Source organism: Acanthopagrus latus, chromosome 4, assembly GCF_904848185.1.
Source record: "Acanthopagrus latus isolate v.2019 chromosome 4, fAcaLat1.1, whole genome shotgun sequence".
Classification (NCBI taxonomy): domain Eukaryota; kingdom Metazoa; phylum Chordata; class Actinopteri; order Spariformes; family Sparidae; genus Acanthopagrus; species Acanthopagrus latus.
In genome coordinates, this window is record NC_051042.1 from 32,187,515 (window position 1) to 32,475,872 (window position 288,358).

A 288,358-nucleotide genomic window follows, 5' to 3' on the forward strand; every position below is an offset into this window, starting at 1 on the left:
TAACTCCTGGCATGAAACATGTATCTCCCAAAAAGGCTGCAGTATTCCTTTAAATAGTTGTGGTTTGGAAATACATATTCATCAACTCCCTAGAAGCTGAATTTGCTTCTGACTGGCGGAGCTGTCACTTTTGTTGACAGGTCGGTGGACAGCAGTGGACACATGTCAATCAGTCAATTGATTAGATGCGATGTTGATGTGGTGACTCAGCGCTTGCTTTGTGTTGTCTTTTTGTCTGCAGCGACACTGTCGGGCGTGATGACCTTGACCAGACGAGAGATCGAAGGCAACAAGTTGTGTTTCCCCCTTTTTACACACTGATATCAGAGCGACGTCCCTGAAGGACAATTGAGCAGAAGACTCCTGCTCCTGATGGACAAAGTGTCACAGCCCTGTAATTTGTGCCTCTTATTTTTTTTAACCTTCACATGTAACTTCACAAACCCACATCAGCATTTAAAACTGGTCAAGATGAGTGGAGCAGTTGGGTGGAGACGAATGGATGAACAAAGTTTAGCAGTACATTGAGTATCAATTGACCAGCCGAGGAACCACCTGTCAGTCGCCACGCTCTCAGAGAGGACAGCTGAGGGACAAATGAAGTGCGTTCGGTGTTTTTCCCTCTAGTTGTGCTGTCGACCTTGTCATCCCTGCCTTCACTCTTCATGTATTCAGTTTAACTTCAGCAGAAAAACAACCATGTGCTCCTACATACCACAATAAAAGCCACAGCTCCAACTTTTTGTCCTTACTTCTTTTTAGTGATGGAGCCTCAAGACACATTTGTTGAAGCTGAGTGACGAGACAAAAAATGTGTCTATGTGGAGAGAGACATAACAAAAAGCTGTTGGGATCTGTGGAGCTTTGTGTGTTTCCCCCTCCCTCCTTGTTGTGTGTTTGTCTCCCTCTGTCTGTCAGTGTGTGTCTCAGGCTGGGCGTGGCTGACCTACATTCTGCTCATCAGCCAGACTCACCTGCTGCTCCACACACCTGCGGCCCATCCACCAAAGATCACAGGTTACCTGTCTTAAGCCAGACTTTCCCCAGCGCTTTCAATACTAGATGACCTATGAATGGGGCTTGACAATCGACCATCTTTGTGGTGAAATGTCACACCGTGTTACTTTGAATCAAGAGTAATGAAACACTCACACGGTTCTATTTTCTAATGAATAATAAACCACGATTTTTCTTTTCATTTTCTTCTGCGAAGCATGTCGAGGTATACAATTATTTGAAATACTGAGAGGAGAAATGTAAATCATTGGCAGATGACAGGGACTGCAGTGTTTCCCACACATGTATTTCACTTGGATGGGCCACCCAGGTGTACTAACGGCCAACTTTAATCGGTTTGGTGTCCCATTAGAGTTTATACATTGATTTATTTTAACCTTACAAAGAGAAAGATGACTTCTACGTTCGAATAACTACTGTACAGTCTGCCCTCGTGTTCCTGGCTACTGTACAAACTTGTTGTCGCTCAATTCACATTATTTTGATTGGTTTCATAATTATTAATAAGCATCTGCCCTGCTGTTATGACAGTGGGGGAAAAAAAGGTATGAAAAGGTGTGTTTTTTTGACAACTTTATGAAACTTACCGCTGACAACAAAAGCAGGAAACTGAAGGGGGTTTGAAACAGGAAAACAGAAAAATAAGCAGTGAGGAAACTAAAAGGCGTGACGAGCCTGTGTGCAGTCAGGTGGACAATTTAAGCAACACTAATTAATGTTTGGCAAACTTTTAAAGCGATTCAGAAGAAGGATAGTTGATCTCTGAGTGCCAATTTGTGCACAGAGATTCCACAGAGCTGCTTTAAGTGTGTTCTTCTCTTCTTCTCCATCGAAGGAACATCACGTCTCCAATCAACATTTGTTCTGCAGGATATTTTTCCTGACACAGAAAAAGACAGAGCCTCACTCACGGCTACCCAGAATTTAGTTTCCTCTTCAAACCAAGTCACGATAAGATTTTCTTGCCAGATTGTGTCTCCGCTGAATGGATGATTTCAATCAAAATGCCACAGGGATGCTTGGGTAATTGTTTTATCTGCCACAGCGTCGTTATCGAGAGCCGTCGCCTGTGTGACCAAAAATCACTGACCGCAGATTCGGGTACTGAGCTGTGCGTCTCGTAGCACGATCAGACTGATTTCCTCTGATATCATTGTCAGATAGTCCAGTGTGTGCTCAGCTTGACCCGTTTGTGTACTGGAGCATGATAAAATGGGATTGTACCTGTGATCCTATCTGTTTCTCCAATTGTACTCATGTTCCTGTGTGGATGCCGCGTTTGCACCCCCGAGGGCTGATGATTATAAAAGAAAAAGGAATAAGGCCAGTGGGGGTTTCTCAATCTCTCATCAGTTCTGTTCAGGGTGAGATGTTGGGGGGGGGGGGGGGGTGGATAATGACTGTGTGCTAATTAGAAAGCAGACAGGATGTGGCAGAGCAGGTACAGGTGAAGGAGAAGCACCGTGGACACGGAGGGACCGCGGGGCTTCTGTGAAAAGGTCACGCGAGGCAGCTGTGTGCTCACTGTGAAGGATGGTATATGACACGAGGACAGAGCCGGTGACCCGACACAATCACAGTGTCCTGACACACCACTCTGCCTCGCCGGACTGTTCATGCAGCACACCTGGTTACTGACCTGCTTTCATCTCGCAAACAGCAAACAGGATGACCGCTTCGTTTCAAAGACGAAGCTGCACGCGGATCCTGTTTCCAACGTGACCTGTCATCTTTGATCGCAGTGAGGGACAAACTTTCACATTAAATATTTAAAGAATCGTAGAAATTAGTTGCAAGTTACATGTATTAATTGCTTTTTAAAGGCTGTATGTGAGCGCATCTTAACGCAGCGTGAAAAATTAGACCTCAGTTGTTTTTACAAGCCTTTAGAGAATTTGTTTCAGTTGTTTAAATCTGCTGACCTGAGGGTTTCTTTGTGCCCAAAGGATGTGACTTTACGACTGACTTCAAGCAGTCTTTAAAACGCTACCACTGCATGGAGTAAAAAGTAAATCCCCTTTTAAATTTAAGTTGCAGTTTCGTGATTGCATTCATTGCAAGCCCTAATGGGCTCAGTGGCAATCAGACCAGTAAATCTGGAAGTGCACCTCCCGGGTCGTTTGATTCCGTTGCGAGAACAGGGGGACAGGACAGGGGTGGGATGTTTGTCATCCACAGGGATTCAATCCGTCAAGATTAGAAAGCATTTGGTGATTTCATTAATGAGTTTTGTTGCACTGAGTGATCACAGTCAGGGGGTCTCCACAGTCAACAATGGTGTAAAATGTAATTACCGTGAAAGTAATTATTAATTCCGGGCTTTGCGTGAAGGCTGACTTTGAAAACGCGTTGGCTGCCTGATGATGACAATGGTTGAGTTGAGTTTCATCAGCGGCGTCAGTTAACCAGCCATCATTCTGCCTTCCTCTCCTTTATTTTGGTAAGCTGAGTTAAATCACTGGTTTTCATTTGGACCAGCTGTCCTCCAGACCAGTTTTTATTGCTTCCTGACTGAAATTGCTTTCAGCAGAATTTCCTCTCAGGGTTGGTCCGAAGTGCAGTCTAATGTCGGCTCGGCGAGCAAACAGCAGCTCCCATTTTCAGTCAATTTATTTTCAAATGTCTGTTGAGGTTTGATAGGACGTCTCACAGTAACAGGTGAAATCAAACAGAATTTTTTTCTCCTTATTTCTTCTTCTTTCATTTGTAGAATATCGCCATAAATTGAAGGTGGTTTCAAAAACACAGGGGGCAGCATATTACAAGAGTAAACTACAACTGCCGCTCTTTGCTAGCTGTTCTTGGATGTAGTTAGCTTTTGTTAGCTAATTAGCTCATTACCCATTTAGCCGTGGAGCCAGTGGCCTTACAGCCACCAGGAGAAACGGGGGCCCAGCTCATCTGGATTTGGCAGCCTGACACGAGAGAACATATGAACTGGAACTGAACCGAGGTCATGACAACAGGGGATACAATACAAACATGATTTACAGCAGCTATGACCAAAACTACGACTTCAGAGATGACAAAACAGGCAGAGATGGGAGAGGGATGGAGTGACAAGACAGTCGGTCATCAGCAGCCAGAATATTTACATATTTTACTTCAACCAAACAAAAAAGTGATTGTGGGAAGACAAACAAAACTGTAGTGGTGAGATTCACTTACAGGACAGGCTGTGGTTAGCTGGAGGCTAACATCAGAAGATATCTCTGCAACACAATACACAGACATCTGTGACATAACTTCAACTCTGTTGTTTCTTCACTTCCTGTTGATAACGTAGGAAAAAAGCATGATTCTGACCAAATCTGTTTCAGCATCAGGACTTAAAGCGTTTCCAGTGGCAGGTGGTTCTGCTGTGAGTCTAGTTGCGCCTCATTTGTCTGTGAGAATGTATTGTGATCATTTGGAATTAAGTAAATATCACAATGTACGAGACGCCCTCTTCTTCTTTTGTGTCAGTCTGTGTGCAGATCATGGTCCGTGGTACAGTCCTGAGGCACAGCTGGGCTTCCCAAAGTCTGGGGCGGGTTCCCAGCCAAGTCCAGGGTGGTGGGTTATAGAGGATTGCTATCGGGCAACATGTGATGTTTTTCTACTGACTGTGAGGAAGCAAACAACCTGCGGGGCAGCAGTCCTGCTCTGCACTGCAGTGGCTGTAACAATGTACTGAAGCAAGGAAGATTCTGTTTGGACGATTATGAGAGAGAAGCACAGTGCTCCGCTGGTGGTTTCTCTCCAGGACGGTAAGGGAACACCAAGTCTCTGCATGTCAGCTCCGCTCCAGACCTCAGTCTGTCTTTCCTCTTCCCCATGCATCATGCTACTTGTTGTGCTGGTGTCTGATAAACATCATACAGTATTCAGCACTAAACGTCTTGTTATCCTGTCGCTCCTGCTCTCCTTCTCTAACTGCTGTGTTCATGAGAGGATTACCAGCTGGGCATGTGGTGAACTTGGACTGAAGCCTCAAAACATGCTCCGAGGAATCACTTTGGCATCACTGCATACATTTGAAAATATCTCGTGAACTTTACTTAGAAATGACTCAGTGATGATTATATTGCTGCAATCTATGAGGCTTTTATTTCTGCCGCATCATGTTGTCATGACTCCATACTCATCTCTGATGCTGCTAATGCTGTTTTGTTTTTGCCTACACGCTATATATAAATATAACTTCTAATGCATTGACACTGGATTTGTTAGATTTGTTTACGTGTCTGATTACTGCAGCATTCAGCCTGCACTGATGAACTTTTGCTGGATCCTGGAGGGGCTTTATTGATGGCGCTGGTTTTATTTGATGTTGTTTGATATGCTAATTTATTTTTTTCCTTCTAACTTTTGGGACTTAGCTTTATACTTTGCAGTCAAAGTGGATTAAATGATGTTGTGAAGATGTATTTGTGGCCTGTCCTCACCCGTTATGGTTATATACGGTGCAATAAGTAAGAATTTTAGTGTTCCAAAATGATCAGTTTTGGCATTATGTTATTATATTATCTTTGTGTTGTGTTGTTTTGCATGCTAACAAATTAGCTCCATGCCTGAAAATCTTTTTTTTCCCAGAAGTGCAAACACCATCACTCCCACTAGTAGTCCCACTAACTGCATGGCTAACTAAGCTAATAAGCTAACAGTTGCTGCAGTCATGCAACAGGATGTGGCAGTTAGCCGTTGCTCTTGTGATCCACTACCCTTATTTGTTTGCAACATGAATTCAACAGGTGATACATTCTTACATACTGAATATTTAGTTTAGTAGTTTAGTTACCACTGACACAGATGATGACAATAATAAGTTGTGTGTTCTTGTTTGGTGAGACATCCACAGCTGTCTGTCACACATTTATAACTCTTTACACATAATGTACGGCGGTGTTTTATATTTCCTCTGTGGCTCTGCTGGAGCGTGAGACTCATCCAGACTGTGAGAAATAAAAAGCACTCAGCCACAATCAGGCAGCTCATCACTGGTGGCAGTTATTCTACTCACCATAGCATCTTGTATGAAAAGGTTGGTGGGCATCTCTCATAGTAGATGTGAGATGTGACAGGCGCGGCATTCAAATCATTTATAAAGCCTTTAATGGCAACGTACAGTACCATCATACATTAAACTGGCCCATTACATTTTTGACCCCTTCAAGAGATGCTGCAAAGTCCCGCATGAAATCACTACATTTGGGTAAATTGCCCGTCTTTGTGCAGTCTGAGCGGGCGAGGTACCAATCTGGTATCAACGCTCCATCTTTCACAGATGTCACTGCATAGAAACTCACTGCACTGGGATCATTTCTCGGAGCTGCTGTGGGACTTAATGAATGCAAATGACAGCAGGAATGCAAAACATTGCATGACACTGACAAAAGAATTTCTTGTGGACGAGTCACATACGGCTTCATGAAAGGGTCAGTGTGATGACATTGTTTCTCTAGCTAGAAAAATGTCATGAAAACATGTTATCAACACCACATCATGGTGAGTTTGAGCAAAAATCTGTTGCTCTTATCCCAGCAGAAAGATATTTGATATGTATTTTGGACGGGTGATGCTCTCCACTCCTGCACGCCACGATTCCTCTGAAGTCTCATCGTGAACAGAGAACATCACACTCAAACAGCTTTTTACTGAAAACTATAGAAGGTATCAAAAAACAGTTTCACACCAACATAGCTCCAATTCTCATGTGTCATTTAAACTTTGAATGAAGCGGCTTCGAGGTGAGATGACAGCTTCCAACAGAGCTTAAAAACAAAGTAGGTGAAAGGCATTTTACAGTAAAGTGTATGCAAGACTTTTCAGAATTTGCAATTTGTGCTAAAAATCGTGGATCAGATCCACCAAAGTTGAACTAGTTTAACAGCAGACTTTTTTTCTTGGGGATGGAATATATGATAATAATTTCAAAAAAAGCATGCGGGATTACAGCAGCTCTGCTTTCCACCTTTGGAGCGAGCGCATCCAATTATGTCCTGGCCCACATAATGGATAGGAGGCCTTCTGATACATACAGAACGACGGGCTTACGGAAAAAAACAAAATGACCTTGACAAAGAAAAGTTGCTGTGGTCTCATTCTGCTTCCTTCAAGTTAAACTCAATTCATGAATAAAGTCAGTCGCAGTCGCGGAAATACGGTCATAGAGACTCGTTGCTCTGCCTGCTATTGTGAAGGGCGTTTGAATTGAACGTGTCCAAAGTTCAAGTGTGAGATATTTATCGCTCTTTTATCTCCACAGCAGTAAGTGCTGTTGTCTAACAGATTGTGCAGCTTCACAGATAGGAACAACAGCGCTGAGCAAAGCACGACATATTCCCCATAATAACCCGTTGTGGTGAACGCAAACCGCGCAGCACACAACTCTCTGTCAGTTTTGTGTGGCTTTGTATGGCGACAGAATGAATGGGTTGCGTTGAGCGGATGAGGGATATTACTATGGAAACTGCACTTTGTCCCTGTTTACAAAACCCCTGGCATAAGGTGCTACATGCCTCAGTAACCCAGCTAATACTGCCAGATCCCAGGTGTCTTATTTGTGTTTCTCATTGCAGGGATATGAGTTTTTTTTTGTTTTGTTTTTTTGTCCTCCCCCACACAGTGTAAACAGCTGACATGCACCAAAAACAGGCTGAATATTATCCAAAAATGAATGAAGCACCACAGATATAGAATTCAAAATGTACACAGTGTACAGAAACCGGAGGGATGATGCATGATTCCTATCAGAACTAAATAAAAATGGACATATTGTGCGTTTATGTGTGTTTACCATGAGTTGATACACTCACCATATGGAGAGACATTTCAGCTTTACAATTTGCTAAATGCTTTTCGAAGGTGTGTGTATAGTACGGAGGCTCTCGGGGATAATAAATCATGTTTACTGGCGTCTACAACTGAAACAGTATTGAATTGATTTCCACCGTGCCCACACACCAAGTAATCCTGTTTGTGTATCCTCCTGTGCTCATTGCCGTAGTGATTCTCTCCGAGCGTTGAGAGGAGTGAATGAATGAATGAATGAACGAAGAGGAGGAGAAAGGGAGAGATTTTTTTTTTTAGGGAGCTGCTCCATTTTAACATGACACCATTCAGAGCGGAGACTATAAACCTGCAGCGCTGCTAACAAAGCGCTCTGAGATAAACGGGAGAAAGCAGATGCCTCGGCTGCAACCCCCTCCACACAAACACACAATATGTCCTTGAAAAGCTTAATTAACTGCAGAATGGGTTCTGTTTCAGATCACATTAGCCCGGCTCAGAACACGTCTGTTTTATATCACCTGTTTTTTACCCCACAAATGTACACAACAGCGCAGTGTTATGCTCTATTCAGGGGGATCAAAAGATCAAAGTAGCTAATTTCTTACATACAATACAAAAATAAATCTGCAGATGATCCGGAACTTCTCTTTTCAGATGCAAAACACAAAGGGTCAACATTAGATAGCCGTACGTCATCAACAGTGTAAAACTGTATTACTGAAAATGGACACTTCCCATATTTTGTTACCTCAAATCTGTAATTTAACAAGAGCATTTAACTCATTACAGATATTTATTTCAATATCAACCAATTATACAAGGAGCAAAATGCATAACGTCCAGGTGTAGATGTCGAAAACCCATGAAAAGTATATAATCCCAGATCTGATAATCCCATGGGCTGCATGATGCTTCAGTCATCTGCTGGCTGCCGTGTAAGTTTCATGGAGAGAGGGGAGGGAACACAGAGTTTGTCTCCTGTCGTTGCGATCCTTCTTTGGTTGTTGTAGGCTCCGGTCCAGGCATAGAAGCTCAGATCTGGTCAAAAGAGGTGTTGCTCAAACAGCTGCCGTCATCAGGATCTCTGCTGGGGATGGTGGTGTTTTGGATTGAATGTAAGAAGTTATGGATTTATAAAATCAGAATCAAATGTTGCAATCGCCGTTCGTCACTATTTCCTGGGCGTTTTGTCTCCATTCGTGTATGGTGTACTGTGTTTTTGGACAAAATATTAAGATTAATATGAAATATATGAAGAACCCAGCATTTACTCGAACCACCCTCTATTAACTGCACTTCATTTCACTTGATTTCGTCCTGTGGACTAGGTTTATCACTCCTAATATGGGGCTCTGAGGCACCTGTTTAAACGACAGAGTCAATCATTTTCTCAGTAGTAACAGCCTCGGAAATAAATGTATCCATCCACACATCTAATGTCTTCCTCTTCTCCAGGGTCGGGTCGCGGTGGCAGCATGCTTAGTTGGATATTCCAGATGTCCTTGTGCCCAGCAGCGCTTTCCAGTTTTGCCTGGGGGATCTTGATGCGTTACCACGGCAGATAAGACATGATATCCCCCCCAGTGAGTCCTGGTTCTGCCCTGGGGTCTCCTCCCAGTTGGTCGTGCCCAGAAAACTTCCAAAGGGAGGTGCCCAGGATGGAATCCTAATCAGATGCACCTCAGCTGACTTCTCTCGACACAACGGAGCAGCAGCTCCACTCCGAGCTCTTCACAGATGTCTGCACTCCTCACCCTACCTGTAAGGCCGAGACCGGCCACCCTCCTGAGGAAACTCAAGCCCAGTGTTCAGGATGCCCTGGTACCCTGCTCACCTGACACCCCTCACAAACTGCACCCAGCTCCATTTCTGTCCCCTGCAGGTAGGATCCCCTCCCAGGTCTAACTGCAGGAGGCCTCTTTGTCTGGTCCCTCACCTGAGACCCCTACCCGGAGCTGTGGACCCTGACAACATAGCTTCCAGGATCACAGACCCCTCCAAAACAATAAGGTGGTGAGTCTTCAGAAAGAAAAAAAAATCTAATTTGCTGTGTGTCCAGTATGATCGGACTATGAAATGGATTTTTAAAAATTTCACCGTTAATTTCAGTTAAAAAAAACATCATAAATAAAGCTGAAGTGGCCACAGGGACGTTTATGTCAAAGTATCTAAATTTAAATATAGTTTTCTGATGGCACAAACTTCATACACTAAAAGTACAGACGCACCTATCAGACCCCTCTCACCTGATACCTCACCAGGCAGTACGCAGTAAAAGTGCTCTCTGTGTCACAGTTTTTACCAGCTGTGACAGCGTCGAATGGTAATGTTGTCCTGAAGTCACCTTTTTAAGCAGGAACTACCACAGAAGCAGTTTGAAATACTCTGCCAGGTATTTATATGCATGCTGAAAATAGAGGGGTCGGCCAAAGTGAAGGCTGAGTTCGAAGGTGGGTGTGATCCTACCCATGAGTACCGAGTACAGCAGTGATACAGTGATCACCACTGAGTACTGATGGGTGAACATGTCAACATACCGACAGCTGCTGTGGGACACAATCGTATCGAAGATGGTTTCTAATGTGTTTGAAGGGAACAAAATGACCTTTAAGGACAACATAGTTTAACACTGTTTCACTTTGTTTATGTGTGGCGGACCCTGCCATCTTTCTAGCTTTCTAGCTAACAGTCAGTATGTTTACATGACACACAAGAAAACTGAATTACTGAGTTAGTCTGACCATGATCAGATTTTTAAGATGTATGTATACACCATAGTCTGACTGAAATTGGACCAGATCGGATTTCTCATAGTCGGATTAAAACACTCAGATTATTTGATAGTCGCATTACTCCTTGAATTTCTTCTCCAAAACTACACACTGCCCCTTTACCTTTACATACTGTGGATTTTCTACATGTTAAACATTGCATCATCTAAAAATCAGGCTGAACTGAGCTCTGTGTCTAAAAGTCTCCGACGGCCCGTTAAGTTCTGGAACGACAGATTGGGTCTTTAACTGTTCAACCTTGTCCTGGCATTGAAATGAAATGAGTCATTACTTTTGGACAAACATTCACTCCAGCCGCTCTGCAGACCGCTCTGTTCTTTAATTTGAGAAACTAGAATGCGACTCATCTCATAATCTTTTAAGGCGCTTCAAATTACAAACAAGGTCAGAGCACATTCTGAAATAATAAGATTTCGATAATCATTTTTAATCCCCCCCTCCCCTCCCCCACGCTGTTACACCACAACACAACTCACGCAGTTTATTTATTTTCCATCAGTACTTTTTGCAAATAAACAGTTTTTTGTTTTCCGCTCTCGGTTTCGGTTGGGGAACATCATAACACTTCACCCACCCCCACCACCCCCCCCCCCAAAAAAACCGCCCATGTTGTCGAGCTGATCTTGTATCTGTCTGCCTCGGAGATTTCCGCACGTCAGACGGTGGAGAAAATCTCACCCCTACCCCCACAATGCACTTGGGTCAGGTTCATTTAGGTGTGACCACAGGATTGGTCCCTCTGGGAGCAATTAGTTCTCACTAAAGGATCTGGGATGGTGGGGAGCAGCGAGATGTCAAACTATGACTTCACCCTTCGTCAGCTAAACGCCTGTTAGCCTCGGCTCCTGAGAGAGACGGGGGGCCGACTGCCAACGTTTTGTGTTTCTGCGCGACTGCTGCCCGGCTGCATCCACCGCGCTCACAGCGATCTCAGACTCCGTTCGACATAACCTGCTTCCCTTTGTAATGTCATGATAGGAGGAGTTGTGTGTGTGTGTGTGTGTGTGTGTGGAGCTAAGACTCTTAAGAGTGATTAAAAACAATTGTGTTGTGTCAAAATCCATTCAACCGTAAACCACAAGGTGCCCGTTTGTTTAACAAACTGTCAAACATGCATCAGGTTTTTTTTTTCCTTCTTCTTCTTCTTCTTCTTCTTCTTTGTATCAAATCCTTAACGAGACGTCAGACGCCAAAACTGATGCAAAGCAGAAGAAACTTTTCTTTTTTTTCTTTTTTTTCAGAAAAACAATGCTCATGCTCCCTTTTCAAAGTCTCATTCATCTCTGTCAGTCACCCCTCAAGCACTGACAATTTATTCATCATGAGGGAACAAAGCGCTCCAGATTTGTTTCTCGGGACTCAAAGAGGCGACGATTTCACCGGGATGCTCTCTCTCTCTATAAGACGATAATGTAAATCCCGGCTAATGGCGGCGTTAACTTGCTGTGAGAGCGCCGTCTGCTTTGTCAACACTGATGAAAGTTTCCGCTGCACTATATCGTCCTTTTTATCCGCGGCACAAAGACACCTTGTGACAGGGTTTCTTTTCCATTTGCCAAAGAGGGAAAAAAAAAAAAAAGACCAGTTGTTATGGTTACAAGTTATAAATAGAGCAGCTCGGGAGTGTAGGTGACAAGGGAACAGAGAGTTTCAGGATGAAAGACGCAGATGAAATTCACCCCACAATCCCTTGCTGCAGATCTGCTAACTTACAGGGAAACATCCACGCAGGCAGACTCAGAAACATCCGCAGAAGAAAAACTTCTGCTGCATTAATTAAAGCTCACCTGCAAATCACATCATCCGTTTTTTGGGGGGGTTTTTTTATCTTTCTGCTTCCGGTTGCTGACTGATATCTACGGCAAGACCTTTTTGTTGTTGTTGTTGTTACCGGCCGCTGTGACTCTGCAGTTTTTTAAAGTTCAGTGTTGAAACAGAGCGGCTGTGAGATACGGGCTGTAGGTCTTGGCGGCGGCGGCTCGTCTCCCCGGCCTCCCCTGTGATTTTTGGCATTTGTGTCATGCACATTGTTCCCTGCCCCAGTGCCCGGCACCGAGGGCCTCCTGATATACCCCGTAATTAGAAGCAGCTCAAGGATTTAATGAAGAGGCGCTCACTTGATGGCAGCGGCGCTTGAGACATTGCCAGTGGCTCCGACTTCAAAGCCGGAGATATGGCTCCTCGGCAAAGGCCGGGGAAAAGCTGCAACGAGATAACAAGTCATGGCTTCCTTTTGATTTGTGGCATGCCAGGGCACTTACTATATAGGTTCGCAGCCAGCGAGGGCATGCAAATGGCTGATCAGTGCAGCATTGCGCTACCGGGCAATGAGTATCATCAGCAATAGAGCCCGGTAATGATGCGAGTGGGAGGGCGAGATAAGATAGGACTGCGTGAGTTTCTTCCTCCTCCTGCTGATCCCCAGTCAGTAGCAACCAGGATCAGCTACTTTAGAGTGGGCTGCCTTCCAGAAACAAACTCGGTGGGAGCTTTGTGATCAACCAAAAAAAAAAAAGGCTTAGAGGGAGGAGGCTGTGTTTCAAAGTCATTTTAACTCTCTTTGACTGCTGCAAACTTACAACAAAAAGATAGAGAAAAAAAAAATCGCTGTAGTTCTGCTGGAAAAGTTAAATGACATTTTCAGTGTGTGAAGGAGCGTTAATGACAGTTCACTGTGACTGTTTGATTGTAAGGCGGTTAGGATTGCTTAAGTGCTAATCATACAGAACATGGTGTTGTGTGCTGGTCTGCGAGGATTAATGAAGCAGATAATGTCCTCCGCCGGGTTGCTGAAGGGTTTCCACCCCCACATTTATTTCACATTAACGCCGTTCCTCCGACTTCATCGCACTGATAAGATACTTTCCGTTTCACTTTGATATGCCCTCGACTCGCATCCTCTTCTTTCGCGATTCCCTTTCAAACTGTTACATAAGAGCTTTCCATAGGGTATATATACCGCTACCACTTGTATACACGCTGACTTTGAAGCGTTTTTGAAGAAGGATTTAAGAGATCAGGCGTCTTTCTTTTTCTTTTTCTTTTCTTTTTTTTCTTTTTTTCCAAATTATAAATCTCTAGATCTGATTACAAATGTGTGTCCTAATCTCAAATGAGAAACACAAATAGCAAATGACAGAGGATTTATTCTCTATTTCACGGTGTTCAAAAATTGTTTCAGCGACACAGTCATTATCTCTCCGACTGGCACCACAGATTGTACCCTGTCACAGACGGAGGACCGCTCGGGGTTTTGTTAGAAACTTTGAAGATGTAGTTTTCTTTTTTTCCAACAGACTTTTTCTTCCTTCAAAGATAGAATTACATACAGAATTAATCTTTTTTTTTTAATATAGTTGAGACCCTTTTGAGGATTATGCTCTTTCTCAGATGTTTCAATCTTTTGTTACGCCGAACAACAAATCGGCTCATTTTAAATTTTAAAAGAAAAATGTTAATAATGTACGTCATGTTCGCCTGTGTGGCTGCAGCAGATTTATTAACTGAAGTTTTACTACCATTGCAGTCCATCTGGAGAACAGCATCACATTAACAAAGGTGCGATATGTAAACGTTTTAGTTGAAAACATTTTTAAAAATTGCAGAAACTAAAATTATCAACAAAATATGAGGAAGAAGCTGTTATGATGTTATGATTTCCATGTACTGTTAGCTTTTGTCCACCCTGATCTGGACAGCTATCTGCACTGCTAACTGAGCTAACTAGCTAAACAAATCAGTAATAGATGACTTCCTCTTCCTGAAAGACGCCTGCTGGACATTTCACTGATCCTGACTGACTACAGCGTGACTTTACGCTCAGTACAATAATAACATTCACGTATAAAACAAAAAAAAAAAAAAAAAAAGTGTTATTGTGCACATGAGCACAAATTAGTTGAAATCCTTCTAAGTGAGCTTTTTTTTCCCTCGGCCAAAATAATCCATCTTCCTCACAGGTGTTTCATATCAAGATGCTGATTAAACAGCACAACTAGCAACAGGTGCGCCTTGAACAGGTCACGGTAAAAGTTCACCCTAAAATATGCAGTTTTATCAAACAACACGATACCACAGATGTCAGCATCTCCATAGTTGTTTCCAAAAGCTTGTTAAACATTAGATTTTTTTAATAGGTGAGATAGCGGAGGACATGCAGTGGATCAAGTTGTTGATGATGGACTGTGGATGCTGGTTGATTCCTCTTCAGTGGCTGCGTGAAGTTGCTGGATATTGTACATAATTACATACAGTATATATGTATTATATATAACTTATTTCCTTGGCAGGCCAAAAGTATAATTAAAACCTTGGCCAACGGAAGATACTTACTGTGTTGTTGAGATACTCCTCAGATTGTGGAAAAAAAAAAACATTTTAATCATTAATTTTCTCAATAGAAACATCTGGCGGGTCAAATTGAAGCTTATGGTGGGACGAGCGGTCCTGATCCAGAGCGCCGGACCGTGTATCGTCATGCTGCAACATGAGGTGATGGCAGTGATGGATGGCGTGACAGTGGACCTCAGGATCTCATCACAGTATCTGTGCATTCACATTAACATCAATGAAATGCTCCTTTGTTCGTTGTTTATAGGTTATTCCTGCCGCATACACGCAGTCTGCCAGTGTGCCTGGTACAGTGAGATCAGGGAGTCGTTGGGAAAAAGAAACCACAGATTGCTTCAGATGGTTTGTGTTGAAATTCTTGTTGTATCAGGTGTCCATGTTGCTGGACTCAGACTCATCTCACAGCTGAAGAAACTCGGTGTGGAGTTCCTCTGCTGGAGTGGTTTCATGTGGTCTAAGGCTGCATAAACTGCCAGATTCTCACACTGTGGATGGCTCATGGTAGTGAAATGAGTTCAGTTCACGGGAAACAGCTTCGGTGGACATTCCTGCTGTCAGCATGCACGAATGAAAAGTAGTTATCTACTAAAAAAAAAAAACACACTTGTGAACAAAGACAGAGGTGGTTCCAAAGGAAGCTGCGGTCTGTAGCTCAGACACTCTGGCTCCATCACACCACAACCGCCCGGCCCACTGGCACCAGCACCACTTCATATCACCGGGCCTGAGTGTGAGGAGCGAGTAGGATCAGGTGTGGACCTCCACAAAGAGGAGGGGGGAGAAAGAGGGCGACACCTGAGTGAAAGCACAACACAAAAACACAACACAAACACACCCACAACACGCAGGCTGTAACAGTGACCTTTAATTATGACCAGTTCAGGCACACCTGTCACTAATCACGCTGTTTAATCAGCATCTCGATATGCCACACCTGTCAGGTAGATGGATTATTTTGGCGGAGGAAAAGAGCTCCTGAACATGGATTTCAATAAATTCGTGCTCAAACACTGAGAGGCTGTTGGAGAGAAAGTTTGAGATCTTTTATCTCAACTTGTGAAAAATGGGAGCGAGAACAAGAGTGATGCGTATATTTTTTGCTGAGCGTAATCTTTTGATAGATGAAATGTCAGGAAAAACGCCCATCACAGTTTCCAGAGCAAAATTACTTGTTTGGTCCAAACAGCGTTTCCAAACCCAAAGGCTTTTTCTCCACTTTACTGATGTAGCAAGATAAAGAAAAAGTGGCAAATCTTCACATTTGAGAAGTTGGAACCAGCGATCGGATTTATTTTATTTTTTGCTTATTATTTTAGAAATGACTTGAACACACAGGATGTAATTTATTTATTTCTTTGCCAGGGTGGCTCTCAGTTAAGCTAATGAGACCAAAGCACGCTGATGTGGGATCATGGGAGTTATGGTCTCTTTTTCTTCTACAACCACCATCACTGTTTGACATCTGTCACATTTAAGGCTGCCGTCAGACGTACAGGAATGCAGGTGGATGAAAATCACCTGCCGTCGTTGAATGAGTGCAGGAGACACAGGTGAGACACACAACTCAGTGTGCTGGTTTGTAGTCAGTTTGTGGGATCAAGCACACGCATCTTTGCTATTCGCTGTGGCCGCAGTGTCAACAATCAAAATTCAACGACATTAAACTCCACGAGAAGCAGGATGTGAATTCGCTTCACAGTGGGATGCAAATGTGTTTATTATTTTCCTGATCGTGTGTATAAACCGGGAGTGAAAAGGAGGCAAGTGTTTCATTAACGTACGTAACGTACTGTAACTTCCCTCCTCACTATCAGCTGGTGTTTTCCTGCCAATTAAAGCGACACTCCACTAAATTCGATGGACTGTTATCTTAAATAAAGTGGCAGATTACATGGTGGTGTCAGGAGTAACTATATGTTTGGCTGCAGGTTGAACAACAAAAATCATATTTACTCGGACACTTTACCATGTTAAGAAAACATTTTTACGTGCATTATTTCAAAATTGTATTAATATTTTAATCTCACACTCCTCTGGCGGGAGAGGCAATTACTTTGTGGTGATGGAGCGTCGCAGCTAAATGAATAACCAGTTATCACGGCACACGACGGGACAGGAGGGCAGTACGAAGCCCAACATATCCAGCAATTAACTTCTAGCCTCAGTTCACTCTCCAAAGTGTAAATAACATTTATGTTGCACAGTTTCTATCTGTGCGGCTCGCTCTGCAGGGTTAGGTATATTATCAACTCATTACAATGGCACACACACAGGCTCCTTTATTCTCATTAATCTGCCAGTCTCCTGCCCCCCCCCACGCTCACTATCTCCACCTAATGAGTATTTATGACCCGGCACTGTCCGCTGTGATATTACAACAACTACACATGCATTGTAAACTTGGGGCATTCTTCCCGATGCTGAAATATAAGTTTGAATGGCAAAACAACATATTTACAGACAATAAGTAACATATTGAGAGACTATAACTCCCAAATACATGAACAATGCAAAACCTCGCAACTCAGTACACTCAAAGTGTCCAAAATGACGATGTATCAGCCTTTCACAAATCATTTGAAACATCCCTCTACTTGCTGTCTTACGCTCACTTCGCCAGTCTGCAATAGAAGTGTATGAATCATGATTCATCCCAGATCTTTAACCCGGGTCTTTAAAATAACCTGTGAGTCGCGAATCTCTAGGATCATTAACTCGAATCACTTGAGTCCTACTATGATCAAATCTAAAATGATAAATAGCGTCAGGCAGAGCCGTATACATAGTAAGCTCGCAGCCCACTGGCCCTGCAAGTCGATGCCGGAAAACTCGGAGCTCGCAACTCGAGTCAGAGCAGGATAGCACAAACATTGAGGGATTCATCTAAGGGAAACACAGCAGAAAGAAAATAGCAGATCCAAAATAGTGAGTGCACGTCTGCAGCGAGTGAATCCACAGAACTAAGTTTCCATGGTGATTAGGCAATACTGACTCAAGTGACTCGCACAACCCGGTTCAATTTAGTGAGTTACTCATAATGACTCGAATCCTTTAAAGGAACCGTTTCTCACTACTGTCACCGTACACTGATCTAAATTAGAGTCATTTTCTCTGCAGTGCGCTGCAATTAAACTCTAACAGCCATTCAAATTCTCAACCAGACCGACTGAGACATCATATTACTAAACACTGTTTCTTTCAATGTCACACTCTGTCTCTTTCTTTTTTTCTTTTCTTTTCTTTGTAGATAAAGACATAACTGGCCTCCAGATTGTTTTCATATTTGCAGTACAATTTGTATGTGGAAGAAGTGCAGAATAAAGTCCTGGATTGCCTTGATTTTTAATATTCTCATGGAGGAAAAGAGAGACAACAAGAAGAGAAGGGCTTTTTGTGTGTTATGCTCGTGCGCTGCTCAAGGACTCGCCGAGCTGTTCGCCCGTGAGCGCTCTCTCAGACAGAACACCTGGCCTTTTCAGCCGGATGGAGCGAACAGAGGAGCTGCAGCTGATCGTCTCTTTTCAACGCTTTTTAAGGTCAAACTATACATGACTGTAATTCTTTATGTGGCTCCCCGCACGGCATCTAGCACTTTTTACGCAGCCTCTGTATCTCTGGCCGTACAAACGTAATATGCCTGTTTTACTGACGAGCCGACTCTGATGGTGTCAGTCTGCTGACGTTTGGACGCAAAGGTTGAGGAGAGACGCTAAAGATGAAACGTGAGATACAAACACAAGGATCGCTGAACGCTCTGGTTGTAAACGTAGTAGTTGTGTAAAAAATATTGTGTTCAGAGTAGAAGTATAAAGTAGCAGGAAATGAAAATACTCAGGTAAAGTAGCTCAAAACTGTACTCAGGCAGAGTGCGTGAGTATATTTACAGAGTTACATTTCATCCCTCAAACGCAGGTCTTGTTTGTCTGGAGTCAGACGGCGAGATGAATCAACTACAGGGACCATGCGGCCCAGACGACGGTGCTCTGGGTTCTGTGAGAACAACAGGGGCCCTGGCAGATGGCGTGAGGCAGGTACGGTGCAGGTACGATGCTTTTATTGTCCAACAGCTGCAGACGTACACCGAAAGTGATAAATCAGCTCCTGAGAGCTCGTGTGTTATTCTATAAAAGTTGATCTAAATTAAGATTTCTGCATTTCTGTTGTTTGTGTGTTGTTTCAGGGGATTCATTTAAACACGTAAGGCAAAAAAAAAAAAAAAATCCCAGTTCTCATAAAGAGCAGCGGAGACGAGCGAAGCACGAAACACATCCAGCTGCAAAAGAGGAATAAAAGCAAAGTAGAGGTACAAGGACACACGTGTAACACTCTCATTAGACATTTTTAGATTTAAAGGTGCACTACGTACAAACTGTCTTTGTTTTCATGACTGAATCAACAAACTGACCTTGAAGGACAACACAACTTCATACTGTTTTACTTTGTCTATCTGTGGCGGACCCTGCCGACCTTAACTAGCTTCAAAACAGTGTTCCGATGTCCTTGTTTTCCACTGAGAAGAGTTTGTTTGTTCACTTTTGTCGTGGTAAAATAAGTATTTCTGAGTCTCACTGTATATTTTTGGCTTCCAGTTTCACTTTCCAAGATGTTTCAATTCAACCTGATTCATACTTGTAGAAGAGTATGCATCTTTTACTTTGGTTGAATATTCCTTTATTATTCAGTGTTCTTATTGGACGTGCCGAAAGAAAAACTGCATTAAACAAGCGTCGTCCTCTTTTCCTTCGTCGTCTCTGTAACCCTGCTGAAATGTCTCTTGCAGGAAAAACTCAGACAGCTGTGGACAATGGAGGGGGTCTGTGTTCGGTCCACAACAGACTCAGGGTCGTCGTGTTCTTTCCGACGGCTCCTCTCTGAGTCCTTGTATGCTGATTTTGATTGACTACGAGGAGCCCCTTTGTGTCTTTTTGAGATGAAAACAGATGGCAGCCATTCTTTCTACTCCTGCGCTGTTAAACCTGAAGGACGTCCGAGGGGTAATAATGACCGATCTCGCCCGAGACGCTGGCACCGCCGACCTCCACTGCAAAAGAAGTTGCATAATAATTGAAATTATTCCACGGCTGACGTGGGCGGGGGGGCTTTAGAGCAATCCAGTTTTTAGAATTTGACGAGGACAAATCCTGATGAAATATTCGTGCTGTCCCTAATCCTCTTCAATCATAAACAGCTGTCCTGGGTTATGGATGTGACTGTTGCTTAACCTGCAGAGAGAAGCAGCCTTTGATCTGGATTTGGCTCTGCCCCACACTAACCTGATCCTTTTTTCCCCGCCATCTGCCATTTATTTTTATTTTTTTTATTATTATTATTATTACTCATGTTTTTTAAAGTACATTTGGAAGGCTAAACCGCATCAGAAAGAGGTCATATTCCTTTATGAGCCTTCACTTAACTCCCATTTAAGCACACTTCATTGAGCATGTACACACACACACACACACACACACACACACACACACGTATCCAGGTTGTTATTCTTATTTAGCCCCGCTGGCATCTGGGTGTTTCTGAGGTGCAACCGCAGTCATCACCTTCCTCAAGTCGGTTGCAGATTTAATATGTATTGTACACCAGTTCCGTCAGCCTGCAGGCGACTAGTTTTCCTCTTTCAGCTAATTATATAAGTTCGACACGTTGTTTACATGTATGAAGGTCGAGGCCGGATCTTAATGTAAAGACCCTCTGGTGTGAATTTCACATGTGGAGAATATAAAGGATGTATCTGCTGTATTTATTCCCCTCTCGAGCAGCAGCAGCAGCAGCAACAAATGTCTCATAATGCATTCTGCGTTCAGACTCAATGCTGTTTTACATTCAGCTCAAATAATTCTGCCATTAAACTAAAAGCTTCTCACTGGAAGTATGCAATTTTCCCAAAGGACTGTCTTTTGTGCTCCCATATTGTCTCCTGTGCCGCCTTGACGGTGCTCATAAATACAAGGTGTTGTATTCAGCTATTGTAAGTTTCCCCCCCTCCTGATCTATTCATAGTCGAGGTAAGGACTGTGAAAAATCAGGAACAAGGACTTAATTGATACGAAGACAATTTATTCAATTCTCAAACACAATATTAAAGTCAAACGCTTTCAGATGTTCCTTTCTCCACATTATACTTAACACTGATGCTGGTTTAGAAGGTATTTAACACAATGGACTGCAGGAGATACAGCACATGTTCTAGTTTAAGGGTCCTAAATGTCACAGTAGACCAAAATAAACCGGCAGCAGCACAGAGGAAACAATAAAGTTACCCACCTGTTGATCACGTCAGGTGATGATGTACGTACATTAAGCAAGATAGAGGAGGATGCACATATGCCAATTTTAGGGTCAAATACCAGAATCGATGCTGTATTAATCTATAAATGAGGCGGGAGGAAGCTCACATGCACTAACACCAGCTCCAAAACACAAAACAGAGCTCATTAATAATAATAAGAGTGTGAGTGTGACATCACTCTCTGCTCAGGATGTCATAAACAGTCATTCCCTGACATCTGGTGAGGCTGAATTTTGTGTATTGGACCTTTTTAAAGAACAAACTAGTTGAAGTAGGGGCGCAACGTACAACTGTGACTGAGCACTCCAATTTAAATGTATTATTAATGTATCAGTTGCACGTCGCTGTGGAAATCTGAGGCGTTTCATCAACACTGAAAAGAAAAATACGATTTCCCCTGCCAGCTTGATGCTTAAATCATGAAGAGCTTAACTCTCAGGTGCTTTATTGTGACTTCAGAGGAGGTAAACTGATTGACATCCTTAATTAATAGGATGGGAGGGAGCTCTGAAATCAAATTATAAGTGAAATCCCATTGGCACCAGACAACAATGCTGATATTGAACAGTTCTACTGAACCCCAGATGACATCGAATGGCAGCATTTTGTCCGCTGCCCGCGGCAACTATGGTATATTTAAAATTTAAAGGCTAACTAATTTAAAGAGCCTTTTGTGTCTCTGTGTAATCTTTTGAACTGCCTCCAGAACTGGTGCCTAAAATCAAATCAATTTTATTTACATCCCAAAATCACAATCACATTGCGTTAGTAGGCTTTACAATCTGTACAGTGAACAACATCTTCTGTCCTTAGATCCTTGTTTCGAGTGAGAAATTGCCATATTGAGAAAAAAAAGAGAGAAAGAAAGACGGAAGAAACCTCAGGAGGAGCCACGCAGGAGGGATCCATCTCCCTGGACAACAAACTCACGGTTTCCAGATTGCATTGATAGAATATGTGATACAAATAAGTATACAATAAACTGTGTAGAAAAAAAAGAAAACAACAGAGTGAAGAGGCATCAAATTGTACAGATATAAGGAGAGAGTAAAACAGAAGGGAGCTATGATCAATCAGAGCTCGGCGTATGGCCATGCAGATCCGTCAATATGTGAGGCAGCAGGAGTCGGGAGAGACAGATGTTCCCAGGGGCCCGTGAATGCCACGGAGTGACATCACTGGAGGCAATTTATCAGATTACATGCAGCTTCTTCTGCAGCCCAAAAAAGCCTTTGTACTACTGTTTTCACAAAGTATATGAAGTTGTTCTCCTTCAGAGGTCAAGTGGTTGGAAAAGACGAGCAGAAGAGCTACAGCAGGTGAACTGGACCCTCTTTACCTCTACGACCAGAGCCAGTCAGGTGGATTCAGGAGTAATAAGCTAAACGAGAGGCTTCATAACACTAGAGACGGGTTTACAGTTGCTTTTATTATAATGGAGAAAAGTCACCCAAAGCCATCCTCATAACCTAAACTGGACATCTGTAGCTGTTGCTAGGTAGAAGGGCAGTTCTACTCAATTCCAGAAACAGATAAACCAGCTCACGTTTATCATGTTTAATAGAAGTAATCTCAAAGTTATCGTGATGGTTCTCTGGATACATTCAGGTCTTTTGAAGGCAGTTTGTGAGAGTATTAAAGGAATAATGCATAGAGACACTGTGGTGCCGGCCACCGGCGGTTCTGACGCACCCAGCTGAGACAAAAAGAGTTGAAACGGACTCAATTTTTTTGGAGAAAGCAGAGCCTCGACAGCACGTCGCGGCGACCGATCACGTAAGCTAGCGATCAGACTCGCAGCGTGACTGACGACAGCCGCAGAGGATTGTAAACTTCATGTGTCACTTTTATTCACTCAGTTTGACTTTGTGCACCAGTTTAAAACACATCTGTGGGCGATCAGTGCAGGACCGGCATGTTTAACCCGCTGTGGCAGAGGCATGTCAGCAGATCAGAGGCAGAGTAGAACGGGTCGAGAAGAAGACAATGCTAACTTCAGGATCGAAATGATCCCAATACCCATTATTACACATCATTTCTGTTCTTTCAGCAGTGCATCAAATGACACAGTTCAAAGCGAGGCTCTGTTGAGGAGTTAAAACGTGTTGCCACAGAGCGAGCCGGTCTGTAAAACAGGATGTGAGGGATTATTTTAAAGACTGGTGATTTAAGTGTAGTAAAGCCTCTGAACAGGCAGCGGCCCAGCACAGGGACCGGAGCACAGAATGATCAGTGTAATTTGTCTTTACAAGGTTTTGGGTTGTGACCACCTCCCTGGTGTGAAACCAGCCTCCTATTGCAATTAATTTTTCCAGCACTGTAGTATGAATTCTGTGTCTTACACAGCTGAATCCGACCGAGTTCAAGTTGCACTGAGCAATATTTTCATGACCACTGCACAAAATGTCTGCGGCTGCTGACCCAGGATGCACCTCTGCAGCCTTCAGCCACCTTCAGCTCAGCTCACAGTACGACACCATGCGGGGCTCAGACACCTCGCAGAGAGCTCAAACAGCCAGTGTTGCTCTTCTCCTGATGGACCCTTAAACTGGCAAGTATCTCCTAACTAGACAGCCATAAGAACTTGATTGGCTCATATTAGACTCCTTGATGGCTTGCAGCTTAATGCATCTCTAACTACAGCAGCTCCTTCTGTGCGAAGAGAGCGCAGCAGAGCAACTTGTCCTCTCCGTCGTACAAGGTTATTTACGCAGCTCTGAAGGTCTCCATCGCCTCCTACAGCCATGTTTATCTTGTTCAGCTCTCTGGAGATCAGCCTCTAGTGAGTCTCCTGACTACAGCGCACCTCTCAGAGGCATATTAACAAGATGAAAACAAGCAGAGTCGACTCCACTGAACCATTCATCTACTCGCTCTGGCATCTCGGCAGATGGAAAGGAATTGGCACATCATACTTGCGCCACCAGCATGGCACCCGTGGGGATGCAAAGGTAGTGACTGTCAAACTTTGAAGGATAGAAGCCTCATAATAAAATAAAGATGACAGCACACTCTATTTGCCAAATACACAACTTTTTTCTAGGATTGATGTTCACCAAACTTTAAGTGTGAGTGGGGCGATGGAGCGTAAGTGTTTTTTGTATGTGTGCATGTATTAAAGCATTATTCAAACTACATCCCATATGCTTAAAAGCACTTTATAATAAAAACACGTAAGAAGATCGATCAGAGGATTTCCTTGAAGGATTCTGTGATGCCGTACATGAGTGAATAGTCTGTGCAGGTATATTAAGACAGAAGTACGCTGACCTTGGAGCGGTGTGCATGTGGCCTCAATAGATCAATTCCACCTGCCAAAGCATGATTGATTTGGACCGTCACTCATGTGGCCACAAATAATGTTTCCCATCCTGCAGACACTGTGCAACTGTCTGGAAAAAGCAGGATGAAGGGTCGACGAGTACTGTAGAGAGGCGATTCAAAATCCCTGAAGCTGCGTCGTTGCTTCATCTTTTTCAAGGTTGAAATAAACGCAAATTTCAACTCGCCAATTTAGAATGTAATCAAAATACATTTTAATCACATATATCAAAAAGATCGGAGCAACTTCAGAGTTAGTTTATAAATAAGTACATTTTCTCAAGTACTGTACTCAATTACAACCATGAGATATTTGTCCTTTACTACATTTCTTTAATAAAGTTAGCTGCTAGTTATTTTGCAGATAACATGCAGCATCAGAGCCAAAGCAGCACATTTTAATATTGATCAATTTCATCCGCAAATGTATACAAAAAAAAAACATTGATTAGGATAATCAGTATACAATTTATTCAGACATCTAAATGTATCTTTAATTTATTCTTATTTGTACTTAAGATACATTTATTTCCAGAATTACTTTTAATTCTTAAGTACATGTCATATCTGATAATTCAATTTTAACTCGATATCTTAATTTATACTCAAGTAAGACTTTTGGTAACTTTTCACAACGCAGATAAAACCACCGTTGTCCAGGTGCTGACCCCTGTGGGACGCCACATTTAACGAGACAGAGAAACCACACAGTTCAGAGCAAAAGTACTCATGATCATCTGAAACTATGAACAACAGCAGTGACGTCAAGTACCAGAAGATAACAGCAAGACAGTCGGTGTCAGGAAATATTAAATATGCACCATATCAGGTTTTATCACTGATCTACTCTTCACTCTGAGGAAAAGTGTGATACTCTCCAGGCTGTTCTCCTGTTTGTCAAAATAGATTTGGTTTATTACTGGAGTGCAGGGTGTTGCTGTAATTAGCCTGTATTTGCTGCAGGAGCGACTAATCAGTGTAACTCTACCTGAAACAGACCTCCGACTGAGGGAGCCTGAGCTACAATCTCTGTTCTTTCTGTTAACTCAGCCGTTTGTGTTATTGCTCAGATGGAGATCCGTGTTTCCACCCAGGTAGACTTCTACGCATTTTATGGCACAATATTTAAATCAGCAGCGCTCTTGTGTGGGGCTGCTCTGAAATCAGTGAACAAAGAAAGTGTGAGCTCATCAGGATCATTCATCTCTAGAATTAGCGTTGACCTACAGCGCGTGTTTTAATCCACACATTGATTTCTTACCTTGCTTTGTGACCAGGCAGACTGTAGATACTATCAGAATAACGTCAAATGTAATGTGATGAATATAATAAACGCAGCTTTTTGTCTTGGATTGGGTGAAAGAACTCCAAGGTCATGCGAAGGATCAGACGTGCAACGCGTCACTCGTTCACATCTCGTCAAAGACAAACTGATTTCTAATTTGGAGTGGTCAGAACAGCCGGAGTGTCTGATGTGTCTGCTCGTGTGATGATTAAAGTGCACTTTGCAACGTCTTAAAGCCGCAGACCAGCAAAGGAGGGGCGAGGATGGAAGAAAGTGTTTTTCGGACGATGAAGACAAGACCGCTCTGAGGTGATTAGCGTCCTCTCAGATCTCCGACCGCTGTCATCGTACACACAGTTTAAAGTGCGTCCTGTGTCTCAACTTAAAGCAAACTTCAGGTAGTGTTCTGTCTCCGCTGCTTCTCCTGCAGAGTTCACGTCCTATAGGCTGAAATAAATCTTATTAATTCTACATCTGATAAAGCTATGGTTTAATTCAATTAAGAGAAGCAGTCTGTCATATCTAGTTAACAGCAGAGTGGCGCTGATGTGCCCAGAAACATATTTTAATTTCAAGTAGATTTTGTGTGTATCTGCTTCTTTTTTCAGCACTTCCTTCATTCACATTCACATTCTTGCTCGCCTTCACACCTGAGTTCTCCGCTACAAGCTAAGCTTCACACTGTCATCCGGCACTTTCAGGAAGAAAAAAAAAAAACTCTTCCGCCGTGCAATTTTTATTTTTCATTTGGCTGATAGTCATGCATGAGCTAAAAACTGAGAGATTGGGAGCATGACTACATTTATGAATTAATTGATTTGCTGAAAGGGGCACTTTTTAGTTTAGGAGAAGAAATTCAAACTCAGATTCCTCTGTGCTCAGAGGGAAATACGATCCGCAGAGCACTGTTTGAAGCTAGAAAGGTGGCAGGGTCCGCCACATATAAACAAAGAACAACAGTATGAAATTGTTTGATTGTTTAGTTTGTCATTATCACATATAGTGCACCTTTAAATATGCATCTACAAATGCATCTTCAATCTGAACATCCACAGTCTCAAATATGATTAACTGTGTTCGATATTTCAATTTATACGCTTCATACACGTGTGATGTAAGTGACTTAATATACAAAGTGACTTTATTACTCAACATGAAGGATACGGTCAATTGTCTGTGTCCTTGTGTTGCTATCATCTCAAAATTCTTCTATTTTTGCAAAATAGTAGTGATGTCAGTAATATTAAAACAATCTCCTTTAAAAAGGTATTAACTGTGTTTGAATGATTAAGGTTTTGTGAACACTTATTTCTTCATGACACTCTCACTGGAGGGTATTACAGTAAGAACCCACTCAGCAGAGTCCGACCGCCTTCAGGCAGCGTTTTTGTGTTTTAATTAAACCCTCTTCTGGTCATCTGAAGACAGGAAGTAATCCAAGTCAATTGTGCTTCTCGACAGACTCCACTATCTGCCTAATTGACTGAAGCATTTTCTTTTTTCTTTTTTTTTTTTTCGTAGAAGGATAGAATTAGTTTCTGGAAGGAAACTTGAAGTGATCTGATCTCTTCTTTGAGGATGTCCGGCCTCTCGTTCCCTGTCGCCTTGAAAAAGTAAAAAGGTCTGTACGTTGGATTTCTGATGATTAAAACTGAACTTGAAATGGATCAAAACTCTCAAATTGTTCAGAGAAACTTACTACATAATTCCTGCATTATGATACATACCTTTGTTCTCCATAATAATGATATTTGGGCCAAAATACAGGAAAAATCACTGCTTTTGTTTTTACACAAGTGGCAAACTCTGCTCCCCATGCAGACATATTCTCGACGTCTGGGAGCCGCCCTCAACAATCTCTGTCTTGCTTGTAAAGCGTTAAGTGCCTTGCTCAAGGGAAGTGGTTAGAGACAAAGTGGAAAGTATTTGATCAGAGAAAACAGCAACTCTCTAATATTTACCATGGCTGCTGAACTTATTTCAGTTTTTAATGTAATTTAGCAGAATGTTACACTACAGCCACCCTACTTTCTCTCATTTATTTTCTGCCCTTTGTTGTCCTGAGTGTCTTTGAAGATGCTCCTCCTTCCCCTGCAAATGTCCAACACCCGCAAGGGGTAAAGTCAAGGGTTCAAAGCTGAGCAGTTCAACTGTATCAGCGCAACTTACAGCTGGCACTAGAGATAAAATTTAGGATGCAGGGGAATTGGCGCGCAGTCTACAGTGACCGTGGTGGCTCAACGCCTGGCGTCCCTGGGACCTGCTTTGTACTTCCAGCAGAACACACTTCCTCGATGCCAGAGGGCCGCTGAGGAAGAACAACTACATGTGAGTCACGTTAGGATTTATTCTCATGGAGTTTGAATCAAGCCATTGATTTGTCTTACAAACTAATCCAACTTTTCCGTAACTTTATTGTATCTTGCAAGAAATACGAGGAAGCCTATAATTGGATTGTACTTTGCTCTTTTCAAAACGTGTCCTTTGCATTCAGTTTAAAATAATGAGGGGAAACTGCCTCTGGTTTAAATTAGACACAACTTAGAGAGAGCAGCGGCCTCATTTAGCAGAGACCACACTGGCAGCGAGGGTGTCGGAAAGGTCAGGAGCTTTTTTAATAATATCTAAAAATCTAAAATAAGAATTCACTGTTAGTTCTTTTCTCCTTTTTTCTTTGGAAAATATGAAATCCACATAATGACTGCACACTTTGCATGAGTTTCGACAAGGACAAACTGCATTTGAAAATGTTTACAGCTAAACTCCTTGTTCGCCTCCAGTGAGATTAAAATACATTAAAGATAAATTCCATCTAACAGCATGGGACATGTTCCTAAAGCTAAAAACTTTTCTTTTTTTTTTTTTTCAGTAAAACAGATAGGTGTCAAAATATCTTGTTACCATATACATCTACCTGTCATCACAGTGAAGCTGCTCATGTTTCACTGTCAGTGTGTCAGTCCTCTTGACAGTCTGTCATCTGTGCCGGGATGCTGTCGTTTTATGACACATTGTTTAGAGTTACCTGCATCATGTATCTGCAGTCACTCATGATAATAATTAATTATTTCTCGACCCCTACCTGCACTGTGACAGAAGAGAGCTCCGTCTCCCCCTACTGTTTCCACTGTAACAACACCACTGCAGAAGCAAACCAGAGGAGAGTGTGAGCTTGTGTGTTTAAGTGCTGCTTCTTAACCCTTTGGACACTTACATACATTAAACATGGCACATTATTTAGTCCAGTTATAACTTGTAAACAATTAAATCTGGTGCATTGTTTGAAAAGCACACCCAACTTGTATAAAAAGCTCACTAGCTAAGAACCATTAAAAAATATATATATTAATAAATAATCATTATATACTAGATTCTCACCACGTATGCATGTGAAAAAATAAACACATTGTGTGCTCCCTGCAGATTATACATGTTCTAATTCTGTGAGTGTGGGCTTATTTGCATTCATGACCATCGGAAATGTTGCTTCCTCAGCACACAACAAAAAAAAAAGAAAAAAAAGAACCGAAAGCAGATCGCCTGTGTGACTACAAGGTCAGGTGTCTCAATCGTGCTATTCCTCTTTTCAATTAAAATATATATATATATATATATATATATCTATATATATATATATATATATATATATATATATATATATATATATATCTGAAGAATAAGGCAGAGCAGGCCAATTAAGAGGTTGCAGCTCTTGAAACGTCACACATGACAGGTCGATAGATACATATTTTGTGTGATATGTTATAGAATTAACAGGCGTATCATTTTAGTTCAATTTATGTCATTATCTAAGTTTCTATTTAATTTCATATTGTTGTATGAATATATTTTTTTACATTTGCATTTTGCTTACTTGGCAGGCACAGTTTCTTTGTAGTGACTGTTTTGCACATTTCATATTTAAAAAGTTAACTCGTTTACAGTGGATGTATTGTCTGCTGGTGTATTTTGATACTTCCAGCTGATCAGTTAGCTATGATAATTGTGGAGTTATATGTAGACTAGACAAATGATGGAGTCTGGAAATATATAGTTAATAGTTTGGAGGCCCAAATCAGATTCTGCTTAGGTCCCCATTAAGCCTCTGTTTACATGTTTAGTCATTGTAGCCCGTGTTGGTGATGCTTTCTGGCTATGATTGCAGCCAAAATGTAAATGACGTGGCAAAAACCTTGAAGTGTATAATTATATCATCACTGGTACTCAGTTACAGAGCATCAGTGACATGTTTGCTGACAGTCTTTTATTGTTATTTATATCAATTATTCAATCAGATAACTGTACATGTACTTGCTGCTCTCTTGCTGAATTGTATTATACGTATTTGGCAACCACAGCACTGGCAATGATGTGGCATTTAGGGGGTGAAGGATTTTCACCGGTGTTTTCAGTACTAGCTGTTGGTGCCTGCATTGTGTCGACCCTCTTTCGTCTATTTAGGTGATTTTGATTTTCGTGGTAATCTCTCTCCCTGACTTCAGCACTTTGCTGACGACAGTCCGGTCGGGGAAAGAAATGAACACCATAAAAGGCTCACAAAGCAAACTTCCCCGGGGAAGATGCCGTTTTCCTGAACACGTGAACGCAGCACACTGCCACGTCAGCTGATCAGCGCCGCACAAAACTCACGTGACACCAGCCCGCACGTGACAGTCTGGACCAGCACGTCAACATGGCTGCCGCACCACAGTGAGTTGTCTCCTCTGATTCCTGACAGCGATCCAACAAATTACTCTTTAATGTATTTCTCGCCAGTCCTGAATAGAGTCATGTTAGCTTTTACTTTGAGTCCACAGCAACATAAAGACAGTGTTTATCTGAGCTCGTGTGATAATTAATGTGTAAGTGACCGTTAGTGCGCCGCGACCGTTAACAGTTAACATTTAACCGTTAACGTTAACAGAATGTTTTCAAGTTGAGCTTCCTGAGAAGTAACTGAACTTTCTGCTCAATTGATGTGTTGCATGTAAACCGTAACTGTTTAAATAAAAACAATATTAAAGAACACATTTTCTCAACAGGCATATTGAGAAATAAGAAATAAATAAATGAATAAATAAAGCTTCCGTTTTAAAAACAGCTAAAACTCTGGTGCTAGCTTAATCAACTGTAGCTGTGTTCAGTTAGCTTACTGCTCAGACATATTTTGACTTGTGAAAAATTGATTAAATATTTATTTCGACAGTAATATTCCCAACTTTTTTTTGGCTTGGAGTCAATTTAAGTGAAGCCATCTGTACTTGTGACCCTTGTGACAGTTTAATTTGAAGTATTTTTGAAGACCTGAAGAAATGACAGTCTTCAGTAGCACACAAGATGAATCAAACATTGAAGAAAATAATTTGGAGGAATTATTATCGTGTACCAGGATATATTTTTCTTACTCCTTCATTTCTAATAACATCATGACTGCACGCATTGTATGAGTTTCGACATGGACAAACTGCATTTGCATCTAAATTCCTCAATCCCACTCCAGTGAGATCAAAATACTATAAAGATAACTTCCATCGTGTAGCATTGGATGTGATTCTAAAGCTAAAAACTTTATTTTTTTCAGTAAAACAGATAGGTGTCAAAATATCTTGTTGGCAAATATATCTACCTGTCATCACAGTGAAGCTGCTCATGTTTTACTGTCAGTGTGTCGTTCCTCTTGACAGTCTGTCATCTGTGCCGGGATGCTGTCGTTTTATGAAAAATTGTGTAGAGTGACCTGCATACATTGCCAAAGACTGCAGCACCATCCTAGCATTATGTCTTTATTTTTGAGTAGGAAAATCACTTGCTGTCTCTTTGCCACACTTTGTTTATACTCATCAGTGCATTTTTTGGAGATACAGTTGCTTTATGTTCAAGAAGTGGCGCATTCAATCCGAAGAAATAATCCAGACGTTAATGGGTTGACACGCAGAAGATCATACAGCAATTATGTTGTGTGAAATGAATATCTAGTCATCTCCAAACGGCAAGCTTCATTTTCTTGTGATCACGACACAGCCAAGGCTGACTTCTTGTGATCCTGAGATAAAAGCGTTCTCAAATCTGCTGTGGTAATCATAAAGTTGTCAGCGATCAGCAGTAATATGGTGATCAGAGAGCAAACACGAGGCACGCCTTGTGACATTATGCAATCCAGTACGACGCCAGAAACGATTTCCTTTAAAAATTAACACAGTTTAATACATTTACGAGGTATTTTTTGTTCTTGGGCTGTTGTCATCAGGGAATTTTAACAGATCTATAACATGATTGTGTCTGCCTTCTTCAATAACATCATTTACCATCTTACTGGGGATGATCCATCCCCATAGATACACATTTACACCTGGATACTCAGCCAGCAGTGAATGATACAGAAATCACTGAGCCATAAAACACTATGAGTGTATGGATTAACCTTTGGTACAGTGGATTTGTTTGTTATCTTATCCATGAAGCTTGGGCCAGAGATCAAGTTTAGAACCAAAACCTATCAGTAAAAAGCATCTCTATCTGTCTGTTTCTCTGTGTTAGCTCATTCTGAAGGCAGTGGGTTCACCCACCTCTTCATGCTGAAACGTACTGACCAAATCCTGAGGATTACCTCCTGATAGAGCTTGAAACATAATGGGTTCCCCGTCCTTGCTGTGTTTGTGTGCGTGCAAGTGAACTGCAACATCTTGAGCTCAATGGATCAAAAGACATTAAGTGAAGTTTCCTCACACTGCAGCTGCTATTCTGTACTTTTGTGAATGAGCAGGGGGAGAAATATTGGAGAGTAACTGATGATGGAAGTGACAGTGAGGACATTTAAAGTCCCTTTAGTCCCTTTTCTTTGTGACACGACAATCTTAATGCAGAGCCGGTGACCTTCAGTAGAGGGGATGGGCTGGCTAGCTAGCCAAAATGTAATATCACAATCATTTTAATCTCAATAATCATCCACAACCTGAAATGCAAAATATATGGACATAAAATACCAAATAGATGTATGCATTTGCACCATTTAAACACAATATTGCATTAATTACAGTTCTCCTTTGGCACAAGTCATGGTGCATTATTAACAGTATGTTGCTTAAAAAAGAGCACAAGAAGTAATTTGTTCAGTGGGCATAACACTCTACTTTGCTACATCAAGCTATTGGTAAATGCACATAGAACTGACTGGTTTGTCAATTAAGTTATATGTGAAGTTATGAAAGATAAGTTAGAGAACATCAATACCATAATCTTGTCAGTCTCTCCAGCTGCTACGCCACCTAACCTCTGTCTCCCTGTCCTTTTTAAGATCCGTCTACTGGCTGGGTAATGACACCCTCAGGGTGTCTGCTGCCCTCTTTGCAGAGAACCGCCGACGTCTATGCACAGGGCTGAAAGCCAAAGATGGAGTGGTGCCGCAGTCAGTGGTCGTGCTGCAGGGTGGAGAGCAGAAGCAGAGGTACTGCACGGACACAGATGTCCTATTCAGGCAGGTAGGTAGTCTGTTGTTGACTCTGGGCTGATGCAAATCTGAGGACAAGGGGGGCGACCAGAAAAGTCCCTGCAGCATTTCCTGTGTTGTTTTTAGATGCTCGGTTGCTCTAAGATGCACCCACAAAGAACCTCCAGCTTCTCCTAAAGTCAAGTCCAGCTCTGAGTTTCTTTTGTTAATCTCCCATCTCTGTCAAAAATATGTAGGTCAGCCATCCTGCAGACAAATTGCTCGAAGTTGGCCAACACTCCGTCTAAAGGTTGTGATTTATTACAAAAATAAATGGGTACATTAAAAGTTGTATTTGTTGTCGAGCCCTGTGTTTACCACTCTTGGCCTAGCTGGCCTAATCAAGGACAACACCTTATTTTGTCTTATATAATAGAGCAGACTTGGCTAACTTTCCCTTCTAGCTGACTATCATAATCTCCCTCACTAATGCTTTGGCTGATTCCTTCTATGCTGCAGGAGTCTTTCTTCCACTGGGCTTTTGGAGTAACCGAGGCTGACTGCTATGGAGCCATTGATGTGGACTCTGGGAAATCCTTCCTTTTTGTTCCCAAACTGCCTGAAAGCTATGCTACTTGGATGGGAGAGTGAGTCACACTAATCTTCAAAGAGCTGTGTACATGGCCAGCAGTCACCACCAGCTGGCCCATAGCTGTGAGCTCTAACTTGAAGAAAAGGTTGACAAAGTCATGTGCTGCACAGTTGGATCTTTTACAGCCAGCATAAATGTGTTTTATATGAGTGTTTGTAAAAGCCAAACAGGAACAATTTAATACTTTAGTTTAGTCATCAATCAAACCACCTCAAGCATATTATGATTATACTGATAACAAAGCCTACTATTTCTAGTTTACACACTACACATGTAAAAGAAGCAAATAAGTTGTATTAATAGTTTTATGTTTTTAGTGTTGCTTGTTTCAGAAATGATTTTTCCTCTTTAAAAATGTACACAAATACAACTTTGAGAATAGAACAGAATTATTGTTTTACTAATTGATGTCTTAACATGCTGAATGAGTGCATGTGTTGCATCCAGATTCCAAAGGGCCCATCTCCGCAGTGTTAATGCCTCTGCTGCCGAGCGCTGCCGATCTAGATAATTTGTGCTTGTGTTCCATCTGCTGCGCCATCGCACTTATCAGCAGCATCCCAGAAGCGCCTCTGCTCCACAATTAATAAGCGCAAAGTCTATTTTTGACAGAAGCGGACCACAACTGTTTCTAGCTGAACAGAGCAGTTCCAGCCAGACAGGAAGTCATAGAGCAGAGTCACAGAGTGCATCTGGTCACTTCTCAAAATGAAACACCCAGAGTAGATCTCAGCACAACAAAGAAATATTAACAATTAACACACTTAAATAAGACAAACGATGAAACAGTTTAACAATATAGCCACTCAACTGAGTAGAAGCACAAAAATCGAGGACAAAAAATGACAAACTAAATACAATCTGACCGACTCTCCGCCTCTGATTCGCTCCCTGCGGGATGTGGAGCAGTATGGACATAAGAACAAAGCAGCATTGCATTTGCCAGATAACAGATGTGCCCGGTGGAATGAAAGGGGCAGTATTTTTGTTTGTTGACTGGACTTTTTTTTGTTAGAATTTATTTTTTTACCAGTTGTGTTTTGCATATTTTGGCAGGATCTATCCTAAAGAGCACTTCAAGGCGAAGTATGCTGTTGATGAGGTGCACTACACCTGTGATGTAAGTCTGCCTGTGTGGCTGCTGGTTTTTACAGCGTGTGCGTGTGTGTGTGTGTGTGTGTGTGTGTGTGTGTGTGTGTGTGTGTGTTTGACCTTTTTTTCTGTGCAGTAACTGAACCTTGATGTTCAGTCACTGAGCTATGAAGTCAAAGCAAAGGACACCAGTGCTTCCACAGACTGTTTTTAAAGGTGAAAGTCATCAGTCTTTTATTTCAACCTTCTGGCAAAGATGTGTGGCACCAGGTAGTAGGACCGATATCTGGTTTGGGTTTGTTCTTGAATCTCTGGCACTATCGGGGACATTTTGATTACAAAAATAGACCTGCATAACTTACATCTACTTAACTTAATATGTCAAGTAAAATGTAATTATGTTCTGCCAAATATACTCGCCACACTGTTCTATTCAAAAGGATTCAAATGTACATTCATAATTAGGTTTAGTTTGCATGTGATTGGATGTTTTGGGCATGTGCACACACTCGTGTTAGAGAGTGTGAAAACTCTGGGGGGCATCCAACACATCAATGCTCATCTGACAGAATGTGTACAGTAGCTGGGCTGGAAACAAGCATATGGATTTGTGTGTTTTTGTGTGTGTGTGTGTGTGTGTGTGTGTGTGTGTGTGTGTGTGTGTGTGTGTGTGTGTGTGTGTGTGTGTGTGTGTGTGTGTGTGTGTGTGTGTGTGTGTGTGTGTGTGTGTATACCTCTGACAGATTACCACCAAAATTCCCTGAGGACTTGTATTTTGAAGTCTATTTTAAATTTGTAAGCTGCAGCTTCATTCTCGTCACTAAACAGCCTAGTCTAAATATACATTCTGTTCAGGCTTTCTGTAATTGCCTATTTTGAGAGTTTGTGAAAACAGTGTATAAGCGGTGACTGCAGAGTCCCAGGGGAGCCATACTGGAGGTTTGACGGCTCCAGGGCTATTTTGGAAGTGTGGAGTTTGACGAATCAGGAAAATATAATCAGACTTAAAGATGACAGAATTTAATTATCAACTAATGTCTAAAAGAAGGAATCTTAAATGATCACGCTCAGTTATACGCTCTTTCATGAAACACTGTGACCTTACGATGACTCATCCTGCTGATGACGTCTCAGGTATTTATTTGTTTTACATCAGCACACCTGCCTGAGGTGTTAGATTTCCTAATTAGTCACAGGTTTAGTTTCAGATTATCACTATCACAAGTAACAGCCAGTTCCTCTGTGAAGCTGCAGCAGCTCCGCACTGCAGTGCAATATAACATCAAATAACAATTGCTAATTCTGCCATACAAAGACAGTAGTTGCAGGTGATCAGCATTCACTTGGCGTTGCTGCCTACAGAAGCACCTAAAATAGTCTTCTTTATCAGAACCAGGTCATGAATATTTGAGCAGATTTCTAATTTTGAAACATTCACAAATGGAAGATGTTGCACACACACACACTTTTATCAGCATTGGCCTGCTTAACATGTAAGTGGTTCACCTTTAAATTGTTGAACGCAGCAGTTTGTGGAGGAAAATGTGGATTAGGTGTTTTTCATCCTTTCGTTCATATCTGGCTGGAGTTTAACCTTCATGATTTATTGTTGGCAGAGTTTTGTTGAGATCTGTATTTGTGGATCAGTGCAGATATCTTAGGTATGTGCAACAAGTCACATTTGCATTCTCAGACTAATCTTGTACAGCTGCAAGTCGGCCATTTAATGAAATGAGTATTCACATTAACATTTGCTCCTTTCTACAGAGTTCTGTTTTATGTCAGTAAAATCATCATTGCTTTGCAAACTTCCTGTATTTGGCTTTACTTGACACATGCAGTAATCTTAATCTAGCACAAAATGACTCAAATGTCTAGAATATTCAAATATTTCATCATAAAATGTAAATAATCAGATTTGTAACTTCTTGAGGCAGCCTCTTTTTTACAGGTAGAAGTTATTGTTGCAGCCAATCATTGGAATGCTTGTTAGATAAAGACATCACCAGACTGGCATTTTAAACTTTTTAGCATGATAATTATTATTCCAGTGTCCCAAAACGAAGCATCAAATTGATTTGTGTTGTTGTTCTTGGGGAGGGCTTTTTTTAGACATAGAAATTAATTTTAGTGGCGTTAATAATAAGATTGCTCAAATGTCACCACATCGTCTGTAAGCACTGAGTCAGGGATCTGTTGTCTGACATTTAGGCTGTTGGCAGAGGAGTAATAAAGTCACTTGGGTTTGTCATTCAGTGTGCTGCTGAGTACCACAGAGGCCACGTCGCCACAACAGCGTCTGCCAGAGTGACCTTTATTCTGCAGCCTGAGAGCAGAAGAAAACTGGTGCTTGTTGTCTCTGGCGCTCTGCTGTCTGTCTCGGTCCTCTAATTACTGCCTGTCTGTTTCCCTGCAGATCGTCAGTGTCCTGTCCAACCTGAAACCAGCTACTCTCCTGACACTGGTATGCTCATGGCTACTCTTTATTGTTGAGTTAGAACAGCGCAGCAATCATTCCTACCTGATTACAGCTAATTATGTGTACAGGTTAACTTTGTATCAGAGGACTGATCACAGATCCAGTTCTTCAGGTGTGGTGAAGTATTTTACTGAACCAGCTGTAAGGATGGTTGTCTTCCCTCACCCTTCTGCACCTTACCTGACGTTCACTGCAAGCTCAGAATCAGAATTCCTTTATTTGTCCCACAAACAGGGAAATTTATGTGTCACAGCAGCTAAAGGACAGTTCAGTGTAACAATAAACAATATTAATAATAGTAAAAAATAAACAATATAATAAAAAGTTAAGAAATAGAAATGGACTCGAATATAAACAGCTCACTCATCCAAAATAAAACGTTTATGTATGAGTTGTTAACATCAACACAAAATGTGTGCTAGTACAAATAAATATAAACCTCCTTTTTTACCACTTTGACAGCTGTCAGAATCGAATGTGCTGTATCGACGTTTGAATGCACTCTCTGGTGATGTCATTTCTCTTTACTGGTGTTTGTTTTTCTTCCACGCAGCGAGGACGGAACACAGATAGTGGGAGCATCTGCCGCGAAGCCTCCTTTGAAGGAATTAGTGGGTATGTTTAATTGCTGTTACTTTGTATTAACATAATTATAGTTGTTTATGGAGTTTATTGTTGGTTTTTTTGTCTTTTTTATAACCAAGGATGCAGCAACCTGCCATGCATACTGATTGTTGCTGATGAGCCTAATTCTAAATATAATTTAATTAAGCAAACGATCGTGTTTTTCCATGTTAGTTATCAGTTAATGGCGTTGTTACTGTCGTCCTGAGCTAGTCTTTGTTCTCTTTGAACTGCACACATTACACAGTTTTATCTATTCTGCGCTGTGACCCTCACGGCTTTGAAAAAAGAAGTCTTATACACTTAATTCAAAGCTGATATAACCATTTGCATTTCAATAAAACTGTATCACAGTATAAATTGAGGCTGGCAAATGAGGGGAAAAAATGTAGGCAGTTAGGCTCCATTGATGTGAAGCATCTTCGTTACAAAGGCACATATAAAGCTGGGAAATAATTCGGGATCTCCCTGGAGTGTAGCTGCCAGTGGTTGGGTGAAGCCTGCAGAAAACACTCAGCTGAACCTCCCTGGACATCCTGGAGGTGATGGGGAGGTGATGTGTGTACAGTCGCATCTCTTAAAGACAAGATGACAGAATTGTAATGGTATTTAAATAATGGGGTTGTGGAACAGAGGCAGAAATCTCATTGGACAAGTATTGTGACATCATAATTATGAATGTCAGGATATTTGACAACATGAGAAAACTGACGAGACGAGAACAAACCGGAGAGACATTTCTTACTCAACTTTTGCCAAAGCTTTCTTTATAATAACACAGTTGCTCCTTCTTTTTTCAGCTTCCAAGTGAACAACACTCTTCTACACCCAGTTATTGTGGAATGGTAAGTATTTGAAATATGTTTTTGTTTTTGTTTTTTTAAACATTATTCAGAAAGTCGGTTCACAATGAGAGAAGACTGTAGCGAAGCCGCTCCCTGAAAACTGTATCCAGCTATTCTGCTACTTTTAGCTCTCAAACATCATCAGTTGCATCCACCCAGTCTGGTAATTGTGTCTGCAGTCAGACACAAGAGTTTTTCTTGGGCTTGTGTTTTTTTTCCCCTTTAAGAATCTGAGAACAGTCCTTGCAGCTGTAATGGACTTCGTGCTCGCTCGGTCGTCCTCGGCATTAGAGTTTGCAGCCTCCCAGATGAATTGACATTTTCTGAAATAAGGAGTAATGTTTTTCAGGCACACCTCCTGTGGAGAAAGACTCGATTGTACCTCTCTGCCCCCTCTGCTCTGCAGAGCTCGCATGGCTCTCTTTTATTGGGCTTTTTTTTTTTTCTCTCACTCTTTCTGTTGGCTGCCGCTGCTCTATGATTTATTTCTATTATTGTACAAATCACTACAACTCCACACCATTTAACCATGTAAGGTGCAGCTATTGCTTCCCTGTCACAACTGAAGATCAGCAGGCAAAATCTAATATGGTGTTAGATTTAAATCAAATATTGTGATACATTCTATTGTTTCTATTGACAGTCAATTATGAGTTTTCTACTGAATTCAAGACACATCAGGGCTGATGTGTATATACAGTGTTCATGGGAATAATGGAGGCCATCTGGTTGTTCTCTATATCAGTTACTATGTACTGAAAAAAAACATGGATTTTAAAAATGTCTTCATGCCAGCCCTCAGTGTAAAGATTTGAGGGTTGTTTGAATTCTCTTTACAGTTCGGCTGTACGTTCATCATGCTGTGCATCGATAAACTGCCAGTGTGGTAAGAGAGCCGGATTCTCACCTCTTTTTCCTTCTGTGTGTCTGCAGCCGTCTGACTAAGACTGATATGGAGCTGGAGGTTCTGCGCTACACCAACAGGATTTCCAGTGAAGCCCACAAAATGGTAAGATCCTTCAGAGCATCTGCAAGCGCACCCAAAATGGTATATATTAAACTTTTAAACATATAAAAGAAAATTAAAGTTCAGGGCACGAAACTAAACACCCCCAAAGTATCAAAGTGTCAAGCAGCTTATTGAGTTTAAAACTCCCCCAGAGGATTTAAGATGTCAGCACCTTTTCAGGCTATAAACTGTTTAAATGCCATTGATTTTAACTTCATCCAGTAGCTTTGAGGGCAGCAGTTAACAGAGATAGCCTTTGACCAATAAGCTGCAACATTAAAGTAATATTTAACTTCTGCACAGGATTTCGCTTTATCACAACAGATAAACTCCTTTTTTTTCTGCCCTTTTTATGGCTTTATTCGATAGGACAAAGCTACCAGGGTGTCCCTAAACTCTTTCTATGTCACATACCCTAAGAATTCAATATTGTTTTCCATCCATCCATCCATCCATTCATCCATCCATTTATTTATTTATTTATTTATTTGAGGTATGCTCTTACCCACATGTCCACAGAGCTGCTATATTTGATAGATTTTCAGGTAAAACCTTCCCTGTGGCTGTACAGACAGTGTTGTCCCATATCAACATGACTTTAAACTTGAATACATACTTTGTACTACATGGAAATAGTTAAAAAACAAAAAAAGAAACTTACAGGCAAACATACAGAGAGCACCATGCATATTAAGCCAGTATGCAATCAGGTACACACAGAAACCATTATTAGGGTTTGGTGGTCTTTTCATAGGGTGGACGTTGAGATACATTTCAGCAGAGTCAGTCACTGTTTTATCCAGTAGTTTTATGTTTGTTCATCATATATAATCTCACATTTTCTCTGTAGATTATGAAGCATGTGACACCTGGGCAGAAAGAATATGAAATGGAGAGGTGAGTGATTCATATCCATGTTTGGTGACAAGATAGAAAAAGAAAATATGTCTCTTTAAATAGTCTCATGAAGATAAAACCTTGAGTGATAATTTAAGAACGTTGTTGTTGTTGTGTCTTGTTTTTTTAATAATGTTGCGTCAGATAAGCTGCCAGTCTTGCTCGTTTGCCTTTTGCTTAGCAAGAATAATCAGGAGATGTGTGTTTGTCATCTTAGAGTTGCGACGCTGTCAAGCTCTGAACAAGTGTTTGATGTGCTTGACTGTGTGATGATTAAATGAGTGCTAAATTAATTCGTAAAAAGCACAGTGTCAGGAAGAGGGCAGCGAAAAGTCAACTGCTAATTAGTATTTTCTGCGATCTCTCTGAACATTTTTGTTTCCCTGTTTTTCCTTTATTTGTTATCTTTGCAGCCTTTTCCAGCACTACTGCTACAACAAAGGAGGGATGCGTCACACCTCGTACACCTGTATCTGTGGAACGTAAGGCTTTATTCAGCGAATGTTTGCCCATTTCATGTCAGACCAACACTGAAATGATGCTCCTCCAAAGACACACACCTCCCAGATCTTGATTTTGTCTTGTCCCCAGCTGCATCAAGCGAGCTGATCACTTGATTCAGTTCCTGTCCCCTCAAGTTTATTTGTTCACATATGTGCAGCCTTAGTAATAACTTATATAATTGATTCATTACAATGCTGGTGTGATACAATTATTGCTATTAATGAGGAAGTTACCAGTCCACATCTTGAGATCACACACCATGTAAAGCTGTCTTTGCATGTAAGGATGAGCTTTGCTAAAGAACCGAAGTGTGCAGGATGCAGAGTAAGTTTATCTCACTGGACAGCACGACATCAAAATCCCTCTCCATTGCACGGTGACTGTCAGCCAGCAGCATCATTATGAGTGAAGAATTTTCAGACATTTTTGCTAATCATGCCTTTGGCCTTTTGTGTTAAAGGCCATGTGTAATGAATACTACTTCCTGGGGATTTTGTGGTCGGTGGATGCAAGCTGTTTTTCTGTTCTAATTAACAGCTTTAGAAAGTGATGACCTGATCATCGCAGTGATTCTTGAAAGATGCACTGTGTTTAAGTATTCTAGCTAAAAGGTTAAAGGACAATGACAAAATGTGTAAAGACTGGAATCATTTTAATGCTGTGCTGAAATATGTTCATTAAAATGTGTTTTTCTGTGTTTTTAAATTCACATGTTGTTGTTTTTTGTTTTTTAATAGCGGCAACAACTCCTCCGTTCTCCACTACGGCCATGCTGGAGCTCCCAATGACAAGACAATTATGGATGGAGACATGTGGTGAGTAGCCTTCAGTGGTTTTGTAACTTTTGGCCCAAAAACACAACACACTGTGGGAATATATTTGACTGAACCAGTTCTGATGTGTCGTCCCCTGCAGTCTGTTTGACATGGGTGGAGAGTACTACTGCTACTCCTCAGACATCACCTGCTCCTTCCCAGCCAACGGGAAGTTCACTCCAGACCAGAGGGCCATCTATGAGGCGGTCCTCAAGTCCTCCAGAGCGGTCATGGCTGCCATCAGACCAGGTTATCATCTTTTTACTCGGTTTAATTATGGACTCCTGTGGAAGCTTTGAAAGGCACGCAACCAAAATATTTCCTCTCACATTTTTATGACTTCAGGTGGAAAGTAAAATAAACTGTCAGGATGATAATTTCAGCCACAAGAGGCCAAAGTGCACCAAAACCCTAAATGTTCTAAAAAGGGCTAAAGGTGTTTTCTTCCAGGCGAGTTTAAATTTCCACATGCTCAAAAAAAAAATTTGAAAAAAACAGGACAATCCTGGCAAAACATTTCTGTGCCACATTCTTAAATCATAAACACTCTGGAAAATGTTTCCTTTGCTTTGCGGGCTTCTGTAGAACACATTTTACTGACCTACGAAGAGTAAACGAAGGAAAAGAACTGTTAACTACTTACTGATTTGTTCCATTTTATAGCCCATAGCCTTTATAGACATAGGTTGTCAGTAGAAGTAAATATATTTTCTTTTCTTTTTACTTAAATTTGCTTGCTTGCTGACCTCTAGATGCACAGCTAATGATGCTTACTGGCTAACAGCAGCTACAGTTGACAGTAGTCAGCTGATACTGTTTGATAAACTGACCCATATTTATTTTAGTATGACTTCAACATATATAAATAAAAGGATATAATCTTGCTGTTCTCTATAAATTAAATGTATTGTAAACCATGCTTCTTGTGTTGAAGGTGTGAAGTGGACCGACATGCACCGCCTGGCTGACCGGGTTCACCTGGAGGAGCTGGTGAAGATCGGCATCCTGAAAGGTTCCGTGGACGACATGTTGAAGGTCCACCTGGGCTCCGTCTTCATGCCCCACGGCCTCGGACACCTGCTGGGCATCGATGTGCACGATGTGGGAGGATACCCTGAGGTGAAAACAGAGATCTTGCATTCTGAGATTGCCCTAATCACATTCAGCCAGACAGTCAGGACTCCAGACAGAAGAAGAAGAAGAAAACACAGCTGTGGGCTTCCAATATTGATGTGTCATCCATTATAGAGAGACCCTCAGAGCGGAAGTGAGAGCAGAACAAAAAGAGGCCAAACTGTAGGAACAAGTTCAGGCTGAGGGCAGGAGAGAGGGGAAGCTGAAATGTTGTCTGAACTCTGAACACAGATGGTTTCAGGTCGCGGTGAAGGATTTTGTACAGTTATGCACTTCTGATAACTAAATATAGAAGAGTGTTAACCCACTGAAGCTGCAGTGGAACTGCTGAGTGTTCAGCAGCAGAAGGTGTCAGTATGGGAAGTGCACTGAGAAGCTCCATGAATATAAATACAGATCTTACTCAGTCTGTGGAAGCAGGACAAACTGAGCAGATGTCACAGATATTTTAGTGTTTGAAGAACGGATTCACAAAGAATATTTAACACTTGAAAAATGCATAAAATCTAATTTAATAGTTGTCTCCCGTAGCTGTGTCTGCACTCAGGGAGCAAACTCCAAAATAAAAAGAAATATTTGCTCAATACTCATCAAAAAGCGTTACAATGTACAGTTATGTATTTGTAAGCTGTAGTTTGAACAAGCTTTACTGTTGTCCAGGGGGTGGACCGTATTGACGAGCCTGGACTGAGGAGTCTTCGGATGGGCCGTCTGGTGCAGGAGAGGATGGTCCTCACCGTGGAGCCCGGCATTTATTTCATCAACCACCTGCTGGACCAGGCCCTGGCCAGCTCCACCCAGAGCTGCTTCATCGATAACCAAGTGCTGGCTCGCTTCCGCGGCTTTGGAGGGGTCAGTCTGCCGGCAGAGCGATGTATTTAGTTTTGTCTGTTTGGATTCATCAGAGGGGTCGCAGAACTGAATTTGTTGTCTACAAGATAAATGATACAAGTCAATGATACTGAAATTAGCTCAGCAGAGAGCTAGTAGTATCACGTCCTTGTGTATACTTTTTTGCACTGACTGAGTTTAAGTGTTTCCTGTTTGACCGGTCGTGTCATTTCCAGGTTCGCATTGAAGACGACATTGCGGTGACAGCCGACGGGGTGGAGCTGCTGACCTGCGTCCCTCGCACCGTGGAGGAGATCGAGGCTTTCATGGCGGAACCCGCAAAACCCTTCAGCCCCGTCGTCAGCGGCAAGTCCTAAATGACGTCTCGCAGTGAAGTCTGAGCTGCACGCTGCAACTTCAGTAATTACAACAACACATCTTCTTCAGCTAGACCGAAGTCATTACTCTTACACTCATTTCGCTTATTGCAACAATCAAGATTATTACGCATTATTATAATATTTTTTAAATTGTGCTTGACATTAGCAGGCACTGAAAGGGACAAACTCTGCATTAATACGTGAAAACTATACATTTCTGTGCCTCATGGGAAAAGAAATTAACTTTTTAAAAATAATTCTTATTCTTATATATTTTCTCTTTGTAAAAATGGATTCATAAAAAAAATTCTGTGAAATGAAATAAAACATTTTTAATTTGCAACTGTGTGCAGCAGAGTGTTCTTTCAGTACTGTAAGACAATTCTTTCAAACAAATCAAGTTATTGGACCTCTTGAATATAAATATGTACAATATTAGAAAAAGTGGAACTTCCAGGATGTGTTTGTTGCAGCACCACTAATGTCCAACAGGTTGTTCTGTTTCATCCACAAAAATCAAGAGTCGGGTTTCTCATCATGTTGGCACATTCAGAGCAGTTGTTTTTCCTTCAAAGATCAAATTGATTGAACATTTATGCGCTCAGTCTTCAAGAGGACTCATAGATCAGAAGTGTTTCAAGCTTTAGATGGACTGTTGGTGTGATGACATGAATAATAATAACAAGAATAATAATATTTAGTAGATAAAATGTTACATATGAAAACCCCACTGGGTACCTTTTACCTGGAAAATGTGTAACCACAAAGGAAAAGAGGCCAAGGGTAAGGGAAGGATGACAATTTGGTTTTAAATGGGATTTTATAAATGACTTTGTTGATTTTGTAATTCCAATTTAAAAACTGAACTTGTAAATATATATAATTTCCCTTTAACTCTGACAGCTAAGGTTGGTGGTGTTCCTCAAGGAAGGTAGAAATATATATTCCTTGGTGCGCTTCATGTTTCTGTCAAATGCACATGTGCAGGTATTGGCCACCAGGGGGCACTATTTGTCTATTTTATGGTCAACCTGTGCCCACTGTACAGACACTGTTGCAGTGTGTGTTCTGATTTCTGCTAAATGATCTTAATATGCAGCACAGTTTAAACAAATGCAACAAAAATAAATAACTTTCAGTCACAGTGGAAGACGACAGACATCCTTTAATTAAGCTACAATCTGTCAACGAAATGTACAAATCCATACGGATCTACAGTATTAACAGCTTATATCACAACTGCAAACAAGAATGAATATTTAAAATATGAATTATCGAATCATTCTGTGAAGATTAAGCACTGATGCTGATGCATGGACGAGTTTTCCACTGAAGGTCAAAACTGACGTGCTTGATCTTAATTAGTCTACAGATTTAACTGACTACAGTTACACACTGCTAACTCAAAAATCTGAATATTTGACAGTGTCAGCTTTTCAGAATCTGATTATATTGATCAACTACTGAAAACAACAAAGAAAGTCCATCTTTTGTACTTTTTCCCCCCCGCACAGCGAGGACAGAATCCAGATGGCGGGAACATCTGCAGCGAAGTCTCCTCTGAAGGAATCACTCGTGTGTTTAATTGGCATCACTTCGCATTAACATAATTATAGTTTGTTGGAGGAGGTTGTTCATGTTGTTTTGTTCTTTTGTAACCAACGACTCAACAGGCTGCGACGCAAACTGATTGCTGCAGATTAATCTAATTCTGAATTTAATTTAAGTTGACAAATAATCACTCTGGTCCTCGTTAGTAAGCAGTTACTGGTTATGTTGCTGTTAGTTTTATGCACGTCCTTCCACTGAGTTTGCCATATTTGTGCCTCCATGCTTCTACAGTAGCCTGGAACAGACAAACAAGCTCATGTTTTAGAGGCCATCTTAGGGGTACGGAAGCCCTGAGGGCCAAGTGAGACTTTTTTCAGGCGCTCCGTTTTCCAAGTTCTAAAAATGTTCCCTCAACTGGATACATGGAAGAAAGAAAGAATGGAAGAAATGTTTGGGGTTTAAACTTCAATGAAATAATAAAATTAAATAAGGGTTCTGCAGTGATGATGACAGTGACGACCTGAAACTGATGGATGGTTTGTTATTGAGTAAAATAACAGATTCATTTGAACTCAAGTCAACCAACTTCTCAGCTATGCTGAGGATAAAAAACCATATCATCACAGACCTCGTCATACGGCTCACCAGAAATCCCTCGACATCGACCCCATCACTCAGCAATCAGTTCATTTTGTTTGTTTTATACTGATTACCTCAAATCCTCAAAATTGCAGCGTTAATGCAGTTTCTTTTATAACTTGCAGTCGGGGAATAAAAGACCCACAAATAATTTCATTTATGACCTGGCTGCACATACATGCTGTAAGAGTAGTGATGGTCAATCAAAATCAATAGGCTGAAAATATATACAGCAGAACGAGATCAATAAAAAACGACTGTCATAAATAATGCACTACTCTTTCTAGGACAAAATGTTTGTTTATGTGAGTGTGTGTCCGTGCGGCACTCTGATGTGTGTTCTTTTTGATGCAAGTGCTTTGATCCAAAGTAAATAGTGACGTCATAGAATCTTTGATGTGAATGTTACAGGTGGTGTGAAGGTTACATTTGGGTTTAACCAGTACCAGACGCAGTTTTCTTACCGGAAGCAGAAACAGCGAGGATTTACACAGCGATCAATAACTTTCAACAAGTTCAAGCCAACTTCACGAGAGGAAACGAGATGACGACCATAAAGCAGTCCGGATCTTCAGTGTCTCAAAACAGCGAGAGGTTAAGATCTAGCAGGTTCGCTGGACTGTCCCCTGAAGTCACCGAGTGGCTGACAAATGGAGGCTGTCTCAGAATTCAGGTCAAACCTTTCACTGATGCTGGACCGTCTCCATCTACCTGCAGCGACGATGACAGTGACGACCTGAAACAGAGGGACCATGTTGACAGTCCGTTTCTGAGGAAAAACAAAGTCAATGTGACTTCAAGAGTCAAATATGCCAAAGCTACTTCTGAGAGTACACCAGTGTCTCCCCTCCGTTCTTCAGTGCCTCAGAACAGCAACATGTCCAGCTGTGGAAAGAAACCTTGGACACTCCCGAAAGAGTCACGTGAACTCTCAGACGTGTCCCCTGAAGTCCCCGACAGGCAGACTACATCACCCTGTTGTTCACTTCTGGTTGAACCTTTCGACGATGCTGGACCGTCTCCATCGTTCTGCAGCGATGATGACAGTGACGACCTGAAACTGAGGGACCATGTTTATAGTCTGTTTTTGAGTAAATCAGCAGATTTATTGCAACTCTCAGAAGAGTCCCCTGAACGCTTAGGAGAGTCAACCAACTCCTCAGCTTGGCTATCAGAGAAGACAACTAATGAAATCATCACAGACCTCCTCCTGATGCTCACCGAAAATACCCCTAAGAAATCCGGGCAGTCGCTTCAGACGGAAGACATCGACTCCATCATTCAGCGTCTCTCAGACATGGCGCGGGATAACATCCACATCGATGATTCTGCTTTAAAAAGAACTTGGAAGAACACAAAAAAGGTCAACAAAGCGGTGATTGAGGACCTTAAAAAGGAGTTTGGCTCAGTTGAACAGCTACTGGAGGCTGCAGTTGCATCAAACAGTTCAACTTTTGATGAAGCTGTTTTGAGGTATTTGAAAATCCATCTGGATGCCCTCCACAGACCAATAAGGTCTGCAGCTGCCAGCTTCTTGTCAGGATTGGGAATCAATAGCCAAACGCATTAGGTGGTGCAACGCTGACAGCAGCGGGAATTAATTACCATCTCGACCTATCACACCACCCATGACTTCTTGAAACAACGTTAGAGGATGTTTGCTGTGTGGAGGTCATTAAATCCCTGGGTCAGTTCGGGTTTCCTCCGAGTTGCTTCGGTTCCCCTGACAATAAAATGTATCCAAAAAAAAACAAAGCTAACCACAGACGGCAGCGAAGACTTGGACCATCTCCACCTTTGAAAATAAGAATTCACTCGACTGGACGATAAAAAAAAAAATTTAAAAATCCCTTGACTGGACATATAATTAAAAAAACCTTGACTGTTTAAATCAAATGAAACAATAATGAAAATAAAAAAACAATCTCAATCAAAAGCAAACTCTGGTTTGGTTATTTTAGAAAAGACAGAATACTGAAGCTGATTTAAGAGAAATTAAGAGTCTCATTCTCAGAGTAATACATCCTGTATACTGATATATGTCGACACAATGTATATTGACTGCATATTTGATGAAATAAGGCTAATATCAACAAAAATCTGAGTATGTATGTATATTTGTAGGGCAGGGGCGAAAAGAAGGGCACTTTAGCACGTTTTGGCTCCCAAGAGGGCACTTTAGTGCGCATTTTGGCTCCCAAGAGGGCAGTTTATCATGTTTTAACCAGCGAAGGGGGCAGTTTAGTGTGTTTTGCCAACCAAGAGGACACTTTGGCATGCTTTTTTGGCTCCCATGAGGGCACTTTAGCGTGCATTTTGGCTCCCAGGATGGCAGTTTATCATGTTTTAACCAGCCAAGGGGGCAGTTTAGTGTGTTTTGCCAACCAAGAGGGCACTTTGGCATGCTTTTTTGGTTCCCAGGAGGGCACTTGAGTGCATGTTTTGGCTCCCAGGAGGGCACTTTAGCGCACGTTTTTCAACAATTTGGCCACAAGGGGCCCTGGTGCTCCATTTTCCATACACGGGAGGATGAGGCGGGGCTTATTTCATTGGCAGCAGTCTGTGATCTCACAGCTACAGTCCACAAAATCCTACACACTGGACCTTTAATTTAAAACTTGTAGACGATATGACGATGACCCTCAAACCATGTCAGTTGTCAGAAAACAGGAGTTTTTTTCAGTATAAGAATCTGATGTCAGTCCGTGCAGCTGTGATGGACTTCGTGTTCGCTCGGTTGTCCTCGGCATTAGAGTTTGCAGCCTCCCAGATGAACTGACATTTTCTGAAATAAGGAGGAATGTTTTTCAGGCACACCTCCTGTGGAGAAAGACTCGATTGTACCTCTCTGCTCCCTCTGCATCTGCAGAGCTCACACTGCTCTCTTTTTAATGGGCTTTTTTTTCTCACTCTTTCTGGTTGCTATTGGTTACCACCAACCTGATTTATTTCTATTATTTCAGAAATGATTCCTCCTCTGCAGCATCCAACTATCTGAGGTGTGAGCTTGAGCTTTCCTGTCACCATTGGATGAGAAATAGATCAGCAGGGAAGTTCTAATAAAATCACAGATTGTGTTACGTACTTATTAAACATTTTCAGAAGTTGAGTATGACTTTCCACTGATGACTCAACTCAAACAATAGGTCTCATTTAGAGACAGTACTCCTGTTAACGATGGAGGACCATCTGCTCTGGGCTCGTCTCTAAACCAGGCTGGACAGAGTTTACTGTATTTAAAAAAACATTGCAATAGCGTCATGAAATTGAACTTAAACACCCAAAGTATCGAGCAGCGTATTCAGTTTAAAACATACTCAAAGAATTGAGAATACTGTGCAAACTTCATCCAGTTAACAGACACAGTTTGTGACAAATCAGCTGAAATATTACAAAATATATTCAAATCTTAACCCAAAATATGACAGTTTCTCATCCATGACCCTTCATAGAGGTGTGCAGTTTTTAGAGTTTTTAATGTGGAAGAAGAGGATGCTACAGGAAGAGAGAAGGCTTTCTGTGTATGTAGTCTGCATTTATCTCATAAAGTGTGTTACGTCTTGTGCCTGAGGGGAGCGAATGTGTAACAGATTTATATAAAAGACTGTAAATGCTCTCACTCTGGTGCACTAACACATCAGAGTGCTTCAGTTTAAACACAGCGAACGAGTCAGTGATGGTTCGACCCACACAAGGAACATACAGTTCGCTGAAGGTGTACAAATCATTAGTAATTTTGTTTATTTCAGAAAAAATCTCAAGATCACTCCTCATGACAATCACCTGCTGAACACGTGACATGTGAATGAAGGCAAATACAAACGTGTGAATTACTTACAGTCGTACTGAATACTGAATACTGAGAGATTACGTTGTTTAAGTTCAACTCTTCTTGATTGTTTTGGTGAAAATCATTTATCATTATAACATGTTGACAAATGAAGAATGTTTATCTATTTACCATAGAGGCTGAATTAAAGGTGCAATATGTAAGAATTGGCCATCTGTCAGTGTAAGTTGATCATTTCAGTTAATTTCTTTACATCTCCAACTATTATTCTTACATATTGCCCCTTTAAATGCACACTCGAGCCATCTTGAACTCAAACCTTGATACATGTACAGTACTTATGGATCGGAGGTATGTTTATCGCATGTGGAGGGAACGGCTAACATATAATACAAAGACAGTTGAACACTGGAGAGGTACAGCGTGCAGGTTCTGTATGAAAGGCTGGTGCACCAACAAGGACTTACTGTAAATGTAAACCTCATATATTCATATAACATAACAGATTAATAGATGCAAAATACTGTCATGATTTATCTTCACAATCAAATATTGATAATATTTTATTGACAATGTATTTATGATGATTTATCAGGAATTGTACAGTCGTGGAATGATCATCTCCCACAGACAATATATACAGTATATATATTTATTTATATATATATATATATATATATATATATATATATATATATATATATATATATATATATATATATATATATATATATATATATATATGCAGTTTGTTTTCGCCTCTCCAAAAAATGCATCAGGGTTTTTTTTCGGACCATCTGCTTCGACCATCCAGCCGGCTGTGGAATGCCTACATCCAGCTCGGAAGCTGCGATTGGTGGAGAGACAGCAAAAGATTTTTATCTCCCTCAGCCAAATAAGGGGCCACCGATAAACCAGCGTCGTCTCCGGGGAGCCACACAAATAAATAAAGAGGGCTTTTTTTCTCTTCAGGTGCAGGAGGGGGTGGAGGTGGAGGTGGGACCGTCTGAGAAGCCTTACGAGAAGACCTCCATCATTCACTCTGTCTTACATACATATATATACATACATATTACACAGGCTGAATTTACAGGGAGAGAGAGAAAAGATTGTTGCCACTGACGAGATAATCAGAAATCTGTGCCGAGGAGAAAAGTGTTAATGTGTCACTGTTGAGGATGAGGTTACAAATCTTTGGTCAACAAAGTGGGCGGTAAATAGTTGATTACAGCATCGACTTCATATGACATCACTGTAACATTGTCAAGAACTGTAAGAGAATGTATATTTTCTATATATAGTCCATGTGGAGCAGTTTACAGAGGCTCTCTTCATCACATCCAGTCGTCCACAAGAGCCGTTACTGGTGACGGAAGGCTGCAAACTGAAACTGAAGCAAAGAAGCTGGATTCTTTATATTAAATGTCATGGTTAAAACCCATAACGTTCTGTGTAGGTTCCTCACTTTTGCTCCCGATCTCTCTCAACCCCACACTGGCACTCTGTTTATCCAGTGAGTGGATTCCTGTCCTCCACTGTTCTCAGGTATTCCTTTCTCCCAACAGCTGTCTCCAAACGAGCCAACAGAAATGTTCCTTCTTCAGTTTCCATCCTTGGCAATCAAAACAAGTGTTCGTTTGAGCCGAGGTCCAGCCGGTTCATCGCTCCCCTGGCTGGCCCGGGAACAGGGTGCCTGCAGCGGGTATCGAGTCCGGCCCAAACGTGGAGCTGAGGGACCCGGCTTGGAGAGTGCTAGCTGCGGCCCCGGTGAATCGGCTGTCTGTGGGTCAGTCGCGAACACGAAGCGCAGCACGTCGTCTGGTAGTAATCGTACACGCAGAGGCGAGCCTGGACCACCACGTTGCAGTTGAAGTATTTGTCTCTGCAGTTCTCATCTGAAAACATAAAGAAGGCGTCTTATACGATCCAGCAAATAATATATGACCCTTATTTAAGTGAGAGAGCCGAGAACACGTGAGAATAGACCCTGAGTAATGTGTTGACAGCAGGAAGGGAGTGTTAGCAACATTTATAGCTCCCCACTGCCGCTGAACATCCACTGTTAGATAAAGTCGGAGGTTCAACACTTTGCTTAAGGCACGCTTTCAAATTTCCAGCATTCAGAGATGGCAAAGAACATCACTCATCTACGCCTCATGCCAGGACTTCCCCAGCTGGATATTTCAGTCACAATAATGACCTTAGTCCTCCTCAGGATGCTAAAATCATCAAAAAAAAAGTCAGTAATATTCCAGAGAGCATGTTAGAGGAGGACTGACCTATCTGAGGCACGCAGGGCTCCGGGCTGCAGCTCTCTTTCCCCGGCGGCTTCAGCTGCTCGTCGCAGCCCTCGCTGGACAGCATGTCGTCCGACAGGCAGCGCACCTCCCGCACACGGAAACCTCCCTCGCATGTTTTCGAGCACTGGAAGAACAGGAGTCAGTGAGAGCAGTCGGTGTCGGGTCGATAAAACAAATTCTCATGTTGTGATCTGAATCTTTCAAACGTTGTGTGAAAGAGCCGAAAAACAGGTGAAGAAGAAAAATAAACTGTTAGCAAGCTAGCGAGAAAAAAAATGACTTCCTCTTGATAATTTGATCACTGTAACCATAAAGCAACAACTATTGAAATTAATACATGTTGCCTAGTTTCCTCAGGGTGTCCTGGATGTTCAGGACAAATTTGAACTCAATCCAGTGAAGAGCAAGCGATAGGGGAGCTACAGAAAACACATACTGTCCAGAAAATCACAAAAATGTTGACATGTAGTTGTGAGGGCCAAACGTCAGCAGTGTATGGAAGTATTTGGAGTACAGCTGAAGGACTTCACAAGCTGTCATGATTTTAATAGAAGCTTCAACAGTGTTTCTTTAAAAAATAAAAGATCCAAGACATGAATTTGGAGGCGCTGGATGAGTTGGTATGGAACCACTTTCTTTGTCATTAAATCGGTTAGTGGGAGCCACAGAGGGAGGATGCCTTGCTTAATGGCATCTGAACAACAAATAGGACGAGGGTTCCATATCTTACTCACAGCACTCCAGTCGGTGTGATACCACTTTGCTCCACAGGCCTTGAGGTTGCAGCTCTGCTGGCTGAGAGGCCGGTCCAGAGACGAGCACTCGTAAGGCGGCATGATGGTGAATCCTTCGTCCGCCTTCATCAGACACACCACCGACCTCTGCTGGCTGCCGGCGCCGCACTCTGCAGAGCACTGAGCCACACACAGCAACACAAACCATATGGATTCAATCATACATTACAACAAATCCTGTCACTGTAAAATCACACAAATTTATCTGCTCCAGACATCGTTCCCCTAAAGCCCAGCGTGACCTCCCATCATCCTCATACCTGGCTCCAGGGGCCCGTGAACCACTCAATGCGATTCTCACAGGGGCCGTTGTTGCAGACCTGAGAGTCGGCAGGCCGCTCGTTGCCACAGCCCTCCAGAGGAAGGCTGCTGATGTGATTGGTCAGGCACAGGACTCCCCGGGTTCGTACTCCCATCCCACACTCAGCTGAACACTGTGGAGAACAAACTTGATTTACGATAATAATCTGATTTATCAGGAACACGTGCACGTCAGGCGTGTGTATGAAAAGAAATGAACAAACTAATTTGCTGTTGATGTGAGTCTGATGTTCAGAGTCTGTCTGGGATTAATGAGGTCATTGATGCTTTCTGGGTTTTTTCCTTTATTTCATTGTGTCATTTAAAAGTTCTGCAAAGTGAAAAAGTCCACAGCAAAGGTTGTTACTCTCCCCCACAGAAAACTCTGCTCCTGCACCGACTGAAACACCCGGGTTAGAGTCGAGCCTTTACTTCTGTAACTTTTAGATCACACTAGCTTGCTCGGCGTGACCCGCCCTACTCTGCCTCTGATTGGCTGCATCCTGCCTGTTAATTAATACATATCTGCACCTCTCACCAAAGACTGAACAGGGGCGGGATGTCTCACTCTGTTGCTCAGGCGGAGAGTTCGGGACACCGTGTGAAAAGGGAAGCTGCAGCGATCAACTACATGAGAAAAATAGTGTTTTTTTGAAACTTATTCTACAAGGACCTCGAAATAAAAGTATGAACCTGAAAATTAACACAACATGATCTCTTTAATATTTAATATAAGATGAGCTCTAATCAGAGTTTAATAAATGATATGTCTCTTTTCATTCACTGCCATACAAAGTCGTTTGGTCCCACTGGAAGGGGCGTGACTTCGGCTCTTTATATAATCAGCAGATTAATGAAAACAATCATTACCTTCCACCTTAAATGCAGGATTATTGCTTGTGACAGAGTAACTGTACACTGAATATTTCATCCACCACCGCCCATTTCCTGACATTATCAGTATCTCTATTTTCTGTTTTCTTATCTCTTATCATGTTAATGTCCTCTCCTCACACTTTTTTGACTCATTAACACATAATATTAATGTGATAGAGAACTAAAAGTATCCAGTCTGTCTTTCTAGCTATCAAAAAGACTGAGGACAGCTGCTGGATGCATGAAGCCGGACCGGCACAATGACTTCTACTGTTATTGGAGATGAATGAGAGGTTCTATGCCTCCCGTTGACTCTGACACCTACCCTGTCGCCCCACTCGGTGTAGAACCAGCTCTTGGCACAGGGTCCCCTGTCACAGTTCTCTACATCGACGGGCCGCAGATTCATGTTGCACTCTTCATCAGGAACAAAGTCGCCCACGTTGCTGACACAGCGCACCTCTCGCGACCTCTGACCCGGCCCACATGGCACCGAGCACTGCGGAGACACAGGCCACATGGTTAGAACTGTAGTCCTTTAGTGAGCGCTGCTGGAGAGACTGGATGGCTTCTTCTGTTTCTTTAAGTATGCTCTCTAGTTACATCTCTAGAAGAAGTGCAGTCTGTTTGTTGTTGTTTTAAGGCTGCTTCCTTTCAGTGTTTGGGAGAATTGCTGAATATCTTCTTTATGCCCTGCAGAGCCCAAAGACGAGAACTTAACAAGCGTCACCAAGCAGAGGGGAGCTGCAGATTTGGATGCTAATTCCTCTCACATTATTATTTGATACACGTTATTATAAAAAAATATGCGGTGACTTTCTAGATGCTTGTCGTCATGGTGAGGGTTTCAGTGAAACTAGCTGAGCTTCCAGGAAGTCGCTGCTCTGTCTACCACTCTCTCTCTCTACCCAACCAGTCTCAGCAGATGAGTCCGGTTCTGCTCCGAGGTTTCTGCCTGCAGTTTTTTCTCGCCACCGTCGTCAAGCGCTTGGTTTGGTCAAGACCTGCTGGATCTAGAAGGTGTCATGAGAAGACTTTTGTTTTGAATTGGTGCTGTTCAAATAAAGATTGATTCTTTAATTGATTGTTTGACGGAGCTGGGCAAAGAAATAGTTTGGCACATGACCCCCCCAAACAAAAAACTTTGAATTCTTACACCATCAACTGATCCAGCCATCTCCTGTCTCCAGCTTCATGTTTAAGATGCAGTTTATTTGGCAAAATGTTTGAACTATTCCTTTAAAAAAAAGTTGATACAACAAAAAAAAACAAAAGATGTCGGTGATAAAAAATGTTTAAAAAGCACAAAACGTTCTGTTGAACCTCATCTATTATTTAAAGCAGCAAGTAATTCAAGATGATGTCATTAAAGATGATGTCATTCCAGATGATGTCACTAACGATGATGCTCTAACTGTAGAGGCAGGTCGGACACTTACGGGGGTCCACTCGGAGCGGATCTGCCACTCGCTGCAGATCTTCAGCTGGCAGGTACTGGCGATTTCCGGCCGCTCCAGGTCTCGACAGCGGCTCGTGTGGACGTTGAGGGTGCGGTTGGCGTAAATCTGGCGACACAGGACCTGCCGGTGCTGCATGCCCAGGCCGCAGGTCTTACTGCATTCCGACCATTCTCCAATATCCCAGCTGCAACAAGAGTTTGTCTTTTATGAGCTGTCCACGACGTTGTATTATAATTACATTAATGTAGGTCAGGGTTAAATAAAGTTATGGTGCTGTGATCTAGGTAAAACTAACTATTTGATAACCCATGTGTCCAGCTAACTGCATGAGTTCAGGTTTAGATAAATGTGTCCAAGATGAACAAATATTTTTTTCTTCTCTTTTCGTAACACTATCAGATGTTAATGTGAGCTAGGAAGCTTTGAATGCTAACGTCAGCTGTTGTCGATTGGAAGTTAACAGGTTTTTAAAAGTGTTGTTAAACCTTATTATCCCTTCAGTTCTTCACCGTCTATTGTCTCTACAGATGCTGATCAATTAGGACGTGGTGAAATGAAAACACTTTGTTCATTATCTGTCAGTAGCAGCCTACATGACTGAATACTGTGTATTTAACTTTCTCTCTGGATGAAAAGGATGTAGAAACAGAGGGAGTGTGGTCTCTCACAAGGCTGGACAGGGCTGCAGGTTGCAGGCCTCTTCCTGAGGAGTCGGTTTGCTGCTGCTGTCACACAAAGCGTCCGACACCTGGACGTGGTTCAGCCGGGACACGCAGTGAAAGATCGAGTATCTGAACCCTAGAAGGCACAGAAACCAGATACTTAATCTCAGGAATGAATCAAGAAAATTGTTCCTTTTTCCTTTCAATGTTGATAATGTGAAGAATTCAAGTAGATGCATGATGACTTACCTTTACCACAGGAGGCGCTGCACTCTGTAGCACCGGCCAGTTTCCAGTTGTACTCTCTCGGCCGTCTGGGCGGCTGAACGACGGGGACCTGGTTGTCGGGGAGGGGAGGAGGGTCCCTGCCCCCACCGGAAGGATGGAAGTTTTCCTGGTGAGTGTCGGAGTCATGGTCGTATCCCTGTCCATTCACAGCGTTCCCTAAGATGTGGACACAAGAGTTTAGATGCACTAAGAAACATCACAATAGATAAGAGTCACTGTTTGTAGATGGATAATGGGAACATTTTATAAAATGATGGAGCGAGAAACTCAAATGTAGTCATTTCTGTTCAGGGAGGAAAATGCATGTAAAAATATTTCCTGTCTGGACATTTTGTGAGTTTTATTATGTTCTCTGTTTAGAGTAGCAAACGCAACACTCAGCTACTGCCTCCTGTGGTATAAAGTGGTATTACAAGCCAGGGCGGGCCAGAGCTAGCTGGTTAGCATGCTAACTTTAGTATCTCTTCATACAATTTGAGTTCATTTGAGCTTTTCCTCACTTTCTTCAACATTGCAAGACACGGTCAGACGTTAATAATACATAAATCAGGCATAATTAGGTGGCTATGGATCTATGAGTGAGTACGATTTAGTGTGGGCGTTGGCGGAGGTATGCGCTCTAAGGCGTGCCATATAACATGCATGTCCGTCTCACTGACCTTCTTGCTGAGGGCCAGCTGACTTCTCAGAGGGGAGGACGTACTCGTAGTGAACACCAGGATTCGGCTGCTGGAAGATCATCTGTGGAAACGCAGATGAGACAAAGTAAACTTTACTTTCTCATGTCAAACTTGTCAGTACGAGTAAAAGTGACGGAACAAGTTACTCACATAAACGTCCAGGATCTCGTTGGTGGGCCCTTCGGCGAGGAAGGACTCCCCGGCCGTGCTACGGATTTCGTTGGGTCGGCGGTATGTGAACATGGTCCCCCCTCCCTCGTACTTCCCCGGTCGGTCAATAGCCCAGTTTCCATTAATGATGGATCGCCCTGACCGGCTTCGGAGAGCTGAAAGAGACACAGAGAGAAACCACACAATCACCACTGACAGCTCTGAGCTTGAACCAAAAGAGAAATACTGCCACCGCTTCATCCACATAATTATTGTTTAATGTGAAACCATTTAAGCTTAATGAGAACTGCACAACACTGACACCGACTTCCACCTCCACCCAGAAAAAAAAGGTAATTACAGCTAACGGAATAAACGCTCTCACGTGCACTTTCAAAGCAAACGTCTTTCACAAACGTGCCGATCTGTTTGTGCTGGCAGATCTTTCATGCAAATCCTGTAACAGAATCTCCCAAGAAGTTTTCCACTGATTTCATGGATTAAGTACAGGAGGCCATTAGAAAAGCATTAGAAGTGTAACATTAGACAAGCTTGTAAAAGCGTGTTTGGACAACTAAAAGCACATTAGAGATGCACGATGGAGAACAGAGGCCTATTGAGGGAAAGATCAGAGGACGTGGTGACGATGCAGTCGGTGGCTCCTGCTCTCGTCTCCACATTTTAAAACCTGTACAGACATTTTTGAACATTTTAACTGCTAACTCAGAATTTTAATATTTGCAATATTAATGAAGTAATCGTACAAACTCCATAACTGAATAAACAAGCTGCTCTCAGAGGAAAATCAAGTCCCCAGAACACTGTTTGAAGCTGGATAGGTGGCAGGGTCCGCCACATATAAACAGTACGAATTTGTGCTGGTTTTAAGGTTTGTTTATTCAGTCATAAAAGCAAAGAAATTCTGTTTATTGAGTTTGTTTAGGCGTAAAGAAAACTACGCAGTGCACCTTTAAGATTACTCCTAAAGGATGTTTCAGTTTCTCACATTGTACCAGTCAAAGGAGCCATTGTTCAGGCGAGTGTGTTGTCCGAAATGATGCCAACAGCATAAATGTGTGAGTGTTTCTGTAGCAGAAGGTGCACAGCGACGTGTCTGTGTGCATAACTCTGCGTACTTCAAATCAAAGAAAGCGGAGCTTCCTTGTCATCCAAGTAGTTTGGATTTGAAAGGTGGCCGGTGAATCCATCCTGGTGCTTTCATTTATTTTCTTACAGAGTGGTGAAATTCCGCACCTTAATTAAAAAGGACGGTGAGGCTTCAGGGGTGAGATCCTCTAATGAAAGTGTGTTTATTTCCTCGGGGGGGGAAGCGTCCGTTGTTGGGAGGCTGTCCCCCTCTTGCTCTGAACCTACTGCTGAGCCGGGGCATGGCTCTCATTAAACAATGTCTGACATTCCAATAGTCACTTCTGAAAATAACCCACTACTGTGTCCCACTGTTGCACCTCCATAAAGACGCCAATTATCTGTGTAGTGCATTTCACTCGGAGGCTCCGATGAAAGGCTGCAGCACAGTGGTGGGTGGTAATACAGGCTGCACGGTGGAGGAACCCTGAACAAGTGACACCAAGCCCCCCCCCCCCCCCCCCCACCCCCCCACCCCCCCCCCCCCGGGTTGATCTGCGTTTTCAGACAAGTCTCATTATTTTTACAAGCAGCAGCTGCCTGCACAGCTGGAGCTAGTAGAGCTGTCAAATGTCAACTTATCCAACGACAAACACTTCTTCAATTCATCATTTCATTATTTCTGCCGTGACCTTCCATTTACTTTGCAAAAGACAATCTGTAACGACGGAGATTTTAAATTTCTCCTGCATGTGTTTGAAGCTGGAGTGAAGGCCGAGCGCTGCGGCGGACAGCAGCTGATGAAACTGTAAACCTGGGTGGAAACTGGGACTCTCTATTTGCAGAGAGGAAGTTAAATTAGCTGCGACAGAACACAAGCAGTCCAGGAAAAACACTGCGGGGCCTGTATAACATATTCTGAGCTGAACATATAAAAGGTTCAGAGAAGTGTTTGCGAACAAGCCTCCCCCCTCTGTCTCTTTCAACGTGTTCTAATCTTTTAAATCCGTCGCTTGTGAAGAGAAATATCGACTTCAAACTTGCAGTGTATTGCAGCATCGGAGCCTGGAGTTGGATGCTGGGATGGAGGTGAGGTTTGATCCCATATATGAGGAGCAGTGGCTCAGTGGGGACAGTCTTCAGGTGAGTAAGGAGAGTGCTGACATTATAAAGGTCCAGTGTGCAGGTTGCAATCAACTCCTCGAGACTCCTCCTGGCTGCTAACAATGTGAAAACAGAGGCAGCGTTTGGTTTGTCCCTTCTGGGCTACTATAGGAACATTGGAGACTTCATGAAAGAGGGGCTGCTCCCGGCTCCCAGGATGAGCGCCAGGCTTTGAACCGTGTAATTACATCGTCACGTGAAAGAAGCGTCTGTAAAACGGTGGATACATTTCTTTTTACCCATCACAACCCCCACAAAATAAATTATCTGACTGTCAGACTTTGAGACATTTGGTCCAATTAAAATGTGCAAACTCTAGAAAAGCTGCATGATTAAACTATTTTATCCCCGTCCAAGTTAACCGGGCGAGTTAAACGGGGAGTCAGCTGGCTCAGTCGGCAGGAGACTTTAGTGCTCTGTGAGCACTGAGCAGCTTTGGACTTCACCTTCACGGCTGTGTAACTTATATATTATAATGTCCTTGGACCGCTCCCTCTGCAGATATCAGAGGCTCCTTCAAAGGTGACAAAAACCCAACAATTATCAGTTTCAGGCGATTATAATCAAAATTATTAAATCCTACAAACGGCAGCTTTAAGTACACTAACCGAGCCAAAGCTGTCATCCCAGTGACAGACTAGGATACCAAACAAACCAGTCCTGAGGACTTCTGATTTTATCAGCTTCTGTGTTGTGAAACTACTGTACAAACACTGTGTCTTAATGTGGCGCGAGCTTTTTCCCCACCTAGGTAGTTTCTGCTCTTCACCATTTCCGTGACGTTGATCTTGGTGGCTCCCTCCGGGATCTCCACGATCTTGTGGTAGCCGATCTTGGACAGGCTGTGTTTGAACACGCCGGAGACCAGCCGGCAGGACGTGTTGTCGCCTCCACACAGGCCGCACTTGTCCATCACCTTTCCTGACCCGAGGTACTCATCGCAGCCGAGACTCTGTGAGACAGAGGAGACACAAGGAGTTTATGTCAGTAAGTTCAGAAGCTGTTTAAGCTGAACTGGATGAATTCACACTATTCTCAGTCACATAAACTCAGATAATTATGCACCAAAGATCATATCTACAACACTGAGCCAAATCACACCATTAACCCACATCATTACCAGCAACAGTAGAATAATTGCTAATTTGGCTTTACTGTTTTCAACCTGATCTCTGAGTTTTCCTTCCTAAATCTCTACGGTGTGTGTTTCCTCTGTCACACTGGTGGTAGGTGGTTTACAGGAAACCTGGGCACAGTAAAAATAGAACAGTTAACATCAGCAGTCCATAAATTCACTCAAACCAGCAGTAAAAGCAAGTCGCCGTGCAAACAGGTGGTGGAGCAGCCAAAACTGGTCCCAGCGAGCTACCGTAAAACTCAGACACGCTGGGCTGTGGTTGCTGCAGTGCCAGGGTGAGTCCAGAACAGACCACAGTCACCAGTAAGGGAACCAACAGAATCAGGGGGAACTTCAGCCGATCTCCAGGACTTTGCAGCTCTCGCTCGGCCTCCACATGGATTCCCACACAAACATATTTTTGTGGTTGTTTGCATCAACGCACCAGTGAAGCTGCAGTTTAGATCCATGTCTCTCCAGACTCGTATAATATTTGCAGTGAAGACTTTGACAGGATGTAATGAGTCGGACTGATCGAGAGCTCGATATCAGCAGCTTGTGATGGACTGCTGCTGCTGCTGCTGTCTGTTAGTGTGGACGTTCCTTTAAAGTCACAACAAACTTCAAACTCTAAAACATGGATGCTTCACATTAACATTAACATTACTTACTAACAACAATGTCAAGCACCCTGAAAATAACCTGTGCAGTTCTCAGCTGGTAAACTTGAACCTCTTGAAGAGCATCCCCGTCTGAGACTACAGACTATTGTAATTTGAACCTTTTATAAGTGATCTGTTGGAAGCATTTTGCTGCCATGCAAATAATGAAGTAATCATGAATATCTACTCATCATGCAAATGTATCTGTCTGATCTCTTCTAGTGTAAAATGTCTGTAATTATTAAATGCAGCTCTTGATGCTTTACAAATAAAAAAGTGGTGGACGGGCAAGTTTTTCTCCGTGCCTTTGTTATTTATTCGGGCTATTGTTGCAACTAATGTCAAATATCTCAAATCTGAATGAATGTTAGATAATTAGACTCTATACAAGTGGTACCTTAATGAATAACTGGGGGGCACTCTCTAACTCCAGCTTCACAAATCAGACACAGCCACCACAGGTTCAAGGTGGGTCAAGATGAGTCTCACCAACTCAGTATCAGACACAATCTTCACCTCCTTTTGGGTGTTACGGCACTGGGAACTGTGACTTTTAACCTTTGACCATAAAATCTAATCAGTTCATCCTTGAGTCCGTGTGGATGTTTGTGGCAAATTTGTAAAGAAAAATACCCACAAGGTGTTCTGGGATCACCTGTTCACATGAATCGGACGGACAGATGGACGCTCATACAGCCGTGAGGCTTAAACACAGCAACTTCTGAGAAAACATGGACTGATATGGGTGCTGCTGACCTTTACATGTGGTCATGAGGTATCAAATCAAATTCTAGAGATGAACGACATCAACAAACACACAGGACGGGCATGGTAAGTCATAAGAATGTGGTCATCTCCGTGGGTTTAGCTGTACTGGAGCAGCCGTAAGTCAGGGAGCAAGGAGAGGACAAGGAAGGTAACGAGAAGGGATAAAAATCTGGAGATGAAGATGAAGGGAGATGTAGCAGGAGAGATGGAGTCCAGGGTTCGGACTGAGGCAGTTGGGATGAACTCAAGAGGGGGAGCCTGGCTTTCTCCCATCCATAGCAGCTCATTCTGTTCGGGGGCCAAACACCACCTGGGCCAAAACAAACATGAAATGCCTCCTTCCACACAGGAAATAACTGATGAGAGAAAAGAACAGTGAACTAAGGAAAAAAACGAAACCACCAAATGCTTCTCGAGGCAGTGTGGAATGACACTGCAGTGCAGCATGGGGCTGGATGAGGCCGGGATAAAAATCACAAAGCTGAACACGATAACGTTCGGGGGTAAAAAACTGCTGCTTTCATGACCTCATTTTTTACAGATCAGTGAAAATATAGCAACTCAGGATACTGTAGGCCAGAGATAAAGGACTAATACTGCAGGGTTAAACACATTTTGGGACATTTTGACAAGCTAAAATAAGTCCGACGTGGAAAAACAAATAAAAGTGCAGTCAGGGAGGAGCATTAGTGACATGAGTACCAATAAATATCTCCTCCGCGTCTCCATTTTCACCACCGATCCCTTCTAACAGAAACAACACAATTATAGCAGCGAGACAGCCTTTGCCTGAAAAAGGGAAAAAAATGTTCCTCTCGTAAAACAGACGCTGACATGGTGAAAGGTTATCTGTGGCCGCTCGCATGAGAAAACGTCTGAATCAAAACAAATTAAAAATATGAGCGGTGAATAAGCAGCAAGATTTACTGACCCGACATCTGAATTGTTCATGTGATATCGTATTGGATTTTGGTGAGTTTTTTTTGGTTCTCCTGATATAAGAAAGAGTCCCGGAGGCGTTACACCTACGACGCGGGACACATTATCAGGCCGCTTGATGTCGAGTGATTTGGACAGTTGCACTATTAAAATCCCAAAACTGTCAAGACAAACTTTTCAGCCTCGCAGTGGCACGCCGCACCAAACACTAATCTAACTAACTTAATCTGTCGAGTAATAATCCCTGAATAATTGTCACGTCTGTGCTCCCGGCAGTCTCGGACAAATGCGACCTTGGTCGTGAACCCGCATCAAAACGAGGCGTCGCTGGTGTCAGGACGCATGAACGCAGCCGCTGCTCGGCAAAAAGCCTCATTAACTCTTCCCAGCAGAGCTTGAACAGGAATCTCACTGCGGTCGATCTGGAGACCTGGTCAAGTTTTCTTCAGTGCTTTTTGTTTTTTTGTTCACCTTCTCTCTCTGTGGGTGGTTTGTGCCATCTGGTGAGGGGAACAGCTCTGTTTTCAGAGGAGTTACAACAGGATTTTTTTTTTTTTAAATGTCGCTGAAGCCCACCTTCATCTGGAAATAGTTACATGTGTCAGGACAGCAGAGTCGACTCCCAGTCAAGTCGTGAACACTGAAAACAACACAGTCTCAAAGTGAATCCTGATGCTTTTGTCCCACGCCATGCAGCCGGGGTAAACTCATCGGACTGCAGTGTTTTCTTCGTAACGGGCTGATCTCACACAGCCAAAGGCGCTCGTCATTGGAGATCACTTCGCCTCTCAGAAAACACAACCTGACATTCAGAATTAGACACAGACATCCTGAGAGGTGAGTTTGAGTCTATATCTTATTGAGCTACACATGGAGCCCCACAGGACACGATGATGAGCAGCACTTCCACTCACTCCGCAGCTTTGATGTGTGATTACTGAACGTGAACTCGGGCCGAGACTTTTAAACTTTTAAACTCGGAGATCTGGACCTCCTGGTGATCAGCGTCACGGTAATTAGCCACTAAGTGACCTGTGAACTGAGAGGTGATGCGTAAATGTTAAACACAGAGAGAGAGAGTGCTTGGTGCTAAAACAAATTGAAAAACAAGTTATTTAATTCAGGGATTTTAAAAATAGAAAGAACAGGCTTCCATATTTCCACTTGACCTCTCAAACTCAAGACCGTCCCTCCTTTATTTCAAGGCTAACGGAAAAGCTACCACACCAAAACACCAAAATCTTATCTTTAGTCGCTAACCAACTCACAAGCTAGCCAGCTAAAGTTAGCCATCCTCAAACATCAACGATAGCGGCAATCTTTTTATATAACGCTTTTTTAATAGCTTGTGTACACAGAACAGCCTGGATTTTATTTATTAAATCCTACATGGTATTGAAAATAATTATCTACATTTTCCAGCCTTCTAACGCAGGATGAATGTATTTGTGGCGACCTGGGATCAGTGGAAACAAGCTATAAACACAACACTGACATTACTCACTACTCACTCTCCTTTTAGCTCTGTTTTCATCTCCACCAACTCTTTCTTTACGGCTCTTCAGCTGCTAAATGTTCAGCAGCTAGTTGCTAACTTTGACCTTCTGCTCATTTGACAAAACAACGAGCTGAAGGACACTAAAACCTCCCGTAGAGCTGAGAGGAAAGAGGAAACAACCGTAACAATTCTGAGCGAGAACTAGATCCTTCGAAGTCACATTCTTAATAGTTTAGCCCAGAAATAACAAATAAGATTGTTGGAGCATAATTATAGAAATGGTTCCCAGTTTTCTGGCAGCAAAGAACTGTGTAAACCAATATAAGCGAGATACGGGAGGGAAAGAGTGACAAACATCAGAGATCTGTATCGTTCCTCAGCACTCAACATGCACAATGTCAAGATATACAGTTGCAGCGGCACTAGATCTCTTCCCGACAGCTCTGGCATTATGTTACAGTCGCCTTGCAATAACAGTGCTTTTATCCGTGTAGGAGGCCTGGTTTGTGGCTCCATGCGAGGGATGATTATATGAATAAAAGCTAATGCTCAGAATGATATCATGCTTAAATTAACAACAGCGGTAGCTGCAACATGCAGGCGTTTAACTCGTCCCTCCTGCAGTAAATCCAGTTTGAGATGTGGTGGAAAACGACCTCAGCTCCGTGCTGGAATGTCTCCGTGTTTGTGTACCTTAGATGAACTCTGTTAGTTTTTATAGCGGTTAGAATCATTTGTGAGGTTTTCGTCAGACAAAGCTTTCACTGGAAGGAGAGAGATATCATCAGGCACCGCAGCTCGCTTGTCACACCGGCCTTAATTTGACACAGTTTTATTCTGTGACCCCAGAGGATGCTTTTGTTTTGAAGGGTCACTTAGAGTGTTACCGACATGATTTAGTCTGTGCAAATTAGATTAACAGCGGAATGATAAACGACAAAGAAGGTCTGGGAGCTTTCTGAAGCTGGCCAGCAAAGCCTGCCAGGGAGAAAAGAGTTTTCAAGACTGTCTCTCACTTCCTTTATCTGCAGGCTAATGGCTTATTCACTACATGTCTTATTTTCAGGACAGGTTATGCGACATGTGACATGTGAGTGGTGCTCCATACATTCCTGGTAATACTGTCACAACACCACAACTGTAACATAAACAATGCCCAAACTAGCCAGCCAACGCTGGCCGTGCTGTGGTGGTAAATAGCTTCAACTTTTGATACTTCAAATGTTAGCCGAGACTGAATCATTTCAAATCCTGCGTGTTTCGAAGTATCGACGCTTTGCCAACATTAAAACATAGCATTCTCAAGAAGTAGTAGAATATTTGTGGTAGCTTTGATAAAAGATAGCTAGATAGCAAGATAGATAGATAGATACTGTCACATGTATAATAAACCGAGAATGTATCATTCTGAATCTTACGTTATATTGAAAAAAGTGACACCTTGAAGCCTGTTTTAAAGCAGGATTAAACTATTTGTGGCCATGCATCTGAAACCAGACACAAACACAACATTTACATTAGTAAACAGTTGCTAATTCACACATTCAGTAGACGCCGAGCAACATCAGTACGTCTTGAGTCTTGTCAGCGACATGAAGGGTTAACAGCTCGCTATCTTAACATTGTTATTGGGGGGCGTTTGCTTTTTTAATAGCTTCGGTACTTTCACATGGAGCCTTGTAATCCTCTGCGGTATTGAAAATTGATACCTTGCCAGCCTCAAAGCACATTTTAAAGCAGGATTAAATCTATTCGTAGCTGAAACCAGCTACTGTATAAAAACAACAGAGCCGTCGGCGTGTTAATTCACACATCCCGGTAGACACACTGAGCAACATGAGCATTCATCTGGAGTCTTGTCAGAGTATTTGCTGAGTGAAGGAGCCTGTTTGTGTGTCTAACATGTGTGTACACTGCGCTCAGACAGAATAATCTGCGACTGACAGACACATCCAGTCCGAGGCTGACAGACAGACTGACACCAGCAGATGCTCTCGGCTGGACCACATCCGACGCATCGGCAACAATCAAGGCCGCATACAAACTTTACCGTATCTTATTTCACATCCAACCGTCTGTGTGATGCATCCAAGTTGGTTTTAGGGTTACATGTGACAATAATTCAATGTAAACAATCTAAAATCACATTATAAGTCAGCAGCTGTGAGGCGGCCTGTCAACATATAATCACATGTTGTTTGTAGAGGCTTTGACAGACAGTTTGACACAAATGCAAAGTGTATAAGATCCGCTGCCGCTCTCTGTGTCCAGAGCAGCAGAACAGGCAATAATAACAATCCTCAGGCCCGACAGACTAACATGGCTTCATGCTCCCGGTCCAAATACTGACATGGGTAATAAAATGGAAGCAGTTATGAGTAAAAGGATGTTTCTCAGTCTGGAGATGGTACAGTGGTTTAACCCCCCTCCAAGTCTGAATCCACATGAATCCTCTTTGGCTGAGGCCCGGATCCCACCAGAACCTTCTAACCTGTGTCCTCTGGCAGTTTCCCTCTCAGCTTTTTTTTTTTTTTTTTCTACCGACCGCAAAATCAAAACAGACACAATACAGAGAGACACGGGCCACCGTCTCCCTCAAAACAAGTTTTCACTGCCTTTTAAATACGCCAATAAGACTTCTGTAAGAGAAGTTCTAATATAATACAGAAGGGTTTTATGTTATTCCTCTGGACATGAAGGCTACGATCTGTACTCCTTCTTTAAAAAATGCATCATGCAGCAAACAAATGCTACAGAAGCACAATATTAGTATTGATCTGGAGTCTCATGATCTGGAGTCTCCACCAACTCTTTTTTTATGGCTTTTAAGCTGTTAACCGCCCAGACTCAAACCAACAGCCAACTGCCTTTATCTGACCACTCTGTTGCCTCTCATCTGACTCATTCAGCAGAGAAGTTGCATTGAAACATACCGCCTCGGCTACTGCCAACTACACAGCAGCACGTATGTTCTGAGCTTGCACGAGATGCAATAAGTCTCCTTAACATTGGGGGGCACTAGTCTCGTGCCAGTAATCCAAAACATGAAAACAGGAAATGAAGGAACGGTGTCCATATTATCAGAGAAAAGCAAAGCGCACACAGTATTGGCTCACTATTGGTTTGACCTGAGAAGACGTTTGTGAAATACAATATTTGGCATTACTTGAAAGATCATTATGGCTGAGCTGATGGTCGCGTTGTCTGCTCTCGGGCTCGTTATTATACGAAGACATCGCAGGAGGGAAAAAGTGGTTTGTTTACCATCGTCACTTCCGCCCCTCCCACTCACCGCTCTGATTCGCTAGCACACTGCCAATCAGAATGGTCACTGAACAGCAAGCAGACAACCAATCAGACTTTACAAGTTGAATCTGACCAGACACCGCCCGTACGTCGGTGCGTCTGTGCTGAACACACCGAACAGATTTGTTCCAGAGCTCGTCTGAATCTCCCCAAACGTTTCAGACGTCCAACGTTTAGGCCGGTGTGTTCCTGCCTTTAAATGCTTCACTGTGCTCACCAGCTAGTTGTCACTCTACCAAATGATGGTGGGCAACAAAACCAAATATAAAAGCTGCTCTCTATAAAAACCGAAACAACGAGCTGAAGGACACTAAAACATCCTGTGGAGAGGAAATGCAGTGCCACCTCACATCGTCACTTCCCTGAACACAAAATCTGATTAATAATTTTGAAGCGAGCACTTTTTAACAGAGCAGAAATAAGCGATGATTTGCTCCACAGGCCTCTTGATCTGTTGGGGTGTAATTATAGAAATGATTCCCGTTTCCCAAAAAACTGGCAGCAAAGAACTGTCTAAACCAATATCAGAGAGATACGGAGGAAAGAGTGGCCACCATCAGACCTTCGTATCATTCCCAACACTCAACATGCACAGTGTCAAGATATACAGTTCCTAGCGGTGCAGCTCTGTGCTGTAAACCTCTGGGAGTAGAGACATGCTCTGACCTGTACTCCTACTGTAAGAATGCATCCCGGTGTCTGAATCATATTTATGCGCGTGGGGTTAAAGGAGGGGAGCTGTGCGGTGAACGCGTCAGGGATTTCCACAGCTCTTCACACGTAGAAGCGGTTGTAATGTTCTTTGGCGGACGGCCAATGAAGTCATTCCTTGGTCAGCTGTGAGACACCGGCCTCATCTGGAAATGCAATACGGCCGTGAAACCCGGCTTCCAGGTCCGAGAATACGGAGGCGACATCGTTCCAGCGACAAAGAATTTATAGTGGAAGTGACCTAAAATCTCGAGGTCGCGTCTGGGAATGACATTACTGACAGAGAGAAAATCGCACAGGCGAAGAAATTTAACACAATTACGACTAAAAATACGGTTGAGAATAAGACTACAGTGCGATAATACACCCACTCCTCTTATGTGAAGCGCACTTTGTGGTTGCCACGGCTACCGGCATCTGCCTCCCACATGCTGGGATGCTGTGGATCCTAAACTGGTTTTAATGAGCAGGGGGGAGGAAGTCAACACCGCTTTTATTTCAGTCAGCACTTCAAACACATCTGTATCTGCGGAAGCCACGCTGCCTTCAAGTTCACATGTGACCTTCTCACTAATGAAATGACTGAACCGCTGACAAGTCCTGATTTACTGTTACATCCTGTGTGAAATATACAGCGTGACGTGAAAAGTATAAAAGAAAATTCTTCTTTTTGAGGTTTTTCGCTGGATGTAATCAAGGCCACATCTGTTATTAGTCACTATTGTCATCATTACTCTTTAATTTTTCATTTTTATTGAATCGGTTTTTTATTGATTTTCTCTGAGAAATAAGCAAAAAAACGCTGAAACGTGAAGCAATGTGACAAATAACTCACAAGCTATGAAAGCCACAGGACTGGAACTTGATTTACAGTTCCCCCATAATTCACTGCTTCACATACTGAGAAGAGAACGACATGGAAATCTAGTTCGTATTGACTTTCGAAATCTAGAAAGCCGACTTAATATTCGGGATAAAGACGGATTAGATTACTGCCCACAGTAAACATCCACAGCAGAACAGAGTAACAGAAAGTTTTTCCTCCAGACGATGAGCACGTCTGCATGCACAACAGTTATCCGATCATTATCTGATTTATGGAGTTACAAGATCAATCAGCTGGTCGTGCAAATAATAATACGAAATGCTTTATCGGATAAAAGCCGCTCTCAGTTCTCTTCGCTGCGTCTATATGATTAATTCAGTGTCTTTCATTCTTTTTACATCAGCACATATGCAAAAACGTAAAGGACAGCAGGTGATGTTAAATCAGAGCGGATGTGTTTTCTGCATTATTTCACATGTTTTGCACAGCTAACAAATCCCAAAAAAGGACAGCCCTGACCGGTGGAGACGCCACGATGAGCAGCGTCATATACTTAGAAAGAAATCCAACTAATTTACTTTTCTTTTATTGCATTACAACAGTGCATATAAACACGTCAAATCAGATTATTTTCATAACCTGACTATCAGATTATTGTGGTCTAATAACTCATTTGTACAACTGACCCATCTTAAATGAATGAATGAACGAATATATATTTTCTTAACCTTTATTCTTAGACTAAAATGATGTTTCTGTCGACTTAATCCACACAAAATATATCGATACCAGTGAGCGATATCTCTGCGTGTGCTGCCTGTTATAAATAAAATCGTCTATCTCAGCAGAGAAAAGAGTTAAAAAGACTGACTTGTCGGCTTTCGAAACAGATCGGTTCGTTCTGCTTTAGCGAGTCTGGACAACAGTATTAACATCTGTCCAAAATGATTTGGGCCGATCCAGAGTTGAAATCCTTGAAGCCCACTCACACCTACCACACAACAGTGTTCAGTACGTCCCAGCTGTGTGTCTCATCTTACATATTTCCCCATCGTACTTTTAATACCCGATCAATCTCTGTCTACACTGTTACACACAAATAAAGCTGTTTCTTTAACTGCAGAGGATGCTGACTGTCTGCCTGCAGATCCTGGAGGGAGTCTTTCACCACAGGATCATGTACTATCCATTAAGTGCTGATTCAAGAATCCTTTTTTTTTTTTACAAGATTTTCCTTTCGAGAACAAATCAACTGCAAACATTTAGAAAGTCAACCAGGGACACTGACGGAGCTGATGTTAGCTTAATTAGCTGGCTAGCTATAGCTGATAAAATCTGTTGGCAGCAGACGGCATTTCATCAGGGAAAATAAGGGAAAAGTACGTTCTGCCACAGTTATGTAAGAGTACGTGCCACATCATTACAGCGCTGAGACACGATCGTCACTGTAAGCAACCTTTATGTGTGAACACTTCTGACACTACATGACAAACCTGATTAGCATTTTTGCCGCCCAGAAATGTAATTAACCGCGCGGCGTGACATTCAGATCACTGGACATTTCATCCAATAGAAACTATGTAGATGAATCCTTTAACGCAGGACGCAGGAGGATTCAAACTCTGACTCTGACCTCGTTATATGTGCACGCTGGATGGAAGATGTGATTTCATCAATTGCTCAAAACAGATTTATTCAATTTGATCCTTTCCTTCAGATTTCACTTCTGGCTCCGGTATAATGGGAACACTAACTAGAAGACTAACCGCGGTCTGTGACCACAAATAGAAACACAAGTTCTGGTGTTTTGGATAGTAATCACACAGCTTTCCGCTCTCAACAACACAGCACTTCATGGAATCATAGCAACATGTGTCAAACCAGAATGGGAACGCAGACAAGCTGGAGTTATTAACTGTGACGAAGGACGAGATGAGCTGAGGACAAGAAGTGGAACCAACAACCAAACTAATTGCTGTTTGCACCTTTTTACAATCCGTGAATGAGATTGTCGTTTGAGTCATTTTGCAGAAGTATGAAAATGAAAATCAGGTCATCGCATCTGCAGAAGATCCTAGTATGAAGTTAAGTGTTACCAAGTGGTGAAGAGAGACACAGACGTGAGTGACAGGACCTCTGAACCCGGCAGTAAAAAAGAGGCCTCGTCCACACCACGATCTGCCCTCAGAGCTCGGGGCGAAGGGCAGAGCGTCTTCGTTAAAGGCTCCCGTGCTTGTAAAACTCTCAGAAATAGCATCAAGCGTGGTGAATCTCCAGCACAAGGTGTCTCCTGACATGACCGCTCTGATTTGGGAACAGAACAACAGAATGCGTCTCTGCTGGGCATCAAAACGACAACGTAACGAGTTTCGTCCACAAATAGACGCTCACTGCTTTAGTGAGCTAAATATTCTAGATACCCTGTATCTGCGACAGGTGCTGAGCTCTGTTTTTGCACAGTATTTCTGATTGTTAAAGAATTGGTTCGGCAAAAAATATAAATGCAGTCATTATCCACTCTGGGATAAGTGTTGTTGAATAGCGTTTCAGTCGCCTGAAGACCCGATATCCCAAACTGATGTTAAAAGATGTTTTTTACATCTTCTTTTAAGCCGAAACCTTCTTTGTAGCAGCAAAGCTAAAAGTTTCAGCATGCACTCTGTCTGAGGTGCTCAACCGTGCAAACCACTTAACATAACATCTTTTCAACTCAAATTTCAGTTCTTGATGCTTCAGGAGACTTGAATTACGACAATGAACTGTATGGAGAGAGATTATGTTTAAATTCTATGAAAGTCTCCATCTACTTCAGTCGTTTAGGAAAATGCTGCAGTGCTGTTCTGCTGTGAAGCTCCAGAAATGTTTTGTGGACTGTGAAACATCTCATCAGCATGAAGGTGAGATGATAATGACTGAATTCAAATTTTGGGGGGGTGAATTTAACCTTTAATCCCTAAAAAAAAGTATTTCTGATAGTTGAGTTTGATAATTTTATGATCTAACAAAGGTCAAAACAAAGCAGCTTTTTTATTATTTGTGTATTTTTTCACAATCGTCATCAAAATGAATGATTTCTACTTCAATAAACATCTTAATATTGAGTTTCAATAAGGTGAGAAAGGAATGACTAAAATGTATTTAAGCCAACCAGCAAAAAAAAATACAGAAAACTGAATAAATTCTTACCATTTTGACTCATACAGGAGTCAGATCTATGACCTCAAATGATGAAGAAGCAAAGCCGATGTCAGAACAAAAATAGCAGGCCGGTTTGTAAAAAGTGTGGACATCACAGGAGAGGACGGGGTGAGAGCTACTGTTCACACATTCATGACGACTTCTGTCAACTTCATTTCCTCACAGAAGGAACCGCTCTTTTCCAAAACTAACATCCAAGCAGGTTCTCACACAAAATATCTCAACAGTAACTAAACCCTCAGTTTTAGCGTTGACAGACTCCAACATTTCTATAAAAGCGATCGCTATGCAGTTAAGAGTCATATAAAACTGGAAAAGTCATCCTCATCAAGACTTTGGCACATCCCTCACTCACACTAACAACCTCAGGCACTCACACCAGCGTCGTTAATCATCAGCGAACACAGGTGAGCTAAAGTTGAGCCGAGCCACAGGCAGCGACGGGCTAATTCAGGCTTGCAGTCAATCCCTAATAGAGTTCCAAGTACATCTTTATAGTCCCAGGACAGGCCTGACTCACAGAGTCTTCCACTAGGAGGGAAACCTAATCCCACCAGTAGCCCGTGAATGTGCTGTGGAAAAATAAACCACTCAGAGAGAAAGCGGAGCCACGGTGAAAACAGCCGTACTGTAAATACTTCCACTCAGTAGACGGACCGCAGGATCACGGGGCCGCGCTGACAGTCCAAGTTACGGAGTGACACTGTCCAGTGCTGCTTACAAGCTCTAGAAATGATGCTGACTCGCATCTAACATCTGAGAATTTAAAAGCCATATTGCAAACACCAAGTTTCTTGAGGTCACATGCGTGAATCTCCCAAAACAAACTTACTGTGGGCAAATCAGCCACAGCATCACTGGGGGTCCGCACCAGCTCCCAGGTCCCTCCAGGACCCAACAGAGGTGAAGCGGGTCCTACCTGTGACCGCGGCTTCCCCTGCACACGCATGTGGAGGCAGACGAGCAGCAGCAGAGCCAGTCCCGACAGCATTCTCTCATGTGGCCACTGAAACTGTTCGACTCAGTCACTCGGGCTTCCACGCGAGTCCTGCTGGTGGCTGCTCCCCGTCGGCTCTCTGCAGCTCTCAGAATGCCCAAAAAACCCAGAGCTGATCTCTACGAGCTCCCCTTGTAAACTGAGCTGGGGGAGGTGCAGCTGAGGGAGGTACAGGGGACCGGGCCTTTTTTTTTTTAAGAGGGGGGGAGAGTGCAAATGAATAGGAGGGAGAGAGAGGCGGGAGGGAGGGGAGAGGAGTCAGGAGGAGAGTGTGTGGCAGCTACTGCTGACAGCAAATTGGAAGCCAGAGAGGAAGTTCGGGGGAATATTTTCAATGTGACAAGTATGAGAGGAAGGAAATTCTTGCGGGGCTGAAATGAATGTGCAAGCAAAACCGCCGCGGTTAAAATTGTGTGGAAATAATTGGCAGGTGGGCATGCCATCTTTCAGGGATGCCAACCAATGGGAGCTGAAGAAACACAGCCTGTTTAATCCTACAACAGAAACACAGGGAAAAATAATAAGGAACCAAAGCCTCGTGAACATCATGAAGTGGAAACAACCTCAAATCAGAAACATATTTGTGTTGTTCCTGCTCTCTCTGAAGACACGGACACAATGAGATCCCTTTACTCTCCCTCAGCCCCCCTGATACCTAATTACAAGCCACGTTTCAGCACGACTGCTGCAGCCAAAAAAGACCCCACTCATCATATGGTTTTCCTATTGTTTCCACAACATTAAACCCTAATTCACCAGGATTTACTGAGGTAAGGAGTACACTCGTCATGCTCATATCTGACAGTCGGGGTTTTTTTTCATCCAGATTATCAAGGCAGACGGAGCACAGCGGGGACGCTGTCGGACCCGTTTCTTTCTACAGAGACTGGAATAAGCGTGAGATAATTGAAAGCTGTCCTGTTTTGAAGTGGCGCGCTGAGACCACAACAGGCTGCTGAGACGTCTACTGTAAGACGGCTGAGCACCAGGAGACACATGGAGGGACTATGAGGGAGGGAGGGAGACGGTCTGATGGACTGACAAGATAATTCAATATAGAAACAGAAAGAAGTAATAATACTGCTGAGAGTTTAACTGTATGTTGATTATACCTTCCAGTGGAATAGATTCAATATCTCACGGGTCGTAAATGAGCTTTAATAGCTGACTGGCGCCCAGCAGCACAGGCTGTTTCCAAGTTTTCAACATGAACGCCATTACAGAGATGAAGAATGAGACAAAAGTATCGAACTCGAATTTTCTCAATCTCAATTGCAAATCTAAATTGCGATTATTATATCCCTTAGATGTGGTTATCAGACTATAACAGTTCAGATTTAAATGACACTAAAACCACAGTGATAAATCTAAGTGCTGTATCAAAGGCAACTTGACTTGTTTAACCAGTCACACCTCAGCTCACCTGGCTCAAGCAACCCGCATGAAGGCCGGTTGGACCAACGACCCACAAGTGGCCCAACCGACTCTAAGACCTTTTTATCCTCCGTCTTCCTCGGCATCGTTCCAAGAATATTTGCATCCAAATGGATCCACTGAAAATGACTCAAAACGCTTTAGTTAGAGAAGAAGAGACGGAGAATGCACATGAAGTTTGCACGCTGTATACAAACAGACAGTAGACGGAGAAACTGAACACAACAAGAAGAAGACGAAAACGGCTTGTGCGAGGAAGCCAGAATCGTTTGTGTGGACCAATAATAAGGTCGAACTGCTGCTGCGACTCACACTCAACTACAAGGTGAGTAAGTTGCAAGAAACACAAACACAAGCAGTAGTCCACCATTGTTCGATGTGGACGTGTGTGTTTACACTAAAGAGTGTTTCTGTATGGACGGGGCCTAAAGCTAAGAGATGATACGTGTCTGTAAGGACACTCCCACACAGAGTTTAAAGGCCTGCAACTCCTCTCCAGTTAGTTAGACCTGATGAGAGGTGAAGCTGAAATAAGTCCAGTTGCCAACGATACAGCACCAAGATCTACCACGACCCGGATGACCGAGAGCCTTCATCAACACGCAGTAATTAGCATACACAATATTTACTTTTGCACACAGAATGAGTAAAATGCAGGTACGATCTCACTGCAGGGACAAAAGTCAAACATTTGCAATGTCTTAAACACGCGCTCACCATAGTCTTCCCCTGTTCAAATTAACAGCTACTGTGAAGCTTGTAATTTCAATTTTTGTGTGTTCTCACACATTTAACACGACAGGCGAGCAGATTGCCAAATATTTGCTCAGCAATGAAACGCATGTTGGCACAACACTTAATAAATCGCACCCTGCCACCTTCCTTAATGTTCTGTAAAGCTGTTTCACAGATCAGCACAGGCATTAAGTCAAGAAGTAAATGTCTCCACACCTGCAACCGGCTCGGCTTATGTTGGACGAGTGTCAGCTGAGAGACACACACACACACACACACACACACACACGAATATACACACATATCTGGCTTAGTTCATCGTTCCATTAGCGGCCGTGTTTCTCAAAACAAAACAGTAGCAGAAGGGAAATCGTTAATGGCTCACTCAGTCAGCTGTGATTTCATAGTTCACCCTCATCATCCCGTCACACACACACACACACACACACACACACACACACACACACACACACACACACACACACACACACACACACACACACACACTTTTCAGCAGCCTTGTCCGTCGCAATGAACCTACAGACGTCGTCTCCTGCTCCCCCTGATCTGCCTCTGATGTGGACAGATCTCATTACGGAGGCATAGCGCCCAGAGGTCGGGCGGGGCAGGACTGACTCTCCAGCACACCCCAGGGTCTTTGTTTCCTTCAACAAGTGGGTCAGCCCTGAGGCAACCTTGGCTCCAGGCGCCTGGGTCCTCCGGGCTCCAACCCACACATGTCAGAGTCATGCTCTCCAGCAGGTGGGCTCGACATGACTGTACACCGTCAGGCTCTGACAGACACACACTCGCACAATAGCCGCATTCAGCTCCTGTTCCGAGTCTCCGTCACGTTTCCAGCCTGTCTTGGTGTTTACCGTTCTGAGGACGTCTAACTCCAGAGCTCATTATCAGAACCGTGACTGCAGACATTTTTAGCAGGTGTGGCCTCGGAGGGAAATACTCTCCCTGGCAGCTGTGACGCCTCCATCATTAATCTGCCCCACATCGCGCTTCATACATGCTCACACCAGAGGATGGAAAAGGAGGATGCAGGGCCCCCCGGAGTTGTACAGAGCCAAAGAGTGAAAACACACTTTCACATGTCAGTACGCACATTCACAATCTCTAATAAATCTCTTTTCAATCATATTCCAACATCTCCTCTGAAAAGTTGACCCTGTCTGTGAACTGGAGCAGAAAAAGTCAAGAAAAGGCAGAAAGTAGGAAGAGAAAACACATGATTTCTTTTTTTTTCTCATCTGGGATACATATTAGTCAGCAGGGCCAGGCATGTAGGTCCCATGATTGTTTCCTTTGAGCGATGTATTTGACTGAAAGAGGCAGCGGCAGAGAGGAGGAGGGCGGGTTAATGAATAAAGCAGGTCGAGAGGGGATTCAGGCTGGGAGGGGCAAGGTGTGGCTGAGGGAAGCTGCTGTTTCTATCTGTCTGTCGATTCTATCGAAAAAACAGCTGATGGCACCGTCTGCAGCAGAGATATTCAATCGTCACTGAGCATCAGAGGTCTCCCACCACGTGCCATCCTGAGTCAGGTGCACAGCTACTGCATGTGGGCTTCACTTCGCCGGTACTGTTAAAGTCTCATTCCTCGAGTCTGTCCTCCAGACTCACTGTTGCGTAACACACAACTTCCCCCGTCACCACCGTGACCTCCAGGGCGTCTGAGGAGATTCACCTGAGAGTTTCCATCAACCACCTGCTGGCTTTACTGCACCGCCGCCTGCAGCGGCTCATCTAAAACCCATTAAGTTTGACAAGTTATAGTGTTTATATTTCACAGGACATTCACAAAGTCTGTGATTGTGGATGATGCAAGAAGGCCTCATCGGTTTGTGGCCACATAATGTGGAATAAGTAAATAAATGTAGTGGCTGGGAAACGCTGCACAGCTCAGGACCGCCGTGTCTCAACTGCAGATGTTAATGCTTTCATATCACCCCGTGTTATTTCCCCTCTCACCTGCCTCGGATTATCGTCCCTGGACGGTTTTACAAGTCATTTACAAAACGCTGCTGCAAAGCTGTTGACCAGGTCCTCCCGAAGGTCTCGTGTCCCACTGATTTTGATTTCTCTTCTCCCCGTCAAATACAGAGTCCAAAAAAAGTTCCTGTGACAGCTTATAGCGCTCTGTATGATCAGACACCCTCCTGCATCGAAGATCTACTGCAGAACTACGTCACCAGTCGGTCTGGACTCGCTGGTGGTTCCTCGATCGAGGCTCAGAACTGTCCTTCAGTTTTTAGAGACTGCTTTTCAGGTTGTGGCTCTTTAACTTTGGAACTGGAATTTGCCTTTGCCTTGATTTTCTTTTATTTCTGCTTAAATTTTGGTTTATGTTTACATGTAAATGTGTTTAATATTACCATCTGTGAAGTTATTTTCTTACTTTTCACCACATGTGACAAGGGACGTGTTAGTTGTAGAGGGTGGAGAGGAGATATATTACACAGAAAAACTAAATAGCATTAGAACATTTTCAATTGATGAAACTGCTTTCAAGCCGAGTGTCATTTTTTTCTCTCTCGCAGACAGCTTCTGTAAAACCCATGTCAAGGCTGCACTTCTTCCAAGTAGAGTATAAATAACAAAACCGAGCCACGGGAGTGTGTGAAGTGAATTAAAGACCTGCTCTTCACAGCCAACGGAAAACTTGTCAACCGCTGAAACATTCTGGGAAAAGTTTCACTCTCCAACTCTTCAGGAAGTGACTGGACCTTCATGAAGTCAATGATCATGTATGCAGATAGACTCGTAACACCTGGACCTTTATAAAGCTGACAGGCGCTCGTTAGAAGTGGAATTTTGACAAGCACACTCAGTTCTTAAACATATATGTTGTCAGCCCATTCTTTACTCCATACTCTCCTCAACAGGAAGCACAAAACTGTGACTGACTGACAAGACAATGAACAAACAGACTATTTAACTCCTTTATTCCATGTGTGACTTTATCTTTATACACCCTCTGGTTTGTCAATAAAGCTGTTAGACGCCATCAGATAAGAGTCTAATTTACAGCAGGGTTTGACCCTGAACAGCAGGTCGGCCTACAGCACAGACACTCTGTCAGGAACAGATTCACACATCTATGAGCGCACACATAGAACATCTATAATTAATCAAGACTGTTCACACAGACGCGGATATCACAACACCTACAGTTATGAACACACATGTAGGTGCAGCATCCCCTCACACACACTCACACCTACCTACGTTTCTTATCTTACTCTCAAATGACCCTGAATTCCCGACGCCCGGCGAGCGCTGACCACACATCGAGAGCTCCAGATCTCTGACATTCCAAACAAACCAACGAGGCATGAAATGTGCTCAACTGTCTCTTCAATTGACAGCCACCCAGATAGCAGCCAATCACTGTCAACAGCCGTCTGTCTGAGGAGGACCTGCGTGACCGCTGGGCGCTAAAAATACAGCCTTGGATCCGTGTAGCGCACCGTCATAAATCTGAGACCAGACGCTCAGATTCACGGCTCTCTGTCCTTGAAACACTCTCCACTGTGGAGCTCAACCTGTTCGGTGTCGGCCACCATGATCACTCCGTCACTGTCCCCAAATCACCGTCGTCCATCCGTCTCAGCAGCACGTCTATCCTGCCTGGACTGACCCAAGTGCTCCGCCTTAGAGTCTCTACTGCTCAAGGACAAAATTAGCAAAAATATATCAGAACTATCTGAGTTACTACTTAAGTATTCCCAAGACACAAATAGTATGTTTCCATACCTTGTCTGCCCCAGTGATATTTTGTTAGGATGTGAGAAGATGGAGGCTGAAATTTGAGGAATATCTTCATCTGCTGTGATGACATTTGTGGGCAGCTATCTGATGTCATACTGTCATACGGGACAAATCAAGGTATTTGCTATTACAGCTGTCAACATATGCATTTAAGTGGAATAATGAGGATCCGCCTAATATGACACAGTGAATTAATCAAGTCAATCCATTTGTTTCTTTGTTTCTTTGGACCTGGGAATAATGGATGACTTGAGGAATTTATCTAATTATTATTGATAAATGCACTATTTATTTTATATATCTGTATTTTTACTATGTGTATGGACAGATAAAGGAGGGGAAAGTGTGTGTGTATGTGTCAAATGTAAAGTATAATGTGTGTTGTGTTGCATTGTTGTGCCTTGCTATATCATACATTATTATGTAATGTTGTCATGTTATTTTGTGTTACATTATGTTAAGTGAGTATAGGAAGACATTTCTGCATTGATTTTGAGTCAATATTCAATATTTTAATCGATTAAATGTTAAACGATAAAACGTAAGTCATATTGTGTTATGTCATGTTGTGTTGCCTTTGTTATGTTGTGTTCTATTATTTTATGGTACATTGTGTTATGTATGTATGTAATGTATTGTTATGTTATGCCACGTTATTTGTCACATCATGTTATGTGTTGTGTTTTGTTTACTGTGAATGTGAGTAAACAACATATGTCATCACTATGGTAATAGAAAAGCATCATAAAATAGCAATACAATAACAAATACAGTATATAAGAGTATATAAAATGGTTTTCCACATCAGTGATTGCACATAATCTAGTGAAGGCATTTTGTGATGGTAATTTTGAACAAGATCAAGGATAAATAAAATACAAAAGATAGATCTGATTGTGCAAATACTTAATTCATTTCTGCTGAGTCCAATATCTGGCCCAGCTGTTGTTGTGCTGAACCGCCAGAATACGATAAGGAAACGGAAGGTCACCACCGAGCTGAACACACGCTGCCTCCTGCTCTTCCTGTAGTCGTCTAAAGTCCCGTGTCACGCCATAAAAATATAACCCACAAAAAAGTAAATGTAAAAAGTAATGACTGCCTCTTACACAAACATTCATGTCATTCTTAAACTAGTTCGCGTTACTGTATGTGATCAACCAGGACTAAGAGTGAAGCAACACATGTCTGAGGAGGAAAGAAAACTGACGGTTATTCAGAGGAAAATAACAGATCACATGAAAAAGACAGGATATGAACAGAGGAACCGCCGGAGAGCTGGAAACACATCAAATGGAGATCCCATCAAATGCACACACTTTGCTTTTTCACAGCTTGAAACAGGCCCCCACGGAGCGCAGCAGAGGTGTGCTGGTGTAGAAATATTCGCTGACCCCGAAAAGCCCAGAGCTCTCCAGCCTCCTACCGGAGCTCCACGGGTCCAGCAGAGCCAGATAGGGCCGACGTGGGCCAGTGAGAGCCGGTAGGGGGGGACAGCAAGGCCCATCAAGATCCAGGAAGCCTGAGTTCAACTAAGACATCAATCTGTCATCTCCTGCACATCTTAACTTCTCAGCCAGCGTTTGTCTGAACAGTCCTCCAACTGGAATTCTCATATTCGAGCCCTCCTGACAGCGACAAGTGCCCAACCAAGTGTCATTAAGCAGGATACTGTTTCTGTACGACATACAGGGCCGCTGCTCTACAGCTGGACCTGACCCGTGGAGGGGATCAGAACCAGGATCTATATACCAGGATTAACTTAACTTTACATACACATATTATATACAAATGCTTAAATGCTCAGCCACTTGCACTCCAAGAGGCCAAACATCTGACTTCAGAAAGGTCTGCTGTGCAACATTTTAAGACAAACTGTCAGAGTTTAACCACTGTGACCTCACCCACTGGTTTGTCATGCTGATCTGAAGCCTCACCTTGGAACTGGGGAGGATATCCTGATCAGATCGCACTGAGAACCTGAGGACACATCGTCCATCACAAGGTATTGTGGTATTACTATTTTAGAGATGTTTTTTTTTGTCCTACTATGTCTTTATTCAATGTACAGGAAACATTTTTGTGGTGTTTGTTTTTTGTATTTGCGTGTTTTTTTTTTTACCTTGTGCCCCTGACTGCAGTTCAAGTTTCCCATCTGGGATAATAAAATGACTGAACTGAACTGAACTGAACTGAAGTGCTTATTGTAAAGACAGCAGTTTTCTCCTGTCAGTATCCATCATAACTGTTAGCGTATATGTCCAATAACTGGAGACAAGCTCTGCTAACATTAATCTATAACCGTCTGCGGTGGGTAATGGTGGGTGACACTCGGGCAGCTGGGGTTTGTCGTGACAAAGATGAGATTGAGGCATCTTCGCCAGGCGGGCTGTATATCAGAGCACTCATCCCCCTTTTAACAAGTCTGCCTGTCCACCACAGCGGGGGAATGCATAAAACAGATGCAGCTGTCAGAGGAGAGACGTGAGGAGTGGCCTCGGATGTTGTGTGATGAGTTTGGACCTGAGCTGAGCTCTGGGTGCTGGGAAACGTGCCAGTCAGAGAGAAAAGACCGCGGCTGCTGAGACCTCGAGGCTGCAGCCACATTCTACCTGTCGTCTTTATTAAGAGAAGACCAACATGTTAAAATCCAAAATCTGTCGGTGTGATGTTTCACAGCTTATCAGCAAACATCGCGGCTGATGAAACGTGCTTTTCTTTTTGCATATTTAGCATTTTCCAGATTTCAGAGGTGGTTTTCTTTTTGTTTCATCATCGCCTCCCACCTGGCTGAGAGGAGCAGCAGGACGTAATGCAAACCCACCAGCAGGTCTTGTATTATTCATGCTAGATACCCTCAGCAGGACCCGCCGCCGCCGCCGCTGCCGCCAGAAGAGAAGTGTGCGGTCAGTAATCGCCCTTTAAAAATACACACACCCTTCTCAAATGCCCTTCCTCAGTATAAATGGAAATTCTCACCATAAAGGGATCATTCTTTCACCGCTCATCTGAACTGAGTGACCACATTCAGCAGGGCTCCCGGCCTCAGAGGTGGGTTTTTCCTCCTGACGTGTTCGTATTCACATGTGATTCATTATGAGTGTTCAGCGTTTTTACACATTTAAAAGACAAATGGTGATCCTAAAGAAACTCACCAAAGGATGTCAGGAAATCCCAAATACCTGACATAAGTCATTTATAGTCCAATAATTTCACTTCTATGGCGTAGTGGTCTCTTTCTTAGTTTATATGCAACACATAATGTAAAGTATGTTTTACATTATATATGACAAAGTTTCCAGTCTGTTTTTGAGGTAGATAAGTTATTTATCATAAGTATGTAAGCGTTTCCTGTGTGAATGTCACATGTGTGATTTGTCACCCTGGAACGTGGCTTTATCTCCATTCATCAGGTTTAACATGGAGCAGCGATGGAGATGTTGTTTGGTCGATCTGTCAACTGCAGACTCGGATATCTCAGCAACTGTGAGACGGACTGCCAAGAACAATGCTCCAATGCCAGCACTCTAAAGGAAGCTAGTCTACACAATAATTAAGATGTCACTGAGACAGAATAGCCAGGTGTTGAGTCATTCTTGATGTGACTTTGCCTCGAGATGTGACAGACAACACGCAGGACACCAACCAGTCAACTCTCGGTCGTTTAAGACCATGATGTCGTTGCGGAGGATGTACACGGGGCCGACAAATTTAACAAACAATGACACCTGACTGGCTGCGCTGTGTTCAGAAAAGACGGCTGTGATCTTTCTTCCGTTTCACTGTTCTGACTTGCAGCACCAGCGTCGTCATTTCTCAGTTAGATCTGGTTGCATTCCTCGACAAGGTCATCTGAGGTACACTCAAACAAACCCATTCATCCCCACCCAGCAGCTACAAACCTCTCAGTGTGATGCAACCCAGAAGGGAGAGGTTGCCCACTGCCAAGGAAGGACGAGCTCAACAGCAGAAAGAGACTCGGTGGGGGCCTTCGATCGAACCGCACATTAAGTCTGGGACGACGCCACTCAGAGTGTGAAGAAGTTACGTCCATTGCTCTCAACTCCTGCCCGGCCTCTGAACCATCTCCTCAAACTGCTCACGACTGGGTTGACGTCAAAAACAATATAATAATAATGATTTTACTCACAGTGATTCAACCTCCGACGCACTTTCCTTCAGTATTAGTTACTAAAATCCACAGTGAACAGAGTATCTCCTCCATCAGGATTCATTTAAATCAGTTAATAAATATTTTCATTTAGACCCAGGCATGGTTCTGTTTATTCCTCTATAAAGTGGAGAACTGAGATCAATTTAATCGAGATGTCACAATTTTAGATATTTGACTGATAACGTAAGAAATGATTGCTGTCATTTGATTTTTCCTCTTCCTCTTTCCTTCTGCCCCGAAAACGAGTGCAAAATCATTGAGATTTCACTTTGCTCTCCACTTTCTCATGTTTACACTTGCACAGAGATCAGTGCTCGGTGGTCCAATGGGTCAACATCACAGACATGCGAGTCCTTTTTTGTCAGAAAGCTGTGAGGCGTCCAAGACGTGGCGTCAGGCATCGTCTTGGTTTTCGGGCGTCACTACAGAATTTCAACGCCAACGAAAAATCTCTCACAGGAACCAAAATGACATAAACAATGTTTGTTTTCCATATTTATGTTGACGAAAGGCCAATGCATTGACTGCCTGTCCAAACTCATTCATGTCATCTGCTGAGTACTGAGTGCAGCGAGACTCAGCAGTTTTGCAGCGGCTCGGTGGAGCCGGCTGAGACAGGACGAATCAAGAAGGAGAGCAGAGCAAACACACAAAGAGAGCTGAGCGCCCTGAACAGTGAGCAACTGTTTGTCTTGCCTCCACTCTCTTACATTCAGGATGTAGACCGTCTGTGAGGGAGCACAGGCACTAAAACGGAATGAAAAACAGTGACAGGCCACTTAAACCTGTGTGGGCCGACTGTGGAGTCAAAGCAAAGCGTCCTCAACGTGGAAAAAACTACAGCGTGACCCTGAAATCTGCCCGTTCGTCTACTCTACTCTGCACTGAAACCTTTGTGTTGGAGTAGTCAAACCACGTCACCGTTCAACCTTCGGGCAGTTCAGGGCAAGCGGTGACGTGCAGGTACAGCAGACAATTAGTACTCGCTATCAAACAGAAGCTCGAACACTGCTGAGGTCATAAACGTTGATTCGCCCCATTAGGTTTGGTCGTAAAACCCGATCGACACGAGTCTCTCTAACAGGACCAATTTGAGGGTGTCACTGCGCAGCGCTCAGAAATATGAGATGGAGAGCTGCGGCGGGGGGCCAGAGGTCGAATGGACCGAGCTGGGTTGTTATTCATGCAGCATGAGAGGTGTCGGGGAGAAGCGTCAGGGACCACACAAACCGCTGTGGGAGGAGACGGCGTTTCAGCAGCACAACAAGAAAACAACCTGCACGATTCCCTCAGAACGGAAAGTTAAACCAGCTTCCAACTTTTTTAAATATCGATTGAAAACATTTGGAGGGGACACACCAAATGTTTTTCATTATAACGATTAAGTAACTAAAATGAGCTCACTGCAACAAACAGCAGCAGAGAAGCACATCAAGACAGTTATAAAAGCCTCCAGACACTTCTGCACAGTAAAATAACTCAAAGGAAAGCTTCGATAATGCCCGAGTCTAAAGGGGCAGTAAGTAAGAAATGGCCACCTGTTGAATTCACACTCTAAACAAATAGGAGGCAGCGTATCACAAGAGTAGCCATAACTTATATCATCTAGTTAGTTGTGCAGCTGGTGGAGCGTTGGTGTTTTTATCATCAGACCTCTTGAGGTACAAACTGACGAGGGGCGAGCTCGTTAGCATGCTAACTTATATCTCTGTAGCACATCACATGATTGTATTTAACAAAATCAAAACTGATATTTTCTTCACAACCTGTTGAGAATTTCAGTTACTTTTCATGAATGTTTTAAACTAAAATTCTTACTTTCTGCATCTTTAATGTTTGTTCAAGACATTTTCCAAAAGTCACTAATAAAAAATAAATAAATAGGGCTCATTGTGTGTAACAGATTTAGTCAGTATGAATAATCAGAGTCATGATTGGTTGGTCTGTGTCTGATCACAGGACCTGGAACAGTCGGTCAGTTCGTCACCTCTCAGCGTCTCGGGGAACGACGCACCGGTTTGTACAGTTATTGATCGATAAAGTCGTATTTTAGTAGTAAGATTTCAGTGGTCGTAGTATTGCAGCTCAGTGAGTTAGTAAGTTGTTTATTTTATTGCATTTCAGTTTTAAATCACTTCAAGTTTAACATTAACTCACAATAGCCAACAAAAATAGTTTGAGGCAAAAGACCACATGCGGTTTGTGTTTTGGAAAACTGGACGGACCCACAAGGGGGTACTGCTAGAACAACTACACAAACAAGGATCAAATTCATGATTGTTCCATGAAATCTTTCCCATATGAACCAAAAATACAATATCCATCTTGGTCTGTCATTGTTCTTCAGCTCAGAGAGAGGATTAAACAGTGTGGTGTGACAATGCAGCGGAGAAACAATCAAAAAACCAAAGCGTTGCGCCATCAGTGTGTGATATATATACGATCTGGTACATCCATATGAAGTGACCCCCTCAGCTACAGCATGATTTACCCACAGAAATGTTCATTTTGCTTCCTCACTATGCACACATGTTCCTGATAATTTACATCCAGTGTGACTCCTGGACAAAATGACACCATCACCATATAGATTGGCGCCCTATTAGCCTTTTTTTTAACCACACAGTCTGCCACCTGCTTGATTTTCCCAGAAAAATGAAGGTTGAATTAAAGTACAAAGGAAAACATGTCTGCGCTGCTGCACCCAGAACAGGAAGAGGCATTGTTTTCCACAATCACTATCCCCCCAGGTAAGAAAAAAGTTCCTCGCTGATGGAGGAGGCAAAGAAAGAGAAGAAGAGTAATGTGAGGTTCCCCCACCGACATGTGCTCCTACTTACTACTGGGACTTTCTACAAGATCAATAAGTGACAAAACCTGCCCACCAGGTGAGGAAGTAACTGATTACAACTACACAATTTACTGTAATTAAGTCGTTTTCTTGAAACACCAACACTCCTCTGGTGCTCTGAGTTCCACTGACTTGACCACTAGATGCACGGCTAATCGAGCTAACTAGCTAACAGCAGCTACAGTTAGCAGCAGTCAGCAGTTGCTCTGGTGGAAAGATGCACTCTGGCCAAATCTTACTGACAAAGATCCGCCTCTTATGAGGCTGATATGTGAAACTCTTCAGTAACTTGTATTCATTTGAATTTGGTTATAAATGTGTGAAATGTGAATGTGTTGATCCCTGACTTATTAAAGTATTTTGACACGTTATGAGGTATCATGTTGGGTCAAGCAGAGTGCACTAAACCAGCTGACCGGTCCAGCTGATCCAAACAGGCACCGGTGATGACTGACACTTCAAACAATCTGCTGGAGCTGCCAACTCCTCGCTTCTTCCCTGCGGTTCCTTCCTGCTCCATGCTGCTGTTGTTGCTGCTGATGAATAGCTGTGCTGCTTGCTCCCTCCATCAGGTCAACCTCTCCCCCGCTTTATGGCCTTTATATGTCAATATGTCTGCAGTGACATCTCTTGCTTTGAGCATTATTTACAAGCGTGTATTCCATATGTCATGGCCTGTATCTGCTGGGAGCTCTTAACGCTGGATGGGGAGAGCAGAGACTACCAGAGTTTCCCACAATAATGTTTAATTTCAACGATGAGAGCGGTTCTGATTTAAATTCAATCATCCAGATGTTTTTACATTATCTCTTGGCGTGTAGCTGGGGGGATCTCCTCCTTAAATGGCTGGACCAGCTGAGAAAATCTCAGTGGGGAGAGTGATGAGAAAAAATGCCTCCTGCCTGAAAAAAACACTGGTGAGTTTGTATCCCCAAATTCTCAGCAGGGAAAAAAAAAGAAACTGTTAACACTCGCGGATCAATACCTGCTTGATTTAGACTCATAAATCCCAATTTAGTCTCCATTATTAACGCTATCTCAACTCCGCCCACGCAGGATCACCATGTCGTGTGTGTTGACGGTGAAAATGTGATCAAGGTCAAAATGGGAGCTCAGAGGGCTTTCTATCTTGATTAAATCTTAATGATGCAAAGATTGCGGCTGGATTACAGCGCATGGGAAAACACGCAGGGGTTAACAGAGCGAGGTCAGCGTGACCAACTGGAAATGAGCTCTTTCTCCGACGTATTTCTTTGACTTAAACCCAATTTAGAAGCACGTTAAAGTGAATCCAGTGCGTTGAATACACAGCCAGCCATACTCAAGGCCCACACAGACACTCACATCTCTGCAGCTCACAGGAGCTCACAGGTGTGTTTTCATGGTGTGTATTAAATGCAGGGTCAGGAGTACAAATATGTCCCACATTGAAATCCCAGATCTCCTGCTTTGGCCCGAGGGGGGTAAAAAACTTCCTCCTGACCTCCGCTTCACTCCTCCACGTCATGTACGAGGAGCGCTCTCTCTGGTGCTGTGCTGCCCTCTGCTGGTCACAGACATCACCACAAACGGTCACACATAATTACTGCAGCTCCTTTACAACGAGTACAGTAAACTTCCAGAATCCTTTTACATCCAATCTGTTTATCATACTTTGATTGGCTGAATGAATGAAATCCAACAAAAATGCCAGCTAATACAAACAAAGCTGGAGGCAGCTCATGCTACACAAACACCATGGATCCGGGAGAAATGGGGAAAGCCGTGGGATAAAGAAGAATCTGGCGTGTGACCAAAAGCTTGCTAGTTCAAATCCACAGATAAATAAAGCCTGTAGATTGATACAGACCATCAGACAACAACCTGAACGAAGCTGCATCGTGGCCAAGAGTTAAAACAAAAAAAGCATGACTGAGCTGAAAAAGCTCTCGATCGCATGATGCTGGTGACGACAAAACAACAGTCTCTTTGTGAAGTTTTATACGGTGGCCTACCGTACACTTTCCCGCCACACAGAGAGATGTGTCATTCTGCCCGCATGGCGTCCCGTCGATCACCCGGTCCGACTGTCGCACGTAGAATCGGAACCCGATGGCCCGGCAGTTGAGCTCACAATGCTGATCTCCAGGAACTGAAAAGAGAGTTTGTGACAGTAATATCAGATTCTGTATATCTCATTGTGTTGATGAAACATAGTAGAGTAGCAACAGCAGTGCAGCAAAGACACTGACAGAAACATGACGATCTTTACTTTCACCAGGTGTTTCAGAAGGTACAACTTCACGGATTCACATTAAATTCAAAACGTAGCATGGTGACACTTTTAAGCACAGACTCTAAAATACATGGGTCAGCTCAGCCTTGGCTCGGTCCGTCAGACATCTGTTCTGTAGACGTATCTTAAGTAGCTTTGAGTATCTCGTGTGCAGAGACCATGAGAAGTTTGCCTGTAGAGCAATCGTCACGTTCCTTATCCAGACGTTAACATCTGTACAAAACACAAACGACCTCCTTTTTTTTTGGAGACATATTGACCTGGAAGTCATATTTCTTCCCCAACAATAACATGTATGTCAACGTGTTACCAGAGACGTGGGCTCCAGTCATTGTGGTCTGGACTCAAGTCACTTATTCTTAGGACTTGACAGAAAATAAATTACTTGAGACTTGAGGCGTGATGACTAGAATGACTCGTCTGTTCAGCTGATGTGTCATCTTATTCTTATCTTCCAACTTGTATTAAGTATTCTGGCTGCTTGATACAGTTACACATAACACAAAGGTGTACTATCTAACCCCGGGGCTGTAATCTGTCAGCTGATCATCACAATAACTGCTGTTGCTTTAAAACTGTGGTGAATGGTATGTGTGTCTGAAAACGGTCTGATAAGTTATCAGTTGCACAAAAGTACAAATTCATACAGTAAAAATGTGTCCACAACATCCTGAACTTATTAAAATCAGATGTTCAAATTCAACAAAAGATTCCCTGTTTCTGCGGAGGACATAAAACCAGCAGCGAGCGACCACCACTGTGCTCAGGTGCTTTATCAATTAGATATAATACAATAAACCCCCGAAAAGCTCGAGGTATTTCTTAAACAGATGTCCAGGAGTGTGTTTAAGCGTTGTTCAAGATGGGTGTCAAGTGATCCAGACTCGACCTCAAACATTTACCTGAGGTTATTTAATCTTCACATCTGCATTCGCCGTAAGTCAAGACGAGAGCTGAAAACACACGTCTGTTTGACAGGATATTAATTTGGAGGGCGGCCGTTTCCGTCGGCGCTCTCGGTGAAATCACGCTTCAGGAGGTGTTGTGACTGTTGCCTGGATACGTCAGGTGAGTGAGGTCAGAGAGTGTCTATCGGCGAGCTCTCGCTGACAGGTGACATACTGCAGAGCTTACATCACAACACGCCTCGGATCGTGAAAGGTCAGAGGTCGGGCGGCTGTAGAAGTATCTGACAGCAGGAATGTGATTGATTGTGATTGTGTGTGTTTCACCGTGTTTCATTTTTTAGGTTTGAATCCTGACACAGTTTGTTCTACCTTTTATTTTTTTTGTTCAGACTTGTAGCGCAGCTGTGAGGAGGACAGCGCTGGTCTGCTCGGTTAGCCCAACACTAGTCCAGATGTTTACTGCAGCGCCATCATTTATAACCCTTCATCACTATCATGTAAATCTGTTCCTACACACATTCATGCCCCCCTCAGGAAGAATTGTACTGTAGTAACGAGTCAATCAAATGTCATCAGGTCAAGATATCGAATGATTTTCAACAGCTCAGCTTAACTAATAACCTGGTAAATATCACCTTGTAAGCATTAGCATGTCACTGTTAGAAAGGTAGAAAGCTCACAGCTAGCATGCTAGTGTTAGCATTTAATACAGTTAAATGCAGTATTTTTGCTTATACGTGGTTACAGCGCCACTATTTAAACATATTGCTGTTGCTGCTGTTAGCTCTGTCTGAGCACACAGGACTGCCTCCGTCCTGATTGGATAAAGTGGGCGGGGATACCAAAAAATGTCTTGATATAAATCTTCACTTATTAGTTTGATAAAAAATAGATCACATACTGCAGCTTTCATTAGTTAGTTTGTTTGTTGCTTGGCTGGGTTTATATCTCTGGGGGGTTTAAAATTAGCACAAAAGCTAATTTATGTTTCTAGTGGGAAGGCAATTACCTGTAATCTAGTCTAAAAGAGAATATTACACACATATATATATTAAAGCACATATTGTACATACAACATACCCTCGTCGAAAGGTTCCCACTCGTACAGTCGGCCCATGAAAGGCTGGTTGTTGTACGAGGAGCACTGAACAGCCCTGATGTGTCTGCTGGATGGATGACAGGCCTGTGGACGGACCATAAACAAACACACACATACATTTATTTTCCACAGAGACGGAGAGTCCAGCAGGTAAATCCTTCAGCAGGCTCACATGTGACAAACGTCACGCACCGTAGAGATTGATTGACTGCTGTGTTCCTTTTCTGTTTTAACAGTGTGCTTGGAGCGCAGGCTTTTCTTGCCAAAAGCAGTAAGATTCCAGTATTTATGAAGGCTCTCCGGTGAAACTCGACCTCCCCGACTTCTCTATATATCTCCTTTGTCTAAACAAGACCTGGACCTGCTTTACTTCACTTAAATATCAGTGTCATCACACATCAGAGACAATATACAGAACGAGACACTGTTTAAATTCATTTTAATGCACAGGATGGATTCCATAACCCCTCAGATCAGATAAGCAAAGACCATCCGCACACTGCTGCATTACAGCCAAACCAGTGACGGCTGCTCATCTAATACCTCTATGTTTCCTCTTACCTGTAGCTTTTTATCCATCCAGAGTGTTTTGGTGTGAGCTGTCAAGTTTTAGAGATATCGGCCTGGTGGTGTCTGCCTTCCCTCCAATATAATGGAGCTAGATGGCCCTCGGCTTGTGGTGCTCAAAGCTCGGGTTGGTATGTTAGTCTAGAAGCATTTTTTTGTCTTAACACCAGCAAAACAATCAATAAATCAAACACTCTGACAGCTAAAAGATAAAAATACATTAACAGGCTTCTAATAAGCTTCTGCAGTCATCTCATGCTCTCTATTCTACGATGTAATTACACGGTTTTGCTTCTATGAAAGTTGGCTTTAACGCCTGGAGCTCATCCTGGGGGCTTGTAAAAACTCAGCAGCTCACACCTAAACAATCAAGATAGATGAACAGAGAGAAAAATATGCATTTGATTTTGAGGTGAACTGTCCCTTTAAGTTGGACTTTTGTAGTTCCAGGTAACTTTAATAATAAAGGGACACATCGCTAACCCCACCAACTCAAAAACAGAAGCAGAAGGTTTGCAGGTTTACTCACATTACTGTTGCAGATCCTGTAGCGAACATGCTCTCCTGTGCAAAAGGAAGCAGGCAGGGGGTCGTAGGGTCTCTCCTGGTGCTGCTGGGGTCCATACGTCTGGACGCCTGGTTGTACTTCCTGCTGGGCCGGGGCCTGGTTGGGCGGACCAGGCTGATAGAGGGGGGCCCAGACTTGGTTATTTTGGGGCTGCTGCGCTCTGGGCTTCACATAGGGTCTGCCGTAGCGATGGAGGTTGCTGGAGGGGTCGAGGTTGTTCGACCTGTGGCCGCCGTGGCCTCTAGTGGTGTGGTGGTGGGCATCGGCCTCAGCAGAGCGTCTCTGTCTGTGGGGGCGAGTCGTCCCAGAGCCCTGACCTGTATCCGTCTGCAGTGGGGCGACATAAGGAGCCCTCCCGTATCCGTACCTCCCCGGGACGATGTGAGTCACCCTCCTGAAGACCAAAAAAACAATTCAGCTAAAGACAAATCAACAGAAATCATCCATCATATCTGTAGCTGACAAAACTAATCATGTCCCTTCATCCCTGCTACAGCCATTGAGAGGCGTCCAGATCTCAGTAGCAGGATTCTGGGAGCTTTTGTCGTTATTTTGGCTCTTTAGATTCCAACTCAAACAACCCCCCATTACTCGGCTGACAGTGCTATTTGTTTAAAGGCAAGCACAACAGGAAGGAGGTCACAAAGCTGCCAAGCACAAGCCGAGCCTTTGACTCTTTGAGCTTTCCACCGAAGGGCAGTCAGATGGCCCACAGCGATGGCTCCACAGCGTCACCGTCAGACCGGGCTGCTCAGCATGCAGCACCGACGAACAGGCAGATCTGCAGATCTCAACAAAGACAAGAGCTGCAAGACTGACAGAAGTCTGACCATCCTGACGATCTAATGACAACGATGACTTCAGATAGATAAAGTTAGTTAGATTAATAGTTGTTATTCGCGCAGCACCTTGTGTTGAAAAGTAGATGACCAGATTATTTCTCTGTAAGAATGTGAACTGTAAACATTCAAAAATCAACTGAAATTATCAGCAGGATGTGAAAAAACAAGTTCTGACATTATGATGTCTGTGTGGGCTTTTGTGTTGCAGCAATAGCTACTGAACTTAGCATGCTAACCAGCTAGCCCTGGCCTGTCCTGGTCCGAGGCTCCTGTGCAGGTAGTCAACACTCCCCCGGTGCTCTGAGCGTCCAGTCCAGACTGCTAGCTACACGGCTAACTGAGCTGATGAGCTAAAAGCAGCTGCAGATAGAAGGAATTAGCTGTTACTATAATCATATGCTCTGTCTGACAGGTATGAATTTGATGTTTCGTGCAGTGGTGATGGAGACGAGCGCCATCTAAAACATACTGGAGCATTATCCGCATTTGTTGTGTTTCTTCATGCATTTATTTGGGTCTTTGTCTTAGTTCGTCCACATACAAACACAACTGAGGCCTTGAAAAAGTTCCTGTGGTAAGAACAGTGATTTCAACACCTCAGTTTGTTCTGTAGTTAAAAACCAATCCATGTGCGCTGCACTACATGATGCTTCACCTGCGTCCACCCGGCCGGGTCTGCTTCTCCTCCCTCAGCGTTCCCCGACTGCTGCTGTTGGATGCCCTGCCCACGTCACGGTGCAGAGGAACAGTTGGCCGCAGGGCTGAAATGACAAGCCCTGGCTGCTGAGGGTGAACACCAGCTCTTCTGGAGGGGTACTGGGATGGGGTGTAAACAGGCAGGCAGGGTCTGCTCTGCTCTTGTACCCCTCTTCCACAGGTCCTGGAGCAGGTCGACCAGGCCCCCCAGGCGCCCCAGGAGCCCTGAATCTCTCCGTGCTCTGCCCTGAACTCCTGCTGGGGCTCTGCCCTCTGAGTGACCTGTATGGAGACCAAACAACCTTGATTAGCGACACCACGAAGCGTGATCCTGCCATTCAAAGTTATTGCTAAGGAGTGATGGAAAGCTTCCATCAGAGAGACTTTATTCTCCTCAGATCACTGATCAAGTCAGTGACCTCATCTCATCAACATGACTATCCGGCCCCTTTGCCTCCCTCCGCTGTCCATGAAACAGACCTCTGTTCACACTCATAAAGCCCTGATTTGGCCGATTAGTGGGTGTCTGTTAGTGGCCTATTCCCCATTGGCTACCTGCAGTTCCCACTGTTGACTCTATCCCTCTGAGCATCTCTGCCAGGGACGTATTAGCAGTGATCGCTGCACTCTCTTTCTGAGGAACCTGCCAGGAGGAGCCCTGTGCCAAGCCGGCTTTATCCGTGAAGCCGCGTGGAAATCCTGCTCTTTAAGGAGCACTTTGTCTCCATTCACAGCGGCCTCTCTGGGCAAACACATGGCCGTAGTAAAAGCTCAGCTCCGTCTTTGACTTTTAGCGAATGGAAAGAGAATACAGAAGCAGTGGGGAGAGTTGGCAGGAAGTTCCCCGCCTGTCACTCAGCCTGTGCAGCTATTCAGAGAGACCTCAGTTCCCCTCCAACCACCACCACCTCCTCCACCCTGCTTCAGCCTTTGTAACTCAACGCCACTGTCATCTCCAGGGTCAGCCACGGGTCACACAGCTCAACACATGGCGCTGACATGCACAGACCCCCCTAAAACCTGACTGGATAGATGATCTGTCAGTCATCTTCATCCACAAAAGTGCAGCCACTCGTTCTCTCCATGTGGCTGTAGAGGTCAAGAGGTGGTTAGCTGACAGCTGACATAAGCCCTCCCTGCTCTGCTGCAATCAACAGAACTGTTCACCGCTCTCACTACAAGTTAACAGATTAGCACGCCGCTCATGTTCCCCCCTGGGAACACTCTCACTGTTTACACACACTGGGACAGAGAAGAAGAAGCAGGAGTGAAAGTTTATCACTCGGGATGGCATCTGGCTCTGGTAACAGGACGCGATCATGCATCCCATCTCCCACTCGCCGGTGCCAACCCTGCGATTAAAATAATAGATAAAAACAGCAAAGAGAATGATCCGGTGGAAATGTTTGAGGGAGGGTTTGCCACCGTGTCAAACAGATCGCACGTGTTAGAGCACAGATTTTTTTCCAGTTGCACCACCTGCTGCTCACCTTCCTGTGGTCTGCTGTGTGCTGGCAGTCCAGGAGGTCCGAGCGGAGCGACAGCAGGAGGACGGACACTCTGGAGGAGACGGACACAAGTCATTACTGTCAGTTTTACTTCAGTGGCTGCTTCTGATGATTATTTTCATCTTAATCAATAAGCGTCCGATTAAGATTATTTACAAAAATTCAAATGTACTCATTATCTACCCACCGTCACGGTGATGAAGTTTAACTTCACAGCAAAACAGTGCAGCAGCTAAAGACGATGTTTCATAACTGCGGAAAAAAACATAAAATGGCTCCACAGCGCTCGTCCGACATAATATAAGTCTCCAGAAGCCCCGGGATCCCAAATTGATTTGAAAAGATGTTATTTACACCCTTAATGCTCAGTTGAGCTGGTGCACAGCTGAGCAGCTACAGTGAAGATTTCAACTGGTGTAAATAATGTCATGGATTACACAGAAACAAGCTGATGGAGCCATGTCAGCACCCCTTTCTTGGGTGCAGGAGTCTGACTGGCATGCCGAGGGTGTAAATATTGTCTGCTTGAATCACTTTGGGCTCTCAGGGCTTCTCGAGACTTGGAAGAGGAGCCACATGGAGCCGGTTTTCAGTCCAGTCCTCATCCACTTCAGTTGTTTAGGAGAGAGCTGCAAAGCTGTTTTGCTGCAAAGCTCCAGAAATGTTTCCTGGACAACGAAACTTGTCGGGCTTTCCGTCAGCTTGAGAATGAGTAGATAATGACTGAATTTGCATTTTTGGGGTGAACTCAATAGGCGACGACTAATCGATTAGTTGACTGATCGTGGCAGCTCCAAATTAGGACCATAACCAAGATAATCTCTCTAATTCGACAGATTGTTGAACAATCAGAGAATTAAATTAAATGAAATAATTTACATGGAAAACAGAAAGACAGAAACTTTTAAAGAAACACATCATCCAGGGACATTACCTGAACATCCAGACGCAGGCTCCCCACATAGCTGCTGGATTCTTTAAGTCGGACACTTAAGTGAAAGTAGAGAAGTTGACATTAGCATACACCTGAGTGCTGCTGACATTTCCAACACAAATGCTGTTGTCCAGAGGCACTGAAGTGTCAAAACCCAGCGATACTCTGTCTGATCACCGTCCATCTACAGAACAGAGTCCTCTCTCAGGCTGCAAGCTAAAGACACACATCATCACTGATTACTTTCTTGATAGATCATTAATTGTTTTGGCATATATAATGTCTTGTGTGTCCCAAGCTGATGTTTTGTTTTGCCTCCACTTGATATACATTCAGTTTTCTGTCATAGAAAAATGAAGGAACCAGGAAATATTCACATTTAAGAAGCTGGAATCAGAAATGTTTGCCTTTTTCTTCCCCTTAGAAATTTGGTCAAACTGATCAATTATCAATATAGTTGGTGATTAGCTTGATAGCTGACAAACAGTTGATTGATCACTCAAAATATAAATGATATGACTTTACTGTCAGCTGTGTGTGCCTCTACATCCCTCAGGACACACTGACTCAGGGGAACAAATAAAAAATGAATGACTCCAGCTCCACACTTGACCACATGAGTTGACCTCTCTGACCTCTGGCTCCTAATGAAGGAGCCCCCCTGCTGACTAAACTGTCATTAGACAGCAGGTCTGAGGTCCAGTCAGGGGGGACGTTCACCCCAGACCTTCTAACTCAGACCTGCTTCTGCACCTTGTCTAAATTAAGCTCATTGGATCAGACAGGATGAGCTGAGTCCTGCGCACCAGGAGGAAAACACACGATGGAAATGAATATCATTATTATTATTATTATTATTATTACGACTTAATAATCAATCTATATCATGCTGACTTACCTGGAGGTCGCTGCTGGTGACGTATCTGCTACCTCACTGAACTTTCTGACCTGTGTATCCAGCTACTGTGCGGCGTTCACTGACTCTTCTCCAGGCGCAGGTATCCTCATGGTCGAAACATGAATCCAGGTAGAAACTGCAGAGTTTCCCTCCACAGACTTTGTGTTAATCCATTCGAGTCGGTAAATCCTTCACCCCCCTCTGCTGGCCGCCCCGCCAGAGTTGTGAATCAGATCCAGGCGCAGCAGAAACTCCGCACACCGGCCCTCATGGTGACTCCGGCGGTTCTACTTTTACGCACAAAGACAAGAGAATGACAGAAAGCTGGAAAAGAGACGAGGCGGGTAGAAAACGACCTCTGCGGCGCCCCCTGCTGCAACACACACTATCTCTCTCTTCTGTGTGTGTGTGTGTGTGTGTGTGTGTCGTGGTGATATAAAGGTGTGTGTCTCCTCCTTTTCCCTCTCGGTGAGAGCGCGCAGTGAGGAAGACCGAGAGAGAGAGAGAGAGAGAGAGAGAGAGAGAGAGAGAGAGCGTCTCTCTGCCACTGAACTGTCCACACTGCAGCCACAGGCAGTGAATGATCTCATGTACCAACAGAAGTGAAGCCAAAGCTCGAAGCTGCAGCACCTGGTACCTCCCGAGACATCAGCCGAGTTCACCCACTATCTGCTCTGTAAAAGGTTTAAAGGATAAATTCAACCAAACAGGAAAATTCAGTCGTCATCTGCTCACTCTCAGGCTGACTGATGGAAAGTCAGGTGGAGTTTTGTAGCCCATAAAACATTTTCTGGAGCTTCTCAGTAAAAACATGGTTGCAGCTTCCTCCTCAACATTGAAGTAGATGGGGACTTGTTTTAATATGTAAGAATACAACCATGTAGCTCCTCTTCCGAGTCTCTGGAAGCCCTGAGATCCCAAATTTATTTGAACGGATGATATTTACACCCTCGACATGCAGTCAAATCCTGCACCAACACCAGAAGATGTGCATGCAGCTGTGTAAAGGTTTAAGCATTAAATAAGGTCTTTTCCACAATTAGATTTGAGATCTGAGTTACTTGAATTGTGCCGGACAAGCTGTATGGAACATTTTACTGTGTTTTAGTCGTTTGTTTACATTCTGGCCTCATACATTCTACATTCCTTGAAGCTCCAGAAAATGTTTTTTATGGAGCATGAAACTTGCTGCTGAACTCGCAATCAATATCAGGTGAGAAGATAATAACTGCATTTTCATTTTTGGGTGAACTGCTCCTTTAATAGAAGGCAGTGAAGAGGAAAGTAACGATATTTTGTCTTTTATTAGCAATAAGCAATAAGGGTTGGGGTTAGCAATAAGTTTACATGCTATTACTTCTGATCAGGCGGAATCTGGGTACAAAACAAAAAAGGTAACTGAACTGTAAAGTTACAGAACACAGTAACACAGTTACAATTTCAAAATAAAGAAGAACTAAACTGATCTGTAACCACCACAAATATGTATTCTTACAGGATACTCACTCAGAATAAAAGTCATCTTGTTGGTATTTCATCAGTCTTTAGCTGTATATGTTTGGTACTGAGGTAATCCAAAAGTTACAGAGAGTAATAAAGTTACATTAATTGAATACTGGCCCAACCCTCCCCACCCTGCTTCTGATGAGTCACACTCTCAAACACGGTTCATAAGAAACATAAAACATAAACTCTATAGTGTATTCAAATAAAGAAAGAAATATATGCTTTATCCAAATCTCAAAATAAATATGTTCCCTCTTACTCCTCCTGTTGTATCTGGTCATGCCGACAATCAAGCAGAAAACAAAAGACACTTTTAGTTGATGCTTCTATGAGTTTCTGATCGATACTTTGCTTTAGTGACATTGACAGAAAAAAAATTAAAATCCTTGAAACATGCCGGTGGAGAGATATCCAACCTTTTCCCTGCGTTCAGCTCAGAACAGCTGGATTGTTTTCTCACAGATATGGAAACTACCAGCGAGATGTTGGGGACTTCACAGTGATCCACAGACGACTGCAGGGAATCACCCCGATCAATCTTTCTTTAAGAGGAAGCACGTCAGCTAAACTCAGCCACAACTTACTGTTCGAAAACAAAAACATAAATCAGATAAGCCAAAAGACTTTTCATCTAATAGAAAACAGTTCAAACAGAAGCCTCTTTATTTAGAAGCGACGTCCTGACGTTTCTGCACACACTCACACAGCCGGCAGCGGTGGAGTGGAGTTAAAAATGTCTCCGGGACAAAAAATCACTGACATTCACTTGCTCATTTATTCATAAACTAAAAAAAAAAAAAGCCGTCGACAGAACAAAACAGAGCTATTCATGGTCCAGTGGTTTAAACCACACTATGTGACACACAGTACGCAGCTCATTACAGCCATTGTCTGTACACACACTGGCCTGGCAGTGACTTCAGCGTGCAGACAAACATTTACATCTGAAAGCTATAATATTACAATGCGTCTACAAATGTACAAATACTGACACGCTGCACCAACAAGTCCCACCACTCATCCTCTCTATCAGCAGGGGAGTGAAGATGGTGCTGATGTTGACCCCACTGACATCCTCACTGCTGCACACATATCGACGCCGCTCAGGAATTTGTCTTTAACCCCACGATGTGTCCAAACCCTTCACGGTGCAAAACAAGCCTCTAATTGAAGTGCTGTTAATGAGCTAGTGTTCCAGAGGACCCACTGAAGCCTCTCTGGATTTCCAGAGGGGAGACACTGCTGACGTGCACTAGAAAAAATATATATATATATTTATCAACGCTTGAGCGGAAGAAATTGTGCACAATCCAAAAAATGTTGATCCAAGTTCACATTTAAAATGTTTTGTTTGTTGCTCCTCGGTGTTACCAGATAAAACACCTCCAAACAAACTGAGACGACGGCTTCAGGCTAGTTATTTTCTGCAGTGCGGGGCTCACAATAAACAATGCACTCGGTTCATTCCAGGAGAATCTAATAGTTGGTCCTGTGAGGTGGAACGAATTGGCAGCCTCGTCTCCAGACTATACAAGTGTATCAGAGCGTCTCCCGGGCACATCAACACTGCAGCCTCCCAACCAGCACTTAGGTTTATTGCTTGTCATTCACCCAAAACACAAATTGTGGAGATAACATTGCCTGAATGTAGCCTTTTGTTGAGTCCATATTACTTCAATGATGCTGCTGTGGCTTCACCCACTCTGTTTAGTATTACTGTAACCTCGTCTATGAGGACGGAATTACTATGACAACAGTTCAACAGGCAAAACTATAAAACTTACAGCTGGAGGAAACAAGTTCAGGCATGATCTCAAAAAGTACTCAAGGAAATGTAGGAAAGATCCACAAGGCAGAGTACTGAGAGGAAGACGGCCCGACACTTTATATGAACATTTGTGTTGTTATGTGCATCCTTCAAGTTCTTCTGAGCTGATGCTGAGGCCGACCATGATGAAAAAAAACACATTTTAATGACAGTGATAACTCTGATTAATTAAAAAAACCCACTGCAAAATAAAAAAAAAAACATAGTTACATATATGTTTTACATGTTTATTTGGAGGTAAGTGGAGTCTGATAGGCAACAACTGACTTACATGTCCCAGTTGTGTAGAAAATAAATATTATGACTAGAAAAATAAATCAAAATAATAATACCAGGACTTAAACGTGCAGTATCTGCGTGAAAATGGCTTCATTTTAGAAACTAGTGTCAACAGAGTCTTGACTAAAGGGTAACTCCACCAAGTCTCCACAATGAAGTGTGTTTACAGGTGCTGGGGACTGCTGCTTCACATGTGAAGAAGGAAGTATGAAGTGTTTTGTGGCTCCAGAAAAAGATGCTTTTAAATTCCCTGGAAGTGTGAGTGGAAAATCTTTGGTTCGTCAAACTGATTTAGATTATTTGTTAAAACTGTCCACAATGAGTCCAACAGTGTTATAGGAGTGTGATGATTGATTAGTGGGCTGCTTCTCAAAACCCGTCTGCCTACATTGCCCCCTGAGTGACATCACCTGAGGCAATGCATCAGATTACATGCAGCTTCCTCTGCAGCCACAAACTGCTTTTTCACTACCAAAGACCACGGCGTTGTTTAGCATAAAGGTAGTTTTGTTTAAATTGACAGGAGACTTGATAAGGATAGGGAGGAGAGGGGGCTGAATAAGGTTGTAGAGTGTCTGAACCTTCTAGGAACCAGGAAGGGAGAGTCTTCTTGCTGTGAAGCGACGATGTCAAACACCAAGCTGCCACGTGATCCTTTCAGAGAGGACAGAGGAGAAGAAAAGGGCCTGTGGAGAGAGTTTAGAGAACTTGGGATGAACTGAAGAGAAATGGTCAGACTCACCTACAAATGTCTGCACAGGTGATTGAATTGGAAAGACACAGGTGGCAAATTATATAGGGAGAGAGAGTGGTGTGATCTAGTTTAACTTGAACTTTTTTCCCCCACATACAGCAGCAGCACTCTCACAGTATAAACACACTTTAAGTTACACTTTGATGCAACAGATGACAGAAAAGGAGGAGCTACTTACAGCCAGCAATATCTCAGAAAACAAAAAAACTCCAACAGGTAAAAGACAGCATCAAACCATCACCATGGACAAAGAAATCGGGCAGATAAATGGATGGAGACACCTGATAACGCCACTGTAATTCTTAAAAACCAACTCTTGCAGCACAGATATCACTTAAACATAGCCTGCAGTGGTTTCTCATGCACTGCCTTCACTCTCTTCCAAAAATAAAAGCTGAAGACGAATGCCAACATGAGACTCTGTCAAGAATAAAATACTATTTTTAATTAGAGCAACAGATTGAAGTGGGTTATTACTCACGCAAACATATGGACTTTGTTAATGTGCTGAGACCTATAAAGTGTGTGGGCCTCAGGAATAACTGCACTATCATGTCTTCTCAGTCGCTTTCCAGCTGCGATACATTGTTCTTCTCTGTCTGTCTGTGCGTCTGCATGCTGTCACCAGTCGTGGAGCTGCTGTCAGTCCTGTGGGACTTGACTTCTCTCACAACAATGACAGCAGCAGTCCCATAAAATGACTGAGCGTGTCAGCACAAAGTAATGTTGTTTATCAGAGCTGCTCAAAATAAACTTGCAGGAGTTTTTGATAGCAGATGTTCGCGTGGAGTCGATTCTCGTCAAAGCACGGCATTTATCTGTCATGTCCGTATGGGATCCTGAGGGAACAGGTGGCTGAGAGGCAAAAGCAATATGCAGTGATATGTGTAGTGTTTAAATATGTAAAGGTGTTTGGTTTTGTCTCCTAGTGCATATTCATCCGATTTACTGGAAGACAGGTAGATAAAGTGGCGGTAGAAACATAAGTACCCAGAGGATTAAACAGGCAATATGTAAGATTTTAAGCTGAAAACGTAAAAATAACAGGTTTTGCATTATGAGAAATATCTACTGAATTTAGCATGCTAACAAGCTAGCCTCAGCCTGTCTAAGTCCAAAGCTCTTCTGCTAGCAGTGTAAACACAAACACTCCCCTAGTTCCAAGCTCCCGGTCCAAAGGGCTAGCTACACGGCTAAGTTAGCTATCCAGCTAGGGGCAGTTACAGTTAGCAGCAGTTAGTAAGAACCTGAAGTTTAAGTCTGGCTATCTTTAAGTCCCAATTTTTACATTAGCTTCATCTGAGAAGTTACAGCAATTTATTAGAATATTATTCAATGTGTTTTTCAGTGAAAAACAGGTGTAATCCTATATTTCATTTAATGACCACGTAGATAAGTCCAAAAGGAGAATAAATAGACAAGATATTAACACAAAACAGAGGGCATTAACGCAAATGCTTTGCTACAATCATTGCCTGCGAGCCCAGAGGCAAGAAACTAGGATGCTGGGTTTCCTTGACCAACCAATGCTGCAGAAAGTGATGGCATCATCATGTTCAAGAGTGTGATACTGAAAAGCTGAAAAACTCCACTTAACATGAGATCTTGAGACATATAGACAAGACTTGTTGTTTAAAATGTCCCAAACATTTTAGAACAAAACCTGGTTTTGTTTTTGTCTTCGTAGAGCCAAATACCTGTGATAAGGCAATGATCTTCAGCTGAGTGGACGACATTGGACAGCAGCACCTGTCAACTGTTTGGTGTGTGTGTGTGTGTGTGTGTGTGCAGGTGTTTAACACATCACCTACATGCTGGGGTTGAATATTCTTTGTGGGATGGTTTAAGTGAACAGGTGGTGAGAAACTGGTGAAGCGCCTTCAGGGACATTCCAGCCTGAGTTTACACCAACCTGAGGACCCTTCATGACTTCTGGACTTCTCAGCACACATACACAGCCTCTGTCTGATGGGAGATGGATGGTTTGAGGCGTAAACTGACTCAGAGAGCACTAACGAACCTTAAAGGTGGACTTTAAAGGAACAGGCAAACACGTGCACCTAACAAATCAGTTGATTTGACATGACTTCTTCCCTCCTGTGGACAGATCAAAAACAATCATGCAAACCATGTAGACAAACTGAGTGTTAGTACAGAATATTTTAATACTAAGTACAATACAGAAAATCAGTGGTAAACAAAGAAAAGTCCTTTGTGCCCTTCTTTTCATGTCAGGCAGGAGAAAGTGAGGGATGCATGAAACAAGATTTAAGACACAGAAAAATCATTCGAGTCTCGACAAAAGAGACAGCGGACACTTTCAGCTGATGACAGTAATGGTGAGGAGGGGTCATTCAGAAGGCTTTTAAAGTGCACAGGATGCTCCGTAGGGACCATAATGCACCAAGTCAATAAGTCCCCTTAACTTCCTTCAAGTATGTTACAGCTCCGAGCACTGAAGAATCAATCTGTGTGTTTGTCAGTGAAAATCTACATTCAATCAAGATGCTTTTGTCACGATCATCTTTAAAACAATCTACATCCCAGCTTAAGAAAGAGCTTCCCACACACTGGGGGAAAACACCCTTCAGTTTCCAAAGACTTTAATAACTGGTAGTCAGTGATAGGTCACTAAGTGATGATGTGTTAGGATTGGGGTTAGAGGAGTTTGAGATGGAACCCTGGAGGCGCCCGGGCAAGCTGTGTCCACGTGTTTGTGTTTGTGTGTGTCTCCAAGAGTGAACCTTTGGTCCTCTTCACTTAGTCTCAGTGAGCTTTGCAAGGCTGGCTTGGCGGAAGGCTGCTCGGTCCCTCATCTCCAACACACAGTCCCTCACCATCTCTGCAAACATGGAGGGCCAGAGCTTGTGCAGAGCCTCGCCCTTCAGATTGGTGTCCGACGCCCTCTGGACCAACTCCTGGAGGTACTGCTCTATCATGGCAGCGCGCTCCGATGACTCCACAGTGCCCTCCTGTGAGAGAAACAAGAGAACAAAGTACATTAAGGTGAGGTGTAGTAGCAGGTAATGTACGAAGTGGAAAAAAGTAAAGCTTCCAAGCTTGGCACTATGATTGACAACAATTTGAACCAATGAGATTCTGGATATAAGGAGCACAATCATTAGATGCATCATAATTAACCATTAAGCTATCACAGCGCACATTTAATATAGCTGTTGAAGCACAGTATTGATTGTTGTGTCAGTACTGTTGAAAATGATTGACACAGGAATAAATACGTGATATCTGAACACTCAAAATATACTTTCAAGATGACGATATTTTTTAGGAAATCCTTTCCAATGGGTCTTTGAGAGATGTGAAATAATTTAAGTCATAAAACGCAAATAAGGATAATGATTTAATGTCCTGGCTTCATGCTCATCTTGTCAGCGGTTTCAACCCTGAAGTGCTTATGAAATGTGATGTAATGGTAGGACCCTTATCTATACGCCACAGAAGCTGTATCAGGCTGCCGCTACATAGACAATACTTCCTAGTACAGGGAAATCGTAAGTCATTGGCTGTCAAAGCTGAAATAATCCATTTATTGGATTGAACTGAATTTGTACTTTGATGTATTTCAGTACCAGATAAAAAATGTACATCTGGTGGAAGAAGATTATCAAAGTGAGAGAGGTGATCTGAACAGGAGGAAGAAAAGCAGCAGCAAAGTAATGTTGAATATGGAACTGACATGTATGATCTGCGCGAACAGATCAGCAGCAGGGGATCATGTGAGTCACTGTCTTTATTTTTTAACAACCACTATTGCCAGTAAAAATCTATCTGACATTATTTATTTCTTCTGGATTTTATAGTCACAGGAGACCAAATGAAACCCACTGTTACCTTCAACAGATGTCTGATATCTCTGAGTGTGAACGCTGTTTAAAACATGTGGGATAAGATAAGTGCACTACTCAAAAATAATATACAAAGTAAATATAAAACATGTCTGGTTGTTTTTAGACATTTTAATGTCAAAATGTTTCAGATAACATCTTTAAACTGACAGGGGTAAAGACTGATGTATAGTGGGGAACAGGTGTGTCACTTGACAAATCTGCAAAGCCGGGTTGGCTTTCGGTTGACAAATGTGGGTTAAAGTTGGACTCAGACTAACTTTTAAGTCACTTTCGAGAGATGAGGTGGTGTCTGACGCCATTTGGCAACTGTTTCAAAACAAGAAACTGTAAAAGAAACCCCGAACTGACCTCAGGGCTGTCTGCACTGCAGTCTCTACTCGGATAGTTGAACAGCGCTCTGCTCAGACCTTCTCCTAGTAGCTTCCCATTGTCTCGCAGCTCCTCCGGACTCAGCCCTGCTCGCCGGCCACGCCCGTCCAACAGGAACTGCAGCTGGCGCTTTCTTCAAGGTGAACAGAGACAAGAGGTAGTTAGCCTCTTAGTGCAGAGACACATAGACACCTGGGGGGGAACACTGGCAGAAAGTAAGTGACACCAAGGTAACACAAGTTTCTGCTTTTGTCCATCAAATAACAATATTCACGCGCACACGGGAGCTACGAGCCGCTGCGTCTGTGCGCGCCGCCATGTTAAAAAACACTGTGAAGCAACTGAGTGTTTTAATTTCATTCTAATCACTCAGCAGCATCATGTGGATAAGCAGTAGAAGTATTTAAAAGAGAAACTACATCAAATGTTGCTCTCTGTCAGTATGAAAACTCTTGTGATACACTGCTGCACCGACATGTTCCACAGACCAGAGGCAAACATTCCATATGGGATATGATAGTTCATAAAGTCTGTGTGCATATGTTTGTACGTACGTGTGTGTGTGTGTGTGTGTGTGTGTGTGTGTGTGTGTGTGTGTGTGTGCGTGTGTCCAATGCTTTAGTGCGTAAGTCTCATATCACGCTGAGTAACGAGGTAAGACAAGCTGAAGGAAGGTAGACTTCACTGCCAGTATCAGAAATATCAAGTTGTGCATCCATCAAACGAAGTGTAATAAAGTGTAACCGTCCCTTGAGAGAACAGCAGATACGATCAGGTCAAAAAAACCCACCCAGATGGTTCTTGTGCACAGAACACCCAGAGTGTGATGGGAACTTTGGAACACTAAATCAGAGTTCTCGAGGGCACACAAGCTCTTTCATCACGTCACTGAGCAGCTTTCGTAAGGATGGACTGGTGCGCTTTCTCCAATGTTGTATCCAGGTTGTAACTGTTCGATCCACGATCAGAACCAAATAATTTAGTAAATAATTTTGTCCAGTGCGGCTTACAGTTATTCATACATACATTCATACACTGATGGTGGTGGCTGCCATGCAGGGTGCCAACCTGCAAATCAGGAGCAGTTTGAGGTTCAGTATATTGTCACTGACATGACACTGACATGCAGACCAGGGGGATCAAACTAGCGACCTTCCAATAACAACACTGGCTCTAACCTGCAGCCACAGTTGCCTGAATTTACTGTTCACTTATTACTTTAACACTTAGTTCCCTTATTCACTTGCGTTTCTTTAGGTTAGGTTCAGAAAAACATGGTTTGGGTCCAAATAGCCCCTTACAGAACATTTAACGTGACTTACAAAGAATAACTTCTCCTCTGCGTGTATTTTTCCAGAGCTGCAAAGCTACAACTCACAAAAAAGTGATCGGTCAGTTTATGGCCCTGGAGCAACTTTAAATATGATGTTCCAGGCACACCTCCAACAGGATGATATCAGATAGTGCATACTTTAGTCGCTGACTGCGCTTTAGAGACACAGAGCCGATGAAATCTGTTTGAAGCTCTTGTGCAATATTGTTTCATTTTGTAAGATGCAAGATGCAACAAGAGCCTTGAGCATTAAAAGCAGGGGTATTCAGTTACACATTAAAACAGTTCCCACTTGATGTCTTCCCCTCAGTGATGAAATGACAACCTTGATGACCATAACATGGAAGATATAAACTATTAATGTATGTGCCTTCAGACATCACAATGATTTCCAATTTCCCTTTTTCCGCAGAATTTTTCTCCATAAAATACATTTTAAATGAAAATATAATCTTCAGCGGGAAGGTTTTGACAGGTAAGAAGTCAAATCCAACAGCATTCAGTGGATTTACTTCAGGGGTAATGATTGTGCATGTAGATAACAGTGATTAAGATTTCAATACTGATCCAAAAATAATCTTCGCCCCTTGGGCTGTTGTGTCAGCTATCTGTAACTGTGTGTGATTCAAGGTGAGTTGCAGCCAAGAGTCAGTTGTCCTAAAGTTAACTAGTTCATCTCCAACGTCATTCTGAAAGTGCAATTGAGGACACTGATGTAGCGCCAATTCTTTATGCTCACAAACTGCCATACTGCTCAACAGTGTGTGTGTGTGTGAATTTTGTTCATAATTCTACACCACCAGAACTACACTACTGTCAACTTTCGTCCATTTCTCACTGAGTGACTCTTTTATTTTTCCTAATTACGTCAATCATGATGGAAGTTATTCTGAGGTCAACGTGGAACACAAAGTCATTCAGATGATGTGACCTGGCGATTTTCCGACCATTAGAGGATTAGTTACATGAGGAAACATTAAAAAAAAATTCTTGTGCGTGACAAATTGAGCAGAATTTTGCTTGCGAGGATGTTTTTCATTAACCAAGAGTGACAGACCTCAAGAACTTTTGGCTGGGGAGAGAGAGGAATGTTTGTGTCCAAGTGCCAAGTACCCACCCTTACCCTGAGACACATAGTCTAATTCCTCTGGCTCCTCGGTGCCAGGCTCTGTCTCGCTGTCTCACACAAATGCGAACACACACACACAAATGTATACACACTAAACTCTACACACAGGCATGCACATGCATGCACAGTAGCCTACACCGCTACAAGCTGTAAGCTGTAACTCACACATATACGGATTTAAGACCCAACACATTCTTGACATATCTAAATGAACAACATTAACAGTCCAGCACACACCTGTCATTAAAGTGTACTTAATATTATGTTGTGGTGAAGCGCCTGAGATCAAGTTCTCACCTGGACTCCTCGAGCAAAAGGAGGAGGCGGCAGCGTGGAGTTTCGGTGGCTGCTATATGACCCAGTGTCCCGAACACCCGCTCAGCAGCGATCACATCATTCATGGTCACCTGAGGTTGACACGCAAATGAGGACTGACACATAGAGCAAAAAGTGCTTGAATGGTTGGCTACTTCATGCGTGTCTATGACATGTGACATGGAATTATTTGAAACAAGAGGAAATGTTGAGAATAAACAAAAATGAATCAGAATGAGATGAAAATTCACAGTAAAGGACAGGTTTCTGCTTTTTTGATGAGTTTGATGATAAGAGTCAGACATTTTGAACAAGATATAACCTGTTAATTAGTCATCCTTCGAGGTGCTGGGCAGAGCTAGACTAGCTGTTTCCCCCTGTTTTTAGTGCTTGTGCAATTCTAAGCTAACCTGTTGCTAGATGTAGCCTAATATTTAACGGAAGGGCAAAAAAGTCATACTATTCCTTTAACCTTAAAATATGTGAATTTATATTATTCTGTATTCTTAAATGACAAATTCTTTCTTGTACAAAAATAAAAATATACATTGAATTCCTTTAAAATATGGGTAGAATTTGGAAAGTCTCCATGAATCGTACAAAGGTGGCTGGACAGCAATAAAAAGCGAGCCGGTCCTCACCTCCTGGCCGTTGATCCTCTGCAGGTTGAAGTGGTGGAGGCGGTAGATGACGAAGGAGCGCCACAGAGCCAGACTGACCACTGGATTGCCCTCCGGGTGGATGGTCAGCTGGTCCAGACGCCTCACCTGAGCCAGGGCCGCCAGCTGGGGCAGACGGCTGATGTTGGTTTCCAAGAAGATCATGTGCTGCAGAAAAAAGAACAGGTGGGTTCAGGGGAGTGAGGAAATGGGTCGATGGATAAAGGCAAAAGTCGGTGACAAACAGGGAAAATTTGTTAGTGAGAGCTCAGGTATCCACCAGCCAACCGCCACATCTGAAGGAAAAAATCAAAATGTACATTCTTCTTTTTTCCTCCTGAGGAATTTATGTTAACATGATCTCATATCTCATTATGGTACATGGCTAGTTCCCTCACCGATAGATTGGGGAACTTGACCCTTATTCGCGGCAGTGTTGGTACAATGGCATCAAAGTTGATGTAGCGGAAGGTTATTACAGTGACAGCACCAGCAGTCTGAACTCCCCAGCCCCTCTCCAGGGCCTCCAGGGCTCCGAGTCCGAACAAACGCAGGGTGTCTCCATCCAGCTCCGCCAGGTGACTGTCAGAGAGGGACAAGCTCTGAACACTGCCGCTCCCTGCCTCCACAAGCCTGCAAAGTATTCACACACACACACAAAAACAATCTTTGTAAATCAGTCTTGATGTGCTGAATGGACAGAATTTGTTGCCTTGTGAAACTTCAATATCTTAGGACCTCAAGTCCTTTGCTTTGGGGGCCTTATGCCAAAAGAAGAAAACAATGCTACAGAACAGGCAGTGGTCTAGTCAATGTCCTGTTTGTCTTGCCTAATTGCTTTTCTACGCTGCTATACCACAGTTGAAGTGCCCTGCTCTGATAAGAGAGTCGTGAGAGTTGAGAATCTGGGCAAGTCTCAAGGAGACATAATCTCCCTGCCCGAGCCCATGTGCTCGGCCCTCTGGATCTGCTGACACTCGGGGGACTTCTCAGCATAGCAGGGCATCAGATGGCTACTGGCTGCACACTACTCAACACTGATCATTTTGGCTTCAGCCCGCCAACAGACTAATCACCCCTATTCATATTTCACACCCTCCCAATCTCGCTGCTACAGAAAGCCACAGTGGTTAGAAGACTAATCCTTTGATTATGGAACGCAAATCCAAGATTCTTGTTGGGACCGATCGTTAGAACGCGTCTGTTTGAGAAGTGGAGTGAGAGACAGAAAGAGTAAGAGTCAGGGTCAGAAAAAGGAGACGTGAAAGGACAGTAGACATAGTGTAGACAGAGAGGTACATACATAGAGAGACAAAATGAGCTGCAGTGTAACTAAAGCTCCCTTGAAAAGACCACCTTTGTTGCAGGATGAGTAAGACTGATTCCCCAGAGGTGACTCCTCTCTGCACAGGAGAGAAGGAGAAGTTTCTTTTCCTTACTGAGAGTAACCAAACAGGGGATCAAAGATTTGGACGATTAGACAAACAATTAAACTGGATTATTAAAGGCCAACTTCAAAATTAGATGTGTGCTACAGTGGACTGGAGCAATGTCCAAATAAACAAGGTCATCCAAGGAAAGGAAAAGCAATAGGGACCGGGTGAGGATAGGCGCAACTGAGAAAGTTAGAACAGTTTATTTTGTATCACTTAGTCTTTTCCATATTCCCATGCAACATATCAATCCCATTCACAGTAATTGACTCCTTCTCACTCTGAGTTACTTCTCCATAAAAATTCAAGCCAGCAATGCAGTCTAGCACCCAGCTAGTACTCAAGACACACAATTTAGCTTCCAGGTTATAGTATATATATTTAATGCTTGATTCTTATCAGACCATTATGACTCTGACTCTATTAAATTAAGTTTCAGCTTCTCAATAAAACCTTAAAATATTCCACATCTTTCACACATTTTAAAATCATAGTGGAACACTCCACTCCACCCTCAATATATGTATAAGCTGCTGGGGAAGGAACGTGACCCGACACTGACATCAGGTTCTGGGTGGGTGATACTCTGGCCTCAAGTCACTTTAACTGATTAATTCCAGCGTAAAGCAAAGGTGAACGGTCAGGTGCCTCAGGAGACGGCAAAGTGCAAGACTAGTTTAGAGCATGGCTGTGTGTGTGTGTGTGTGTGTGTGTGTGTTCTGCTTGCTTGAGTATAGAGTATAGTATACAGAGTGACACAACTAAAAGTCTTATTTTAGGCTGTAGTTTGCCCTGGAGTTCAGTCAGTTTTAATTAGTTAAGTCAAATACCCTTTGGGAGAGCTACAGCTTTACATGTAATACCACAAATTACACTTGCAAGTAAACACATCAACCAGATTAATTGTGTAATGCAGCCTAAACCCCTCTTAATAAAGCCAGGGTATGTCCCATCTAATCATTACATTTCTTTGCAGACACATTAGACTTATATGATACCTAAGGTGGCCCTCCATGCCAACTAAGAACGGCTTTAAAGTATTAAAGCCATTAAAGCCATGTAAGTGGAGGAGAGGACATACATATCAATAGATGGTCCAGAAAATGCAAAGCTAACAGGCTAAAGTCTGTCTTAGCTTCCACATCAGTGTTAACTTCAGCGTTAGCTCTCCAACTAATGATAACAGCAGTGCTAGCCTTTCCAACAGGCTAACACTTTCATTAGCTTCTCCAACAGTTTCTGTAACAGCTAAATTCATATCTTTAAATAATCCAAAATGATAAGATAAGAGGAAGCGTATTTAATGAGGACCCTAGGTACTGTCACACTACTAACTTCAGGAATTGATGAGGGAGTTGACAGATGTGAACAGTCCACAAAATACTGGATTCCTGCAGCCGTGCAGCTATAAAAGCAGGTGAGCTTGTAGATGTTAAATGATGAGGGTGCTCTTCTGGATAATGAAATGTGCATCTGAGTGGAAAGCGCAGTGACTGAGTACAAGTGTAAAACTTCAAGCATTAAAAGATCTGGTAGTTGTGTCCTGTTGCAAGCACACACATGGACAGAAACATGGGACGTGGCCAGCAATAGACCGGGAGGTGCCAGACACTGTAAGGCCTTTTAATCTTACGGATATGCCACACCTCTGAGATGCAGCGTTGCCAAAGGCAGTCAGAAAACAGGAGGAGTTGGAGAGCATTGCAAGAGATGGAGCGTAACATGTAGACAAGTCACATAAAGAATAGGTGTACCAGTGGTGCGCCTGGAAGTGTGCCATCAACCCACTCTGCACTGTGTCACATATTGTTCCCCCATAATCACAGCTGAAAGGCTGCCAGGTGGTCCTGAATCCCCTTCTGACATGAACCCAGCAACTAACACTCAGAGAAGAAATGAACAAGGCGAGGAAGACCGAATGAGGAGTCTGTCACAATTACATGGATCCTGCTCTGGCCTATTAGACTCTGAATCTAATTCAATTAGAGCTATCTCACTTAATCCTCGAGGAGTTTAAAAAAGGACATCTGTCATCTCTTCACAACTTAATCCGCCCAAAGACATGGCTTGTAGCATATACATGTCTCCAATTGCCTGGATACTATGTGGTAGTGATGTGTCTGAAACACTACTCTCTGAGCATTTCGTCATTTCACTCCATTAAAAAGTCAAAACAAATGGTTCGAGTGGCAGTTGCTGGTGCAGTGCAGATGATGGGCTTATTGGGTGCTGAGTGCTGCACACTGCTGTAAAGTGCATATATATACAGTATGCAGTGTTTCTCTCGAATTACAAAGACAAGTCATTGTTTTATGTGCCTGAAAAGCCTCGTGTTCAGGGTCTCAGCACAGCTCTTTAAAAAAATGTATGTAGGAGCAGTACAAAGGCCTTGCCATCTCCCCACTATCGAGTTTCTGGGTAATAACTCTTCAACTGCCATGCGCCCCTACTCAACATCTCTCAGGGGAGGTCAAATAAATCTTACATTTGCACAGGATTAAATTTGAGTGTGCATCACAGTCACACGTTGGCACTGACACAGACTATTGTGCCATAAGTCCACACTAGGAACACATTGATACGATCACACTAAGTGTGCTGTCAACATTCACTTCAGTTTGTCATCATACTGCTAATGCTATCCAGAGATGACATCATGTTTGTCTTTTTCTCAGTTTCTCATCACACTGTGAGGTAGTTTGGTTGTATCTTTGGATTTAACTGTATTTTAATGCTTCGTGACAAACAAAACATCTTGTTGATCATAAATGTCGATTTGAAAAGTGCAGATATAAATTATTAGAATATGTCTTCATCCCAGTCTCTGAACTCTAGCCATTTTCAAAGACATAGTTTTTTTTATCATTCCAACAATGGGATCATTAAGCAATTGCAGAGACAAAATTTGTTATTTTTAGAAATCCTGGATGAGCATTAGGATTTAATGAAAACAGACCTGATCATAAGAATAGCTGTGTGTCAAGCACATAGGCCAGTATATAGTTTATGCAATATTTATCAAGATGACATAAGTCTTTTACAAACTGAACTGAACTTAAAGCCGGTTCACAGATTTAAAGAAAATTGAGATAATCATAAACTGTACATTGCTTTGACTTTTCTAAATGTACTCAAATTAAAGTCGTGCTGTACTCTCAAGTTGTGTCAAATTGAGGTGATAGTTCTCTGCAGCAGACTTGGAGTTAAAGAAATGAAGGGCAGTCATCAGTTTGTTACTCAGGAAGACACATGTAGGTTACCCCAGGCTGCCACTGAGCAGATCCAGATGTGTGGGTGTGCCAGGTCCAACCTCTGACCTAAATTAGAAAACCAAGAATCTGTTGAGATTCTGGAGTAACAGGATTGAGGATGACTTGTAACAAGCCGTACGCCATCTCTTCAAGGTGCAAAAGAATGAACCTTTTCCTCCCTTTCCTGGGAATTCACACCCCAGAGATGATACGTGATGTCGTACACAAGTGAGGAAAGAGTGTTGATTCACAGGCATTCATCCCTCATCTGCCTATTCAGGCTCTACATTGGGGAGAATGGTGATATTTTCTAAAGAATCTAGCACTTCATGAGCTATCTGAGGTAATCTGGTCTATATTGCTGTATGTAGGCATTATCATAACCCTTCTATATACCCACCCACACTGTTGGAATAAAAAATTTAATTCGAATTTCCCGCCTATTGTACATATATCCAGGTATTATGAGGATTTTATCATTGAAAACATCTTGCTTCTCTTCAAAATTAGTGTTGGTGCCGGGGGCTCGTAAAGGCCTTTGTTATTTGTAACACAACTCCCAACTCATAAGAGTGTGGTCGATTTGAATCGCGTGAGTCCTGTTCGTCACCATAACCTGTTAAGCCACATGTCTGAAGTCATAATAGATCTTGTAAAGGAGAGCCATTGCCATTGAGGGATTGTGCTTCAGGGCCCATTTTCATATCCTGGCGCAGGAAGGAAAAGCCGTCTTTAAAACATGTAATAATAGTCCTCGACACAGCCCCTCTTTCATCTCAGCCTCCCCCTCATAACTCATCCAGACCTGGATCCCAATCTGCGTAGGAGAGCATATCAGAGCCCTACGCTCACATTAGACTGAGCCCAGACTGTTGATTTAGAGCGCTTCCAACATCATGTTATAAACAGCGGAAGAAGAAAGTCCATGCATGTCTAAGATATGCATGGACTGACAGAGAAGCAGCAGCCAAGTCCCACGCTCCTGGAGTCAGTAAAGGGGTCACTTCACTGCTGAGGGATATTTCAAGATGGGTTTGATGCTGCAGCTGTTGCAGGGATCACAACTTTAACTAGGATGATCTCTCTACAGTACGTGCACTATTTTGACTATAAATTTAAGTTTTGGCAGATTTCAGCACACAGGTTAATGGCTAGTGATCTCAATGACCAACTCTTCTGAATGACAAAATTAGGTTTTTGAACTCAAAGAAGAAATCATAAAATCTGCACTCAGTTGTTCCCTGTCAAGACAGAAAGCTTTGCTTATTTACTGGTCAAAAGTGTATTTTTTAGCATTTAATTTAGCATTTGGTCTTACTTGGGATCTCGTGGGCTGTTTGGACGGCTGTTGGTGCGAAGTCTGATCTCCGTTCCCCCTGATGGTCGCTCTGGTCCTGAACCTGGGCTTACCCGTCTGACAAGATAAAGAAAAAATACAGCAAAACAAAACCATGAAAACTCAGCATCAAAGCAAACTGTTCACTTCAAAACCCTCTCAGATGAAGGTGAAGCAAGCCTGTAAAGCCAGGCTCACGTTAAAGGGCTTTTAGAATCCAAACCAACTTTGGAATCAGCTGAATCATAAGCATCAGAAGAGATTTCACAGACTCTCTGCCCTATAATTACAAATACGCATTACAGGATTAGAAATAACTGCATCACAAAAGAAACTAAATTATTACAGTTATCACGCTAGAAACAATGCACATGCTTGTCTCACTTTCACACATGCCTCTCTCTCATCCCAAATCTTCCCTACACTTGTACACATCGAAAGACCTTCACAATTAAAACATTAATTCCCGTCCTCTCCCTAATGATTTGTCTCCATTTGCCTGCTGAGTTTCCATTCAGACAGTACTGGCACCAATGTCCAGACTTCAGAAAACAGAAAACGGTTTAAAATGATCATGGCTCCCCAGATAAGACTTCCAACAGTTCTCAGCTCTGCAGGGTTACAATTTAATATGATCACTGCTCCTCTTCCATAGATACTTAGTGCCTTTTCCTGGGGCATTAGTTGGCACAATGGTACTGATACAATGGAGTGGAGGAGAGGAGAGGACACTTATTAGTTCTTTATATTGAATCAAACATCCTGAAATCTAAACTCAATGAGATAATGTATCCAGCTTCCCATCTGAGCCACAAAATGTACTAAAGCCTAATTAAATCTAAATAATTATATAACAATGAGACTATCATAGAGTTAGCATGTTGACTGTTGAAATAGTCCATACAGTAGTATGTTACTGTCAAAATTTGTAAAATGTCAGATATTAAAAATAGCATTTAATCCTCCACAAATTTATCCCCTCAGGATGAAATCTCATGTGAGTCACTCCACTATAACACTTCATACAACACTCATATAGTTGAGAGCATAAGTAAGCCAGTGCCTAACTAAATGAACAGTGGCCCAAAAAATAAAATACTCAAATTCAATGTTGCAATTCACAATACTCACTCTTGATGATAGTGACCAATATCAACTATCTAATATCAAAACTAACAGTACTCTACAGCCATGATAGCTGCTCTGCGAGTTGGTATATAGACACAGTCATGCACAAAACAGCAGTTAGCATTTGGCACACTATTGTTGTTAGCAAAATGCTACACTTGCATTGCCAGACACAGCACAGTGTCAGCGCTGGAGAAAGGTCTGGCTGCAGCAAATCACATTCATGTAAAGGGTGGAAAAAATGCTCTGGCTTGTTTGCATGTCTTAAAACTAAATGCTGATGATCAGCAGGAATCATGTGCACCAACCTTTTTGCCCATGTTAGCATGCTAACATTCACCAATTAGCGCTAACACTAGGCCACCTACACCATGTGAGGACTAAATACAACCAATATGGGACCAATGTAAGCAAAACAAACAATTCATCCTGCATGTGACAAATTTCAAGAAAACTAACAGTTGTTCACAGCTTTAAAAAAGACCTAAGTCTAAGCTAGCTGGGCCCTATAAGCACCTGATATGGACTGTGTGTTTCTGTAACCGCCCCGATGATCTAAACCACATCAATCAAAGTTACACTAAAACCACAATTCACCTTGGACCAACGTCAAGAGTCACACACAACACCGGTATCTCATCAGCCAATGGCTCTGCTGGTTCTAGAAAGGTGACGTGACTTTATCTGCTGAAGTGTTTTGTACCTGGGTTCATCTGGAGAAGGTTCCTGTGCCAGGCCATTGGTTTGGGCGGGGCTGTGGGCGGGGCTGTTCTCTGGACTAACTTCTTCCTTAGCACCATTCGTTGGTGGCAGCTCCAGGCAGGCCCTGACACCCTCCCACTGCTGCGCTGCATTACGGATGGCCAGACGCCGCTTCTCCTTGATGAACAGAACACACACACACAGAGGACAGAGAAGGATTCTCTTGAGTAGAACGCAGCAGTCAAATGCTCAGCTAATGGAACCTTTCTGTTAGTATATATTATCACAAGCAAAATCATACCTGCTGCCTCCACTGTCTCTGAGATACAGTATGCTGCTGAAGATAGTATGAAGACTGCTTATTGGTCTTATTGGCAGTCGCACTTTATCAGAGCTGGATTTGAAATTGTATATGCATGTGTTGGTCCATTCAATTTGCTTCTGTTATTGCAGCATTTTTGATTTAACTGCAGTTGGCTCTTACAGCAGTAAAACTGACACTCGTACCCTGACAGAGAGAGGATTTCTTCCCCCTGTAATTGTTCTTTCCTGGCTGAGCTGTAGTTTCGATATGCTCACTTATGGAATGTGCCACTCCTCGATGCAGGGGTGAGTCAGTATCAATTCATAGTGATTCCTTTGCCCTTATGAACTCTCGGCTGCGGCATTCAATACAACATTTTCTCAACACTGGGGATTAGAGGAGTTAGGTTACTGCAAGACAATGTGTTCCACACAGAGACTCTTTTTCAGCAAGAGTAACCACCTCAGCAAAGACACAGCAAGAGCACATCAATACATATTGTACCTTTAAACACACACACACAAACATTCACTGCGAAACAGATGCCTGTGCAAGACAGAGACCTAAGTTGAGTCCATGTCAGCATTCAGAAAATGTATTTAATGGCCCACTAAAACAGTCTCAGCAGTCACAACGCACATATGTTACAGGGTGCATAAGGAGAGAGAGAAGAGTTGAAGAAATCTAGCAAAAAATCATAACCATGACTAAACATGAGGGGCATTTTTTCGATTATCAGTATCTGTGCTTTTTCTGTCTGATTGACGAGAAAAATAAACTCATTTGAAAATGTGCTACAACTAAAATCAGTTTCCAGTCTCTTTGATTTCTAATAATCGGTGTCGGTATAAGCCATGAAGAAGCTGCATCAGTTGACTTCTAAATATTTCTATTTTCTGAAAATGTGTTTTTTTGGCAAATGGATAATATTGTTTTAACCAGCACACCATAATAACAATGTCCTGCTGCAGGCTAAGAGCATTGGCTTCAAAATAAAGTATATCATTCAGCTTGTGCATAAGTACAACAGAAATACAATGATGCTTTCAGAATGCTACAGAATGCAGCTCCAGTACTTCAACCCTCTGCAACTTATTATCTTGTTCATATCAAGAATAACTGACCATACAACACCCGATGTATGAGGCACCAGTAGCTTCAGAGGACACTTGTTAAACTACTCTCTGAGATGTAAGCCGTTACGTGTGTTTGTTACATAATCAAAGTGTAAATCCAGGCAGACAAATACAAACAGGTGCAAATCACATCGGGCTGGTACCTTATGAATGGTCTGCTTGTGACTCTCCCTCTTCTTCTCCTCCTCTTTTCGAGCCTGTACACCAGCCATGCGCCGATCCTCGTCCTGAAAAAGAGAGCTTGTGCAATCAGAGTGTCGCTCCATTCATGAGTTCTGAATTATTCACGAGAGAGTGGGAACCACAAAAGACGCCACCAGGAAGACTGTTCTCTCCACCAGAACTGGACCAGTGTGGAGGATGGGAGAGAGACTCTCACACCGGCCGGCTGCATCACAGGATTATCTGTCTGATTTTCAGTGTCGGATCAACTGTGCCCAGCTGTTGGGGAAAGCCAAAACTCCCAGAATGCAATGCTGCCAACACAATCGGAGTCTGCCAGTTGAGAGCTTGGGGGATATTTAGCTGTCTGTGACGTGCTAGCAGAAAAACGATGCCTCGGTCTGATCAATAGAGGCAGAGTGCTAGCGGAGACTGTACAATGGCAGCTGTGTGTGTCACTATTTTGACTAATTTTGTTTAAAAATAAACAACTTTTATGGGGAAAAATGACCAGCTGCTCTGTGAAACTGATCAATAGCTTATTGACTGCAATGGGTGGTATTTTTCAGCAATAATAATGACTTTGTTTAGGCAGCCACCACACTATGGAAGTCTGTGGAAGTTATCTGACTGTTAAGGTTTCACTACAATATTTCCAGTTTAATTTCTGTTGACATTTTAGTTGTTTTCTGAATGCTGAATTTATTTCTACACAGATAATAATCATACAGTAGCACCTACTGGCTCTGTCATCCATACAATTATTGCATATCAAATGTATTTTAGGTAAATATTTGACTCAGAGTGGGTTTATGTTTTATTAGTCAATTGAAATATGATAATCTAATCAGGGACAGCTCCAGTCTACTGTATGTGTCTTGTTTGATCTTCCTTTTGCTTTAGTTTCAGTACTAATCCAAACAGTTATGCGTGGAGTATATCCCCACAAGAAACAGAAGCAGCATTTATCAATTTAGCCCAAAGGAGGACAGTAGTAGTGTATCCATGCAGTATTAATTCCCATTCCATTCATAAATAATGGCCAATCTGCCAGCAAGTAAGGCATAGATTTTATCTCAGATAATTTGATCTCTCTTCCACTGACAGCATAGTTCACTGGGGGCAAGTTTTTCCAAATCATTTGAGATGAGAAATTTAGATCTTCAGTGGCGACTACGAAGTTCGCCTCCAGCAATATCATGAAACCGCTGGAGACGATGCAAAATCCAGTCCAAGGCTTAAGTTGTCAAATCCAAACTTTGCATCTCCCAAAAGAAAATGTCTCTAAAAAGTCTGTTTCTGTTCTCAGGATTGACAGCTGCAGAGGTTGATGGAGGGGTTTAATGGACCCTGGAGATCATGAAACTTGTTAAACCTGTTAAAGACCATATGGACCTTAGAATTCAAGTAAAAACATGAAATTGAGTTGGGTTTTCTTCCCCAAAGTATCTGCAGTATGTTCTGAGGGCAAGGTGTGTGGTACTTACAGATTCCTTGGAAGTACAAGCTCAGACCTGGGTGCTCCCTGCTTGACAGCCTCTAAGAGCACGCTGATATTTCACTGTAGCACTTTGCTGGCATGTTATACAAATACACTGTCTTCATACTGCACTTGAGAATAATCATTGTTTTGTTAGACTGGATATACATTACGTGTCTTGTAAATGCTTAGTGTATGGATTAGTCACTGGTGCATTTTTGTTGGTATTACGCAGCTGAGATGATGAATGCAGCTCTGATGTCAGAAAACAAAGAAGACAGCATTGTCAAAATGTACAGGAGCCTGGAGATGCTCCACTGACAGTAAATGGGAGATTGCCTGTGTGGGTTTGTTTTAAACTGTGAACTCATCGTGTTGATCATCAATCAAGTTTTTGTCAGGACAGAGTGGCGCTCAAGAATCAACATGCAGCACCAGTGCCGTCAGGAGCATAAGCTCAGACAGTGACACAAAGGTTTGGATCATTAGCTGAACGTGAATGTCTGGTCAAACTATGAGATGCAACACAGGCTTTTGCAAATACAAATTATAAAACAGTCTACATCGCTGTTTAACATGTTTAATAATGGCAATATAGTATGAAAACTGTGACATGACATTTTATAATTCTGGTCATGTGATTCATTGTCCTAAATATGAAGTGGTAAAGAAAAATCATCTGCAGGGACAATAAACTTCATTTACAGCCCCAGCTATAATGAGCAGAACTTGGCCAGGGGCCCGTTTCTTCTCTTGTAAACACACACAGACACAGTTAAACAGTTGAGCCTTACTGTGATGCGCTTCATGTCCAGCTGTCTCAGATGAAGCACACAGCGCAGGACGGCCTGCTTGTACCATGTCTCCAGGGCTACAGGATTCCCATCCAGGGTGAGCTCGGAAAGGGAGCGCGACTCTCCAAGACAGGCTAGCTGATCAAAACTAGACACAAAGAGGATTTTGAATCAAATCAGGAGTCAAAGCTATACTGATTCAGATTCAGATGTTTAAAATACAAAAGCAGCATAAACAGAATGCTGGGTAACATCCCTCATCCATGTTTTGATCCTTGAACCTTTAATTCAGGCTTGTATTACAGACTGGAGCCAAGCTAAAAAGAGACATGAAAAACTGGTAATTTAGCAGGCAGCCTCACATTACTCAGGAGGCAAGTGAGGAGAGAGAAATCCGCTCCAATGTTGCCCTTATCACCCTGTGGCAAAACAAGGCATGAAAGAGCACAGTCATGCTATGTGAGGCATTGGAGATCCTATCTTTGCTAATTTGTCATAATTACCTTGATGAATCATTTGCCTGAAGCTACGTATGGACCTACTACACTGCTCTCTGGTGCTAGTCAAAAGGTTTCTCTCAATGCAAAACAGGATCGGATATCAACCTCTGATGAACTATTAAAGCAAGTACAGCTGAGGCTGACAACTGGAAAAGAAAAAATAACAACTAAAATTTAATCCGTGCACTATTTTGAGGAACTTGAACAAATCACAGAATTATTTTGTTGGTCTGAGCCCATGACCAGTCTAATACTTAATGTATGTACCTATGTCACCTCAGGCTTTGTTATCTGATTTCAATCTCTATAGTTTTAGAATACTTTATATCATTTCATACATCTACTGCTAATAGAGACAATTATTCTCTAGCAGTAATGAAGTAGGCGTTTTTCCAACTGATTATGGGAGACTAATTGAGAGCTCCCGATGGTGCTTCACTGCATCTCACACGTTTTTCATAAATACCCCCGCCAAGGAGGCTTATTTTCAACCATGTCCGTCTGTTGGTTGGTTGGTTTGTCAACTGGAATACACAAAAATAAATGAAACGGCTTTTCAACACTTGGATGGAAGACGGGTCCCAGAATAGACCCTGTTAAGTTTTAGTGTGGATCCGGATAAAGGGACGGTTCCAGGATTTGTTTCAACTTCTTTCAAGGGCAACCGGCTACTGAGTGCTGCATGTAGTTTAAAAACTACTAAAAAAGATTTATATTGAAGAACCAGAGATACCATTTTCTTACTTTTCAAAACCTGCGTCCTACATTACCCACATGCATTGTGGGTAATGTAGGCTGCATACTCAGCCACTCAGTGACATCACTGGAGGTAAATGATCAGAATCCAAGCAGCTTCCTCTGGAGCCACAAATACTTTAAACTGCTTTTTTTGATATATGGATTACTTCCAAAGACCTTTATATACTCCTTATCATGTAAGGTTGGTGGAGTCATACTTTTGTATTGTGATTTGGGGCTCCTTCTTTGCCAGGTGTATTTTTGGTGTCTGGTATCTCTGAGTAACAACAAAAGGGGACTGTTGGCGCTCTACAGAGTTCCCTTGTAATTATTGTATTAAATCACAGTGACCACTGATCAGTGTCTTCTTGGATACTGTTACAACAATACTTGTTGTGATATTAAGTAAACATGCATCTGTCCCTCGGTGCTTTTAAAGCTCTAATAAGAAACGAGCATCCGAAATATTCGTGTACCACGTGGGGTGTGGCTGAAAATTGTACTTTCCGAACACAACAGCCCTGCATCTCTGTCTTTATAAAATAAAGTGTAACTTAATTCTGGCAGGCTGAGTCATAAATGCGATGTTATGATAAATGACTCAAAGTTTACTGAGGGATTTTTTTTTTTTTTTTTTGCTTCAACAACCTCCACTGGGCAATTCACTGCACCACGTAGACGAGTGTCGCTCTACCTAGCAACAGAGCACAACTGTTCTCCTATCAGCTTTGAACTGTTTCAAAAGGTACACACGCCAGCTTGACATACTGCTATGGCGAGCATCCTGTCAAGAATGATTTTAGTGAAAATGTCTGTGCTTTGAGGACGTTATAGAAATGATAAGAATATAAAGAAACAAGAACAATTGTGTAAATATATTAGAAAATAGTTGAATATCCACACTGTACTTCCAATCCAGTGACACTCTACAATGTCATAAGATGTTAAGGAATACAAATGAGTTATGATGATATTTGTTGCCTATTCTGTCATGACTAACTATGTAATAGTGTGTCACATACAGACTCATACACACACTAGAACTGTGGGGCTGGCACGAGACGTCAGGTCACATCTATCAAAACACAAGGTGACCATGGTAAAGAAGGCTATTAAACAACAATCCCAACATGAATCCCACATACAGTACAGGCCCCTCTTCCAGACAAACAAAGCAAATTTTAGAGCTGCTTTATTCAGTGAGATGGCTGTGCGCTGCTTTATCAAGTTAACTCTTTGACATTGTGATTGGTGGCCTCAGAGTGGGAATAACAGAAAAAAACCGATACTGGAAAAAGTGAGTGAAGCAGGTTTGTGCTAAGCAACAAAACACACCTGTCATTCATCCTACACACCCTCATCCTCACCTAGTGATACTGCTCTTGAATTCACTCAACCCTAAAATCTGTCATTAATTTTCCATAATAATGAGCTACCTCCTCTTAGTCTGCTTCCCTGTTCTCTGTTCTCTGAATAACTTTGAAGTATTGGCACACCCATTTCTTAGGTAACAGCATGCTAATTACTAACAATAAAGAACACCTCCAGGATTTTTTTTTTCCAGTTTCCAGAAACTGCCTACCACAGCAAACCTGTGTGTGTATGTGTTTTTCTGTGTGTGTGTGTGTGTGTGTGTGTGTGTGTGTGCGAGAGAGAGGTTGTGCATGTGCCTGCAGCTTGTTGGCCAGGCCCTTGCCAAGCGCAGAGGGAGTGGACGTGGAAGTGTCCAGCCACTATCCCTGTCCCTGCCCTGTGGGGAGGAGGGAGTTAAGCGATACCAGCTCTTACCTGGTGATGTTGTTGCAGCTGAGAAAGAGGCGCTGCAGGCAGGGCAGGCGGTCCACCTCGGTCTAGAAAGAGAAAGAAAAAGAAGGAGAGGGAGAGGGAGGAGAGAGAGAGATGGAGGGATGTGAAAAGGAGAAGGTGCTCTGGAAGAGGGCACTGCATCGTCACTGCCGTCAGAGCTCTGTATCCCTCTCCATTCCCTCAGTCACCTTGCAGCTCTCAGCTCCAGCATACAGCATCCCCATCCATTCTGCGCATGCACACACACACGCACTCACATCCAGCACGCTGCCTTGACTGCACATGGAGAGGAGGGGCGGGATAGAGAGAGAGAGAGGGGGAGAGAGAGAAAGAGCGAAAGAGAGAGAGAGAGAGAGAGAGAGAGAGAGAGAGAGGAAGGGGGGAGGGGAGAGAGAGAAGAGTATGCGCTAATGCAGAGAACCCCTGCTGCAGGAGGCTAACTCAAAATGCTCACAGTAACACATGCAGACGCACACACTCTAAGCAGCTAGCTACTGTATCTCATCACACAAGAACAATAGCTGGGGTGAAACTCAGTGGGAAAGGAATGGGATGGGGGTAGTTTCTCCATCAGGCAGGCTCAGCATCAAAATCAATGCAGAATTTAGCGAGGGGGTGGGGTGAGGAGCAGCAGCTGGCCACCTGGCAAGCTGAAGAGGATACACAGGGACGGAAGCAATGTCACAACCACAAGGACTGACGCTAATCAGATGGCAGAGTGGGAGGACATCATGTCTAGTAGTTTTCTGTGTGTGTGTGTGTGTGTGTGTGTGTGTGTGTGTGGCCAGTGTTGCACATGCTGGAAGGAAAGAGGACACTCCCAGCAGCAGTCTGAATGAGCTGCGTCAGCGTCCGCCCATGTTGCAGCCACCGCCTCGCAGCCTCCTCCAGAGCTGCTGGCAGTGTCCATTCAAATGTGAGATCAGCATTGAGGCTATGCTGCCTCCTCTGCAGAGAGCAGAGCAACACTGCAGTCGTCATCTGGAAGATTTCTACAGAGCCCCGTCCACACAACCACATAAATATAGTACACAGTTACTCATCGTTGTTTCATCCGTTCCAATGGCTAACATGCTCACTTTAGTCCAGAATGAAAAATCAGGACCCATTTGTGTTGTGTTGTGTTATATTGTGTTATGCTCAATGTATTGAATTGATAATGAAATCATTTAACCTGTGAATTTGCAAAAAAGAATAGTATAGAATAGTACAGTATTAGCTCTAATACTCGATCCATCAGTTAATTTTCTCAAGAGTTTTTCTTGATTGGCCATTCGATTCCTAAAATATAGAACTGGCACAACACTAAATGGGATGTATACAAACTAGTTTATAGGTGAGGAGTAGATCAGTGGCTATATACATTTAGCATATTTTGTAAGCCTATAAAATAAAAAGTAAGACCCATACAAAAGAACAAATCAAACTGCTGGACTGCTAGAGAGGTAGGCAGGGAGGTAATGTCTCCTGAGCAAGAAAAACAAGATCCACTCTAAGGATTGATCCGTTTAAAACTTGGCCCACACTACATGTCTTTTAAAATCCTAACTGACTGTGAAATCTGGTTGCATCACGCACATAAAGAGAATCTTCACAGATCACAGGCTTCACACACTACATACGCTGTAGTTCAGTCAATACTTTAAGTGTGGGAAAAAAGCAGAAGAAACAAGTCTGGGTAATAAAATGATCAGGGAGACACAGTCAGCTTGGGCTCTCTATTACTAAATGAGAAAAGAGGTGAAATTTTAACTGTTTAGTTTATTATCTGTCAACACTAGTGTGCAATGTAGTGTTAGCCTGAAGGGCTAGGGTTGTTTACTGTTGCTTGGCAACACCTCAGCTGCTCTGGGATATCTCTAGCAGTGGCTGTTGTGTATTTATTCGGGACGGCCTAGACGACTCTGGTGCAGTTCCGGAGATTTAAGACTGGATCTGTACACCCCTCACATTAACAGATAATCTTGGCCGACCTTCAGGACCGGCCAAGCTCTCTGCCCTCTAATTCTCAAGAGGCATATCGGTCTTAAATCAGCCCGATGCTCCTGTAGTTTCTGTAAATGAAAACTCAACAAGTGCAGCAACATTCATCATACAGCTCTCCTTTCGAAGTTATCAGATACCAAAAAGAGGCACAGGAAAGTAATTATGTATAATGAGTGATGAAACTGAAAGGGCTATTTTGCAATATGACAGGAATTGGTTGAACTGCAGACATCTTGCTTCTTTCTCACCTTTGTTGAGAGTTGTACTCAGGCAGTACCGATCAGGCAGTTAGCAACAGTTACTTTTACTCTTTCACTGCAGTCTCTCTTTTAAACTCAGCACAAATGTAGTATTTTTTTTTTCCCTGGGTGTTACATTTACGTCACAGTTCACAACAAGCTGGAGGCGACAAATATCTGTGACAAGCGCAGGGTCACAGTGTGAGTAAATCCTGGTTATACACACAAATCCAGGTGTAAGCAGGTGTAAGTGGGTTTTAGGCAGGTGTGAAAGGGGTTTATGAGACGGACTGATTTGAAAGTTGAACAGACATTTTTCTCTTTTAAATTTCTTCACGTGAATATTGGAGCTCACATTTTTCAGGCAGCTTGACACAAGCCTTAAAATGGGATGATCATGTTGTTCCCTTTGCTAAATATATTATTTGTCAAGAGTATGCCAACATGCTAGCCACGAGCACTTGATAATCCAGACTTCATGCTCTCTGCAGATGAAACATAATCACTTTGCCAGTCATTTTTGATGTATGGAGAGACAAAGTATGAATCTTATAACAACAGCTGATTGAACATTGAAAAAACATTATTAAGAGTAAGATGTGTGAGACTTTTGTTATCTTAGCTGTGTAATGCTTTACTGTGCACCTCAGCAACACAGGTGCATTTTGTCTTTCCTTCTTTTTGAAAAACTGCAAGTCATGCTACCCAATGCTAGCTTAGTCTGACCCTCCACCACACTCTGTGTCTGTGCCAGCCCCTGTATGGATGCTGGTGAGGCACCAGCCTCTGCACGCTGTCTGAGGCTAAATATAGCAGCCATGTCTCAGACAGAATGATGTCATCACTGAGCTGATGTGCTGCATAACAATCGCCCACCAATGTGGTCTCTTTTTCAGAAAACCCGATTGATCGGAACCAATCAGCTGACAGGATCTGTTGTGAGGCTGGGTACAGCTGAGTTGCTGTGCGTGTGCTGGTATGCCTGCGAATGTGTATTTATGTGTCTGTGCCTTCACCTCCTTATCGCAGCTCCACCCTCTTCTCACTGACAGTTTGCGTGTCCGCAATTTTCATACTGACATCACTCATACTGAGGTCTGGGAGAGGCATCACTCCACAAACACAGTGCGACCACTCATCACCGCTGAATCCGTTGCATGCAAAAGCACAGCACAAAAGAGCATGAAAGCTGTTCAAACAAACACACAGGGTTACAACAACAGTAAGCCTTTTTCTTTTAAAAGCTCGGACTAGAGGTGTGAGTTTAGCAGACACACATCAAGCTTAGGATACTGTGCACTAGAATAACAGGTTGAAGATGGTTCTCAGTCATCCAGGTGATGGTAAATCTAGGTGCTGTATCGTAGGCAACTGGACTTCTGTTAGAATAACACGTTAACACACGTTGAGGCTACCATCTGGTGTTAAATTTGCCTTGCTGTGTTGTTTCTGGACTGCACTTCAAACTTCACCTATCAATCAATTTTGGATTTTCTGTTGCCAAAATTAGCTAAATGAAATCTTTTGTTTGCAAAAGCTGCAACCACTCATGTCCATGCATCAACGTGTTCATTCTTTGACACAAACTCAACCTCACTATCCTTTGACTGGTTTGGTCATGTTACGTGAATCCCTTTAGGATTTATACGCCCAAATGTCAAACATTTATCAAAGTTAAACCAGACCTACGTCACATTAGCCGAGGGGAAATTATGGATTAAGGGAGAGCTGAACACTCATAGTGTACACATGAACACACATAGACAGGCTAGAGCTGACTAATCTACAGGAGACCTGACAGCATAGGACTTTTTTTACATGTTCAATTGTAGTGATGCTTGACTCATCACTGGCCCCACGAGAAGACAAGCCCATTGGAAAAGCCCCTGTTAATCCATAAAGCCAGTGTGCCTCTGAGTGATGCCTTTTTGCTTTGTCTCTTGCAGTGATGATCATGCTGACTACACAACTCCTCCAAACAAATCACTGGTCCTGCTGCCAAAAATGTAAAATGCATCACTTAATGACTGCCACAGGATTTATCAATGGGAAAACCCACCTGAGAGCAAGTGTAAACAACAAGGGTTTTATGAAATCATTATATGCTGAATCACTGTGCTGTGTTATTGTGTTGTAAAAAAAAACGTATGAAAGTAATGGATTTAGGTGGAAATGTGTTTTTACAACTAACAAAACAGTTTAAGCAGGTTATAAAAATACAGGTCTTAAGATGCGTTGAAGAAGTTTATTCTTTGATCCTTGTCCTCGGGGACATGTCCTGCATGTTTCAGATGCTTCCTGACCCAACAGACATGATATGAATGCTGAAGCCTGATAACAATGACTGAATCAGGTGTCGATAATCAGGCCTACACTTTCTCCAAAATATTCACTTAAAGATTAAGTTTGCATGTACAGTGCTTATAGATCCAATCACTGTGATGTCGTACTCAGAACAGAATTTGCCTGTAAGTAGACAGCTGGCAGTTGATTTGCATTGCAAAATAGTTAAAATCAGCAAACTAGTAAATTTATGTCATCATACATATCAAATACACAGTGAAAGACTAAGGTCTGACCCATCTGACCTTTCTGCTCTGCTTATTTCAGGTACTGTGTTGCTTTGCTAGCGTCTTTGATATCTACCCAACAACAATATATCAGACAAACTGCTAGTTTTGGGTAAACTTGAGCTGTCATTTTCTTTAATCTGTACTCCAAGAGGTGTCCAAACTAACATTAGTTAAAATGTTGTTGTTAATGAGGTAGGAAAGCATCAAACTAGGGGTGCTGTGATATTGAGATACTATTATTTAGAGTTCACCCGGCCACCTTTTCGCTTGCCATCGCGTGTTATTGTTCCACCTATTCTTTTTTTTTAAGTTACAGTTTCAGACTCTCGCCTTCTCCCTATATTTGTAAATTAAGGGTAATTTATCTGCTGACACAAAACACACAAAACACACAGTAAACAAAGGTAAAGATAAAATTGATCACTTGCATTTTTTACATTTTATTTCTACAAATATTGTGATAATATTGTTACTGTGAATTTGTTTGGCCATGATAATCATGTAGTGAAAATCTGATCTGAAACATGCATTTATGATGAATTAGGTGTATACATTCCGAAATAACTCCATGAAAAAAGTCAATGAAAGTTACAGTGAAATTATTGTACACAAACATTGTGACTGGTTCTATATAATATGTATTAGGCGACTGAGCCCAACACATACGAACATCTTAAACTTACATAAAAGTGTCTAGCAGCATGTTTTTCCAGACCAGAATTCCACTTTTCATCTGTGTTGAATGAAAGGCAGAACCTGGACACCTGGAGGATGGTTATTTACTTTGCACTTGGCAGCAAACACGACTAATGACAGAGACTGGAGAATCTGCTGAGGGCTAGCATTTTCCTCTTCTGTGTATCAAATAAAACACTGCATCCAATAATTAGGAGTGGAAGTGGTTGTTGATCAGAACTTGCAGGCAGACGACAGAGTGAGTGATGGGAAGAAGTTGCATATAACACAATTCTCGAATCCGTTTGTATTTTCTACCCCAAAAGCAGGAAAGAGCTTAGGGGATTTGCATATAAACTAGGGGGCCTGTTTTGGCATGCACTGTTCTGTTTATCAGATTAAAACTATAGAAACCAAGGGGAGTGAATTTCCGTGTTAAGAATATCCAGTTTCTCTTTTACTGCGCCAGAAAGTCTGTGGGAGGTTGTGGGTAATGAGCTACGTCTCCCTGGGTAACACCATCGAGATATATTTCACCACAGACTTTCTTACAAAGATTCTATTGATGTAATTTCTGCGTTTGTTATTTTGTGACAGTAAAAACTTCTACATGTGATCCCGTAACAGGAGAATCACTAACCATCCAGTCCAAAGGACCCGTTCCAAAGGGGTGATATGAGGATGAAAGATGAGGCACACTCCCGGCACATTCATCCTCTGAGGAATATTTTCCTGCAGAGCAGTTGTCAGGGTGCATGACTGTTATTTGTTCGTCAAAACGCAGAAAAAATAAAGTGGACATGTATCATTCACAGCAGCAGGAACTTCAACAGTCCTCAATACAAGAAGATGATATATATGGTACAGATCAGACCCAGCACAGCTGCCTCAATGCAGATGTTTAGACATCAGTGTGCAAAAAACTCGTTCAATCCTGCTACAGCAGCAGAAAAAGCAAAAGTTTTCAAGTCTGAATCTACAGTACCCTGAGACAATTCTGAGATTTTGTGATATTTTGCTATTTTGAAATGGAAAGACAATGTCTAAAATACATATTCAGTTCAGTAATGTAAGTGTACTTATACTTGAGTATAGATTTTCAGTACTCTTTCCACCACTGATCATTTATATCTTGGTTTATGTAACAGTTAAATCAAAAACATGGCAAAAATTGCTTCTCGATGAGTACTGTCATTCCAAATATCCCTCTGAAAAATCTTTAAGATGTCAACAAAGTTAAACAACTTTTTAATTTGTCTTCATCCAATGTTTATATTTCTCTTCTGGAAATGTATACAAATTGGCACATTTTAATTTGATAACTTATTTGCATATTTGAACTTATCAGCAGAGTTGTAATACAAAAAATGTCAATGTCAACTGAGAAATAATGGCAAATGTGAGTAATCATCTGGGAAAGTTCATGGTGACATTTATATGTAAGAATTTCTACCCTGTTCCCCAGAAAAGGAAAGAGCATAAACCCAATGCATGATTAGAATTAGATTGTGTTCACTCTGAACAGTTGGCACCAATTCCTTCACGTGAAGTAGAATAGTGAGGATGCAGTGAATAAAAAAGCTTTGAGTTGCTATAAATTGGGAAAGAGGCCTCTCACCACAATAGAGATGCTGTTGTGTCGTAGGTGGAGTTCGGTCAGACAGTCCAGGCCCTGTAGTTTTTCAACTCTGGTGATGCTGTTTCCTGCCAGGTTCAACACTCGCAGCTCGCTCAGGTGAGACATGTTTTCTATCTGGCAGATCTGTTTGAAAAGCACAATGAAACACGTGATAAATTACACAAAATGACAGAAAACAGCAATCTGGATAATCATACTGTATGTACAGAGAGACACAGAGGGAGGCAGAGTTAGCAGTAAATACATGTGTAATTGTGCACAGTCTGTGCTCAGCCTCACATTCAAATCATGCATTTAAACATAATTAGTTTAGGGTGTCAGAAAGCCAAAAAGCGGTGTGCTCCATTTTCTTCGCAATGCCTGAGGCTGCTACACCTTCTGCCTAATTATGCTAAAATTAAAATGATTTCCACTCCCTGTGTTCCTCAGAATGAACCACTTCACAGAAACAATCTGTATCACTTGAGAATATTATGAATAGCCGATATGTAATCAATCACTTCAAGCCCCGACTCCTGTTTGACCTGCCAAATCCTAACAAACAAGTAGACGAGGGTCTGTTCTCTCCCCTCCTCTCTCTGGGAGAGAAAACTCAGGGCTCCCGTCATAATTGCACTTGAAACACTTCAGATGAATTCCTGGTGGCTGTTAACCTGAGAATGATGTGTTTACCCCCTGTAAGGCACATTTTACATGTCAGGATAATATTATAAGACCAGCCGGAGTTCATTTACATTTAAGACATTTAGCAGACACTTTTGTCCAAAGCGATTTACAGTAATCTATACACATACATTCATAGAATGATGGCAGTGGCTGCCATGCAAGATGCTGACCAGCACATCAGGAGCAGTCTGGGGTGAAGTATCTTGCCCAAGGACACTTCAACATGCAGAACAGGGGAATCAAAATTCACCAAATACATGGAAATACAAACATGGGATTGTTTGTGTAATTTTCACAGTGTTGGCTCAGATTTTCCCAAGTGCACTGACAGCGGCTGTGCATAAACAGGTGGCAGCATTGTTTAGAGAAAATTACAATAAACTGAGTGCATCAAGTCCACCCCAAACACCGCCATTAAGCACCCTCATCTGGTGATGGATGAACACAGTGAGATCATTACGCTGCATTCAATGGCCTTTTCAATAGTTGTTTTGTAGTGTCACCGCTGACACTTTCAGTCAACACACAATCATAACAGAAGAACGGGACAAAAGTGTGTAAAAGCTCAGAGAAGCAGGCTTGTGTGTGGTTCAAAATATCAAGTCGAAAAAATATGTGTGAGTGGGTGGATGGAAAACAGCCACATGCTCAGTGAATCTGCTTTGAATTAATTAAGGTGAGAAACAAACACTCATTGCCCGAACAGGGAAAAAAAACAACCTCACAAGGTTAACATTATGTCAGGCACAGATATGGGCATCCCTGACCTAAGAAAGGCAGGCGTCTTCATATCAGACCTCTGTCAACGCGCTCATGCACAGTATCACTACATGTGTTGAAGAATATTTTGCATAGTTCCATTTGAAAATATTTGAAGATCTCGTGTTTCACACCATGAGTTAGCTGTTTTTTCAGTGGTGTAAGTCAGGTGTCCAGGATGTTCAGATGGTTCTTACATGATGCCGTTTGACCTGTGCTGTGCTACACTGCTAAGTAAAGGCTGGCCAATAGTGGATTTTTAAATGCGACCATATAATGCCTATTGTATATTGTCATAAAAAAAACAGCTGGTATCACACACGCAAAATAATTAGATTGATGGAAATGAGCACGGATGAGCTGAACATCAAACTCAAGCATCAGGTAATGACTCCACCTTGACTTCGTCTATGGAGCCTGAGCTTACAAGTCAAACATTAAACTAAGTCCCCTTGTTACCGGTGGAGGCTAAGAAACCATTGCCAGCATTGGAGTCAAGTTTCAATAACACAGTTTTTAAAATCCTTCCTAATTAATCTGTGAAACTAATCAGTTCACCTCTACTACTAAGATTTCAGTTAGAGAAATAGTAGGAGAACGGATGGTTAGATTTTCAAGTTTTGTTTTGTCATGTTTTAGCAGAAGGACCCAAACAGAAGACACAGAGGAAGGCATTGTTAAGAAAACAAAAAAGCAAGCTTTAAAAACAAACTCAGGCAACAAACCAGCGGGGGCCAAGAAGAATCCAAGAAAAACTAGAGAGAAATTACAAAAAAGTAAACCAAAAAATCAGAAAGCCACAGGGAACGAAAGCAGGAACATGGACGACATGAAAGGTGAAAACGCAGAACCTTGGAGAACAGACACAGGAAGCACATACACACCAACGACAGAAGAGTGAAGGAAAAACACAGACTAAAATACCAGGGGCTGATTAATTACTGAAACAAAGGTGAGCAGAAAAACAAGTGGGAAAAAAAGAGTAAGACAGGAAGTGGGAGACAAAACTTGATATAGTCTACAAAATTAAAGTGGCAGACAACTAAACAAAATCCCAAAACTGTAACAAATTTTGGTTATGTTTAGTTAAGTTCTCAAACTTCCCCCCTCATTCTCTGTGGCTCTCCCAGAAGTGACAGACAACCAAACTGAATGCACTGTTAGCTTAAGTAAATCTATACATTTCTCTGAGTTTCAACATTGTTGGACACATTTGTGTACACAAATAAATCCTGTATTTACCTGGATGTTCACCTTAACAATAAACTGGACTTATATGTAAACAATAATTAATCACATCTGAAACATTTCATATAATTGCCTTCAGTTACAGGTATTATTAATGACAGCAAAGCCTAGTGCACCCTCTCTATCTAACCCAGTGTACTATGCTTACCACACATGACTGGTTTAGTCAAACCTAATCAAAATCATCATCTCGATTTTGAGGATGCGTATTCATTTTATACCGTGGAAGCAAGCTGAACTGACCTCTCTAACTGTGATACTGCTCCTTTGTCAGGGCAATCTCCTCTGTCTTCAGAGAGCATTCAAGTCAAACTGCTTGAGTGGAAAACATCATCGCCAAACTAAAGACTGGTTATCCAACAATGTCAGGTCATGTTGTAACCCCAACACTTGGTCACTGAGACAGACTGTGGGTTGGATCCACATTCCCAGAGAGAATATCTACTTTTGAGAAGTTCTGAAATCGAGGCGACATCCTGTTTCATAAATATGCTGGTAAGAGGATAGGTTAGAGTGATGTGAGCCTCCCTGCTAGAGGATGGGAGGAACAGAGGATGACAATGATGTACTGCCTGTGGTTAAAGCACACACACACAAGGGCAGACCACGAGCAGCTGGTTTTCTACGGCCAATAAAGACTAAACAACCAGTCAACTGGGTGGAATAACCATGACTTTAACATCCAAAAAAAAAAAAAAAAGATTCCATCATTGACTTCACTCACTTCATCATATCATATCATCATTGTGCAGCAATTCACATTACATTTGGGTGGTCGGGTCTCTGGTGAGGTTGGACAGCATTGAGGAAAGGTAATTTAACAGTTATCTCAGTAGACATAATGTGGGGTTCTGAAGTCAGTGAGTGAAAAAGCAACCTGTCCTGGTCGGAATAATAGATGTATCATCTGCTCCTCCGTCTGCCAGCAAATGACTACCCATGAATAAAATGAACTCAGATTACCAACAAGAACAGAATGAAAATAATCTATTTATCAATTTAAAAAATGTCATCAACAACATTCAGTTTTTACATTATCAGAACTGCTTAAATCAACTATAGAGATAGGAAACAACAATTGGACAGAATTTCAGACAACAAAGTGTCCTCTGTCAGGAAGAACAACAACAGTGAGGCAGTCATTGAATAGTAATTGGGACGCCTGCTCATGCAAAGAGCAGCCAACATCAGAGAGGGATGGAGTCTTACCAGGACTCTGGAGTAGCTCTCTGAGGAGGAGGCGTAGGCGGCAAAGCTGGCAAAACACTAATATGACCAAGGGAAGCCTTTCTATTTTATCTTCTCTTTCCAGGAGCTGCTAAAATCCTCACCAGTTGATTTCTCAGGCTTTTAATATCTGTGAGCCACGCTCTGCGGTGCAGGCTGAACAAACAGCCTCCGTTATAGATTTAGACTCAAATTAATTGAGGAACTGCATTATCTCCTACAGCTCCAATGCTGACAACATGGAAAGAGTTGTGCCTGTTGAATATATTATAATGGGGTCACTGAGGAAATGAATGTGGGAGACCATGTGGGTTCTGATCGATTTGAATCATTTGTTCTCACACAGTGCTGGGAACTAAAACAAATGCTGAAATTGAGTCCCTAACAGCTGTGGTAGTTAAGAGGGCGTTCATAACGGCCATCACATTTCTTACTTTAGAAAAGATGGTTCACTGCCAACAGAAAGTTAAGTTTCATAGAATTATACAAAATAATTCTGAAGCTTCACTGCAAAACAGCATTCTCCCAAATAACTAAAGTTAATGGGGAATTCTTTCAAATGCAAAAAACAACAACAAAAAATGGCTCCATTCATAATCAAAATTCCCCAAAGCACCAGGATCCCAAATTGATTTGAAGATATTATTTACATCCTTTTTTTCACTGTAGCTGCTAAGCTAAAAGCGTTGACATGCACCCAGTCTGAAGCTCAACCACACATTGAGGGTGAGTAGATAATGACTGAATTTGGGTGAACTACTCCTTTAAATAAAAGGAAAAAATAGGTTAGACATGACCAGTTTGCCAGCAATATTGTTTAGGACATTTAATCCACAAAATAGAGGTGCACTGTTGAGATATTAGACAGTAACAAGTGGACAATGTCTGTCCTGAATAGGTATCACTTTATAAACCAGTGGACTGAAATGAAGTGTCTAAAATGACTATGAGAGCTTGGTTTCTCACGCCTGGCCTCCTGCTGTCATGTCTGTTTGACTCTGAGCTGCATCTCACATAACAAACCACTAGTTAGACAGAGTGTGGAGGAGGTGGAAGAGACAATAGACTTCTGCTCAAGTCTGCAGCTAAAAGTCATGATCTCCAGTTACAGCTTCAAAAAGCAGCCAAATGAAGTAGACTAAACATACACAAACATGGTTTAGGTGGGAGGAGAGTGGAGGAACAGTACCTGATTGTCATGCAAATCCAGGATATTTAGATGGGACAGGCCCTCCAGGCAGGATATTTTGTTGATTCTGAAAAGTAGCAAGAAGTCACATAAAAAAGACATGAAAAATATATTGTCAGCAATCAATAACAGATTTTACCCATTCTTAGATGCACCAGGTGCAGCCAAATATACAATCTCAGGAAAATCATCAGACAGTGGACAGCCCCGGCCAACAAAAGTATTCAAAGGTTACATTCCCAGAGGAAGCAGAACATAGAGTAGTGTACAGTGAGTTATTGTTCAGGTCTGTCCATATGGTTTTATATCAGATTACATGTAAGGATGAAAGGCTGTGGTCTTTCGAAAATGGCAATGGAAAGGTAATCAGTAGTTTCCTTTACTCCTCAAAGGACACACGTGGCCCCGAAGTATGTATGCCTAAAAAGACAAAGGCCATGTATAACAGAACATGAAACAAATGCCACGGTTTGATTTCATCCACAGTGATTAGTGACCCAAATCTTCCTCGTGCTGACATTTTGAAACAAAAATAACTAGCACCAAAATGAATGAAAATGGACACACACTGGAAAACACCAATCTCTGAATCTTATCATGTAGCTGCAATTATTATACTAAAATGTACTAAATGTTCTCTTGGGTAACCCAATAGCAACACATATCAGGATTTAGCTGACCACCTTCTAAGTCTGATGACATGCTGCATTTTACATAATTATAAAGATGTGAATGTTAGATTAAAGGGCAGCATTCATCTGGCATCTATATTATAACACCTACCCTGAAAATGTTGCTTTACTACCATAAATATGAACTTCATAGCACCAGCTGAGTAAAAGAGGCAATTCAGACTAATATTCTTGTGTATCATCTGATGTCAACCAACCTGTTCTTCCCCAGCATGAGGATCCTCAGTGAGCTCAGAGCCTCGATGCCAGTCATTTCAGAGATGTGGTTGTCACACAAGTTGAGGAAAACGAGCTGCTGCAGTTGTGACAGATGCTGGATCTTTGTGATTAGATTGTGTTGGAGGTTGAGGAGCTGTAGTCCATCCATAATGCCCAGCTGGGGACATTCCTCCAGACAGTGTCTGGAACATTAGATTTAGTATGGTCTTAGCATTATTTTTGCTTATTTTTCCATGACATAACAACTGTATTTCACCTCTAGGGCATGCAATGTTGTCATCAAACCAATGTTTTATTGGTTAACGACTATTCAATGAATACTGATTGACTTATTTCTGCTTTTTCAGCAGTGATGTAATTCTTTTTAAGCAAACATCTATCCTTGGAGACAAGTGGTGATATTTTAAGGAACTTTGCTGCTCCCTGGTGGCCATCTGAAGACATTTTTAGGCGAAAGTCAGTTCTACTGTAGATAAAGTGACAGCCAGACTAAGTTCCTGACACCAATAAAACTAAAAGGCATACACTGAGAAGCAGAGATACAGAGAACTGCCCTCACACATGACATGTTAATCTGATGAACAGCATCAGACATTTTACCTCCACAGATAAAATTCTAATCAGTTAGAAAGTCAACGGAGCAGAGGCACCTGTCCAAGTCAATGCGTTGAAAACTGGATGCAAAACTGCCCCATGGCAACCGAGTGGGAGGAAAGCCAGGGACCGTGTTCCACTTATATCCTCCAGAACCACCTGACACACAGTTCAAGACACAATTAAAGTGCACTGGATGAAATTCACACATGAAGTAGAAACTCTAAATCTAACAATTGACAACACAACTTGTTTACAATTTCCCCATTATTCTCTGAGTGATATTTCCAAATTTACCTGCTGGTTTGGGGAGGTTTGAGACATTACGGTGGTAAGAAGTCCATGCACTGTGGGTTGGTCTTCTAGGTTTGTCTCTAGCATCTTGTGCAGCACATGAAGCTACCTCCAAACCACAATGGGCACCACCCGCTACTACACCCACAGAAGAGTATGTAGAGTCACTCGCAAATGATGGCGCCAGGGATGTGTAGACACGTCCTCTATGGCTGTGGGCAAGCGACCTGTTTTCTACAGAGTACGGTATAGAGAAACAAAGAGTGCAAACTGTTGAATCACCTAAAAGCCTCTTGGGCGATCAGTGTGAGAGTATGTGTGTATGAATGAGTGGATTGGGCCAATCTTACCTGGCTTCGGATGATTTATTGTTTGGGGGGAGTTCATATATTTTTCCTTCACAAGAACTTGAGACTCAGTCTGTTAAGTGGGAAACATGATATGTTGTGAAGTTATGCTAGCCACATTGATCTGTGTGTGTGTGTGTGTGTGTGTGTGTGTGTGTGTGTGTGTGTGTGTGTGTGTGTGTGTGTGTGTTTTCTTCTTTTCCCTCACTACTCACCATCCTCTGGGCTCCTTCAGGCACCAGTGATTTCACAGTTGTCAGGTGCAACTTGCAGCTGTTGACCTGCAAATATATTTTACTAACAGATGAACTGAGTTCCATTAAACAAGATTAAAGGTTACAAAAACACCAAATTAGCTAGGCTACTAACTTCAACCAATCACTTTCGACACTTAGCCCGATGCTTAAACTTTTTATAGTTAGCCTATATAGCATTATTATGTGAACCACCACTAAAAGAAAAAGAGTTTTATACCCTGGGGGCGAGAACGTCCCATCTGTCGCTCGCACCGCTGTTACGTTTCTGAGCTCGCATCGTTTTGCTCTCACTCCGCTCCGACTCCATTTAGCTAACGTCTGCTAAAGTTAACAGAGGCGACGTACGTGACGTTGAAAAGAAAGAAGAGAAAAAAAAAACAGCTAAAGTACAAAAGTCATGAACACTTAGAGGAAATCTCTAAAACTTAAAGTTGTAGTTCCAAACACGATATTCATCTTTACTTCAGGCACTGACAAAACTTCCCGGAGCCGGCTCTGCGGGAGACAGGCACTGCTGCCATGGCAACGACAGCGTTGCTTGGTTACAGTAACTTCCCGTGTTACTGAAAAACAGTCCGTGGAGAAACTCGATCGAATTGTTTGTTTTGCTAAAAGTTGGCCTTTTTTTTTTTTTTTTTTTTTTTTTTAAATCAATCAGTTATTAGTCTGTTATTCATAAGATTGTGTCTTTGTCCAGTAGATTATTTCAGTTTGTACTGTTTTTAAATTAAATTGGTGACTCATGTTGGTAATCAGTCCCTTATACCACGCAGTGAAAATACTCAACTACAAGTAAAAGTCCTCCATTTAAAATATTGCTGAAGTAAAAGTATGTAAGTATTATCAGAAAAATGTAAATGTATGAAAACTTAAAATACTCATTATGATATAAAATGCCCCCCATCAGTGTTTTTGGATTAATATTACAGCTGCACTATGTGCATGTGTATGTTGGATTTTACTTAAATTTAGGTTAATCTATAGCGATGCATCATTTGTAGTGTTGAGCTAATTCACACAGTTTACTAACACCACTGGTTTCTGGCTCTGTTATGCACGTGATACAGTGTAATGTACAGAGAGTATGCGGGACAGCAGTCAGTTGGGGCCCACAGTTACAAGAAGTCAAGGTTGAATATCAGCCAATCATACATGACCTCCCAGAATACACGTGCTGCAGAGTAAATACAGCAGAAAAACAAATTATCTGATGTACACACGAGCCTAAGTAAACAGTAGTAGCCTCTGACATAGACCTCTGAGATGTGACTGCTGTCAGCTTTTTTCCAGAAACACAGGTGAACTCATGATTCAACTTACAAGGAAATTAGAGAGATCTACAGTATATGAGCAAAATCTTGATGTTTTATACAATTAATAAGTCATTAGATATCATTAAGACAAAATTTAGTAATATGAAAGACCTCCATGACCCATTATAAGTTGGTAATGCACTGACATGAACTGCAGACACATAAAGTGCTGTATTTGTTGGATGAAAATTACACATAATAGTAGTGCAGTTTTTTCATAATCATAATTTTAAAACACTATTCAACCAAAACACTTTAAAAGAAAAGTGAAAAAAAGGCAATTACTTTTACCTGCACCCGTGATCATTCAGACTTATGTGCTCGCAATTTTTACTCCAAATGAAATTGATGTAATCTTGAGGAGAGAGATTGCTACGACAATGATAGAGGACATTGAAAACATGTCCTTTCTCACAATACATATTTTGTCATTACAGGAAAAAGCACAGGTGGAACCTGTCACACTAATGATGACCCTGCTCCAGTTAGGTGTGCCAATGAGCCAGGGCAGTGAGTCACTTGCATTTCTTGAATATCTTATAAATATGTTGTGCTAATTAACCCCCAGCATTATCCTCCTGTCCGCTGTATCTTGAAATCTACCTCGGCTGGGTATTTTACTGTAGGTTAATACAAACATCTCCACTTTCAGAACATTCTTATCGCCAGCATCCAATTTGTGCATTATCATAAACTGGGCACTATGTGTGTATTGAATTATATGTGAAACACTACCTGATGCTTTTGCTGATGAACATGTTTTAGCCGTCACAGAAGCAAATGTGCAGATATAACTAATTAGATTAACGACATTGTGATCACTCGGGAGGAAAATGTCCGCTGTTGTCGAGGGACTGTTTCAAAGCGGCAGCGGCTTTATCCACAATCTTTGGTGCTCTTTTTTTATGGTGTATTTACAAAATAACCCCAGCGACTACCCATTTAATCTCAGTCGGTGGCACCACAGAAGACCAAATGGAATAAAATAGACTGTGTTGTGTATTTTCAGCCATTTTTACTCTGGCAGTAATAAGCGGTTGCTCACAGAACACAAGTCCAGATTCATCAAAGGGACATCCCACTCACTGCCTGTCACAGTCTATTCATGAAGCGCAGGCTGACACGTATTATGAGAGGCAATGATCAGCAATTTGTATGACAGGCCACATTGATAAACATACAATGCAGATGTGCAGTTATTATAGATTGATCTGCGAATGTAATATGCTTCCTGCTAATATGATTGCCCCCCCTTACTGTTTCGTGTACAAATCCTACAGGTCACCAATTCTTACATATTGCACTTTTTATATGCAAAACTGGCCAACTTACTCTTTAGACTTATAAGTTGCTAATGGATGTAATTTAACACATTACAATGTAAGATTTTCTTAAAGTCAGACCGAGAGTAGGAATGAAAATGGGATCTTGCTGGATGGGAATCAAGAAAACTAAACACATTGAGTCTGAGGCTGATACGCAGCACAACAAGCAACATACACTGTTGCTTTTTTTTAATAATCATAAGAAAACTAAAAATAAACGTGGTGTAAATGTACCAGCAGTGTTGATTAGTTGGCAGCAGCAGCAGCAGCAGCACAGTATGACCCCCGTCTTGACTGATAGGACATGTACGTAGATGTTGAAACAGGGGTATTATTTGTAAACATAATTCATGTTAAAAAATATGACAGAAAAATTACAGTACTAGGTGATGTACTCTAGATCTGCTGCCTTCTACCATCTGGCAGTGTGTGTGTGTGTGTCTCTGTGTGTGTGTGTCTCTGTGTGTGTGTGTGAGAGTGCACTCTGGTTTTTCCTGCCAGTCCATTTATCAAGCATTTCCTTTCTGTTTATACAGAGAAGCTGAAATTATTTATGCCGTTCACAGAGGGGAAATGGGTTACATGACAGGCCTCGGTGAATGATTTCAAGCTTCAGTTCATTATCTACATGTAAGAAACACTAGGGGAGACTGGGATGGTTGTAAAACTGGGTTAAACGTTATATTTACACACACACACACGCGACATGGTTCAGGTAGAAGTGTCATATTGTGGCCACAGTAGAAGTAATCTATCAGTTTACATAGTTTGTTTTATGACCAAGTCCATGTCCAACAAGGACTTGTGATAAGAGACTTTGTTGCTTTACATCCATTTTCTATTTTGATCATTTGACGCTAGATCTTTTTTTACCCTGAATCTCATTACATCTCTGCTCATTATAAATACACATGCCTGCACGGTGCTCTGTTTGCCGTGAAGGCTGCAAGAGATGGGGGTTGCGAACGTTTCCTCACAAGGCTTCGACCATCCCCCATATTTTGCAGTATTCCTCAAACATGGGAGAAACAGATTGGTTGCCGAGGCCCCCCCTTCCATCTGTCACATCCCGTCAATAATCGAAGCAAAGACGGGGAAAAAAAATACAACAACTGTTTTCAGTAACCCAAAGTGTTCAAAAATTCTTGGAATCGTTTCACACTGTGGGCCTCGTGTCAGCACTTTCTCCCACTGTTACATACTTTACCTCCCGCTGACAACAGCAATTACTGCCATCGAAGTGGTATGTCAAGTTTCAACAATCGAACTCTGTTTGACGTTCTTACTACCTCAAAGTACCATTTAAAATCACTGTTATAATTACATGCCACATAATTAACGTCTCACCAAACAAGTGCTGTTTGTGCAGCTCTTTGGGGCTGAACACCAGAAGCAGTGCCTGGAGCTTAATGCTAACATCAGCATGCTAACATGCTTAAAATGATGTTATTGTGCATGTTTTCCCCAATATATCTACCTGTGTCTGATCATGCTCTGTGTGCGTGATCTCAGTGTGGCCACAACGTGTGTGGAGAGTGTGACGCAGATAAGCAGGAGGCAGCTGGACTTCACCCGCCTGGACCGCGGTCGTGTCTGACGGATCGCTCCTTTTGCAGGTGGGCGCGCTTCCATGAGTATCACCACTCATCAGGCTCATCTCACATCTCCGTTTGAAAGGTTAGATTATATTTTCATTTTTGGAGTCTACCAAAAGCATTAATGTTAAAAAGGAATACAGTATTTTTTCTTATATTGTCAGATCAGTAAAAACACCAGTTTTACCAGTGTTTTTATACTTTTCTGTTGCTGTTACTGTTTATTTCCAACATCGAAACAGTCAAGACACAGTCTCTGACATACGCTGAGAGCACTTCTCCACGACTAGAATGTTTTGGTACATTTACAGTTGGTATATAGCACCAAGATCTACTTCATGATCAAAAAGACGTGAGAATTTCACTTTCTACAATCTGGGACCTTGAAGACAGATCACAGATCTTTTTCACACTCTCGCTTGAACACCAGAGGTGTCCTGATCTGACACCCTGGCGTGACACCTGCCACACCTGTAGAATCATACACATGCTCTAACCGAAGCAAACCATACAACAGTTGAGATATTTCACTCACATTTTATTGAGATTTTTTTGAAAAAGAAATTTGAAACCTTGACTTTGTTAACAGTTCCTGTGTGATACTTTCTTCCATACCAATTTTATGCGTGCTCCCAGGCAGCCAATCACCAGCACTATTAGACCTTTGCACCACAAGCATGCTGCATGCTTATTGGCTCACTGACGCTAATGAGATTAACTCCTAAGGTATTGAAATGTAGAGCACTAAAAGTCTTGAAGTTTGATATCCAGCATTCGTCCTCTGGGGGGCTGAGAATGTCAGTGCAAAACTTCATGGAAATCCCTCCAATAGGCCTCATTTTTGAGATGTTATAGTCTGAATCAAAGTGATGGGCTGAGCCACTGATTTACCAGCGGCTTTAAAGAATAATAATATAGAATAAGGCACAACAAGGATGATTGGTGGTAGATGTAACAGTCTCAACACTGATTTTACTCTTTGTAGTAGAGTTACAGAGCAGGTTACAGAGACATATCCAATCGAAGCCACTGAGACTCATCTCAGGATTGCAATTCTACTTACCAGTTGTGATACTTGATGATATATTACATGAAAGTCATCCCAGTCTCATATATTCTGAGTTTATTCGTGAACAAAGAAGGAAATAGCAAAAACCATCTGATTAAGAATCCTTAGGAGTCAGATTCTCCCTGAGCACCGATGATGGAGAAGTGGGAAAAATGTAATTATGAGAAAAGAACATCCTGTGCTACGGTGTGAATTAGAAGACAGGGATTTGATAGAATGGCACTGCATGAGATCACATATGACAAGTGTCCAGTTCAGCTGTGCACCTAGAAACATGTTATCATTTCCACAAAACCAACCAGTGATACATGCAGCATTTACGTACTTCATCTTTTTTTATTTTTAGTCAAGAATGCGACAGACAGCGTTTGATTCGACGCTGTGGTCATTTCGCAGGCTCTTGTCGGTGGTGCTATTGAATTGTATTGTGTAACACTGAAAGGAGCGTCTACTTTGAGTGCAGCCCTGGGGACTTATAAATAATGGTGGACAGAAATAGACACATAATTCAATTCACACATTTTTTGTGGATTTCTTTGTTGACCGAAGGTTGACAGAGGACTGAAGAGGGTCGTCAGTGTTACACTCGGATGACAATGCCTGAAAAGAGGAAGTGGGCAGCAACAACTATAATGAGTTCCAGTTATTAGTGTAGCCTGACTGGGACAGGTCTGCTCAGGTGATTTATAAACAGCAGTGAACTGATATGAAGCTGATTTACATGAGAATTTATGGAAAAATGGAGGTTGATCCATGAAACAAAACTCACAGCTCCATCACACAACGCTCCTCCACCTGTCTACCAACTCCTACGTCATCGACTCCTGCGTCACTTCCTTTACGGGCCTTCTGTCGTGGACCACGATGACCAGAGATCACTGCATCACCGTCTATATGATTCTTCTTCATGTGGGACAGGAGGGGCGGTGCTCCAGCGGCCGGTGCTTTCTTGACAGCTTGTCTCACACTTAGACATTAATTTCCATTTCAATTTGAGAACCGGTCAAGTGTTGAAAATCATTCAGGGAGCAGCAGCAGAGCAACAGAGTGACTGCATGTTCACAGTTTTATTGATATGAGACTTATTTCATCAAATATGGAGTCACCACACATCATGAGGACATATTGTAGACTAGGAAACCAGACACAGTTTAGTCATGTATGTGGTTCAAATATGACCTCATGTCCCGTCTGGAAATATCTAAAAATAGTATCTATCTATAAGTGTCACTGCGCAAACAAATGCGGTCCATCTTCAGCTCATGTCATTATTCTCAACAGACCCTCTCCTCTGCTTATTCATATTGTTGGCATAAACCATATCTGGTCCAACATAGATGAAAGCTACATGTTCTGGATTCGATCTAAATCTTGGTGAAGATCCCAAAGCACACAGATAGATTTCTGAATTCTCTGGTAATATTTGAAGCATACGTGTTTGTTAATGATGTTGCAGCAGGTGGGCTGACATGTTTGTATCACTCCTTATTTTCATCTCTGTAGCATGTTACAACCTTTTGTCCTATGAAGTGCAGTGCATTATTTATGACAGGTGTTTTTATTGATCTCGTTTTGGTGTACATATTAACAGCCTATTGATTTTGATTGACCATCGCTACTCTTATGGCATGTATGGACTACAAATACCCAAAAGTTTGGCTGAATTCATATTCTGTACCTTCACAATCATCACTCCCTCAGCTGGACTGTGCTGAGAATGACTCTTAAGACACACATGTCATATTTTCACTTAAATCAGCCTCAGTGTTCTTTTATATATATATATATATATATATATATATATATATATATATATATATATATATATATATATATATATATATATATATATATAAAATGACCAAACCAGAGTTTGTTTTCGTTTTTGATTGAGATTATTTCTTTATTTTTTAAATGTTCATTATTGTTTCATTTGATTTAAACAGTCGAATTATTGTTATTATTTTTTTTTTCATGCGTCCAGTCGAGCAAATTCTTTTTTCAAAGAGGGAGATGGTAAGTCTTCTTAGCCTTTTTTTGTTTTTTTGAGGGGGGGGCACTCAGCAAAGATCGCTGAATGATATTCAAAAATGTGAGGGGTGATGGAAAAAGGTGTAAATGGTAATTTAGTCTTCGGTGCTCTCGGTGATGCTCCACCTGACGAGCCTGGTTAAACTTTTTTATGGTACGTTGTAACGTGTGGGGGAACCGAAGCAACTCGGAGGAAACCCGAACTGACCCAGGGGTTTAATGACCTCCACACTGCAAACATCCTCTAACGTAGTTTAGAGAAGTCATGGGTAGTGTGATGTGGGTCGAGATGTCGTCAATGGTCAAACGCCGTCGGTGGTGCACCAGTCAAAGGGTTTGGCCAGAGCTTTTCCCACCCTAGAAAAGAAGCTGGCATCTGCAGTCCTTCTTGGGCCGTGGAGGGCATCCAGATGGATTTTCAGATACTTCAAAACAGCTTCATCAAAAGGTGAACTGTTTGATGCAGCTGCAGCCTCCAGTAGCTGTTCAGCAGAGCCAAACTCCTTTTTAAGGTCCTCAATCACGGCTTTGTTGACCCTCTTCATGTTGTTCCCAGTGTTTTTGAGAGCAAAGTCATCGATGTGGATGTTACTACGCGCCATGTCTGACAGACGCTGAACGATGTGGTCGATGTCTTCCGTCTGAGACGACTGCCCGGATTTCTCAGGGGCATTTATGGTGAGCCTCAGGAGGAGGGTGGTGATGATGTTGTTAGTTGTCTTCTCTGATACACGAGATGAGGTGTCAGTTGACTCTTCTAAGAGTTCAGGGGACTCTTGTAAGAGTTCAGGCGACTCTTCTGAGAGTTGCAATGCCTTTGTTTTTTTAGTCAAAAACAGACTATCAACATGGTCCCTCAGCTTCATGTTTTCACGATCATCATCGATGTAGAACGATGGAGATGGTTCATCATCGTCTAAAGGTTCAACCAGAAATGAACAACAGGGTGTTGTAGTCACCGATTTTGTGAGGGTCACCAATTTTGTGATCAGGTCTTTGATGTTGCATAGTGCACCAGACACTTTCTCACTGTGACTTGTCTGATTTGATTCCTCCTCCTCCACCCAAAACAGCAACTGCTGCAAGAACTTTCGCACTGCATCCTCTGTCATGGCGTACATAACCTCAGGAGAAAAGCTGCACTGAGTGGCGTCCACCTTCCTCCTGACGTTACAGATGACGCTGTCAGAGAGACATCTTCCCATTGGTGCTGAGGGGAATCGATATGTGCTGGTAGCAGTGAAGTGATCGTACAGTTTATCACTCAAGTCCTTTGAAAACTTCCTGGTCATGTTGATGACTCTGACGTCACTTCTGTTGGCACCAGCTGCAGGTTCTTTTGGCAGGCTTAACATTTTGAACAGGGACTCAACCACATCGTTAGTCATCTCAAAATCCAGAGAAGAGGGCATCTTATTTTCCACACTCATTGACACCGTTGTCTTGGCCTGAATGCCAGCTGAGCTGGGCCGCGGAGACTCTGGAACAACTCCGGGTAGATCAAAATCTTCAGCATCCTCTTCTTTGTTTGTAGGCTGAGAGGAATCTGAATCCCGGCTGAGAGGCACAATAAAGTCTGGTTCTTCTTTCTGAATTGATGTTTTCAGCTCAGACTTCATTTTCTCAAAAAGTCTCTTGACAAACTTGAAAAATCTGCATTTGCGCTCTTCTTCTTGCTTGTCCTCAGACGGTGTTGCTCGTGAGGCTACAAAGTCTTTCACAATATCATGTATCAGCCCCGTATTGAAATGGTGCTCAGCAGAGCTGCTGAACTCACTGTCCTGATAATGTAGGTCACGACTTATGATGTTGACGATGTCAGCCGCTGCATCTTGAGCGTCAGCAGAGGGGCTGGGAAGACTGGAAGCAGCGTCAGCTTCTTCTCTGGTTTCCGGTGTCTCACTGGACCATTTGTCAAGGATGGTAGCCACTGCTCGACTCACAGAGGGGTCGGAGACCTTGGACTTCATGCTCTGAGCTGATTCACATCTCAGTGACGGAGCAGAAATGATCCTTTCTTCTTGTTCCAGCAGCGGCGATGTAGATTCCGCACTGGCCGGACTCGAACAACATCCTCGGCACCCAAAGGTCACTTTCCTCACACATGATTTCAGATATGTCACCATGTGACACAGAGATGCTGTGCTGGACACGGAGCTGGAAACAAAAATGGCAGGCTCTTTCGACAACGTATGAGTGCTGATGGCCAGAGATACTGCAGATTTTACCTTCAGTGAAACCTCCATCTCGACCAGTTCTGTCAGCTTCTCTGCACTCTCACATTTCTCCTGTGGGACGTCAAGAACTTCAGCAAAAGCGTCAGGAAGGGAGTCTCCCAGCCGCACACTGAGGTTTTCCAAAGCTGTCTTTATATCAGCCTGTGAATCATTCCTCCTGAAGCGCTCCTGAAACATCGGTAAGACTACGCTGATGGTCGACGCAGAGAGCTTCTGTATGATTTCTTGAATCATTTGGCTCAGCATCATGGAGACTCCCGAGTCACAGCTTCCTTCAGCTAACAGAGTTCGCTGCACTGGGGAGATGCTGTGAAAGTGTTTGTTCACGATGAGCTTGACAGACTCTGGATGAACAACGACGGTGTTATCCATCGGGGATCCGGACTGCTCCGCTGTCGTCATCTCGTTTCCTCTCGTGAAGTTGGCTTGAACTTGTTGAAAGTTATTGATCGCTGTGTAAATCCTCGCTGTTTCTGCCTCTGGGAAGAAAACCGCGTCTGGTACTGGTTAAAACCAAATGTAACTTGTGTGAACCTTCACACCACCTGTAACATTTACATCAAAGATTCTATGACGTCACTATTTACTTTGGATCAAAGCACTTGCGTCAAACTTGCGCAGACGGACACGTACGGAACTAACGAACGCGCGCACGTTTTGGAGGAAGTGAATCAGCAATAAAACGAACAGTCACACTGAATTTGTTTGCAATTAATCTATGAGCACACCAATCAGTCAATAATTGATTTATATGATCAATAATTATTGACAGTCCACAGTGACAGAGGTGTGATTGCAGGTGTCTGTCTTGCCGCAGCTGTCGGGTCGTTATTGGTGCCAGCAGGATGAATTAAACGCGCCCTTTACGCACAGCTGCGCACTAATTATCAATCTTTGCGCAGAGTATAAGCGTCTGGGACTCCGGCGGCTCTGTGTTTATGTTATTTATGTTCTAATCCCGTTGTTGTATATAAATGTGTTCGTCCTATTAGCGTGCTTGATGTACATGTCCTGATAAAAGCTCATAGGAAAGGAGGATTTGCGCCGGCCATTGTAATCTAACGGTGTTTATTAAGGCCTGATTACTGGCAGCTACAGTTATTGATCTTAAAAAATAAAATCATTGCAAAAAGAAAAGTTTCTCCAGTAATATTTTCATCACACATGTTTTGTTAATAATTTTCCAGCAAGTGGGCTGATTAGTTTTGCACTCAGGATGTATTATATTGTATAGTGCATCTTTACTGGTCTTGTTTTGGTGTAAATATTTAAAGCCCATTTATAAATCTTATAATCAAGTTCAAGAATCTGTAGAACTCATGATTTCTCAAATATCAAGACTTTTGTCCGTGTGTCCTAAATTTAATAAAATATCATTTTTTTGGACATCAGATATGCAGATTTCATTTCAGACGCACACAGAACATGGCTGTCTGTCTGCTGTCCGTCTGTTCCGCCAAACATGGACTCACTGCTGACTGTACCGTGGGCCAAACTACAGACCTGCCCGCCCTCGGCCTCCAGAGAACAGAGCGTCCACACACAGTCACACAGTGGAAACAGACCTTTTAAATGTTACAACATGTTGAGCAGGGACATGGCAGGACTGTGGCCCCCCTCGTCCCCTGAGTCGTCCACACTGAAGTGGGCCAGTGTTTTGGGAGAAGCTGCTGACACCAGATGACCCGGCTCACTAAACTGGCACCGCTTCGCCGGTGATGAAGAAAGTGACGAAGACAGGATGGCGGACGAGTTCGCATCCAAAAGTGGAGGGAGACGCAGCTAACTGGGAACGTGTCCGCTCGCCACCAAAACAGCAAGAAGGCACATTTCACTGTCTCTTACCTTTATTCAGCATGATGAAAGTGGGTTATATGTCTTTGTCTTCAGTGTCTGTGGTGACCTGAAGTGAATATTTCCATGGATATCATCACATTCTGATCATTTCTTTGAGGTTTTTTCTGGCTGGTTAGCATGCTGAGATATCTGTGCAGTACAAAACACGAGCATCACAATGTCAAAACTGTCATTTCTTAAAATTCTGCTGACAATTTTAGTAAATTTTTGACTGTTTTCAACTAAAGTCCTTACGTACGGCACCTTTAAACCAGGCAGAATAAAGTGCGATTCCAGAAAATACAAGCGTTTTCTATTTGGAGACAATTGAAACGATCCTTTCATCTTCAGCTGTGAGAACAAATCCTCAGTGAGTGATAAATAAATGCCTCTGTTTATGTCTCTTCCTCACCCTCCTCTTCCTCTCACTCGTGTTGCATTGTACCCAAACTGGAGTGCTGTGCCGCTTGTGGTGCAGAGAATGAGTCAGACTGCCCACCAGCTGCGAGCGTGGACTGCCGGTGGAGAAGAGTAAAGATATTTCATGCAGGGCAGGCAACAGCCAACAACATCGGTGTGGGTGATTTACAGAGCCATTAGGATGGAGGCCAACAACAGGCTGCAGAAACGGACCTGCGATCAGAAATGTTCAGCTGACTGCAGTAGTGGTGCTCTCTGTTGAACACCTACATATGCTCCCGCGCTACAAATCATCATCAATGAAAGTCAGCGATTCTCGAAATGAACGCCCACTTCTGGACCTTCCAGTGAAAACCTTAGGCAAGTAAATAATCATGGTGTAATCGTGTGTAATAATTTCAGCTGAAAACATTCAAAAATTTACCAAAATGATCAATAAAATGTGAATAACAGCTCGGACGTTATCCAGGTTCCCACTCCTTTCTAGAGATCTTATTTCAAGGACATTTCCGGTGCCGATACGTACGACAGACACTAATATGTTCCTTAAATGAACAATTTAAAACACCAATGCCTTTTTCCTCTTGTGAACAACAAGTGTGCTGTCCACGGCTGCCTGAACATCAAGAACTGAGTAGCATGAACACCAGAAACAAAGAGCTGCTGGAAGTGTTGCTTTAATTGAGAGCAACAGAAAATATACACAAGAAAAAATAAGACGAGACAGTTAAAACAAACAACTAACAGGTTTTCTTTCAGGAAAAATCTACATTTTTATTATACTATACAGGATACTACTAATATAATTCTGTATTGTGTAATTTTGGGATGTTTAAATAATGTTAGAGGACATTTTACTTTTTTTTTTTTCATGACTGGAAAACTGCTCAGCTGTGTTCCAGGTTTTCCAGGACATGTGGGAGCTCAGGTTAAGTGACTATTCGCTAATGCTGCAAGGACCAACACTCTCCAGGTTCTCCAAGCCGCTAGCTGAACAGCTAACTGAGCTAATGGCAGCTGCAGTTAGCGGCAGTTAGCGATTCCTCAACCGTGATATGCTGCTCCTTCTTATTGTTGCACCTTTAAAATAGGTTAAATGTGTCTCCAGTTGAGTGGACGAGGTTTCGAAACAGCATCGTGACATCTGTGGGGAGTTTTTTGTTGCAGGTAAAATAAATCAAATGCAGAACTTTCCCGTCTTCAATATTCTACAGAGGAGTGGATCAAGGACGCTGGTGAGGTGATCGCAGATGAGCTGTGGGTGAAAGGACTAAATAGGATGAAAGCATTAGCCGTTAGCTCTCGACTTCAGCTCATTCAGTTTAAGGTCATTCACCCGTTGCGCTCTCCAGGGACTAAACCGAAGAGTTTTCCCTTCTGTTTCTGCCACCTGTGGTGAGTGTGAGTCAGCTGACGTGACTCTTGGGCCTCTTTTTGTTCTGGTTCTGGCCCGAGCTGGTTCCTGACAGTCTCTTGGTGATATCGGGCCGCTCCGTCGACTCACTGACTCGTCCCTTTGCTTTACAAGATGCCGTCATGTTCGGTGACGTCACTGGAAAACGGGTCATTTTAAGAGAGCGGAGGTCAGTTTCTCCTCCCTGCTTCAAAAAGCGTCTGAATGACGTGGTTTCTTGACTCCCACGCCAGGTTTAATAAGCGTTGTGGCACTTTTATTAGGAGGGAGAGATCACAAACCAGGAACTGATCTGGACTTGGACTGTTTTGTACTGATCCGGTCCTGCAGTCACACCCTGGGATTGTTGTTGTCCCAGCTTGCAGTGGGCCTTGACCCCCTTTCATTCTGGGATATCTGACCCTCAATTCATGAGTGGAAAATCTGTCTCACCGGTCACATGAATTTGAGTACATCTGTTGTGTTGTCTTGTTGTTCGTGTGGTTTATCTGTCCAGTGTTTGTGCCTTTCTCTTGTCCCCACAGCAGGATCCGACTCGTTACATGTCAGGAAAGTAAGTATGAGTATATGAAGAGATGTTGCAGTTGTCCGACAGCCGCTGCTGTTTTATTTCATGTAGTTAATTTTACTGCATTTCTGTTTTTTATCTCCCGCTGCCTCACATGTTGTCGGCTGTGGATCCTCACATCATCGCTCTCCTTCTGTTATCTGTATTTGTTCACTTTGACGCCTCTTCACTTCTTTTTTTTTTTTTTTTTTTTACTGCCAATTATCTTGTGTGTCCTCGTCCAGGTCAGCGCGGTGGAGAGGAGGTCGTGTCACCGCTCGTCGATGCCTCGTCCTGCTCACACACTTCACATATATTATATAACTTGTATCAGTTTGCAGTTTGTAAACTGTGATTTTGTTGTTCTGTCCTGTAAAAGCGACATATTCTACTACTGCGGATGTTTTTTCCCTCTGGTTAAAATGTTTTTTCTGTCTCAGCCGGGCAGGTTTTTTCCTCAGGACAGACTGTTGAGCCTGCTGAGGCGACGTGATTGTGATTTTAAGGCTTCACAAATAAAATTACTTGATTTGGATTCCTGTGTCCGAGACAAGATTACCTCACGCCGACAACAAACTACAATTGTATTGTATTTTACCAAAGTAATATTTAAACACGACATCTGTACTTTTATCACTGTGGAATACTTTTTTAACATCACTCCTTAGAAATCAGTATCAGTATCGGCCCAGTGTGAGTCTCTAATCTCTTATCTGGACCCCCTGAACTCAGCATTTTAAAATTTAAAAGTTAAATTTGAAATCTTGTTGAATGATCATCAGTCTGAGCACATTTGAGTTGTGACTAATATGAATAATTTCTTATTAATGTAGAGTTTTATGATGTTTACACTCATGGGTTCACAACCTTTTTTCTACTTCCGGTACAGGCACCAGTCTCCGCGTGCGTGCAACGCGCCGCTGAAAGCTTATTATCCAATTAGCGGCGTTAGAGAAGAGGGTCGCCCTCCGCACGGCAATTTCCTAATTACAGAGGAACACGTGAACTGTCGCTCCTGCTTAGACTCGTGTTTAACGGGAGGCCTTCGTGTCTTGGCAGAAAAAAAGACAGCTCGGTTGTGTGTAAAAAAAATGTTTAAAAATAATCTGTGTGTGGAGAAAAAATACTAAAAAATAAAAAGAGAGAGAGAGGGAGAGAGAGAGAGAGAAAGAGAGAGAGGGAGAATATGCACGCCTTAGTGAACGCCTTCATGCGCTGCCTCTCCTTCCTCCTGCCTCCCTCTTGGCTTTGTGTCAGCTTCTGCTTGTGGGTTGGGAACGAGTGTGAGGACACACTGCCTCCGCGGCCCAATCCCAGAGCTCGTTTCAAAAGCAGAAAGCCTCTTACATATGAGGAAGTAGCAGCAGCAGCAGCAGCAGCAGAAGCCGAAGGAGGCTCCAGCCCGTCGGTCTCGTCAGGTCCAGGCTGCGTCTCGCCGGCTGCTACAAGCCCCGCTGCTCCTCAGGGCCCTCCGTCGGGTCGGATCTGGATCGGGGGTCTCTGGCGAGCCGTGGAGCGCGTCTTCGGAGCCCCCTGGGTCCTTCTCCGCCATCACTGGTGCCCTGAGAAACGTCGAGCAGCTTTACGCACCCCGTATCCTGTCTGCGCCTTCGAGCCGAGCGAGATTAAAAGCTTCCAGGGAGGCGCTGCTGCTGCTGCTACTACGAGCGCCGAGGCGGGGAAGAAGAGAGCGGGCGGACGCACCTTGACTCATCCGAGCAACATGAGCGGGTCCGTGGGGATCCCCGAGCCGAACCCGGCGCTGTGCGCCTCGGGTGCGTCAGCGGAGCTCGGCGTCGATGAGGTAATCACCGTGGATCAGCACACGCAGGAGATGGGGACGGTGACGATAACGGTGGCCATTCAAGCGGCGGAGGACGAGGAGCCCGGGGAAGTGTCCTCTAATCATATTGACTTTCTCGGAGGCAGCTGCAGCGAGGACGAGCTCGGAAGACACGACAAATCCAGGTTTGAGTCCGTTTGCCACTTTGTAGCCGGTGATGCCCGCGGTGACAGCGGCAGGGTCTGTCAGGTGTGAATGTAACGAGTCGGGTATCATCAGCTGGGTCACACGGTGTGTTCCTGTTCCGGCCACACTTCTGCTTTTAATACATGCGAGTGTTACTCCTCCAAGTCTCTCATGCCCAGAAGGCTGGCGGGTGAATGAAGCGCCTCTTCCTCCTGGTCTCAAGGTTATTTCAGCCCTCACTTGTCTATTTCTGCGCCGGATTTTATAGCCTTACTATATCAGCTCGGGTTGGTGAAGTGCCAGCACATGAGCGAGGGAGGAGCAGCGTGGGTACAGATGAGACTGTGGCTGAGACAGTGTAGACTACAAATAGAGCTCCAGTCCCGACAGGTGTGATCACAGTGAGGAAACAAAAGGCAGAAACAAACCGCACCATGTGAGAGGAGGACCACAGATTCCTCACAGAGGGTTATTTTCTATATCATCTCCCAGGTGGGATGTTATTGGGGGGGGGTGATAAAACCACCTGTAGGCTGGCAGCATCAGTGCTGTAGAGACACCTGAGGGAAGGATAAAGGATGGCACCTTCACTTTAATCTAATTCCCCTGCGTCATGCCCTGCTATTTATATCCTCTGGCCTATAAGTTCCCTGGTCGGACTGCATGCACAGAGAGTGAGTCAGTGACTGGAAGGCCAAAGGGGAAAATAACTCTCAGTAATCGGGCGTTTTGCTTTGTCACACCTCTAATGGCCCTCTGGCGTGCAGAGCGTCTGCAGCACCTGTGCAGACCGGCACATTTTTTTTTTTTCACACAGGATGTATTTTCTAAAGATTGCGAAACATCTGATAGGAAGCAGGAAAAGTGCAGTTTGTGTGGCATCTGCATGTGAGGCTGAGTCAGCTACGATCCTGCAACGTGCACTGCTCACCAGTGATACCGCAGCCTAGTTTGCTTAGAAACGTGCTTCACCTATAACGTTTCATAGATTCACAGTGAAACTATTCTATCTGTGGGTTCCCTGCCAGCTGTGCGGTCAGCCAGGCTGGAAAGCTGCTTGTCTGAGGGCGTGCGAGGGAGGGGAGGAGGCGGGAGGAGGTGATGAGTCATCCACAAAATTTCATTCAGACCCTCGCCTCATGATCTGCAAAGCGAGGCCACCTGACTGCTCGGCTCCACCGCTTCAGCCCAGGTGCCTGAAGATCAAACTGAGTCTAGAAACCTTCAGCTTGAGTCGTTTGGTGTTGGTGACCAGTGTTAGTGTGACTCTGATTTGATGAGCCACCATATTCTGTGTGGGAGGGAGAGCCTGTGACTCCGCGCCCTTCAGATGGAGAGGTCTTGGCAGTTTTAGGGCTGGCGGGACGCTGGTGTCGCGGTCTGGCACAGCGGCATGGTGACTGTAGCTGCTTGTCAGCTGCTGCAGGGAGAATTGCAGAGGGAGAGGTGGCAGGATGATGATGTACTCCTGCCAACAACTTGTAAGCCTCTGTCTTATTGTATTAATGAGAGTGAAATGTGTAACAGTTGTAGTTTTTGGCAGTTTAGGATATGAAACATTCAGTGACGTGCTGGAGGAGAGTCTCTGCTGACCTCACGCATGTTGTCTCTCCACACACACACACACACAGCGGCGCCGGGACCAGCGGCGGGGAGCTGGAGGAGGAGAGCTGGCAGCCGCCGGATCCGGAGCTCGTCCAGAAGCTGGTCGCCCAGATCGAGTACTACCTGTCCGATGAAAACCTGGAGCACGACGCCTTCCTGCTCAAACACGTCAGACGCAATAAACTCGGGTTTGTCAGCGTCAAGCTGCTCACGTCCTTCAAGAAGGTAACCACAGCTGCACAGCACTTAGACACTGAGGCGGAAAACGCAACAGGAAGCAATCTGAATGTTTGTAGAGGTGATCACAGTGTCACTAATGTCACTCATTATGTGCTTTCAATGCTGTATATTGACATTCCTGAAATGGCAGTAAACTAAAGATGGACACAATCTCCATACGTGATATTTAAATTGGCACTGTGTAGCTTTGAAGAAGAAAACCAAATGTTTACGTCTATATGAACGAGGTTTCCATCAGCGAGCTGTTCTCAGAGGAACAGAAGGTCCCACAGAACACTGCTTTGAAGCTAGAACGGTGGCAGGGTCCGCCACATATAAACAAAGTAAAACGGCGTTGGATTATGTGTTGTTCCTTTTTTTAAGGTCAGTCTGTTTATCAAGTCATGAAAACAGTCAGTGAAGATCTTTCTCTTGTGATTTAAAATGTCTTCCCCGAAACTTCATCATGCACCTTCCTTAATATATGCTCGACAAAACGTACAGATCAGAACCTGTTCGACGCCTCGAAGCCATTTCTGCAACTCCCATGACGTCGATTCTGAGGAATTGAGGCCCTGAATTACAGTGACTGGTCTGTGTCTAGTGTCGACATGACGAGCTGTCGGAGCTGCAACGATGTTCTCACGTTGATTCACAGCAGCTGGTGACACTTCAGCCTCGACGCTCATTTATTAAAAAAAATACAAACAAGCATTCAGATGTGAGCTGGATAACGCCGAGGTGATGCAAATTATACAGTGATGAATTCGAGTAACGCAGCGACTCGGTCAGCACAGACACCGATTCAGCGTGTGTGACTGACAGGAAAAGGCCGTCTCTGATTATTAAAGGGGCACTTTGTAGTTTTGGAGAAGAAATTCAAACCCAGACAATATTAATGAGGTGATAATACAAACTCAGAGATATTTATCTTTCCATAAGTGAATAAACAAGCTGCTCTCAGAGGAAAATATGGTCCCAGAACTCTGTTTGAAGCTAGAAAGGTAGCAGGGCAGATTCTTAACACCTACACCAACTGAATAAACAATCAGTGAAGATCTTTGTCTTCTTCTGCAGAGTGCATCTGAAGTTGTTCTTCTGCCCTTTTTAAACTGAAGGTTCATGATTCTTGAAAAGAAGCCAGTGAAGTGGATCGATTTCGTGACCTATTGGTTATAAGGTGGCCCTCGTTAACCACTCGGCATCTCACCCATTTAACACAAGCATCGTCTCTTTGCAGGTGAAACACTTGACTCGTGACTGGAGGACCACCGCCCATGCTCTGAGACACTCGAAGATACTCGAGCTGAACGATGAGGGTCGGAAGGTGCGGCGTAAATCTGCAGTGCCGGTCTTTGCCAGTGAGTCGCTGCCGAGCCGCATGCTGCTGCTGAGTGATTTGCAGAGGTGGCCGGAGCTGGCTGCTCTCACCAAGGATAACGGAGGCAGTGAGGGAGGAGCCACGCAGCAGGAGCAGCTGATGAAGCTGTTGCTGAAAGCGTTCGGGACGTACGGCGCCATTGCCTCCGTCAGAGTCCTGAAGCCCGGGAAGGACCTGCCGGCTGACCTGAAGAGGCTGAGCGGCCGCTACGCTCAGCTGGGCACTGAGGAATGTGCTATCGTGGAGTTCGAGGAAGTGGAGGCTGCTGTTAAAGCCAACGAAGCTGTGGGGAGCGAGGACGGAGGGCCCAGTTCACTGGGGTTGAAGGTAGTCCTGATCGGCACCAAGCCGCCCAAGAAGAAGGTACCCAAAGAGCGACCGCGTGAGGAGGGAGGGATGCGCAAGAGCCGCTCGCTCAACAGCAGAGTACGAGAGCTTCAGTACCACGGGGACGACTCGGCCTGCAGCTCCTCAGACACCGAAAGTACCCCAACATCGCCTAGACTGGCAAGAAAGTCCCAGTCCTGCAATAAGCTCAGCCCCACCACTGCAGGCATCAGCTTCCAGAACAATCACCTGAGTCCTGGTATGTCCCCGCGGAACAGTCCCTGGTCGAGCCCCCGTGCCAGCCCCTGTCCTCAGCGCAAATCTCCTCACTCCCACAAGTCTCCCTTAGCCAGCGAGGGCAGACTGAGCCCGGAGCCCGGGCGCCGCTGGGCAGACTACTCCTCGGACAGTAGCCTCACCCCTTCAGGGAGCCCGTGGGTCCAGCGGCGCAAACAGGTGGCGTCTCAGGAGAGCAGTCCGGTCGGCAGCCCGATGCTGGGTAGAAAGATCCAGAACGCGGACGGCCTGCCGCCGGGCGTAATGCGGCTGCCGCGGGGGCCCGACGGAACCCGGGGCTTTCACTGTGTCACTGTTGGCGAGCGAGGAAAGACTGCTGCCACCCAGACTTGATACGAGCAGCGTCATTATGCATTCCTTCTCCCCAACCCCAGACGTGAAATGATGGATTGGATCTGAGCTGTTGTTGGCCGTGTCGTTCAGCCGCCCACCCCCCGACCCGACCCCGCGTTTGAGACTGTGTAGATATATTTTTGTTGAGTGCATCAGTTTTCAGCCCGTTTTTTGTTTATACTTTTATACGATGTTTGAGTTATCATGGTAACATTAGTGATTTTACTAATGGGAAATTTGAGTGAATGTAAAGTTTATATTTGCTTTTGAAATGGACCACGTCACCGTCATTCGTCGACGCTTGTTCTGCACGGGGCGGGTCGGAGAGGGCGTTCCACCTTCCTGGTGTTTTTTTTTTTTGTTGTTTTGTTTTGTTTTAAGTCAAGTGTCCTCTGTCTCGTGTGTAGAAGCTCACAACATTTGTCTGTGGATGGTGTGTAAATGTGTAAGTGGTGTAGGCACATGGACCTGATAGAGATATCACCATATGCCTTTTTTTTCTGTATTTGTCTACTGTGAGTACCATTTTTACATCTTTGAACTGAGGCCATAAATTTGCTCCACTGCCATAAAGCTCGGACAGTTAAACTTGGACATGATATATATTTTTTAGTTTTTATTTTTCATTTTTTAATTTCAGTATTTTCTGTATACTTTTGGGAGGAGGTTCCCCTGTAAATGTTGAGTTGTTCAGCAGGTAGCTGCATTATTTATTTTTTAGCTTTTTTATTTTATTTTTTTTATTTTTATTTTTTTTTTCTTGGCATATCTGTTTCCATCAGTCTAAGTGAGGTTTGAGGGATCAGGTCAGGCAGAGTGTGTGAGCTGGGGTATTTGTACAGTGCGACGCCTATTGTACAAATAAATCACTAAAATTGCATTCGGCCTGACTTTCTCTTTTGTTTGTGACACATTTTTGAGGTGGTCTGAAACAACCATGATCAAATCTTTTTTATTTTTATTTTTAATACGTAAGCGAGACATAAGTGAGATATCGTTGCCGTGCCAAGACTGTAAGATGCTCTTCAGACTTGGAGAGCAGAATTTTTGTTTTTTAATGGATTGCACAGATGGAAGGAAGGATGAAAAAAGGAGTGGATGGATTATAAGCTTTATCAACCCCCCCACATGATGAACATGCAGTTGACAAAACGCTGACACAGACCAGGTGCACAAGTAATTAATTTAAAACCCCTGTATCCTGGTGTGTTCTTGCCAAGAAATTAGTGTTCTCTACCCTTTTAAATTTTCATGTTTTTAGTCTTTTTTTGAATGTGGAATAAACATCCCAGTGCAGCAACTGTGATGTCAAAAATGTCTATAAATGATCCAGATTTAATTCGAATATAGAAAACGCACAACAAAACCAGTTGCGTAAGTATCCACCTCCTCCAGTCGATTGGTAATTACAGCTTTGGAGTCTTTTGTGGATTTACACATCTGGACACTCGTCTGTTGTTCCAGCTCCGTCAGGTTGCACGGAGGAGGCCACAAGTGTCTCGGCACGGATCCTTCGTTGGATTGAGGTCTCGGCTTCTGAACCGGACGGTTGTCATTTTGAACACAGAACATTCCTGTCGAGCTCCGACTCTGTTTGGGGTTGTTTTGTCCTGCTTGAAAATAAAACCATCTCCCGCGGGTGTTGGGAGGGAAATGCAATGATTCGTGTTGCACCATGGTACCAGTGTATGACAGACAAAAAGCTCAGTTTTGGAAGACTGTTATTGTTTTCTAATTCTTAACAACACTCGTCCAGCTGCGTCGACTAAAAGCCTGTTAGGTTTTTAAATTAGATTTTGGATTACTGCAGAAAATAAACTGTGACAAACACACGTCTCTGACACTTGAGCACATTTTGCACAGCTTAAAAGAAATTGCCAGAAGTAAAAATCTAACGTTAGGCTATAAAAACAAAGTACTTTATGGTCGCAGCACTTCATCGTCACACTTTAGCATCAATCGATCTGTCTACATGTTTTAGAGTTTGAGTGCGATTAGCTGAAATAATCAAAGTCCACTTGTAAAGACTGATTAGAGAGTAGATGAGTCTTCATGTTCAGCATGATGACACTGAACGTCCCCGACTGTACGTCTCATTTAGTTGCTTGTTAGCAACTGTGTGTTTAAAGACCTACAATGCTTCATAATTCAAACGCTGGGTCTTTTGGCATTGAAAATAATCTCTGCAGCAAACACAAGCTTCTGATTCTTACACCTTTCGTTTTTCACAGATCAACTCAAAGTTTTCTGGTTTTCAAATTGTAAACTGACTGATCCTAGAATTAAAAAGCTAACGTCAGCCTATAAACGGATGCATCACGTCACCACCATTAAGAGTCTTACTGCACAATTACTATCCAGGTTTTCTATAAACTGATCGATAAACAAGTTGTAAAGTCAGAGTTAGAACGGTTTGTATCTAAAGTGGGCCTGTAAAAACAGAGTAGTGAGGACGGTTAACGTCCCCGACAACCTCTGTCGTCTCACTCAGACACTAGTTAGCAACCGCTAACTGTTTGTAAGACACATCATAATTAATTAATAATTCATTTGTGGGACATTTAATGATGGATTTTATGTCACAGTGCAAAACATTTACATCTGGAGCATGTGATAACCACAGACCTTATTTTAGGTTGAACCCACTGACCAGAAGTTCAACAATGTTAACTGATTCTGAGTTGTTGGACTTATTTCTGTAACACTCTGGTCTTACAGCCACTCAGATACCTCTGGGTTATTCCAGGGTTGGGAATCTTCCGAAGCAAAAAAACAATCATTCGACCGCAGCATCGTGGCTCTCTGAGCGTCCATGGTCCTCTCAGTCATGCTGGCTCAGACTCTCCTCACATAGAAATCTGTTTTTAAGGACAGCACTTCTACACACAGGTGATCTCCATTCAACTAATTGTGTGCTGTTAAAAACATTATTGGCCTCACTAGTGCTGATTTTATGTCGGCACAGGGGGCTTACGCAATCAATCATTTCGTGTTCTCTGTTTGTTCCTAATTCAGATCAGCATGTGGAGCTTTGTTTTCACACCGCAGTGAATCGTCCTCTTTGCTGATCAGCGTAAGCAGAATAATTACTCCATCGTCGTGTTACAAAACAAAAAGGACAAGGTCCACGGCTGGCGAATTACTTTTTTTTATAGGCGCTGACATTTCTTTCATGTCCTCAGGTGGATTCGGAAAAAAAAGGCTCCTTAGCAACCGTCCAAGTGTGAGAGAAAGGCTCGCACGGCTGGATGCTCACGGAGTAGTTAGACTTTTAAATTCACGCATCTTTTTCTGTTCATCCGCTTTTTGTTGTTGGGTATCTTCCGTAGGAGTGGGCATAATGAGGGGACGCAGTGTGTCAGGCGGTGTTGGATACGGAGGGGTCAGAGCCGATGCTCCAAAATTCAGAGGCGCGTTGGGACTAAGTGGGATTGCGTAATGGACAGGATGAATAAACTTTTGTTCTCCTCTTTGCATCATTAGCAAGTCAAAACCAGGACGTCGTGATACCTCCCGTGTTTGACGGACAGCGTGTCGGCTAAACTCCCGGTGAATGTGAACAATGACTGTTTGGGATAAGTAGCACAAAATTAAAGTATTACTCTACTAAGAAGTTCCGTATAATTACCTTTTTAAGGATGGTTTCATATCCGCAGCAAATGGGAATATCATAAAGAGAGATAATGACCAAACCAAATACCACTCGGGTTATTATTCGTAATTGGCGCGGTAGGCTTTGATCTGCCAGAACAGCAGAAGTTGTTTGGTGCAGTCATTTTGTCTGTTTAAATTTCACATAAGAAGTGAGATGTGGTGCTCAGATCACAAATCAAAGGGGGTTTGTGTAGTTTTCGGAGAAGAAATTCAAGCTCAGAATTTGAATAAGTGAATAAACAAGCTGTTTCCAGAGGAGCACTGAACACAGTTTGAAGCTAGAAACTGTGGCGGGGTCCGCCGCATATAAACAAAGTAGCGCAGTGTGAAATAGTGCGTGTCCTCTGAGGTCAGGTTTGTTTTATCAGGCGTGAAAATAAAGACGAGTTTATAGTTTGTTTAGATGGAACAACTCAGTCATGAGGAGACTCAGCGCTGCAGAAGTTACTTCAGGCCACTGTGCGTTCAGCTTCGTGTGATACTGTAAGTCTTCTGCCATCATTACATAATTTATGATACAGCACTACGACACACAGTGTGATTCAGACAAGCTGAAGTCAGCCAGCAGCAGCGCTCACAGGGAGCGTGTTGTGGATGAAGGAGCACGAAGCCTTTTGTCAATATCCAAATTACAGGTTTCCAAAAGGTGAACAAAAAAAACAAAAAAAAATTCCCTCTTGCAGGATAAAGGTGAGCATTTGGAGTCTCGCTTGCATCAGTCTGTGGGAGGGAGCTGTCGTGGCTGTGAGGGGGCGGCGTTGAGTTTGAGGAACAGGAATTAGGGTGGAGTAAATTTTACACCAGACTCGCAGCAGAGCAGCCAATTGGAAAGGTCGACACAAAAAACAAGAAGTTACTGGAAAGGAAATTATTCCCCCCCCCCCATCCTCTCCTCTCCCTGTGATTTCTGTTTGCTCTCCCCTCACATTATGTAACAGGAGCAGCGTAATATCTGCATGAATTGATGGGTTCAATAGTGCAGCTGTGAAAAGCCATTCCACTGATCTCTGTGGAACACTTGGTGTGCCTTGCTCAAAGGCCTTGGAGCTGCACTTGTTTATCGCACATGCTTTGGCAACGCAGGCTGCTGGCTCTGTGTTCAATACGAGGAAAAGCACAGACATCTGTGAAAATGACCTCAGCTAATAATAGAGCTCCGAATTCTTTCAGAAGCTGTGAGGAGAGCAGCGCTGGAGCTGAACGCTCCTCGAAACAAAGCACCTGTCCTGCCCGAGTGTTGACCTTTGACCTTGTCTTTTCAAAAAGGTAATGATAGAACGAAACAGTACTTATTACTAATCAACACAAGAAAAGGCCACATTAGTCACTTTATTTCCACTCTTCTAATGCTGAAATGTGTTAGCTTCCAGGATGTGGTTCAGACGGTTGTGAAAATTGTGTTTAGTCTCTTCAGCTCGTTCATTTTACCTCCGTATCAACTCTTCAGGGAGATTTCCTGAATCATGACAAACAGCTGTTGTGGCTCCTGCTGTATATTTAAAGGTGGCGCCGCCCTCCCTACCTCCAACTACAGGCCCAACAGTGCTCAATGTATCAAAGGTACTTTTAAAAACACTGCAACTACAATTACACGTGTGATATTTCACAATTTTATTTACATAACTTAAAAAATGTCATTTACAGTGTTCCAACAGATTAAAATGACCCGACACTGAAAACAGAAAATATTTACATGAAGTGAGAGATGAGTGCAAAAATCTTACAGCGTTCGAACGTGGAGATCTTTTTTTTTTTTTTTTTAAAGATGTGAAGAATGATGATGTTTGAGGAAAAATATCAGCTGCATTCACAGGATATCTCCAGTATCTCCAACACAGGAAACCACGAGTAACTGCAGTTTGCTAGTGCAATGCATTTTAAGTGTCGCAGTGTTTTTTTTATACACAAACATGAGACGGTGAGAGATTATTAACTGTGCATTTGGCAAAATATCTGACTACACGTTACAGTGAAAGATGACAGAAACCAGTTTCACCTGCACTTCTTCCTGTTTCTCTACCAGCTTCAGTTTCCACATGCAGCAGCTGTTGTGCATCTGTCTGTATAACACGTGAGCATTAACAGCAAACTTTTAATTTCCAACATTTGACTGAACTTTTGTAAAGTAATGTGTCATGTATATTGACCTCAGTAAGCCTGCACAGTTGACTCAACGTACAGACAAAATAAAGTAAAAACAGTTGGAATCATCCACAAGAACAGCTATCTGTTGTCAGTGAGAACCCCAGCACATTTTCATGCTTATTTCATATACATATATAAAACCTCTCTATTGTCTATTGTCTAGTGCCACCATAAAAAGCTACGTAGCCATGGTAACCATCTGACCCCAAATAATTCATTTACCTTGCGATAAAGGGGAAAGCTGCACGGCTCCCAGATGACAGGATGTCTGTGAAAGCACCGCTCCACAGGAAACCAAACCTATCTATATATCAGCATGACGGAGCCAAACCACCAGTTAAGTCAAACCGACTAGAAAGACGTAATTACTGGCTTCTCGTCGCCCTGCACAGCTCCATCTGCAGAATCTCAACAGGAGACGGCGGCAGAGTGATTGGGATTGATCTGATGGTTGTGTGGGTAGAGTCATCGTTGGTGTAATGAAGACAACACTTCCTGCCTGTTAGCAGATGGGATGAGGACGTGTTGCACAGTGAGCTTGGGCAGGCAAACGTGCTATGAACCACGGTATCTCAGATATTCTATCTTGGAGAGCGAAGCGGTGTGAGGCGGAAGAGGGCACGACGCCATCCAGCCACGTCTCCAGAGCTTTGCCTCAGATGTAGAGCGAACCGTCAGCGGGTCCCACATAACCGACTCCTATCAGAAGAACATCTATCAAAGTCCAAATGCCCAGGCCTCCAAAGCTGAAGAGTTTGCCCAGACCCTCTCTCCACTGGCCCAGATAAAACCGATCTGCTCCGAAACCACCAAGCGTAATGCTACAGGGAGATGTGACAGAAGACACAGATGGAACAAAGTCAAAACACGCATTTAGAGCACACATCTTGATTCTAGAAGATTTTTTTCTACCATCTAAGCTCGTCATAACTCTTGAGATACCAGCAGCAGGTTTACCTGAGCGCTAATGCTGTCGACCATTTGTATCCACCAGTCCAGTTGCAGAATAATCGTTTCTGAAAGCGTCTCTTACCTACAGAATAAAAAAAGACTTTTAGTGGACAGACGGTGGTCCTGATGTTCAAAAACAAGTTCACAAAACTAAAACAACAATAACATTACTGGGCAACAGGTTAGCATGACTGAAGATGAACGTACAACACATGCAGACAGAATTCTTTTAAATACAACAACCAAAAAACACATTTGACGATATTGTTTTCTAAAATAGTGTTTTTAGTTTTCATCTAGGTTCCTCGATGGTGTAATAAAATTTTTAAACTTTAACACGAAACTTTCGAAATGCCACTAACTAAAAATTACACAACGTCGATGTCAGAGTGGCAGGTTGACAATGGACACGTCAGCTGGCAGTGAACTCGTTCTAAGAATATTTCTCTGGGATGTAGAAATACTGCTGCAAAATAAACGGTTAAATGTAAAAATGTGATCAGCCTGATTTACATCTGGTGGACCTTAAGAGTGCAATTAGCAAGTTTTTAAGACTGGAAGTTAATCGTCCTCCAACTCCTGCAGGCAAGGACTGAAAACCACATGGCAATAATTACTCCACAGTATTACTTTTAGATTAGTGACGCGACAACTACGTTCGTATTCAAATATGTATCAGCACAGAGCAACTGGTTTACATTTGTCCACACAAGATGTGGATGATAACCTAAACTATAATGATTAAAGTCATTATTACCTAAACCTGCCTACAGCGCCTGACTGAGATGCAGTTAAAGTAATGAAACCCGACAGGTTTGATAGCAGAGCACTCGTACCTAAACAATGCACATGGTCTAGAACGTCACAGGTGGCGTTGTAGCGCTTGCGTGGGCAGGACACCGTCATACAGTTGGTAGAGTTAGAGCAGCGATACTGGGACGGGTCCAGCTGCCAGCAGAACTGACAGCTGATGGTGAGAGAGAAGTTGGTCTGCTGCTGTCCTGACTCACCCTACAAACACACAAAAAAAGCAGCAGGTCATCAATACACAGCTGTTATTACCACAACAAAGCCTGAGAACTTCAAATCTTTACCGATGAGCTAAACAAGGATGAAGTTCTGTGCATAAATCTTCTACGCTTCATGCAACTGAGATGTATCCCAAAATGAACCACTACTCACTATACAGTGAACCCCCTCTTTGGGTTTACAAGTGAAGTTGGCTGGTTTCCTGTAGGTGCAGTTGTGATGGTAATTGCAGAGCATGCAATCAGCTGGCAGGCGACTACACAGTCCCCCGCTAGGACACTTGGAGCTGTAGCTCTCTTCAACAGCAGGAGATGCTGGAAAACAGCACACACAAAGGAGTCACAGTTATTCCATATCTAGCTGGAGTAATCAATGTGATGTAACAAAGCTCCGGTGAAAGTTTATTTTACAACTTCATGTCTGGGAGCAGTAATGAGTGCGGTATTGGGGGGGTTGTGACCACATCCCTTTGAATCTCTTGCCAAATCGGTAAAATAAAGCTGTGGGTGGTAAATGACTAACACTCTGCCCTCAACAAAAAGGCCATCAGAGAGTCCTTGAGCGAAGCCATTCACTGCTGATTGCTCCACTGAGACTGTCTGCTGGCCAGCGACTGTAGATCGTTTTCTCTTTGTTGAAAAGTTTTTAACTCTTCAAAGCCTCGACTCCCCGAAAGCAGAGTTCTCCTCGTTGTGACAGATGGTGAGAATGAAAACGCATATTTCTAAGTTAAAAACATTAAACATCCTAAAGTTGATCAGTCAGACGTGAACTAGTGTTGTTCTACAAGTCTTATCTGTACAATTCAACACAGAAATTTGGACAGAATCTGAGTGCCTGTATGGTGGGTGCACAGATTATGAAACTTTGGTCCAATACTGGTGTTTAAAACAACATGAAAAAAAACAAGCGAATGCTTTTTTCCTTGTTGTTTATTATGTTTGTGTTATCTATTCCCCCTTTTGTGCCATAGACAGAAATAAATTATCATTATACAAAATAACTGACTGTTTTAAAGTCACTCAGCCCAAGACGAAGAAGAAGAAGAAGAAGAAGAAGAAGTTCTGAGTTTAACTAATACAGATGTTGTCATGTTGGGGGAAACTGGTGGGAGCGCCCATGGGAAATTCACACAACACAGAGTGAACATGCTAACTCCACAGAGAAAGACGCTGTCCCACTTGGGACTCTAACCCAGGACATACTTGTTTGGTGACCCAATTTCTAGTGTTTTTTTTATTTTAACTGTCCGAGAGAAATTCCATCCAAGATCAGTGGACAATCTCATGTACAGCATTCACTTTACCCCTTCCGCTCCATCCTGTCCATCAGCCGCAGCCATTGTTGAATGTCATCCTGTTTGCTGAGTGGCTAAGAGCAATCTACAAGTTAAACATCAGCAATAATCACCATCATTCCTTCCTGAGTCCTTCCTGACCTAATACCAAGTAAAACCCAGGCTCATAACTCTTTGAACATCAGCACGTGAACCGAAGCCTCGACAGACCTGTATGACAGCGATAAAACCCATCAATAGCTGCACTCTCTCCCTCTTTCTGTACCTGGCTAGTGAATGAAGTCGGTCTCACACTAACAGCACATTTCTCCTCGTCTTCTTTCTACCGCTGCTGCATAATCAAATCATACTCTGTATTCTGATAACATCTCAGATGCTTAACAAGGTTTGTGGTGTTGTCACAGTATCTCACATTCCTCCCACACGCACAACACATTCAGGTGTGTTGCTGTTTTTAGGACTTGGGAAAAAAAAAAAACAACTCCCCACATAACAGCAGTTGCGGTCAGTCGTCATTAATGTTCGCTGTCCATCAGAGGCACTCTAATGTTCAGCCAATATATCAGTGCATCGCCACTGTATAGATAAACACAGATTTGCAGATTGAAGACTGCAACACCAACCTCATGCAGGAAAATGCTGTGAGGGTCGTGAGCTTGTATGTGTGATTCCAATAAAATCTGACATGTCAACAACTTCTTAACCAGAGATCTAGGTTACCTACAACACACAAGATAATCCCAGAGTGGACTGATTTGATTCATATTTGGTCACTGTAATCAGTTTCTGGTAACAGGTTACAATCACTGACTGCCATTAATGTTGATCAGTGACAGGTGTGTTTACCTGAGGCTGCAGCAGGGACCACCGGGCTGGTGATGACGGGTCCATGGTGAGCATCCCTGGTGTTGGAGAGCTCGTGGCCAACATGAGGAGAGCTCAGGTACCCTGGCAGGCAAACGGACAAAATATATATATATACGTTTTGAGTCCAACTCATTTATGTTGTAATCATGGATATTGAACTTTTTATCTATATTCGTGTTGTGCTGATCGTGGAAACAATGTTGGGTCACGACCAGCACACAGACACGCAAATAAATATGACACAGACGATTAAAACGGGTGAATATTTAAAAAAAGAAAAAAAATCAGATATTTGAAATGAAACATCTAGCTAACGGTAAGCTAGCTAACAGTAACGCTAACTTCATTTCACCTAGGCTTTCACACGTTTTACAAATTAACAATGACACTTAACTGACTGTTAGCTCTCACATGACCATAGAATAAATACTAGGTGCTGTACTGCGTGTTGCATTAACCAAACACCTCAATCAATCTGCGCTGGTCACTGTTTTCGTTGCTAACTGGCTAGCTCGTTAGCTGGCCAGTTGATGCTAACACAGTGGGAGGAAGCTAACGGCAAAGCGCAAACACACGTACGAGTTAGCCATATAAACGAGCCGAGCTGGCGTGAATATGTCACTAGCCCCTTAAACATACCGTTAACACATTGTAAGACCAGGTCCATAAACAAAACGGTAACAATTCCGTAGGTTTTGAAGCACCGTCCTCTGTCCGGTCGCCACATCTGACAGCTAGTGGCCATTGTTGCGGCAGAGCGAGTTGACGATGCGTTCAGGTCGTGTAGGACAAAAAGCCTTCGTCAAACAGCGATGTGGGAGATAAGGAGAGGTGAGTGCTCGACAATGCAGCACTATTTCCATGGTTGTTTGATCATCTTCTAAATTCAGAAAGACGCATTTCCCTGTCACTAATTGCTCATTGTACCTTTATTAGACTTGGTGGTTAGATTTAAAGTGAAACGTTTGATTATATTTTCAAGACGTACATATTGCTGCAGACGCAGATCCTCAAAATCTTCACAGTAATCCCGAGAATTATTATTTGCAATGTTGTGACTATTTATTTCGGTTTGTTTCAAAGCAGTGTGACTCAATCTGAAAAAAATATTATATGCATGCCATTTTTCCCATGAGTTTGAACGCAGCATGACCAGCAGCAGAACTTCCTGGTTGCTCATCTTGCCACGCTCACAACAACCATGTGAAACACATGTCATACACTGTATTTTCATTTTCTTTTTATGATGCCCCACCTCTGGTCAGAATGTCACGTTTATTTTTGGTGTTTAATTTAGGCTGTGAGTTCTGTTAGCGGCAGTAACCTCTCATGGGCATCAATGTGGAAAGAGGAACCATGTCTGATACTGTTATGTGTACAAGTGTGGATCCATGTTGCTCAATGAGTAATAACACTCACTGCTATCGATGAAGGTTGTTTTGCACGTCACTGGAAATGACTGGCTAACAACATCTGCTCAGTTTAATGTCACTGCTTTGGAATGACTAACACCAGCCAAGCAAGTCAAATTCCTGCGAGGCATGTCCGTACAAAATAGTCACACTGATGTTTTTATCATTAACAATCATCTCCTCTTGTGCAACAGTAAAAGAAGAAGGTCACATTCAGTAAAGTTTGTTTTATTTCTTGACAGATCATTGTTTTTTTAAAAAAGAAAAGAAAATCAGTGCCAATTTCATCATCAGTCATCTTCATTCTGACAATTATCACACGGTTTCCTGATATTATCAACTAACTTCCCTTCATGTAGACCTTAAATTACTTCAACATGATTGAATACAATCACCACGTACAAAAACATGTCTCTTTCTGGCCTTCACACATGATCGTATGGAAGAACACAACTGCCAGTATGATGAAAAAAATATTCTGTTAAGTCATAATGGTGAAAAACAATCTCAAAATAATGGGTTGGTATCACCAGTCATCACCTAGTTTCTCATATTTGGAGATAGTGAGTCTGATAATAATGAATAACATGATTTTTTTTTTGACATACCGGCAGAATCGGGCTTCCATATGTTCGTGTGGGAGTTATTCTGCAGCCTCATTCATTACATGTACCTACAGATTATCAGCTCACCGGTTCCTCAGTCTGATTTCTGCTCTACATACTACACTTTCACTCTACCATCATTACATGTGCCATCATTTGCCCGTTCACTGCTCATCTGACTGCAGCTGAGGTAATAAATATGCAGAAGTCTGGATTGTTTCTTCATCTGGATCAGAACTCCTCCTCTGCATTTCGACAGCGGGATTGTTTGAGCAGGGTCAGGCGGGCCAGCACCTCGGCCAATGACAGCTCTCCGTGGACTTTGTTGTCTCTCGTGCGCACGTTGACACTGTTAGTCATCTTCTCCTTCTCCCCGACCACTGCCAAGACACGAGAGGACACAACAGCTTGACACGGGCCAAGTCACACACCACACACACAAACAAAAACACACACACACACACACACACACACACAGACTGACAGCCCTGTTGTCAAAACAGACCATAGCAGGTTTTTCATGTTGTGGTTCAAATCACATATTCTTTACATTCCTGTTTTTGAAGGCTTTTGATTTGATTTTTTTTAATGCTTTTTTAAAAAAAAATCTACAGTTGTAAAAAGTGCTTCTAATGCCACAATAAGGAGACTTTGATAAAACTAAAAACAGATGCAATGAAAATGGAGAATGGACTAAAACATTGGTTCAGTCCTTTAATTAAAGTTGTTCTAGTTGCCTAAACCTCACTGAACCTAAAACTTAAATCTTGGTATGTTGTGGTCCTTTGTTATCCTCCATTCACATTGTGTTTACATTCTTGATTCCAGTGTTGAATATTTGAGTTTCAAAGTATAGGTAGGATGAACAAGGGTGAAAGAAAAGATCCAATTTTAAGGATTTTAAAGTGATAATACTACAAGAAAATGTGCTTAAAAGATGCATCACCACTGTATTTTCGCTCCATTTGAGGCACTTCTGTCTCTTTAAGACCACCCTACCGAATACCCAGTCTGCTCTGATTGGTCAGCTCACACACGCCTGAGCCAATCCTGTCACCGTGTCTGCTCTGTCCTGTTTTCAGCCACCAGTTAGCTTCAATTCTACCATGAATATAGGCATAAATTACGCACATAGTGATGTGAAGAAGTCATGGAATTACAAAGATGAGATGACCGATGAGACATTCAGGAGCAGGGTTGTCTGCGGGAGAGAGGAGCTCCTATCGACTTGGACTGTGGGCTTTACTGACAAGAGTTTTTACATGCACAAGAAACTAAAGTATATAACAAACTGATTGAAAGAAAAATCCTTGAGACTCTTTAAATGTATAGCCACTGAAATCATAGACCTATGTCTACAGTCTGCTGCCGCCAAGTTATAAAAAAAGACCACTCAAAACAAGTGGATTATGTAATCAGTATAGCAGGGGGGTAAAAAAATATGAACAAATTTCAAATGCAACTAATATTGTCTTTAAAAGAGACACGTGGGAGTAACTAGATAAAATGTACTCCTGAAGTGATTGCAGGCAGTCTTGAAAGTAGCAGAAATTGGGTGAAAATGCTCTTGAACTAGTGTTCGGTCAGCACTAACAAATGTACTTAGAGCAATAAAATGTTCTCACCGAGAATGAAGTTATATTGGGCTAGCTGAGCGTTGCGGATTTTCTTGTTGAGAAGACAGCCTGAGTCCAAGTCAGCATCTGCCATGAAACCAGCTTCTGTAAACTGCTTACACACCTGAAAAAACAACAACAACACAGGTAAGTATTCATGTGGTTGTTATTGATTGTGGTCAAGATGTGGAAGCGGAAGACTTACCTTCTTGGCGTAATCCTCACAGGAGGGGTTGACAGGCACTAACATCACCTGACGTGGAGAGATCCACAGAGGCCTGGTGGGAGGACAGACACAGATGTGCTGGTGTAAAGATAATGACATAAACACCTCCCCTGAGAAAAAAGAAAAAAACGACTGGGGCGAAATGTTTACAGTGTGTTGAAATTATACCAGAAACCAAATTGGACATACTGTAACGGAAATAATATTATCAATACACTTGGGATAGTTTTGCATTCCACCAAACTCATAAGCAGCCTAAAAATGCCTTTCATTTTTCTTTAACTGAAGCTCTCAGGTGCCGGAGTAAAACAGAAAACACTTCACCATTTCCCGGCGTAGTTCTCCGTGAGGATGGCGATCATCCTCTCCACTGAGCCCAGGATGGCACGATGGATGATGACTGGCCGAGCTTTGTCGTCTCCGTCCTTCCTGTAAGGAAGAGAATGAAGGGTAAGTACAAATGTTAACTTATTCTTGGTTATAGTAACATTTGTCTTTGTTTATTTATTTTGATCTCTATTAGCTGTGCAAGAATTCACAGCTAATAATACAATAGTCCAATTTGGCCTACCAGATGCTTCTGGTGAAAAATACATTGAAAAAATATATAAATTAATATAAAATAAATATATACATATAAATTAAAAAATATATATGATAATGTTTATGCTGGTTCTTGTTTGTGAGGTATAAAAGTTTTAATACTTAATACTCTTTAAATATAGAGAACGCCACCCACCCAAGCATTAGACAGTCAACAAATGTCAAATATAAAGCATAATTTAGAGAATTAATTTGTGCGAGTAAAATCTACACTGGTCTGTATGTATATATGCATTTGTGTGAATAAAAAAAAAATTTAGATGGATCAGATCGTTTCTCTTTCACAAACATCTTGAAACTGTAATTCATCCAGTCGTAACCAACTCTTTGCTCGCTGCATTAATCAAAAATCCTTCTCCTGCCTTCAGCTCATCCACAAATCTTAGTGCCTGATTAGTGATCTGTTGCTTTTTAGAAATTAATTTAAGATTTTATTGATTACTTGCAAAGCCCCGAGAGGCCTTGCTCCATGTTATGTGACTGTTCTTTAATTGCCCTTTGTTGCCTCGGGCACCCTGAGGTCCTCAGATGCTTCATTAATTCACAAAAGTTGATCGAGCCATTGCAGAGACTCTGGAATGACTTGCCTGAGGAGATCACAGCTGCAAACTCAGTGTCGTCTTTTAAATCGCTTTTGAAAATGCACTTTATCTGCTTTATTACTGCATGTTTTACTCTCGTAGGTGTATTGGTTTTGATAGCTTTTAGCTCGTTTTATTTATCTTGTGCTTTAGTTTCGTGTTTCTTCTTCTGCTTCTTCTAATGTGTGTTAATCCTTCAAATACACTCTACATGAGGATGTTCTGTTAATTTAATTCATAACAGAGTTTTTAATTCAATCCCACTTTTTTTTGTAAGACACCAACTGATAGAAGATCAAAAGTGCTTTAAAAACATAAGTTCAATGTTTCACCACAATCACTCCTCCTGTATCACCACCTGGCTCTAAATCTGACTGTCTGCGTCCTAAATATCAGTTTCTCCATCATTTCTATTGAGCTATACAGCCACTGTCTCCATGTGCTGACTGGACTAATGCAGAAGCTCTTACTATTAAGTGCCTGCTGTCTAAAGCTATACAGGCAGTGCACTGTTTCACCATGCTGGGCTTACAAATTGAAATTCCTGGTGAGATGGTAAATCAGCCTGTCACCTGTTCAGAGGGTTCACATTTGCATACAACAAGGCTTCACCTCTTAAGACACACGTCTCTGTAGAACACAGAGACCAAGCTGAGACGTCTTATTCAGGAGGGGGATTAACACAAAATCCATGGTGAGGAAAAGCGCACGGACTCAGCGGTGTGTCAACGTTTTTGATTAGGTGACTCACCCCACAAAGGTCAGGTTGAAGCGGATAGGCAGCTGGAAGTCCAGCTGAATGGTTGCGCACTGGTGGTAGCGTCCAATTGCATCTTTGATCTTAATGTCAATCTGCAGCAGCGCACACAGGATTACACAACTTCTCAGACCTCAGGGAATTAAAAAAAATGATTTTGCGTTTGGCAAGAAAATATCAAGAAGCTATCTGACCTTGGGTCCGTAAAAAGCGCCGTCTCCAGGGTTGAGTTTCCATGGCTCCCCAAATTCGTTCAGGCTGTTCTCCAGTTGCTGCCAAGTGTGAGCCACAGGTTAACATATAATTTAAATCTCAACAATGGAAAGTGATTACTGTGAAGCAGGCCAAGTCATGCTGTGCCACACAATTAAGCAAAAAACATACAGTGCAGTGTGTTTTTCGTGATGCCCTTATGTAACTTACAACTGCAGGCAGTTAAAAAGCAGGAATCGAGTCAAACAGATGAGCAATGTCTTTTATTGACTACACACCTCCTACGGAAAACCACTGATCTTCACAAGTGACTCACTGAGCTGATGCTTCTGTATGATCTCACAGCAGGGAGCCAGCGTTTAATCGACAGTGTCAGTGTCAACAGGAGCATTCAGGTACTAAAAACTAAGGTGAGGCAAAAACAACACTGCATTGCAATCAAAACATTGAGTCAAACTCAGCAGACAAAGTTAGAACCCCAAGCTCCCTCTCTGAACGGCTAGCTGCGTGGCTAACTGAGTTAACTCGCTAAGGGCAGCTACAGCTAGCAGCAGTTAGCGGTTACTCTGTTGATATGCCGCCCCCTATTTGTTTGGAGTATAACTAACTCTCCACGGATGCAGTTTACCTTCTCAGCCTGGTTCCACACTGCGATGTCGCCCAGATACTTCTCTGGACGGGTGGAGAGGTGAAGCTGGAAGGAGAATCCAAACACGTCGTAAATACAGCGGAGGAAGTCGAGGCAGCCCTTCATCTCTGTCTCGATCTGTGGAAAAAAAAAAGAAAAGAAAAGATGATTCAGAAGTGAGGAAAGTATGTATAATAAGTAGTTACTTGTTTTTCAAAACATGTTCAAAAAACCTCAGAATTGGGTGTATGGCAGCTGAAAACTACTGATGTGGTCACCTGTTCCATGGTGCAGAAAATGTGAGCGTCATCCTGCTGGAAGCGCCGTACTCTGGTCAGCCCCGTCAGCGTTCCTGACAGCTCGTTTCTGTGGAGGACCCCGAAGTCTGCCAGCCTCAGGGGAAGCTCCCTCCACGAGCGAGGCCTGTGGCTGAACATGAGACTGCAGGACGAGCAGAGAGCAGGATACGACTGTGACACACATCAAATACTGTAAGTGCCGTTTGATTTATAGCATTTGGAAGCAGTTCAGATGTTTACACTGGCCAAGTTTACCAATGCCCGGGGCAGTTCATCGGCTTAAGTGCGAAGATTTCTTCTTCCACGGGGAAGGAGAACATGTTTTCACTGTAGTGCTGCCAGTGACCAGATGTCTCCCACAGTTTGCTGTTGTAGATGTTGGGAGAGGCCACTTCCTGAAAGCCTCTTCTCCAGTACTCATCCTAGCAAAACAACAAAAACCACATAAACAAGCCACATCTGCCAGTTGGCCTGCACAGGTACTGAGCTGAATCATGACTTCTGGCACGAATCTAAAGCAACTGCAACGCAAATCACATTCAGTGGGCTTTATTTATCCATTTGTTTTTCTGAAGCAAAAAACACTGAAGGTCCAGTTGAGCTGTTCGGCAGCCAGCGGTGGAAGACTGGAGTTAGATTTCAACTGTGAAGGTGAAACATGAGGGAGCTTAAAAACATGGTGCGTGTTCAGACAGGTTCTCCTGAATAAATTAGATTTAGCAGAAGAAGAAAGAAAAACCTGAATTACATGTGTTCAGAGACAACTGCCTGCAAGCTTTCTATAGCAGAGTCACACACACATCTGCAGCAAGACACAACTGTAAATCCCAAAAATACATTCATTCATTCATTCATTCATTCATTCATTCATTCAGCCTCCAGCATCTATGACAGTAAACAGGGTTTCCTGCGTACAAAACTTCTCAGTTAAATGTTTTAGTGGTACATCGTGGGGGGGAAATGCATAAGTTGTTGCTCATCACTGGTGTTTTTCTTCCCCCCTCACAGTGATAACAGATTGAAGTGATGTGATAATGATCTTGCACCGTTCCTGTGTAATCTATGTTAGGTCCTTTTGGCTCAGTTTGGTGTGTTGGCGTGCGATGTGAAAGGCTTCCAAGACGTCAACACATGTCTGCAGACATGTCACAGAGAGGAGTTCCTGTACAGTCACCGAACTCGGCACAAGAGATTATGTCTGAAAACTAAAGTCTTTGGAAATGACGGGGTTCTTGCTTTTAAATGCTAACTCTAACCATCATTTAATCCAATTACCCAGTGTGGAAATTTGGTGGCTTCCCAACAGAGCACTTTCAAAAACGATCGTTCTGTGGAGCCCAATCAGACAGATGACACACAAGAAGACTGCTGTGCTGCTGACAACCACAATCTGACAATGTTGATTTTATTTGGTTTAATTCAACACATATTTAGCGTTCAGGCCACAATTTACAACCTCATACAGCAGTCAGAACCAGCCCAAGCTTTTCTGGAGCTCTGAACGCAGTTTAAACCCGACTGAGCTGAACTAAACTATTCAGCTCACCGTTCAACACACGCCTTATCTTTAGGCTCCTTGGTGATTGCATGTTTGGCATGTTTTGGTGCGCATGTCAATGAGCTGGCACTCACTACAAGTACACTGGAAATGATTGGCATGTTCTGCACCTCATGGACTCAGGTGTGGAGAGTGTTTTGTGTTTCTGGAGTATTTTAAATAATTGACAATTCGCAGAAGCTGATTCTGTTTGGGAATTTTAAGAATAGAATAAGTTAGAGTCAACAAAACAGGCAAAATAATTAATATGATGATAAAATAATTACAAACCAAGACAAACTATTTTCTTTGACGTTTGAAATCCTTCTAAAAGAAGACGAGGTTCATTATCCCAAGGCTATTCTGTAGCTGACATCTGAATTCCCTATTGAAATTAAAATCAAACTTGGCACATGTGCTGTAAATAAGCAGGGGAACTGATTTGGCTGCCACACTTACCCTGATGAACTCGGTGAGTGTGTTGTAGATGTAAGCCCCACGTGGCATGAAGAAACAACTGCCCGGACTCAGATCATGGAAGAAGAACAGCTCTTGATCCTGTGAAGCAGACAAAAGAAAAGTTCACATATTCTTACAACCAGCAAGAAACTCCTCCATACACAGCGGGGAGTTACCCCGTCATGACACAACAGATCTCCACACGGCAGATCATCTGTCAATTAGTGACCGCCAAAAAAAGCTCAATGGACTCCTTGCAAGAATGAAGTCATATCTAAAGTGATTTTACCGACATTTAGCAGCATCTTTCAGCTGTATTAGTTGGATTATTTTGCATCATGTTGTTTAGAAAAGTGATGTGACAGCCTCTATAAGAAGGAAATACTGTTTAAATGCATTAAGATCATCCGCCTGCCCTTTGATAGATGTTTTCGTGGATGTCTGTCCATTTATTTTATTAAAGACTCAAACAGAAACGAGCTCAGATTTTAAGAGCACAACACGTTCAGCAGCTTACATCGAAATGAGAGAAACTTGGCACAAACTAGAAAAAAAAAAAAAAGGGACTATTGTTCGAGGCGCGGGAGTAAAGACTGACCTTCGTGGACGAACACTGTGTTTCAGTCTGACAGACAGTAGTTAGGCCTTGATACTAACCCGACCAGGCCAGTCTTGAGGGATAGGTTTCCATGGTAACTTGGGTCTAAGTTATTTAAACCTCCTTTATGAAACAGAAATTCCAGAAAATGAGACCATGTTACGAAACCCCAGTGCTGTTATTTTCTCTCTGCATGCGTCCAAACTGGTGATGTTTAACATTTATCAAATTGTTATGTCAAACACACGGCCGGATCCCTGCTGCCGCCCCTGGTTGGGGGAGTTTTTTTTTGTTTTTCCTTGAGTGTTAGCGCTTGATAAAACTGAACGTGGGGTCTGTTGTGCTTTCATTATACACTGTGTAAATAAAAATGGGTCGGCATTGGATCATGCCACAGAGCACCATCTTTCAAACAACATGCCACTTTTGTCACCTCCCTCTAACTGGCATCAACTGATAATTTGACTCTCGTGTTTAATATGGAGCTGTGTTGTCATCAGTGCGGATCGAGGTGCTGCCGTCTGTGTCTCCCATGCTGGGGAACCAGCTGGGGTGCTCAGATGACTCACAGTTGTCCTACATGTGCCATAATAAAAAGGAGCACAGTGCCCTCAGCTGGTGCAAAGCAGCAACGGCCGATTCATGGCAGAACGCGCCTCTCGTGACGATGTTGCTTTGACCTGAAGAGTTTTTTAATCACGCTGATAATTTGCCCGTATATTATTGCATGTGTCATTAAGGCTTGTCAACTGTGTCCTCGGTCCAGGTTCTTTCCAGGCTTTCACCACATCTATGAAACCACAAGCCGAGACTCTCATGAGGAAAAGCTCCTATGAAAAACTTCAAAGGAGATGTGTCAGCCATCACATTGTACATTTACCAATGTAAATTCTCTTTGTACTGGGTTTAAGTCTCCAGTTCAGCCCTCAGCCTGCTGGGTGGCCTTGGACTCGACTCGCTACAGTGTGACTCACTTTGCCGATCTTGCGATGGTCTCGGTTCTTGGCCTCCTCCTGAAAACGTTCCCACTCCTTCAGCATCTTCGAGTCTGGGAAGGAAATCCCATAGATCCTCTGCAGAGTCTCCATGTCGGAGCGGCCCTCCCAGTAAGTTGAAGAGTTCTGATGACAGAGGCAGAAAAGACAAGAGTGAAATATTAACATGTTTATACATGTCAGCACTGGATTACCTTTCTCTAAATAATTCATGAATGCAGCGTGTTAGTTTAGGACACTGAAACAACAGACATTAAAACAGTGTATTTTTCCTCATACCTTGTAGATCTTCATGGCTTTGATCTTGCCCGTATGTCTGACATGGGGACCTCTGCACAAGTCAATCAAAGGTCCACACCTAACCAGGATTAGAAAATTACAAAACAATTGTTCAATTACTTAACGTAGTGCAAAAATAACTCACATGTCCGTAAATAAACACACAAAAAAGACACTGCTGAAGGATAAGTTCTCCCAAAAAGTCTCCAAAAGCCTTTAGCTTAGCAGCCAAAGTGAAGATTTTAACTCCAATAAGGGTGTAAATAACATCTAATGGGGTGAACAGATAATGACCAAATGTTCAGTTTTGTGTGAACTTATTCTTTAACATTTCCTCTTTCTCACCTGTAGACTGTAGTCGTGGGGGTGGTGACTTTCTCATTCAGAATACGGCACTTGAATTTGTTGTACTGAAAGACAGAAACACCTCCGGTTAATATGGTTTTTGACCTGATTGAATGTTTTCCCTGTATTTATTGCCACATTCAATCCATGCACATAATGCAAATCAGATGAGGCAGGAGTCTATAAACCAGATAATGTCAGATTAAGGCAGGAGGATATTTTTACTCATCGGTGAACACTGTTCATTTAAAAAAAACAAGTTGACCATAGTTCATTCTTTCACACAAGCAGAGGATTTGCTGACAACAGATCGGAGTGTCCTCTCTCTCTCTCTCTCACCTTAAACATCTTCAGCAGTGTCTCCTTGCTGATCTCAAGCCTCTCAAACGGCTGCTTCTCCTTCACCACAGACTTACACAAAGCCTCCAGGTCCCCAAACTCAGTGCTGGACACTCCCCTGGAAACAGGAAACACACTCAGTTCATTTTCAAGCGCTCATTGTTAATGCTCTTCTGACTAGTATGGTGAAGGAAAAATCTGCTGTGAGTTCTCTTATGGACCAACAAACCAAAACCCATTAATCGCTGATTTAAAAAGCAGTTGTTCCATGATTACAACTGAAGTGTATAGACTTTAAGACTAGAATCATGCCTGAAAACTGAAAACTGCTCACTTCTGTCCATCCAGGAACATGTCGTAGTAGAAACCATTCTCAATCGGGGGTCCGTAACACAAACAGCCTCCATAAAAGCGCTCCATCGCCTCCCCCAGGATGTGAGCACTGGAGTGCCAATACACCTAAGACACGATACGCAGACGTGAGCAAAGATACAGGGTAGGACTGAACATCATGGATGAGAAAACTAATTTTACTCACAGCCTGAGCGTCTTCATTGTCAAACCGCAAGATCTCAAGAGAGCAGTCCTGTTCGAGCGGTCTGTCCAGGTCCCAGAGTTCTCCATTGACCCGAGAAATCACTGCGTTGTCGGCCAGACCCTGGCTGACAGATCGAGTGCAAAGAAAGGTTCCTCAGATTTGCTGCATTCACATTCAACACAGTGACACCTATTCTTAAAATGAACCAGGAAAAAGTCATTTCTCTCTGTTTAAGGGGGTGGGAATTATATTGATCATATCGGCAGCTGTTAATTGATGACATGATGGCGTTCTGACCTGATATCACAGGCCAGCTGGTACGGTGTGGTGAGCCAAGCCTTGCCCTCCACCTTCCGTCCGTCTGGCAGCTCCACGGTGATGGGCTTGCTGTCTTGGGCTTTCTTTGCCAGCAGGGCGTCGCTCTCCTTCTTCAGCTCCTCGTAGAGGCTGAGGCGCTCTGGGATGAATCCGGGCCACGGGTTCAGCTGGAGCGGAGAGAAAGGGAGGGGAAAAAAAAAACAATCAAAGTCAAGAAGCTATGTGAGAGGAAGTGGGGATCTGATTTGCTGTTAGTGACAAACTGAGATGTTATAAATGTTTCTGTGTTGGTACGATGGGTGAACAGGATAACTTCAGTAATACTCACCTCTTTCGAACCTCCTCCTCCTCCTCCTCCTCCTCCTCCTTTATCCTGCCTCTTCTCCTTCTTGTTGTTCTTGTCGACTGGTTTGGCAACAGAAGTGACCACCTGTCCACGAACAGAGAGGCGTGTGTATCTTTAACATTACAATAATCTCTTATCATTATTTCTATCTGAGCCACATTATGATCCCATTATGAGACACGTTCAGTATGAGGAGTATGACTGTGGGAGCTATTTCTGGAGAAGGGGTGGTGCAGCCTGTCCTTTGGTTTCACTGGACAGAGGCCCATTACTCTTCTCATCCCCCATTACGTTACAAATGGCGCCATTTAAAACTGTTTTTTTTATTTTTTTTTTATACACTCCTCAGTCTTCATAACTACCTCATTCTTTGTCCGTTGCTCTTTCCCGCTGCTCTTCTCAGGAACTTTGCCACACTTCACTCCTTGCTGTTTCTTCCCCTGCGCCTCCTCCTCCAGCTCCAGCTCCGCCTGCAGACCCCGCCGGAGGTGCAGCAGCCGGTACCTGAGCTTCTCGTTCTCGGTCCGCAGGCACTCCACCTCCGGGGACAGCTCCCCGACAACGGCGGCATCCAAACCTCGACTCAATCCATCGCGGAGGGTGGATATTTCCTTGGTGAGGAGGCGAATTTGCTGCTCCTGGTCGGTCAAACGTGCAGCCAAGCACTCCGCCATCTTTAAAAGACCACCATAGTCACAATGACAGCTTACTTCCGGCGGAGGGATTTAGGGATTAAAACCGCTGCCAAATTCAAACACCAAGCATATGCAAACTTTTTCACAAATATACAGCGGATACCCGTAAATATATTTATTGCCTTTTGTGTTTTTCAATATCAGAGCTAAGCAAATTATTTGTTTGAAGTGGATTCAAATGGACTTCTGGGTAGTGTCTTATATTTTGGAGGCGTTGATTCCCATTTCCTGTCGGGCGCTGCAGTACCGGAGGACCGTCGCTAGGTGGCAGTAACATATTTTCTGATACCTTGTGAGCAGCTGAGCACTGCAGTGCAGCGTGAGACCGAAAGCTGTCATGTAAACACTAACTTCAGCTGGTGTGGATTTATTAGCCTACCGGTAAGTGTCAGCTAATTTTCTAGGTATTTTAAAAACGTCCGAATAAACGCGGACAGGTCTAACTACTTCCGTTTTATCCTCACTCGGCGGTTGACAACAAACGATGTAGCTCAGCAGTATACATGCTAACAGATAGCTATGACTTGTAGTTAGCTGCCAAACTGATGTACAGTAGGTTCAATAAAATGAAAACTGGATGTTTACAGCATCCTGTCTTATCAAGAATACAAGTTAATGTCAGAATAAAAAGTTTAACCAGCATGACTGCAATTCGGCGCGATACATTAAGCGACAGCACAATTTAAAACTTTGAATTCAACAGAAAAAGAGGCGAGAAAACATGCTGCAATAAACTAGATAGATGATTGACAATACAGTTATTAAATGGTACACGTGTCTAATTAACTGTTTAAAGTGCAATGGTGCAGATAGGCCGACCTTTAAATAGAAGGTGCCTTTGTTATAAAGCAAGACAAGGAAGAAAAGATATCCAAAGGATAGCAACACTATTCTGCAGCTGTCTTTTACCTCTGAGCCCCATGTAAAATAGTTGAGAATGAGGTTACTCCTGTGGTATTAACAGCATATTGATCTGTAATTCCAGCCCAGACCTACAAGGGAAAGTTGATGTTGATGTCGTCAGCATGGCTTCAACCTCCAGCTTTGCTCCACCAAAACTGGCTGACTTCATCCTCACAGAGAGACTGGGCAGCGGCACCTACGCTACAGTCTACAAAGCCTACAGAAAGGTGAGATTGTGGTGGAGTAAAGGGGAAACATCAGAGAAGTCTCGAAATGTCTCATATTGTTATTGTAAGTTCAGTCTGGTTTTTGTTCAAACTGAAAGTGAAAGCTGAAGTTTAGTCTATGACTGTGACATTGCAGGGCGACAGCAGAGAGGTGGTGGCGGTGAAGGTGGTTGCGAAAAAGACTCTAAACAAGGCATCCACAGAAAACCTGCTCACAGAGATTGAAATACTTAAGACGATGCGTCACCCTCATATAGTCCAGCTAAAAGACTTCCAGGTAAGCTTATTTATAGCTTTTGAATTCTTCTTGAAAGCTTCCTCGGTCTTGCTTTTAATCTTTCCCTAAATGCCTGAATGCTTCTCTTTCATCAGTGGGATGCTGAGAATATTTATCTGATCCTGGAGTGGTGTTCTGGTGGAGATCTTTCTCGCTTCATCCGCAGTCGCAGGATTTTGCCTGAGCGGGTGGCCCGACGCTTCCTGCAGCAGATAGGTCAGTCATTTCCTTATATCACAGCATCCGGAGACAAGTTACTTACATATTGTTATTTGATGAAAGTGTCTGTAATTCTGTACTTCTGTCATCATTATCTTGTTGTATGTGTGTCTGTACAAACAGCCTGTGCCCTCCAATTTCTTCACGAGAGAAACATCTCACACCTGGACTTGAAACCCCAGAATATTCTGCTCAGCGGCTCCGTCCTCAAACTAGCAGGTGATCACATGCCCACATCAAGTAAAACAATCAAGCAAATGCCTATGAATTTTCCATGTTGTTAGCCAGACATTTTCAAATTCTCATTTTATTGTTTATGACAGTTTAAGGAGGATTGTATCCACTGGGATCTCTCACAGTGTTGTTTATATTCTGATTTGCGCTCAGATTTTGGTTTCGCCCAGTACATGTCACCATGGGATGAGCAGAGTGTCCTGAGAGGTTCTCCTCTTTACATGGCTCCTGAGATGGTGTGCCGACGCCAGTATGACTCCAGGGTAGATCTCTGGTCAGTAGGAGTCATTCTTTACGGTGAGTACTTTGTGTTCACCTCGTCTTCTTTATTGAGTCCACGTGAAGTACACACTGCCTCAGACACATTGCAGTGCTGCTTAATTTTGTACTCAGGTGACCGAAATGTTTTCAGAATCTGGTGTAGCTGCATGTTGCTCTGTTTAACTAGATTCCTTCTTATTAATAATTTCTATAAATAACAGGCTTATCAGTTGACTGGACATGGCACATAGTAGGTCAAACTAAACTGGCCCATTAATCATGAAATGACAGCCGGGTTTGCTCCCTTTCTAGTGATGTAAAGTAATTTGTAATGGAAAGAGCTCATTTCACTGTCAGCCAGGTAACTTGCAGATTGTTGGCAAATAATTTTACGCTAAAGACAAATCTCTCTCGTGTCAGTGAAAAGTTACATTTAAGAGATACTGAAGACAGATAAACTCAGATCAGCCTCATATACAGTACAAGCATTTGAGGCATGTATACCCTCGATGCACAGTAGGTGCATTACTTTTCATTGTAAATACTCTGTAATCATTGTGAATAATCCTTTTAAACACTCTTTGTGTGTATGTAGAGGCACTGTTTGGACGAGCACCATTTGCGTCGAGGTCTTACGCTGAATTGGAAGAGAAGATCCGGAGTAACCAACCTATCGAGGTAAGCTCTGAGCAACAAACGAGTTCCTCGTTAGTGAATTGCCAGACTGAGACAACTGGCAGTCCTGCAGAAAAATACGAATGACTCCCTGACTGCTCACACTGGTGCTCTAAAATAGTGCTTCATTGTGCTACATATTTGTTATGTGTAAAAGCACTTTTTCAGGGTGCTTTCAGATACTGTCTCATGACTAAAGCAGCGGTCAGTAACCTTTACTATCAAAAGATAATCTTTCCCTGAGTCTAAATCAGCCTGTCGAGATTATTTGAAGGCCTAAATGAGCATTCATTCATATTTTTTTTTTCATCTATGCAGGCCTAATTAAGTCCTCCCTTTTTGTAAAAATGTACAAAATAAAAAGTGGCCCACTTTGATAATAAATAAAACATAAAGCGGCTGCATAGAGTTAAGAACAGTAAAAGTAAAAAGACAGTTTCAATTAAATCCTTCTTCTCTTTTAGTAAATACTCAGGATTCAGTATAAACAGCTCAGGGTCGTTCAGTTCAATAACAAAATCACAACTTGATAGAACAGATACAATTGTGTGTAGGCTCTGCATTTTTACTGTCAGAGAACGTAAGAATCACTGTAGGCCTAATTCAGTGATGATGATATAAATATATATATACATTATTCATATCCATGTAAAATGCCAAAGCCACAGGGAGCCACTGCAGAGGGACAAAAGAGCTGCATGCAGCTCCAGAGCTGCAGGTAGCTGAACCCCGAGCTTAGAGAAATGGAAACCTGTTATATGAGTTCCTTTTGAGGGAAATGGCTGGATGCCACTGCAACAAAAGGCATTGAATGACGTGTCAGTAACAGCAACACTGAAGTACTACAACATGTCAGGGAGTCAAAGTTTCTAAAAAGTAAGAGTAGATTAAATTAGCCAGATAAACAAACAAACATCACTGTACCTGGGATTAAGATAACTTGAAATATTGAGTAGTCTTTAATTGCTGAAGTCACTTCGGTTTGCACACTAGTTTAATGTTAAACCAATTAGTCAAAATGTGAGAGTTAAAAACATTAAACTTCTTGTTAAATGTTTGTTCTGCCCTGCAGTCGTCCCCTCCAGACAGCAGGGTGTGTCACTCAGTGTGTCAGTGTGTCCCTGTAACAGTTTATAAAGAAAACACATTACCGCTGAATATTTACGTAGTATTACTTTATTTTTTATTTTTACCATTAAGCCACTAGATGGCGTGCTTCCACACTGCACCCACATCCCACTCATCACAGCTCAAGCAGTGGAGAAATAATGACATAATGCTCGTCTCCAGTTTCCTTTCTAAACTGTAAAGGAACAATCTGGGAATCAATCGGATAAATAGAGTTTTCAAATGTTTATAAACAGGCCAATATGATCAATTCAGTTTTGATCAGACTGGTAATGTCTCCTCTGTAGTTCAGTCTTTTTAAATGAGCTCCTGTATGTATAAAAAGATCAAAATAAATGTGGTTTAAAATGCTGATTAGATTAGAGTTTTGTCTCGAGGTAAATCTGTTGTAATTAAACAATTACTGATCTTCGGCACTTAAAAGTCATTGTTGTGTCTCTGTCCTGGTTTGCCCACTGTGCGCACACACACACGCACACACACCACATGGTAATTACCACACAGTGACAATAAAGGGTAACAGTACTTTTAATGATGGAGGGCTTTCAGAACACTTGAATTCTTGTGTCAGACACTGGTCCTGAGCTCAATGGATTGCATTAGTTTGTGGTCCATTACCGGGGGATTCACATCGAGAGTTTTAAGGTCATCTTTTGATAAAAAGTAGTGATGTGAAACTGGCAACAATCTGCTGTCCCTTTCCCTCGGATTGTCCTGTGGATCGAGTGTAACATAATAAGGTCGTGTTTTGTGCATCAGCTCCCTCCCGGGGCCAGGGTATCCAAGGACTGCAGAGACCTTCTGTTGCGGCTGCTGGAGAGAAATCCAGATGTCCGGATCACCTTTGCAGAGTTCTTCACCCACCCCTTTGTGGATTTGGAGCACATGCCGAGCGCAGAGAGCCTAGTGAGAGCGGTGAGAGAAGAAAGGGAAATATGCGCCTGCGTGTGTGTGTATGTGTGTGTGTGTGTGTGTGTCTACCCTAGATGACCATGAATAATGCGTGTGTGATTGACTGAGCACATGTACACATGTGTTTGGTAGGTTTGTGCTCATGCCTGCCCCACATGTGCCTTCACGCATGACTCTGCACGCATGCATAAGCAATGGAGAGCTGCAGCAGTTTGCATTCAGTGATGCCAGTTCCCATTTCATCTCCTTTCAGAAAAAGCTTGTCCTGCAGGCCGTTCAGAAGGACCAGGAAGGGGAGAGGTCCGCTGCTCTCTCCCTTTACTGCAGTGCCCTTGAGCACTTTGTCCCCGCTATTCACTGTAAGAGCAACAACCACACTCATATCCTGTCTGTGGCTGAAGCCCCTCAACAATGCACCGCCTTTGTTTCAGCGCAATAAACCAGGCAAAGTAAACGCACTTAATGTAAAACCAGAATTCCTCTTCTCTCCCTCCTCTGCAGTCGAGACGGACCGACAACGTAAAGATGCCCTCCGGCTGAAGGTAGGCCTGAAAACACTTTACTTTCTATTTTCAATTTCTTTTCTTTCTTTTTTTTTTCACTTGGAATGAATCCTCCTCTATGAATACCATATGGTGGGGATGGAGAACATATGGAGTAGTTGACATGATTAAGTTGAGTCAATGTAAGAGGACTTCCCACAGGTCAGCGAGTATGTGTCCAGAGCCGAGGAGCTGAAAGCCTTGGTGGCCTCAGACAACAGACTGAGCTTTGAGGAGGCCCGGACCTCCAGGGATGTCCTCCGAGGTAATGAACCCCGCTCGGTGCAGAGGCAGTGGCCCCGCCTGGTGAGGTACATGATGGGGCAACTAAAAGTAAAGCAGTGTGTTGTTTTTTTTAACTTGTTTTTAATCAAATACATCAAACATTAGATAAGAGGGGATCCAGTATTTTCCCCATCTGTTTATTAATCTCGTAAATGCATCCATCTTCTCAAATCTACAGTTGTAGTCATGGAAAATTGCATGAAACCGCTCTACAACAGAAAGTAAAGATTTTTTATTCTTTCTACTTCTTCTTTAATGATCCACATGAGCCAAATTTAATTTCCTTTCCCCCTGCCTCAGAGGTCCGCTACAGGCTCTGGGCCTCTGAAGGATTTTGTATTTTGCTCAAGGACACTTACGCTCAATCACCCTGCAAATAAATATTATGAAATCTGAAGTATTTTAAGTCTACAATGCTGCAGTCTACAGTTGCAGCAGGGAAAGTGATGATCACAATATGTTGCAATTGTATTTTTTGCATGTTTGACTGTGAGACGGTAGTAAAATATTGATTTCTGTTTTCTTCCCACTCAAGAAATGTCTCGAGACCAACCGCGACTCCTGGCTGCGCTGCACCTGGCCTCCACTGCCATTGCTAAGGTGAGCAAGGCTCACTGCTGGATGATGCCACGGCTAAAGAGATGGGAACCAAAGCAGGGTGAAACAGACATCATTCAACAGAGACACACGAACTAGCAGCACACAAATCAAAACCAATTTTTTTTAAGATCACTGAAGCCAAAAACATACATTTTTCTGTGTTGCTGGTCTGATAATGTGTCAGCTACACAGATTTTATTTATATTTGTGTATCTTTGCTGTGTGCGCCCTAAAACAAGTAAAATAAGCAATAATAAATCTACAAATTTCGCTAACGAGAGCAGACCAAGAGTTGCGAGCTAACTCCCACACACTGTTTTAACTTACAAAATTATGTTAATGTTTTTGCACTTCTTCAGTACTAGACCTTCATCAGGCAGCTTCATCTGTTTGCCTGATGAAGGATTAATGCCAAAACATCACAGATAAATGTATATTTTCAAGTTAATCAGTGTGCGAGTTTGCTTGCAACTCTTGGAGCACTTGTTCCCTCTCCTACGCTCCTGGCTCGTGAAATAGATGTGCTAAGAACTTTTCTGTTTTGAAAGCTAACAAGTGAAATAACTGAACTGTTCAAGTACCAGGGTGGCCCGAGTGGCTCTGCAGCCAGATAGAAAGAACCAGTTGTTTTGCCTAATTTTCAACGTTCCGTTACAGGAGGAGAGTGGATTGGATGATCATGAGGCTCTGGATGTGTACCAGCAGTGCCTCGGAGAGCTTCTGTTGGCGCTAGCAGGTAGATAAACTCTTTTCTTTCCGGCCAAATGGCTTTGCTCAATTATCCTGTGTTACCGCTGTTGGCAAGTGAGCCACTGGAGTCCAAGGTTCAAGTGCCTTGCTCAAGGACATCTGGCAGTAGTGGGTGAATGGGGAAGAAATTTGAACCTTATTGTAGTCCCACATCAGAAACCTTACAATGCATTCACTTCAGCGCCGAGCCCCTGAGTGTTTACAGAATAAGAAAGTGTGTTCTGTTTTCTACTGAATGAGAAAAAGTCATTCATGGAGACAGACGGGCATAAAAGGCACACAGAGTGACAGAGAGAGTGGAGACAATGAGCAGGCTGTGAGAGAAATTAATTCAAAGAACAGCCAGAACCTGAGACGGGTCAAGAAGTGGCTGAACAAAGACAATGATTCTCAAGGGGAAGACTGGAAAAGTGACAAAAATGACTTGGACAGAGGGCAAAGATGTGGAGATACTCAAAGTGAGACATAACTGGAAACGGAAAAGAGAGACTCTGAGTGAGATCGATATGAAAAAAAAAAAAGACTCTGTGAAAGTCTGAAAGAGATGGAAAACAACTCGGAGAAAGTGATTTAGAAAGAGTTAAAGGCGAACTGACAGAGACGGAGTGAAGCAATAGACTTGGAGAGAGACGGGGACACTTAATAAGCGACAGACAGACAAACAGACAGAGGAGCTACAGAAGAGACTCCAGCGACTCCCTCTGCGGCCTGGCGTCCATTAGGCCCGGCTCATGAGCTCATCTGGAAGATCGGCCTAATGGAAGAGGTGGGATAGAGTGATCCAGATGTGGCTTTGAGCCGCGATCAGACCCGGTGCCAGCACCCTGTGTGTGGTATGAGGGCCCGGGCCATCTGCTTCCCATTCAGACAGCACACTTCGCTTCTTTGTGTTGTTACGCGCTAGAATCAAATAAAAACTATTATCGGCGGAATAAACACGCGCTCTAATCATCCCGATATTGAAAATCCATCGAGAACAGCAACACAGCTAACAGTATGTCAGGGCTTTTCTTTTACACACGTGTTGAGCAGAACTTCGTCTCGTCAGCGGATCAATCACGTACGTTGTGCCGGTCCGACTAATCCCAGGCCATCGTAACCAGCCTCTCTCTGCAGTGTCAGGGAGCCACGTTGTGTGGCACAGCAGACACCACCAGAGGGATTGTGGGGAGAAAACATTGGTTCTTTGTTGCACAGCCTCCAAACATGCTTTGCCACCAGAGAGCCCTCCTCCTCCTCCTCCTCCTCCTCCTCCTCCTCCTCCTGTCACTCTCGCCTCCAGGACGACTCACTGTGAAAACACTGGCCTATATTAGAACCATTTCCACCCGTGAGCCTCCAGTCTACATGCTAGCCTAGTAGTTGACCTCTTCTTGAACAAACAAGGTGAGGAGGTAGTGGACTCTCTTTTTTTTTTTTTTTTTTTTTTTACCCCTGTCCTCATTATTCTCTATCTTTTCTTTTTCTCTCTTTCTCGTGAGCCAGCCGAGCCCCAGGGCCGCAGGAAAGAGCTGCTCCACAGTGAGGTGAGTCGGCGAGGAAGGGCTTCTGGTTGAGTGCTCACGACTATCCGTCACCTCCAACTAGCCCTCAGCTGATCACCCAGCACAGTGGCACTCCATCACATGACCCACGAGCCTCTTTCCAGCACTCACATGTGTATGTTTTTAGCGGTGAAGGCCAAATAACACAATCCATCACTTATAGTACTGTGTTACATACACATAAATCACTGTCCACTTTATAATTGGATACTTAAAGCAGCCATGACATACTTTGTTTTCTAGCAACAAAAGCTCACATGACCACATGACCAGAGGTGTTTTATAGCATCTTTCAGCTCATTGGTTTGGTTTTACAGTCAACAGCTTTACTGTTTTAACTTTCACTGCTCTCATAAGCTTTGTTAAGCTAAAGCGACAAGTTGGTGAGCCAGATATTTCTCTCTTGAGCTGGTCGAAACCCAACAAAAGGGCTAAAAGTACAGCAAAAGATGAAACTGAACGTCAGTTTACCCCGGGTCAAGTGACTCTGCGGTAGTCACAGGTGATTATCGCCTCTGGCTGCAGTTGATACGCTGGCTGACTCTGGGGTTTCGATAGGTGTTCAGTTTGAAGGATAAGATGAGATGGAAGTTCACTAATCCTGAAGGTAACTGTTGTGCCAGAGATTGCTGCAAAAATGTACGGTATAATAGAAAACCAACAAAAACAGCCAGCTGGTCCCCGAGTCAGGGTCGCACACTGGGCAGAAGAGTAGAGAGTATTAAAATATTAGTGAAATGTTAAAAATCTAAAGTGTTTGAGGAGGTGAATCCCTGTTTTTAACTTTTTGTGATGTTGAACATGACGTGCTGGGACAAAAAAGCAAAGGTAAACTCATCTACTGCCAAAAGAGAGGGAGTTGATTGCTTGAACACATTTGTGGTTTGGACGTCAAAATGGCTTTAGAGTTCCAATCAATTGATTAAGTAAATGATGACAAAAATAATGAACTTTAATAAAAGTCTGTCCATTGACGTTCTCTTGTCTTATTGCACTAATAAGACCTTTGTAGTCTACATACATGCGTTTGGACACCAGCCTGAACAAACTCACAGTTTGATGGTCTGCTAAACCCGCTGGCTCTTTCCTCAGAAATCAACATCCTGAATACTTTGCATTGATTTTAAACTTCGACAAACATAGGAAAAGGACGAGTGCGTGTCTATTATTAACTCTCCAAGCTCTTGTGTTTTTGTGTATTGTTTAGCCAGAAACTGAGCCAGCGACAGACAACAGCATTTCACCAACAAAACCCCAGAAAAAGGGGGGGAAGGGGGTTTGAGAGGGCCTCATGGACCTCCCTATTTGAAGTTTTATGGGTGCTTGTCTTAAGTAAATTCAGATGCGGCTGTAATAATCTAACACAGCATTAGAGAGGCGGGGGTGGGGGATGCGATCGAAAGCATGTGTGTATGTGAGAAACCAAAGAGCCAACACATGCTGCCATGCCGGGCCTCCATGAGCGTCCGTATCTACTGCAGAGCTCTCCTTTCAAAAACTGTGATTCCATACCTCGACTTCTCGCTGGCTTTGATTTATCGGGTGTCGTTCAAATCGTGTCACAGCTGCTGAAATACGTGAGGTCACGCTGACCTGTGACCTGTGTTTCACTACCTGTACCGTTAAAAACTCTGCAAGTGATCAATAAGTCCCATGAATCATCCTCAAGCGGGCAGATTTCCTCATTTCCTTTATTGTACTTACTGATTAAAGGGGCTGGTGATGAAAGTGCTGTGGCTGCATGAGGTTGGGGTCAGGGCTGAAAACCTGTGGTCAGAATGAGTATTTACTGCAACAGACTGATGTTTTAAAGGGGAAATTATGAAGCCATCAGTTTAGGTCACCCATGATTACGACCCTCAGATGTTACTGCAGCGATTACCCACGAGGCCTTGCTGCGCGCTGGGACATAGTGGTGATACAACTAGGTATGAGGTGCAGCCAAAAACCTTGACGATCACCAGAGGGCTGAGTACCACAGCAAAGAGCAGCCTCAGGCATACGATGACAGCAGTTACTGCGAGCACATGTGCGCCATATGAAATGTTTTCATAAAGTAACCGAGAGAGCGAGAAGCCGAGCCGATCGGTTTTAATCTGATTTTAACAGGGAGTTTATGTCTCCGCGCATCTTAAAGTCATTTTGTTTCCTGCTGCAAAAAAAAAAAAAAAAAAAAAAAAAAAAGACGCCGCAGTTTACAGTAAACAAGCACAGCTCAGAAAACACATGTGGTTATTCAAAAGCTCCAAACAGAAAGGGAACATTTGTATCATCTTCTGATTAAACGCCAGAAGCCCTGAAAGTGAATTTTAATGATAATGCCTCGCTTGCAGCTATTTTTGTTTAATACCATTTTCTTTAGATAAGAAGTTAAGTATTTCATTATTTGGAGAAAACAAGCTTGAGATAATAAACTTGTGATGATGAGAGAGGTTGTTTCCTCTTATTACTAAGAGTGTTTATCAGGGCAGGAAGGCTCTGCCAGCACGCATAGATGTGCGTCTTGACATTTGTTGCAACTCATTTAAAGTGAATATGTCAAATCAAGCGGTCTATATTATTGATAAACACATCAGACTTTATTTCAATCAAAGTCTAACACAGCCGGAGATTATGTTGTCTTTCTGTTATGGATAAAGTTCAGATCAGTCGTTTCAGATCTTTATCAGTTCGTTATTCAGAAATCAGCCTTTTGTTTTCTTGAGATAATTAGATAAATGAACCTGATATCATGAGAAACAAGATGATGTCCCACTGTGAATATAACAAACACAGCTGTTCTTGGTTGTATGTGATATTTATTTATTTATTCTTTTCAAACAGTTTGACCTTTTAAATTCCCACTAAAAAACACAAATCCCTCTTTATATCTAAGTTTAAAATGCAAAAACGAAACTTTCTTACATGCTCTCAGTGACGATGCTAACATACAGGTATAATAATTACCATGTTCATCCATTAGTTTAGCATGCAGCTAATTGAGACTAAAAGCAAATTAAAGCTGAGGCTGGTGGGAATTAGTTTGGGATGTATTCGGTGAGGAATTACAGAAACTCACTGCAATACAACAACAACAATGTTTACATGGACTCAATCTTCAGCACTGAAATCGTTACAGGTGAGACGTGTCAGTCTGAACCAAAATGGTGGACTGACTAAGACACAGCAGTAGAAACAATCAATATATTGCCAATATTACAGTACAATTGTGTTCAAACTGAAGATTGTAATTACATGTGTTGCAATTTTATCTCTCTCACCAGATTAAGAGTCTCATGAGCAGAGCTGAATACATCAAGAAGAACATCAAGGTGAGCATGAAGTCCTTCTTCCACAGCTTCAATTACATGTTTTATAATATATTTGATTTCAAAAAGTTTTGACACTTTTAAATGATTGGAATGTTGTTCAGTGAAGATGCACCATCTAAACACCTTTTTTGTCTCTGTATATTTGATGTTCATGTTGTTTTGTTTGTTTACTCACTGCGAAGTACTGCGAAACTTTATTTTTCAGATGCAGGAGACTCAGAGGGACGTGTCTCTGGACCGAGAACCTCTTGCAGACTCTGTCCGAAGCTGTGAGTATCCCTGCTGGCGTTTCTGCAGCCATGCCTGATGAGTGACTTTACGGAGGTTTGTTACGGGGGTTAAGGCGAGAATAGCCGCCTAAAGATGTAATGAAATGTCTTTTCATTAAAGGGTTGTTTTTTTGTTCACCAGTAAAATATGAGCCATTCTCTTGCTGCGCTGGTTCGCCCCCCTCCAGGACTGTCTGGCTCTTTGATTCCATTTCAGTGGAGCCCCGGGCCGCTCTGTCCTCTGCCCTCTTGTAAAGACTACCTTGTGAAAATGAGACTTGGTGCTAGCAAAGAGTCGCCCCACTAACACACAAATACCAGAAATAACAAGAGCGCACACATGTAGACTTCTTTCCTTTCCCATACTCACATGTAACATATAACATTTAACATGCTGGAACTTGTTGGTTTCAATACTATACACGCAAACGTATAATTTATATAGAAAAGGAGAGGTTATATTTTAATGTATATGAACATCCCAAGCTCTGTTTTCTAGGCTGAGCTCCTGGATGGATGGCAGATACCTAAAGCCGAGACAATATCCTGTCCTCAGCAAGAAATTCCTGGGGAATTATGAATAAAACATTTTTTTTTAAAAACTAGGGGCTGGGGGGAAGGGCACCAGTGACTCTGGAGGCCGCTTAAGTTACACGGAGAACGTGGCTTCATACTCTGCTGCTGTTATTTTAATAAAAACCTCGCCGCAGTCAGCCACACTCGCTGGCACCGATCCAACAGCAACTGTACGAGAGAGGGTCGCAGCTACGCCCAGAGTCTGTCTGCTGACCCGAGGCCACACCAAAAACAAGCAGCGGAGTTTTGCTGAGAAGCATCACACTGTAAACCACAGACAGTTGTCCCCCCCCCCCCCGAACACTAAACCCTCACAGACGTAGATTAACATCAGCTGCATGATTAGTGAGACGGCCTGACAGGTTTGCCTGGGCGCAGCTAAAGTGGACTCCCGGTCGTAAACATTCTGATTTTTGAGGCTTAATTTTACAGCGTGATCCGAGTTTGGTGAGCATTGTGGTCAGATGCTACTTTTCTCTGTTGCTATTGGCAGCGAATGTTGTATATTTAACCTGAAGTATTCATCTGTAGTGTTGTTTCAGGCAACAGCGTATAGTTATAGTGGATAGTTAGATCCAGTTTTAAGCCTCCTGAACTGCTCGCAGGCTCATCAGGGCCACCCCGAACATATCAAGCATGTTTGAAATGGCCCATAAACATGTTCTTTATAGTTAAATGTCCTGAGTAAACCTCTAAGATTGACAAGATGGATGCTAGTATATACATATTAGAAGGTGTAAAAGGAGCCAACACAACAACTTGTATATTTATTATACTGATTATATGCAATTTTGAGAATGTTTAGATCAAGAGTTTGCTTTCGTTTGGACTTTAAAGTGTCCAAAACAAACGTGTAAACTCTGAATGTGTGTGATCCTGAAGGCAGCAGCAGACAGGCCGTCTGTGTGGATGACTGATGGCGCTGCTCGGCTTTTATTATTTGAAATACAGTCCGAGATTAGCGTTGCAGTCTCGGAAAAAGTGAAACCTAACACACATCAATCATGTCTGTTTTCTCAGCGTGCTGTTTGCAGTGAGCTCCGACGGCCACCGTGGGAACTGACCGCGAGGGGCATCAGACCGCCTGTCAGTGCTCAGGTCCGACACAGAGCCTTCACCTCACCTCACACCGGGTTTCTGTTCGCGGGCCAAATCAAACCTGCATCGCACCTCACTCTAACCAACTCAGAGTGCTGTCCGGGTGGGATATTACAGCTGCCAGCCAAGTGTGGTCAATGTTCTGGTTGTTCCTGGAAGGCTGATGATTTGGCAGCCTGAGAACTTTGTGTTTATTCTTTCTGAGCAAAAAAAAAAAAAAAAAAAAAAAAAGGAACATCGAAATACTGAAAGAAGCTCTTGGATTTTGGATTTGCACACGGGTGAATGTGAGAGTTAGCTCCCTGCTCCTTTACACTGCCTCAGATCCCTCCTCCTGACACACCATTCATATGTAAATGCTGGACAGCTTGTATGACAATACCACACTGTCATGGTAAACGAGTTAAACTGAGGCCGAGGTTGCATGTGTTGTAGCAAAACATTCAACTGTATCTCAGCAGCTAAGAACTGTGAAAACCTGGAAAAAACATGTAAATGGTAACTGTGATATGACACAGCATCACATCAGTTTTAAACTGTAGTGTAATATAAGTAAATTATATTGCGGCATCTGCAAACATGCACATTCTCCCTCTGCCCCCCCTTCCCACTGCCTTTACTGTGGGTCAACCACAGCCTCACCATGCTCTCCCCGCTGATGGAGCCCTCTCCACCACTATGAGGGGAAAACTGGAGAGGTGCGGCCTCTGCCTTATTTACACTAGACTCGCATTTTCTTAGGTTTGGCACTGGCGGTGTATCTGAGGGTTACAGTGAGCTGTGGCGCTGAAGCAGAGCCTTCATAACTAGGCCTCTGTGAAACGGGGAGAAAGCTTAATAGTCAGTGGCAGGCCGATAATCCTCGCTGTTGTAGGTCCGCACAGACCGTTTTGATTTCAGACAGGTAAACCGCTTGAATCCTCCAAAAGGGAGCTTTACTCTGTGAATATAAAGTCGATCTGCTGGAAAAAATACCTGAAACAGGAGTTAAAGGACGATAATCATCATATAAATGTGTATGCTGGCTAGATTTCCACACTGCTGAGTTGTTTTATTTCTTATTTGAATGTTTATACAGCTGTGATTTTTATATTCTATGTATTTATTAAATGAGAAATTCAGCGTAAAATAAAATAATGATCTCTGACGTCTGTGTCGTCTGGACGTTTTGTCGGCAGCACAACTCAAACGCTCTTCTTTGCAAAACCTTTTTTTTTTGAGAGAGAGATTTATGTGCCGCTGCGGGAGCACCGCTGCTGGTCCTCGGCCATCGCCATCATCTGGAAGGCTGCTCTGCAGGAACGGCTGGCTCACGTCCACAAAGGGGAGGAGAGAGGAAGCGTGCATGGGAAAATAAGGACATTGGATAATTACATGATTCATATAGAAGTCTGAAAAATGTGGATGCTGGATATGAAAATTCCCAGAGCTCAAAAGTACACAGAGAAATGATTACAAGTAAATTACCCTTCTTCTGTTGATCGTCTCTTCTGCCCTGCGTGATAGATTCCAGCTCTTTGTTATAATAAAAGCAGAGTTTCACTGCGGCCTCTTGCACTCATTGCAGTTTTTTTTTTTTTTCCAGACAGGAGGAAAGTAACCTGAAGTGTAAATTAAGCTTTTCAGAAAAAAAAAAAAAGCTGAACCGTTTAAGAAAAGATGGAGGAACACTGGATTAGTGCCACCTGTGAAAACAGTTGTGGTACTGGAGCTTTTCCAAGTCTGAGAAAATAACCTTGATGATGTCATAGACGGGGGGGAAATAACGCCTTGTTGCAGAAAAGTCAGTAAAAAAAATCCCAGTTCTGTACATGAACTTAACAGAGCTAAGCAGATGTTAACATGTGTTTACAGTCAGGTGCATTTAAAGTTTTAGGTGAAAACATTCACAAATGATTTTAAACTAACAATTTGGAGATGCCTATAGAACCTAGCATGCTAACCAGCTAGCCACGGCCAGTCCTGGTCTCACAGTCCTGTTCTAGTGGACCACAAGATGCACGGCTAACTGAGCTAACGAGCTAACAGCAGCTACAGTTAGCAGTCACTCTTGTCATAATCTAGTCCTCTGAATTGTAGACATTCAGAACAAAGAGTCTGTATTTTTGGAGTTTGACAGATGTGGATGTTAGACTAGCAGTTGTCTACTGAAATATGCATTATGGGAAATGCAGGAACTTGTGTTTCTGACCTAAGAGTTAAAACTCAGTATGTCTCAGCCGCTGCTGCTTAGATTTCTAACTTTTCTTTTGCTTTTTTAAATCTCGTGATTCACTCAACTTTATTGAGGTGCGGTACTAAATCCGTCTGGAGCAGCTCTTTAAAATAATGACTCAAAAGATGTTAAAATCTTTGGAAAGTCATCAGTGAACTTGGGAAACTAGCCAGTTCTCTTAAACGCTGTGAAATACAGAGCGTGGCTGTAGTTGCTTCAGGTTTAACAAGTGGTTTTCAGATCCAAGCAGGACTCACAGTAATGTTTGCTTTCTGTCCTACCAGCTGGTTAATCACAGTCACCTGGCACGCCAGGTGTAAATCACTCCCAGACTGTATGGTTAGAACAGAGAGCGAGCGTGGCCCCCCGAGTCCTGGAGCAACAGGATGGAGAACCACCGGGTGCTGCGTTTGTGGCTGCGGCGGCGGATGAGGAGGAGGAGGAGGAGGAGGAGGAGGGGGCTCTAATTGGCTTACGTAGCCCGTGGTGTTGGCTCGGCTTCATCGCTTTAATCATGACATGAGCGCGTCGCTGCCAGGAAAACTTTGGATGCAATTTTGACCCTTGTGCTCGCTTTGTTGCTTGTTTGCGGGAGTTCTGCCAATTTCTGTTACCCCCTTTAAAAAAAATCCAGAGAACATCTTTACAGTAATGCAACCCAGAGAGGAAGATTGTGAAATGGAAACCTTGAACCCCCCTCATCCAGTCTCCTTTCCCTAACCACAACCTACGGCATTGTGGCTTTAATTGGCCTCCATTTCGCTGCAGCTCCAACAACGCTCCCGCTCTCTTCTTGGCTGTGTTGATACTGTTAATGGGACAGGAGTCGAGTCGTATTGGCATCAACGTCACCCGTAAAGAGGGGTCTCTATGTTGGAGACCTTACGGGACCTGGGTGCCCTTGACTCCAGCGCTCCCCCCCCACACCGTACTGAAAACACAGAGCAGGTCGGCCATTCACTGTGGAGCGATGGTTATCATGAATGGAACATTGTACCTACGGAGAGACAAGAGCCTCCTAAATCCCCGGGTCACTCCCACTTTGGAGCAGATGAAGACAGAGTGGGGGTCGGGGGTTTGTTTCAGAGAAATGTTGAATAAAGATAATTTAGAAAATGGGCTCCAGCACAGTGCTGCCTCTGTCCCCCCCCACCTCCCCTGTTTCCCTGCACACACACACTCAACTCCCCCAGGGCCGCTCTGCTCATGTTTGTTTTGATTTGGCTCCCAGATTCGGGGCAGGGGGGTTTAGAAGGGGACGGGGTGGTTATGTTGGAGGACTTAAAAGATGCATGGCAATGGATAAGACAGATCAGAGCAAAGACAGACAGTCCGGCTAAATGAGAAGGAGTCATGCTACAGTGTGACTGCAGGCCACGCTCTGTGTCTCTATCTCCCTGGGTTTTTTTTTCTTCTTCTCATGACACAATAGACAGTTGGTGACGCTCCAGGATTCCTGTGGCGGAGGAGAAATCAGGAGAAGCTGTGCAGGAGTTCTCTCCAGGCTGGGAGATGGTGAAATGTTCCACCTTTAACTCAACAAACTTGTCATAACTCGTCACACGGAGGTCTGACTTTGTCACGCGAGGCTGGGGACAAATACGGTTAGTTTAGTCTTTTCCCCTCTTGTGCTGAAAAAACATTCACTTCGTTCTCTTCCTCGTCTTGCCACTGCAGCTTTTGTACCTTTTGGACGTGACTACAGAGACATTTGCAGAGCAGGTGCACTCACACCTAACGCTAAATGACTCTTTTACAGTTTGTTAATGACTTGTAAATACCAAAGTTAAGTGTGGAACAAGCCCCAAATGGTTCCCTGCTCTGAAACAAGTCGGTTTACTACAGTTTTGGTCATTAGCAAAGGACTGTGAATATACGGAGGAGTGTATAAATCCGCTCGGCCTCATCAGATGACGTGTTTTTCATTCACTGTCTCTCTGTGACTTTGTCTTCTAGAAAATCATGGTGGTCTAATTACAACTGCAGCCTTAAATTGTAAGCAGAATCCTCATTTGTCTTTTTCGCTCCGATGAGGATTTATTGCGCAACGAGCAGACACTCAACATTCCTCTCCAGGTTTCACTTACGCTGACCTAATCCTTTAAATATGAGCCGCTGAGACGCAGACACGGACGGTGCTTACCTTGGAGTCTCTCGGCCAGACTTGTGAACGACATTTTCAGACTATAAACTCTACTTTTGGCTTTAAGATGCTGAATATAGCACCTCTTTAAAAAAAAAATCCAACATCTAACGGACACCCACATCTTCTGGTCTTCTCCCGTCTCACAGCAATAATGAGTTCACTTGTCTTTCCCTCCACTCAGGAAACCGACCCAAGAACTGGATATCAGACATAAATACATACCTAAAAGTTTAATAATAGCGAATAAGAAGCTAATAAAGAGCCTGAAACAATGGAGATACCTAACCGGCTGGCCCGTAGTCGCTTTGTACCTGGAGCGATAGTCCATCAGTAAATAAAACCAGCACGACTTGATCACTTTGGGCTCCAAGTCCAGGAAGAGTAAGCTAATAGGAGCGCTAGCTGCATGGCTAGGTGAGCTTCATAGCTGATGTCAGCTACAGTTAGCAGCAGTTAGCGGTTACTCTGAAAACATGCTGCTTTCTGTTAGTATTCAGTGGCCAGTTCTGACATATATCACCTTCGTACGGCATTTAATGTGAGATTACAGACAGAAAAGAGAGAGAAGTGTAGCATATTCACATGGCGGCCATTTTCACTCAAGGTGGAGAAGTTGGGACTCAGTAAAGCTGCTGTGTTCCATGTAAACGTTGGAAATCTGACAAATCGTTGTCATTTTACAGCTTTCTGGTTGATCAGCAGCTGAAAGGATGATGGACAGTGAAAACCGGGAGGCACATTCAGCCGTCCTTCAAGGTAAAATGACACATCGTCAGCTGATGTTCACTTCCAGGTTTAGACAAATGTCTCCCAAGATGTGTGTTGATATTTCTCAATTAATTTACGCCTTTCCTTATCGTGGTTGAATGCTAATGTTAGCTGACAAATGGAAGCTAATCGGTGATCAAAGCTGTGGTTTTTCCTAGAAATACAGTTGGATTTCCCTCAGGATTAAACTATTCATTGTCTTTATAGCTGCTAAACAATCAGGAGGCAGTGAAACAACAACAATCATCATTAAGGTCTATTATATAAGCTAATGTTAAAAACAAAGTGTAACGAAGGCAACATATAAATCTCATATTGGGACGTGTTGCTGCACTCAGATTAAACCAGCTTCAAGATGTAAACACTGAAAATAAACTCTTGAAATCAGTAACAATGCATTTGTAAATCAAATGTGATTAAATGAAGGATATCTGCAGGTCAACAACATGTTCTCAGATGACCTACACAGCTTATTTCAGGGTATTTTGGGTTGAGGACTGTGTGGCGAGCGAAGCAGATTATAGACAGGACTTCCCAAGCACCACTGGGGCAAACATATACCTCTTTACATACATCATTCAACATATTCACGGGGTCGTGAGAGTTCCCGAGAACCAAAAAACTTTCAGGTCATGCAGAAAAAAACGACAGAGACAAGAGAGATTTGATTTTCTCTCACACTCAGGATTTCAAATCGGGCTCAGCGTGGCTTTTCGAGACGCTTTCTTCATCCCGTCAATTTGTTTCTGAGGATAAATCACTTCAGTACACAACTTTAAACTCATAAACATGTTTTATTATAAAACTCACCCTCCCACATTTTAAGACACTGCACTGAACTGTTTACTGCTGCGTTCCCACGACACGAGACGAACAACTGAAAAACTAAAAAATCACGTCAGGCTTTTTGTGGGCAGAAATCTGAGCTACGTTCGCGTGTTCATATGTTGCATTAAATGCACGTGACGGTGGGCAGACGCTGGCTTATCTTACTGCATATAAATGTAAAATATATACACATTCTTCATATTTCTAGCTTCATAATTTAACATTCATCGACATTTTCTTCAAGACTTCAGAACACAAAAAAAAGAGATTAGTTTTGACACAATTTCAAGTGGCGAAGACACAAAATGGCAGATTCATTACAGGACACGAATACGAACAGAAACACTGTTTGTTTGTTTTTTTTTGCTTTTCCCTTTGTGATAAACAGCTTAATGTGGAGCAGTGGAGGAAGAAGTATGACAGGTGTGGAGCTTTAACAGGTGACATGTATCCTGTCAGTGGCTACAGTGATGCATTCTGCTGAAATACTCTCAAAAAATACCATTAAAAAGCTTTTTGAGTACATTTTCTTTAACAGAAAGAACATTTAACTTCATCTCTTGTCTGACTTAGTTTGAGTTCCTCTTCATGATGATCTTGTGTGTTCGAAGCGTTCGACACACCTACAGTCTCAACACTGTGACACCAAACCATCAACACACATTCACCCACGTTTAACCATTTACACCTGGACGACTGTGCAGTTAAACTGTTTCCTGTTCACGAGTTGTTGTGACTCTGTTGTTTTCACTGATTAGATCACGACCTGGTGTTTGTTGCTGCGATCTTTAAAGGGGCATTATGTAAGAAAAACCAAACTTAAAATGATGAACAGACTGTAAATAAAGGGCAGATTTGTGCTAGTGATGTAAGTGCTAACACTCACCTGGTCACTGAGCTACTAGCCTGAACCGCTACCTGCAATGCTAACTGAGCTAACAATACCAACACTCCTCTGTTGTTTTGAGCTCCCTGTAAATGAGCTTAAAGGAGCGCTAGCTGCTAAGCTAGGTGAGCTAAATAGCTAATGTGTTCTTACATATTGCACCTTTAATATCTGTAATATTACACGGTTTGTTTTGTTTTTTTTCCTGGATGAACTCATGAGAACTTATTGCAACAACTTCCAGACAGTTCACACAGTTTGTGTGTTATCTTAAATCATCCGTACGTAACAAAGGCAAGCAGGTGAACATCTCATCTGTCGTGGACAAACTCCAGGTTTGACCCATTTTCACCAGCAACACGCAGCTTTTCCTGCCTTGTTGCCTCAGTGTGAAAGCAGTAATAAAGACAGGGGGTCTTTTAAAAGGCGTGAAAGGGGGTCAGGCTGCAGAGGGGAGGAAGAAGAAGAAGGGGTGGGGAGGAAGGGGGGGAGGTTCTGGGTTGGCGTCTCAGGAAAAGTTCAATAAAACAATCTCGGATGGGGGGAGGGGGCCCAGACAGAGTGCTGGAGAGGCGCTTCAGTTCATTTTCGTACTTGATCCCACACCCTCGCCCGTCCTTTTGACTGTTCCCCACAAATATTTGAAGTGTGGTTGCTGCAACAATACAGAGGCCCCTGAAATGGAGAGCAGAGCAAACAGAGGCTGGATGGCTCCAATGTTTGTCCAAAGTCTTAATAAAGCCACACTCCAAGTACCATTGAAGGCAAAACCAAACAAACAGGAGCCGGTTAAAGGCACGCACAGAAATGGCAACAGAGTCTGGCGTGGATCACTTCCTCCTCATCCTCCTCATCGTCACCTGGAAGTGTTTTATTTTTTTTTGTTTGCCATTTGTTGCAGCCGGCTTCCTTCACCTCAGAGTGCTGCAAGGCCATACATGTGAAGATCTGAATCACAAATCCGGAAAAGGGGGGGGGTGTAGTTTTTCCTGAGTGAGATGTGCACCGAGGAGGATTACTATGCAAATTGTACGCTTGTGGGTCGCCTACACAAATCACTACTGTGCTCACCGTCACCCTGCAACTAAAGCTGTCTGGCAGAGAAGCCCGGAGGGGGTGAGAAAGTGGCTTCCCTTCTCCAGCAGACCTGGGTTTGAACCCTGTGCTGAAGTGTCTTTGAGCATCTCGCAGACATGTCAAGTGGTCTCAGTACAGCACCGGTGCCAGGGCGGCGAGCAGGAGCGCCATGCAGCTGGGTAACCTCCGGGCAGCGGAGGAGGGATCGGGGTCCACCTCTTCTCTGTCAGTTTTAGGGTCATAATCCTCATCCCCATACATGTCCACGTCAGGCTGGTCTGAAATAACACTGTGGTCTCCTATGGCGCAGAGTTTGCTCATGTTCTCCTTGACCACTTCACAGAAAGGCCTCTCCACCCCATCGCAAACACAGCGGTTGAGCAGCATGCCGTTTGGGATGAAGAGCATCTGCTCAATGGTGGCTTTACACTTGGAGGAGCACTTCCTGCCGTTGAACAGCTGCCCGCAGTATGACAAGTAGGCCGTGAGGGAGGTGTGGCAGTTGCTGTCCTCCTCGCAGCGCTGCCGGGCCTCCATGCAGCCGATCCCCCCGGCGTCGCTCGGGTGTCTGCGGGGGAGGCACGGCTCTATGGATCGCTTGGCGCTCAGGCACTCCTCGTCCTGGGCGCAGTCGCAGGTCTCCAGGTCTGGCCCGCTGCGGGTGTGATTGAGCCGGATGAGCGCGTTGATGCAGTGGCTCGGGCACTGCCTCCTGGTGCCCCTGATGTTCCCCTCACACGCAGCCAGGTACTGGCCGTAGGCGAGGTCGCACTCGGGCTCGTCGTGGCACCGGAGGAGCGCCTGCCAGCAGATTAGCTGGGCATCTAAGGCCACCAGCACCCATGGGAGAAGTGCCAGGGCGCTGCACCAACATTTCATGCTTGGATGGAGTTCTAGCTCGGTGACGTGCACTTTTTCTCCACCAGCACATTAGGATCCGGACGATTTACGCATTGAATCTCACAGTTCACAAGTAATCCAGTCGAAGAAAAAAACAAAACAAAACAAAACAAAACAACACAGCAGTCCCCCCCCTTTTTTTTAAGAGTTGCACGTAAGTTCGGTTTGCCTCCTCCTGGAGACCTCTGCACACACAGGATCTGACTCAGGGAAATCACCACGCGTGGCTGCAAAAGAGAGAACCAGCGCAGGGACGGTCACTCCGAGAAGCATGTCCGTCCAAAAAGTAGGAAACCTCGGTCCGAAGTGCAGCCTGCGTCCTGCTCCATGCCACCGGCGCAGATCTCTGAAACGCGCCGCGGGAAGTTTATCCAAAAAATAAAAAACTTTAACGCGCTCTCCGACCACAGTTACCGTCAGTTCACTCACTTTCCACACTTCAACTCATCTTTCTTGCCCTCTGTTAGTTACTTCTCTCTCTCTCTCCACGAGTACTTTTTTAAACATCCCTCCGCGCACTCTGCTGTAGTTTTCCTGAGCTGGAAGAAGTTTTGTTTTTTTTTTTCTGTCGCGTTTTTGTCCCGCTATGTGCGTCTTTGTCCCTCTTTTCTCGCTGTTACGCTTCACGGTCCGCCGAGCATTTCCCCACAACACCCCTCCTCCTGTCGAGAGAAAAAAAAAAGAAAGAAAAGTTTTCCTCCCCTCCTCTTTCTCCCTCTCTCTCCCTCTCTGTCCCTCTCTCTCATTTACAACCCCGGCCACCGATTGGTCGTCATTGAGGAGTCAGCCGTGGGACCCATTTCCAGGCCCGCAGCGGCACAAACTCCTCTCAGTACATGACGAGATAGACTGGATGGAAAATGTTTATGATTTTCTGTGCATGAAAAAACCTCAAGGCTCTGTGTGGTCTCCCCCCTCCCCCCTCTCACAAGAGCTGGAGAAGGGGGGGGTTGCTTTGCTTTGCTTTGCTTTGCTTTGCAGGAAAAAAAAAACGCATTCCTGTGCAAGAAGCTCACATCTGCAACTCCAACTGCTGCAATTTTTGTGCGCAGGACAAACAAATCTGTTTCTTTTTACGCGTAAACCCAGCGGAGGGAAACCTCCGTGATGACTGGCCCCTGTCGCTAATTGTCGCTCTCTCTTCCCCCCCTCTCCCCCCCCTCCTGCCTCTCATTCTGCGAGGGGTTTGTAAGCCTCGATTGATGGAGGAGAATGGGAGAGAATAGTATTTTCTGGCCCGTTTCACCCCAATTGTGTCAGATTGGCCATGCAGCGGCCCAGTGTCTCTCCAGGCTGCAGATTGTCCACGCACCGCGGCCTGTCAATGGAAGAGGGGTTTCAGCATCAATATATTTTACAGCTATCCCCTTTCACACCACACTTGAAAACTACCAATAGCACAGGCTCTCCTGCAATTCACATGGTAACTAACTTTTTTTTTGGTAATAGGGGGGTTTGTTGGTCTGCACCCTCGGAGACGCTGTGCCAGTTTTGCACAAGCTCCATAAAACCAGATGGATGCACGACCTGAGATCTGTTGTGGAGATTAAAGTTAAACCAACACATGAGCCTGCAGTCAGGCTTCACTGCAGAACTGCAGCGACTGATCAGCTGTCAGATCTTAAATCAGTGGCCAGCTGTCTCGATAATCGATTAATCAAACTTCTTTATTCGGAATATTTCCTGGTTTCTTTGCTCCTTCGATGACAGTGAAGTGAATATCCATCTGTTGTGGGCAGAACAAGACATTTCAGGACGACTTCTTGGACTTTACAAAACACTGATTGACATTTTTTAACATTTTTTGAAGGAGCAGGGGTGGAAATAAAGGCCACCACCACCGGGCTTCCTGCTACAGATTCATGCTCTGGACGACTTCCGGTATCTCGACTTAAGTCTGCATGGAAACGTCGTGACTGAGACTGAAAAGAGTCAGAATTTTCTGATTCCAGCTTCTTAAATGTGAATGTTTCCTGGTTTCTTTCCTCCGTTGTGACGGTAAACTGAACATCTTTGGACTGTGGGTGTGACAGGACGTTTGACGACATCATCTCAGGCTTCAGTCGACACGTTTCACCAATTTTCCCAAATTTTATAGATCAAATTAAGAACTATGGACAAAATAAGAGTAACATAAGCATAGATCGACTAAAGCGGTTGAAAACAACATCCCTGCCGTAAATGTAGTCAAATTAAAGTATGATACAGACAGACGATGGAGCAGCTTCCATGAACATAGTTTGATCTTCTGTTGTGTAAAGACGACTAAGTTAATCTTGAATGTTGACTCACAGAGGTCACAGATAGAGGTTGTGTTTTTTTGGAATATATCACGTTGAGAGGCGCCTTTAAACTCTTCTGGGAGGACAAACATCCTCCTGTGTTGTGTCAGAATGAGGATGTTTCAGCTCATTATGAAATGCATATTGTATAATTTATCTCTCTACACCAACCCTCCTCCTTACTGTCATGTCAGTCATAATCTACCAGCCTCTCTCTCTCTCTCTCTCTCTGCAGCCTCCTGGATGCTGTGAGTGTATTTTTGTCTCCACCTTGTGTTCTGGTCGCCGCAAACGTTACGACCACTGCTGACACAAATCCTCCATCTGCTGTAGAAACAACAAACTCAACCCCAAAACAGAACAGGAAGTTCATTATCCTAAAAATCAGTTTTATTGCAGTTAAGACTCCAAAAAAAACAAAACAAAACAAAACAAAACTCACTGAAATACTTCCAGAGACAGAATGATTGAGATACTGCGAAACAAAGCAACAGACAAAGAACCAGAAGAAACTGCGTGTCGTGGCAGCCATTTCCTGAAAACTCAGTTCCACAGGATGACGACAGAAAATAATTACACTTGTATTTTATTATTATTATTATTATTATTAAGTTATTGAATTATTATTGAAGTCACACACACACACACACACACACACACACACAGTTTTCATTATGGCTTCTGTTCCGACCTTTAACTCCGTCTGATGATTGAACATCACAGTTTCTTGTAGCTCTGTTATAAAATGACTTTATTGCAACTTCTCCTCTGCTTCATGTTTCCGATATACACCGGCTCATCTACCACGTGACAATAACCACTTTCACCCAGCAGCAAAACGAGTCGTCTCTGAGAGATAAAACAGTCTCTAGAATCACACGTGTGGCAGTCGAGCTACAACAGGAAACAAAGTCGGGGGAGGAAACACGTATGAGATCAGAGCTGACGTCACCCTCACTGCTACATAAGAATCAAACACCGTCAAAAAAAAAAAGTAGCTTATACGGATTCAACACGACATCGACGACATCCCCCTCTTCGTCTTCGTCGCCTTCGCTTAACGCGCGGCGAGGAAAACCAACGTGGACAGAACACAGAGTTATAACCGCTCAGCCACACCATGAGTTTTTTTTGCTTTTTAAAAATTCTATCTATATATTTTTAAATTCTTTTTACAAGGACACCACTTTGACATATCACGTCGGCTAAACAACACGAATCCACCAGCACAAAACGGCACCACTGAGACTCGGGGGAGGGGGGTCGACAAGATGGAGGACAGGTCAAAGGTCATGAGACGGTCGACGACACCACGAGTCGATGAGAAATAAAGCGAAGAGCGACCTGCTGCTGACAGTTCACAGGCCAACAGCAGATACATCTACATCTTATACAACATAAATATCTGTATGTGGATTAATACTCACGCCGCAGCTACACAGTTTGACATATTCGTGCCATTTCCTCTATATCAGTCGTATTTTCTTCAACTTTGGCAGACGACGTCTAACGCATTTACATTTCTCTCATCTAAGCAGCTTTTTTTTTGTGTTTTCTACGTCTCGATGCAGCGAAAACACAGATCGGCTCCCTCTGCAGCTGATGTTGACGCAAGGTTTCAGTTTGGCAGCACAGTTATCTTACACACACTTAGCTGTAACTTACACAACGCAGCAAAAACAAAAAAAAAATCTCTCCTGCACCCTTTTAGTAAGACACGCCTGCTCGCTAAAACGATTTGTAGTTAGTTAAACGAACAAACACAACAGGAAGGCCTGTCTTTGTGAGAAGTGGCTTGCAGATGTTGGAGAAGAACAACCTTGTACGGACGTCCAAGGCACACCGATGTACAGAAAGAGCAAATAAAATACATGATTTTTATAATGATATGTCTCAGGAAAAGATTCAAATTGAGCTCTCGGGGAGCTTTAGTCAGGGGCCAACATCAGTGAGCTACTCACGACAAAAATCTGCCTCATTTGTTTCTCTAAACGAAGATATAATTTGTGCTTTTGTACGTGGAATATAAACAACCCCACCGACGGCTCCTTCGTTTAATTTTTCTCCTAAAATAAATTCCCAAATTCAACATGGCCGCCTCCTCCTCACACCAGCCGGGGTCGCTCCTGCGTACGCGTGTTTTCATTCCAACCGAGCGGCTGATGATGTCAGCGATCCGCGCCGAGTGAAATCATCTGCATCTGTGTGTTTTGGGAGCAATGAAAACTCTGCACACGCAACACATTCACACACCTGAGACCTCCGCTGCAGATCAGATTGTGTCATCACTGGTCACGTGACGTACAGAGAGAGGGAGGGAGAGGGAGGTCAGGGGATGAAGGGAGGTAAGGGATTTAATAGGCGAGCGATTCTCAGAGGAGGAGTTGCTCTACAGGTAGAAATAATCTCATGAGGAGCCAGAGAACCGCAGTCTTCCAGAGCTTGAATAAAAATATGAATGACATTCATGATTTTTAGGACATGTGAAGGTTAACGGGAAAGCTCACCTAGGTGACACTACGGCTACAGTTCTTCCTCCCCCTCCTGCAAGTTCTCGTAAAATCAGCTTCCTCGTCTTTACTTGCTTTTCTGTGGGGCCTGTGTCTAACTCGGCACAGCTAGAAAAACTGTTATTATGTGGCTCTGCCAGCTGACATTCCCAGCAAGCAATAAGAATATTTCTACCTCCAGAGCAGCTCTGCCTTTGAAAAATATTTGTACAAGTAAAACTCTAATCTTCAGGGACTTAGAGCCGGCCGAATCACATGAGACTGCAGTTCTCCGTCTGCTTTTTGAGGTCTTCCAGTGTGGCCTGGGCTTTGTCTTTCAGCTGGTCGATGTCCACGTTCTGGATGTTGGACAGCTGACCCAGCACCGACTGCTTGTGCGTCTCCTCCTGGTTGTCCTCGGCGATCATCTTGGCCAGCTCCGTGGGCAGAACCACGTCATCCCCCGCCTGCTGGATCTGGGTCTCGTCCAACTCGTTCTGCGGTAGACAGACACGTTGGTGGGTGTCGGCGTCGGACCGGAGAGAGAGGGAGAGAAAGTTTAGAGCACAGAAGCGGCGACGGTGTTGGAGACACGGCTCAGCTCTTCGGCTCTGCAGAAGCTGACTTTACCTTTGGTAGTCTGTACTTATCCCGGAAGTGACTTCTGACTGTGGCTCTCTCAGCTTTCTTCTGGGCGAAACTGGCTTCTCGTTCTTGTCTGCAAGAAAAAGGAGCAAAAAAATGTGTTTGGAGGCAGATTTTTCTCACAGTGCAGACACACGTTCACCTGCTCCTCACACACACACACGCAATCTAAAACTGAGGATCCATTCACCGTCATGTCAAATCTCTGCTTTAAGAGAATCATGAGGCTGCTGCTGGATTTGGATCTATAGGAGGCCACGTCTCCTCTGAAAACACTGAGACACCACACAGTGTAGAGCAGCCAGCAGCAGCTCTGACACACGAGGGGGGGAAAGAAAGCAGGAAGCAGGACGTTGTGCTTCAGTTTAGGAGCCCCAGATGCAGCATCCTGTTGGTCCAAGCACGCCTGTGAGGGATTTCAGTCCTCTTGGGATGTGGACTACTGGAGGCAACCCACTAACTGCAGGCTCACGACTTCTCCCTCCACTTTTTCCCCTACATATTCTGGATGTACCTCACATTATTGCAGTTTGTCCTCCTCAAAAGAGCTTCATAACCGTCTCTGAAACACAGGCAGAGCGAGAGAAACCCAAACCATCTGAGCAGCGTGCAGGAGAGGGTTCAGGCGATCCGTCTGCTCTCTCAGCCTGGTGACATTTGCCTCTGAACGCTCGCTCCAGCCTCCAGCAGAGGGCAGACACTCGGCTGCTGGCGGCGCTCTCTCTCTCTCTCTCTCTCTCTCTCTCTCTCTCCCTCTCTCTCTCTCTCTCTCTCTCTCTCTCTCTCTCCACTCAATGTCACTGGAAATATTCATGGCTTCGGTGTAGTTACTCAATTGTCGCTCTTAAATTTGCAAAATTTGCTCTAACCGCCTCCAGGACGATGACTTAACAACATGACATAGTGCTGAACAAACTTGAGCCGCGTGGCCCGAAGCCGAGCACGACGCGAATACAGTGAGGATTTTATCAGAGTCAGTGAAATACAGTAGGTGCTGAATAACAAAGTCATGGGTGATATTCCTCAGAGGTTGCACTGTACGCCTAGAAGGATCAAATCAGCAGCGTGATCTGAAGGCGGGGATGGGGGTTGTGGGGGCGGGGGACGCTGCAGGACTACAGGCGTGGTTGGCAAAGTGTTTGTACCCAATGTGTCAGAGGAAGGTCGTTTTATCTGGAGACGCAGCGTCCGTGGTGCTGTTCCGTGTGAGCCTGAGCTCACTTTGTATTAACATGAACAGGCCAAACACCAAATGGCACACAGGCCCGTGCGGCGCTCCCTCTCAGCCAATGAGTAGAGCTTTGTGTCTTCTCCTCTCAAGGGCATCAGATGACCAGGGTTGTCACTGTGGACCCGGGCGCTCAGGGTGATAAAATGTCTACATGCGACATGTCATTGAGAGCAACCCAACCCTCCTCTCCCCCCACTTCTTCAATCTTATTCTGCTTTAATCTGAGCGGTACGAGCTTCTCGGTGATCTATGCTCATGTTTAGCACCTCCTGACTAATAATTCACTTCCACTGAAGGTCACGTTATGACGGCGGAGCGTTCAGCATCTCGCCGCGCCTCCTGTGGAGCTCAGTGGGCTGAGCTGAGTGTTAATACCAGCAGAGTTAGGACTTCACTTCCCACTCGTGCTTAAAATGTCTGCGCATGGTTCTGTGAGGCTCTTTGGATCATCATCATCTAACATGCTGTGCCGATTACAACGTTTGCGCACAGAAATATATGATCAGAATCCTCAATCTTTTCTGTGAAAGTCTGGTCTGGATTCTCTCCCCCACATTATAAATCATGGTAACTTATTCTATGACCTGGGAGGTGAACATCTGATAGGAGACGTGGAGTCCGGCTCTGAGGGAAGCGTCACACTAATCACTGTCTGCTCGGTGAACTCTGGGTGCCAAATGACCTTGCTGTTTATCTCAAACTGTCCTCCAGTGGCTCAGGAGATGAACACCACAATAAATATGTAAATTAACAATAAATAAATAAATAATACTTAAGTTTTGTATGTGGGACACAGAGCAAACATTTAAATGATTGAAGAAAACATAACAAAAGAATAAAAACGCACATCAGCTGTAAAAAAATTGCCACAAAAAAAGTCAAAAATCAGATCGTAAAAGCGACCACGCCAAACTGCATTCCATTTTTTCACATTTTTAGGCTGCAGCACATTTCTTATAGTGTAAATTAGTCGCAACCATCTTGAGTAGTAACTTATCTGTGCATGCTGAAATTCGGCTTAGAAAGTAAAGCCCTAAATTAATTCATGTGAGTTCTGACTGTTGGTTGGTTGCCACACAGTCTGATTCATTATTCGGCCGCACGCACAGTAATAGGAACATGTGTCGCCCCAGGCACGAATCCCCGTAGACATTTTCGTGGAAGAATGGTTCCAGGAATCCCAAATTAAAAAACAAAAGAGAACAAAACAGCGCTACTCAATCTGCGGAAGCTGAGAGACAGAGAGCTCCCTGGGCGAGAGGAGCAGCTGTGTGCAGAGCGCTCATGTTATGGCACTGATGCGTAAAAAAGCGCACGGCGCACTGGGAGCGCTCCGCTATTTACACACGGAGAGACGCGCTGTTTAAACACGCCACGTCTCCACCGCTTCTCTGAAAACACACTGAAGGTTTATTCATCACAACTTCAACACTCACAAGCTTCAATCATTCTCCTTACTTTTCCTCCTCTAACTGTTGCTGATACTGTTCAAATTCCTCTTGAGTCATCCCCGACGCGGCGGCTTCTGATTTCTCCCCCTCGGGTTTCTCCTCCGTCAGTCCGCCTGTCAGGTTCTTCAGCTGTCCTCCCACCACGTGTTTCACCATGAAAGCCATGGCTGCGCCTCGGAGAGTCCTCTGTGTGATCGGAGGAGAGGAAGAAAGAAAGTTGAGGGGCTTGATGCGCTCTTGGATGGAGCGGCGACGCTGGAGAAATATCCGTCAAACGCCGCTTAAAAACAGACGCCTCGGGAGTGTTGGGAGCTTACAAAGTCTCGGTGGGAGCAATCAACCCGGGGTGGGAACAACAGAAAGAGGGAATTATTCCAACGGCGCGTCGGAAGCTGGCAGTTTCAGCACCACTGGCCCTGGACAGCTCCGCGCCGTGAAGGATGGAGAGGAGTTGCTCAGTTATGAGTCAACAAGTTTGGCGCTGAACTCTACCAATCCTGTGACTCCGTCCGCAGCCACCACTCCCTCCACCCAATCCCTCCACCCAATCCCAGGCACCGCCGGACTTGGGGTGTGCGTGCGCTCGCCTTGGCGCGCGTCAGGCGGTCGTGGGGCCGCTCCCGTCTGATTCAAACTCACGATGGAGCCGCGCGGGGCGCGCAGGACTCCGGGAGGGACAAACAACAACACGTGACGAGCCTCCAGTTGTCCCCTGGCTGTTTTGGTGCCTCTCTGACTCTGACCGGGGTCATGCGCGCCGCTGGATTCCTCACACGCAGTTTGTCAACACACAAAGAGTTTCCTAATTGCAAATTAGTCGAATGGTTGTCTGTTAACCGGCGGCGTGGGGTTCGCTTTGTTGGCCTAATCACCCAGAAATGATGATGCTCCGGTCTGATGCTGATGTGAGGAAGAGGAGAGGAGACTGAGAGGAAGCGTCCTCCAGTCAGACACTCATCCTCCTCCACGTGCATTTAATGCCCTTGTAAATATCCCTGGCTCCTCACATCCTAAATTTAGAAATGCTGTGACTCATGTGTCTGTAGTGAGTTTGTAACATCAGTGCTTATTAAGCCTCCTATAGGAAGTCTGAGCTCTCATGTGTCCTTGTGTGTTTGATGTGGGGGTGGAGGAGGGTGAACAGTTCATCTCTCCTCACCAGAAAAAAAAAAAAAAAAGATGATTTATTTAAACGGCCCGGCTGCATCTTGTTGACACCGTGTGACGCAGTGTTCAGCTGGAAAGACTCACTTCTAAAAATACGACCTGTGTGTGTGAGAGAGGAATATTTTAAATCCCTCTGTCTCTGTGTGAGATTCTTGACATCCAAAAATGTGAAACGGAAAACTTTGATTACGAGTCAACAACTCCAGCAGTCTGACACCGAGCCTGGCCTACTTTGGCGTTCCCTGTGGATCAGCAGCAGAGATGGAGCGCGTCTCAGTGTCTCTTCTGTCACAGGCTTAGCAGAGTTCCTGTTCGCCTCGTACCTGGCTCGCCTTTTTTTTTTTTTCTTTTTTCAAAATCTCTCCCCCAACTTCAAAGCTGCCACCGGTGAATGGAATCGCAACGTATCGCGGTGAATGAGATCAAACCTGTAATCTCTGTGAAATTTAATTTTTTTAAAAAAAGAGAAGAATTTGCCTAACTAGTGTGTTGCGACATGAAATTATATCTCTTTGGCTTGTGCTGCTTGTCACGCCCACGCGCTCTTGTTCTCAGCCCAGGTCTCACTCTCTCTTTTTTTTTTTTTTTTTTCCCCCCTCCTGGATTATGGATGAGCTCTGACTTACAGGTGCTCCAGCAGGTGCACAGAGGGAGGTTATAATCCAAGATGATGTAAAATCACACTCACACAGGCTTAATGGGGAAATGTTCAGTGAAGAGGAGCGCAGCCGTCACATGATGACATGTTCTGACAGCTCACAGAAACAATCGTGGCGGGCGAGAGAGGCGACAGCAGACACCTCGAGAGCTTTTTAACAGAGGTGTTCTTCAAACGTTTGACTAATACATGAGCTCTGTTTGTCCGGCCCAGCCAACAGGGTAAAATGTCTGATATCTTCACATCTCTACATGTCATGTAGGTCAGTAACATGGTGACATTTCTACAGAAGGTGTCACATCATGTTCACACCGTCTGTTTCTGACCTGGCTTTCACATGGAGACGTGGAGGGGGATGATGGTGGGGTTAGAGGCGAGAAGGCTGCCAAGCCAGTGACCACAGTTCAAGACTGCGTTTCAACATCTGTAAGCGTGACTGAAGTATATTCTTTACAGAGACCTCGGGACAATTTCCAGCCGTGTTTGTGGAAACAAAACAGACATTTTAAGCCAAAACATGATCATTTAAAACCAAAGATTGGACCTAAAGAAACATAAAGTTGCAAGATGAATAAATGTTAAAGAGTTCTTTTGTTTTTTTTCTTTCCTTGATTGTGTCATTTCACATTTTTGTGCATGTTTAAGATCTGCAAAATGAAAGAGAGTCACTTTCTCCCACAGAAAACTCTGATCCTGCACTGCCTGGTTTGGAGTCGAGACTTCATCTCCGTAACTTATGTGCTTCAGTACGTAACAGGTGTTCTATAAATATATATATTTATACATTTATTATCAAATATGTACGGCAGCACAGCAGTCGTGCTTTACCAGCTGTAGCTGCGTAATTTTAGATCACACTACCTTGCTCAGCCGGTTCCAGCCTTTCACGCAGCTGCAGTCTTTCAGTCATGATCAATTTTATTTTGAAACTTGTGTTACATGTTTTTTTGACAGTAAAGAGAAAATCTTAGTGCTGTAGACAAAGTAAAGACGTTTGAAGACGACATCGCAGTCTTCAGGAAACACTCATTTAATACATTTTATAGACCAAATAAATAACTGATAAATCGAGAAAACCATCAACAGATTTGTGTTCAGTGAAAATGGTCATTAGTTGCAGCTCTAGTGGACGGAAGTAATTTGTTTGGCTGAGAGAAAACATTTAAAATCCAGAGAAACGTGTTTTCTGTCAGAAGTCTCAGTAAGGATTTAACATCGTCATTGATCACGCAGCTCAACTTGCATGTTGTTAACTTAAAATGTTGCAAAGCTATGATGCATATCAAACGCGCCTTTTTCCACTAATTCTGGCTGCAGACAAATGAATTAAAAGGGTATTTCGCAAATTAAATCTATACCTTAAGAAAGTTGAAGCCATTACGTACACAATTTCATAATTTGGTTCCAGTAGATTTCAACTTTACAAAATAATAACTAAAAATGTGGGTTTCAGTTACACTCTTGTGTTGTTGTCTCTAAAGAATATGTCACAATCAGTGGAACTAGATGGGTTTTAATCCCACACTGGCAGAAGAGGATCCCATCAGCTGTTAGTTAAATAAGCGCACACGATGTTGAAATGAAACCTTCGCAGTCAAATACAGAGAAAAAAAAAAACGTCACTCACAGCACCTGATTTAAAAATAGGCTCGTGTTAATGCTGCCTGACTCCTGCTTGTGCTCCGCTAATTTTCCTGCCTACACAGCTTTGATTAAAGCGTCGCTGTACTGTGAACATTAACGCTTACGCTCTGTGTTCGGTATACATGATGCATAAGTGCATGCAAAGCCTTCACGCAGATGTTTACTGTAAACGTCACGCGTGGCTGCACACCAACCTGACTGACGCGTTTGTTTCCCCTCACGGCACGAACATCTGCGTTTACTGTTCAAAGACTTGTTTTTTCCTGCCATTAGTCAAAATCTCATGGGGGGGGTGGAGGAATTAATATGTGGAGATTCTGCATGCAAGATAGTCATCTTTTGCCCTTTGACTAAAAATAAGAAGAGTGTTCGAGCCAAAAGCAATAAAAGGTTACAGAAGCTTGACATTTGGTGGTTGTTGTTCGGCAGCAGCGATCAGGGTGTGAGTCAACGCAACCCAAAGCATCGCGCTGGCTCACACCCAGTCGCACTTCCAGCCTGGTTACACTTGATCTTCTAGGATTAGGAGCCTGTGTGGGATTGGGGAGAGATGGGTTTATGTACACCATCGCAGACACCGGCTGATCCTCGGCAGCCGAGTGTTACACCTTTGTTTCTTTAGACATGAGATGACAAGGGATTAGACTCATCAAACAAATGTGCCCTGCAGCAAACAATGTGCACGTTCAGGGAGTTTTTTTACATTCACACAGGCGGAGATGATGCCATTAGCGAGTCACTAGGAGGCCTGTCTTTGAGTGGCACCCCCCTCACGAGCTGACAAAATATCACGCTAATCCCATTAGAAGTGGGAAGTGCTCTGTGTACTCGACGACAGAAATAGTCCTCGTATCGAGAAGCAATCTGAGGCCTGTTTGGGCAGGAAAGTGATTTACTGAGGTGTATCTGTACCTGCGTCAGGTCGTGACCACAGATCGAACAGACAGGTGGGGTCACGGCAGCGCGGGGCCATATGGTGGGGAGCGAGTCACCCCGGCGGTGGCGGTTTGATGCCCCGCGGGCCGTCCAGGAGGTGTTGGACTGCACCGCATGTCAGCATGGCAACTGTCCCCCCAGCTAACATCAACTACCTCCACAAGAGCTGAACATTGTGGCCCTGCAACGGAGCAAAAGGAGAGCATTTGAACTTTTGAACTTGACATTTAAAGCTGCATTAAACTGGGTTGGAAACCTGGCTTGTGTAAAACGCTGCCCTTTTTAAAACATGGGCAGAATTTTGGTCTGAAGAGGTTAGCATGCTAACCAGCTAACTCTGGTCTGCCCTGTTCCACTGAAGGCTCTGGTCTGATACCCCCCCATAGTTCGCTACTTCATAATGAGTAAACACCTGTCCACACCTGCCGTGTCTTCTCGTTCCCCGCGGTCAAAGTCCTTTTGACAGCCGGTGTAAATCACCTCTGTACTGTATTGTTGTCTTAAGACTGTTATCTGTGTCTGAAGCTGTGTTAAGTCCCAGTCGTGTTCACTGGTTACCCGTGATGACTCCCCCGATATCTGTTGTCAAGGCGAGCAGACGGCTAACTGGGCTACTTGCTAACATCGTAGCTAATAGTAGCACGTCTAGGTAGTTAGCGGTCATGCTGCTTTATAGTTTGGCCATTTCTCTGTTCTTACTGTAAAGGCTGAATTAAAACTAGTTTTATCAAACATCTTTTGTTATGTGGCTGCTGACATTAATGCGGTATTTTCTTGAAACATGTCTTCAGCAGACACAAGTCGACTCTCTTTCCCGGCTCGTTTCAGTCAACTCTGACACGTCCCTTTCAGTGCTTCGACATCCTTGAACACACGGCACAAAAAAAATCATTTTTCTTTTTCCTCTCGTGTTGATGACTCTACCCAATACTTTGTGATTTCCTTCTGATTCAACGTGTACACTTTCACAGAGGGTCAGTGGCCTCTTTCAACACAGGAAAAAATACATTTCTACAAAAAAAAAAAGAAAAGATAACAAGAACCCATGATGGGATTCAAATTTCACATTCGCCTGTTTGAAAGTGTGAGAGGAAGCTGCCAAGAGACACAGTCGGCGACGGAATTCACAGCAGGCAAATGTGCAAATCAAAAAGTGAGAAATACGAAGCACAAATGTTCAGAGAATTGGCTGAAATAGGTTGTGAAATTGAGTGTTAAACAGAGAAAAAGGCCCCAAAAATGCTCCAAAACACTGAAGAGCAGCTGCCTCCGGAACTGCAATAACACGTTCGCCGGTCTGGGACGGCACAGAAGAAATCACAAAAGTCATCGCTGAAGTAAATGGAACGTCTAAACTGTCGTGAAAACATGAACCCACTTGGATGTCGGGGAGGTCTGATCGTGGCCAAACATTTCCACATATTTTATGTACTGCAGGCGTGAGGCTGCAAGTGTTGATGAACGTAAATGGAACAGACCAGACGCCAGGATCAAATGTTGTCAGTCAACATCTCAGCAAACCACTGATACATCCACATGTAAATGAATCATTTTTATGTTCATGTTTTACTTACCCACAATCCTCTACTGCAAACTGCTGTTATAACACTCTAATCTCTCATTTGTGTCGTCTCTAAATCTCTGTAATGTTTCTGTTTCCAGCCCACAGTCTAACAAGTTCTGTTTAAATCACCTCCTGTGTGTTAAACGTTCCTTATTTCCTGTAAAACTGCTGCCAACCTGCTAAAAAACCTCTTTAAAGAAACCAGCCGGCATCAAATGCAGCTTCCTATCTCCATGTGTGCACGGACTAGTATTAATATTAGCGTGCTCCACTTCTGTGCATTCAAATGCGTGAACTTGTATTAGTGTAAGTAGCTCTGGTGGGTTTTAAACCTTTCTAAGCATCACAGCTTTATTGCCACGCTGTACCCGCTGGGCTACAAAGTGGGCTAAGTCGCTGCACAGCGAAGACAGTCTGCGATATCATCTGTGTGCTGGACGTCAAGTGATAGAAGAAGAAGAAGAAGAAAATAAGGAGGAGGGGATCTTTTTTATCCACATTTAATTAAGTGGTTAAAATGACCGTTTGGCTGCAGCTCTCATCCTGCAGAAGAATTAAAAGCAACTAGTAGCGGGGAGAGGAAAAAAAGTTGTGGTGTTACGAGAGACGTTTTGGTTTTCAGGGAAGGTCACGAGTTGTTGAGTGTTTGAGTCCTCGTCATGAGCGTTCGGCTGACTGCTGAACCGGCTCAGGCGCTTTAATGTCTCTGCTTATTTAGTTTTCCTCCCCCCTCGTACTTCCTTTACACCTCTCCCTCACACATTTACTTCATTTCCCCTCTCCTAACCTTTCCTTCTTATCCTCCCTCCCTCTCGCTTCCTCACCCCCACCCACCCACTCTCAAATCCCTACCATCCTCCCTTGCTCTCCTTCTTTCCTACCTACCTTCCTTCCTTCCTTCCATCCCTCCCCCGTCCTTCCCCGCCTGATTTAGACCTCTTGCCTGAGAGGAACATCAGAGCACAATGGGTTAGTGCAGGCTGAGCTTAAATGGAATGAGAAAACCGGAAAATTTCTCTTTCATGAATAGATGCAAACAATCGGCAGTGTGAGGGTGAACCGGGTGAAGGAGAGGAGGATGAGAGAAAAGCAGGCCGGGAAGTGAGACGAGGGAGGAGAGGAATGGATGCTGAGGCGAGGTGAAGGTCAGAGGAGAGGGCGCGGCAGGAAGCATGAATATGTTCCCATAAAAAGCCAGTTTGACAAATTGTTTTCTTGACATCTGTGGCTTAATAATATACTGCAGATAATCCAGCGCTTCTGTATGTGGAGTAAAGGTCCTCAAATTTAAAATACTTTCATTAAACATCCGCTCTGAGTTTAAAATTGAGCTTTGCGAGGTCAGAGGAAACAAACTCTTCTCAGTTTCCTTCCACATTTTCAGTTTATTAGTATGTTGCTTGTTAGTGCTTAGAAAGGCGTTCAGTACATGCGTGAGAGATGTTCTGCTTTGGCAAAGTTTGATAAAAGAGGTCGTTAGTTTTAAAGTCAATAAAAAGAAAACACACAACCAACATCAGAAGCTAACTCGCTAACGTTAGCGCCAGGCAGCAGATCGCTGCCTTCACACAGAAGTTGTGACATCTGGAGTTGTGTATTTTTGGCTTTTAGGTAACTCATACCTGTTAATATGATGTGCAGCGTACACTCTATACATATCTCCCCATCTCCCATGATGCAACATGCCACATCGTCTCTATACAGCTTGTCATCTTGTCGTGACCCTGAGGTCTGCCTGAAGCCTCATACTCCATCTGTTTCTGGTGTGTTAAGAGATTTACAGCCTCTCTCTCTCTCTCTCACACACACACACACACACACACACACACACACACACGTCTCAACACATCTCAACACATCTCCTGGCATCTAGCTACGTTTGAAACGGCAGCTACGATGGGTGTGTTGGTGTTCAGAGGAAGCTACTCGTCTTCATCTGCTGTCAGAACACACACACACACACACACACACACACACATTTCTCCATCTCCCCACATGCGCAGCCATGCCAGCATCATGCATCCTTTTTCTCCTCGTTACGTAACTCCCCTCCCCCGTCAGCACAATGAGAAGTTATGACAGAAGTTATAACCCCAAGTCTGTAACACGCTCCTCACTCCCGTCTCTCCTGCACACACACACACACACACACACACACACACACACACACACACACAGCCTGAGCTGTCACTGAAACGATGACGTTCTCCTGCACACAGTCACATGCGGTTGAGTCACAGCAGAGCTCGGCTTGTTTTACATTCAAACAAACACGGTCTTCGTGTGTTTACGCTACGAGCACCGACTCCCACAGTCTGACCTCAGGAAACCTGCCCTCCTCTCTCTGGGCTGCTCCCCCCAAAAATGGGCGAATTCTAGGATTCAAAGCAAACAAGAGAGCAGAAGTGCAGTGAAAGAGGAATGGGAGCGTTTTTTTTTTTCCCTGGATTTTTAAGACCCTTACGGTCGAAGACGCTCCGCCTGCGGCCCGCACTGTCTGCCACACTGACCCAACTCCCGCCAAAATATCCTCGCCAACCGTGTGTGTGTGTGTGTGTGTGTGTGTGTGTTTGTGTGTCTTTGTTTGACTTCGCGTGCAGCCTCTCTGTCCGTTCACTGGAAGTTCACGAGCGCTGATGTTTACACGCTCCCAGTGGACACAACCAATCTGAGAACAGCTGAACCGCCGCAAAACGCGAGGCCTTGTGGAGCCGGGACGTATCAGAGCGCTGGGGGGGGGGGAGAGTTTGTATGAGCTATAAATAGGCGTCCGACATTTGTTTCCACTCATGCGAATGGTGCTTCATGAGCTTATTAGCAGCAGCATGCAAATCGAGTGTTTTAACGCCAATTTATTCTGGTCTGAAGCATGTAAACTGTTAAAGTCTGTCAACGGAAGAGCAGATTAACGCTCGTTTCTGCTCCACAAACTAGCAGATTTATCACATTCATCTATTCTGTGTGTTTTTCTGCCCGTTAAATGTTTGACATATCTTTTTTTTTTTTCTTCTGTAAGCAGACAGCGAAATGTCAACATCCTGACATATGCTGTAACGAAGAGCATCCTCTCTTTCCCTCCCTCCCTCCCTCTCGTTGAAAACACTCGGGCAGCTGACTTCCTCGCAGAGCTGTGGCTCAGGACAAACTCCTCTAAGCTCGCCGTGCCTGATGACCTCGTCTGATCTCAGCCCTCACACATCACTGCCTCTGAATCCCAGTTATCCTTAGAGGCCTCATATCCGTAAACACCAAATACACACACACACACACACACACAGTGATTTAGTGAGAGGCTGTGCTGTTCTCCATGTGAGGAGGGGAGTGTGAGTCAGTGTGTGTCCGTGTGCACGTGCAGCATGGCGGGCTGAGGTGGGGCCAGTCGCCCTCATCCTGTCACTTCCTGTGTTCCTCTCGTCTGCTCAGGTTCTGGCACGGCCTCGATACCTAAACATCACACTACACACACGTATCGCCGCCTTCGATCTTCAAAAAAAACCCAGACATTTAGATGCGCCACAACACCAGAAGGTACGAGGAACCGTAGCAACACAGCAGGACGCATCTTTAATTAGCACCTGACAAGCGACCAGTTAATACACCTGCACGATCCACGATGGCGCGACAGGAGTTCCAGCGAATTTCTCCCGATTTGTCTCCAGTGATATTCAGCCATGCAGGTGCAGCAGTTTTGTTTGTATTTGCTCTGAGATTTCTGCAGCCACACATTACACAGTTAACATTCATTTGTTTTGCTTAAGGTTTCAAACAAAAAACTGCAATTATTCAGTGGAAAGTGGTTTCAGTTACCAGCAACTGTCCCGGAGAAGCCCTGAAGGCTCCAGGTTGTCAGTGTGACAATTACTTTGTTGTAAATTGGATTTTCTTTTTCTCATACACACACACACACACACACACACACACACAAACTTAATTGAAAAGGGATTTAAGGCTGTTTCTGCAGTTTTGCATCATCTGATGTGTCGCCAGGATAAAATGTCAAAACCACAAATGCGTCACAGGCTGCAAAACCCGCCATGGCACGTTCACGTTACATGTTCAAGACCTGACTTTCATACACTATATTACCAAAAGTATTCGCTCACCCATTCAAATGATCAGAATCAGGTGTTCTAATCACTTGGCCTGGCCCCAGGTGTATAAATTCAAGCACTCAGGCATGCAGACTGTGAAACAAGACATTTGTGAAAGAATGGGCCGCTCTCAGGAGCTCAGTGAATTCCAGCGTGGAACTGTCATAGGATGCCACTTGTGCAACAAATCCAGTCGTGAAATTTCCTCGCTCCTAAATATTCCACAGTCAACTGTCAGCTCTATTATAACAAAATGGAAGCGTTTGGGAACAACAGCAACTCAGCCACGAAGTGGTAGGCCACGTAAAGTGACGGAGAGGGGTCAGCGGATGCTGAAGCGCATAGTGCAAAGAGGTCGCCGACTTTCTGCACAGTCAATTGCTAGAGAGCTACAAACTTCATGTGACCTTCAGATTAGCCCAAGTACAGTACGCAGAGAGCTTCATGGAATGGGTTTCCATGGCCGAGCAGCTGCAGCCAAGCCACACATCACCAAGTGCAATGCAAGGCGTCGGATGCAATGGTGTAAAGCACGCCGTCACTGGCCTCTAGAGCAGTGGAGACGCGTTCTCTGGAGTGATGAATCACGCTTTTCCATCTGGCAATCTGATGGACGAGTCTGGGTTTGGAGGTTGCCAGGAGAACGGTACATTTCAGATTGCATTGTGCCAACTGTGAAATTTGGTGGAGGAGGAATTATGGTATGGGGTTGTTTTTCAGGAGCTGGGCTTGGCCCCTTAGTTCCAGTGAAAGGAACATTGAATGCTTCAGGATACCAAAACATTTTGGACAATTCCATGCTCCCAACCTTGTGGGAACAGTTTGGAGCGGGCCCCTTCCTCTTCCAACATGACTGTGCACCAGTGCACAAAGCAAGGTCCATGAAGACGTGGATGACAGAGTCTGGTGTGGATGAACTTGACTGGCCTGCACAGAGTCCTGACCTGAACCCGATAGAACACCTTTGGGATGAATTAGAGCGGAGACTGAGAGCCAGGCCTTCTCGACCAACATCAGTGTGTGACCTCACCAATGCGCTTTTGGAAGAATGGTCAAAAATTCCTATAAACACTCTCCTCAACCTTGTGGACAGTCTTCCCAGAAGAGTTGAAGCTGTAATAGCTGCAAAAGGTGGACCGACATCATATTGAATTCTATGAGTTAGGAATGGGATGGCACTTCAGTTCATAGAATGAGTAAAGGCAGGTGAGCGAATACTTTTGGTAATATAGTGTATCTGCAGGTGGAGAAGTTGGAGATGGTGTTTAAACATTTTTAAGTGTGACTTTGGGACGACTTCCAGCCTCGTTTATGTTGTGAAAAACCTGATAATTTTGTGGGAAGTCAGGACGTCTCCAGTCTCGCTTGTGGCGAACAAAACAGGTATTTTTAAGCCAGAACATGATGTTTTCTGAACTCTAACCCAGCAGTTTCTGTGCACATGAAAGTCACCACAAAAAATAGAAATTTGGACCTGAAGCAGGTAAAGTTGCAACATAAATAAATGCTTAGTTGTATCTGTAAACGCTTGCTTGTTTGATCATGCAGCTAACGTTAGCGTCCCTGTTAGCTGACTAGCATCAGGCCCCGGGTCGCAAAGAGCCAAACGTGGTACAAAACTCAGAAATCTCTTTAACTATACCTTTAAACCTGGACCAATAAAATCAAAAGCACACTTGTTGAGGTAGTTAAGAAAGTCAGTTTTTCTGTAATTTGGTTGAGACGACTCTTTAAAACGTGACAAACTCTTCTGTAAAGTTCAAGCCAGGTTTCTCCGCAGCTACTCGCCCACCACAGCACGAGGAGTCGTTACATAAGATCCTGTGTATCGGTAAATGTCTCTGCCCGACCTCACGCATCCTCTACCCGACCCAAACAACATGAAGCCGGCGCTGATGAAACCCACTGAAAATGGCTCATATGCTCTACTGAATCAAGCCCTCACCCCAAGGCAAACTCATCATCTTCATCCCTGCTGGAGCGCTCGCTCTCCTCCCCCTCCATCCTCCCCAGTGTCAGACCTTTGCTCACCGGATTCAATTAACTGCGGCTCAATCAGAGCGTCTCCGCACGCGTCACGGCTGAAGGTGAAGGTAAGGTGAGCTCCCCAAGTAGGCCGTTGACGTCTGAGGAGTCAGGGCTGAATGCCGGAGCCATCAAACTTCCGGAGGCTGGACAGGATGTGGGATTTATGTGACAAGCTGCCCAAAGACGTTAGCCGAGGCGACGGCCTCCTCGCCACGTGACTCGGGCAGCTGCACGTAGGCCACGTAGACGTTTCCCTCCGAGCCAGGAAAGGGTGTCCGACACGGCTTGTCCCCGCTAACCAACGCGATCTGTCACAGTCCAACACTACACACCTGGCTGACGCATCAGAGGAAACAAGGCAGTTATATAAACACCAAGACAAGAAAACTGACTTTGGCTCAGTTCAGCCGCAGAGAAAGTCAAGGTGAACATGATATAACAAGGGAAATAAATCACATGGAGCAATTTTAGTGGAAAAGAATGAAAAATTTGCTAAACTTATCACCAAAATATGAAAACAGCTACAGAGCCCAGTTAGCCGTGCATGTAGTGGTTTTGGACTGGGAGCTCTGGGTCGACGGGAGTTTCAGTGTCTACATCGCTATCACAGGAGCTTTGGACCAGGATGGGCCGGGGCTAGCTGGTTTAGCACGCTAACGTCAGTAAATATCTCTGCAACACAATACGTAGATGTCACGATGTCAAAACTGACATATTCTGACATACTGCTCCTTTAAAGATCCGTCTCAGTCTCGAGATTGGATACTTTCAAGCTTAATTCACATTCATTGAACGTCCTGTTGTATCTGTGCCAGAAGAATGTCATGTTTTCATTGTTAATATTCATAAAACTGTAAATCTTTGTGTGCTAAAGGGATAAAAAACAGACTCAGGAGCACGTCTGCCGCTGAGCTGCTGTTTGTAATGTGACTGACAGCGGCTCTTTCACAGTCGATCTCGTCACATCGGCTCTGAAATGATGGACGTTCTCTCTCTCTCTCTCTCTCTTTCTTTCCTCTCGTGCAATTCTTTCTCTCTCTCTCAACTCTTTTTCTGTCTGAAGCTGAACATCTCCTCCTCTCTCCTCTTAATCTCCCACCAGGACACAAACTGTTCTTATTTCAAAAGGACGACCCAGTTTGACAGCTGAAGTAAGAACATGCAACAGTTTCTTACGATTACATTTCTGGTTTCTAGTAACGCACCACGAGTGATTTGGCCTCTAGATACACACTAGAGAGAAGTCAATAGCGAATAAAAGCAATCAGTTGTTTGGGATTAATATTTCCAGGGAGTCTATGAAAACTGTTCACAGGTGGGCTGCTGGTTTAAATCCCTCGACTTCCTTGGAAAAAGCTGGAGAAAGAACATAAATGACAAACATTTCAAATCCTTCGACCTGGAGTCTCCAGTCGTGCTGCTAACTAGACGTTGAGACGCTAAGTGGTTGAAGCAGGCAGCTCCCGGTTCATGTGGATCAATATGTGGTTCCCAGCAAGAATGCTCATCGATAAATCTGACCGAGGGTCAAACAGTGCTGCAGGTTTGCAGGGCTTTAGATGTTCACGCCGACTGTTTGCCCCCTGAGCGCAGGTAAAGAGCGTCACCTGGGCTGGGTTTCTTTCAGCGTGGCCACGACTGATCATCTCTTTTAGTGAGTGCAGAGTTAAAACCGACGTCTTTTGGAGCCACGTGAGTCATGCACAACGTCGCCGCCTACGTCTGTGTGCCGGCGCTGATGAGTAATCCAGCTTGGACCGAGGCAGCAGGCGAGTCTTTGAAGCCAAGTCTCAGCGGAGAAGGGAAATGTTGCAGCACAGAGCAGGATGAACACACCCGCTGATGACAGCGAAGGCACAAATCCTGCATTAAGTCACCTTGGTCGGATTTCAATTATATGATCTGATCACAGGGTTTCAGTATCCAGTGAAACGATGTGATAACATGATAGTGATTCATTAATGTGGCCACCCGAGCGGGAACAAACTCTGGACTCACGTGAGCCGAACGTCATCACCGCTGTGGCAGGAATAATCTGCTGCAACAACGAGAAGGCAGAGATGTAAAAGTGGCCTCAGGCTGCATGAACAACAAAGGTTAAATGTAATTCTTACATAAAGTGGATCAGCGCACTGAGGTCACCGCCATCAGCTGAACAGGACGTCAGACGGCAGCCAGTTCAAACCACCAACCATCAGCCAGTGCATGAGGAGCGGCACTGATCAGATGAACAGACAGGTGATTCATTGATTACTGGACTGATAAAAAGTTAATCTGCAATTGCAATTTTTTCAAGATAAACATTATATTTCCAATGAGAAGATTAAATATTTGGAGGTTTTTGACGGTCGGTTGATGAAAATAAACAATATGACAACGTCAATTTGTGTTCAGCTGCTTTTTCAGCACAATCTGCCAGTTCATAGACTGAAATATTACCAAATAATCTGCAGATTATTTAAGAACAATCATTAGTTACAGGCCTAAAATTACAGAAGCACCGATGCTCCATTTTTTAAATTCAAAATGTTTTTTTTTCAGTGACATTGTGTCAGTGTGTCAAGCTGAGTGAACATTTTTTCTTTTCATGTGTTGAGGGGAGCACAAAAAAAAAATGTTTACAAGTGAAAATTTTCTTTTTTTCCTTCTGTAACATAACTGTCATGTTTCTTTATGTGAGAAATATGTAAAAATGAAAGAAATGTCGCCTGCGTTGTTACTGTAGGAGTTAGTGGCAGCATGTAGACGTTGAACAGAAGAGGTCCGAGCATCGAGCTTTGGGGAACTCCACATCAGTGTTTGGATGCTCAGAAGTGGAATCACCAATCAAAAAGTGCCATAAAGTCCAACACAGTTTTCTGGTCTCTGTTGTGGTTGACTGTGTCGAATGAAACACTGAGATAAAATAATACCAAAAACTGAAACTTCTTCACCGTCCGTATTTAAGCGGAGGTCATTGAAGACCTTTACAGGTGCAGAAACATGGATGGAAACTGGATTTTGTCAGTAAGAGAAAACTTGAGGAGCGAGCGACACAGGAGGCTTCATCAGCATCAAATAACTCAACTTAATTATCTTTGTTTCGGAGATGATGTCAGAGAAGGACTGCCTCGCCATTCTCATTTGAAAATGATAAAATGTAATCTCTCTTCACAGAAGTCATGAGACACCTGGAGAGTTGTTTTTGGCCGCCTTCATCTCGCTTTATTAATATTTACCAGCGTGGCTTTTTTTCTTCTTGGTGCTTTTCAAAAAATAAAAAATAAAAAAAAGATTCTTACGAGAGACGGCCTCACCTTCGTGGTGGGGAACTGGCATCAATAACGTTTGTAATTTTAGAACTGAAATTGTCTACGAGATCATTGACTGAGACGCGAGTGTGGGTGGAGGTGGAAGAAGAGGGAGTCTGAATGAATGATTCACTGGCGTCTTCAGCGCTACACCGCTGAACGTTTGATCAAATCCTTTTGTCGTCTTCATTATCTGGTTGCCGTTTCAGCAGCAGCAGCGACTGGAGGGTGAATTCAGTGGCAACAAGTGGTGAGATGTGACACCGAGTCCTGTGATGTTGTGTCTCTGAGGCTGCCGTGTGGCAGGGTACGCCATCTTAGGCCTGGAAATCACTTTCATTTCTCTTCAGTTTTTCATCAGTACTCAAACTTTAGGTCTGCTTGAGTCGAGGCCGTCAAGCCCTGTGAAGATCTCCAGAACAGATTGGAGTTATAGATGTAGTTGGTCTCCTTCAGACCACAGATGAGTCGGACTGAGTCCTGAGAGTCAGTCGGACCTGCTGATCTGCTTTTGTCCAGGTGATTTAACTGCTCGCTGTGTTTACTCCCACTGTCAGCCGTCCACCAGATGTTCGGTTGAGCTGGATCGTTGCTCTCTGTCGGAGGAAAGTCTCACGCTTATATCAGGGTTGAGCACCCAGGTTATCTCAGCAGGTAGAAACTCGTTCGTGGGACGTGAACGGAGTCTTTGAAAAGGTATGTGTCCTTTTTTTTTATAAAATCGATGGTCAGGTGAAATTCTGATGAGTGTTTTCGCCAGCTGAAGACACAACAAAGTGTCGAGTGGACCGGAGAACTTCACAAGTGTGTTTGTCTTTGTCTTGAATACAGCAGTCACCTGTAAATATCTGACAGTCTGAGCAGCTGATCCTGACGAGCAGAGAGACGTTCTGTCTGCAGTCTGGAGTTACACTGATGTAGGAAGCAACAAGCAGTTCGGAGTAGAAAACTGCAGCCCATAAATTAATCTACCAGTGTAAAAAAAATGCACAATATGTCATTTTGGGTGCAAAGCCGGACCTCCTGGAGGAATAAACGAGTTGCTCTCTGACGGAGGAAAACTCAAAATACTTTTTTCCTTCAGGGATTAAAAAGTCAATACATCTTCACTCCTGTTGATCAACCTGACTGCAGCAACGAGCCTCCATCGTCAGGTGTTTGTCTGCTGTGTTGACTGCAGACTGGAGCTGGAGGGGAAATGCACTTTACCCCAGAGAGGAGCGGTGGAAAAGTCTGTAGCTGACCTTAATTCAGAAACATGGATACGCACACACAGCACACATGTACAGGAACATTTTCTGGTTATTCTTTCTTTCTTTCTCATGAACAGATATCATTTGTGCCAAAAATAACAGCTGAGCCGAGCGAGGAGAGCGTCCACATGTTGAGCAGTGAGGTCTTTAAACTCTGTTTTTTGGGGATGGATTTGAAGAGAAGACGCTCAGAAAGCTGCACAATAATTACAGTTGGTTTTCATAATCATTATATTTCACAGAGCGAAGAGGTGAGCCGTAATCATGCAGTGACGCAACACCTACACAAAAGGCAGTGGCGGCGTTCTGCGGACATCAACAACATGATTTTAAATCGCCGCTCCCGAACGATCACTTTATCTCAGCTTCCACACAAAGCGTCCTCTCTGTTAACGCGGCGAAAAACGTCGAAGGGCCGAGAGATCCTGCAGCACGGGACGCCATCGACCGTTACACGCCACCGAGGCACTGATCCATTAAACTGAGAACACAAAAGGGACAAAGTGAAAGGGGTCAAGCTCTGCCGTGAGTGCAGCTCGTCACGTTAGACCTACAGAACATACAGACCCCCTCCACATAAAGAGCTACTGTACACACACACACACACACACACACACACACCGCCTTCTGTTTGGCGATGGCGGAGGGAGATGTGCGCTCGCTAACAGCTTGCTTTGCTGCGGCTATGTGATTATACATGTCTGTTCACATGTGAGTTGCCACGATGCATCAACTTAATTAATGTGAATGTGCTCGGAGCGGCTCAGAGTCATTCCTGCCCACGGTGGAGAGGCTGTTACATCACTCACACACACACACACACACACACACACTATTCAGAGATGTTTCCCTGCATGTGTGTGTGGAATAAAGCTCTCCCTGTAACGTCAGAGACAAATCCCCGTTCGTTTGTCGTACTTTTCCCCCCTTTTCTTCTTCAGAGCGGCGTCGGTGAGGTAGTCTGAGCAGCTGCCTCTGACTTCTGGCTGCATTCATTAGCTCCTGTGTTTCTTTCTACGAGGAGTCTGGCGAACAACCCTGAGCAGGCTTTCAGCCCTCATCTGTGTCTCTCCTCCTCCTCCTCCTCCTCCTCCTCCTCCTCCTCGTGCCAGGCTGCAGGAGTAAAGCTCAGACGGTGTGTGTGGTCCTCCCCTCCTTCGGGTGTGCAGGCCACTGGGTGGGCGACAGTGAGGGGGGCTCTGGGTGCTCAGAGAACAAGTGGTTGCATCTTTAAAATGTTGTTTTTCCCGTCTCGAACAAGGGAAAATCAAGCCTGGTGCCAAAGTTAACAAGTTATAAATTCAGAATGATTCCTCCTCATATCGTTCTCATGGAAGGTTTTTTGCTTGTGTCAGCCTCCAGATTATAATCCCGTAATTATTTTAATAAGTGTCGCTGCAGGAGGGATGTGCTCTCTGACCCCAGATGCCGTCGTTAAGAATTAGAAACCCCGTCCCAAAATAATCCAGGAATGTAGCTGTGAACGTTACAGTTGCGACGAGCCTTCGACTGCACGGTTTTATTTGCGGCCTCCGAGGCATTTGGTGAACCTTGACATTACTCACGGTCGGCTGCGGCTCCTCATGTGTCACAACAGTTTATAGTCTGTCGTCTGTGGACGCTCGCCAAGTCTCTGAAAAAAAAACAAAGGCCGGGTCATTTGTGAGGGTGGAAAGACAGAACATTAGTTTTTGGTTTCTGAGACGGGAAATGTTCAGACGTGTTCTCGTCTTCTGTTTATCGTTATGTCTCCGAAACTGTCACAGCGTGCACGTCAGCGTGGAGAGCGTTTGTGGCTGCAGTGGATTCTCACGTGTTCGCTGCCATTATATTGTGCATGCAAACAAACCTGCAGGTAAGTTTTCTGCTAGTTTCCTGTGTGTGTTCTCACTGTTTAGCTCTCTGTTATATTTGAATGGTACACGAGGATGTCGTCGGCTCAGGCAGCCTGCCGCTGAGCTATAAAAAGCAAAAACAAACTCCTACTTCTGAATAACAGCGAGCATGACGAGCCTTCAGTGTCAGACTGTTGCTGTGACTCATGCGGCGAGGATTCATCAAACCTCGCATCATCTGCCAGAACCTGTCAGGAGGGGAGAGTCTTTCAGGCTGTAACCAACAAACTTTGCACACCAGCGTCTCCACACGGCAGCGAGACGTCCCTGAAAAACCCTCAGAACTTCAAAACCCAGAAGTCCTGTGAGGTGACATCAGTATTTATAGCCCGCAGCCTGTTCGTGTTCACCAGTGGACCACGAGGAGGACATTTTCTTCATGACGTCATGCTCAGGGGGAGATGAAACGCTGCTTTCAGAAGGATATGAGGGACAACAGACTGTTGCTGAGTCTCAGTTCAGGGTCGGCCTCCTCTGAAGGACTCGGCCTTTGTGGTCTGTGAAGGCGAGTCCTTCAGAGACCTTGTTAACCTCGTCAGCCATCTCTGGAGCATTTCCTGGTTGCGTCACCAGATGTTTTACCCTTACGTGACGATTTCTGTGACGATCTACGCCACGCGATGACGCCATTTTCTCTCTTTCTTTCTTCTTCTTCGGGAGCACAAAGAATCTTGGGATATGTGAGGCCACGAAGGATCGTAGCGGTGCGTCCTCCAGAAACAGGGAGAAGAAGGAGCATCTGGAGGAGCCTTCGGATCGGGACAACCTTCACGCAGCGTTGTGACATAACTGGCCTTCAAATGCTCCTTCGAAGGATGCAGACCCTGAACTGAGACACAGCAAATATTCACATGGCGGCCATTTTCCTCACATGTCACACTCAAGCTTCCATTAGCCGTTAGCTTCCACTATCCTGCTGGGAAAAAAAACAGCATATATTTTGCGTTTTGTTGCTGGTCCAAGCTGTTTTTTCCACCAAGTGTTTCTGATCTGGAGCTGAACTGACCTGCGCTGTAATGTGTCGAAGCTTTCTTCACTTCCTTGTTGAGTTAAATTCTCTTGATTTAAACATTATTGGAAACATTTGGGATCATTTAAATGCTTAACTCAACAAAATTGTAGGTTTTTTTGATGATTTAATGCAGAAATGTTTCATATTATGTCTTTAATAAACAAACCTTCCCTACAGCTTTATGTGTTTATCTTTTGTGGTTTTATGTTTTTTTCCTTCGGTGCTGCTGAGATATTCATCGTGTGTTTCCACTGTCTGCATTTTTAAGACAGTCGGGAGGATGATTTAGGTAAGAAAGTTGCTACGTGGAGCGGCGTGGTATCATGATGGTGGCTCCCAAGGGCCGCAGGGCCCGTCACCATCTCCTTACTGGGATCCGTGTTGGCACGGTTCCCCCCCGCTGGCAACCAGCAGGCCCGGGGCCCGGGGCAGAGGGAGGTGAAATGTCAGGCGCAAAATGCAAATTCATGCTGACAAGCGGTGCAGAAAACATGTTCTCTGCGACTCGGGGAACCTTGATATTTCACAAAGTCAAATGAACATGTCAGCCAACACTGCAGGGCAACTATTGGGTTATTTAAAGAGGAGGTTCAGAAGCAGGCCGCTGTTACATCACAGCAGCGGGAACTGTTTACGTGCAGCTCAGCAGACGACGCCGGGCTTTGTTGTGGTTTGTTATCCTGCCTCTCCAGTCACCCTCTGTCTGTTCGCCATCACCGACCCTCGCAGTGAGGCACAATGAGGGTGGGCTGATAGACGGCACTCACACTGGTTCACATTAGCTCCGTCATCGCGTCACTGCAGCGCTTTCATCCGGCAGATCCACCGTCTAACGCGTCGTGTATCTCCAGCGCTGAGCTTCCAGAAACACTCTGCGTCTCACAGCTCCGGCTTCCATCAGCAGCGGGACACTTTCCAGACTCGAGAAGCAGATTCAGCCTCAGACGTCGTTAATTCAGGCTGCTGCTGTTCACTTCTGTTAATATGGCTGTCAGGAGTGTGAGGAGGCTCATAATGTACAACTCGCCTCACTCACAACTCGCTGAACCTTTTCCAAACAGTCTTTTTTGAAACAATGACTCAACTTAAATATTCTGACACCTGCTAACATGGTGATGTCAGTCTGAACACAGTTCACTGCTCCTCGTCTGTCAGTTTCATCCACAGCCTGAGGAAAGTCTGGTGCTACGTTAACACTAAAATAAAGTTCACCTTGTTTCACGTGTTGTCTTTTGCCCAAAGAGGTCACCAGAGCAAAAAACAGAAAATTCCTTGCTGTAGTTTTAGGTGTCAGCGATGACGATTTGTTAAACGTTACTCGATTCAGTCTGCCTGTCTGTGACGTCATCGGCAGCAGCGCGAATCTCAGACACTTTTTCTCACTTTTTGCAAAGACGGAGATGTTCTAATTAAGTCGCTCGCTGTCTGTAGAATATGTAAAAGCCAAGTAAAAAACCACGGCAACAATCATCAATTTAAACCTGATTTTACTGTTAAGCACGCTTTTACTTTGGATTTGTTGTGTTTGTAGTATTTGATGCGTTTTAACGTTATATAAAAACACATTTACTGCTCTGTGTCCTGCACTTGGGTCTCTGTTCAAGTTCCCCCAACATCTTCAGGATCTGCCTGAGGAAAAGAGCCGGACTAACAGAAGCTGGACGCCAGCAGAGACACGTGGACTGTTTTAACTTCCTGCTCCAGTGTTGCCTCATTATATTAGTATATATGTTTTAATTGTTTAACCTGCTCTTAAAAATAAATATTTTTACTCCTTCATCTGGTTGTATTCACTATTTTAAGCGCCACTGGTTTTTAACTGCTCTCCCCCAACAAAAAGAACCTTTTCATATTTTTATCTTAATTTTAATCTTTGTCATTTTAAGGCCCCATTTTTAACATAACTTGCCCGGTCGCATTATTGCCGTTGTCGGGGGACAGAGAGCAGTGTGGTGTTTAAAACAGTGAATATGATGCCTGTACCAACTGCTGAAGGAGCTGGACTGTTAGACACGAGTTCTCAGGTCACCTCAAGCCTCTTTGAGCAGCATTTCACCCAAGCTAAGCTTGGCAAGGCTCCTGTAATTTCAAAGTTACAGGTGCAAATGTCCTTGAGATCCCTTATCTGAGCTGTGCTGCATTAGACCTGGAGCTAGAAGGTGTTCAGATACCTGGACGAGGAATCATGATTAAGTTACAGAAACAGCAGGTCTGGAGGGATGGATTTGCTACATGCAGCCATCATGTCAGAGGACGGCCTGTTGGTGTACGTGTGACCAGCCAGCCGACATGTCATCAAACCCCCCACAGAGGGAGGTTCTGGTGTGGGGTCGGGCTCGGGTGGGCCTGTGGGGGGGAAAGACTTCTGTGTCCTGTTTGAAGCGCTGCCTGAAACATTTACACAGTTAATACATATTTTCATTCAGACCCAGTCGCGGTTCTGTGTATTTCTTAATCCAGAAGTCACACGTTTAGATATTTGACTGAAACTACTGGTTTGATTTCGGTCTTCCTCTTCAGAGGTGGCGCCCCCCGAAACAATTCCACTGCAATACAAAATCACAACAGAAAATAAGGTCCCCAGAACGCTGTTTGAAGCTAGAAAGGTGGCAGTAAACAAATACCTCTTCAGGGATAATCAAACTGAAATGTGCTCCTACAAGCCCCAGGGAAATAAACTGAAGGTGTATCTGGTCTAAAGTGGTTCAAGAATAAACTGTTTCCTCAGCAGAACGTGTCAAGAAATCACAACAGGGCCTGAAGAGACAAACTAAGGGGATGAAGTCTGCTGAGTGTCGTACTTCACCTCTTTTAAGCCTTCACTAAAAGGGCGTCGTCACTCCCCTATTGGAGGGAAACGCTCAGTCAGTCTTCTCACCTGCACACAGGTGATCTGAATCACCTGCAATCAGTCCAGAGGGATTCTGGAAACTCAGCCCCAAAACAAAGACACAAGTTTGATTATTCAGTTTGTTTAGACATAAAGAATCAGTCGATGAAGATCTTTGTCCTCAGATTAAAATAGTGCTTCTTAAATTCGAGGCAGACAAACTAAGTGCACGTCTTGGAAATATTGTCTTTTTCTGCCTCAGCTGTTGCTCCACAGGGAACCGAGTCATGATAAGATCATTCTGGACGACAGTGAAGACGTCTGACGCCTCATATTGATGTGGATGAACTCCACATATTACACATGTCGTGTTTGTGGATTCTGGCCAACATCCGTCACAGAGACGACGTCGTGGAAGTGATTTCTCTTGTGGTTCATTTGAAGAAGAACTGTTTCACTCTACACGTGGACAAAATGTGAACTAATCCTCATTAGGGGGGTTATTTCAAAGTGTGTGCATCAGTGTTTAATAAATGTGGAACATAATGTCTGAATGAGCCTGCATCTCCTTCAAAGATGTGTTTGCTCAGTAGCAGATGTCTCGGTGACGCACGCCGCTCCGTGACGTCCGAGGTCGCGCTTCCCTTTCTTGTCTTGAAGTCTTTGGATCGACTCTGCGCTGATGAGCGGCTTTTGTTCACAAGGTCGCGCCTCCTGCAGTCAGTCATGAAAAACACGCTGAAAATCTGAACTTCCAGATGTGAGACGAGAGACGTCGACACTTACACGACACGACCGATGTACGTATGCATCAGAGTAATCAGAGCACGCAGTCGAATAAAAACTCCATATTTATGACCAGTGGGGGGGGGGGGGAGTGATTCAGACAGTAACACCAGTAAAAAGTGCCATGACACAGCACAACGGCCTGGAAGCAGCGCCTGACACAAGGACAGAAAAAGTGGCACCCATGTCTGAAAGGCTAACATCCCTGTCTGTCTGACTGTCCCCTAAAATAGAAGCTAATTGTCTCAGGAAGCAGTGTATTTTGGGGGGGGGTGTGTTCAGCAAAGTGGCGGAGCCCCGACAGAAAGGAGGCATGTGATGCCATCGAGCGATGCGTCCATGTGAGGAGGATCTCTGTCTCTGAGCCCCGTGTGCACATTTGACACAGCCAGCCGCGGGTTGGCCTGATAATGTCAATATCATTCCCTTCATCTCCTGTCAGCCTGACGCCCGCTCCGTGTCACCCGAACGGGCTGGAAATGGAGGAGAAGTCCGACACTTAGTCAGTCAGTCAGTCAGTCGCAGCTGGAGCTGTACAAACAAACCCTCAGTGTCAGTGATACAGCAGTATTTAGACTTTGTCCCCTGCAATCCCCTCAATCTTTGACCCGTTTTTAAAGGAACAGTTCACCATTTTGGGGGCAAAACACTTAGATCGATACTGGTCCCACATGTGTGTAGGGTACATATGTAGCTAAAGCTAGCAGCAGGATAGCTTAGCATAAAAGGATGAAGAGCAAAGAGCGAAAAACAAATTCTTCCATATTTCTCCAAATATGTGATAAAAATGTTCACACCACTTTCCCCTTTTAGTTATCACAGTCTGCGTCTGGCACCATACAGCCTGTGGTCCTCATCAGACAGAGAAATGAAAAAGGAAATGCTCAGAATATTTCTTTAGACATCCTGGAAAGATTTTAAAGGCCTTCAAAGCATAAAGAAATCTTTAAAAATGATTCTGTCAGTCACCATCAAGAGGCTCACAAACGGAGGATGGGTGACAAAAGTGGTATCAAAGTGTCGTTGGGCGAGATGTAAATGTAAAAACACTGTTGCAGGGTGCTTTTATTTTGTTATTTTCATTCTTTAAAACTCACTGCAAGAAATAAATGAAGATCTCTTTATCTGTGGATGAAATATACTAGACATGACGTGAGGATTACTGACCTTCAGGGATGTTAGTAGGTGTCGACAGATCCAGGCTAGCTTTTTCCCCCTGCTTCCAGTCTTTATGCTAAGCTACACTAACCTCTTTCAGATTCTAGCTTAATTTTTAGCCAACAACTTATTCTCCTCAGGAACGCGATAAGTGGATTTCCTGTAATGTCAAACTTTTCCATTTGTCCCTTCTTTCCATCAGGGTCAAAAGATTAAATGTTATTTTTTTGTTATACGTTCCAGGAGAATCAAACTTATAATTATTATCGTGCTGCCTTCAGAAATCAAAATTCAAGTGTTTTTTATTCAGCGATGGTGTGAAAACATGCAGCGGTTTAATGGATTCGCATATTGGTGTTAAAAAGCTTGATAAACCTGTGAAAGTGTCGTGATGACTTCCTTCAGTCTGAGGTGCACCAGTGTTGCTCGCTGGTTCTGGTGGTTATTTACAGATGGAGCTGGTCCATCTGTGCAAATACAAGGCAAGAACCACAGTGATCTGGGGGGGGGAGGGGAAGCAGATCGTGTGTCTTCCCAGTGATTCACGTCGCCCGGCAACAGCACATGAAGCCCACCTCACCCTCAATCTGTCACGCGTGTAAATCTGTCGGGTCCAGCTTGACACGCGGGAGGACAATACACATGCCAAGTCCACAAAAACATGTGCAGCCCTCAGCATCCACCTCTGACTCCTGCAGGAGAAATAAATAAATAAACAGTGCGCTGGCGTAATCAGATTAATTCAGGGGCTAATTTGTTGCTGTAGTAGAGTACGCCTGCCTGGCTGCAGTCGGTAGCTCAGATCCATAACTTATCGAAAGCAGATTAACACATCAATCCTCCTGCTGGTGCGCGCTAAGAACGCCGAGCTGTGCGGTTGTCAGGATTACTTAAGTGTGAATGGAAGACTGAAGCATCCAGACGCCGGAGCTGCGCTTTAACTCTCCCTCCTGTCATCACGAGCTCGCAATCATGGTGATACCTCCAGTTGGGCTTTACATTTTTAAAAATTATATTTATATAATTTATCTTATTACATTAAATTAAAAAGGGTTTAATGTACGAAAAAAATAAGACAGTAAAAACACTGAGGGTAGGATGGTGGCGTGGAGGCAGATGGCCTGGAGGCGAGCGAGAATCACAACATGGCGTCTCGATGGCGGCTGCTGCGTCCAGCGTTGATAAAACTCCAAATGATCGTCGATAAAGGATGCAGCTGCCCTTGACCTTTGACCCCTGCATGCCTCTGTATCAAATCTCTGTCATCTTCAGTAACTTCTTCCCAAAATGCTGTTTGGATCTGAGTTTGAAGCTCAGTGTTGCTCCTTTCCCGCTCCCTCGGGATCTCAGATTGTGTGATGCCTCCCGGTGGCGACTTCTGGCAGTCAGGCGACACCCAAAAAAAACAAAAAACTTTCTCCCAATCTGCTAACGAGCAGAACCGAGCGGGGGCGACGAGGGAGGGAGGGGACGTCTGCAGCAGGCCCATCTCGTGCGGCCGTGGCAGGATGGTAAATGGGAGCTGGCGTGATGGGCCCTGACAGCAGCACATTCTTGGCCATGAGCACTAAACTGCTTTTCTTATGTAACCGGCCCATTGTTCCCGCCTCGGTCACTGTCATTAAAATTCATGGGAAACACATGAAAATACGCCCCAGACGAGTGTTTGTGCTGCAGAAGATGACGCAGGGTTTGGTCAAAGTCACAACGATGAGTTAGAAGAGTTGGAAACACAAGACGCCGACGAGAAGATTACTGGTCTCGTCCCGGGCCTTCACGTCGCCGCTCTGGAGGGAGAGTGGGCGCTCGCCAATTAACCCAGCTTCTCGCTAAACGCTCAGCTGACGGAACACCAACTCTCCTTCACACCTATAAGGTTCTGCTGACACTTAACCACCTGTTCATAGCGCTCATGCTATCAAAAGAGGATCACAGGAGGATTATTTATAGCTGCTCATCTGTGAAGAGATTTGAGACACAGACGCAAGACGCGACTCTTTCATCGTTCTCACAGACGTTTTGTCTCGTGATCCTCGCCGCAGGCTGCTCACACGGAGCTGAAGTTAAATCAAAAGAACCATTTTCTCTATTTTCTAAATTTTTTTTTTTTAGGTTGCTTCGTTCAAGGAAGCTAAACGGTAGTCAGCAAACCTGTTGAGAAACCAGCTGTCGTGATGATTCAGAAGAGAATGAGAAGTATGAACACAACAGCATCTAAAAAACAGATGAAGTGTATCTAAGAGAAGTGATTTCTCTATATACATCTTGTCTGTATTGGAGACTACAAAGCTTTTTTGAGCTGTTGATGTTACTACCAAAGTTTCCTTGAGCAAAGGGACTTTTCCACTATGGACCCAAGAGGATGTGAAAAAATAAATTTTAATGTCAACACACAAGCATGAAGTGCTTGAATGACCACGTTCCTTATCCAGAGGTCTTATTCAGACAGGCATTATGTTGAAGGCAGTGTGTTCAGACTGCAGGTACGTTGGGTTTTAAGGGCCAAAATGACAAATATGAATATCTAAAAATAGCTAGGAATGTGGCAGGGTCCGCCAAATATAAACAATGTTCTGGGGCTAATTTAAAGGGGGATAAAATAACCTAATCATGCAGCTCGTCTAGGCTTTTTGAATGTTACTGGACCGAATGGTTCAAATTATAAGAGTGAAACGAGTCACGTCTTGGAGGTTGTGACGCTCAAAATAATTTATCTGCATAAATTTATCCGATAAAAATCACACACTGGCTGTCTTGCCTGCGGGAAGTGGGAATGGGGTCAACAGGTCATTATTAGCGGAGTGACCCGTGTTTAAAAGACCCGTGTTGACCTGCTAACGTTGGTGGAAAAGTGGTATCAGTTCTGTGCTCTCACACTGCTTGGCACTCTTCATTTGATCTGACTGAGGCCTTTGTTTTTATCACTTATGGGGACATTACGTAGCTGTAGGGGGTCCAGCATTTTGGTCCCCACAACACTGTTGGGACCCCACGAATGCAGAAAAACAAGAAGACACACTCACACACGTGCTCTAAAAATAATGCTGACGTTCCCACTCTGTTCAGATGGAATGATTTATTCATAATCATGATAGCATAATAAAACAATGAACATTGAAAGCACTGACAGTTGAACCCAAGGCCTCTCACACACAGCATGCACCACCCGGACCCCAGCGTTCACAGAGACACTGAACATTCCTAACGCCAAGAGACGCCTGGCTCCTGAAAGTCCTCCTCTTTTTTAATTTCTCCGCACCGGTCAGTTTTTTTCTCCTTTTTTTTGTTTTTTTTTAATCCTTTAAATATATTTTGATATAAAAACAAGCCCACATATGATGAATCAACCATGTTTGTGAACTGCTTCTCCCCCTTCTCCTGTTCATGTCCCGCCCCGATCCTCCACCTCTTCTCCGGGCCGTATTGGTTGGAGGATGAACACGATACTGCCCCCCCCCCCCAAAAAAAAATCCTCTCTCTTCCTGTTTATGCTCTTCTTTATGGACACTTGAAACAAAAACAAAAATAGTCTGATGGGGTGATGGTGGAGATGGGGGGAGACAGCACTAATAAAAAAAAAAAAAAAAAAAAAAAACGGTTTGAAAACCTCCCTGAAAAAAAAAAAAAGAAAAGAAAAGAAAAAAGAAAGCGATAAAAAAAGATTCCTTAAAAAAAGCAATTAAAAAAATCAAATCACAACAGTCCAATTGAAAGAAGTGCTGGAGGGAAGTCTGGAGCTCTGTAGACTGGAGGCACTTTGGCACAGAGCGAAGGCCCCACACCTGACACCACGCCGAGAAGGAGGGAGGGGAGGGAGGGGAGGGGAGGGAGAGAAGGAAGGATGGAATGACAAGAGAGAGCTGGGTCGAATTCATGCAGAGCCACTCGGTCTTACAAAGATCCAGGAATGATGGAGAGACGTGGGGGGAAGAAGAAAAGAGAGCACCTGACAAACGTGGAGGAAAAGGCCAGCCTCCCCTCTAGTTAATGCCATGTTCAGGAGAGGAGGAGGGGAGGGAAAAATAATAAGAAAAGGAAAAAAGGGGATCATTAAGGTGGAAGAAGAACTTGGACCGAGACAAAGAGAGAGACAGAGAGAAGGTGAGCAGCGGCAGGTTTAGAAGGAGGAAAGAGCAGCGGCCCGTTGAGAGAAGAGGAAACTGTCTGGCAAAAGCTTTACAACACAAACAGGAAAACAGTCCTTGTATGGAAGCAGAGGGCGGCTGGTGGACGTCTGAGGTCGGGGGAGGGGCGACGTATGGCAGTCCCACAGGCAACAGGCTGGGCAGGAAGGAGGAAGGTGCTGTGGTCCCTCTCCTCCTCCTCCTCCTCCTCCTCCTCCTCCCACTTTACAGCCGTGCTGGGCTGTGTCTCGCCCCCCTCCTCTCCCCTCCTCGCCCTCCCCCTCCTCCGTGAGCCTCCTCTTCACAGGTACAGCTCCTTGGCTCTGATATGCTGCAGCTTCTCCCTCAACATACGGAAGGAAGGCCGCACCACCGAGTCCAGGGTCCAGCACTGCTTCATCAGGTCGTACACCACGGGCGGGCAGCCGTCTGGGGCGTCCATCTTGTATCCCTTCTCTACCCGGGGCACCACCTCCTTCAGCGGCTGAGAGAAGGAACATACGACAGAGTTGGTCAATATACAGCTGACGCAACTGATAATGTGACTCATCCCAGTCAACAAATACAATATGGAGCAAGTAGTGAAGCATGCAGACATAATTAAATTCATCATTTATGACACATATTATTCTCATCACCTGCTCCAGCTGTCTAATGGTATTAATCTAATTATTTTCAGGTCAAGACATTTCATTAAATCCTGTGCAAAAGTAAATAAATAATTTAAAAAAAAAAAAAAAAAAAAAAAACTGAAATGGTCCTAGCAATGAAGCCTGCCATCTGCTGGTGCACCGCTGTCCTTGGTGAGCCACAGAAATCTGGTGTTCAGGTACTTACAATTCTAGGGTAAGGCACGCGCCCAAAGGAGTAGATCTCCCAGAGTAGGATCCCATAACTCCAGACGTCCGACTTGGTGGAAAACCTCTGTGGGGGTCAGACAGAAAAGATTCAGAGAGCAGTTCAGGTGTTTTCTGTTAGAACGATCCAGCAAAACTGGACCAATGTTGTGTTATTTTAGTGCTGTTTCAACATAGAAACATGAATGATATTACAAAAACCGCAATTTTGATGGAACTGTATTCTTTCCCAAGTTTATACAAAACATTTTCCAACACAAAATGTATTCAGCGAGTTTAACTTCCTCCAAGCGAGGAGTAATTACATGCAGGTTTCTAAGAGTATGAGAAGAAAATGTATTATTGAGGTTATATCACAAACTCTGAAGTATTGATTTAATCCATGACTGAATAAACAAGCTGTTCTCATATGACAATAAAGCCCACAGAACACTGTTTGAAGCTACAAAAGGTGGCAGGGTCCGCCACACATAAGGGTTGTTTATTCGGTTTATTCAGTCGTGAAAACAAAGAGAGTTTGTTTATTTAGTTTAGGGCGCTGCATCTTTAAACACAGGCTGGACTGTATTCAAGGTGCCGACGGCAAAATATCAGATAAAAAAAACAGTCTGACCTCATTACAAACACTTAGAGCCGCGTGAAACAAACACTTGTACGAAGAGATGAATTCTATCTGCAGGTTTTGTTCCAGAACTGTCATACCAGTACAGAGAGTTTCTTTACACGGAAGGGAAAACACTTTCTAACTCCCGACTTAAATTTCCCCTCCTACTTTAAATCTCAGCATGCTGCGTCTGACGTCACAGTGAGGTGAAGCGGGCGCCACCCGTCTTCGTCTCTCACCTTCTCTCTTAGTGCTTCGGGGGAGGTCCATTTGACGGGCAGCTTGGCGGTGTCCTGTATGGAAGAGGCCTCCTTGGTGAGGCCGAAGTCGCTGACCTTGGCGATGTTGTCGTCGGACACCAGCACGTTACGAGCTGCCAGGTCTCTGTGGACGAAGTTGTTGGCCTCCAGGTACTCCATGGCTTCACACACATCACTAGGTGTCACAGCAAGACAGGAGAGACGATGAGTGAGGATGACTGAGACGACTCACAGGTGTGTGTCCACTTCTTAATCTGTGCGGACAGATCTGAGGCCGTGGTTACAACTTTACTCATCCACACACACAAACACACAGACAGTATAATTAATGCAAAAAGATGGTGACGGTCAGGAGAAGATACACAACTATACAATACTTTACCTCCTTTAGCTGCTCTGTGTTCATGCAGTTCAGCTCTGGATCTAAAATCTAATCACCGCACTTGTCAAACAAGCTCATTCAAAGGTTACATGTCTCACTCTGAAAATGACTCTTGAAACACTTCCTTGTGAATGCATGCATGCGACTGCACAGTGATCCAAGTGTTCTCAATTATGTAATGGTGGCGCCCATTGAAGGTTGTGCCTGGTTACAGCATCAGCTTAATGACTGCTAAATTAAAAATAAAGACATTCAGCCACTTGACTTGCAGATAAAGCTGCTATTTATCAGGCAAACAACCTGCAGGATGCTTGCTCATGTAAACAAATGGCTCTTTTATGCTGCCAGTCGAGTGCGTGACACTGCGCTTTTGAAATTCTCTTCAAATCCTGACAGCTGAAGAGCAGCGGTTTAGCTCTAGACCCTGAGCTGTGCTGATTAAACATTTGTCTTTTCCGTAAATGTACTAAGTGCTTGAAAAGAGATGAAGAGGACTCACAGTGAGAACTTGAGTAAGCAGTCTCCGCCGAGCACAGTCCGTCCTCGAGAGCGCAGGTAGTCCACGAGGCTGCCCTGTGACGCACAGAGGACATGGAACACGTTTTAGCACCACCAGAATGTGTTGGCGTGCTGTCAGCTGAGCAACACGGGAACATAAAACATAACTTAAAGGTTTAACGACGTGTCAATTAACAGATTTTAACTTTGAGGTGGCACCATTCATCACATCTGTTTCATATCAAGTTGATCAATTCTTATCATTTATTTCTAATCAGTAATTTAAATGATTAATATTGGTTCTCCTATCAAAGAGTTCGGCTGCACCATTTCACATTACAGCATCACCGGGCGCAGGCTGATTATCACATTGTAGTATGTGTTATGTCAAGTAAGGCTAATTAACTCGACCCGTTCTCATTTCTCAAGCATTCAAACGGCACATTAAGCTCGCAGCACTTGGTGAATGTCCAACACTGTTCCAAGAATTCAAATATGTAGAGACAAAAGAAAGACACTGTAGAAAACTTGTGACCGACCTTCGCCATGTACTCTGTGACGATGTAGAGACTGCCCCTCTCCTCCACAATTACCCCTAGCAACTGCACCAGGTTGTTGTGCCTCAGTTGCCTGAACAACACATAAAATAAGCAGAACAAGTGTTATTTTGCTGGAAAACATTGAGATGTGTCCTGCGTGTCCACAAAAGATTTTGTTTCTTGGAGGTCAGGTAAAGATCTTTTACAGGTAGTGTGAAAGGACACATGAGCAGTCGGAGGATCTTACGTCATGACAGAGGCCTCGGCGATGAACGCCTGCGCTGTGGCGTCATTCTTGATACACTTGACTGCCACCTTGGTCCCTCTGTAGTCTCCCACCATCACATCTGACGAGGACAAAGACAAGGTGAAGTTTAAGTACAATATCCAAGACGACCCTGTGCTCTGTTATTATGGCTCCAATGTATGAAAATTAAATGATGCAGAGATCCTTGTGAAAACAATTCCTCACCTCCAAACTCCCCTTTGCCAATGGTCTGCAGGAGTTTCAGCTCCTTTCTGTTCAAGGCCCAGCCGCCTGCCAAGAGAGGACAGACTTCACTTAACAGCCACTGACGATCATGCTATAAGTCTAATGACACTGCTCACAAATCATGTTGACTAAATTCATTAGTGAGTTTCACATAAATCTTCTGGTCAGACCAAGAGTTCTACTTTGGGAGTGATGCATCTCATTTGGGTGGAGAGGTGTTGATTTATTCGAACATTTAGCCGTTCCCACTTTCCTGCCTGGTGTAAGAATTAGCCGGGTCAGAAGGGTACGTGAAGAGGAATGAGGAGAGGCTGAGGTGGAGGAAGACTCAGATTGACCTTGAGAGCTGTTGAAGCCCAGCACTCGTCCCCAGACACACACAGATTAATTACCCCTCTGATGATTAATGCTATTAGGACTGTGGATGATAGTGGATTTCAGTAGGGGATGCACGCCCTGTCTGTACTCTGTGCATGTGCCACAGACTTTATGCCTGTGAGGTTTACGTGACAGTTTATAACTTCAAGCGGGATAATGCCCCCGTGTGTGTTAGTGCCAGTGTCCCTGCAGAGCAGTGTAATGAGCTCAGCGTGTCCTTACTCCTGGAGAACTCGTCTTGTGCTGCCACTGTTCCCTCCATCAACTTGGGTTTAATCAGCCTGGTGCAAAGGCCGTCGGCATCTTTGGTGTAATGCTGCGGACAGAGTCAGAGAGAATTTCAATACATAACACAACACTCGACAACAAAAATCTAGACATAACTTTCACTGTCTAATCTGATCTTTAAAAAGTCTCTAACAGCTCACTCTCAGTCTGCCATCTAAGACCTGGAGTTGAATCATCAGCGACTGTTGTTCACAGATTAAATCTGAAGGCTGCGTCTGTATACAAGCTTTTGATATGCAAAACAAAAGAGCGGCTGACGCTTTCAGCAACGCTCTACAGAAGAACATGGAGGTAGAAATGAAAACTCAGGCAGCGTCAGAAGAGATGATGTGAGGGGGCTCCGTCTTCTTGATATGTACAGGGTATGAGTGGCATTTGAGAGCAAAGAAGAGAGCATGAGAGAACTTTTATCACAAGCGTCAGTGTTCAAGAGGAGAAGAGTAGTCTCATGGGACGGCAGAATCTCTGCCTCGTTTATGTCTGATAGAAAAGAAAAACAGAAACTAATTTTTCTACATCTTATGAACACAAGTCACTGAAACACAATGCATCTGTCCTGCGATCAGAGACTGTCATGACGGGAACATTTAAAACCAAACAGCCTCTGCTGGAGATTCACAGCATGTGTAAGGCATCTGTAAAAGACTCTGCAGTTAGCGCCATGTGGAGAAGAGTGAAGGTTCGTAACATTTATGGTGGGAACCAGCAGCAGAGGAGGAGAGTGTGGGTGTGAGAGAGGTCACTGCATTTGACCGTTTACCCACCAAATCACAGCAATCCTAACAAACAAATCCTGAATCCATACATACGCTCATCAGCATGAAGGCAGGTTAGACAAAGGCCGATGTCCCATTTTGATGATAAACTATTTATATTAAACTTCAGGGGACTCAAACACGAATCTTTCTGACAGACAGCTGAGGTTGAATGAGTGTGACAACCAAATAATAAGACAACAAAAGAAGAAGCAGCTACAACACCAACAGCAATGTTACACAACTGCAGCATGGTGAATTGACCACAGAGTGTAGGATGCTCTGACGTCCACCAGGGGGCAGCATGGTGACGAAGGGGTCAGCTCAGATACTGTATGTCAACAACAACTGCACCACCCTCTTTACATAGATCTATTCACTGTTACATGTGCAGTGCTTTCTGTCTGATCCTGGAATATATAAGTAAAGACATCTCTGAATGTTGCATTATTACATCTGCCTGTTCAACACATTGCGTTTATTACGTGCTGTGGGTTAAACTATGATTCAAATTATGCTCCACTGACACTTACTGATCGTGTCACACGGTTCTGTAAGAGGAGATTCTGTTGTGTCAGATGTTCAAGAGAGTTGAATACAACTCAAAAATCACATTAGACAACTAAACACTTATAAATCTTTTCCTAAACACGTTAAAAAAACAAAACAAAACTGGATGATGTATTATGATTTCTTTAAATCAATAAGATGATGAACAAATCATCATTGATATGATTAATCTATGTTCGAAAATCTAAATCAGGGAAGTCTTCATCAGGAGTTAAAACAGATAAAGTAAAATATGTTTTTTATAAATGCCGAGGCTACTAAATATCTAAAATGTAATAATATAATTTTGTACAGAATGTGTAGTAAATTAAATCAAGTACATTTTCTCATACCAGTGCTTTCTATCTTATTTTGATAAGCAAGTATATGTTTTGTCATCTAATAAGGTATTTTTTGATGTGACTGTGTCCGTCTCTGGTCGTTGTTAACACATGTGTAATCAATTACAATCTCAGCCGAGATAAATTGATTAATCATTAACATCCCTCGTCAACACAAAACTATGTCACCACTGGTTTAACTGTCACACAAACTGTCTTCTTCCTTTATTTAAACTGCATGCCCTGTGTTATTTTGTTTTGTTCTTTTATTTTTCATTTGCTTGGTCATATTTCAGGAAGCCTTTTTTTTAAACACCTTGTCATTACAGGTGAAAACAAACCTTTTGGATAATTTTAACTTGTGTTTTATAACATGTTTTTATCAATTTACACCGTCTCTTCCTAGATTAACACACTGAACTAAATCAAACTAAATCATCTTGTAATTAAAATATATTTTTAGTACACAAGGCCACTGAATAAACTGAGTTCTTGCTCATATATAATTAACACAGAAGGGAGTAATGACAGTGAGTAAAAACACAAAATGGTAGCTGAAAAACAAGCTGTCACACCCTCGCAAATACCATACGGAGCCATTTCTATGTCACCTCACCAGTACGACTGCATACATGTGGCTGACAGACATGACATCACTCTGAATGCAGTGATTGGCAGAAGGGAGGCCTGGTTCTGTCAGCTTGTACACACTGTATGCATAAATATGTGATATACTACTCATGTGTGTATATATAGGTTTATGCGAAGCCTGCAGTGACAGGCCAATGAGAGCAGGGCAACAGAGAGAAAGCCGGAAAAACACGCAAGAATGCAAGGAATCCTCTCGTAGGCTATTATGGAGAGACAGAGAAGACACAGGGGAATGTAGGCAGGGCAGAGGACGGAGATATAGAGAGATAAATGCAGGGAGGGGAAGCAAAGTAAGAGGTCGAGATGGATAACAAAGGGCAGAGGTATGAAAGCAATATGCCAGGTATACACATGAGGGAACACGGAGAGAGACAGAGAAGGAGGGAGGGAGGCAGAACCAAGCCTGTGGGGTGTGAACAAGAGAGAGAGAGGGAGGGTGAGAAGGATGGAGAGATGGAGAGATAGAGATTGTGGGTGGCTGATAACAGGAATGCACCGGGGATGTAGATGGTCTCGGTGCCAGCTGGCACATTCCTGTTGTCCACTTCCAACGCCCCGCGAGGCAAAGAGATGAGGTCCAATTAAAAGTGTGATAGACGCCAATCCTGCTCGTCTCTTTATCTGAGTGGATGAAAGGCCTCTCTCTCTCTCTCGCTCCCTCTCTCTCTGACATCGTGTCTCCTGTCTTTGCCTTCTCCACACTCTGTCCTTCCTCTGAACCGGCTCTCAGATAACAGGCAGCGAGTGAGAGGATCACACAGCTTTTTGAAGAATATGAACATGTACTCGAGTCCGATTTTGAGGGAAACTCTACGGGGACAGTGAATGTGTGCATGAGTGTGTGGGTCTCGTGTTTACAGAGTTATGTAATCATGCTGCTGCATGATCGCCTCATTTAGCTAATCTTAAAATGATGTCATGAAGATTTAATATAGAAGAACGTGGAAATACAGACTTCACTAAGACTTCCAATTTGTAATAAACGTTTTAGTTCTTTCAGAAAAAAATCACAGCTGATGATAAAGATCTTCAGGTGTACAGCAGCATATCACCGATGTGATGTGAGCTGAGGATTTACTCAGTGAGGAATATCGTAGCGCAGTATTTACTTCTTGGACGGACTGGTTATATGTCGCACATAATATCAACACTGAATAATCTGAATTTGCAAAGTAACTAGTAACTACAGTTATCTAACAAATGTAATGGTGTAGAAATATAGGGTGACAGAAATTGGAAATACCGAAGAAAAGTACCTCAAAATCATACTTAAGTACAGTGCTTGATTAATTTTATAAAATCTATTCATACTTATCAGTATTGGCCCTGAAAAAACATCAGTCAATTTCTATATAACACAATAAATTCAATCGTCTTCTAGTTTGTTTTTAAGTTACGGATGAGTCTCTCTCTACAGAACGTATGTTCAATGGGACATTCCAAAGTACAAAACCTACAAATATTCAGTTCAGAAATTCTTACAACTGAGAGGCAATAACAGGGGAGTACTTGGCTTTTTCACTTGAAAATTGACTAAATGCTGGTTTTACTTTGAAGTTTTTTAGCTCTACAGTCAAACTACAGCAGCTGTTTTAACTCGGCATGAAAATGTTGTCCTACATCTCAATGACTTTCAAGAAGTGCCTCATGAACAACATAAATTCGTGTGACATTTGCGGGCAGAATGTCAGTGGTCAAAGGTTTCATTTTTCTACATACAGCTGTCTTTTGTTTTTTTTTACTGCAGTTAGTCTCTCTGTGGTTTAGCTGAACACTTTCAGTTCTCGCTATTATTGGATTTAAAAAGGTAAACCAACTGATTGGTGCTGATAATGAGATGAGAGTATTATGGGTATCAGAGGAAGAGCAGGAGCTTAAATGCTGCAGTCTCTCACCTCAACCAGCTGCATGAGGTTCTCAAAGTACTCCTCCTCGTCAATGGTGAGCTTGCCGTTGTGATAGATGATGCGGTAGTGCTCCACCTTGCCATCGCAGCTGACGCACAGGGTGTAGTCGCCGGGATAGTTGGTGCTCTCCCTCACCAGGAACAAGCCCGTCTCTGGAGGGTAGAGCAGCCGCTCGGCCTGCTCCCGAGTTATCTTCCCGTGAAACCAGCTACAAGTAGGAAAGACAGGAAGAGAATGAAGGACAGAGGGGGAGAAAGAGACGAGGAGATTTAAAAACTTAGCTGTACGGTTTGCTTGCACACAAACGGCCACACACACACACACACACACACACACACACAGAAAGTAATATAACAATTAAGGACTAATAAGAGACGAGTCTGATCCATGTGCTGCTTCTTGTTCTTGTGGAAAACAACTGAAACCGTCGTCTGCTCTCTGTCAGTGACATCAGCATCATAAAGGCCGAAATCTTTCAACAGTCCCTACAACAGTTCACACGTTTTCATTTTCAGTCATTCGCAATTTCAACCACACAGACAGATCCACATCTTCGTATCACAACCCACAGATCTTCTCTGAAATGAGAAGTGAAAAACTGTAGTGTGTCAGTACGGGGAAGCCGGCAGCAGCAGCACTTCCAGTCTGTTCAGCTCGAGCCCTGCAGGGGCGGGGCCGTCCCGACTCCAGGAGTCAGTGAAAAAGTACCTGAAGCCAAACAACAGGAAACATAGTGCTCATGCATGCATGTGCACACGCACGCACGCACATGCACGCACGAGAAGCCTGAAGCAGAGTCGGAAACTGACACGACGGGACTGCAATAACAGGAAAGTGCAAAAACTGTGCAGACAAGGTGGTGTGGGTGGGACAGAACCAAGTCACCCACTCCTGACCATTTTAAAAGGAGACGGACTGACTATTCAACACATAAAGAATTTAAAAAAAAAAAAAAAACTACAAACAGCATCCTCTGAGAAGGAATAAAGCTCTTGCTTCTTTATTTATAAGCTGGCAGTACAGCGCTGCCTCACCCTCACCATATGGCCCCGAGGATACGTCTATAGGTCTCTAATGGATGGATTAGACAGCTGCACTGCAGTGAGGGTGCTTACATGCACTTAAGTATCCTGGCTGTGATATTAGGAATATGGTGTGTGCAGAGAAACCTGATTATTCATGTCCTGAATTGCATAATCATTACAGTATCCAGGTGCCTGATGGTCTGCATGCAGGTCTCAGCTTCTTACTTCAGTCATGATTTTCAGACCAAATTTCATCCTCACTACATCATTTGCCATCAGAATTGTTGCATAAACTAACTGCAATGTCATTTTGAGTTGAAGAGGCACCTGCACACATGGCAGAGAAAAGTCGGACACTTGGATTAGTCTTTATATGCCATCATAACCATGTTCCAGCTTGCATATCCAGGTTTCTGAACATCACAGATCTATAGTCTTTACACAGTTCTTTTATGCTAACATATACATATTTCTCACCAGTGTTGTGGTTTTGTGATTTTAAACTTAATTGTTATTTCTCATGGTTAACTGTAATGTATGTTGTAAGATGCTTCATTCATGCCTCTGTAGACCAGCGGCCCTGCGCTCAAACACTCCACCATCCCATCCATTGATTTATGTCACTCCTCGTGCAGAAAGTCATATTAGCTGCAAAGCGGGCCCAGCCCACAGGGTATCTCTATGCTTCTTGGCTGGTGGGTGGTAATCAACGACTATAATTGATTTAGCCTATTTTGCTGTGGCTGCCTCCGTCAGTCACTCCTTCCTCCTCCTGCTGCTGCTGCCGCTGCTCCTCCTCTTGGTACTCGGCCTCCACAGACAGCAGAGGTCCTTGTGGCCAAGCAGCTTAATACGGGTTGAGTTGATTAGATCAGTGCAGGCAGCTTCTCCAACGGACAACCGCTCCTTAACTCCCACTAATCCAAGAGCGGACGCCAAGCATGGACGACCCCGAGACATACACAGCCCTTTGGTGGAGGCACACTAGCTGTTCTGTCCACGGCAATTAACTGCAGTTTTTATACATGACATCATCCTGCAATTGGAAAATCACAAAAATGCGGTAAACAGCTCGGCGGGGACAAGGGAGGAAGGAGGAAACAGTGGAACGGGATGAACACCCCGTCTTTTCTTCAGGGGTGGTGCTATTACGTGAGGCGGATGTCAACCACATGGGGGCAGCAGAGAGAGCGAGCTGTTCCATGCCAGTGAGGGAGGAGAGGACTGTATCTGCTGCTGAGTATCAGTGGGTCAGGGTGAGCAAGGGGACAGTAGACCACAGCTGAACCCTTATGTAAGCCAGTGAAGAGGGAGAGGTCTTCTCACAGACATCTGTTAGTGATTCACACACAAAAAAATCAACAAGTCCCTCTGGGTTACAGCTAATGGCAGCAGAAGAACGACTTCTGATGACTTGAGCGTTGTTTTGTTTTTAAACAGTTAACTATGCAGTGATCCCAAAGGAAGCAGTGAGGACATGAGGTCACCAAGTGTAACCATGCAAAATATTTGGGAGTCTAATGACTCCTTTTAGTCAAAATCTAGGGCTGCAACCAAAGATTATTTTCTGAAATGAGTAATTTGCAGAGTATAATCATGATTAACTGACTAATCGCTTAGTCTGTAAGAAGGTCAAAGAATTGTGAAAATGCTAAACACAGTTTCCCTTGAAACTGCTTCTGTTGTCAAACCAACAGTACAAAACTCAAAGACTCTTCATTTACAATCATAAGTGACTAAATGTAATTTTTTGTTAAAGGGGCACTTCGTAGTTTTGGAAATTCAAGCTCAGAAACTCAGATTTTAATATTTACAATATTAACGAGGTAATAAAACAAACTCAAAGTACTTATTTTTCTCCATCAGTGAATAAACAAGCTGTTCTCAGAGGAAAATAAAGTCCCACACTGTTTAAAGCTAGACAGGTGGCAGGGTCCGCCACATATATACAAAGTGAAACAATATGAAGTTGTGTTGTCCTTTAAGGTCAGTTTGTTCATTCAGTCATGAAAAGAAAGACAGCTTGTTTTTTAGAAAAAATAAGTAAATGAAGAAGATCAAGTTCAAAAGTTCACCTTTAAACAGCAAATATTTAATAGTTTAAAGTATTTTCAAGCAAAAATATAAATCAATGACCTAGAAAATTGGCAATTAATTTACTTGACTTTCCATTAATCAATTAATTGCCACTGCTGTAGTGAAATTAAAGCAAAATGAATTATCTCTTATATAATAAAATATAATGAGAATTTGGTGACTGCTGTAATGAAGCTGAAACTTGAAGCTAAATCTACCACTGAGTTTAGTATTTCAAGCTATTGTGTTGTGTTTCACAGTTAGACAGGGTTAGTTCAAAGTTCCTCTTCAGACCACACACACAGACCACATAAACACACATACACACACACACAGAAGCACACAGAGACACACACACGGTCATCATGCCAGAACTGGATGACCCTATGACCATATTTAAAGCCGTGTGGACAGGCAGTGTGAGTGGTGGCAGGAGGAGAGGTTAAAGCTTTCAGCAGCAGTTGACGAAGTGAGACAAAGAGGGTCAAAAGTCCATTTAAATGTTTCCTGCTGATGTTACAGTGACATACCAGCAGCTCTATAAGCACTGCTAAACTACTGTTAACTCACATGCTAACGACCGTCTAAAAGTTTGATCCTCAGACTGATCTCTGTATCTGGAGAGAGCACATTCTCTTTAGGATGTATGGACTTCCTCCTGGGGTCTAATGCAATGCGATGGATCGGCACAACTGCACAAGGCAGGGCCCTAAAAATCTAAAAAAAGTTAAATGTGTCTTGTGGGGGAAAAAAAAAGAGACCAACCCACAACAACAACAACAACAACTGACACGTACACTTAACAGTGTTTTCTGTAACAGCTCAGAGGCACAAAACTGAAAACTCTAACTTTGTAAACTCTGCTCGATTCATATCAACACAGCAGACAGGGGAACATCTGACATTTCCTCACATCACGCTGAAATGAAAAACTTTCCTATAAACTGTGAAGTTTTAATACTTGCTTATTACCACTTGAGGGATGCACACACACACATTTTCAGATGACAGCATCTCATAGCCATGTGATGATCATGTAGCAGCTTGTATGCTCTCAGCTTTCCTGTCTCGCCTCATTTGCATATGCCTCTCGTTATGTTTTCCTCTTTTTGAAATAGCTGCCGTTTCAAAGGGCCTGATTCAAATGCAGCGTGCAGCTGGTGCTGGCCTCGGTGGCAGAAAGACACAGACGAGAGAAGACACGAACAAACCAAAAGGCTGTAAGAGATGGAATTTCCATCTTTTGATGTCTTGGCTGACTTCTGAAATCAACACTTCTTTTTCCCTCACTGCAGGGGACCAAAGTGAACGAGGGTAAAACAACTTGTTCACACATTTGAGAAGGAAAGAGCACATGTGGCCAATATGTAGCAGACATATAACAAGTTTAAATGGTTATTTCGATTACTGCGGCATATTGTTCATGTTCCTATATTATACTTCAGCATTATGCAACATAATTTTCCTACCATTTGCTACTTACAGTGAATAAACCTTTTGCGATGCACTCAAATTGTGTGTCAAGACAAACAAGCACACGGACACAAACTGTTATGTTGGGTTTCTCCTCCTGTGGTACTTACGGCATAAGACTGAGTTTCCCTCCGGACTTGACTCCTTCTCTTTTCTGGACATAGTTAGCCGGGATGGTGCCCTCTCTGCCCACTGTGTTCCTCGCTCTGTACCAGTTTGGATCCTGAAACAGCCAAACACCGGACAACACAACATCAATATTAGTGCCACTATTTGATGTGAAGTAATTCTGTATGTGATGAGTATCGCTATACCGCTTGTCCCACTGTAAACACACAGAGGTGAGGTAGTGGGGTTAGAAATCTACAGTGGATGTAGGTGCTGAAGCTCTATCAGTAGCCAGAGAGAACCAGCTGCTGACAGTAACCACTAGTATATTGGTTTAGATTTTGAATGCAATACAAATAATCTGCATACTAATCTTAAGACGATGTTACTGCTCGCTGAAACAATTTATTTATATTGGGTTGCTGTCACTCTGCAGCTAGAGCGGGTCGTCCCGTAATCTGAAGGTCAGTGGTTCAATCCCTGGATCCTTCTGGCTACATGTTGAACCTTAAATTGCTCCAGATGAGCCTGTTGGCACCTTGCATGGCAACCTCTGCAATCAGTATCTGAGTGGGTGACTGCGACAGGCTTTGCAAAGCGCTTTGAGTGATCAGTAGACTGGAAAAGTGCTATATAAATGCCAGTCCATTTACCATTTACCATGTGAAATTGCTGTATTGGCTATTTCAGGCTAGAGGTAGAACAAGCTGTCCTTTCAGTCAGTAATCATTATTATGAATTGGTTTCTGGTACAAAAACAATATGAATAATATGAGGAATAGTAGACAACTTTAGCTCTGCTGATGTTGATGTTGGTAAAGCAGAAACATGGTTAATTCAGATTAAGTTAAGAATAGTACTGTTTGTGTGACTGTCCTGTAGATTTAAGATGACAGTCGTATCCTGCATGGTCAATCGTTATTTTCTTCTTCTGTAGAAATGTTTCAATATTCAGAACATGATCTGACACTGACGAAACAAACGCTATACAATATAAACATATGTACCTTATTAGGAAGTCATTAAAAAATGTTTTTCAACAATTAACTTTTAACACACTCTCAATAACAATCGTTTTTACTATGATAGCAGCTTTTAGGGCTAATGCAGTATAAAGTGACTTCTTACCCTGGTGACTCCGATAATGGTCAGTACATCTCCTTTACAGAAAGGCAGGTCCTGTTCGTTGGCAGTCTGGAAGTTGTACTTGGCTACACACTCTGTGCCACTCGACCATGGTGCCTACATCACACAGGACAGAGAGGAAGGAGCATTGATCACAGTGTGGTAGCTGGGGGGGGTTACACACACAATGTAAACACCTGTGTGAGTGTGCCTCGACAACTAGTTGCACTAATTGTCAGTCAGCCTAAATACTGTAAAAATGGCAGCTACACACCTAAAATGTAAATAGTAGAAAGATAAGAGTGCTTGTCGTATTCCGTCTGCGCTGTTAGATCAGTGTAGTCGTGTGATCAAAAACGAACCACAATGGAGTGAATGAGATGAAATGAGAAGGCAGGAGTACAAAGCGGCAGGTGTGTGTCTGAGCTGGATGAGGTCCTTGTACAAGCTGCGTTATTCCTGACAACACAAGGTAAAGCTGAATGTGCCGGTGCTACATAATGAGTTTGGACTTCTGGTGGTGACGACTGTGACAGAGGGAGATGTGGATACAGACAATATAAATTTTCCTTGTGCTCACTTGAACCCCTTTATTTATGAGATTTTTTTTTTCCTGGAGTAGTGCTGTTGAAGATTTTAGTAATTTAAAATGTAGCCCAGTGCAACACACAGAGTTACTGGGGAAAAACCACCGGCTAAAGCCAACACAGGCTTTCACTGGAAAGAGCCACTAATCATGTCAGTTTTATTGGGATCTGCCAACTTTAAAAAATGACACATTCATATGCTAAGCATCTTCCCACAGAGGTCAACTAAATGCAGTTTGTCATTCCTGCTTGACATTTATTTACCTCCTGAGTGACCTACAGGTCAGCTGGTGGTTTACTTTATTTGCTTGCTTTTTCACCGGATGGCTGGACGCTGATAGATGCACAACACTGACTGAATTGTTGACCTTTTGGTCGCAGGTTGGTAAGATTACCAGTAGGTCACAGGGCTGCCCCAAGAAATATTCTGTCAGTAACACTTTGTGACCTCTTGGCCTACAGAAACCCACTGGATAGATCTGGAAATGAACTCACTCATAAGCCAGACTCCCATCGAATCTAAAATGCATGATGTTGCTAGAAACCACAGCGTTTCCTGTCCAGTCCTGTCTAGAGGCTCTAACTATGCTGAGCAATCTGACATGGTTATTGATTGTGAGATGTCAACATGAATTATTCATTGATGTTTAGAAGCTTTGTCAAACATAGTCAGAACTTCAGAAAGGAAGTCAGAGACGAAGCAAATTAATTCAAAACCTGACTCATACATGGGAAAATATCTTATCTCCGTATTTAATGTGATTTAACCTCCGTGAAGTTGGTGGAGAATCAAATGGGTTTAGTTGGACCATAGCCTCGGTCCTGAAAAGATGATGATGTTTGAATTTTTCTTCCTGAAATGTTCACCTGATTGTAGTGAAGCACTGTTGTGAGACAGATAACTCAATCTGAATCAATAAGGACATGTTAAGGCAGCGGATGCAGGAGGGAAAGTAATCCACCTCTGAGGCTGGCACTTAGTTTAACCACTGAGACAGCTAGGTAATGTGAAACCACCAAAACTGAGCCAGACACTTTGATGGATGTGTGTGCACCAGCTGTGTGCATTAATACATTACTACAGATATTTCAGCACCTCAGTGTCCTGCACAGATCCCCTTGCATGTTCATGTACAGTATGCACACATTTTTGTAAGTGCGTACATGTTACTTGACTTTGATTCTTTCAAGTAGTTGCTGTAAAATCGACACATATTACAGTTTTAATGTATTTCAGTACATTTTGATATAACAACACGCTGCATATTTTTACAGATCTACTCAACATCTGTGGTGACACTGCATGCAACATACAGCTGAAACAATCTGCTGATTACTAAATAAAATTAATTAACCAACTATTTCAATATTTACTAAGAAAAAACATAAATAAATCTCCTGTTCTACTTTTATGCGATTCTAAAATGAATATGTTTTGGTTTTGGATAAGTGGTTTGACAAAACAAGGCTTTCAAAAGATGTGTGACAAATTTTATGAATGAACTGGCTGATTAATTGGTGATGGAACTGACTGTTAAGTTGCAGCTACTTCCTCAATTTACCCTTCTAAAGGATGACTTCACCTAAATGAAATGCAGCCTGGGTTGCAGATTCGTAGTAAACTGGGAAGTACCAGTTTTGAGAAGAGTGTCAGAAGACGTTACATAAGCCATCAATGACAGCATTCTTAAATTTTGCTATGATTCTGGGCAAAGTTAGATAATAAAAAAAGACAGCCATGTGAGAAACCTTCAGCAGATCAATGAAGCGTGTCAACATTTTTAATAAAACAACAGTAATGAAATCTGACAGCTTGTGATGGAGAATATTAACCTCCAGGAAGACACAAGACGTGTTAGAACTGACGACAGGGATCAATATTACAATTACTAAGAGTGTACTGGTGATGCAGAAGGGAACACCTGGACTGCACATATATTTACATTTCTAAGCCTTTATCTGTGATTTGCCAATTCCTAGGATCCTGCCTGAGGTCCTTTTGGCAGGGCCTTGGTAATGGTTCCGACTCGTGACCAAAGGTGACCAGGCTTTTTCTGTCCAGGCCGTCCAGCTGTGGATCTCAGACAGATGATCTCAGTATCTCTCCTTGAAACTCACTTTTGTCTTATGGCTTCTTCTTAACCGATGGTATTTGCTGTTATTTTATCTTGTTTATATCTTAAAAATCTGCAGAATCACAGTTCAAAATGGAACCAGGTTGCAGAAACACACCCTGCTGACCTCATTCTGCTGGTGTGGCAGCTGCTGTAAGAAGCCGGCACCAACAGATGCTGATTATTATCTACTATTTGTTTAGATGCATGTAATTGTACGAAATATAAAAAGGGATGGTATTTTAATTTGCACACATAAGAACCTGTACCACCATTATATGTTATATGTGATAAAAAATACAATGTATGCTTCACTTACGTGCATCCCAGACATGATGAAGGGAATTGGGCAGCAGGTGTCCTCAGGCAGGTAGCGGTCACTGTTCAGCTGGTACCATCAGAGCTGTAAGAACAAAACAAGGCATAATCAATAATCTGATGACTTTAGGGGCTAAATGCGGCAACACTGTGAAATATCCACAAAAAGTAGGTCACAGAGAAGCATAATCTGCAAAACATTTTTCTCTCCAGGCGTGCAGAAGAAGAATGACCACTCCAATTGTTTGGCTCTCAAATTACATGACATTGTTTTTACCTCTGTTTATGCTTCTCCTTAAGTTGGGGAGTGTAGTTCAACTGGTATAAACACAAAACATGGTGTCTGTGCAAACAGTTCGAAGAGATGTGAAGGACATAATGACAAAAATACATTCATTATATATATGCCATTTTCATTCCTTTGACGAATAAAGTTAGCTGATGAAAAAGGGATAGCAAAAACATATGCTGCAAGCTTAAAGGACACTTTCTAACTCTTTAATTATCTAGGTTTTCTGGAAGTATTATACAGATTGGATGCAAAATCTGAAATCCTGTAACTATAAATGAGAGAAAGAGGCTCTCTGGTGTTAGCCAAGTCTGTTAAGTGTCTTGGCAGCAAATTACTAGTCTTTCAAAGGTGACCTTGATATAGTGAGAGAAAGGAGAGAGAGTGAGCTGCCGAGAGAGAGAAGGGGGGCAGAGGGAGCGTAGAGACAAACTATGAGTGAGGAGTACAAAAAGGAGTCCATGTGTGGATGGGTGTGTGCGCCAAGTCTGTGGCTGAGGCCTTAAAAAGTTTTAAATCCGGACAACAGTAAATCTGTATCAGCATACTAAATATTACAAGTTTGACAGTGGCACAGTAAATGAATAAGGCCTCTCGCAGTGGCCTCCATTCAAAGCATCTCGCTTCCGACCGGCCAAGAGAAAAGGAAGTTGAAATGGGAGGGAGAAGGAGGAAGTAGCTGACGCATATTTTCCAGTGCTTCGTATGAGGGAGGGAGGAGTTAGAGTCGGGGTTCAATGCGAGCATGGGCACTCTGGTCACTGCCTCCGTTCAGACTGACTACACCCTCATCAGTGTCATGTCAGAGGAGATCAATAAACACAGGAAACAATGCAAGCAACTTTAACAAAATTCAAACTCAATTATTCAAGCTAAAAATGTGTTTTTTGTTAGGTCTCCCCTCCACTTGATTTTCACTGTGATTCAGCCCGTTTTGTGGAAAGTAACATTTCGTCCACCAAGCGCAAGCCAGTTGTTTTCCACTTACAAAGTAACTCAGTGCTCTGTGTAATTTTAGAGCCATGAAAATGATGCATCTCCTTCAGAGGGCCGGGCTACTGGCTCGCATGCTCCCCAGCATCTATGGCCAAGCTTCACAGCACTTCCATATCCTGTGTTGAAACAGGAAGGAGCCTAATTGCAGACCATTGCAGATCTGTATGCAAACTGACAGAGCCAAATATATCCAAGGCCGAGCTGCTCTGCTGCACCCAGAGGGCACCCGCTTCTTTCCCTTTGCCATTCTTTGCGTCTAGAGCGCTGCTGCTGGAACAGAGCAGCGCAGCTCACCAACCCACAGCCACGCTAGCGAGCCAATAGAGGAGAGACAAGTGAGCGCTATTCTTATCTCTCTCTAGTGCTCAAGAATGCCTTCAAGCTATTCAAGAGCTTCAGCATCGCACTGCTCACATCGCTCTCCTCAGGGTGGTCGAGTGGTGCTGTGTAAAGACTGCCAGTGAAAAGAGTTCTTCTTCAATTCAATTTTCCAAAGCAGACCGTCGGCATTTGGGTACCAACACTTCATTGAGTTTCTCACATAGAACAATAAGGTTCCAACGCCCATGGTGAAAATGAATGCATTGTGATACCGCACATGTTTGATGCCGAGAGAGGAGGTGTGAGCAGTACTACTCCTCCAGGTGTTATGTTACTGTTTAGTGAATGGCACACTTGTAGAGTATCTTTGTAGAAGCCCAAGGCTGTGTGCAGACCAACAATGGCACTGCATTGGGAAAAATAAATAAATGGGCAACGTGTGTTCTGGCATGTTGCTACAGTTACTAGCGGTCGCTAGGGCTGAATAATTAATCGAAACGTTACTATAACTGCAATATGGCCAAGTGCAATATCCAAATAGCGAGAGCTGCTATTTGTTGCCTCGCCAAATGCTTTTTTTAAAAACTGGATTGGGTTGAAATTTGTCCTGAACATCCAAGAAACCCTTAGCATAATTCTGGCTCATACTGCAGCCACAATATCTGTCAAAATCAGAATCAGAATCTTTATTCGCCAAGTAAGTGTACAGAATCCGGTTTTCCAATGCTCAGTGCACTCAGACAGAAATAAACATTCAGCTAAGGACAAGGTAAAGAAAACAGATAACTGCAGGCTTTAACAACAAAAGATGCTCACTTTCCTCACAGCTCCGTTTCCCTCGTTGATGTCAATATCTGAAATATTCCAGACAAACTGACGACAGATTCTCCACCATCATCTTATCAGTCAACTCATCTAGTGATAAGTGAAATGTGACTTCTGCTCTCTCTGCAGGGACTGTGCTGCTGCATGGAGCAGACTCTAGCATCCATGATCCAACTAAATGTAGATTAAAAAATAAAAAAATAAAGCAAAGTGACAGTGGGTAAGTAATATAATCAGTGTACTTAATAACAACACAGTAACATCGACTACTGTAGTCAGCCTCGTGGTCAAAAGACAAAGTAGGAGCCAGGAAGTCAAGATAAGAAGATTGTCTCTCAAACAAGATTTTTCAATCCTGGTAAAGTTATTACTGCAGCTGTTCCTCCTGACTTGATGCTTTACATATAAAACATAAAATAAGCAATGCTACATGGCAGAAGGATTTTCACCTGCTGTGTGGGTACGCTTGAATTCGAGGGATATCTTTCAGTGGATGTCATTTGTATTCCAACCATGATCAGAGACCAGCTGAGTGTGTGACACCAACACTAAAATCTGATTAATAAACAGTCCCACCACAGTGTATGGCTCTTCACACGCCAAGGTCACACATGAAAGCAAACACTGTAGTTGACTCCAGCTACACTCCAACCAGATGTGCCAAACACGAGTGGAAATTGCTTCCTTCTCCACTCCCCTCCTCCTCATTTTCTCCGTCTGTGCAACACAAGCTGCTGGTGACAGCATCATGGCAACACACCGGGAAGTGCTGCATCAAAGGCTGCTGTCACATCAGTGCCAGATGACAGTAATATTACTTCTGTTCGCGTCTAATATGACATTTTCATCATAACAAGTAATGTGCTCTACTTAAACTGTCTGCACACTTCTCTGTGCTGCAACCTGCTACTCTGTAGCTGCTTTGATGAATCGAGAAGAAAGCGATAAAAGTGAATCTGCAGTCTTGTATGACTGTTTCACCTTATCAATATTACATTGCTCTGTGCCTCTAAGACATATTTAATATGCTTTGAAAATAAAGCAAACTTTTGTTTCTATACGACACAATTATCCAGAATTCTGAAACTGCTCTGTGAGCCACAAAGCAGAACTCTATGGAGCAGTCAAACAGGTTTTGGAAAGCAAACGGTCAAAGGTGTCTCTCCTAGCTCGATTGAGTTTGCTGTAAAGATAAAAAATCCTCCTGACCTCACACACGGGGAGGAAATCCATCACTGAAGGGGAGAGGGGGCAGTGACACAGAACGTTGCTGCTGGTTCACTTACTTGAAAGAGAAAAACTAAAAGATGGTTTAAATTATAGATGATTAATCAGTAACTCTGAAAGTGACAAATGTGTTTCCTTTAAAGATATGCTGTAGTTATGATATGACTCATTTCAGTCTCTGCTTGCCATATCCTTCTCTTTCTGAGCAGAGATAAATCACACACGTCTCATTGTGTAATTTGTTTCTCTTCACTTTATGTAGTTAAATTTGAGAAGAGGTACGACGGAGACATACGCACTGCTCTGACACTGGCTGAGAAACTGACTGGATCCTGAGACAATACAGATGACTATAGAGTAGCCTCAGATTTGTGTTGTGATGAAGTCAAGAGCTTTCTGTCTTAATATCTTCATGTTAGTAGCAAATCACAATTTTCAATTCTTGATCCAGTCTAATCCAGCTCTTATTCACTGACACTCAACCCAGAGAATCACAGCTAACGGAGTTGTCTGCACTCTGACAAACATCTACCATCAACCAGAGGTCATAAAAGTCTACTTTTACTTCGGGTGACAATACATCATGGCCAGGATACTTGGCTGTTTAAATCAGTATGCCATTCATTGTCCTGAGGGTAATTCAATTTACTGAGCCAGCGTTAAACAACAGCTCCCATCACACCGGACAAGGGACAGCCTTATATACATTTACTAGTAAACAACATTCTCATCAGATTCCAAGTCGGGTTCGTCAAGTTGCACCACAAAGGAACTCTTCATGCTGCATGGTTGTGATGAAGCTATGTGTTGGTACAAGAAGAAACCGTTTTTAAACTTGTTTTTTCTAACATGGTAAAACCCTCAAATCAATACTTGTGTTTTGCCAATTGCAGTCATATGTACTTAGTCATAGATTACAGAGGATGGGAAACCGGTAGGGGAAGGCAAAGTTGCATTTAAATTAAATCAAGGCCATCTCAGTAACCCTGAGACTTTGAAGTTAATGTCATTTCTATCTATTGTTCATCTGTGCGGTTCATCTGTTCCCTTTTTGCTCATTTGAACGTGGATAAAGTAGCGTTCAACCTGACAACCTGACAAACTCATGTCAGGTCAGAGTCAGATGTTTGTTTTTGGTTTTTGGTTTATGTAGCTTACAGATTATCTGATAAAAACCACAGTATGTTCAGCAGACTTCAGACACAGAGATAAACATCTGCTTAAGTGCAGAGGTGTTTGTAACTGACTGCCTTCCTGTATAATCTGACTGCTTGGCTGCAATGATGTAAAACAGGCCTGGACAACCAGACTTTCTTCTGAAATAACCACAGTTAACATATATCTATATTAACAGCACTAGTATATAGTAAACAGTACATAGACTGTATTTATAACCATGACATCCTCCAAGCAACAATGCTGTAACTCGACAAGGAAGCATCACAAGTACAGTGAAGCGATGGCTAACAACCTCCGACTCAGGCTCAGGACAAAGTTTGTATTGTCAAGCTTACTGGCAGCAAAAGAAGCGGGACAAAAATATGGAAATGTGACCGACTGGGAATGCAAATACACAGTAAATGCTGACAAAAAAACTGTCTTAGCGGGGATATTCTGCAGACTGGACAGCATGGAACTGTCAACACCAAAATGATTTGTGGCTATATTGCGTTTCCTCATATGTTAACTACCTGACAGCAGCCCTGTTTGATGACCAACAAATGATGACCACATGATGATGCGAGTCAGGTGGAGTCCACAGTCCACGGGGAACAAACATGACACCCCTGGTTGGAAATATGCAAATAAAGATTTGTGTACAAAAGTGAGGACGCCGTGTTTGATATTCAACAAAAATTAGCATTTTACCTCTGTCGCTTCTTCACATTTACATTACAGACACTCAACCGAGGAGACAGGCAATTGCAATTAGTGAGCGTGTAAGAGTGCTGGTGTCTAACTTTGACAGAACAGCCATATTTTTACTGCTTAATTACAGGATAAACCCTTTATCTACTTGAACATTCGGCTCTTCAAACCATGCTGAGCTTTGACTTCCAGTAACGGATGTTGCGGATGAAAAATACAGGCTGATCAAAAGAAATTCAAAAGGTCATTCTGAGTGCAAACCAATGATAAGTGCAAGTCCAGCTATAAAGAAGCCTAACTATAGACAACCTTTTAAAAGCCTGTGGCTACCCAGAATATGTCTTCATTAAATCACAGCAGAGTGCAAGGCCAAAAGGCTGACAGATGAATAGAAGTAGCAGATCTGAACAGTCATCTCATATGTGGCCAAGTGTCAGAAAATGTAAGGGTAAGTTTTAATTAACCTCTTTGATTTTGTTACCCAGCGACACCCTGACATGGGGAGTCGACCACAGAGACCGTATTGGACATAAAAGGCAACAAAGCATATGGTATACAATGTGGCTGTATCTGTGCTAAAAGAGGAGCATATCAAAGTGGCCACATACAACATGGCAGCCTCTCTTTGTGTCTCTCCCTGCACTTGCAGCCATGTTTATGTGTGTGAGCACATCTATGTGAGGGGAACCAGGAAGTGGGCTTCAATTAGTGCAGATTAAGAGAGATAATGTGCCCAGAGATGGAAGTTGGATCTCCAGACATGTAACGAGCCTCAGAGTCCTCTCATGTTCTTTTCATCTCGCTGAGCCGTCTCCCAACACAGCAGGCAGTCGCTACTGGGCCTCCACATGCTTCAATGATCACATTACACTGACGGTGTTCAGTGCACGGATGAGGCAAAAGCACCATGCGGCACAGTTTCTCTACCAAGATGAAACCAGCGTTCTTTCAAAAGAAAAAGTAAAATGGAGTCAAAATCGACAGGAAATTTCCATTCTGATCCCTCAATACCGAAAGGGGCAGATCTGGGCACATCTTACAGAATATCAGCTAAAGTAAATCCAATCATAACCATTATTGTTAGAGTATCTTGATGACAAGACAAAATGAAACCTGTCTGTTGACATGTATATATGTTTTCTGCAGCCAGTGTTGGTACTCAGCCAAAGATCATTTGTGAGGGATAAACTCCGCTCTGTAATACAACGTCACAACCACGGTTCCAACAAGTTCAAAAGATTTCGTCGAGAGAAAGGATCGTGGTTTTTCTCCCAGGTAAACTTTGATTCATCTTACATACCTCATCACTTAGTATTTACTAAGTAACCAGTATTTGGATAATGGTGTTTAAAAAAGGTGTCAGATTTTGGGGAACTGTGCTGTACCAATATTGATGATGAGCATGATATTGTAAAATGTAAAATTTACTGTGCATCATGTCACTGTTTCCCCAGGGATGGAGTTAGATGAGCAAAAAATGGTAACAGCAGCTCTGCAACTTAAAAATAGGTCCCCGATAAAACACTTGGTGCAGTGGCCATCAAGATCAATGTAGACGACAATCCTTGAGCACACGCTGTGCCATGCTTTGTGAGTGATTAATCAGTAGCATTACCACACATCACAACCAAGACAAACCTTTCAAACCAACAAAAATTAGATAGTTTGTATGGATCTATCTTTTCAGACAGAAGAAATCAGGGAGGAAACTAAATCATAGCAGATAGGAAACTAAAGTTGTGTGAGTATTCTGGTCCAAGCAGGTGCATGGAAGGGACACTGAAATCTCAAGTAGAGCAGAGAGACAGGAGAGAGCTGCAAGGGATGGTAACTAATGAAGGAGAAGATCATGGAGTGAGGGAAGTTATCAAGGGAAGTTAAGAGAGACTGTGACTTATTCAATCACTACAATTGCGTGCCTGTTTCTGCCATCTGCTACAGGAAACATTTCTAGCCATGTCCACCTTTTTTAAGCTGAGGTGCTGTTTCAGTGCGCCACGGAAACTCTCCCTGCGCTTCTCTTTGGCTCGGCTCAGCAGCAACAGAAAGAAAGTCAGATGCACTCCTCTGAGGGTGAGGTTGTCTGAAACATTTATTTAACTTGAAAATGCTGCCCAGCACAACCACTGTCTCCTAGCATCAACCAGCAGCTGCACTACAGGGATTAGATGTAAGTGCCTAGCTCAAGTATCTCTCTGTTAACCATTAAGAGAGGAGAGGAATGCAAGATTGATGAATTCCCAGACACAGATTTACCACACAGCTCAGGGATTTGAACTAACAACTTTCAGTGCTTGCTTTTGTAATGAGATCACTGAGAACACGACGGCTTGAACCAGTCTGAATGTGTTCGTTACACCGCTTTTGTCACCATCTCCTGAATGTGGCTAGGAACATCCACAAAGAGCACCGGGGTGGCCTACTGGAATGCTAAACTGAGACGGAGGGGGGAAGAAAAAAACCCAAATCAGAAATCACATCCTTTCGTTGCAGAAGAGCAAAGGAGTCATGTGCGTGTCTAATCCAAAGCCGTCGTCCCCTATTTTTATCTAACTGAAAGAAAAATAGAACAGCGTGACGGAGAAACCTCTCCCACCAAAGACAGACAGACAGACAGACAGACAGGTGGGGAGACAGGCAGCCCTTCTGCCTGCCCCTCTGACGTAACAAGTGACTGTCAGGCTCGGGCTCACCGCTGATGACAGATTACAAAAGCAGGGAGGCAGGAAGTGGAATAAAGAAAGGAAGAGGGAGAGAGAGAACCCCCCCTTCCCCGTTTCTCTCTCTTGAGCTCTGGGAGGCTGCTGGACTGGAGAAAGCAGAGGGGAGGAAGGGTAGCGGTGACAGCTTATTGTTTGAGCTCTGTGTGCTGTGGCTCCAGTCTCAGTGCACACTCATTCAGGCCCGGCTATTTATATCCTCTCAATATCCATGCAGGCGGAGGCAGGCTGCAGTCGTTTTCATCATCGCATACATTATGGAGACGCTGCATTAAAGAGTCTGCATGTTGTGAGGAGGTCCTGCTCTTACTACTTTTCTTCCAGGATTTCCTTGTTTATATTTGGCCAATGTTGGGTGATGTATCCACTCGAGGGGTGTGTGCCGTTTTGATTTAAAAGAAGAGCGTGTATGAATAAATAAAAGATAAGTAAACTCTCATTCAGTCTGCAAAAAGAAGTGGTTTGGAAAAAAATCGAATATGTGTACCCAAAAATTTTAAAAGGGTGAGTGAGGGTGTCGCATTAAATGTTCATTAAGTTATGGGACTTGTTAGAGACAGATGAACACAGAATGGTCAAAATCAAAGCAGCTAACTGTCTTTTAGTCCCTAGTAGGGGTCAGGCTCTAAAAATCAGTGGACCATGCATTTCCCACAATGCAACTCAACAGTATCTGTCATGATCTCTGGTTATCGTGGCATCATCACAGTTACTTTCTCGGACTAAAGAGAGCTACCTCTTGAGCCACAGAAAAAATGTAATGTAAAGTAATTGTTGGTTCAAGTGTCTTCAAGGAGAAATACAAGCCTTTAATATGTATAATTTTTTACAGTAGCATGCAGTGAAGGCTAGCTTAATTACATTATAGTTAAGAGAGAGCAAGACCTACATTTAAAACTGAAATAATTACTCCATTAACTATCAACCATTCTGTTAGTCAATTCAGAATGTGAGTCCTTTTTAAGCAAAGAAGCCAATTCTCTCCCATTTTTCTAGAGCTGGAACAATTAATCGATTAGCAGCTATTAAAGCAACAATATGTAAGTTTCTGGAGAAGGATAGTTGACTGTTGAGTCTCATTCCCATGTTGTCAAAAATAGTTTTGGTTTGGCGTCGGACCCGAGCCACCAACCCAGAGAGTCAGGGTATGGTATGGTTCTCTTTCCCTGAAGTCACATTTCATGGAAAAAAGAATTATTAAATAATGTAAACAATAATCTGTAGATTTTGCAACAATGAAAAAACAAAACAAACAAACAAACAAAAAAAACGGTAGTTGCCGCACTACTCATTTGCCCAATTGGGAAATACTCAGCTTATCACATACTGCAGTTTTATGTTAAGTACATGGAGATGACTATAACAGGAATTAAAGTGTAATATGCTCAGAGGAAGTGCAGTAACAGCAGAGTTTGTGTGTCTGTGGTAGTATGCTTTGGTACCATCGCTTCATTAGCATTGAATTCATTTTGTGTGCGATGCAGTGAATCAGTGCAAAACAGTGTGTGGAGGCAGGTAGGAGTAGGAAGCTCCCAAAGTGGTAATGGGAGGGTTGGGAGGCGGAGGGGATGCGGGCTGAGAGCCAGAGAGTTGTGAGAGTCCAGGAGGCTCGGTGCTTCTCCGACAAGTCATCCGCTTGACAGGTGCACGTGAACACACATACAGATACACACACACAAACACACACTTCAGCCTTTGCTTGCCTTGTCAAAGTTACTGAACGCTCACTGACAACATACACACAACCAGAAAAGTACACAAAAAATGCTCACCATCCTCTGGCCTAATATATGCTGCCACTTACATACATATGCATTCGCATTCTTCAGCCATGGCCTAATGTATGCTGTCTCTCAAACATGTGCACACACACATACAGAAGTGGCTTCAAACATCCCAGGGGGTGAGAGAGAAAGAGTGAGGAGGAAGGGGGGAAAGCTGCTTGCTGCTGCTTTCACTGCCTCTCGTCCTCCTTTGATGGCAACACATGACAAGTCTTCCATTCAGACCAGAAGAGGAGGAGACGAGGATGCAAAGCACGGGGATGGAGACACAAAGAATGTCATTAGCGGCAGCCACAGCAGGGTGCTGGTACAATATGGCAGCGGCATTAGTGGTGACTGGAGCTCCAAATCTCTTAAATAAAAGAAGCATTCACTGGCAGCAGCACTGACACCATGCAGAAAAATCAGATTCAGTGGACTAAAAAGACGAGAGAGAGGCACACAGGGAGAAAATGGAGACGGAGAGGGGGACGCTAGAGGCAAAATCTAAATTGCAAAGGACATTGGAATACTATTGGGCCCAAAAATAGAGATAACACAGATTCCTGAAGAGGGAGAAATCCATAATTCTGTTAGATGTCGACTATATGCAGATTCAACCTCTAAAAAAAGGGTAGACCCAGGTAGACCTGGACACCGAAGAGGGAACACAATTAGAGAAGAAGAAGTATAACTTTACTATCTCCTGAAAAATTAGATGCAATCATCAGGTTAACACATTCAATTGGTGTATCTGGTCTACAATACCGAACCTAAAAGGCAGATATGCTCCAAATCTGTGTGCAAGCATCTCTGAAAAATGACTTTTATTTTACTCCTGAAAAAACCAGGCACTTGGCTCTCTCATGTCAGAACACTGATGACCTGGAATCTGTCCACAAGGGTCTAAATCCACCTGCTGACTTCACCGGTAAAGCCTACAAGAGTGTCTCTCACCTCAGATCTGTGCTGCAGCTCTTCAAAGAGGAGGAGACACCTCATGACTCAGGGCTCACCAAGACCATAAAAGCTACCATCATCATCTACCTGAATGAGAAATATAAGCTGCTACATCAAAGATGACAAGGTTATTGCCATGAAATCCAGAGCTGTGGCTCACATGCTGGATGAATGTCATAGCGGCGCACGTCTGAAGCTACCCTCACATTCAGATCGACTGCATCGGGGGGAAGCAGAGGGGATACTGCAGCTTCAACAGCCAGTTTAGACGACACTAGGCGGCTTTTGTCAAAAGTCCGACTCTATTGCTACTACTGGTCTAACAAACCAACAGGATATTGAGGCTGAACTGAAGAGCTACCTGCAAGCTCCCGGCAGTGAGACCAACCCCCCCAAACGGCAGAAGATTAACTCAACAAACACCTCCTGGCAAAGACGTTCCTGTGTATTCCTGCCATCAGCTCATCCTCAGAGCTCGCTTTTAAGTCCTGCCATTTTGCCTTAATTACTAAAAAAAAAAAACCCTACAATGGGGTTGAAAATGATGTGCTTTAGCTAAAAGACGCAGCATACTAACTGGATTACTGTTTACTTTTAGCACCTTTCACTTCCTCTGAAAAACTTCGAGAGATGTAAAACCAGCAGTTAATTAGTATTCTAAAAATGTCTCTTTAACCTACAGTTGAGTATCTTAATTTGCCAGAGCCTTTCTGATTTTTTCATGCCACTGTTTACCTTATTGTCTAACCCCTACTTCTAAACATTATGAATTGGACACACTAGCAGATACTGCATGAAATAGCTGACAAATAAGTTTTGGCAAGAAACATGACGGAAAAAACAACAACAAAAAAACACATTGAATGAAGCTGCACTGATGTCCATTAATGTCTTTAATGCGTGCATGAGCCACATTTCAGACCTTTGTTTTCTGAAATTTTCAGGAACATTTTGCGTATCAGTACTAAGAGTTAAGAGTGAGAGTGAGACATGAGGAGATATAGAAAGGAATACGATGCAAAGAGAGAGAGTGAGAGAGACAGGAAGATGCTCACAGATGGAGAGGACAAAGATCAGGAGAGCAAGGGCAAGGCAAAGGAGGAGTTGGATGCATGTGTTGGAGTAGAGGGTTGTAGACGACAGAGGATACAGACATATAAATGTTGATGCCCGCCTGGTTTCTTGGCGGAGGACTGTGTATGCTGCTCCTTAATATTAACAGCAGTCATCTGTCGGTTCCAATGCCAACCATGAATAATCGAGGCTCCACCCAGCTATGCCAGTACTCTGAATTATTAATTTCACAACCACAGACTTGCATTAGCGCACAGTGTGGGGCGCTCCACACTGCGGGCCACGATCGCCTGCTTAGACTGAGCCACATGCGTGCGCTCACACACAGGAAGTGAGATTTTGTGTTCACATACATTTTCTGACATTTAATACATGCACATTCTATCATGCATGTTGACTGTCTGAAAGGAAGAGAACTGATGGTACTCTCTGAAGAATCCAGCAGGTTTCTCCTTGAAAGGTGCTGAGCTGTGTTTATTTTCTGGGCAACAACAAAATGTGTTTAGAATAAACACCACGACTCATTACTTTACTTCATAACACCATTAACAATCACAGAATTATGAGCTTTCAATCAATCAACACTTTACTGAATTTACAAAGTTCCTGTTGTCAAAATTGTCAATACACAGATTTGAAACACAACAACACAAGTATTTGGTTGTGAAAAACTGCCATTTCAACACTGAGCATAATAACCAGTTAATAATCGTTATCGTTGCAGCCACAATAGTACAACCCAAGAGACTTTGTTAACTAGGTCATTAGTTTCTTTTCATAGTCTAGGTTAAGAAATGTAGCCTAATTAGCTGAAAGGAGAAACTGCCTGACAGACGTAAATCAGTGAAATGCTGCTCTGATAAAATGTTATGCATTGCATACATACCTGGTGTGTGTGAAGGTCTGACAGCTGAGTGTGTGTCTGTCTGAATGTGTGTGAGCCATTGATGGAACACTCAGGCATGTATTGTCATTTCTCTCCATATACAACATGCCCTAGTTTAATGCCTTATTAAAATCAAAAAAACACATACATCAAAGATTCACCTGCAAGCACAATCATGTGCACACACACAACATCTTACACTTATCAGCTAAAAGACAGCTTCTCCTACACTCCACACCTCTCTCTTGATCAAAGCACAAAACATCTCCGTCTCCTAACACACACACACACACACACACACACACACACACACACCCAGCAAACCAGCCTCTGGAGTCAGGCAGCAAAACAAAACACAACATCAACTGAGCCAAAATAAAAAAAACAGAAAAAAGCCTACAGTGAACAAACTCACAGACTACTAGAACATATAGTTGTGTTAAAGTATCTGTATGTGTGTGAGTGCACACTCTACAGAGAGTGCTGTGTAGGCTGGAAATTTGCATTTGGAGATCAAATTCTGAGTCTGTTTTCACTTGTAGAAGAGGACATTGTGTTACAAGGTGATGGTAATGGTGTGGGTGAGAAAGCCCAGGTAGACAGTGACACACATCAGAGGTATCAGAGGAGAATTTCTCCTGGTGCAGGGCCAGTGTTTGCAGAGGCAGCAACTGCAAATCTTGCCTGTGGAGAGCAGGGTTCAGGGATTTCTTCGGTAAATTCACAAAAGCCTCAGTGATAACCCTGATCACAGCCCAGGGACAAGCGTAAAGCCTTAAAGAGTCTGTACAAATAGAGCCGGGCTGTATGACTTTAATCTGTACCACAGGAACATATATATCGTGATCATTCTGTCCCTTACAATTTCTATTAAATATGATTAAATTTTTCAAACGATTCTCTTTTGCTGTGCTTGTATGTTGACCTGAAAAGGTGAATGACACCAAAGACCATCCCAGGGTCGCCAAGTTGCACTGAGAGTCTTCACACCGGCAGATCAGTTCTGTTAGTCTGGTCCGAATTGAGGTTTTATCTGGGACCCTGTCAGGTTCTTTCAAATGCTACTGGTAACCAACTATTGGTTATTTTTAGAGCTCTAACAATTAAGCAATTAACAGATTAGGCATTGGAGAGAAAATTAATTAGCAACTATCTTGATAACCGATTAATTAGAGCAAGTCATTTGAAAAAGAAAAATTGGCAAACCTCTCTGGTTAAAGCTTCTCAAATCTGAGTTTCTGTTGGACTGCTATTACAGTAAACTGAACGTTTGAAGACATCAGCTATCGATACTCGGTATTTGGGGCCAATGCCGATATATACTCATTTTTGACAATGATCCCTCAAATGTGATTATCAAAGTCTTGTGACAGGATATGTAACAGAGGCAGGAAATTGTCCAATTAAACAATAAACTTTATTGTCTAAAATTACAGTAGAACATTGAAATAACAAACTTCACGGGGAATTTAATGATTATAAGTAGCCCGAGTATCTTTTTCTGCAATATCAAAGTTTTCATAAACTGATGACTATATATCTGTGGACTGGCTATATATAATATATTATCTCTAATTGTGATGGCAATTGGATACAGGAAAATAAATCGACAGATTTAATTGATAATGAAAGTAATCATTTGCCGCCATTTATTCTGATTCACTTTCATCACAGAAATACTTCAAGATGAATCAATCACTTTTCTTACCCTTACCCATCAATGGCAAAAAAATGTGCAATTGTGTCAGCACTAATTTATAAATAGTGTGTATTTATCATAATATGCGGCCACACCTGGGTAAGAGCAGTAGGAAGGAACAACACCAGACACACTGTGGATACCTGAGCAAACATCCTGACCAGGTATTATTACATTTTACAGTAAAACACAGCAGACACTGGCTGTTAAAAATGGTCCAGAATAAGAATAAGTCTTTGGCCATGTGCTGTATTCACCAACACCATAGCTTGTATGACCATACACTTATATAAGAGTCTGGAATTGGCCAAAGAACATTGCTTTACCTGAGAATATAATCAAAACTGTTCTTTATTACATCAACAACATGCAGAGCCTCTCATTCCAATAACAATAGACAATCTTCTGATTGCCTGTCTGAGTTAAATGCAGGGAGCATACTTGGCAACAACAATGAAAATAATCTTTGGCCGTAACATTTATCCAAACCCTGCCCCTTACTTGACACAACAAAGTTACCACTGAAACAAGTCGCAGAATATGCAGGGAGGGGTCAACATATCTTAGATGGTTGGTACATTCTTACACTCCCAGGAGACTCAAGAAGGAGCTTTGCAGAAACTTGAGACGGTGGCTTTATTTTGCTCTGATGCTGACCCCACCGTGGTCTAGTCACAGACCTGGACATTGTGTGTGTGTGTGTGTGTGTGTGTGTGTATGAGACAAAGACAGAGAGCAACAGAATAATATGTGAGTCTAAACGGGTATAAGTGACTGAACACGTGTGTGCATAAGTCACAGAGTGGCTAAGAGACGGCCATGAGAATCTCTGTGGGAATGATAAGTGTGAATGAGTGACTGAGAGAAAACAAGTGAAAGTCAACAGAGTAACACTGTCGGCATTAACTATACATACATATACATACACTACCAAGACTCATGTGCAGTAATCTCATTTCCTCAATTGACTGACAACATTTTCGGGAACCAACAAACAAAATGTCACACTACTTGACCAAAGACAGAAATAGATGTGATGAATTAAAACAAACTAAAGAAAAGAGTCACTTCTACACAGTAAAGGCCATGTATTCAGTGTAGCTACTGTTTCTCACGTCACCCACTAACTAAATTATTCATGAAAATGTGAGAATAATTTCCCATTGGAAATCCTGTATCAGCTTGCAAACTGATATTGATTTTTTACAACCTGCACTAAGCAGAGGACAGAGAGAAACTATGTATTTACATTAGGCTTGCTGTGGTGGTCGGTATTGCCGGTGTTACAAGGTGATCGTGCCCACATCGAAGACATTACCTGCCGACCGCCCAACACTGTCATTTTTCTATGCAAGATGCTCAACTACCACAGGCGTCTACTCCCTGCAGCAGCAGGGCCAGCAGCAGAGTCTCAGTACAGGCCTGATAATGTTAATAAGGGAAAATTATCTCTTCATCTAACAGCTCCTTCTTGACCCATTACTCCCACAGACTGAATAAACCTTCTCCCCGACATATTCAAAATTGATCTACTGTCAACAAATGCCAAAAATGACCATCGTGTTGTACTGTAGATGCATTTTTGAGGAAGACAATGCATTACTTGTAACTCCTCTGCTTCAAAAGTTGACTTGTGTTTCGCTTTGCAGTGGTAGGAAATGTTCTGTTTGTGCAGTAAATTATCACTACACACATCCCTGATTTACATACTGGTTAATATTCTGTTCATGATGTTGTGGAAAAGGTCGTTACTGGGATACATATAAACATTTGGATAATACAACCAGTAAAAAAATCCAGGAACAAGTTTGGATCCATGTTTTTCCCCAATATTTTAAAGTTCTCATCTCATACTCATCCCTGGAGTGTTAGATTGGGCTAATTTTGCACTTGCATGAATCCCAACAGTAAACAGGATATTTTGATGACAGACTAGAGCAAACTGATTAATATCCATATATTTCTGCAGGCATTTTTCTATAGTACACTACTGGTTTAATGTGGTTGATGAACACATGCAACAACTCACATACAGAATGAAATATCATGACTATGACGCTGAAGTTAAAAATGTAAATAAGGAGTGAGAGGCGAGATGAGCAGAAAATCAATCAATCCTATTACATTTTGTGTCTGTGATTTATAATAACCAAAGTTTCTGTTAAATTGACAAAATAGACGGTTGCTTTTTCTGGTAGAATTTGGAAAACATTTGTGGGAAAGATGCCCACTAGAGCATACTGATATTTCTGCTCCACACTATTAATAGTGAAGTTTTAAATTACCTGAATAGTGCAGACTGGAGGAGATGGGTTAGACGAGAGCTCAGATTGTATATTTGTGTTATGAGTTCACAATATTAAAATCAGTTTCAGCAAGCGAAAACCTGGACAAGCTTCACACTACACTACACAGTAGTGTATTCACTGCACATCCAACTGTTTGGATTTCTAATAATGATATACCACATGAACAGTTATTGTCCAGTCCCTGCTGATGTATGTATAATATCCAGGTGCCAACAGCCCACATGTGGAGCAGGGCTAGCTGGCAGACATTGTCGACTGAAATGGACCCCGGGTAGCCTGACTAATGACGGCTAATGAGTATCCAAATAAACAAAGATGAAGAACATGGTGCCAGCTTTCTCCAGTGACAGCAAAGCATCTTCTGATGTTTTGCTGCAACCCTTATTCAGAGTTAAGTAAGCGTTAATCGATCATTTCCTTCCTAATTTTCCATTTTCAACATTTTCAGCAGTGATTTAAAGGGTATGGGCTACAATACCAGCAGGACGATGACATTCTTGTTCTGATAGGATTTCGTGGTATGGGTATGATAATATGATTATGGAATAAGATAAGACCTATAGTTATCCATCTGTCCATCTCTAAATCCATTATCCATCCATGCATCCATCCAGCTACCTATCTCTCAGTAAGCCATGGGGCTCATCAGCTGGTGTATCAGAAACATGCTCAGAAGTAGGCCACAGTCAACAATAAACATCTCTGTACCGTGCGGATCTTCTGGTTTAATCTCCCAATTGGAAACATTGGAAAAAAGATGTTGCTTTTATATTAAAAAAGAAAGAAAGAAAAAAAGATTTCTGAGCCTGAAGGGATTTCCACACAAAAGAAAAGATCAAGTGAAATTTTCCTTTAATAGAAAACCCTGTATTAGAGTAGACCTAATTCATGCCATTTTACTTCAGCAGTCTCAGTGACATCATTAAAGCAGAGGCGTTTACTGAATCTTTGAAGTAAATCAGATGACTCAACTGTACAAAAACTACTTTGGACTGCGTCGAACAGCAGATAAAAGAGGAAGCACTGGAGTCTCCCTGCTGGGACAGGATTCGTTGTCATTATCATCATCATCAGTGATTCATCCTGTATTCTTTTTTTTAGGGCATTCATAATAATGGCAGCAGAGTATTACATCTCTTTTGAACGGAGAAACACATCATATTATTTGTACTGACTGCTCTACTTCCTCTTTAGCTTCCCGTATTGGCCTAAATGAAGGACTTCAGTGAACCAGGACACAGGTGTTGATGTGCGCAGGGAGGCGGAGTGATCAGACAGTGGAGTAAACAGTGAGACGCTGCACATACAAATGACATATTAGCACAGGGCCTTTACAGTCAATTGCTGCTTGGCTCTGAAACTCATGTCAAGAGTTCAGATGTCAGTTTGATGCTTTCTATGTGCCTGACACAGTCTCATATGAGACAGAACTATGAGACAGCGCTCCCCAAAGAATTTAAATATGGATCAAATTGGCCACATCACAAGAGCTATGCATATTGTGACACAGTAGGTGTTCATGTGGGGAGTTAAAATGTGTAACACTTAACCAGATGGTGATGTTTATTTCTGCTAATCCACTAAACTACAGGTTTTTAAAAAAAGGGACAGCAGCAAAATCATACCCACTTTACAAATCTCAGTCATCTTGAGGTACAGTATATCTTTATATCACCCAAGAATGTCATTATCTTCAAAATGACTAGAAGGCTGCTGCTAAGACTGTTGAGTAGTAAATACATTAATCACAAAAGATGAGACGCTATCAGGATCTTATCTGACTAGATGACAATGGTTGATAATCATCACAGTTTTCCTTCACACTCATTAATCAGACAAGCAAATCGCAATGTTAGGGCAAAAAGTGGAAAACATCAGTGTTTTTCCCCGGTGGGAAATACTGAAAACAAACGGTTCATTCAGTTCAAGATCAGCTGGAAACATGAAAGGTTTAATTCATGGCACACGTAAAGCAGAGCTGCTGATCAAACACCATGTTTAGGTTGGCATTTTATGCAAAGCTTAGGAATAAAATAAGTTATTCATCAGCTGGACTTCTTTCTAAACAGATAGTGTTGCTTTATCAACACTGGACACCTGCGCAAACATCCTGACCATGCATTGAATTTTACAGCTAAAAACAGGCGGAGCAAGCTCTTAAAAAGGTCTAAAATAAGACTCTGTGTGCTGGATTTACCAACAGCACATCATTCAGTGAATGATGATACTGTATATGGTTATAATTTGTATAGCGTTCTGGGACATAGCATCATAGCGACAACATGAAGCGACTCCTACACCGATGGTTGCATAGATGGGTCTATGCTGTTAGCATTGGTTACTTCATCAAACTGTTTTCTTTTTTACAAGAGCACAAGTCTGTTCCATCCAAAACATCTTTTATCAACCAACTACAATACTGAAGCTTGCTGTTTAACATGAAACATCCCCCATCAGTTGCTATGTTTACATGGAGAATATTTCTTCACTCACGCTTAAGATTTCAGGTCAACCGTTTACAAAGGACGGGATTAAAATGGTCTGGTGTTTATGTGCAACAACGAATTTAATCAAAGCAGCTGTGTGACATGCGCAAATGTGATGGTGCATCATGGATTCCTCCTCTCGTCTTGTCTTTTATCTCTTTTGACGCCTGTTTGATCAGTTCTCTAACAGCTCTAACAAAAACAGCTCTCAAAGCTGCAATCTTTGGTAAGTGGAGAAACGTGCGTTACTACTAGGCTACTACGTGGGCCAATATTTGATTATCTAAGTGATATTTTTCACAATATCAAATATCGAACAGCTGTGTGATTCTCACTATGCACTGAAATGAATACTTTTGAAAAGGTTTAAACACTTCTGCAACCGATGAAATTCAGAGGATGCTGGGTTCAAAGTTAACGTAATAACATGTTTAATATCGACGTCCTATTGTTGCACAATTAATTAGCTCTCTAAATCTATACCATTATATCCTTTCCAACCAACACAATGACACAGGATAAACCCGCATCTGTGCTGTTGGTCATTATCTTGCCAAGTGACCCCAATCTCAGCCTGCGCTCAACACAGCCGGACGCTGGCTTTGATAACGCCATGCACATTTAAACAATACTTTACACACTGATTAATCAAAGAAGAGCATTAAAAAAACAACTAGAACTACAATTGAAGTAAGGACTTTATGAATGGTGACCACTTATAATGTCATTTATGCCACTTATAATAGTGCTACAGTGTCATTTGATTATGTCATAAGTAAGCTGAATGCCAGCTTAGTGTAGACTGACATCATATGTGCATCCTCCAAATGAAAAGATGCTCCAGGCATCAGCTTTTCTGTATGGATCCACTCAAAGGAGGAAGTGTCGGTTTCCTCCAGCTGAAATGTTTCCTTCTGCTCATTAATTCAAATCAGCTGTCACACAACCTCAAAAAGCAGACTGATGTCATCGAGCTGATATGTAATTTGATAACAAAACACTGTCATGCTGGTTTGCATCAGCTTGTGTGTGTGTGTGTGTGTGTGTGTCCGGGGGGGGGGGGGGGGTTAATGAGAGACCCATAGGCGACATCATAACTGGTAACTTGGTAATTTCGGTTGATTTATGTCTTGGGAGGTGAGGAATTTTTCACCATGCCATTTCTAAATTATCACCTCAGGTACAAAACTGTTATGTGGATAATAGAACATTTCAGCTGTGATTTGCAGGACCTGATGGTGGTTGTCTCGGTTGTAATCTGACAGACGAGGCCCCTTTATTTGACACCATTACCTATTTAATGAAGCAGGCACAAAAACATTTCCAAGAAAAGATTTCTGATCTTTTTGTTGACAGTCACATAAAGCAAGTATACAGAATTGCAAGATTTTTGAAGTGTCTGAAATGTAAATATTTTTCTCACATATGCAGATGGACTCCTTAAACTTTCCCCTACATAAGCTCAGTAGCAACACAGGAACAGTGCAAATAAGAAAAATAAACACGTAGACCCTGACTTTGTCTGAAATGGTATATTCTAGAAATGCTCAGATGTTGGATTATCTTTCCCTGTGGGAAATCTCTACTGGCTGTGGGCGTACTGAAAGACTAGGCATGTGTCAGGCCTGCAGCTCTAGTCATTGCCTACATTGTGCAGCAAGCCAGCAGGCATGGCGGCAGAAGCCTCCCGGCCGTCAAGGAGCTGCCTGACTGACCAGCCGCTGCCCAGATGGAGAGGCCTTGCTGAGTTTGCAAGCAAGATGGCAGCCACAATGCCACTATTCTACTGGGCAGCATAATCACTAGGATGGAGGGGGGGTTACCATTATCACAGCTCTGCAGGTACTGAACAGAGAATTTAGGGAAATATTGGACATAGATATGAGTCTGAAAAATATCTAAGACCAGTGATGTTTGTGGTCTCTCAATTACTTTTAAGAGACAGCCTGACCAGGCTTATACAGGGCTGTTACTCAATCTTCTATTATCATTGTTACTATCATTATCATCATTATTAGCTATGATGGCTTTAGGTACTGTAATGGTCCTGAAAACTTTAAGCTGTTTCTCATTAAGATTATCAAGAAGAAAAAACAAGGACTTAAAGCCATCATGCACCGATATGTTTGAGAACTAATATAATCTTAATCGACTTAATCTAAAGTATGAGGCTTTGCAAGGCAATGCTCATATCACACTGTAAGTGATTAAAAGATTATGGAGGCAAAATAAATAACCGACACGCTGATTTGGCAGCTAGAGCAGAAGCAATTAGTTGATTAACAGATTAATCACCGGCCAAACAATTAATCTGCAACTGTCTTGATAATGGATTGATAGTTTAAGTCACGGTTTAAGCAAAAGTCCTGAAAACGTTAATGGTTCCAGTTTGATACTGGTCGATGAATGATCGACGGTTGACTACTAATCCCTGACCATACGTAACATCGTGATTCAAAAGGCTCCCAACCAGAGAGCACATTTAGGTGGTGTGTCCCCTCAGAGTTGCCGTAGGGCAAGAGTTGTTGTTTGTGATATGTGGGAGAGGAAATGAAAAGAAGCATGCTGCTGCTCAGTGCACTAACATTATGTCTCCATGTACAGTTTATTATTTTCTTCACCAGCTCAGTTCGGCGAACCCAAGACACTCAGCAGTGTCTTTAGTTTCCTGCGGGCCACTGTTGCTCTCAGTCATGCCTTTTTTAAAAACACGGTTTTCTGAGCTTGGCTTCCTTGGCTAGTCAGTCAACGTTGTTTCATGCATATGAAGCTGAGCAAAGCAAAGTTGAACATGAACACATGAACATGTATGTCAGTGGCAACAGGAGATAGCTGAAGATTCGTGTCAGAGCAATGGTAGGAAACAGCCGCGGCTACAGTGGTGAACCGTACGACAACACTGACGAGACACGCTTCCTCAAATTCATAAACAACGATGTCATTGTCTATCAAGATGTTTTACTGAAGACATCGTCAAATGCCAATTTGGCAGACATCACCCAACCATAGTTCCACTTCATTAAGTCTCAATATTTGCTAATTTTAGGGTGTCCTTTATAATATTTAATTTTATACCTTTGGGTTTTGAACTGTTAGTTGAACAAATCTTAAGGCTGAAGTTGAGCAATTTTAAGGCATCCATTCAGGCTTTGGGAAACTGACAGACATATTCAGTATTTGCAGACATTCTATACACTAGGCATGAATGATATTTAAATTTCACAACCTGCAACATACTATTAACCAGATAATCATCAACATATTCATCAAATGGCACTAAAACATACTGGAACCACTACATTTTGTTAGGAAACACGTCTTTTTTTTTAATTTCATTACAGGAAGGACACCTTTCTACAATCAAATAATCTATAAGTAATCATAAATCATAAATCATAAGCTCTATCAGGATAAATAAATAGTGGTTAAGTCATCTCACTGTCATTTTTTGTTTGGATTAACTGACATCTGATTTAACTTGTTTGTATGGGCGATATAATGTGCAAGCCATGCCTTCAGCCATGGTGACAAGGCAATTCAAAATAAAACAGGAAACCAATATAGGACGAGCCAGCTAGACAGTTATTCATATGAGAATATTCATGATTATCTCGATTCATGCAAGCAGTAGTAGTAGCAATATGGTGAGCAGGTAACACCATGATAGTCTTAATCGACCACAAAAAATGTCTGGTAAGACAAATTACAGAGCTAATCAAACTGTTGTAATCCTCATAAACAGAATTGTTCCATGATACATCTATTCTTCTCTTCTCATATTTAAAAAGAGGAAGCACTGCAGGTGTACTGCATATTTCCGGACAGTTTCACTTTCTATCAGGCTTCCTAAATAATTGGACCGTGGCACTGCTCACCACTTTGTTTTTTGCAATGCCTACAATACACCTCCAAAACTCAGAGTGGCTAATGCCTTATCAGACAGTAAAATACATCATGATGTGCACTGAGAGCGTGTACGTCTGAAACCTCATGCACTGCTACCAGGCTGCTGAAATGCAGACGGGCATTAAGTAAATGCTGTTGAATGTATCTATACAGTGTGATCATACAGCTACTGTGTGGCGTATGTCTTGCACCATCTGTGATGTCCTGTTGCTCATGAGTGTCAGTATACAGTTAAGCTCTGCACCAAAGTCTCCACGATAAATCCCCCCTCTGTTATTGCACTTGCTGATTAAAGAGACAGTGGACACTGAGGGGAAGAGGCTGGAGAGGAAGAACGGACTAAAACGGTCATTGTGTTGAGGTCAGCAGGGCCTTGGACGGACTTCAAATGTGCAATGAGATGGTTAGTGTACAGACAGAGGAGCCATTACTCCCCTGCTGAGCACATAAGCCTGGCTCAGAGCTTAACGTAAAACAGTAACGCAGCTCAGCTCCTTGCAGCTTTGAGCATCGACCAGAGAGCGATTTTTTTCCCCCCTCCTCATAACTCATTGTTAAAAGGCAAAGAGCCGACATGTAGCCAGGCTTGCGGACATGTCCTGTCACCTCTTGTCTTCGTCAAGCTTCACCTCGATTAGACTACTCCAATCTAGTCATCAGTCAAGTCAGTGAGACAGGGAGGGAGCTATTGACGAGGTAGATCGGTTTAATCTGTGAGTCTTCTTACTAGATGGGTCTGACTTCACAGATGGAGAGATGCACGGCCTCACTACTTAGACCACAGCTGAGTGAGTCACGCTGTGTTTAGAAAGACTGTAATAAAACATTTTGTGCTTCAAATTCTGTCACATAGAAATTACTGAGTTTTTTTGCACTGAAAGAAAAAGGTATTAATTACTCTCAGCACAGACCCTTGAGACACTTTGTTGGACATCCTAGCATACCGGCAGCAGGTTAGCCCTGACAGACGCAGCATATGGATTCCTAACATGGTGCAGTCTGGATGAACAGATTCCTCTGGGGATAATGAATGCCAAGCCCTCACGCCCCTTCTCGCTCCAAGCAATCTTGGTAACAGAATTCGCTAATAGAAAACCCAAAGCCATCATGCTGCTTCATCTGTACGCTGCACTCACTGTAATCAACACAACAGTTCCGACAGGTGGGCATCAAAATGAGTCATTTAATGTAATTACCACTGTCTCTATCCAGATTTCAACGATGGTCAGCCTCAACCAGTGTGGAGCGCAAAGTTATTAAAATAGGCAACAAGACCTGGAGGGATGATGTTTTAGATTTCTAGCAGTAACACGCACAAACATGAGATTATATTCTAATCATAAGATTTTTTTTTGTCCACTGAAAACAACCCAGGAGTGACACTGTAAACTTCGGCAGACAGTTTTCACCTGAGGTGAATGAGAACACTGTGAAGTAACAATGTGCCACAGACACTTCATCGCTCTTTGTCGGTCAAGCCACGGCTTGCAGAGGTATGTACATTTCAACATTTCTCTCAAGACGGTTGAACCCTGAATTAGTGAGTGAGGAACTAACAAACCGCAGCAGACGGCTTCGTGCCCGACTCATTCATGAAACACAAACCACATTTAACAGTGCAACTATTTGATCTTAAATCACTAAATGATCATTAACCTGTAACAAAGCGTCCACAGCATCCAGTGCCCTTGAGCCAAGCACTGACGCTTCACCAGCTCCAGGATGGTGTTTTGTAGCTCTAGCTGACCTCTGACCTCCCTGTGGAGGAGAGCAGGAGAAAAAAAACAATCTCCCCCAGGAATAAACTTTATCATCAACATCAATTATCTGCTGTCATAACTGAACCGGACATCTCTGTTGAGGCACTGCTCCCTCTCTATAATCATATACAATGACATGTTATCCCCCTAAATCCAAGACAAATGCTAAAGAATGTAATAGTGGAAGACACATTATATTAAAACAATATAAGCGGAAAGATAGAGATCAGTGTTTCCTCAATGTAAGGGGCTGAACCTCGGCTCCAGCCCTGTGCTCTCCTCGGTGCAGCGCGGAGGTGGCTAAAATTACAGTGTCCATTATCGGACAGAGTCATTAATTCTTAAATACAAAGCAATAACACAAAGGCCAGACTGCAGTATGAGCACAGGTGTGGTATACACATGGTTACCATTCAAACCTGTCCGTCTACAGTCAGAAATGTGTGCACCAAAACGGCAGCATCCGCCTGTAACACAAAGCTGCATGGTCCTCTGACTCCCCAGCTCTGTCTCTGCTGGCTTCCCCGCTGTGCTGGACCGACACAGTGTCAACAAATACGGCTGGACAACAGAGGAAGGTAAAGGTCGGGACCACAAAGCCGCGACAGAGGCGTCCGACTCTGGAGGGGAAGGGAAGGGGGGAGAGGGGAAGGTGGGTGACGAGGAGGCTCCGGGCAACAGCCGCAAAACAGCCCGAAAACGACAACATAAATGTGGGGTAACACAAACCAACACACACAGACACACGGCCATGTACCAGTTGCCTTGTTTTGTTTTGTGTCCACTGCTCTACTGTCAAACACAATGAAGGTAAACAGGGAACAGACTGGAGGGGGGTAAAAGAAAGAAGAAAAAAAAATCTGTTCAGACCGAGCATTAATTGTGTCCGATAATGGATGCAGTGACGTTATATTGTACGTTAACTTAGCAGCTAGCGCTAACGGTCACAAAACAGGCTGAACGTTAGCTCTGTGAGTGGACAGCGCTTCTCCTAACGTAACATTTACGAGCATTTTAAAGGATATAACAGACAAATACAGCACACACAGCCCAGTAATGACACCACCAACACCTCCTCCACCTCCACCACCACCACCACCTCCTCCTCCTCCTGCGAGCTATCCCTCTCGAGCTAGAACCGTTGGGACAAAACAACTCACCCGAAAGATTCTAGTAGTGTCGACCCAGATGCTGCTGCAAGAATCAGCGATGAAGGCCCATCAGGAGGACTCCAGCGGTCCGGGGGGGCATCCAGGTGTCGCGACGTGAATATTAGACAATCCCAAACGTGGCTTGGCTCCGGACTCTGTCTGCATATGTGTGTCTGTGTGTGTGGCGGAGCTCTGCGAGGCCTGCTGCTGCTGCTGCTGCCGCCGCTGCTGCTGGAGGAAATGGTCTCCGCTCCGCGAGGCGCAACGCGCATGCGCGGAGGAATGGCACAGCCGAGGGGCGCGCGGTCTGCGAGCACAACCGTGTGGCCAACAGGTGAGACAGTCACCTGGTGGAGGACTTGTTACTGCCTGCCTGCCTGCCTGTCTGCCCCAACATCCACCCATCCATCCAGAGCATATTATAGACTAAACTATAATCTGTACCAGTAAAATAGATACAAACAAATATGGCACATCTGTGTATTAAACTCATTTCATTGCTCAAAAATTATAATAACTATCATTAATAACTGGTAGACTACAGTATGCTGTAACCAGGATTTTAGAAATACTGATGTCCTGCTCCCCTTACATCCACCCATCCATCCAGAAAATATTATAGACTGCAGCAGAAATCTGTGCATTTCTCTGCATTTTGACATAATCAATTAGGAAATGATATCAGTGCCAGCAAATAGATGACTAAAATTCAAACAAAGGAAAAAGCTAAGTAACAAACATGGCCAATTTTGTGTATTAAACTAATTTCTTTGCTCAAAAGAAATAACTGGTAAAGACTACAGTATAAATCTGTGCATTTCTCGGCATTTTGACAGGACAGATAATCAGTTAATAATTAATACCACCAGCGTAGATGAAAGTTGGACACATTCTGACAGAAGAAGAAGAAAAAGTAAAAAGTAACCAACAAGGCCAATTTTGACTTTAATGTATTCAACTTATTTGAACTTATTTATGGGCTTAAAAGAATGTATGAACATAGGTAACACTTTATATTAAACATCATTAATAACTGCTACATTTATAGTTAATTTTCACTGCTATGAAAATATGAATGGGTTCATAAAACATGTATTAAGCAACTGTAAATGTTAAAAACCTCAGTTTCAGCTCTCTAATGGTATCCAAATAATGATAATAAAATAACTACACAGTATTTATTGACCATTTAAAGAGTATTATGAACATCAGCTGCAACTATCCAACAAACAGCTGCTCATAAATAGTTTATAAAGCATTTCATTGCTTGTTAACAGTGAAATAACTATTGACTAAAGTAAAGTATTACAGAATATAAACCTGTATTAAAATATAGCATACCAATTGATGACCTCAGTGTCCTGAGTGGTAGCTGTATATGTATGTGGTAACACTTTATAACAAGCTGCTGTTACAGAACACAACTTTTCTCTCCTCTTACGAATTAAAGGCTCATTATGTAGTTTTAGATAAGAAATTCAAACTCAGAATTTTAATATTTACAATATTAATTAGGGAATAATACAGACTTTTTTCCATAAGTGAATAAACAAGCTGTTTTCAGAGGAAAATAAGATCCAAGAACACTGTCTGAAGCTAGAAAGGTGGCAGGGTCCGCCACATGAAAACAAAGTTTGTTTATTTAGTTTGTTTGGGCATAACAAAAATCAGTCAAAGAATCTTTCTCTTTGGATTAAAATCTCTGCATCATTAAATATACAAATACATAGATGTAGTTTCCCGGGCTCTCACGTCACTTAATTAAAGGACAATTCACCCAAAAACTTTAATATTTTCGTGATCTATTCGACCCTGCGTCCATAGAAAATCAGGTGAAATTTGTCCACAAAACATTTCTGGAGCTTCACAGCAGAATAGCATCACAGCATTCACTGAAACAACTGAAGCAAAAGAGGATTTGTTTTAAAACATCCAAAAAACAAATGTCTTCATACAGTTCGTCAAGTCTCCAGAAGCCCCAAGATCCAGAATTGATTTGAAAAGATCTAATTTACACCCTTGACAAGTTGTTGAGCTTCTGCACCTGCTAACTCTTTTACCTTCACAGCTTCAGTGAAGATTTCAGCTTCAAAAGGGGTTTAAATAACGTGTTTTAAATAAATTTGGCTTCTAGAAACTTGGATTACACCTTTGTGAGCTGTATGGAGCCATATCCTGTTTTATATTCATACACTATGTTTTTACCTGTCTACCGTTTTAGATGCCAGGTGTCAAACTTCACCTGCTGAACATTAATGTACATATATTATTCACCAATTACCAAAAACTACTTTAACTGTGAGCAGGGGTCTGATCATGGCTGCTTATGAGGGTTAATCTCTACTGTATTTTTATTTTTTCAGAGTAAACCACGGGGCCTAACATCGCAGGAAGATCCCAGGTGTGACTAACAACATCCATGATGGCTCCTCTCTATTTTACCTCGAGCTAGTTCACTGAGCAAATATGCACAAACCCACTGGCCTGGAAGTGGAACATATAATTAAAGCTGTTGGTTACACCTGCGCATGTCGTGCAATGGTATGATACAGCCTCTGCTACAACAAATTAAAACAAAACTAGAAAACAAAATCAGTTTACTGCCGAGGGTTACATTTCAATGAAAAAGTGCCGTAATGACGCACGAGGCTCACAAACTATTAAACATGACAGGATATTTTTCACAGGTGTAAATAATGAACTTAACGATGGCTTCGTTTCCATTTAGTTGCTTCCGTTTCAGGCTGCTGGTGCCATCGTTAGTGTTATTAGAAAACACCTGTGTGTTTCCTGTAGTGACAGGCCAAAACGTGCACTGTGGAAAATATACATAACGACTTAATTCCAGTGACAGGAGAAGGATTCTTATTCATTTAAGTGGAAAAGCGTCACTACCAGAAACAGACTCCACTACAAGAGGTGAAAATTATAGTGTTATAAATGGGTAGTAAAGCACATTATACTTTAACACTGACAGTTTTAAACTCAGATGTGTGATTGGTCAACTTACACCTTAGAATTTGTTTTTCTTTTTTAATTTTGGAGAGAATAAATTCATATATTTATGTTTCCCTTAAATTCGTCCACTGCTAATTGGAGATTTGAACTTTTCTCACTATATCTCTTCCTTCTTGACTGACATATGTATACATATATGTATGTATTTGTATGAGTGTTGAGTGTGATGTAACTGAAAACCATTTGTGAACACTTAAACACACTTACTGAAGTTTATAACCAGTCAAAATGAGCTTTTTACAGTGTTTTCCTCATCCGGTCCTATTGCACGTATTTGAGCGATGTGTCTTTTCTGTTATTTATCATGTTTTATGTATCTTGGCATCTCTGCTGTTTATTAAGTCATCTCACCATCAGTCATCTCTATTCAACGTTAACAAT

At 43.1% G+C, this 288,358-nt stretch overlaps 10 protein-coding genes and 4 long non-coding RNA genes across 24 annotated transcripts; 5 read left to right on the forward strand and 9 right to left on the reverse strand.

Annotated features, from left to right (window-relative positions):
• The first annotated feature begins 4,499 nt into the window (after positions 1-4,499).
• On the forward strand, positions 4,500-20,723 carry LOC119018307. 2 transcript variants are annotated; one of them, XR_005074710.1, is made up of 5 exons: positions 4,500-4,766; positions 9,247-9,804; positions 18,846-18,975; positions 19,114-19,236; positions 19,714-20,723. It is a non-coding gene; the product is annotated as an uncharacterized LOC119018307 (long non-coding RNA). The 2 variants fall into 2 exon arrangements; XR_005074711.1 differs by lacking the exons at positions 4,500-4,766; positions 9,247-9,804 and adding an exon at positions 16,013-16,483 and having other exon boundaries at positions 18,846-18,964.
• A 6,489-nt stretch (positions 20,724-27,212) lies between these two features.
• On the reverse strand, positions 27,213-32,384 carry LOC119018297. 2 transcript variants are annotated; one of them, XR_005074707.1, is made up of 6 exons: positions 31,467-32,384; positions 30,491-30,618; positions 28,923-28,981; positions 28,755-28,833; positions 27,568-28,148; positions 27,213-27,444 (listed from the first exon to the last, which is right to left on the reverse strand). It is a non-coding gene; the product is annotated as an uncharacterized LOC119018297 (long non-coding RNA). The 2 variants fall into 2 exon arrangements; XR_005074706.1 differs by having other exon boundaries at positions 27,213-28,148.
• Positions 30,404-44,581, forward strand: pepd (peptidase D). Its single transcript, XM_037095839.1, has 15 exons — positions 30,404-30,550; positions 33,135-33,318; positions 33,786-33,913; positions 34,975-35,038; positions 37,427-37,474; positions 38,043-38,104; positions 38,914-38,958; positions 39,892-39,967; positions 40,818-40,864; positions 41,278-41,346; positions 42,106-42,183; positions 42,284-42,432; positions 43,118-43,302; positions 43,978-44,169; positions 44,385-44,581. Exons 1-15 carry the CDS (start codon positions 30,534-30,536, stop codon positions 44,523-44,525), a joined length of 1,485 nt encoding a protein of 494 aa, XP_036951734.1. The 5' UTR covers positions 30,404-30,533; the 3' UTR covers positions 44,526-44,581.
• Positions 44,582-45,676: 1,095 nt separating this feature from the next.
• Positions 45,677-46,898, reverse strand: LOC119018298. The gene is made up of 2 exons (XR_005074708.1): positions 46,708-46,898; positions 45,677-46,374 (listed from the first exon to the last, which is right to left on the reverse strand). It is a non-coding gene; the product is annotated as an uncharacterized LOC119018298 (long non-coding RNA).
• Positions 46,899-51,241: 4,343 nt separating this feature from the next.
• LOC119017994 (thrombospondin type-1 domain-containing protein 4-like) lies at positions 51,242-99,185 on the reverse strand. 6 transcript variants are annotated; one of them, XM_037095264.1, is made up of 18 exons: positions 97,561-99,185; positions 96,663-96,717; positions 95,711-95,780; positions 94,180-94,502; positions 92,644-93,076; positions 91,529-91,631; positions 89,260-89,396; positions 61,016-61,220; positions 58,019-58,194; positions 57,848-57,929; positions 57,150-57,344; positions 56,907-57,036; positions 56,218-56,422; positions 55,104-55,277; positions 53,863-54,036; positions 53,543-53,722; positions 52,788-52,932; positions 52,261-52,403 (listed from the first exon to the last, which is right to left on the reverse strand). In XM_037095264.1, the coding sequence occupies exons 2-18, from the start codon at positions 96,689-96,691 to the stop codon at positions 52,261-52,263; spliced, it is 2,904 nt and encodes a 967-aa protein (XP_036951159.1). In that variant the 5' UTR covers positions 96,692-96,717; positions 97,561-99,185. The 6 variants fall into 6 exon arrangements, with proteins under 6 accessions (XP_036951160.1, XP_036951159.1, XP_036951158.1 ...); XM_037095263.1 differs by having other exon boundaries at positions 96,663-96,878; XM_037095265.1 differs by having other exon boundaries at positions 51,242-52,403; positions 96,663-99,184.
• A 4,883-nt stretch (positions 99,186-104,068) lies between these two features.
• LOC119017995 (leucine-rich repeat-containing protein 49) lies at positions 104,069-139,531 on the reverse strand. Of its 3 annotated transcripts, none has more exons than XM_037095270.1 (19): positions 139,438-139,531; positions 139,193-139,296; positions 138,934-138,999; positions 138,722-138,791; positions 138,375-138,605; positions 138,134-138,236; positions 137,462-137,665; positions 136,573-136,639; positions 131,463-131,606; positions 124,354-124,415; positions 121,328-121,475; positions 119,035-119,118; positions 117,453-117,628; positions 115,604-115,699; positions 110,000-110,234; positions 109,584-109,769; positions 108,925-109,034; positions 106,145-106,298; positions 104,069-104,899 (listed from the first exon to the last, which is right to left on the reverse strand). In XM_037095270.1, exons 2-19 carry the CDS (start codon positions 139,280-139,282, stop codon positions 104,684-104,686), a joined length of 2,442 nt encoding a protein of 813 aa, XP_036951165.1. In that variant the 5' UTR covers positions 139,283-139,296; positions 139,438-139,531; the 3' UTR covers positions 104,069-104,683. The 3 variants fall into 3 exon arrangements, with proteins under 3 accessions (XP_036951165.1, XP_036951166.1, XP_036951167.1); XM_037095271.1 differs by having other exon boundaries at positions 139,193-139,293; positions 139,438-139,474; XM_037095272.1 differs by having other exon boundaries at positions 139,193-139,293; positions 139,451-139,469.
• A 12,024-nt stretch (positions 139,532-151,555) lies between these two features.
• On the forward strand, positions 151,556-159,773 carry larp6a (La ribonucleoprotein 6, translational regulator a). The gene is made up of 3 exons (XM_037094868.1): positions 151,556-154,730; positions 156,363-156,561; positions 157,796-159,773. Exons 1-3 carry the CDS (start codon positions 153,949-153,951, stop codon positions 158,891-158,893), a joined length of 2,079 nt encoding a protein of 692 aa, XP_036950763.1. The 5' UTR covers positions 151,556-153,948; the 3' UTR covers positions 158,894-159,773.
• Positions 159,774-161,629: 1,856 nt separating this feature from the next.
• On the forward strand, positions 161,630-165,405 carry LOC119017813. The gene is made up of 4 exons (XR_005074563.1): positions 161,630-161,966; positions 162,942-163,030; positions 163,718-163,813; positions 163,995-165,405. It is a non-coding gene; the product is annotated as an uncharacterized LOC119017813 (long non-coding RNA).
• Positions 164,144-169,633, reverse strand: tm2d3 (TM2 domain containing 3). The gene is made up of 6 exons (XM_037094869.1): positions 169,476-169,633; positions 168,816-168,917; positions 166,826-166,986; positions 166,480-166,654; positions 165,650-165,725; positions 164,144-165,513 (listed from the first exon to the last, which is right to left on the reverse strand). Exons 1-6 carry the CDS (start codon positions 169,579-169,581, stop codon positions 165,348-165,350), a joined length of 786 nt encoding a protein of 261 aa, XP_036950764.1. The 5' UTR covers positions 169,582-169,633; the 3' UTR covers positions 164,144-165,347.
• An 822-nt stretch (positions 169,634-170,455) lies between these two features.
• Positions 170,456-182,334, reverse strand: tars3 (threonyl-tRNA synthetase 3). Its single transcript, XM_037095195.1, has 19 exons — positions 181,893-182,334; positions 181,513-181,614; positions 181,164-181,351; positions 180,867-180,990; positions 180,663-180,787; positions 180,329-180,446; positions 179,990-180,054; positions 179,645-179,723; positions 179,345-179,491; positions 177,773-177,871; positions 176,032-176,198; positions 175,756-175,918; positions 175,478-175,615; positions 174,831-174,908; positions 174,631-174,731; positions 173,020-173,124; positions 172,675-172,747; positions 172,479-172,593; positions 170,456-171,233 (listed from the first exon to the last, which is right to left on the reverse strand). The coding sequence occupies exons 1-19, from the start codon at positions 182,202-182,204 to the stop codon at positions 171,085-171,087; spliced, it is 2,448 nt and encodes an 815-aa protein (XP_036951090.1). The 5' UTR covers positions 182,205-182,334; the 3' UTR covers positions 170,456-171,084.
• Positions 182,335-182,454: 120 nt separating this feature from the next.
• ulk3 (unc-51 like kinase 3) lies at positions 182,455-197,183 on the forward strand. The gene is made up of 17 exons (XM_037095196.1): positions 182,455-182,606; positions 183,211-183,355; positions 183,492-183,632; positions 183,728-183,848; positions 183,975-184,070; positions 184,239-184,382; positions 184,942-185,024; positions 186,909-187,064; positions 187,315-187,420; positions 187,563-187,603; positions 187,766-187,868; positions 188,424-188,488; positions 189,146-189,224; positions 190,724-190,764; positions 194,046-194,093; positions 194,299-194,362; positions 195,959-197,183. The coding sequence occupies exons 2-17, from the start codon at positions 183,251-183,253 to the stop codon at positions 195,973-195,975; spliced, it is 1,410 nt and encodes a 469-aa protein (XP_036951091.1). The 5' UTR covers positions 182,455-182,606; positions 183,211-183,250; the 3' UTR covers positions 195,976-197,183.
• Positions 197,184-202,050: 4,867 nt separating this feature from the next.
• On the reverse strand, positions 202,051-205,558 carry LOC119017539 (growth arrest-specific protein 1). Its single transcript, XM_037094252.1, has one exon. It carries the CDS (start codon positions 204,833-204,835, stop codon positions 204,086-204,088), a length of 750 nt encoding a protein of 249 aa, XP_036950147.1. The 5' UTR covers positions 204,836-205,558; the 3' UTR covers positions 202,051-204,085.
• A 1,948-nt stretch (positions 205,559-207,506) lies between these two features.
• On the reverse strand, positions 207,507-213,846 carry cplx3b (complexin 3b). 2 transcript variants are annotated; one of them, XM_037094262.1, is made up of 4 exons: positions 213,272-213,846; positions 212,962-213,140; positions 210,258-210,345; positions 207,507-210,124 (listed from the first exon to the last, which is right to left on the reverse strand). In XM_037094262.1, the coding sequence occupies exons 2-4, from the start codon at positions 213,117-213,119 to the stop codon at positions 209,900-209,902; spliced, it is 471 nt and encodes a 156-aa protein (XP_036950157.1). In that variant the 5' UTR covers positions 213,120-213,140; positions 213,272-213,846; the 3' UTR covers positions 207,507-209,899. The 2 variants fall into 2 exon arrangements, with proteins under 2 accessions (XP_036950157.1, XP_036950156.1); XM_037094261.1 differs by having other exon boundaries at positions 212,962-213,843.
• A 26,476-nt stretch (positions 213,847-240,322) lies between these two features.
• Positions 240,323-285,232, reverse strand: LOC119018435 (tyrosine-protein kinase CSK). The gene is made up of 13 exons (XM_037096104.1): positions 284,969-285,232; positions 258,720-258,803; positions 255,703-255,816; positions 254,577-254,689; positions 249,881-250,100; positions 245,624-245,717; positions 245,003-245,068; positions 244,778-244,877; positions 244,531-244,621; positions 243,993-244,066; positions 243,091-243,286; positions 242,228-242,314; positions 240,323-241,874 (listed from the first exon to the last, which is right to left on the reverse strand). Exons 2-13 carry the CDS (start codon positions 258,732-258,734, stop codon positions 241,692-241,694), a joined length of 1,353 nt encoding a protein of 450 aa, XP_036951999.1. The 5' UTR covers positions 258,735-258,803; positions 284,969-285,232; the 3' UTR covers positions 240,323-241,691.
• Positions 285,233-288,358: the final 3,126 nt, after the last annotated feature.

Excerpts from the sequence above, each read along its gene's own strand:
- pepd (XM_037095839.1), top strand. Across the intron at positions 33,914-34,974 it reads TATGCTACTTGGATGGGAGA|GATCTATCCTAAAGAGCACT; the intron begins GTGAGTCACACT and ends ATATTTTGGCAG. Across the intron at positions 40,865-41,277 it reads AAAGAATATGAAATGGAGAG|CCTTTTCCAGCACTACTGCT; the intron begins GTGAGTGATTCA and ends TTATCTTTGCAG.
- LOC119017994 (XM_037095265.1), bottom strand. The coding sequence starts at position 96,691 with ATGTGGGGAGCCTGCGTCTGGATGTTCAG. Across the intron at positions 89,397-91,528 it reads GTGGGAACCTTTCGACGAGG|TTCCTGGAGATCAGCATTGT; the intron begins GTATGTTGTATG and ends CTCTCTTTTCAG. Across the intron at positions 58,195-61,015 it reads GAAGAGCAGAAACTACCTAG|CTCTCCGAAGCCGGTCAGGG; the intron begins GTGGGGAAAAAG and ends TGTCTCTTTCAG.
- LOC119017995 (XM_037095270.1), bottom strand. The coding sequence starts at position 139,282 with ATGGAGTCGGAGCGGAGTGAGAGCAAAACGATGCGAGCTCAGAAACGT. Across the intron at positions 138,237-138,374 it reads AAACCTCCCCAAACCAGCAG|GTGGTTCTGGAGGATATAAG; the intron begins GTAAATTTGGAA and ends ACTGTGTGTCAG. Across the intron at positions 117,629-119,034 it reads ACAAGCAGACCATTCATAAG|GAGAAGCGGCGTCTGGCCAT; the intron begins GTACCAGCCCGA and ends CTGTTCATCAAG.
- larp6a (XM_037094868.1), top strand. The coding sequence starts at position 153,949 with ATGCACGCCTTAGTGAACGCCTTCATGCGCTGCCTCTCCTTCCTCCTG. Across the intron at positions 154,731-156,362 it reads GGAAGACACGACAAATCCAG|CGGCGCCGGGACCAGCGGCG; the intron begins GTTTGAGTCCGT and ends ACACACACACAG. Across the intron at positions 156,562-157,795 it reads TGCTCACGTCCTTCAAGAAG|GTGAAACACTTGACTCGTGA; the intron begins GTAACCACAGCT and ends GTCTCTTTGCAG.
- tm2d3 (XM_037094869.1), bottom strand. The coding sequence starts at position 169,581 with ATGGCCACTAGCTGTCAGATGTGGCGACCGGACAGAGGACGGTGCTTC. Across the intron at positions 168,918-169,475 it reads GGTCTTACAATGTGTTAACG|GGTACCTGAGCTCTCCTCAT; the intron begins GTATGTTTAAGG and ends TTTGCCTGCCAG. Across the intron at positions 165,726-166,479 it reads AGACCATGTGCATTGTTTAG|GTAAGAGACGCTTTCAGAAA; the intron begins GTACGAGTGCTC and ends TTTATTCTGTAG.
- tars3 (XM_037095195.1), bottom strand. The coding sequence starts at position 182,204 with ATGGCGGAGTGCTTGGCTGCACGTTTGACCGACCAGGAGCAGCAAATT. Across the intron at positions 174,732-174,830 it reads GCGCTTTTTACGGACCCAAG|ATTGACATTAAGATCAAAGA; the intron begins GTCAGATAGCTT and ends GCGCTGCTGCAG. Across the intron at positions 171,234-172,478 it reads CCAATATAACTTCATTCTCG|TGGTCGGGGAGAAGGAGAAG; the intron begins GTGAGAACATTT and ends GTGTCTTGGCAG.
- ulk3 (XM_037095196.1), top strand. The coding sequence starts at position 183,251 with ATGGCTTCAACCTCCAGCTTTGCTCCACCAAAACTGGCTGACTTCATC. Across the intron at positions 184,383-184,941 it reads AGTAGGAGTCATTCTTTACG|AGGCACTGTTTGGACGAGCA; the intron begins GTGAGTACTTTG and ends GTGTGTATGTAG. Across the intron at positions 185,025-186,908 it reads GGAGTAACCAACCTATCGAG|CTCCCTCCCGGGGCCAGGGT; the intron begins GTAAGCTCTGAG and ends TTTGTGCATCAG.
- LOC119017539 (XM_037094252.1), bottom strand. The coding sequence starts at position 204,835 with ATGAAATGTTGGTGCAGCGCCCTGGCACTTCTCCCATGGGTGCTGGTG.
- cplx3b (XM_037094262.1), bottom strand. The coding sequence starts at position 213,119 with ATGGCTTTCATGGTGAAACACGTGGTGGGAGGACAGCTGAAGAACCTG. Across the intron at positions 210,346-212,961 it reads CAACAGTTAGAGGAGGAAAA|ACAAGAACGAGAAGCCAGTT; the intron begins GTAAGGAGAATG and ends TTTTTCTTGCAG. Across the intron at positions 210,125-210,257 it reads ATAAGTACAGACTACCAAAG|AACGAGTTGGACGAGACCCA; the intron begins GTAAAGTCAGCT and ends TGTCTACCGCAG.
- LOC119018435 (XM_037096104.1), bottom strand. Across the intron at positions 245,718-249,880 it reads ACCTCATGCAGCTGGTTGAG|CATTACACCAAAGATGCCGA; the intron begins GTGAGAGACTGC and ends CTCTGTCCGCAG. Across the intron at positions 244,067-244,530 it reads TCACAGAGTACATGGCGAAG|GGCAGCCTCGTGGACTACCT; the intron begins GTCGGTCACAAG and ends TGTGCGTCACAG.